Source organism: Tinamus guttatus, unplaced genomic scaffold (assembly GCF_059628265.1).
Source record: "Tinamus guttatus ecotype Peru unplaced genomic scaffold, ASM5962826v1 Tinamus_guttatus_pri_ptg000211l, whole genome shotgun sequence".
Classification (NCBI taxonomy): Eukaryota; Metazoa; Chordata; class Aves; order Tinamiformes; family Tinamidae; genus Tinamus; species Tinamus guttatus.
Window position 1 is genome coordinate 1,280,975 of NW_028288745.1, and position 243,793 is coordinate 1,524,767.

A 243,793-nucleotide genomic window follows, 5' to 3' on the forward strand; every position below is an offset into this window, starting at 1 on the left:
CATTTTATTTTTCCCATCCATTACTAACATTCTTATCTAGTACTCTCTAGACCTCCAAGTTAATCTATTTCTAGATGACAACATTCCCCTGACATCCTATGAAGAGGAGGCTCCAGTTCCACCTACTCCTTGAGAACAGAGGAGCAGCAAGGCAAGACACCAGCTAACGTCTCCCTGCTACTCGCTACTTATAGAGCTCTATTCGCATCATCACGTCTCCCTCCTCACCCAGCGTGGGAGATGCAAGGAGACGAAGAGAATCCTCTGCAAGCAGCCAGGGCCCCTTTCCAAACAGAACAGCATCACTCCCAGCACTACCCGTGCTCACGGGCAAGCGGCGATGCTGCCTAGGCCTCACTTCTGAGGCACATCCTTTCATCACACTTGTGATTTTAAAATACTTCAGGTCTGATCCCATATAGCTGCAAAGAAAAATATTACTTACATGCGCTTGAAATATTAAAAACCCAGGAGACAATGGAACAATCATAATTAGAAAAGGGCTTCCCCACACCCATTTGATTTCTGCATTTTAGCTGGTAATGTTGCTGGTTCCAGCTGGTTCCCAAGTGATGGTTTTCTCCAAGATTCGTGCAGAATCCAAACCCTCATAACAAATACTAACAGTAGCAAATCATTGTCCTAATGACTGAATCTCAGATATCTAAGTGGGCAGACCTCTGTGGATAACAGGACAATCAAGAGCAATAGATACACACACACACACGAGTTCCTTGTTATTACCCAGCAAGTGGTGAATAGATTCATGTTTTCTTTTCCTATATAGCAACAGTGAAAAATATAAATTGCATAATCTCCTTAAACAGCAATGTTTAAAGCCCAATTCTCATCATCATGAAAAGGCTAGTAAATATTTTTATATACTTTAATAGTATCTGATTATAATTGTGTTAATTGCTTTAATCAGCCCAACCTGAAATCTTATAGTATTTTTCCATAATTAAGCAATACCACATAACAAGTAGTGCTTTTCAGAGCGATTACAGTATTTTCTAATACTATAATAAACAAAGATCATGCATCTTAATTATAACCAATAAAATTTCCATACACATTTAATTATATGCTACAGTGAAATTCCCATAACTTTAAAAAAAAGCTCTGTCATGATTATTAAGATGTTGCTAACACAAGCTCACACTAATGGGCTGTGCCCACTATTAATGTCATTGCAAATAGTTTACATCAGGAATCTGCATCTCCAATTTAAATGTTAATGGAGTGAGTCTTTCTCACTTATAGTGCAAGAAAAGCATAAAACCACTGAAGTCAATGAGATGATGTAAAAGTGTTAGCTGGGGTATTCCCACCTCCGTCCCCACACGTACGGTGCAGAGCAAAGGAAATCTCACATATTCAGACCCCTAGGTCATGTCAGGACAAAAGGGGTAAAAAAAAAAAAAAAAAAAAAAAAAGTTTCAGGAAGACTGTTTGAATCAAATGGAACAAAAGTACAGCACTTTTGTGCAAATCATGATAACCCCCTCCAAGCCCTGCGTTTACAAAGCACACGGATCAATTCTGCCGCTCACTCTTCACACAGAGCAGAGCCCCCTTCATGTTTGGCAGTGTGTTGAGAAAGGCTTATGGCATAACGTGAGGTGCCATAAAAAACCACTGCGCTAAAAACAAATGTCTCCAAAACAGCCTCTAAAAACAATTTGTCATATTATTGTTTGCAGTTAAGATCTGATTAATCTTATAATTCAAAACAGTACCTCCCAAGTAGCTGCTCCCTTTTAGTCACCCCCTATTCTATTCCAGTTCTAATCCTTCACATAGAGACACCAGACTCCCTTTTCCTCAGAGAAACCCTGAGACAGACAAGTTTTCCTGAAGCCTATTACCAGCTCCCATGGCTTAGGACAGGATACAAATCAATGACTGGGCTAGTATGGGACAAATTCTGCATGAAAATGCAAAAATATCCTGTCCTTCCCCACCCAGTCACTGTTCTATCCCAGTTTATAACCACTGCCATGATGCATCCATAGCCCTCATCTGCAGTCTCCACATCCAAGAATTTCCTGTGGCCCTAATGAGTTTAGACTATCTCTAAAAATACATGAAAAATACATTTTTCCCCCAACTTTTTTTTTCTTTTTTTCTTTTTTTTTCTTTTTTTTCTTTTTGCCATTACCCACTTCATTATTCCTTGCCATGTTTTTCTTTTCTGCCATTGATTTTTAACACAGATTTTTGCAACACTGCTTTATTATAACCACGAAAACTTGGAAAAACAGCCATATGAAATTCTGTATTCTTTTAAGACTCCTGAAGTTTTTCAAAAACATTATTAAAGCCATAGGAGAAATATCCAAGTCCCAGCCAGCAACAGTCAAGTCTAAAGCAAAATTCCACAATTTCAGCCTTTAGTCAGGAGAAGCAAACATCTGCTCAGGTTACACTCTTAAACAGCAGCACTGGTGATTGCACTGATTAAGCGACTTCTTTGCTGATCAGAAACAAGACTACATGTTCATGTAGATATAGGACATTACAGCGCTCAGATCATCTTAGAAATCTTCCTACCTGGAGCACTTCTCAGAGCAGCAGCTTAGTGCCTTCATGGCTGGCTCCTCTCTCAAACTCACAGCCCCAGCTTAGCACATTCCCTCAGGTGACCGTGCTAATGTGTTATTCATCAAAGTAGAGCAGTTCTAAGGAGAAAAGTAATGAATTCTTCTACACTTGGCTATGTCTATGAAATTGTAATATTTATTTTTCCCTGACTACATGAATTTTCATTTATGAGTCCTGTATCTCCTCCTTTTTTTTAGGTGCCATCTCAGACTTTCTGGATCATTTTGAAATGCAAGTCTGCCCTTTCGCTTGCAGTCTCTCATCCCCTTTTCCAATTTCAGAACAATAAAAGTTCAGTTTCTTGCAGAAAAGAAAGCATCAGAAAAGGAAGATGCTACAGCACAGAACAGCCAAATGCTTCATATCTTAATTTTAACTGGCAAGATGAAAAAGAATTGTTTCTGAAGGTTCTGCAAGTCCCTGAAAAAAGCAGCAAAGCACAGTTGCCTGAAGATTAATGGATTCTTCTCTAATCCCCTTTATAACAGATGAACCACCATAGACTACCAGTTACACATGAATCACAGCTGGCCCATCTCATTTTAGATATTCAGGGATTCATTCTGTCAAGCTGCTAGTCCCCTAAGAGGCTAGGACTTACCATAAAAGAATGAGCTTTCACCATGATGTTATTTAAGTGTTACTAACCTAATCTCAAGGTTTTCTGGAAAATGAGCTTTTTCCCATTTTACTATATTGGGCCTCAGTTGTACTAGTGTTTTAACTAGGAATGCCTAATTTTTCCTCAAGACTTAGATGTAGTTTCAACAGCCTTTAGAGGGCGTTAACCTCAAGTATGCAGGCACCAACCTGGATTATGATATAGCTTTGCTACTCTAAGAGAAACAGTAGATTAACAGGAGGTGCTAAATACATTTAATGCACACTATATTGGTCCAAACGTAAGGCGATTAAGAATCCAAAGCAAGCCTCAGTTTACAGAGAACAGAAGTAAAAGCACTAGTAAATAATTTCCCTCTCAATAGGCGGATGTGGGTGAAATACAATGTCCTCCTCCTCTTCACTGCCTCCCTAGCACCAACACTGCCCACGATGTGACAATCTTTCTAATGCTCTTGCTACAACAAAATTCACTTTTCCAAGCCCACTGCCCAGCTTCACAGATAGAGGACACCTCGAGTTTGCCTAAGTCAGGACTGGACCTTACATTTGAGTACGTGACATTCCTGGTATACAACTGGTATGAGATCAGATGACAATTTGTTAGCAAAGAGAGGTGTTACTTCCTCCTTATTTTAGCATCTTACTCTAGATTGCACTTTTAACTATTTGTTAACTATTTAGTAGCGTCAGCAAGGATGTCTCTGCAAGTCTTGCTCAGTTCTACCAGTAAGGAACAGAAAGGATTTCTCATACTTACAATAAACACTCAAGCACAGGGCTCTAGTAATCCTTATTTGAGTAATTGCTGGCAGAGCTGTTCTAGCTTTCTAGGAGTTTGCAACTCTGCTGTTTCAATGGGATGAAATATGGCCCCTTGTCACTGGAGCTGAAGCCTTCTGGCTGTCTTAGTGGAACAGACCAGAAATTTTGTTATTCACCAGTGCCCAACGGAAGTTGCTGTTTTTCTTCATTCATAGATTAATAATGCCCCAGTCTGCAAATAAACTAAACTTAGGCCTATTCTAAGTTAGTCCCCTTTTTCAGGCAGAGGATCCAATTGGCAATATACAAATAGAGACTTAATTTAGGGCTGTATTTCTACGCAAATCATGACAGAGTTAAGGCCTGTTAGTTAACCTAAGGTTATTAATATTAATTAATAATCAAAACCTGGATTATTTCTAGAGTTTGCATAGCCAGCAAGCTACATGGCACGATGAGCATGTTCTCTGACCAAGCAGGTGCCTCAGGTTGGAAAAAAAATAAATGAAATATCTGCTTTATTATGCTAAGGTCAGAAAGGAGACTAACAGCATATGATAGCTGAAAAGTTTTGTTATTATTGGAATTTTAGTATGTTAATAGGTGAAAAGTCTGGTTAAACAAGCCCCACAGGTAGAACAGTAACTTACTCCCCATTTTTAGAGGGCTACAAGGAACCTATAGGTTTGATATCATCTGCTGAGGGGAAAGCGTTGGTGTTTCACTCATTCTTCAATGGTGATGTCTGAAGCCTCCATCTGCTTTCCAAGAGCCTAGACTTTAAAATCCACTTAGGATAATAGCAAGAGTTTTTTTATTTTGCAACAATAAACAATATATTTTATCTTTATATGCTCACTAGAATTGCCCTATCTTTGTGCAACACCATAAGTTACTTATTATACCACCATAAATAGAGATAGGAATCATGTCTACTAAGCAATTAATCACATTTCAGGATTGTTACTGGGCGAGAAGATAAATCCAAACTTTCCAGCTGTATCTTAACAGGAGTATTACATGACAATTTGCTGCAAATTTCTGGTTCTTGGTGCATCTGTATGCAATACACAAATTCCAATTCTTTCTGAAAGCTGTGGTTTGATTATAGGCATCTAGTTCGAAACTAACCAGAAACACTTCACAGTAAGGAGAATTACTGCAGTGAAATCTGTTGAAATACCTTAACGCATTCCTATTCGGACCAAGAGAACTCGTCATGCCCCCTGTTGACATGGTGAACACAAGAGGTTGTAATGCAGTATCTTCAGCTCCAGCAAGCCGTGTATGTCTGGATCATTAGGCAGTCATCAAAGAATATTTCTTTGCAGCCTTCCTATTTTTGTGCTTCTCAACACTGCATCCTTTGGTGACAAACAGAGCGTATTGGACCAGCCTTACCGCATGTCCCCTTTTCATCATGCAGCAGATTACAGCTTTTATGCTTCAAGGCTTCTGCAAGGTCTCTATTTGTGCCACTTCCTCATACAAGCAGTTATAGTTTTCAATGAGAAAGCCAAAAAAAGGAGACAGTTAAAGAGGGAAAGACAAATAGAAATTACCATCATAGTATTTTAATACGACCTGGAACCTGGGAATTGAAACAGTGGGAACTCAAGATTCTGAAATCAGAGGGTTCATAATAGGCTCTGAGCACCAAGCAAAGGGTGGCTGTTTATTTTGTAGGATAGAAGCAGTTAGAAGAAATTTTTGCAGAGAAGAAAACTTTCAAACACAGTAGAACCACTACTGCATTAAGCTTAGGGCCAAAGCTTTAAATATAATTTTCATAATCAGAAAATATTTCAACAAACCTATTAAGATCCAGCAATGAGAGCTTATTCCACACTAACGAAGAACTGAGCTTTACTTTCCAGCCTTCCACATATCTGAAAAGTCCAAAGCTTGATAATTTTGATATGATTGCAATGAAAATCAAGCTGCTCGAGTCATTTCACTTGTTTGTAAACACCAGTAACCTGAATTCTGCTGGAAAAGTAAAAACACTATCCCACTATTCCATAGCCCCGCTAAATAGCTAGGGTCTGGACAGCACTCTCAGCAGCACAGGGAGATAAGCCGTAGATGACCACATTTTGTTGCCTCTCACCCAGCATCAGATCAGACCCTTTCACCTACAGCCATCCCAGGAATGAGCTTGTGATCCTGGGATTTTTCAGGCTGAAACCACACAAAGCTTTGCAGGGAGTTTTCATATCCTGAACTGAACTCCAAAGGCCAGTTCTAGCTTGATGCAACTTAGAGCCAACCAAAAAATACGAGGTTTGAATATGTTACAGTTTAGGTAAACATCAGTCCTTAAGCCTACTGCAAATAGCTCAGGCTGCTCTGTTTGCTTAGACAATGATTTTATAAAACAGAACTAAGGTTTGGGGTTGGATGTCGCAGGCTCAGGCTAACGAATGCGGTCCCAGCACTCCACGTGGGGAACAAGCCCAGGTACCGTACAGCACCCAGCACTAAATTCTGCATCGGTCCATAGAAATAAAGACTGCTGGCAAATCTGAGTAATGAGTACATTGAAGGAGCTGAAATCAACTCTACAGCAACACAAATACACTAGCAAGAAGAAACCTCGCTGTGAAGTCCCCTAAGTTATTAACATTGTTTTAAAAGATCTAAGAATTTAAGTTTTCTCCACAAGTTCATCTTAGCTATTTGATCTTTCGGTCTCCTGAAATGCTGGCTTACCAAAGAATCCTTCAAATCCAGGTTAGCATGAGGTTTGGAAACTATGGAAGACCTGCTAGCCATACTCTATGGGCTGCATATTACAGTCATGGGACTTAAGACCAACTCATCTCTGTCATTTCTAACTGCCCAAAAAAGCCCTTTATGACAGCAATAAATGAATACAGGGCACCCTCTTCAAAGTTCAGATTTCAATGAAAGCATCTAAGAAAGCCTCTAGAGAGGCTCTAAAGAAAGCCTCCTAGAACACACATGACTGTCATTCAATGCACATCCAATATCTTCTAACAGAAGAATAGAAGAACATGCACAGTTTGGGTGATAACTGAGGGAATTATTCTTTGTTCATTAAAAGAGTTCTCATTTCAAAAAAAACTCCTGTTGGACGTTTTCTGGATGAGTCATCTCTTGCGTTCATTTTTTTATTATTATTTTAATAGCATCTCTTGTTTTAATTGAAAATTATTGCATTAAAAAAAAAAGCCAATGCACAAGAAACTTGCTTGTTTTGTCTCCCGATCAATCACCTGCTAGTTGAAGAACTGGGCTCAGTTGTTTTCTATCACTGTGGAGGAGTTTAATTTCATAGGAGTAAAACTCACCACTTCACAGCAATGATTTTGATGACACGCCAGGATAAAGCCTGTGTCATATGAAGCAGAGGAGACCAGCAAGGAATGCTCTTCTGAGGTCAAGGGAATATAATTGCATAGAAAAGCAAGCCCTAAGCAGCAGCATAATAAAGGTATTGAAGATGATGGAAGTGCTCAATAAAATACAGCTTTAGATATTTTTATACTGATTAAATTAAAAAATTTAAAGGATCACTCAACTTAGAAAATAAGAAATAGCAGAACTGCTAAGCTAGGTAGTTAAAATACAATGAACAAGCTGCTTGAGTAAGTTATTTCCAAAAGAATAACAAGCATATACACTCCAACTGCCTAGAGGAAGAAAAGACTTTCAGAAGAGCCCAGCCAGCCAATATTACAATTCCTTTAGGTAGATTCCTATGCAGGCAGACAAGGCTTCACTGAACTCAGAGCTGCTAGAAACACCCAATATCAGGGAGGAACTGACCTTCCCCTTGCCACAGAAATATCCCACCTCAATCGGGTAACACAGCACTTGGGCACTCTTAACTCTATCGTTAGCTTTTCTGATCAAGAACAAAATTGCTGTTTGCAAATTGTTTTGATATGTGAAAATTTATGTTGGGAAAAGGCCCGAGAAAAACCTGATACTCAGATGTTGAAGCAGACATAGCCAAATACACAGAGTTCCACTTCCAAGAGAATACCCTTTCAAGATATTTCCCCCCAGGGCCACCGTAACAGGATGCTGTGTTTAAATCAGCAGGTCATGCACCAGAAGATGGTTTAACTGCTAATTAACGCTAGATGATATACTGAAAATTACATGCTAATTAATTCTCTGTACATCTAAGTGCCCTTCCTTCTATGTCATTTTCAATGAACATGAGGAATAGGACGACATTAATTACTAATTCATATGACAAACGTGAAGCTATATTAAATAGTTGATGGAGGTTAGCTAGAAAGAAAGATGTGGGTCAAAGTTGCCAACCACAGGCCATGCTATCATAAAGATACACACATTAAAGAAAAGAGGGCATATATTACCCATTCAATCTTCCTGTCAGTTTGATGTTGCTCTCTCATATTAGATTATCCTGCTAGACAACCATTATTCAGAAAATGGGAATCAGCTGCTCAGAATTCAATAGTGAAATTCCCATAAAATGAGAGCAAGTAAATTGAAAAGAAATCATCTTGTTCTTTTAGAAAATGACAGTGATTACAGCTTTGATAAATTAACTGTTAACTATCCACACATCAAAACAGAATAGTAACAACAAGGAAAGTGGGCAGGCAGAAGCCATGGAGGTAGCTAAAGAACCAAAGATACTGGTTCTGCACCATTCCCACTTCAGAAAGAAGCATTTTAACTCAGATATCTGCAGCTCATCACCCATAAGTACTGGCTAGGACCTCCTAACGGTGAGCAGTAAAGCTGTATGCACAGATATTGTAGGATACTGAGCTCTGCTTCACCCTTCCAGCACCTTTCAGTGAAAACACTGGTGTTTATCAGGTGGGAACCATTGGCTGTAGAAGCAACAATCATGTTCTTCATTACATAGATTTCACAAGAGTCAAGGGTCCGTAGGTATGCACACATGTAGCTGTAACTACATATATATTTATGCATGTGTATGTATGTAAAATGCTTACATTGATACTGCTATGCCAGGGATTGCTGGATCAATCTTCTGAGAAGTTATGCTTCAACTTAAGCTTTTATGTCAGAGCTATCATTGACTTACAACTTCAATGAACTCATTGACTACATTAGATCACAAGGCCAGAAGGGACACGGAGTCTCACGAAGTGACTGGAGCTTTCATGCGATACACGTGAAATGGGGTTGAAGAGTCTGCTGATGATGATGCTACAAGGAGATCTCTGTCATCCTGTCTGCCTCTAGCTCCCTTCTCATTTAGCAGGGGAACTTTTAATTTTCCTATGCCTCCAGTTACACTACCTCTACAGATGTGTTCATTACCTCCCCTGTGACAGAATGGCACAGATATTCTTTGCTTCAGTAAATACTCAGTATTTGCACCACTACTGATATATTCCTACTGTAAGCCAAGTAAATGCTCCAGATTGTCCTGAAGAAATATATATTTTTTCAGAAATAATCACTTGAAGCTCCCTAATCTATTTTTGTACTTTTGTTTCATACATTATTCTGTTTGGCTGTCTACATTAACATTGTAAATATTTAACATTCATTAAAGTCAACAGAACACTTTTGAAAGTATTTATGAAAAGGAAGTTCTAGAGGAATGTCCTTTCTCCAATTCAGTATTGTTAGGTCTGTATACAAATAATATCCTTTTCAATAGAAAGTCACCTCTTCAGTAAAAACTATTTCCTCAAATTAAACACCAGGCAGAGGACTGCTATACAAATCATTGTAAAAAAAAACCCAAAACAACACCTCCACAATACATATTTTCCTTGAGAATTGAGAATTCCTGTTTTATACACACATTGTAGCAAAGTCATTTGGGGCACCTACATTAGAAATTACATTAGCGCAGGCCTTGTCAAACTTGCTCGTCGAATAAATTTTGTTTGCAGGTAAGAGCTACAGGAAGGAACAACGTTAAGGGAATTTTGTTTGCTTTGAATAGTACAATAAATAACGGAATCAGGGAATTCAGTGGAGGGAGCCTCGCACATTGGAAGATGAGGTTTGCACTCTTATTTGCTCCTGGCCCCTCACATCTCAACACTTTGCCACCTTTCAGAACTCACACTAATAAATTGAATGCTCACATGCAGATGGTGAGCTAGCCAAGGTGACGAGGACCATCTTTTACAAGAGAATTGCCAATAGAGACACACAGCCTCCAAGATACCTTCTCTCTGTAGCAAAGAGCACCAGCAAAAACTCATGATTCATTCACAGTATCTCTTTTGTAGACTTTCTAATTTCTCTTTTGTAGACTTAATATGTACCTGAATAAAGCACTTTAATCCTGTATTACAACATAGGCAGGATACAAAAGCCAGGAAAAAAAAGATACATCCAGTATTTTTCACCTTGTTGCAAACAATCCCAGCACACATGCTAGACTTAGCTTGAGACAGACCCAGAGGAATCAGGAGTGAGAAGACTTACCACATCCTTGACAGCGGCCAAAGTAAATACCCAACATTAAAAAAAAGAAAAAGCACTTGTGGTTTTCCAGAAATATTGGCACATATCTGGCATACATTGGACCAATCAGCCTTTATAAACAGTTGGGGAATACTAGACACTTCAGTAACATGCTGAATCCATGAAAGAACAAAGAAAAAGGTAGCAAAGTGGGGTGGAAAAGGGGATAAAGACCATTTAGATTCAGCTGAATCAAATCAAGGTTGACCTCACATTCAGCTCCAGCTGTTGCACCTAGTCTCACTTGGGAACATCTTACTAAAATCACTTCATCTTACATTTTATGTTCATGGTATCTATAGCAAAAGAGAAATCCATTGTGGGCAGCAGTTATTATCTAGCTGGCCTTAAGCACATGCGGTTGGAACAATTATTTTTGTAGGGAAGGCTTATTTGGCAGGGTAGCCCTCTAAAACACTGATGAGCTTTTAAATTAAAATAGAGCTTTCTAGTGTGTAATTACGACTCCTGCACAGCTGGGCAGGTTGAACAAGTCAAGAAGTTTTGTAGAGAATTGCAGACAGGTGGGACTTGCCATTATCACAGCAACTTTCCCATAACTCACTGATGGTACATGCCTTACCTCCTCATCTCAGCTACTCTGTGGCTTCTACAAATAACATATGGATTACATTTAGTAAAGATTTGTGAACATTCCCAACATGAATAACTAAAAGCATTTATTCCCCCCATGCATCTTTTACATGCTTCTGCCTCCTCCTTGAGGATCTCCATGCAAGAACCCCAAGTTCTGCTCACAGACACTGCTTTGTATCCTCCATTTCAGTAGCAAGTGACACAAAATGGCTTTCACATAGCTTTCTCCTGCACACTCCAACTTGCACCACTGCCAGGGATGTGGGGACTACCTGTCTGTCCTCTCTGTATGGGTTAGTGCCTGAGAGGTGCTGGCATGAAGAGATGAGGCTAACACATCAACGTCCTCACTGAGAGCTGAGCGTGGACAGCAGCCCCCCAAACATTTTCCTCCTTAAGGAGGAGACAACTGAGCCCTGCTCTACCCTTCGCACAGGTGCTAGGCAGAGACACAGTCCCCGTTTCTGCTCTCGGGTGTTCATCACAGTCTGCCCCCTCTCTCAAGCATGAGTAACTCCTACTAGGATCTATGGTTTCTTGAACGTACTTTAGTCTCCGAGAAGGACCTACTCTAATACTTAAGTAGGATTTCTGCATTTTTTTTTTTTCAGCAGTTGAGAGAGATCTTTATTTCAATAAGACAAGTGAGCCAGTTTATAATCTAGGACTGACAGAAGTCAGAAGTTAATTTTGCTGCGGATACCTTTTACAAAGGTGCACTTACCACTTCAAAACAAACACACACAGATGTGGGTTAACTTCTCTTGGAAACGAAATGAGGGGGAGAGGCAAGCAGGGAGAAACCTGATGTCCACAGTGAGTAAAAGAATGCAAGTTACAGATAGATTAACCCAAACATTATATATTAAACCTGCTAAAAATGTCTTGGCCCTAACTACTGGGCCTGGGAGAAGGATTGAAGGTCATCTTGGTGATCTTTCTTAAGTAGATATATATTTTCTGAAATACAAATTGCAAGGCTTTCAGCATCCTCCAGTCCTTTTGCATGTAGTTAGGCAAGCATGAGATACATGCCCTTTCGAAGGCTCCCAACCTTTACACCTCACATAAGCAGAGCTTGCTTACAAGAGTAGTATGAAATGCAAGATAATGTCTCACACTTCATAAGCTCATAGTCCTCACAGGAACAGACGACAAAAAATTAACATCAACAAACATATTTTGTACCAGCTAAAGAGCTGGTACAAAGAGGTTCAGGTTAAAGAGTTTAACATTCAGGTTAAAGAGTTTAACCTGAATAGGTAGCATTGCTCCAGTAGGAGTTTTTGCAGTTTCATCTGTGAAAGATCTAGCCTTCACTCTAACTTTTTCCTTTTTTTTTAATAATGCAGTATGTGACAGCACAGCTATATGGAAATTGCCTCTGAAGATTATCATAATAAATACATGCCAAGTATAGGGTACTAGTAGAATTTGCAATTCTTAAATATGCAGGATAGAATTAAGATATGGAAAATTAAAACTATCTCATATCTTGCACTGCTAAGTAGAGCACCAGCATGCTTTATTTTACTTAATGAACATTATCACCCAAGCATCAACTAAACAGTAGTTCAATCAGAGCACAATAAGTTACTGTAAGTAAATATTGTTCACTACAAAAGAGGTTCCCAAAGAAAACAGGACTCCCCTAAGACACCTAGAAATGTATATTTATTGAAATATGCACTTACGGTTGATTTTTCTTCAAGTATTTATGGAAAAAGATAGTGTATCTTCTTAGATCAACTTTCATACTCAAGAAATTAGAGTGCTCAACACCACAACAGGCTATATCTTCACTTATTGAGATAGCAGGGAAAGTAGGAATACATTTCTGGACTTAAGACTGACAGAAGAGTTTGCATTTATATGTGTATGAATTACAAAGGTCTAAAACTAGCATCATGAGAGTGGATTCATAGCCAGGGAATTTATTTCGCCAAATTTAGTGTAAACAGTTAAGACACACAGCGTTTATTTGGCCTATTTGCGATAACTCCACTGTGTCCCAGGCCAACCCAAGGGATTAACAGTGCCGCTTTCCAGGAGGGAAAGGCTTTTCCAGAACAGGGAACTGAAGCAACTTACCCTGTGCCTGCTGCTCCTCCAAATGTCCCCTCCTGCAGCTCGTGCCACCACGGAGCTTTTCGGGCTTCCACAGCGTGACTGTCCCAGCCGCAGGGCCACAAGGGACCCATCTCCAGCAGGTCTGGGTTCGGCCCCGTCCCGTGACCCTCCTGGCACCGCGTGGGCTCTGACCATCTTGCAGGTGCTACGTGGGGAGACAGGCAGGAACCTGCAGCTCTTTGCTCGCAGAAGACCTGAGAAATTACAGAAATATCAAAGCTCTCAGCGTGGCGCAGGACGGAGCCTCTGTGCTCCTTGGCTGAGCAGAGCCCTCAGTGTGAGCAGCAGGGGTTTTGCTCAGCTAAGGGCTAAAGAATTTGGCTTGGAATATATAACTCTTGGAAGTGTTTTACAAAAAAAATACATTTATGAATTTATAGTGCCAATTACAGACTTGTAATATGCTAACAATTATTACAGGATATTTGACCCGTTTCCTCCTTTAATTTTCACCCTTGAGCTTGAAGACATATTTTCCAGTGCAGGTTAACATGGAAATTAGCACCCTGGTCTCCCTGGCCTGTATTTTTGCATGAAAAACACCAGGTAGCTGCCATAATTTATGCAGGCCAGGTTTGGCAGGGCCCTGGCTGCTGGCACCCGCGCAGGGAACACGTCCTGCCGCCTTGGAGCTCCTCCACCCCGTTTCTGTTCATGCTGCTGTGGCCCCTTACGCTTTGGCTCCTGCAGGAATCAAATTTAATCTGTTTCAGTAGACTTTATGCTCCACTGATTTGTTCAAAGCTGAATAAAAGTATTGCGGTACTTAGGTTTCCTATTTTATTTCCTGAGCTGTATTATTAGTAGCCCCATTCACTAACGAGAATAACTTGAGTCAAGCAGATTAAAAATCCAAGCTACACCTGTGGTATTCAGTCTGCATTTTAATCTTATCCACTAAATTAAAAAAGGCCTCCATAAAAGCAAAATAGATTAACCTATCACTTGTCTCATAGAAGTGTCTTTGTGGTAAAATAAGATCCAGTCCTACGGAAAAGCTGGTATATTTTCCCCTACTTCACAGAAAAATACTGCTTCTATACCAAGCTATTCTATTTCATTTAACAGAATAGCCCTTGAAATAATCCTTTTCAGCTGTTTATGCAAGAAGCCAACTTTAATACATACTCAGATTGAAAGGAAAAACTAGACATCCATTTTGTTTCACTGATGCTAAAAGGAAAAAAAATGCTTTTCTATTCTATAACTTATAGATTTATTATTGCATATTAACTTTCTTCAACAAGATGCTTTTATTTTTTTCTAAATGCACTGTAGTGTTCTTGAGTAAGCTTTCTGCTTTAAATAACAAGTAAAACCAAGGAAAGGATGAAAATAATATTTTATACACATAAGAATAGCTTTACTATAATGTGTGTATCTGTATACATACATACATGAAATGATCAGATAGTTAATATTTTATTTTGGTCTGTATAGGGTAGAATACATCTAGATATGAGCTCAGACAGATTGAACAATAAAATGAATATGACAAAATGGGTTTTAAGTCAGGAAACAGAACAGTAAAGCAATTTCCTGAGTTATTTAAATGCTTTCATTGGAGAAATGTCATTACATACTTGAATTACACTGGAATATAATTATATAAACACCACAAATAACAATGTTTCACCAAGAAAAACAGAAGTTAGGAAAGGAGAATTATTTCCTGCCGTATTTCTTCATTTTAAGATCAGGTTCTGCTTGCCATAAGAAGTAAATCAGAAGAGAGCTTCTAGATTTACTTCAGGATCCACATCCTTAATAGCTGTGCACATACTTACCTATATGCATCTGATATGCGACTAGCTCCATATATTTATTCCATCAGAGGTTTCAGATGGGCTTACATAGCCCTTAGGGAGAAACCTTCCATTTAGATTATTTTGGTGAACTTAATCTGAATTTTAAGCCTTAAAGCACTCCAAGAAAGGTCCCCAAACAGCATCATCTTTTGTTCTTCCTATTTTTGCATGCCACAGAGGATGCTTGTGAAAAGACTGCCAAACAGCAATTCATTGTACTCTCCTTTTCTTTTTATGGGCAAGTCCAAGGGACTGAATTTTCTTCTCACGTGCTTCTTAACTTTGGTATTACGTATGTTACAGAATGGGCACGTGTATCTGCCAGGTGTGTCCAACCAAAATGAAAGGCTGTAAAATAGTTTTTTTAAAAAAAAACTAAAAATTAGAAGACCAATAATTCATCAGAAAAGTCTGCAATTAAGAATTTTAAAGTGCAATTTACAAGTGTCACCAGAATGTGGCAGCCAGCTTTGGCTCTTCTTGCTTGCAAGTGGCCATATAATATATAACAAGTGCATGTGTTATAGCTAAATGCCACTATGCTCTAAGAAATGACATTCCTAATATCCACTGTCCCTCAGTTTCCCCATTTGCAAAGCACAGGTAATAATAATATCCTGCTATCTTAAGAGGGTATTATATTTGTACTATGTTTGAACACTTTTTTGAGTAGTTCTCTAGAAAGGCAACTCTTGCAACGCAGCTTGTTCCAGCTCATGCAGCAGAATACTGGCAAAATGCAATGGATGAGCTAGTTGTACCGTCACAAGGAGCAAGAGTATAAACTCCTGCCTGCAATACGCATACCAAAAAAGCAGCAGCTCTAAAAGGTGAAATACTTAAAAATTTTATGAAGTTTTTATCTAAAATTTAACAATACATTAAAATCATGAGTAATAGATGAGGGAAATGGTCTTGTTCCATTCATTAGCAAAAATTTGCTGTTCAGCAAAAAACTAGCATCTTTTAAGGATTTATTATAGATTTCTGAATTCAATTTCAAGAATTCTGTTTCATATTCCGATGTCTATCTGAATCAGATGATTATCTTGCCCCCTACCCCTTTTTGTAATCTTACTGGAAGCTACCAGTGACATTCCACACACAAAACATCATACTGGCTCTAAACAAGATTCATTTTCTTAATTCCTTGGTTTTTGGAAAATAAAAAGAAGTTTCTATTTCCCCCCCTTTTAAAAAAAAAATAAAGAGTTGGCTTGTTTTAAAAAAGTTATTCTGAGTATTTAGAATGCTGCTAATTCTATCCAAAGTTTTCAGGAGCTTTTTTCTCCTTATACAGAGATGAGACACTGACATTAAAAGAAATGAAAAGAGAGTCAAATTCTGCTACCCGAATCCCTCAGGATAGGGAGAATATCTGTTGAAGATAAACAGAGTACAGTGGAAAGGGAGGTGAAGCATAATTTTTTTCCCTAACTGGTATTAAGACAATAATATCCTTTCCCAAGCACTGGCATATACACTTGGCCATCAATAGAAAAGAGCTTTTCCTTCATAGTACATTTATTTATATCCAAATATAAAAACTATGCATGCACAGCAAGAAACAGAAATATTTGATGCACTTCTATTATGTAGAGAATCTATATTTGCTATTGTTAAGGATTAAGATTGTGCCTCTTCTACAACACAGCTCACCCTTAAATAAAGCAGTTCACCCGATCAATAATATCAATTAATGCAAAGACAGAATTTTAGGAGACTCCAAATGTGGGGTTTGGAGGCAATTTATTTAGCACCTCCACTTTTACGGTTGGAGATACCACAGAGTGAAGAAGTGGGTTCAAAACCTAAATATTTCTTCCTGTTCAAGAGTTCGTTAAAACAATATTTCTGTAGTGATAGGATGGGAAAATATAAAATTCTTCATTAATGCCTTCACTTAACTGCAGTGGGGCACAGCAGGAGTTTATCATTTGAACTGCTTAATGAACATGCCTTTCTTTACTGGTTTTCATGCAGCCTTGTGACACTAAAGCACAGCCTGTCTATAAATCTCCCCCAAAGTTTTTGTTAGCAACAACGGGGCAAGACAAGTGGAACATGAGAATAACAAAAAACAAAGACCAAATAAAGATATGGTAAGTGTAGGAAAGGGGAAAAAAAAAAAAAACACATCAGACTCAGGGAGCTAAAAATAAGCCTTCTTAGAGAAATTTCTCAACTCACAAGTGCCAGGAGGACTCATCCTCGAGAACATAAGTCAGTTATATAAGAGCACATTCAGCATCCCAGCTCTTGGTCCAACGGCACTCAAGGTTGTAAACTCTGTGTTAGGGAGGATTTTATGGAGGAGTAGATAGGAAGAGAGCTTAAGCCATCCCAGCTGGCTCCATTAATAGATATCAACAGCCTCTTAGAGAAGTCCCCCTAATTTTCTGTCATTCTTATATATTCACCCCCACCTACCTTCAAAGAATGATCTAGGTTTATTCATTTGTTCAAACTAACCACATTTAGGGCTTCTCTAGAGGGAGCTCCTTTCTAGAAGGAGCAAGCTCAAGGATAACTTGTATTGCAGATTAAGCAAATTGCCCTATATTTAACTTGTCATCAAAATCAGAGGCTTTTTTTCCTAAAGAAAATCCACCTATTCCCCCCCACCTTCCTCAGCTGACAGACGATCTGTGAGAAAACTGATACAAACAAAAAATAGAAAGCTAGATTTTTAAAAAATATATTTTTGCACACATTCTGGATGTTTGTTAATAGATTCTGATGATCAGAGATTCAGTTCCTAAACAACACATTGTATATGGTATATTGATGTGCTGGCAGATTTGCAGAAGTTCCCCCTTGAGTCAGAACAGCCTAAGAAGCATTTTTGGCAAGCTGCATCCTTTTTGTCAGAAGCTCCTGCCTCTCAGCCGTGTTTAGGAATTGCAAAAAGACAGCATGCAGTGCCATGCAAAAATGCCCGTGAACTTCAGATACGGCATGTAATGCATATACAAAAAAGAGGTCACCTCCTAGCTTACAAAACATATTGCTCATGCCTCTAATAGAAAATACGGCATTCTCACAAGCGCTAACAACAGAAGCACATGCCCACTTTGCTTTCAACCATGATAATAGCATTAACATTATCCATGCCTTTTCTTCTGAAACCTCTTGGCTTCGAGGGATGTCCCTCTCTAGTTGTGGGCAGCCAGGCAAAGAGGTTACAGTTTTGTGTTGCTTTTAACATGAAGCTTAGGGAAGATGGTAAAAGAAGTGCTTCTCTAAGCCCATTTCAGCCACTCCATTCCTTATGCTAAATGTCAAGTAGAACATTTTCTGTCAACAGAAAACGCCGGCTCACGCTGCTGCCAGGCGCTACCCGTTACAGCGAGTGTAGTTGAGGATTGCAGGGCTGTTAATAGCTCTGGATATAACATTGCTCTAGATGAGGCAGCTGCTGGAAACAACATCTTGCACAGGTTCATTGCTATGAAGCAGGATACAACCATTCTGCTGAGGAACAAAGTGGCAAGGAACACAGTTACCTACAAGAAGTTCCTTGGCCGTAAGTGGAAAGTGCAATGAGTGGAATTGCAATGGGCATTTTTAATACCAATTCAGCAAGCTGTTGGAGGCTTTCACTCAACTTAAACATGCTGGCAATTTCATTAATGCACCTGAAACAAGTCAAAGTGCCAGTCTCCACATCTGCATCTTATCACACAGAAAATGCCAGTTGTTTATAGCCTTTTGCAGCAAACATGAAGAGTGTAACCATCAGTCTGGCCTATAGGAAACAACCACAAGACCATGGTCTTTGAATAAACATAAAGTCTTTATGAAGGCTTCCTTGTTAGCTTCTTTTTCCCTTATCCAGCTCAGTTTCCCTACCTAACACTGGAGCCTGGCTCGAGCTGGCTGCCCAGTGCAGGTGCTTCTGCTCCGGCATTAGCAGGGACACAGGCTCAACTCCTCCCCAGGGCTAATTCAATCTTTGGGCTAAAGTTACCAGTTGATAACAAATTTTCTGTTTTTAAGGGTAGATCCTATCACATTAGCAAGCTTGAACAGAGTAACTCTATCTTAATTTAAAATAGCTGTTTTTGTAAGGAAGGCTTTTACTACAGCTGCCTCTTCTCCTCCCCGCAAAGCTCCCGCTGACCTTCTCCACTCTCTGCTCGTTCCTGTCTCCAGAACTCCTCCTTTGCTGATCATTTGCCCGTTTCTGTTTATCTATCCCTAAGGAAAGAGTTAAAGAAGAAAAAAGAAAAACATCCACAATTAAATTGCTCTTTAACTTGTACCTGCCTCTTGGCAACTGCAGGTTGTAATTCAGCCATTTACAATTCTCCCTTGCCGCTTTAGAAAGAATAAATAATGTAGGGTCTTATGTTTATATTTGTAGTAGAAAAGGAATGCTGGGAGTTACAAATTGCTGCTGAAAAGAGAGCCACATTCAGAGGGGTAAAGTCTGGAAAGACAAATCTCTCAGAGGGCTCTCAGACAAGGAACACTGAAAAAAGAGTAAGAATTCAAGTCAGTAATGGCATGAAGAAACTCTTAATTCCATTTTGGTGAGTTGGAAGCAGTTTGTGCATCTCTCAAGATGCAACTAGCAGGCAAACCTACCTACGAGAGAACTAGAAGAGGTTCAGGACATGACAAATTCTTCTCTAGCAAACAAATGGCAAAATTCAACTTGCAGCTCACAACCTGCACCAAGAACCCTTTTGTCACACCAACATCTATCAGCCCACGGAGTGTCGATGTCGAGCAAACACTCACCCATCGGTATATTGTGCGTGTCTTAGTCTCGTAATAACCAAATCGCAGCAAAACAACTTGGGAAATGAGTTCGCACACAAGCACCTCCCAGCGTGGTGGCCGTGGAGCCTGGCAGCAGCCCCGCGGTCGCGGCTCGGACGTCTACGTGCCCTCGCGGGCCGTGAGCGCCGCGCAGCTCCGCGCGCAGCCCGGGAGGCTCCTTCCACCCAGGAGCAAGGCGGGAAGCGGCAGCATCCAGTCACCGCCTCTGAATCCGCCAGAGCCAATCTGTCACACCCCGACTTACGTTCGGAAAATGCCTCGTGTGTGAACACCTCCAACGCGCCGTAACGTCTCTGCAGAGGACAACGGGGGGACACTGTATCAGAGAGGCAAAATGTATGTTTACTGGACTAGAAGCAAAAAGCCCCCAACATCTGAGATTTTTTTTTTCTTTTAATACAGTTTTCTCCCTATTCTTTTAGCATACACTGTGCAAACATGAAGCAAATTCAAATTGTTTATCCAGCCACTGAGTTTGTCAGCAGAATCTAACATGTGAAGGAGATTTCAGAAGCAAAGAATATAGACAGGCGCTTTTCCACCAAGGTCAGCAGTCACCGAGAATATAATTTACCACAGGGCCTCTCATCCTCTCACAGATGTCTTGTCCTTTCTAGCACAGGGAATATGTTGCAGAATAGCAAGTCTCGTGCAGGGAAGAGGGCATGGAGAGGGCCTTTGGTGGGGGAATAACTCGACTTAAAAGCAAACAAACAAAAAGCACGTCATATTTGGCGTGTTCAAATACTTTCTATTGACATTGTGTTTAAATAGCATTGATCTAAAATTCATTCCTACATTTAGGGCAAATAAGATTGGTATCATAGTAAAATCATTCTGAAGCTTCATTCCAATGAATTTTCTCTAGCGCAAAGGCTTAGAGTCAACAGGGGTGTTACTTTCTGTAGCTCACTGATTGCATGTTTTTGCAATCAATTTTCAAAGAAAGACTAACGTTAGTCTTTATAATGGAAAAAACATTGAGAGGAAGGAGGATTTCGGAGCATGCTATAGCAGAATTGAAGTAATTAAAAAGCAAATATAAATACTTTCAGCCCATACAAACTAGTTCTTGATGAGAAGTTGACAAAGTGAAAAGGAAAAAAAATCTCTTTTTGGACAGTGAAAGCTTAAGAGGCAGTGCAAATAATGACAAAAACACAAGACTAATAATTTTTTGATCTCTCAATCCCATAAGATGTTGTTGGAAACAAAAGTGAAACAATGAAGCCCGAAATGAATGCAGCTTGGCTTCCAATGGACTTTTGTCTCATGATTTACGTTCCGATTTGAGCTTTTCGTCTGCTATGGGAATTTATAAGATGTCCCACAAAACATGAGCTCAGTCCACTGCCTTTCCCTCAGTCAAAATGCTCACGGGAGTCTTATTTTTACAATACTACTGAGAACTCAATTTTCTTTGATACTTCTGCCCTTCTGTCAAATTTGGTTGACATTGGCTAGAGGGTTCAGGAATCATTAGATGAGACATTTAGACAGACACATGGAGACTGAACAAATACATAAATACTCTTCCTATATAAAAACAGGCTAAAACCTACTTTCACAATAGCCTTTTATCTTTTTATGTTCAGTTCCATGCACAGGGAACTATATGACACTTGGATCCTTATAATAAGGAAATCCTAAGGAACAAGTCAGGTTGCTGTTTAAGACTAAATAGCACCAGAGGACAGAACAATACAAGATTTCTTAGCGGCAGAAATTCAGTGTTAGCAATAGCACTTCAAACCTCACAAGCCTATACAAAACACCATCAAATGGCATTCATGTTAATGGAAAATCAAATTCTTACTAAAATAAATGGAAAGTGGAGGTAGAAGGGGGAGCTCACAGGATCAGATAAGGACTACAGGGGCTCAGCCCAGCAGGATCTAAAATGATCTCCATTTTCAAGACACTGATAATCTGATTCATTAACTTTTTTTCCACCTATTTAGGTCAGACAGAATAATGTTTCATTTTGTACTAAAAGTGCAGATAAACTGCCCCATTTTTATTTATCCCTCCTCACTCTTTACATCTAAGCAACCTCAAAGCAGTGTAGCATTACCTTTTGCTAAATAGAGCACATAAAAAAAGATTGTTGTAACGGATTTTGTTTTTAATGCACAGGTCAGTTTCTTTTTAGAAAAATAGACTACTGTGATTTTTTTTCTTTTTTTTCTTCTCTCTCTCTCTTTTTTTTTTTTTTTTTTTTTTTTTTTTAAGATGCACAGATTACTTGTACAACACAAGCAATGACTTTCCCTGTATTTATTTATGGAAAGAAAACACAAATGAAAAGATTAACCTGACCACTGAGGACACACTTAACATAAGCCTACCTCAGGCTCGTCATTACCCGTATGGTACTGCTGACCTTGAAAAGCTTTCATGTTAGCTGGGAAAGGTGGAACAGAGCTAGGATACAGAGCTCAGAAATGCATTACTGTCCTGAAACAAATTCATCACTCTGTGATACAATCACCACCACAGGTTTCTATCTTAAAATGGCATTTTTGTTGCATTCTCATTTATTAATTTATTCAGTAGCCTTAATCAGAACAAATAAACAGAACATTTATATGAATTTCAGGAGTCCATCTATGACAATAAATAATAATAAAAATATCTCAGCATCTGACCTTTTATGACTGACAAAGTTAAAGACAGTGCCCTCCAGCACCCATTTTGGGAGAGATGTTGGCTCTCCCAACAGAAACAGACAGTAAAAGGAGGCCCAGGGAAACGAGCACCAGAGTCCCAGCCATGGGAGCCATGGGCTGCATAAGATGGAAAGAGTCTGGGGAGAGCAGAGTTTAAGTCCTGAAATCTCCAAGCCCACCTTTCTCCTTGAGCAGGTCCTGGCCAGAGGTCAGGCTCTCACTTTTCATTAACCTAAGTGAGCACCACAGCACTGTTAGCAGCAGGATATATACTTTTTTTTTTTTTTTCCTCTAAAAGTCTCCTTAATATTACACAGAGAAACCTGAAGTGTTTAATTATTTTTAGGGGGTTGAAAGTGTTCTCAGGGCTGTGACAGTGGGTACCATTAAAAATCAGTCAATAAATCAATGAAATTCTTACAGCAACTTCTGGAGAATTTTATATACTTCATTCAGGATTAGACTGTGCTTGGACTGAATCATTGGGGAAAGTGGTGCCTCTGAAGTGGACCTTAAAGAGAACAGTCATTAGCAAGATAAATAGGAAATGCAAAAAACAATAAACATAGATTGCATAAAATGATATATTTTTAATCAGATGAATGAACAAGCTCTGTAAATTCAAGTAAGTTGTCAATAGCTAGCATTTCTGTGATCTTCATGGTTCATATTTGTTGTACAACAACATTTTTTTTTTCCTTTAAAGGTCATTACTTATGTGCCTTCATCTGTAACATATTGTTTGAATTTCACTCTGGTTAAACTTAAGAGGATTTTTTCTGAAAAGGGAGGCAATATTTAAAGTTTTTCCTCTAAAACTCTTACATTTAGCTGTGTCCACTGTGGTTTGGGATGGCCGAAATTAGGGGCTGCAGTTGATTCTGCAGTTCAAACAGTTAAAAGCAGAGACACCCGAGAGCTCTTTCTCCCAACCTCACTATGGCAAGACAACCAAAGTATATTCTCTCTGGAGGTAGGAGAGGGAAGAAATGATGATACTACAGATTATTTTAATCAGTTTTTAAGCCACTATAAAATCTGTGAATTACACACACCCTTCAAAAAAAAAAAAAAAAAAAAAAAAAAAAAACCTACAGCAGTAAACAGCAGAAAAGGCAAAAACGGCAGCGCACGCGGCGCGCTCCCAGGGAACCTTTATCAGGGAGCTGCCCGAGCTCAGCTTTTCTGAGCAGCCCGCAGTTACCCTCAGGTTCATGCTGGTCAGGTCTTTTACCAAGAGGGTTTTTCTTTCAGTATTTATGTAGTGCAGCAGGCGACTGTTTACCTCGGAGGCACGGAGCCGAGGCTGGATGCGTTTGATCCATAGTGCCCGGCAGCTCTGTTGCCTATGGAAACAAAGGCAGCTCCCAGGAGCTCGCAACGGGCCCGCGCCGCCGCCGCGCTTGCAGGTGTGCTGCTGGTGAATGCACACGTATTTATATACACTTACACACACAAATATATGTAGGCATAAAACATTCTCCGTAATATTCCGTATGATCAGATCAGACGGTTCCCTGCGGCTCAGATTAATCGCGTTGCTTTATTGAAATGACATAATCCCCTTTTAAACAAATTGATAGTTGAAACGTAATAAATGTCCAAGCCATAATCATCTGGTTTTTTCCCTCATCACCTTTTACAATGTAGACTGTTAAGTACTCTGCAGACAACAGCTTGGCAAAGCTGCTCCCTGCTTACTCACAGAGGCAGCTTTGGAAGCTGACCTTGCGCATGGAGCTTTTAGGTTCTTCAGGGAATGGCTAACACACCAAGAGCACCTTGCCAAAGACCTCTCTTGAAAATCCCTTATTCCTGTGCTTCCTAAACACCATTCATTTGTAGACTGCCACTCATCTACAGATAACTGGCCAAAACCACCGCAACACCTCAGTGCACTGTGGTTGCTACAGCCCTTTTCCCCATGAGAACCTGACTTGATATAAAGGGAATTTAGTCAAATCCAGAATTAGATGTGAAATGCAGGGTGGCTTCCTCTAGCAACAATAAAACAACAGGGTAAGTCTGTATGAATCTTCAGGTTTCAGTTCTAGAAGGTAATCAGCAGTGGAGGGCACCTTGTTAAATCTGTTTCTAGAGTCCACCAATTGTCTCTAACCTGTTTATTATTCTTTTCATTTTGGCTTTTGCTTGCTTACACCAGTAGGCATACAGATGAATCAACAATTCTAATATGAGCATCCTCAGTTTCACCTTTAACTAGAAGTATCAGGTTATAAACAGTGATAATGCTTCACACTTAATTAGAAGAAAACAACTTTAAAACCCATTTATGCTCCATGTTATTTCTCCATTAAGAATCTAAGGCCAGAGAAGCTTTCAAAATGCCATCTGTATAAATATTCATATGTCTGTGAACAGATAACCTTAGAAGCAGATTTGACAGGAAAGACAAAGAACAGCTTCTCCACTTTGCAGTAGATGACTAAGATCATTCAAATGATTTATTGATAAGCCAACAAGTAGAAAAAACTCAAATAGGACAGGCTGGACTTTCATTTCCACACACACAAACCCACAAAACGCAGCCAAAAAGAACCCCTTTATCCAAGAATATGTAATACTTTACGAATTCCTACATGTAAGAGTCCTGTGGGTCCATATGTTTCGTAGAAAATCCCATATGACAGAGAAATATTGACGACCACAGCTAGTAAAGAGTCTGAAATCTGCATTAATTCTTTACTGTGTTTATTTGGAGATTTTTTTCCCCACAAACTTCTGGAAAGATCTTTGAATGCCAACAAGAGCTTCGTGAGGAAACAATAAAAAGAAAATCTTTCTATTGAACCAGAATTAAGCCACAGCTTGGAACAGTACGTTGCTAGTAAATCCAAGACAATAAATTTCAATGTCATAACAACAGGGATGTGGACAAATTAGACATCTATTCTGTCATCTTTCCTGTAAAAAGTGGTACTTACATGAGTAATCCTATTGAAAACAGCAAGAAGACGTGCACTAAGAGCTACTTAATGGAAGGGTGGCAAGCTAGAGGCAGTCAAAGCATAAATGTATTGGCTGATAAACTTCATGCTTACATACTAACAGGGAAAAGGAGAAGAGGAAGGGGAGATGCACCTTCTGTGCAGCAGCTGAACTCGTTCTGCTGCTCCTCACTTTGCAAATGTAAAGGGCACAACACACTCAAGATGATACAAATGGTCAAAACCTTCACAAGGGCAATGCCAGCTGCTGAGGATGTCATAGGCTCAGCTCTGAGAAATACATGCCACAGCTCATGCTGCAGCTGCACAAACTGAGTTGTTTTGAGGTCCTTTTTGCTCCAGGGCTGCATCTGAAGCTACGTCTGGCCTCGAGCGTGCCCTGCACGTGGAGTGCTGGCCAGCGAGCAGCATGCAGAGCTGTGCTGAGGTGAAGATGACCAAACACGGCGCTGTGCACCAGGAGACACAGCGTTTCCCACAGCCCTGGGCACCTACACCATGCCCATCACATTCCTCTGCCTTGGTGTAATTCAGCATATCCTTCCTACCTCGTGACCAAGCCAGGCCAGTTGTCATGCCCAGACCTCCTCTCCACAACGGCCCGTATTTGCCCACCAAGTCTGCTTTAATCTCTTCCCCTCAGCTTGCTGCTACACACACAACAACCCAAAGGGTGACGTGGCTGCCAAGCGGTCCTGCTGATTTTAATGAGGTGATGCCTATGGCTAACAGCTGCCAAGACTAGGGCCTTCCAGGAGATACAAGAAAGGAAGGGAGGAAAGACGACAAATTCTGGAGCAAACCCTACTCTATTTGCTCAAACTATATAACTAGCCTTAAGCCCTTAGGTATTATGTAGAGAATATAGTGAAAGGTAGAATGTTGCTGTTTTAATAAAGCAAATGGTATTCTGTACTTCAATGCAATCAACAGAGCTTTTCCTACCATTATTCCGGTTGTGTTCAAGATCAGCATTGCACTAACTATGCAATAGGTGGCATCTTCTTGAAGACATAAGCGAGTAGAAATAAAGGATAATGCCAGATTGAGGCACACTTTCCAACAGAGGAAAACACTGCCTTTTGGATTGCAAACTTAAGAAGTAGAATAAAAGCATTTTAAAGGAAGGTCCAACCCTAACTTGTGTCTGACAACACATAAATGGAACTTAAAGTATTATACTCAAGCTTAAAAGATTAAAAGAAAAATAAGTGTTCTTAATTGGAAAAGCCATACACTATATAAAATAAATTCTGGTAGTAGAATAGCCTGTAATTACAATCTAATTTTTAAAAAGTTTTTCTTGAATTTGTTATATTCTGCATATTTGATTTACACTAAAGTATTAAGAAAATGATGTTACTAAAAAATGCACTTCACAGTTGAAGGGATATCACAAATGATTTTTCCACCTCTCCTCCTACGAACTGAAGGCAATAGACATGGCTTTACACATTAAAGATTTCTCTTCTTTAAATTGAAAACTAAGAAAATAAACACTAAGCAAACCAAAAAATAACCATGACTGTCTCGCTCACTAGCCTGTCTCAAACCATGGGCAGTAGCTGATGTTCAGGGAGTGTTATCAGAGCAGGACATAAAGGGAATGATTCTTCCCCAGTTTCTACTCCCAGCTTCAGGCAAAGATGACCTCTCCGTGTCCCTTCCTTTCCTGCTTTCCGTGTCCCTGCTTTCTATGGCTTTTTGATTCTAACAACATCAGACAAAAAAAGCAGGAGACATCACCTGAATCCCCAGAGAGTCCATGTGCTCTCACTACATCACATTTTAAAAAAGAAAATATAAATTTGTAGCACCCCACAAAGCTAGAACTCCATGAGTGATGCCTGCCAGTCTTCAAAGCAGCTCGTGGTGACGAGCCCCTTCCTTCCAGGCTGCCAGGGCAGCTGGATTTGGAGGTGCAGGTTTGCAGGGGAGCACTGGTCCCCACATAAATCCTCTGTGACATCCTGGCGAACAGGCAGCTAAATAAAACAGGTCTTTCTGAGCCAGGAGCATTTGTGATGCCCCAGAATGAAGCCCAAATCCATTTCTAAAACCTTAACAAAGTAGACAGTGCCCCAGTTATCTTGGGAGCAAAAGGAAGCTTTGTGGAAGTTGCAAAATATCATCCAATGAAAGGTATCAACCCTTCATTCTCCCAAGACAGAACCTTCCAAAACGAAGGCTACATTGCAATGTCTTCAGGACCAACAGACCAACAGCACTACAGAACGACCCAATCATTAACACCCTTCCACCTCCAGAAGAAAAACAGCAAGAAAAAAACAGCCTAGAAACACCAGGGTCTACCTCGGAAAAGTGCCTCCAAGTTCTACATACCTGAGCCATTCTTGTCCTTCCTGGGAGCAGAGCTGGGCGCAGGCCTGACCACAGGCTTAACCAAGCATATAAGCAAATTTGATTTTGTGATTTACACTAGGGCAAGCTATAAGTGTGCGAAACTATGCCAGATGCTGCCCTGGTCTCAGAGGCAAACTAAAAGCAGTAGGCTCTGCCTCTTCTCTAGCTCTGATTTCAGGTAAATCCATACAGTCTGTGAGACTCAAAGGAGAGACAAGTCAGCTAGGTCATCTGCTACCTTGGCCTATGGTTGTGTGTGCATCAGTGTGTGGGCACATGGACACGTCTCTCCATTCCAGAAATTAACATAAGGTATCTCTGTATGAATACAGTATTTAACAGTGTTCAAATGAAAGCAGACCTCAAGTTTTGCCCACATGGTCTGAAACGAGAAGGATCGTGACAACATCAGATCCAAGGATCTGTCCTATCTTAGGCTTAGGACTACAGAGAGGGTTTTCATATGGCTCTAAGTTTTCTGCTTTGGTGTCAGGGGCTTTGAGGTGGGGATGTAGCTGGGATTATCTGAATGGAAGTTTTGACTTACATTTTTTAGAATAAATTCCTTCTCAGTGAAATTCACCATCACTTCTCCTATCTTAATGAAAATATCTTTCATATAACATTCATTCACAGATTCTAAAAAGAGTCACTGCCCTCCCTCACTACTTCGATACGGGAAGCTCATAATGAGATGGTTTCATACAAGAAAGTACCAGTCACTTCCATAGAGTTGCAGGTATGTTTTTATAACTACACATAGAGAGAATTTATTAACATAAGGTTTTTCCAAGTACCAGACTTCCAACAACCCCGGATCAGTCAGAACATGAATCAGCCCATATCTGCACAAGTGTAACTCACTTGAAGATTGAAAATTCTTGCTGAGAAATTTAATGCAACCAAACTGAATCCAACATAGCAATTTAACCATATTGTCATTCCTCTGAGTCTCAACCCTCACTTACTGCAGGCAGTGCACTTACCTGCCCACACTGTGGCCGTGCTAGAGGCATGTGGACTGCACAGCTCACTTCCCTTCAAGCACTAACATCGAGGAGCTGAAACAGGCTTGTTCCAGCTCTGCTGTTCTGATTGCTGAGCAAAAAGGACAGGAAATCATTACAGTCAAAACATTTCGAAAAAAGGTCACTTTAATACAAAATTACATCAATCACCTTGAAGAAAAAAAGCACATTTCAATTGATGTCATTCATTTGTGAGCTAATATCAGCTTTAGTTTTTAAAAGTTGGGCTGGTTCTGGAGAAAAATCATTAAAAATTAACCAAGTCTTTCAACAGAGATTTAAATCTTGTGCAAGAGCTAAGAATTGTATGAGTTGTTTCATATGGTAATCTAAATGGTGGTTTGAAAACTCTTTCTGAAGACATTACTGTGAAAGCAATTTGAATGCAAAAGAATCAGCTAGAGAAGAAAAATCTGCAGGAAACATTTCTCATTCTTTACTCCAGCCTAGTTACATGCTTCACAGAATCCAAGACTTTAATTCACGTACGTAGTGCTATATAAGTGAAACAGGCCAGAATTATTACGTCTATAATTCATAAGTACATGTATTCAGGACTATTAGACACATTAGGTGAAGTACCTAACTTTACATAAAATTTTAGGATATGATTATGACACGGCTACATTTTCAGAATATCTTCTAAATAAGGAGAAAAAGCTTTATATGCCTAAAACTTTTAATGGTAAAGTCTAACTGAATTTGTAGGCATAAATGAGGTCTCACACTTTCAGACATTAATACTCCCATCTGATTTCTAAAATCATTAAACTTCCAGTGATCCAATGGTACAGGATCATGCCCATATATCTTAATTCACCTTCTATGCCCACATCTATCTACAGCAGAGTACATAAGGATGTGCTTAGTTTTAAGTAAGGCACCAAAGGACTTGCCCATGCGTTAAGCTATTTGCTGAAGAAGGATGTATTGGAGATGGTAAAATTGCAGTATTTAAATGCCATCTACTTAAGACTTTGTGCACATACAATGTGTAAATGTACAAAAACATGGACAAACAAACCACATAGATGATTTTACAACACAAGATAGGCCTCCAACCTCAACTGCTTTATCCTATGTGTCTTATAAGGTCCATATCCTGCAACATTAGGAACTACCTAGTATCCATGGGGATTGCTAGTGGAATTAGCCTCACAAGTTGAATTCAAGTGTAGGGTTTTTTCAGGTCCATGGCTCAATTCCTCTGTATATTGCAATTTTAAAATACACTTCCTGAAGTGTTTTAATTTTGCTCTCTGTAGCAAACACATCTCTGTCTGGATTTGCAAACAGTGCCCAAGGTTCTTAATTTCAGGTCAGATGGAACACTGTGTTTTGAGAAGTCTGGTACAAAACTGAATATTACTTAATTGCTATTCTGCTTACGAGTCACTACAAATGATGGATCATGAAGGAGCAGAGAGAAAATCCAGTACGGAAGAGAATGAAAAAGAACAGAGCATGAGAAAGAAAAACTCAAAGGCAGAATAAAAAATTTCTCACGGAGTGACATTAAAGGGACAAGAAGGTGACACAGAGCACGAGCTGCGCCATTGTCATTCTGAGGCAGTGATACTGCAGGACCAGATCCCTGAGCAGGGACAGCTCTGTACAGCGCTTGCTTCAGGGTGAGGTTCACTTGAGGAAGGTTTACATTAGCCAAAGAGTTCACGGCCAGAACTAATTTCCTAAAATACAGGTTTGCAAGCTCTGTAAACTGCCCCCACTCCACCCTGTTACATCTTATCGCCTATAGCGTCATGGAGACTCCAGGGATTTCAGTCTCTAAAAAACAACCATTCCTTTCTCCCAGAGCAGCTCTCCCCAGGCCCAAGACATCAAGCTCACTGCTTTGGGAGCCAGGGCTCCCACATGGCAGCAAGATTCCTGCTGTGCTCCCTCCTTGGAGGGACAGGGCCATCCCGACCTGCCCAAGACGCGCTGGTGCTCTAGGAGCATCACGGACACGGAGCGGCGCTGCTGGAATTGGAGTCATCCCCCTGCAGAATCCCCAGCCTGGTTTGTGCAGACGACGCTGGTAATTAGCCCCGATGGCATTATGCACCACAGAGGAGCGCGGCAGAACGTGGCCAGCAGGCAAGCGCTTTAAAGAGGCTCTGCCAACACTTTGAGCACCGAACGAGTCGTCTGAAATAATAACACTGTGAACTCTCTGCTTATTAAAAAGGAAACTGGGGTGTTGTATCAATGAAATATATTTTATCCTGCTCTGTCAATGAGACATAAGCTATTATATTATCAAGGTACTGATTCAGACTGTAAAATCAGCTTTCCATTTCTCTTAATGAGAGCCTGTATCAAAAGTAAATTACAAGTTTTCATCACTGTATTTTTAATAAGAATAGGACATTCTGGTTCTCTTGGTTGAAGAGAAAGCTAATATACTATTTAAGTCCTTGCATTGGGCAGTTTAGGGACTAATATTGACTTCCAAAATACTACAGGAACTTTAGTCAACAGGAAGCACAATGGTATAAAACAAAAGCCTTTGGACAGGTAAAAGAAAAAATGTGTAATTCCTCAGACAAGAGGAAAAGGACATTGTTTAGTATTGGAAAAAAGGAAAGGTAAAGATGGAGAAAAGGGAGGAAGGCATTTCCAGAAATTAAAAATGGAGTGTATTTTTGAAAAATAAGATGCCGTCAAGACCCTGTTAAATGGTCAGGAGGTGAAGGAAACAAATATATAACTCTGCAGAGACAGTAGATGTATACACTAAAAAATACTACAGTATTTGAAAAGAAATGGGATCTTCCTTTATCACCAACTATGGACACCATCTGTTTATTTTTTAAGGGGTCTTGCCTTTCTGTTTTGCCAAGAGTATTTCTAGGTCAAAATGTCTGTGTATTTAATGCTGTATTAGATAGCAATGAAGGGAGATTACAAGAAAAATGAGAACCCTGGGGCTTGCCAGGCCTTTCTGGGATCAAAGTTCCTGGGAACTGCAAGGTTATATAAATGAAGAGAATATATCAGCTGATATTGTTGTGGAAATTATTTACATTTAAAGAAAAAAAGATAATAGAGGAATATCTAGAGATATTCTGTATGAAAAAAGATCCAACTGCTAAGAAAAACAAGCTAAGCAATAATGAATCATAAAGTCTTCCTCATTTTTTTCACATGGCAGGAAAAAAAAAAGTTGTTAGGAGAACAGAGGAAAGTAGAGATTGAAAGAAAACTTCAGATAGCCTCTTTTCATATAGACATAGTCTCTTTCCTGGAAACACAGGGACACGCTGAAGGTAAACCAAAATTGAAGCAAACTTGGTTGAAACCCAAGAATGTAGGAGAAACTTGCCTATGTGTAAACAACATCAGCTAGGAGCATTCCTGCAGCTGGGTTTCAGTGCTCTGCACAGCAACCTGCGAGCAGAGTCATGTCCCAAAAGTGAGAGCAGGAGGAGCAGCTCTCCTGGTTTCCTGGGGACTGGTGAGATGGGTCTCCCAGGTCTCCACAAAGCTCATGCTCCTCAAAAACAAAGGGTTGGCTTGAGGATTTTCTTTTCCTGTCTCCATCCTGTTACACTGTTGGAGATAGCACATACAAGGCATGAGGCCCTATCATCTTCTAACTGAAGCTGTCACCTAGCTGTCCGCTAGGAGAGGACCTCCACACATGAACACACACGCTAAAGGAGAACCTCAGAGGCCTCTACATGCTGAGGAACCTCTGCTGCTTGTTCCTGTTTATTTTATTCACTCAAGAACTTGCACAATTTGAAGGAGTTCACTGACAGAGAAAGTAAACAGGAACAGAAAGTTGAGAGGGGGATTATGAGCATTGCCAGAAGAGTTTCAAGAGTCTCCCCCCACATTATGCTGTGGGCCTGAATGCTTAGTACAGCTAACTTGGCACTCAAAAGAATTTTTCCTTTAAAAAATAAGTAACTTCTTCACATGCAGGAGAAACAAGACAATGCCAGTTTCTCATGTGCTACTGTGGGAAATATCAGCTCCCTTGTCCACAAGCCCTCCCTAGAGATCCAAGATCTTGGATCTCCGTGCATGCAGCATCTTTCAAGGAGGAAAAACAAGGGTAGAGAAATTCCTGACAGGGTATTATCCCTTCATGTTTGCTGTCTCAACCATGGAATATCAGAAAAGCAAAGGCAATAGCTGCAGATGTTAAAAATACGTATTTTTGGAACAGAATGCTAGGAGAAAAGGAAATGTCTTTCACTTCTAAAAGGCTCTTCACCAGTAGCCAGGACAGTAACACAGACACTCACCTCGGCCTGTTCTCGTTCCTGTCCACCATGCAGCTTGTACATAGATTTCCCTCCCCCACCCCCCTTTTTTTTTTAATTTTTATTCTAAGCCAATTGCTTGGACATACACTTTCACCAGGGACAAAAGATGAGAGAGGCTCTGCAGCACCCAGAGGATCTAAAATTCACCCTTGTAGCATGAGACCTATAATTAAGTTGCATGAAAACCCTACCAGATTCCCTGTTAAACTCTGATTTGCTGAATCCTAGTATGTGTGTTTTTATGTAGGGATTAGAGGATCAAGCTGCTATTTTGACTTCGGAGTGCTCAGACTTCCGAAGGCATAAAAGTATCCTGAGAAGTAAGTGCCAGTTTTGTGCTGAGACTGAGCCCAATGAAGTCAATGAAAAGACTTTCTAAAGCAGCACATGATTTTGGATTGAATTTTAAATGAAGTTCTCTGATTTAGCCCTAAGGGTACCCGACTTGAATCATTACATAGAGTCAGGTGCAGAACACAATTGTTCCATGAGTGTCCAGGTTAGCTGAAATCTGAAGTGTTGCTATCAGGTCTAGGGATACTAAGAAAGCAGAGCCAATAGCTCCCTATCATGGCTATGGCTCACTTCTGGCTACATCTTGATTTATACCAACATCCTTGAAGCATTATTAATGTCACAAGAGGCAGACCTGTCAACAGGAATAAGAATCTTAGCAAATTTGCTCCCACCTACTTTGCTTTCAGGTTAATCAAGTATGTCATTTATTTCTGGCATTGCCCAACTATAAATATGAAACATGAGAAAACCACATTACCATTAATTAGAGGCAAAATATACATAATTAGAAACAGAAGTTAGGTAAAACCAAAAACGTAGCCTGTACAAAAGCCTTTTGTACTCATCACTAACTCTGGCCACAGATGAAAACAGATTATCATCCTTTTGTATTACATTGAAAAGGCAAAATAATTAATAGGATGTCATTTGCATCCTAACACTATTTGCTCTGCAAAAATCAATACTCCCATACATGGCTTCAGTGAGTACCTAACAGAGACACAAACAGGGCCACCAGGGCAGTCTGACACACACGCTGGTGTCTGCAAGGTCGAGACCCAGCTCCATCAGCATCTGCCACCAAGGTTCATGTGCTCTTGTACAAGACCCTGGACAAGGGCTATGAATCACTGGAGTCCTCCTCAGACCCCAGTTGCACAGAAAACAGTTACAGCCACAGAGCCACAAAGTGGCTCTGATAAAACATCTGTAGCTTCAAAAAATCTGCAAACATTTGCAAAAGAGGCGGAAGATCCAACCTCACTTTCACAATTAGTGATAAAATGCCTGGTTTAGTGGCAAGGCATGCCACTGGCTGGAATATTGATTCCACTGCCACCTTGAGCTTCTCTAAACCTATTTTGCTAAGGGTGTCTAATCTTGCCAGAGAGATAGTGCTTTCCACTTTTTGTAGGTGCTTGTTTATGCAAACCTTAAAGACAAGTTACTCAATTGATTTTCACAGTACCACAATTAGATATTGATTTATTGGCACTCAAGGGTTGTTACACACCTGATGTTTAGAAAATGTCCTTCCACGTGACTAAATTCAAGCAGGAACAGTGTGAACTAGGAATAATCCATACCCCACAAAAGGGAAACCTATGCTGTATTTAAAAGGTTTAGGTTTAGGCAGAAACAAGACAAAAGTCCTGGATTCTGGGGTGGGGAGATAGAGACAGACCTTTAGTAATGTTTTGTCCAGGAAAAAAAGACAAAGTTAATGATTCATGAGTGCATGATTTAGTTTGGGAAGAGTCTTGTAAGATTAGTACCCTGGGCTGCCTAAAGCTAAAATTTAACTATCATAACTGTGAGCATCAAATCTGAAAAGGATGAATGACTAAAAGAGCTCAGGAGGGGGTTTCTTTCATTTTCCCTGCTTTGGGAAGAGGGAAATGTGAGAAGAATACAAATGCACTGATTCATACCTATCTATTAGTCATACTTCTGTTGTGCTGGTTGCTTATTCTGTAGACATTCTCTGTTGTATAAATAAGGTGCACTGCCTCAGGGCTTAATATAGTATGTCTTTATATCTCTATTTTCTAGTTTTCTTCCTAACCCCTGATCATTTTGCACTTCCTTTCACGCATTTGGTAACTCAACTGATACAAAATTCTTTAGCAGGAATTATAACACAAAAAGTTTGTGCTGGTCACTAGTACTTTCCAATTAAGTTTTGCTGTAGTGTTGTCCAGCCATTTCATAACAAAAAAAAGTTTGATTAGCTTTAGAGCAAAAAGTATTTTCACGAAATGTATCCATAGGAGAAATGGACTGATACTGCGTTCTTTCTTAAAATAGATTATGCGGACAGATGTTCCATAAATGCTTCATGAAAAGGTCATTTACAATTTCTCAGCCTAGATATTGTTTTTTTAAGCAGCACTTTACCTTGACAAGCATTAAACAGTATGCTTTAAACAACGAATTTTGACTGTGACAACAAATTGTCACAGTGAAGTTTTTCTTCTTTTAACAAATTTAATGAAAAATATGGGCTCAGTTAGTTTTTAAAGTAAAAAGTAGTTTCCTATGCTATAAATCTGAGTACTCTTCAAAGAAAGTACTGCGTAGGGGTATATAGGGCAAAATTCAGAACTTCCTTGTCAGGGACATCTAATCTCACTGCATATTTTATTTAAAGCTTTGCAAAAGACTAGTCTGCACTGATGAATAATTATTTTGCTTATACTAGTTTAAATCCTCCTTCTTGTTTGTTTGGGTTTTCTATTTTGATTTGCCAGTAGTTATTTTGTAGTAAAAGAGGAATTATATACATTTATTTCACCTAAAGCCTGGAAGTTACCATAACATAGGTATTTTTATCCCAATACCAGTTTGTCCCGGATGAGCACAGCAGAAATCGGACAATTTAAATAGCCTAACTTGCAGTCAAAAACTCATTAGCGATATGTGATTTGACAGGAAGAGCTTTAACGGCGCTATGTGATTGTTTCCACATTAACCTTTACGTTTCAAGTCAAGGGTACAACCACCTTAGCTGATGTGTTTTTGAACTTATTAGTTGTGATTGGTGAAGCCGCGTTCACGCGGGTGTACTTTACCTCATGCTGACACGGAGCTTTCCGAGCTCCGGCGTGCGCTCTTCTTTCCACCTTGACCCGAGGAAAGGCAAGCAAAGGAGCTAACGCACCGCCTTCTGCAGCAATCTCCTCTAGAAGATGGAGCACATTTTTCTAATAACAACTTGGGGGATAGACACTGCTCCTTTCTCAAGATTTAATGAAACCCCAAAGTAGCCCTTGTACTAATATTGCCGGATCAAAACAAGTCCAAAACAGAAGAGACTAAGTTCAGAATTCAGTTAAGGGCAACATGTCCTAACTTCACCTGGGGGCTAATCTGAACACAGCCTCACTGGTGCTCATTAGGAGCTAGCTCCACTTGGGTGAACATTCACCCAAGTGGGAGCTTCCCAGTGACCAGGCAGAGCCCTTCCATGGGTTTGGTTTATGGACTGGATTATAACCACACTGATAATAGCCAGTATCATCATGTGCTTGGGTCTACCTAGTTAAAAGCCAAAATTAATGCACCAGGAATCTCAAAAGTTGGTTCCACAGCTGGGCGACCTGCTTGTAAATCCTCCCCTCGTGCACACACTGCACCACAGCTGCATCCTCCTGGAGCTGCGGGCAGCAGCAGCCACCTCAGCACAGACACTATGCAGCACAGACCCTTACACCAACCAATTCTAATTTCACCTGGCATACACCTGAATCCAAGAAACCTTCCACATTACCCCTCACAAAAAATTAAAAAAAAAAAAGGCAGAGCATTTTGTCACAAATTTGTGACAAAATTGTTAGCATCAACAGCACTGAAGTCGGTGGGAGACTTTCCCACCTGCTTCAGCAGACACTGGATCAAATATTTAAATAGACACTAGGCAAAAATCAAACTCAGACCCAAGGGAAGCATCTTCTTTCTTCATCTGGCTGCTTTTCCATTTGACCTTTGGCCAGTCAACCATTTGTTTTTTCCAGATTCTCTTTATGGTTGCTATTAATATGTGTGTAGAGATACACACATTTGCTATTGCAATTAATAGCAATTTGCTATTGCTATTAATCGCAATCATATATATTTCATATATACAATGATGATATATTATATCATCATATATATATGATGATATATATTTTTTTCCAAATAAATTCCTGCATGGAAGGAGCACCTGATCTGTGTATCTCGCCAAAGAAATACTCTTTGAGGCTTGAGATATCCAACTCCTTGCCCATTTTCACCAGGAGTAAACAAGATTTGCATATTCTTTTAATTCCCTTAACATTAATTAGAGTCTGTATCAAACAGTTTATTGACTAATTAAAACGAATCTGTCACAGTGAGAATACCATGAGCCTACGAAGTTGCCCAGCAAGCACCATTTCCCCTTGCTATAGATTCAGATGAATAGGAATAATCAATACAGGTTTGGCTTGGTACAAGATGCAAAGTCTTTTTCATTTGATCTAAGCCAAATTAATGGGGATTGAGTCACATTTAATGTCTTATGTAATACATTGTCTAAATTCCTGCATATTCTATTTAAAAATCCCATGCCTTTGTCCTGATTAGGAAGATTTAGTTTGAGAAAGTTGTAGCTTTAAGGAAGATTTCTGTAAAACAGAGCAGCAAGATCTGCTCTTTTTTGTGGTTCAATACAATAGTCACATTTGAATAAAAGGAAATTATGCATCTAGCATCAAATGATTAAATATTTTTTAACCAGACAGTAACATAGCAAACTCTGAGTCTTTCAGTGTGAAAGTTAGCAAATCAATATTGAACACAGAGAACAACTGACTAGTGATGAAATACCTAAGTATAATTATTATTAAATATCTAGGTTTCATTTTAAGTCTCTAAGACCCTATCATATTTTCTTTGTGCCTCTTTATACACATGCACACTTACTTCTGGGCTAAGAATACTGAAAGCAGCTGAGATACTCCCATTAATTACAATAGGTTTGGAATCAATTTGAAAAACAAGTTAGTTTTCACTACTCTGAATTCACAGACCTGAGACATGAAATGATGGCTTTTAAAGTACACACAGGCAAGAAATTTGCTGTTAGACAGAGAGTTACCCATGGCACTGAATTGTGTCAGTTTTACGAGCGGCTCTCCTGCAGCCTGAGGTACACGAGGCAGATGCCAGCAGCTTGGAAGGCAAGCTCATCTGAGCACTAAAGCAGACTGAGGGGGAAGAGACAAGTTTGCCTTGGGCAAAACGCTTCATTGAAAGGAGACACTGAGAAACCCTGTGCTGTGATTTGGTGGGATGGGGAAAGAACCTGAAAATATTCCCAGTCCATGAAACAGAATAGGAAAGGATGGTTGTAAGAATTTGTTCTCTATTTCCCAAACTCGATGAAGTTTTCCCTCAATATAACTTCATGGTTTTGATTCTACATTTGCCTTATCCACCTGTGAAGTTTGGGGCCGTAATATGATGGTGTTTTAGGATGGTGTCACAGGATACTTGGATCAACAGCTGCTTGGGTAGCTACAGGGGATTCCCCAGGCTGCCCAAGGACAAATATACATACAGTAATATATCAATAAATATTGCTAACTATTGAAGGAAGGAGAAAATTCAATTTCACAGTTAATTCTGGAGAAAAAAAACACAATGGTTTCTTTAAAAATCATATGTTTTTTCACTATTATATATGTATGTATGACTGAAGAACAGTTGCTTAATGTGTACTGGGTGATAATATATTGAATCACTGTTACCACTTAAAACTAAGGTGACAGAGCGCTACTGAAAGCACCAAAAAATAAAGCATAATCACTGGCAATCAAGACATTTTCCATCATGCTCTGAGAGCCTATGCTAGTTTCCTCCTCCTTTTCTTCTCTCACATATTATTTGTCTACATATTTGTCTACATACATAAATACAAGTATTAATTATCAAAGATGCCACACCCATGGCAGCTTTCAAAAATACAGCTACTTGGCTGAAAATATCAAGCAGGGAGCAAAGCCCTGTTTTTTCTGATCAGAGTCAGATCTCACTGTCTTCAAACGATCAAGCCCCTTTGCTTGTTACTCAAGCTGAGTGCTAGACTGATCCACACAGTAAAGGTGCAAGTGCCATATGGTTCCCTGAATAATACCGCATATTCACTTTAAAGTTCTGTATTTTCAGCAATGTCTTGACCATTCCTCAGTTTTTCTTCCACTAGTTCCCTCTCATGTAAAATTTTTTGAAGGACTTGCTTACCTAAACAAAAATATGAAACAATTGCAACCCAGGGTTTTAAGATGTTGAATTAAGAATTTGTAAAAAAAAAAAAAAAAATAGTTTTCATGCCAGAAACTGATGCTGAGCTACATTCACCGAAACAGGACTATATCATGACCTCCATGCTTTTTCAAAGTAGTTCATATTTCTGCTTCTCCATGCTGGATACTCTTACAATCCAGTATTGCATTGTATTTTGGCTCCACTTCCAAAGAAATAACAGCATCGAGGCAAAATTTAGTATTCAGAGTAACATGGAATCTGACCAAAGGATATACATTGAAAGGTGAGAGAATTTGCTGCATGCATTAGCTTTTATAGAATATTTGAGCAAGGAAAATCATTTTTCAACCATTCTGAAGTGTTGCTGTTGTTGTTTATTTATTTTTTACTTACTTTTTACTTCCCTTTTTTACTTAAATACACTCTGAATATAACCCCTTAGCATACTGTGATATACAGAAGCTTTCAGAGAGGAACAACAACCTGGTACCCAAAGCATATGACTGCATATGATGCAGTGAAATTACCCTCTTCACCCGAGGTGAGCTAAGAGCCCTGGCTCCGTGGTTAATTCAGGGCAATGAAACCTTGTTCCCAGGTGGTTGCTTCATCTACCACAGGAAATCACAAGTGCCCTGGGGTCATTTGCGTGGCCTGGCCCTCCAAGGGGCCGAGCAGGCTCTGCTACCTGCCTCTGCTGGAGGAAAATACTGCAAGTCTAAGCACCAGTGTGCTTGTACCAGCAAAGAAAATCTCCTTCCCAATATTTAAAGAGTGAAAAGTTTTGAAGGAAAGCAGAGGATAACAAATTCATGGGAATTAATAATTTAAAACCTAGGAGCTGCGAGTTCTCTTCTTCAGCCACTGAATGCTAGAGCTCTCTTTTTAAATTCAGATTACATGTTTCCACCAGGGTCCAGATTCTGAAGTGCTTATTCAGAAACTGGTTTAGGTGAAAGTCCTGCTGGGAAAGTCCCAGCTGCTGGGAATTGCTGTTGTCCAATCAAGTCTGCATAAATATCGAGTGCTGATTTCTGGATTTCACCCTCTGGAGTAACAGACCATGCAAACTAGAATGAATAATTAGAAGCTCTACTAAATAAGCAGGCTCTTTTAAGTAATTAATATGATTCTTATGAAAGTAGTTTTCCTTGTGCTTCGTACAGCAAATATTGCAGAGAAAAGCAGAACCAAGATATTTAAAATAACTAAATACCTTGAAATTGAAATCTCAGTTTATAAGTTTTCCTCCTTGCTGTGCCAACATCTGCCTGTTCTATAATATCTTAGTCTTACATTTGTGGGCAATCCATTTTAGTATTTCTATAGCTCTATAATTCACATATACTCATTAATCAACTACATCCCTAAAGCTTTTAGAATTAGATAAATGTGCAAACAATTGTACTAGTGACAAAATTAACATGCAGAAAACATATTGCACATTTGGAAAACAACCTAAAAAAACCTCATGCTTGAAACAGGACCTGAACACCAAAGTTCTTGAGCACACACAAGCCATGACATTTAGTGCCCAGAGACAGAGACTGAGAGCTTTTGCTTAGTCTTTTTTTTTTTTTAATTAAAAAAGAAAAAAACTTTCATGTTTTCATTCACTCTTTCAAGTCTTACAGAAAGACGTGGGATGGATTCATTAGTCAGTACGAATTAATTAATATTGACAATAAACCATCTTCCAAAACATGCCAATATGACATCCTACTCTGCTGTACTCCCTGCTAATTGGAAAAGTGCAAGAAAAAAGGGCAATTTATAGACAGCATATTCACATGCAGAGGAACCACAAAGCCTTCAGCAGGGCTCCACATATGAGCTGTTTAGTTAGGCAAAAAAAATATATATTCTGACCCTCTGCCTGCACTAGCAAACTCATGTAAGATATGTTCTGCTCGCATAAAGCAGAGCAGCTCTGACATGCAGTTAGGCAGTAGGTGGGAGGATGATTGCGCTAAATATACAAGGCTATGAAATGCAGGGACATATGTTGCCTCATGCTTCAGTAAAACACAGCAAAGTCAACACTTTATAAAATGAGTCCTTGAATTTGAGGATTCCTTAATGCTCAAAATGGACATCACAGATCAGATTTTCTTAATTCTTTTTTTTTTATTATAAATTATCATCTTGTCTCTCTCTATAGAGAGTGATTTTTTAAGTGCTTCGGTAGATACTGAAAATTGAAATCAGCACAAGAAGAGACGAGATGCTTCCTTCCCTGATTTCCATGACAGATTGACGACATTCTTTTCAAGTTACTTCAATTTCCATTCTGTTTACTTTTGAACTACGGAAATAGTGTTGAAATTTATAAACTGACTATTTTAGACCAGTTCACTACTTTTAGTTTGAATACAGACCTGAATGCTCTGTCTGCACAATGGCTGTATTAAAATGAATAGAAATTCATCTTTTCAACTGTTCTAATATTTATAGCTCTAGGATTCCAAAACCCACTTCCTCCTGTAACTGTAACTTCTGTTCCTGAACTGTAACTGCTAGGAAAATTATTTGTTGGGAACCATGTGATACAGCAGGTAATGTGTTTCCTTTGCTTTCCTTGGTTCTTCTTTAGCTCTTTCTCCTAACAGGGAGATTTGCCCCAAGCAGAACTAAATCACCTCTTGCATATGCTCTTTCATTAAAAGTAACATGAAGGAGGATTCCCCAAAGATATTGCACAGACTTGGGTGACTGCTGGAGAGTTGTGAAACTGGTCATATGTCATTAGAGTTATTAGCAAAAATATGTAAGCACTCAAACACCATTTATAAGGCAATCATGCAGTGCAAATAACCACAGCTCCCAGAGCGTTGCCCGAAGTGGGCCTCTTTTTCTTGACTTGATGATTTGGTAACAGAGATAAGTACAGGTTTTGCGTGGTATCTCAGTAACATGGTTAAATCTAGGGGCTTTGGATTGAGTAAATCTTCAAATTAGTCTTTCTTTTCTCACTTTCAAAATATCATAAAGTTTTCAATCCTGATAATTTATTAAAATATGATTTGCTGGAATGCAACCACACCTTATTTTGAAGATTTTTTTATATAGTCTTAAGAAAAGTAATAGAAGTTTTGAGTTTTGCATTGTTTTTTTCTAGAAAGAATTAGATTAAAAACTCACTTCTCTAAGTACAGTAGTTGCAAATTTTTGGAGCTTTTATTGATCCAGGTGTATTTGTAATAGAAAGCTATCCCAAAAAGGCTGAGTATCCATTTTTCCTAACTCCTCAATAATCCAAAAATGCAATTTCAATCACTTTCATTAACAGGATGTCCCTGCCTTTCCATAGTTTTCCCTAACACTTTTTGTACTTTTGCAATGTAGGTTGCCCAGCTTTAGCCAATACATGTTTCTCAGGTGTGAATTCACTCACAGGTGTGCCCACGAAACCAACACTGAACATCCTACACGTGCGCATATGGGACCACAGTAACTGTAAGTATCTTTTATTGAAGAAACACCTTCATGGATGGAAAGAACTAAGGTTTTTCCTCTTGGGCCTTTATAAAGGATTTATATAGTAGGATTTATGCAGCCAAAAATCATTCCCACTCAGCTTCCAATACAAGCTCCTTAAACTTATTCTAAAAATATTATGTAAATAAGGGACAGGTAAGGAACCTCCCCACGGCTCGAGGCCTGTGCAGGAGGCACCATCTCCTCAGTGACACCAAAACTCCGGTTAGCAGCATCTCTAAGGGAAGAGGTGTTAGCAGATACACAACTGCTGCGGGAGGGAAGTACTCTGAACTGATTCTAAACTAATGCTAACCCGCTCTAAAATGATCCAGATGGAAGTATCTAAACTCCAACGGCAATCTTCCAATGTAATTTAACAGCAGCTCAAGCAGGCCCTTCTTGGCTTCGTTACGCAGCAGCAGACTAATCGCAGGCTGCCTGGACAGGAACCAAGGCTCCCCAAAACGAGGGGCTGCCTCAGATATGGAGCACAAACCCACGGGGCCAGCGAAGCCTCTGAGGGCCCTCAGCAGCCGCCTCCTGCGCGCGTCCCCGCAGGCCTGAACCCGGCCACGGGCCCATGGCAAGGGCAGAGGTTTGGTGCCCTGGGGCACCAGGGCTTGCCCAAAAAGACTCATCTTTGTCCTTTGAATAAAACTCAGCTCTGCTATTTAATCACAATCATAAATTTTAAATTACTTTTTTTATCATGTGTCTGTAACATGAGTAGGCCTAGGATTTCAGGCCTGACCAGACACATGGGTGGATTTTTTCCTTTGTGCCGTATATTTTCAAACGTTAATAGTATCGTTTGCATGCTAAAGAAATGAAATTCTGATTTTACAGAGGCCACTAAGGATTAATTTAATGATTTGGATAGAGTTTAGATTGCTTCCCAGGGGGAGGCAAGGTTAAAAGGCACACCTTGCTAAATATTTAAAATCATTAACCCTCCTCTGCGTAGAGCCAATGGATTTGAGGCCTACCTTTCTCTTACATAGCCAACTTGCAGTTCGCTTATAATTCATACTTCTGATCTATAAATCCAGAGATGTTGTACATGATTGACTTTTTTATGTAGTGTTTTATAATAATGTTTTAAACCTTCGCTTGATGCATTTTTCAACGTGGTTATCGGATTCCCTGGGACTACTGCACTAGTGAAAAGAGGCAGACTTATTTCTCCAGCCGTATCTCTTCCCAGGCAGCTTGAGACACCAGAAACCACCACCAGCCACAACCAGATGGACATTGCTGTTGTGCCTCATCCCAACAGGAAAAGCAAGCAACTTCACAGCAGTAAGTTTGTGTCCTTGCAACCTCTGTCTGCACTGAGCTATCGACATCAGGCACAGCCTCATGCACAGAGCCAGTCCATATGCATCAAGTTTTCAGTAGTAAAATGAGATTTTATAAAGCATCAGCTCTCTATCAGGCAAGTTCTCCATTTGCTATAAATGATGCAATGCCAGCAATCTGTGAAGCATATAACAAGACTGAGTCAACTTTGCAAGCATCTCCCAAGGATGTCCTTGGATGAGTTGATAAGGAACATACAAGTTGGGTGTGAGCAGGAAATGATCTTGGAATCATGGAACAATACCATGTGGCAGGAAGAGATGCTATTTCAGCAGAGCACTGAAAGCACATCAGCCTGAAGGGAAAAGCTGCCCTGCTACATTCACACCACAAACAAGTTACCATATGAGGCCTAGCATTGATGTTCATGTTCTGCAGGTGCATAGGTCTTTGTTCAGTACATCTCAGCTCCTTCAGACAATATCTTTCTTATCTTTCTTGATCCTTAATGTGTCAGGCACAGCCAGTGCTTTCAAGGCATTCAGGACTCCTGATTTAAATGCCTCTTTTTGTTTTTTTGGATATTAAACTAAAATGTCAGCGATTTACTAGGCTCTAATCTTGCTGGAAATTCTCTTCTGACACCTGTAGCTCAGTTGGAGCTACAGCAATTGCATGTGGTGGATGAAGGCAGCAAGGGCCAGAGGAGCTGCTCACAGAAGGGTCTCCTTCAGCCAGACGAACACAACCTGATCTTTATACCATGTTAACACCACGTGATTTAAAATATATGAAGATATCCCCATAACATTTCTGAAATTAGATGAATTTGGCACAGCGCAAAGGTCAGATTTTGCTCTTAGGCCAGGTACAGAGCTACCTCTTCAAAAACACTTCTCCTTACTAACCCATAAGTTGCAAAAAAAATATTTTCTATGAAATGGGAGTACGAAGAGAGGAGAATTCAGAATCCAAGTGTAGAAATTCTAAATATTGCTCAAAATTATACAAGATTTGAAATACAGATATTGTTATTGAATGCTATGACATAGCAAGCCCCTACAAGCTCCAGATATTGAGTCCCTTAAATTTCTGCTATAGTAGCAGCCATAGATGAAGGGAATGAACCGTTCTGCTAGGTCTGAAAGACATGAAGAGTTGCACCTTTGACAAAAGCTTAACAAGAGTGATGATGCTTTCTAAATAATTTTAGAAATCTGTCAGAAACGAGCGTCATTGAGACAAATATATTTGGTCTTACTAAGACTTCAATTTTACTTTTGGAAATGATACACATTCTGAATGCAATGTAAGAAAAAAGTTTTGATAAAGTCATTTTTCAAATCAAGGGTGTTCAGGACATAATCCTATTAATCAATAAGAGCAATTAAATGTAAATAGTTTAAGGTACATTGGTAAAAAGATACTGTTATTACACTACAGCCTCCTTTTAATGCATTAGATTTTCATTCTGTACCTTGCCATTAAAATTTATATGTTCTAGAAAATGAAAATCAAGATTCTTTTCTTTTTTAAAAAAGAAAAAAAATATGTACACAACCATTCTTATTGCCAGGAGTTGAGTCAGCTACAATATGCTGTCTGTTATACATCAGTAGAGTCCATGAGCCAGGGACTGTAACAAACAGTCACAAATTGAGTCACAAGAGATGCTGAAGTTCTTTAAGAATCTTTTACTTCCCCAAAAAATTAAGCCTTTTTCTAATTTCCTGACTCAAGTCGTTGCAAATTGTGGCAGGATGGCAGATCTGACTTGTAAAGCCAGAGTGATTTGCAGATGGATGACAGATCTGCCTCTATCTTAAATATATCAGGAAGGAAATCAGATTAGAAAAATCAATGACTACTTAAACATGCTAAAAATCAAAATAAAACTTTTAGGGAACATGAGGAAAATTCCCAAACAGCCCTATTACAGAATTTGAGGCCTAGAGTTTCCTCTGTGTAAACAGCCAGAGAAGAGCCTGCCACAGTCAAGCTTATCATCTGATCAGTGACACTCAGGAAAAAAAAAATAAAAGAAAATAGAAAAGAAAACCTATCAGCCTCATGTGCAAGTAAGTATCACACCATTGTGGAGAGATGCCCAGATACACAACTGCAAAGCTATCTTTTGTAACAGCTGCCCCAATATAAATATAGTTAAGAGTACTGTGCCTTACAACCCAGCGAGCTGCGCTCTGCCGGGCCGCCACGGCAGGGGAGCAGAAGAGCTTCAGACAGAGATCCCTAAACTCAACCAGCTTCTGCCATCGCCCAGTATCTAGAGAACATAAAGGAGTGGGGAGGACAGGTCTCTGCTCTGACTCAGCTTCTGCTGGAGGTAGAAGCTGAGAGCAAAAATGGCACATCTCGTGCCAAGGATGTACAGGTCACACTGAGAAGCACTAAGAGCTCAGCCACACATAACAACTCATAATAATAATGCTTGCACATGAGAATAGAAAGTGCTATCTGTCATATTTCAAATATTGTGTCTATGCTGGGCAATTGCATTTCATTTTATTTGCAAAACAATGTTTTACAAATTGGTTTTTAAATGACGGCATACTGTATTTCTATTAAAATATGCTCTAAACTACTGTGTATAGTGAATGCATTCATTTCCACTTCTATGAGAACAATGAAGCATGCGTGTTATGAAAGAATAAAAATATTGCACAATATTTAGCAAATTCAAATTAAATGTTGATATGAAAAGCATGTGGGAACAAAATGTCATAAAGATCAAAACCCGCTGCTTTTATGAAATAATCCTTCAATAAAAACATGCATTTGCTGTTCTATGAGACACACATTTCATCAGTCCTCCCTGCCAGATAACAGCTGTATATTTAACATCACTTGTTTAAAAAATTTTGTCAAGCTCTTGAATTCATTTGGAAGACTTACTGTCTGTTGGTGCACTCCTCGGGCTGAAAACAATTAGCTAACATATAAGATTCATATAATCATTTAATCAGCTTAAATGATCACACTTTTCCATAGCCTTCTACCGCAATGATTAACTACAAACCTGCGCTGCTGAGTGGACCGGCATGGGGAGAACAGAGACTTGTGGAAACTCCAAACGCTCCCAGATCCAAACAAATATAAACAACTCTCACATGTGTCAGATGTATGAGGGTTAGAGTGCTAATTCAGGGGTGGCAAGTCATTCCGTCTATCCCACTCCTGAAAGTGCAGATAATAGAAATAACTCTGCATTTAATTTGAAGTCTCTGATGCAAAAGCTTCTTTGTGTAAGCAAGAGTAGCCACCACAGCGAAGCTAACTCTTTGGTTAAACATGAGTGGCAGAAAACTTTATGAGGCTCCATTTACATCACTAACAGTTGAAGTAGCAACCAGGAAAAAACAGGCTCTTAACAGTCAGGAACACTCTGAAGCGATGAAACAGGGTACCTCGGGCTTTTTCATGTTGATTTATTTTGTGCTTTCTTTTATAGAATCATAAAAACCAGGGGACACAAGACGACATGCCTGCCAGACATCCCAAGCAGTTACAGGTTCTGTCCCTGTGCCCCACCATCAGTGCTGACAGGTTTCTATTCAGGAACTCTTCCACTCCTTGAAATCCCACAACCTGCCCAGGCTATCATTGCCTGCATCAAACTGCCTTGTTTTGACACCACCAGAATTTGTCCCCATGCCTAATGTCAGCCTTCCCTGCTGCAACCAAGATCATCTCTTCCTGTCCTAGTCACTGGGGACATGGAAAACAGATTATTCCCTTTCCCTTTTTGTGGCAGCATTTCATAACATTGAAGACTTGCATCTCTTCAGTCTTTTCTTCCCCAGTTCACTTTTTTCCTTTGCAAAGCCTGTTTTTCTATATCCCTGAGAGCTCTCATCTTTAGCATCTCCCACTTTGTGGGCATCTATCTCAAACCATAGTGTCCAAATGGGAGTGCTGCAGCTGAGCCTTGCTCCACCATGCAGCATGATTATCTCCCACATCTGCCAGGTTGCACTTCTGCTCATACCCCTTTCACAGTTCCATACAATCACAGTTCCATAAATTGCTCATGATAGGTCTTCCCAGCCACAGCAAAGCTAATGAGCCTTTGTTAAACAAAACTAGAGCCACGTGCAGCTCCCGCTCCACTGAAGCCCACGGCCTCTTCCTGCAGGACTACTTGGCAGCCACCCCGGATTTCACTGCCACCGAGCAGAGCGCCCCATGTCCTTGCAACCGTCAGACTTCATCCCTCTTCTTCAGACAATTATTCCAATTTGTCAAGATAACTTTGGATTCTAATTCTGTCCTTCAACACATCCACATGCTCTCCCAGCTGTGCCCCTTCTACAGATTTAATAAGCTGACAGCCTATTCTGTCCTCTAGCTCATTTACTAAAAGCTAAATGAACACATACAGAAGGAAAAAAAAAAAAACACACACACACACGCCAAGCAAAGAACCCTATTCAACGTAAATATTCATTTCATCCCTAGACTGATTGATTCTCTGGATACAGATTTCTGACCCCTCATGAATTATTTCTGAAAATTATTTGCTCTAAAAGTCCTTGTCAGTAGGTTCTCCACTGCATTGTGCTCACCACACAAGCTACCACTAGAAGATCAGATTTCTCCATTTTCTATAGGTCTAACCCAAAGACGTCAAAGGTGTTCTGTAGACCCAGCCACTGCCCCCGTTTCTCATTTCAGCTTGTCATAAATAACCTAAACCTTCTGTATTAGTAGACCTTGGTGCAGGGGCTATCCCAGTTACCTACCTACCTCCCCCTTAGATCCTAGCTTACAGCCCTACTTTAAGGTCAGGAAGCTCAGGAACACGGTGTAATTTACCAGCTGAACCAAGGGATGGTGCTCCAACAGAAGAGCAAACAAAAATAAGGATTTCAGATAAAACACTTTATCACTTCACCTGCTTTTCCACCATCTGCCAATTCTTCCTGCTTTATCACACCTGCCATGCAAGAGAAAAGCACAGAAACACTCAGAAGCGAGAGAAAATTACAAGTGGTCACAATCTGTGTTATAAAAATCCATTGAAGAGTTACACCAGCACTGTACTATTTACTGCATTTCTGTATGTAGTTAATCACTGTAGCAATGTGAGGCTTATAGTATTCAAATTCATGACTTTTTTTTTTGGTAAAAAAAAGGAAGAAAAAAGTGTTATATTCATGCAAACCATATTTTGCAAATCTGTGTGTGTTGGTAGTTATTGGAAATTCTGCGTTGACTAAAGCACAGAAAGGCACAGGAAAGGTTCATTGAGAGTAACTAAATACAAAACCATTTCTTCCCCATACCACGCACAAGCTCAAACTCCTACCACGTTACGCTTCCAGAAAGCCTGTGAAGGTGCACATGACAAGTGATGTAACCAAATTCATCTCCTATTACTTTTCTTTTTTAAGGAAAGATCAAAATGGAATAATTACGTTATTGGTTGAACTGACACTTTCACCTAATTCAGAGCCTCCACAGATGGAGCCAAGACTAACTCAGACTTTTAATAGAAACTCATGGACAGAAAACCCCATTTTAAAACACTGCAAGCAGAAGCTCCTCTTCTTTTCAGAAATTGTGAACTTCAAGACAGGCGTACCACCCCCACACATATTTCCAGATCCCAAAAGCATCAAAATAAGCTTATGCGTCATCCTTCAATTCTTGCAACAGAAAAACTTGAAATTTCTTGTCTTTCATTGACTTCAATCAAAGAAAAACTTCAAGAGCCACAGCCTCTTTATATTTAGCCTCTGTTAAAAAAGTAGCAGATAATTTTGTGCAAGACCATTAGTGCTGTGGGAGAGAGTCCCCGGATTTGAAGACCATAGGAAAGCAAACAGCACTTGAAAATGAAGACACAGATGTGAGGAAGAACAATAACCCTGCACTGGGCTCCCCCTGGAGCCCCCACATGTCTCTACTTCCATTTCCATGCCAGTCGCAGAGATTTTTACATTTTGTTGGCCACAAGGAACAAATATGAGTTATAAGATGGGGCAAATCAGCCTGTGTCACTTGCTTCCCCCCTTATTTCAGTCCTATTTCTGCTCCAAGTTATTTAGTTGCCTTTAATTCTTACGGATTTCCATCTCACGTTGCCCAGTCTGTCAGTTTTATAACCCTGTTTCATAACTCATAGCCTGTCTTTAAGTGTTGGAATCTGGTGGTGTTGTCAAGTCAGCTTGGAGTTTATAAGGAAAAAGGAAGAAACTTCACACAACCAGAGAGGGAAGCTGAAAACACATCCCCTAACAGAGCCCCCCCAAAAAATCCATTAGAACAACTAAAGATTCTCTAGCATCCCATGAGTTACTGGCTCCATTTGAGGCCCTTAGTCATTTCTGAATGTTTGGCTTTGGCTACATTTTGCCTGCAGTTTTCTGCCTCATTTGCAGCTCACCCAGCTCCATTCCAAAAAGCAGCCTGGATGCAGTTGTGTTTCCTTTCCCCTCCAAGCCTCCTCCCTAGGCTCCAAACTCGGCCATTTGGTGTACATCAAACTTGGACACTTTATCCAGTACTTCTGAACAGTATGTATTTAATTTAAATCAGAAGTAATGATAACTCTGCTCAGGACCAAGCAGGGTTCAGTTATGCTGCTGTTCTCCCAAAGGGAGAAAAAGACCCATGGGACCTGACAATTATAACAAATGTCAGGAAACTAGATGCTAAACTATCTGAATTTCAGCTGCTAACCTAGGCAACATTTCTTGCTTAGCTGTGATACAGAGGGTCAAAGGATAAACCAATGATACTGGAATCTCTTTCTTGATCAGAAATGCTAATAGCCTTACTCAAAACTATACTTTCCCCAGGCAGATGAACTTTCACTAAGGAATGTATAAGAGTATAAGTCTATTAATGAGGATTTCTAGCAGTTACTGCCAAACACGAAGCTCCTGAAATTACCGTCGACAGCAGTTAAGCGTTTTTACCTCTAACACTCCATACCGGCGTGGTGCTGTTTTGGTGGTTACGAGGCAAGGGTTCTGTTTTTGTAATTTCCTTGCCATCGCTGACCGTTACATTCACAGCAGTTGCATTCAGACCTCGGAACGGCCGGTTCTGCAGCCTCTGTCCTTGGTGGCAGCTGGGGACATGGAGGCTGCCACCCGCGCTCCCTGCAGGGCTCTGCGACCAGCCCAAACGATGTCACCTCCGTAACGAGGCCGGGGGTCAGCCCTGCAGTGTCACCCTGCACCCCGGCCCTTCCCAGCACTCATGGGCTCCACGCAGTAATTGCTGAGTCTGCAGGCTAAAACCCACTTAGTGCTTTTCCTTCAGCTCATTCCCTGCTTGCGCCTGGATCCACTTTCATGCAGAACAGGGTAATTTGTGTTTGGGGCTCATTCGCCTTTGGTTTATTACCTATCTCCATAGCACCTGGGTCATACTTGGTGCCACACAAACATGAGATAATAATGCATAATATCCATTTTCTCTGGGCAAAGGCATGACTCATTCCTCGCATCCCAGGTGCAACATGTGTCCCTGAACAGCTGAAACCGTGTGGTTTTGGATAGGTAAACTCCATCAGGCAAAGTCACTTCCTTTGAGATATGGTTGTGGGAAGACTGCTTTTAATTACAGCTTTTAGAAGCATAAGCTACAGTGTTAAATAATAGAGACTGAAAGCAATATTGATTGTTTAAGCAGGTGCAAAACATCCATTTGTGAACGTGAACGTCACCTTATGTAGTTACATATTATTATACTCTTACATTCATGTGGTTTTGCCTATTCGGTCTAAAGCTCCTTCCCTGGTATTACCCATAAGCAAACTTCCTGCAGGCTGAAATTCTGTATCTGTTAAAGAATTACTAACACAGCCTACACTGTGGATGGAGCTTACAAGCATTTTCCTTGCATAGACTGGTAACCCACTGGCTTCTGTCGGGTTATTTTGTTTTGTTTGTTTGTTGGACTTTTTTTTTTTTTTCTTTTTTGAAAAGCAAAAACAGCAACTCCAATGCAGGGTAGAGCAGCACAGCTAGAGAGCTGCAGTAAATAAGGTCAGAAATGAGCTAGGGAGTCGCATGGCCTCCAGTTTCCTCTTCAGAAAGTAGGCACATTTTACTAGGCCATCTTTATAAATTTTATCATAAGTAGACAGTCTGAGCTGAAATTTTATCCAAATTTTAACCATGCTTAATCAAAGGTTATGGCTTCTATTCTTTAGCAAGAACATATCAGATCCATTTCACCTGAGTTTTTCAAAACATTTCATTTAGATGCCATCACTTTGAAATTTTATCTCAAAAACAATCAAAAACTTAAATAAGCCTTAAGCATTTATGCCCCATAACAGAGACCAGGTCAAAGACTGTACCATCAGAGCAAGACATTTGTCTAACCTATAATTAGTTCTGCCAGAAAGGGCATTTCAAAGACAGCCTTTTTTTGTTCTTAAAAATCTATATAATTAACACATTTTTATTAAATCTAAACCATGTTTTCTTAAAATTAAGGCAATTACTCCCTTTTTCTTAGCCTCTTATTTTCTGGAAATAAATAGGTCTTCTTCCTCCAGCCTTCCTTTTCTGCATTAAACAAATATAAAATGCTTGGAAAGTAAGAGTTAGGATATCTTAGTCTTGTGTGCCTTGTTATATTCATACAGTAGGAACATTAAAATGATAGCATTAAAATTAAACGATTCAAACTTGCTGAAACAAGTAATTTTCATAATAGCCCCAGTCCAAGCTTGCAGTCTTTTCTGCCATATCATAAAGCATATAATTAGGAGACCCTCCCTCTTAGTGGGTTTGTTTACAAGCAAGGAAAAGAAACTGCACAATTTTAGACCATTTGGCCTAACTTCTATATGCAATAAGAACCTAGAACATAGAAATCAAAGTATTTCTGAGTGCTTGCATGGTAACAAGGAGATTAACAGTAGCTTGCATGCACTTGTCGAACAAATGCCAAACCAGTCCAGTTTCCCCTCAAGACAGACTGTGGGAGTAAGAAAGAAGGAGTAAGTGTCATGTACCTTCCCCTCAGCAGAGCTTTTGACACAGTTTTTCAGGGCATTCTCGTAACAAAGCTTGAGAAATGGGATGCAGGTGAAATTACCAGATTGATGCAAAATTAACCAGATAAGTGTCACAGACTTGAGAGGGACGGTAGGTATGTTGACAAGCAGGATTAGCATTTGAAGTAAACTTGACAATTAAATTGAGAGAATCATTTTAAAAATAGGACAGAGTTCAGAAGCCACAAAGAGAAGCTTCTGCACTGACAAGGAGGCAAAAAAAACCCACCATAAATGGGATATTAGGATGTATGGGAAGAGGCAAAGCCTGCAAAATGCAAGCAGAACACTGGCCTCCCAACCTGACACAGGTAATAGCTGCTTGGTTAAACTGTTTGCACAGAATCTCAAAATGTTGAAGACTCCAAAGAGATCATATATAAAAAAGAGGCCCTTTCTTTTTGTACCTTAGCTAGCAGCTCTAGCAGGACAAATCTCTCTTCAGCATCCAGGAAGAGAAAGCTGGTCCTAGTGTCCTACAGTCACTTGAAAATGTATCGCTTGTATGTGCAACTTGAACCCTTTTCAATAGATATTCACATGCCCTGGTCTTCATCATCACTATCAAGTGTGGCGTGATAAAACACTGATCACAGTGCTCATAAAACAAGATTACTGTGTTATTTGTCTAAGCTACTCATACAGCCTGACCAAGGAAATTGAATTTTGTGATACAGAGTAATTCAAGTCAAAAATGGATGCCTTGTTTGGCAGTAGAATTAAGTATGCAAGGTAGGAATGAAAGCTAATGACTAGCATCAGGATAGAGTAGAAAAAGGTTAAAATTCAAGAGTTTTTTTGGAGAGACTATGTAGCACCTTTGACCTATTGTATAAAGTGAACTGATTTCAGTGAAAAAGCACTGAAAAAACCTAGCTGAGGTCAGAGTCTTAGCTCATTTTTTCCCTCATTTGCCATATTTCAACCACCTTTTTAGAGCTGATCTTTTCAAGCAGGTCAGATGAAGCATATTTGTTGCTCTGAAGTTCTTGTGGGCTGATCCAACCTGACCCCAAATCAGCAGTTCTGAGTCACTGGCTTTGCAATCCTTTCAAATCTATGTTGTGGAGCCAGCTTCATCCAAACTGGCACAGAGCACTAGAAACTAGGACTCCACGCTCCGTGGGTTGAACATCTGTTCTCTCCTGCACCAAGGAGGGCTCCCCAAGGGCAGGAGAAGGCATCTTTTGGGGGGGATGGCCTTCAGGAAAGCATCTCTGAATTACATCTTAAATAGTTAAAGATGGACTTGGTCTAAAACGTGAATGATACACAGTAGCCCTACAGTTATTTTCAGCTGCTGAACAAAGCTGGCTGTCAGTGACAGTTGTCTTAACCTACCTCATCCAAATGAAGACTTTGAACAGAAAAAAAGACAACAAAAAAATCCTGCACTGCTTTATTTCATCCGGCAGGCTCTGGAGTTTTAATGTTTGCTGGTGTCATACATTTAATTGAATAGAATTCAGTGATGGAAAAGATGCAATATCTTGTAAACTGTGTTGACATTTTGCAGTTGGTGGGGAGGATACCTTCAATAAAACAGGATTCTAGCACTGGAAATCAATAGAATAACGTGTGTGAGTAGAATAAAGAGTCGCTATTGCTCACAAGTACCTCCGTTTTCTGTCGAAGCTGGCAGAGGGACCATAATTCTGAGCACGACAGTGTCATGCTGCAACCTCACCCACTGCGCTGCCCCCAAGGCAGCCTGTGACTCGCCCTGAGCTTGCACACGGGCAGCTTTCCCTGCCAAGAGCAAATGAGTGTCATAGAAGACCTCACCAAGGCAGAGTGGAAACACGTTGTAGGAAAGAACACAAAAAAAGAAACCAAAAAAGTTAACGAACTGCCCAAAAAAGTTTCAAAACTTGACACAAAAATACAAAATAAATCACTTGGAGCAGAAAGATGCTGTGACAAACCATCTTGCTGTCCCCACCAGGGCAGCTGGGGGATCATCACAGCAGAGCACGGCCACCACCACCACCTCACGCTCCTGCTTTGCATAGGGCCATGGCCACGTGCTGTCAAGGGACAAGGTGTGACCACTTCATAGCTCTTGAAATAGCCCCTGGGGGCTGGTCTGTGGCCAGCACTGACAGTAGCAGCATCCTGGCCTCTTAGCTGGAGCAGAACGGTTGCCAGTGGAGCAGATGTTCCTACCGCACTAAGGTTAGGAAAGCATTAAATAAGAAACCTAAGGCGGCTCATGCCAAACTAAAAATGAGGAAGACTTCCGACCGCCTGACGAAGGCCAAAGCTGTCAAAGCTGGAGGCTGCCCATGCCACAAGGGATAATGTAGAAAGGAAAAGCCAGCCTGCAAGTATAAACCATCACCAGTTATAATGTTTTTCTCTTAAAACTGTCTGGAGGGGTTAATTTAATCGTTTTAGTATTTCACAAGGAAGTTACAGTTAATAAAAGGAGCCATAAAATGTCCTCATGATTATTCTGTAAAATAGGCTACAGCCAGCATTGTCTTGCTCTCTTGTTCCACTTCCCCTTCTTTAAAAAAGCATTTTAGTAAAATAATAACTTCAATAGACGTAAGCCACATCTCTCTTGCTGACCTGTGCAAGATGGAACCATTTCCCTTGGTATTTTAATATTTCTGATATGACACAGGCTGGATTTGTGAAGAAATCCTTCTCAGTTCACTTTCCTTTCAAAGCTGGGTTATATCTGAAGTGTCAGAGTTGGTTCCAATGAGACAAAACAATGTCTAACAAAGTAATAGCTCCAGCTTTAAAAAAAAAATAAGCTCAACTGTCCACATCATAAAAAATGCAGAGTTTGCAAGTATAGAAAATACAAAATTTCGACCACAAAATTGGCGAGACCTTCCTCTATTCAAAGGGTGCAGGAATCCGAATTTGGCCATCATAACCCTCTCTTCTACAATGAATAATTAAAAAAGTCACATTTTCTCTCTTTTTTATTACATAATGTGAGACAGCTTACTATGAAAAAGGGAGAGACACAGCAAATGGAGGAATTCAGGCTAGAGATGATTTTCCCCAAGCTTTTAGCTCTCCAAACACCCTGTGCATCAGAGAGGGCTTCCCGTTGACTTCAGCAAACGTCCCCGCTGCTGCTGCCTTTCCTGTAAATGACCAGCAGTTGCCAACAAAGGAAAGGGATTTCCCTATAGGTAAACTTTTCCCTAGGTTCACTGTAAACCTTGCATTTGCTAAGGTTGCTTATGTACCATACAACAGTTGAATAGTGTGCATTGTAAACACCAAAGTGCTTTTATTGCGAAAAATGGCTATAAAACAAAAAGGGCTATCTGTTTTCCTTTGGAATGTAGCTAACACCTACATAATAGTATTGTGCCTTTTTTGTTGAAACTGCCATGTCTTTAAAGCATGCTAAAATAAGAAAACTTGAAAAACAGCTGTCAAGCATCAGGCATGCCCTGAGTGTCACACTCTCCTCCAACCTGCATCAGTTAAGAAACCTTAAGTTTAATATCTGCCGTTTATAAAGGAGACACCACTTAGCAATAACATGTCACTGAGTCAGGTTCCTGTGCCAGTTATTGCTGCACCAGCCCAGCAGCCCTTGCTGCTGGAAACTGCTATTCTGGACTGTTATCAGCTCAGCTGAAAATTTGACCAAATTCTCCACAGGACTCAGCAAAATTGGACCATTTTCTCTAGACACAGGCTCGAGAATGAACACTTGGCAGCTGAGCAGTGCTCTCTCATTACTCTAAAAATAAGCAAATATTGTAGTCTCTCTCCTATATCCACCATAAACTGTGGTCATTTCTAGTCTTTGAAAGAAAATTGGGTAGATTTGAATATACCTCATATATCCCTATCCCATTCTTACCAAATATCCATGCTCCCAAAAGATCTGTCAAATGATTCTTAGAGAATATTTTTTTTCCAAATTTACCTCAGGGATTAGAGTTTTCTGTCAACACATTATATAATTTGTTTTCAGAACTGTCCTATTCAAGGGCAGAACTGGAGCATATGTTGTAGCATGCCTCCCCCATGCACTGCTTCTAGCGCTCCTTGCAGTTGGTGGTTGTCACAGAGATTAATTTAGCAAGTATAGAGTAAAAATCTGGATAAAATAAGATTTTACTGGATTTGGGCCAAACCACTAGATATGGCACTGCATCATCTGTATTCAGTAACTAACATATACTTCACAATTGGTTTGATTTTCTCTCATTTCTAGAATTTAGGAAGGCAAATCCTTCCATACTTTTTGGATGCCAAGTGCCTGGGGTCTGCATGATTTTGGCTCCAAACACGAGGAAGCAGCACTATTCTTAGGACAAGAATTGCTAATATCAGTCTGGCTGGTTATTCTGGTTATTTAAAAGGTGAAAAATTTCAAGTGACTTAAAAATCTTTGTAAAAGAGTATACTTATTTTCAATAGAAAATGGACTTGGTATAAATAACTTGAAATTCAGATGACTACACCCAAAGACATGAAAAATTGTGATTTTTCTTTTTATTACAACACGAGCAGGTCCTGGTTGGGCAATGCCTTTTCCATATAGCCACACCACAAGCACCCTGTCCTGCACAGGCCTATTAGTCCTACAGAAGCCAAGGCACACATCAGCTTATCACGACTATCAGCTTATATATTATTATAATTATATCCAGATAGAAATAATCTATTGTTATAGATTCTCAGCTACATATTTCCATTACCTTCTCAAGGTTTCCACCACATCAGCATGCAGTGCTGACCATCTAGTCCCCTTGTTTTTAAGGGAAGAGGGTTTGACATCCCTTTTTTTTTGATATCATTTCCAAAAGGAAAAGGGCCTGAGGATCGCAGTCCTTGCAGTCCCATGGGGGTGGAAGCTTCCTTTACTTTCAAATCTTTAAGGTTTGGCTTTTGTTTTTACCTTCTCCAAAGCCTCTCTACCCCAGAAGTCTGAACTTCATTTTGAATACAAAAAAACACCTGTGAACATACCAGGTATTTTGTTTACTTCATCAACAAAAATAAGCTATATTCATTCATGCTTTAAATTTTAAAGAAAAAGATTCGATGACTCCCTTTGTGGAAATTAATTTACGTTTCCCGGTTATTAACAAAATTCTCCACTTTCTTATTGTATCTAGAGAGTTCTTATATATCTTAAAGACATTGTAATATAGACCATTGCACTATGGTCTCCTTCAGAAGATCCTTCAATAATGCATTGAAGCTCCTGTTGCTTCAGAAGGCTCTTGGTTTTCTTCCCTCATTTATGCACCCATTCCCGCTCCCGCAGCACTATTCCCTACCGGTTCTTTATTCCCAGCGCTGTTTTGGGACCCCAAGGTGCCTGCCTGGCTTTGGTGCTGCTAATGAGCACTAAATCTGGGTAGTTATAAGGCGTCTCTGTTTCCTTCTCTTGTATCTCCTCAAGGGCAATTGTGATCAGAATGAATTAATGAATAATGATTTATCACAATACATCTGCATCTCAAGGGGAAGACTGAATACAACAAAATCATGTCAGCTATTTTCATGTTAAATTCTAACATGGAAATATTTAACATTTCATATTGTCATGTTATTGAGTCACTTTTAATTCACTTGCTGTGACCTCTAGCACTGCTTAAAGGTCCAATCATTCTCTTAGCTTGCCTTAGTATCACACTGCACCATCCTTCTCTTTCTAAAATCATTTTTAGCACTCGGTAAGACAAGTTTTTTTTTTAATTAGCATTATTACTTTTTGCACAGAACAGCAATATCCCTTTCATTGCCACTCATTTTTCATCTTTCATTTTCTGACTTAGAGAGGCTACATCCCTAAGTCTTTTAGGCAGTTTGGCTGGAAAGGGTTATTTGGTGCTTTACTACTAAATATAATTATTAAATGCAGTTAAATTAGAAGTTTTGCATCATTTGGATTTTTAATATATTCTCTTCATTTTTTGCGAGTTGTCTTTTTGACTCTGTTGAAACCTGCAGAATTACATATGGGCTATTCATATGCTCATCAAGCCCAGAATTCCCAAGAGCCTGGATAGTGCTAAAATAACCAAATCCTGCTGGGAAACTCAAGGCAATTCCCTGAAAGCAGCATGGAAACAGGGCATCCCAAAGATGCCGTTGGCTGTATAACTATGCTGATGCTGGATTGTTTGTATCACACACTGAGGAACTTCTAGTTTTCTCTTTTCCTCTGCCACTGTGAATTTTCAATGGTGAGGTTACAACTGGACACTTAAAACAGTAAAAGGAAGGAGAAACCAGAACAGTCAGTGCAAGGCAAGTATGGGAAGTGGTACTTCCAAGCAAGAGCATGGATGGAAGAAAAGGGAAGGGGGGGTGTTAAGACTGCATCTTTCATAGGATATGGTATTGAAAAGGCTACTGCTATTTTTTTTGCTGCATACACAAATAACAAAGCACAGAGTTGATGGTTCATTTCTTGCTCATTTCAGTCATGCTACACAAACAGACATGCTTAGAAAGCCAAAAGGCTGACTGGAAAGTGCCCCAAAACAAGCAGCAAAACCAAACCAAACAATAAATTACTAGTAGGAAAGTTGTCCTGAAAGACTAAAATATCAGTGCTGTGAATAGCACAGCTAATCACAGCTCTTGACAGGAGGACATCAGTGTGTTTGAGACACAGGCATAAAGTAGCCATCAAAATACAGCTCTTTTTTTAATCCTTTCTTAAGGTCTCTGCTTCCTGTTTCAAATCGAGTTCATTATTTTGAAAGTTCAGAGCTTATGCACAGGAGCCTGATGACTGGGAGCAGATAAGGGGTTTTTGTCACACATATAAACTCCAGGAGAGGAGAAGAATTGCAGTGACACAAATGTGACATACATGACACAAGTTGGATCAAATTAAGATAAAAATAGCTGAATATCTGGAAAAATATCCAGCAGAGGTAAGTAGGTCGTCCAAGGCATTTAAAACTAGGCAAGCTCAAGCAAAAGCTCAAATTAGCAAGGGAGAGAAGAGAAGTAATTGACTTCTTACGTCCTCTTTCTCATCTGTAGTACTTTTAATTCAGTGGTTCCCACAGAAATAAATTATTCAAATGGGCTGGCCTATCCCTGATCAGTTATGGTTATTTTATTGTACTGTGTTTTTGTCGATATGAACTACTTCATGTACTTCAAAACTAGAACAGTAGTGCTGTAGTTCATGGTACCATGGTTTGATTCAGCGCAAGACATAGTATATGAAGGGAAAAATCCAAAATGGATCTGGGTAAGAGGAAATATCAACTCTTTGTTATCATTACACTGGATTTCAAAATGGTAGGAATAAAAAATAAATATCTTATGATATAGGTGTTTCTATGTGATACTGTCACCCAAAAATACACATATTTTAAGTCTTATAGTTTAAAGATACACAGATTTTATGAGCAAATACATGCTTAAGTGTAAGCATTCTTGATTTTAACTGCTTAAATCTATCAGAAAGACTTCTGAGAGCATAGCAGTACCTTACTCTGACACAACACTTTGGGTTATTAATAATATTGTCTTTATTTAATATTCACCAGGATCTTACATTCATTGCTTTAGAAAGAATTCTAAATACAGATTATGTAGTTCCTGCCTTGTAATAGTTTCTGCCTAATGCCCTTGTACTGCAGGGAATTTCATTAGCATGTGCCCTGATCTTGTCCTCCAAACCCTCATTGCTTTAGACAAGCATGGATTTAATTGAGAGAAAACCAAGCTGTGACTGTGGCTCAGGTGTGAAGGCTGCTTCCCTCGGCAAATTAAATCCAACATAATGACTGAGCTTTCTTTTCCTTACTCTTTGCTTATGAGAGATTTAATACTGCATATTAATTATTATGCTGGGCTGTCTTACTATGATGTTGTTTTTCCCATCATTTTGTGAAAGATTGATGCGCAGATAAAACCGACTGTTTAATGTACTGTGAGGATGATTAACACCTTGAGGATGGATCACAAGGTTATTATAAGTCACCAGTTTTTATGACTTACTTGAAAACATGAAGCAGTGGCCGCAGGGAGTCAGCACGGGCTGTGTCCCATTGCCTTGGTTTTGGGGAAAGGTCTCGCTCGACCTTCCTGCCTCCTCTGCTCTGGGGGCACAAGCACCACCTGCAAAGCCCCCGTACTACCTGCACACTGGTACCGACACGTACGTACCCCAAAACACCTGCGTCTCCGAGACAGGGCACGTCATTTCTCCCTTGCAATCAGCTGGAGCAATATCGCCCTTTTCTGCTGGGAACATAAGTGGTAGCTCTCCCTGCATGCAAATCCTGTTCATCACCATTGCCATCAAGCTTACAGGCACATAAATTTCTTTCCGTAATACTTTTTCATCAGCGATCAATAAGGAGCCAGTAGCAAATCACCAAAAAAGAAATGAATATATATAATTGACTCGCTATATTGCATCCAGGGAGCCATTCTGCAGAGCTTCCCGCACGGCCTGCACTCCCCTTCCAAGGGGTCAGCAAGCACTGTGGCAGCGTAAGGAAGATCAGGGATCCTTCCTCTGTGCTGCACTATGTAAACCGAGACTTTTATCCCTATGGATTGGATCCAAACACACTATTTATCCTGCGTTGTAAGTTCTTTAGGCTGTGGATCATATCCCTAAGCATGTCAGAGCCAAACACATGGGACCATCTACTGCTACAATTCAAGTATTTGTAATCCCACAAACTAAAATGAGGTTGCGTATTGCTGCTCCAGGATCCTGTATTAAAAATAGAAGCATTTCAACCAAAACAGAAGGAAGGAAGCTGATAACACAGCAAATGGCTGAATGCAGCAAACACTAAACAAAATATCATGTCTTCTCTCCTGAGCCCAACGCTAACAGGTACATATAAGCTCTGTGCTTTTAAATGCTGCAATTGATACCCTTATTCTGGATATGATCAGACTTATTTATAACCTAAACTCAGCTGCACAGATTCACCCCCTCTTCCAATTTTTATTTACTTAAATACCCCATGACCAGCACTTCTCTTTCTGAAGAGCTGAATTAGAAACCAGCAGAGAGAGCATGCACACAGAAATGGGGAGGAAATACCCACGAAGTGTTTCAACCTTTGATTTGCAACATTTTTGTTTCTTACACAAAGAAAAAAAAAGGGCGGGGAGGTCTGTAAACATCAAATGACACTTCTTAGAGCAGAAACCAGGTCATTGGTGGACAGTACCAGACAACCTTAAAACTCAACTAAAACTCCAGCTCCATGCGATAGCAGCAGCCATACCCATCTCCTTTGTCCTCATAAAAACAGACTTGGATTCACAGCTGGTATGACCTGGCCTAGCCCACGGCTTTCAGAAGGAGCCAGGACAGTTTAGCCTAGGTGAAAACGCAGCCTTCTGCTCGAGGCCGGCAGGAGTAGGAACTCCTGGAAGGAGACAGCCCTCCTGCCCGCCGCCTCACGGACCAGCCCCAAAGGGCCCTCGAGCCTCAGGCCCTGCTATGTCCTCAGCCTGCCACCTCCGTCACTCAGCTCCTGCCTTCTCAGAATTTCAGCCTCGGCAGTGGCCTTGGCAGCTTCTTAAACCATGCGAGAACGTTATTTCACACACCCCTCACATCTGTGCACACTTTATATACGATGCTCTCTGCGTTCTTCACCCTGAAGTTACTACCCTGTTCTAAGCCTCTGTAGCACCGCAATGAGGTATTTTGTCTGCAGATAATAGAAATTGCAAAGCAAAAGATCAGATACTTCCTCTTTCAGATTTCCTGAAAAGCCCCAAATGACTCAACTGAAGGACAGAGAGGAAACTAAAGACAAGGAAAGCGAAAAAGCCTGTTGAATCAATAATAGACTGTTTTGCTCAGAAGTGCTCTGAGGAGACCACCCCTGGGTCATGAGGCTGGGCAGGTTTTTGAACACCCTTCTCTTTGGAGAATTTAGCCTTTTGGCTTTCTCCGCTCAGTATAAAAGCCATCTAGCTGACAAGACTGTAAGCCAGTATCTCAATCAATATCTGCTTTAAATATTTCTGGCAGGCACTCTCCCTTGGTTGACAAAAATCTAATAATTTTTTGTGCTGATTTCAGCCAAAGTTCTCTTGCTATTGAATGTTGCATAGAGAAAAAGAGTCATGGAAGGCCAGTTATTCTGGTCTGAGACTTCCTCTCTAAAAAAGTTTAAAGAGTTTTACAGCACCTTGCGATAAGATGTTAACCAAGAACAACCTACTTTTTCTTTCATTATTGTCATTGAGAATTAACAGATTTTCCAATTCAATGTCAAATTCCATTTACATATAAGATCTTTTAGACTGTGCTACAATAACTAAGAATAGCATCTTCTAGAGGGTTAGAAAAACTTATTATTGACAGTCCAAGACAGAAGCCTCAGACATTGTTACACATTCAATTATGAAGGGAAATTTAGGCCAGCAGAAGGCAGTATTTTGGCTGACCTTAACTAGCTAGGGATCTGACCTGTTGCTTTCCAGACTGGTCAGATATCTCTATTTATAAAAAGCAAAGGAAGTAGCTAAAATTCCCCCATGCAGTCAAGGAACACACATTTATTTTTCATCCATTTTTCATCCATCACCTGAGTTCATGAAATTCCCCCCACTCAGTGCCTAGAAGTGAGGAGTCATTGGCCTTTCCTTAATACCTGGGAAAGCAGTGTCCTGCACCACAATTTTATTTCTATTTAAAATATTTTGACATTATAAAATGCATTTTTTTGAACTCTTATCTGCAGGTAGCTGGAGAGCATTAGCGTCCAACGCAGAAAAGCATTTAAATGGTTATGTGAGACCTAAGCTGCTCAGGGAGAGCCAAGCACGCACTCCAAGCAAAGCATACAGCTCCTTGGACCTGAGCATTCCTCTGCATTTGCTCTTCACAGACTGAGTCTCCCATTTCCACCAGTCATCCAATACTGCACAGTCTAGTTAAATCAAGCAGTCCTGTATGATCTAGAGCAATCTCTAAGCCCAAGGCTGGCCTGTCCTTGCTCGCTGTACCTCCTCACTGCCCCGTGTTGGGTGCTGGCTGCTTAGGGCTTGCTGAGCCATGCGGTGACTCAGGCTCCCAAGCGACTGCTCTTTCTCCTCCGTTATTACAGCCCTGGTTTTATTTCCCTCTTATCCTGCCTAACTGTTGCTCCCAAGCCTCTCCTCATTGCCCCAATCCATAACATTATACAACCAAGGGATGCTGGTTGAAAACAAACCATCTCGCAGGAAGTTTTGTCTCTGGCTTCAGCCCCAGATTCTTCTTGTTGCCTGAGGCAGCTGGTAAAAGGAGCAAGACTTTCACGAGGCTGCTGAGAACGTTTCAGGTATTCGGGACACGGGCCCAGACTCCCCGCCGCAGAGCGGGGCTGCCGTCGAGCAGGAGGCTCCCGTTTGACCAGGGGGACCCGATGCAGCCACCACCCCATGGCCGAGGAAGCAGCCCAGATCAGGCTTGGAACCTGTCGTGCTGCCCTGCAGCTGCTCTCATGGGCTGCAAGCTGAGGCCAGACTGCCTAGGGCCACAGCTGAGACCTGGCTTATGCTTCCCCATTGCCACCATTACGCTCTGGCTCTTTTTCCAGTATCTCACTGATCTGTAATAGGGCATGCCTTGTTAAAGTCCGCTTTCCACTATGAATGCACCCATATGGGCCTTTTTGCAAATTACTGACACTAGAAACCTTCTGGTTCTATATTGCCCTTCCTTAACAGACTGCAGGCTGTCAGTCCAGGCTCATGCAGCAACTATGTATGAACATTTTCTGCAAGTGAGCTTAGACTGATTCAGCCACAAGTCTCCACCTGGAGAGTGCCAAAATGAGAGAAAAGAAGTTCAAGATCCTTCCTGATGCTGAAGCACCTGAGCAAATAGCATGCATGGCCCCCAATGACCCTGGCTGCTGATTCTGAATGAGATGTACTCAGTGCTGCTGCAGGTGCTCGCGCATCTCCTCACCCAACAAGCCCGCTCCCCAGGGAGGGAAGGGCTGCAGATTGTCACATCCAAAAATTGCACACAAGATCCCTGACAGTAAGTATGGAACACATTCCCCCAAGAAACTTCCAGCATTGTCAAAACTGGTTAAGTTGAAGCTTAACTTAATTGAGAGATTTTTGTATGCTAGAAGGAATGGCTATTTTATTCTTACCCCACTAAAATAACACTATAAGTGATACAAAACATGTTATAAAATGCCACCGCAGATGTTTGCAACTCAGTTGTAACCACTTAGAAGTGAAAAGCTTGAAATGCAAGAAGAAATCAAGATTTCAAGGTGATATCCTTGAAAAGGAGGTTCACCATTACTGGACAAAATGATAAAGGATTCCAGAAGTGCTTTGGGGGATATTGAACGTAAGCGTATGGCAATGGCAGAGAAAGCACATGCTGCATGTCTGGAACCAAACACTGTAGGCAGCAAGGCACTGCTTGGGACTAAATGCTCACAACTCCTAACCTGATCATAAATGAAGTCGTGGGTTTGTTTCTCACTCAGAAATGCTTATTTCTGTTTCCATTGGTATTTTGTTTGTGTTTTTTTTTTTTCATTCTCTTTCTGAAATGACCTCATATGATTATTTTTTCATTCACTTGCTGCACAGCTAAGGTAACCAAACACTAGAAGCTAAAGTAGTCAAAGTAACCAGTCTTTCCTAATCCTGTGTGTAAAGCAAAGCTAATACTGAACAATGTTTGCGAAAGTCATTACACACATTCAAAGTTCTGTAACTTCTGAGAGGAAAGTTCAGATGTTAGCAGTACTAGGTATACTAAGTAAAATACACTACAGCCACTCTTTCTTGTTTAAGGACAGATACACATGAACTTACAGCTATCCCTCTCTCATTCCTTCTTTCAAAGTAGGGGACTACAGAAATAGGGAGTAACATTATTTCTATTTTCCTGCCTGCAACAACTATTCACAGAGCAGGAAAGGCTGATATTATAACTCGCAGATAACCTGGACTTTCAGTGAGGCCCAGAGCAGCTCTGCGTGGCTGAGAGGCGAGTGATGTGTGTTACACACTGCGGACACAGGGCACGAGGGAAGGAGGTCTCTAAGAGAGACCCTCTATACCCCACAACTCTAACGGGCTGCAGGTTGTCACGGGTTAAGCCAGGTGACAATCTCTGATCCCCAGGCATTAAGAGGAATGAATAATTACTTACCAGACAGATGTCACTCTTTCCCCTTCTCCGGATATTTAAAGATTCACCTTTTATGATATTCCCTAGGTTAATGAATATCCTTAGACAAAGTGTGATCATTTTAATGTACATCTGTGTGAAGCGGATGGTATTTTCCAGGACACTAAATCCAGCGAAGCCGAAGCAGCTATGCCAGCAGAGCACTCGACAGCGTTTAACCTGCTGCAGGTCAGAAGGCAGCAGGATTTTTACCATACTGGCTATAGACAACAAGCTATTCCACAGGGCAGTGAAAAGTTATGCACGGCATAAGCCACATGTGATGCTTGACAACTAAAGCGCCCATCAACATAATTATGAGAACCCACAACGTGAAATTAAATGTTTTGGAAGATTACACATAGAAGTCTTGAAAGTACCTATCTGAACTACACTATTACTTCCAATGAGCCAAAGCAGTGCTATAAAAAAACCCACAAATTATTTATAAGAATGGCTAACATGTATCATCAATAATAGCCCCTTCCACAGATAGATGGATATGGATGGAACGTCCTCCAGCAGAAATACCACCGGGTGTTTTACAGCCTGTTCACGGCCCAAAGCAACCGCACAGAGCGGGCAAAGGGCACACGAGCATCAACCGCGAGCGCCCGCGCGGCCAGCGGGACACCAGGACACCAGCCCGGCTATTAGCTTGCAAAGGGCACGGGCTTGTGCTCTTACAGGATCTCCTTGTGGAGGGGGGTTTATTTATTGATGTTACAGATATAGTGGCAAACTAAACTGAGCATGGTAAGGTAGGTAAAAGCACACCACAGTGAGGAGACACGCTGGATTCTGCTGCAACCTCCTGACCCATCGACCCAGAAGGGAAGATTTGACTAGATCTTAATCAACTTTAGCAGGAAGTAAAGCCAAGGAATGGAAGAAGTTGGAAAAAGCTCTCAAGTATAAGCTATCTATAAGCAATAGTTTCTTATATTCCTAGAATTAGAGCTAGTGAAGAGGTGTAAAATCAGCACTGACTTCAGTGAAAACTGTTCCGCAGACAGCAGTTTCTCCCAGCACTTAGTCACGAGAACTATTATTTGTTGTGGGAACCATACATGCTTTCAACATAAAACAAAGAACAATGAGAAAGCTACCAAAGAGATTTGTCATAGTGTGTTAACAGATTAATAATATTCACAAAAGCCTAAACGTATTCAGGCTTTTAAATTTAAATGTATTTGTATTTAAATGTATTTGCAAATGTATACTGTATTTGTAAATGTATTTGTATTTAAACGTAGTTAGGCTTTTAAACCCACCCTTCTAGAATGGGTTACGTGCTGCTACAGCTGATGTAATATGAAAGAACTCATTTGTATTGCTGTATTTCTGCCTTAGGCCCCAGCTGAAATCAGGCCCTAACCTACTGCTGGCTGTAGGATGGGTTCACATCTATGAAGATACATTAGTAGGATCTATGGCTAAGAGCATACACCAACCCTAACGGTACAAGTTATTCTGAGGGAAAGAGGAAATACAAGGAGGACAGAGGCACCCGTTACTGGACTGTGTAGGATAAACGAAGAGGTACAGCCCAGGCGACATCGTGTGGGCCCCCATCCAACGGGGAGCCCGTTCCCGTGCTGGGAACGGCTGGGTCACTTCCATGTGGTTACACAAGCACCTCCCAGGCTCTCGCCACGCGCTCACCCCGTCATCGTGACTCTGCCCAGCCCAGAGCCCAGCATCTGCCACCGGGGCAGCACCAGCTCCGACCCAGAAAAGGGCACGTGGTGTTGGCTGGCACAAACGTGCGGCTCTATCTGCATCTCGTGGCAAAATTGCTTAAATGCTCACATATCTCAGCGCTGATGAGCACTGACACTCTGAATTATCCAAATAGTAACAGAGACGTGTATTACATGTAACATTTTAGATAACAGAATGTTTGCTACCACACTAAGTTCTACTTTATATTTGGAGATGCCAAAAATACTATTATATTTTTGAGTGAAATGCCCGATTAACTAGCAAAGCTATCAGCCTTCCATGCAGATAATTCAGCATGCTGTGTATAAGGATCCCCCAAGAGCTGGTATTTTTGTCAGGCCACTTCATAATAGGCCCTGTGAAATGGTATCAAAGCCCTCATGTAGAGCAAATGGGCTGTAAAGGAGAAGCTATTAATGGTTACTGAACTCTGCTAGGAAGTGCATACTGCAGGCATTAAGGCTGCCCACACTCTCAACTCACAGGGACGCCTATGCAAGCTCAGAGAACATCGCTGGGTATCCACAGAGCCCCCAGGAGTCATCCATGCCAACACCAAAGGCAGATCAACATGACAACTAAGCTATCTCTGAAGCTGGACACCACGTACGTGTACAACACCAAGTGGGATCTACTTGGATTTTGAGACACATTGCTACATGGCAATACCCTGCCTGGTGTGGGCGGCCTGCTAGGTTTGAAACTGCATCAAGGATTTTTACCTTGTGTTGTTCTATATGGTGTAGACTGACCCGTCATTCAGGGCAAGGATTGGCGAAACAGACCCTCTAGGCATCTTTTTGCTACCTTTTTGCACTAGAAGCTACACGAAAGCCAGCAGCAGATTGCTACTGCTGTACTACAAGAGCATATTCCTAACATTGCATATCAATGTTTCCTGCAGAGAGCACCTTCACCTTGAGTAATTGCACATAATTCTAGGGATACGCAACATAAATTATAATGTCTCATTGATTTTTAAAGAATATTTCGCTTGTAGAGCTGTATTTACAGCTGCCAATCTACAGAAACCTCCCAAGTTCACTGGGAAACCTGAGCCTTGGGTACATGTTTGGAGATGACAGGGCAGGTCTACATAACATTTGAAGCATCTGCTTCCCATTTTTATGGGAACATTGCTGTCAAACTTTCAAAAACAGCAAACACGTCAGCCGCTGAAAGGAAGGGTCTGTACTTGCTGTCACACACAGCCCCTGCTCCACACTTGCTGCTGCGCTTGCCCCATGCCTAGCTACGAGGGAGCTCCTGTCAATAGCTGGTACCAGGCAGCAGTGCCGGAGCAAAGGAGCACATTTCTGTGCCACGCTACAGGATGTGTCATCGTGTACTTTGTTCACTCCTCCACTAATGTCTCCGGAGAGCACGGTACGAACTCAAAGATTAAACGTTGTTCACTCCCACTCTGCTGTTCAGGACGTGTTCAGGCTGGGCTCAGAGACGGGCTGCTCGCTCAGCGTGCGGGAGCAGCCTCCCGCGGATCGCGCTCCCCGGCTCCTGCACAGAGCTGGGCACCGGCACCTTGCGGTTCAACAGAACCCCTCTGTCCACGGAGGGACCGAGGGAGCCTGGACTCCCTGCCAAGACAAGGCATCAACTCAGATACAAGTGTCTGTGCAGGAGGTGCTCCTGGGGACAGCAGTTATACCTTAATTCCGATTTCCTCACTTAGAAAGAGCTCAGCTCAGGAGTAACTTGCTTCCAGGAAGGTCCTGAGCACACCCCTGAGCTGGATGTCCCTGCTAGCATCATCCAGGCTGGACTGAGGAGCAACCTCATTGCCCCTGGCAGAGCAGAGGGACCAAACCTACCACACTGCTGGGCAGAGGGAGGTGTAGGAAGACTGGACCAACCCATGCCAGGCACTTGCTCACAGGGGCAAGAGCAACAAATAACCCCCAGCTCCACGTCTCAGCCAGCCAAAGGGCTCCCGCTCCACCAGCGGGGTCATCTCACTCCATAAAGAGCCTCCAAAAGAGCTGGACACTGACTCCAGGCACCAGATACAAGAGGAAGCATCCTAAAAAGAATTTATCCTGGGCTGGAGCTCCGGTCCTATGTTCCTCAGCCTCCTTTGAAAGTCTCTCATGTTTCATTTATGAGGTGGTGGAGCTGGTGCAACAGGCCAGCTACACCAGTGCTAATGAGCTGAGGCTCCTGCTGCTGCTAAGTCAGCTACAATCAGCATAAAAGCACTTTTTTAAAAATCTTGTTACAATGCTTTCAAGTTACCTTAAAACACTGACTGGCATGACACAAGTGTCTAAAGTTGCCATAATTGTTACTATAAAAATGCTAAAAGATATTACTACTTTCTCATCATGTCTTTTTTCAGATTAGATGGGAAGTTTCAGACAACGTTACAGAAAAACAAGACAACAACTGTAAAGTGACAAAAATTGTGAGTGCCTTTAAGAATTACTAACTCCCACTTACTCACTTTTCTAAAGTTCTTAACTATCTTAGTACCAAGTGGAAGAAATAAGTGCTTGGCAAATATAATCTACATACTAGGACTCCAAGGGCCTGATTTGCAACCCAGTAAATCACATTTTCATCTCTGTTGCCCCAATATAAAGCCATAATACTCTCTCTGACTTCAATGGTGTTACTGTACACTTATCCTAATGCAACTGAGGCAGGACCCTGGCCCTTGAATTGTTCATTATATTACCGAGACTCAAATACAGCCCTTATTACTCTGGAGAATAGTCACGTGTTAGTAAAGTGGGTACTTGAAATCATGCAAAGTGCCTCTTCAGTAATGCTGTTTATGAAGCTACGTAGTATTTGGTTTGTAATGGATAACTACAGCTCTGGTTCAGCGCTGGGAAAAGTTCTTTGGAAACGGCACAAAGGATATCCATAGGGTAACCATGTCACTGAAACATAAATAAAACCACTTTGAAGAGAAGAACATCTAGGTGGACAAGATGAGCCAGCTACAATTATACAGCGACCAGCAGTTTTATGACAGATACCCAGAATAGAAAGCGATCTCTACAGGAAAGGAACTTACGTTGACAATGCTTTTAAGAAAATCTTTCAGAAGACGCCCTTTGTTCTACGGCTGAAAGGTTCTCCAGGACTATTAAGTCTTCCAGACTCCTCTTCCCCTTCATTTTTAATTAGCTTTTTTCTTAGCTGTGCCTGGGCCCATTTCCTCCATTATAGCTCTGCCTTTTCTGCTGTCCTCATACCAGAAGACTTAGCAGCAGGAATCAGTGCTCCTGGGCATTACAAAGGGACAGGGAAACTGCTTCCCAGGGCAGGCTTCTCCTTCACTTGGGCAGGACACTTCAGACCAGAACTTTTCCTTTTTTCTCCTCTGCTGTTCCAAAAAGGGTTACACTTCTCAAAGGCTAATCTTGAGGATTCAGGTTTCTTTTCTCAAGTTCCCTGAAATATTCTGTAGTTTATCTCCCCAGCTAAGGTTGCCTCATCTCTTTACAAACGGATTTTCAGCCAGGCTGTAGCAGTGAGGGAAAATAATTATGACACTTTTTCCAACCTTGATCATTTTTGAATATTAAATATGGATTCAGTTTAATTCAGTTTTAAACTGAATTAGTCTGCCCACATCTAATGGCTAAACTGTATTCCAAAACACTGTTGTCTTCTAATTTTAGAAGGGAGATTGTAACTCCCTTCTCCCTTACAAATGCTCTGAGACTGCCTACACACTACAGGTTTTTCTACCTTCTGCATCAGTAAGGAAAGGTGTGAGTTTTGTTTTATTTTGAAGGATTTGATTAATACAGTCATTTCGTAGTTTAAAAAAAAAAAAAGTAGTAGTAACTTTCCCCAAAGTGATGATCTTGCAATTACGGATCTTAAGCTGTAATGACAGAAGACCAATTCAGTTACCAGAAAATTAACAGCATTGGCATCAAAGGGCTGTCTCTGAGCCTGTTTATCCTTATCAAGTGCGTAATAAATTATTAAGATGTACGACAACAAAGACTCCTCCTTGAGTGATTCTACAAAGACGTTCTTCTAATGCTAAAACTCCACTCACTGCCTAAGAAATCAAAGGAGGTGGGAAAATGAGAGAGGATCCTCTGCAAGACCCACTTTGGAAAGAGACGTGCATCCACGGCGCCCCAGAAAGAAGGGGGAGCTACTGCAGGAGCCTGGGGAACCTCAGGCTTTTCACCCAACACCATCCCCAGCAGCCGCTGAGACAGCGGCTGTGAAAACTGCTGAAGGAAAAGGTTATAGTCCAACACGCTGTTGGCAAAATACAGCAGCTGTCATTTATTTTATCATCATAATAGCCCTTGGCAGCATCTCCTTCCCAGGAATACAGAACACATTTTAAATGTCTTTTTAGCTGAGCAGCTTGGAGAGCTGTGCAAGGATAAACCACAAGGAAGCGGTTTCCACCAAAGAGTTAAGGCAGCAGCAATTATTACTTAATTCCTGCCTGTTTGCAGCTCCTGTTGCAGCAGCAGCACCAAGGAAGCAGCCAATGGGAATTCCTGGCTCAGGCACAGGTGACACATGAAAGCCATCAGCTGCTGCAGTTGTCAGCTAAAATGATCAACAAATTCTCACTAACAGGAGGCATTTGCTTGGTGGAATAGAGCTGATAATCCTTTGGGATGAGGAGAGAGTGATTGACAATGTATACTAATGGACTAAGGAGGAGGCCTGCAGACTTCTAGCAAAGAAAAGGTACAGACCACTAGTGTCTTGTGGACTTCAAGAAACACAGATTTCCCCCCAAAAAGATATTCTCACTGTGCTTAAAAACCTTCCTTTAGGACATGCAGCATCTGTCATAGAATCACAGAATGCTTAAGGTTGGAAGGGACCTCTAGAGATCATCTAGTCCAACCCCCCTGCACACGCAGGGTCACCTAGAGCACGTGGCACAGGACTGCGTCCAAGCGGGTTTTGAAGATCTCCAGAGAAGGAGACTCCACAACCTCTCTGGGCAGCCTGTGCCAGTGCTCTGCCACCCTCACTGTCATGGAATTTTTCCTTAAGTTCCTGTGGAACTTTTGGTGCTTCAGTTTCCGGCTGTTTCCTCTAGTTCTGGCCACCACTGAAAAGAGGCCAGCACCATCCTCCTCACTGCCTCCCTTGAGGTCCTTACAGACACTGCTCAGGTCCCCTCTCAGCCTTCTCTTCTCCAGGCTGAACAGGCCCAGCTCCCTCAGCCTCTCCTCATAGGGCAGATGTTCCAGGCCCCTCATCATCCTTGTAGCCCTGCGCTGGACTCTCTCCAGCAGCTCCACATCCCTCTTGTACTGTGGAGCCCAGAACTGGACACAATACTCCAGATGTGGCCTCACCAGGGCTGAGTAGAGGGGCAGGATCCCCTCCCTCAACCTGATGGAGATGCTCTTCTCAATGCACCCCAGGATCCCATTGGCCTTCTTGGCCACGAGGGCACACTGCTGCCTCATGGTCAACTTGTCATCCACCATGACACCCAGGTCCCTCTCTGCAGAGCTGCTCTCCAGAAGGTCGGTCCCCAGCCTGTACTGGTGTCTGGGGTTATTCCTCCCCAGGTGCAGGACCTTGCACTTGGCTTTGTCGAATTCTATGAGGTTTTCCACTGCCCAGTCACTGTCATCATTTTCCTGCATTCTCAGATCAGAGCATGTTCTTCAGCAAAATGCTCAAGACACTCTGAGGAGACGCGTCTTCTGCTGACCATAGAACACCATGCATGAGATGGAAGGACGAGGACCAGGCCACCAAGCCTACACCTGCCCACAGTGGGCACCACATTACATGAGCATGTCACCAGCCAACTATATTCCATTTTAAACGCAAACCCGTCTCCTCTTCCAGGAGGAAGATGCCTTCAGCCGCAGACACACGGGTTGGATTTCCCACTTACTAGTTTTGCTGGAAGCTTGCTCCAGGCCCTTAGCCTGGAGAGACTAGAGGCCTATTTCTAAATCATCCTACATCTACTCACAGCTTCATCCATTTTTTGCCTCTCCTGTTCTCACCATTAATTTAAACACGTGTGGTGTCTCTCCTTTTCTATTATATTTCCCCCAGTGCGTTTCTAAAGAATATACCCTATCAAATATTGTCCTGCTGACTAAAGCGATGCAATCTAGAGCATGGCCTTTGTCAGTCACCTTATCCATGTGAGACACCAGTTCAGCCCATCATTAGTGGGCTAGCGTCGATTTTATATTATTTGCCTTTTACCTTTAGATTTTTTTTTAATTTGAATTGCAAGCTGTCACAAGGTCAAAAAAAAAGCTGCAGCAGATCAGTGGCTAAGTGCTCTGTTTTTCTAAAATGATTGAATTTATTTGGCTAACATGAAGCACCTGTTCCGTGCTGCAGCTAAATAAGGTTGAATGACAATCTGGATAACAGGGCTAAAACCCTTTTGTATTTCACTCCCAAGATCTCCTTCCTGATCCTCCGGCTGCAAAGCACAGGGCTATGGAGCCACCGGAGCGCTCCAGCAGATGCTCCCCAGGCCTGCTCTCATGAGGGGATGAGTCATTAATCCCGAGTGACCCTAACGAGAGGTTGAGTTCACAGAATGACAGAGCTGTCAGCAGGTACCAGGCCACAGCCCCACACTCAGACCCCAGCAAGATGTTCCCAGGGACCATCCAGCAGGCAGAGCAGGAAGACTCAGCCATTTATGGAAGAATAGATAAAAAGACAGGAAAACAGAGGGGGAAAAAATAATTTGAACATAAATCTTTAAACACCTAAAAATCCAGACTAGCAACCAATGCATATGGTGAATAAATGAGCCATTTTTCTTACACAATCACTGCCACATGTATTCAGATGCCTGTTTGAAGAGATTAGAGTTGTGATAATAATATTAGTCAGTAAACAACTAGCATATGCATATTAGTATTCAGCATCCTTCATCACTTAACCCTTTGGAATAACAATTAGTCTTCAGTTTAATTGACCAGATAGAGTTGGTGGAAAATTTAAGATGCCTTTGCCAAATGACAAAACTGAGACACTTTATTGATCATAGAGATTTTTAATGCAAGCTGAGGACTGCTGAGGTAGCAGAACTGTCTGCACTAGGCGATCGTGTACAGCGATAAACTCCTCAGCTCCTCGCGAGCCTTCGGCGTGCTGTTCACTATGCAGTCTTTATCTTCACATGCTGACACATGTAATCTAACATTCTCACTTTGCCACAGCAGGAGCAATTGCTTGACAATTTGATTATGGTTTCCTGTCAGCTCATACACAGAAAATTCTTTGAGCTTTCAAGAAGTGCAAAATATTTTGATTTCACAATGATGATAATCTTCCAGGGAAAACATCATTTGAAATATTGATTTCTGATAGGAAGCCTACTCCATATCTGCATACAGGAGCTGCTCGGAGCATCTAGAGGCTGCTGTGCTGCACACGCAGCGGGGCAGAAGTGACAGTAACGCACAAGTGACAGAGGGAGAGGACGGAGGGCTGAAGGTGGCCGCGGTCTGAGGGGGCTCTCTGCCCCGTGGGAAGCGAGCTGATGTCTCAGACCAGGCTGGGAGGCAGCCATCCTGCCCACTGAATGCCAGCACAGCAGGCTGGGCCTAAGGGCCAAATTCTCAACAGACACATGAACAACTGTCTAAAAGGAACTCTGAAAAACCCCAGGGGAGCTTCACAGGCATAGGGAACGATGACAAGCATGGGGCTTTCTTGCTCTTATTTTTTCTGCTTGTATTATTGAATCAAATTAAGCACTCCATTGCTACTGCTACCAGAGTTGCATATTCAGCTCTTCAGGACAATTCTTCAAATGGGACATTGTGTCGGAGACCAGGGGCAAAGCTGAACTGCTAACACCTCCCCTGGGTGGGCTTCCCTCGTGAGTTGTTCCAAAATACGTGCCAAAGTCCCCACAAGGCCAGGATGGCACCCAGCACCACACAGAGGAGCCTTGGCCAGACTCCTCTTGACCCTGGCCATATCCTAACACCAGGTCATGAAGCCGCACCACACAGGGGGTGCAGAAGGTTATGTGGAGCACCCAGAGAACTAGGCCTGCACACCTAGCTATTTGCTGCCTTAAACAAAAAACACACTAAAGAAAAAAAAACCTTAGTGACAAAAAGAAGAGTTTCACTGCATGTTGAGTGCTCTTGGTGCCCGTGTCCCCAGGAACAGGCTGTGTGAACACTTCAGAGTCTGGAATCCAGAGCGTACAGGGGAAAACAACCACCTCCAGCCGACGCAAACAGGAGACAGGCATTTAAGCCATTTTATCTGTGCCACAGAGCACTCGTGAAAATATTAACCTAAAAGCCAAATTGCCTTGTCACAACAAAGCCAGAGCAGACCTTTTACTTGTTCAAAATGCAGATTTTTGTTTAAATCGCTGTTTTCACCAAGACATCAAAATACATTTTCTTTCCCTTCGTCCTGTCGTTGTCATTGTCCCTGAGGTATGACAGCTACATGAAAGAGAACAAGGGAACAACTACAAAGGGAGCCAGGGCAGTGCCAAATGTCTAGAATTAAAATGGAAAAGATATCACCCAAAATAATCCCATTACTGAAACTGCATGACTAACAATAATTTATACATGCCCAGGAACATATGTGCACCCCCAGAACACCATCAATCACTTCACCTGGAATTCAGCCACTCAGCACTACTATATTCATACATACAAGCTGCTAGCTACCATTAATCAAAAAGATTTTAACTAATTACTTAAGCCTTTAAACAACAATTTCATGAATTTACACTAAATCATGAAATTACCATAATGCCTCATTATATCAGTGGGCATTCAGCTCAATCTCCTGCCTTCTGCTGAGCAACAGAGAGAACCTAAACATGTCATGGGTGGCAAATGTGCCAAATGAGACAGTGCCACAAAAACCTGCTGGTCTGAGGAGCCGGGACACGTTGTAAAGGGAAAAGCCCCCGGCAAAGGCAAAGAGTCACACAGACCTCAGCAGCCCTGGAGCTAAGTGTGGTCTGGGCACAGCAGAGGCAATCTCCAAATAGAAAACATTCCCAGGAGCATCGTCGTCTTCATTTACACCATTTTATAATCAAAATTCATGGTCCACAGAACAGGTGGAAGAGTTAGGATGTAACTTCTTTTATACGACTCCTGAGTGTCTAGCACTGGGAGATGTGCAATTTCTGTCATTCAACAAAAGCAGAAAAGGAAAATAGCTTCTTTCCCCATTTCTCAAAGAAACTGCCTAATCTGCTGCTTTCTAATCTGAAAAGGGAGGATTTGCTCATAACCAGTTGATTTAGCTGTTATACAGCAGCCAGTCTCACCAAAAGTGGGTGAAAAAATAACCCTACAATTTTGAGACAGATTTTTTTGCAAGAGAAAAAATAGTGAGACCTACATGAAAAAAGAGGGGAAACAATCTACTATAGCAGAGTACTTTAACAAATGGGAGTTTCATTTTAATCAAATTTGATTGATTTTAAGAATATATTTTATAAGCAGTGTTTATTTACACATACAAATGGAATGAAAGAGTGGAAGCAATCGTCAGCAGAATGTGGCTCAGCTTTTTGAATGCTTATGGAAGCCTCCAAAATTGGAAATGACCCAAAATTTAAACCAGTAACATCTGTAGATTATACCTGAAAAGACTCTTTTCCTGAGCATCTTAGGCTTGCATGTGTGATTACTGATATAGCATTTGTTCAAGAATCACCAAATCGTTGTTTTCAGAAGACACGATGTGCAAAGCGGTGCCACCCAGCAGCACAGCTACTTGGCTGTGATGCAGCAGGTCTGCAGCATTTTTCCTAACTCAGTTTTTTTAAAGCCAATATTATGAAATTACTACTTCCTAGAAACTGCAGAGAGAGCCAGGAACTGAGTGGGCACTGAAATCACGTTGCTGGCCCTTCCCTGTCAGTGCATGTTGGAACTATACAGAGAATTACCAACCAGATCTGCCTCTGATCACCGTGGGCTCCCAAATCATCTAATTGATTTTATACATGAACAAAATATATTTTGATAATTGCAGTTCATGTAGAATATGTATGCCTTTTTATTTAGGCTAATAATTAAAAATAAATGTCAGGCCCACTATATCCCTGGTAATTTAACTCACTTTAGTGATACATGAAATGAGAAGACTCACTAAAGGTCTCTAAAGAGAAAAGGGCATCACCGCTAAATAAAGAAGAATTATCATGCTGAGGCAAACTTGAAAGGAGATGGCATTCATACAAAATGTAATTTACTTTGACAGTAATTTTCTGTATTTTCCCCCACTCTCATCAAAGATACATGTATTGAAATGAGAGGTTTTCTTGGGGAAACCAGTTGTGCATTCTCCTTGGTCTGCAGTTAAGTCATAGCCCTGTGTTAATGGCTCCACACTTTGTCACATAAGGAAAAAAAATGAATATGACATCAGCAACTGCAATTTGGGACCCAAGCACAGGGTCACAAAATAGAAGGAAGAAATTGGAGAAAAAAAACAAAAACAAAACAAAAAAACAAAACAAAGAAAACCACATTGCTTTAGAAATCTGAACTGTAAACTGCAGGCTTGTTTGGTTTTAAAAAAATGAACAAAAATACATAGAAATATTATAGAGAGAGAGAAGCAAAGTGAGGTACAGGAAAGCTGAAGATGTTTTAAATACCTATTTTCACAGTAGCTTTGCACTCATGCAATTGAACATACTGTTTCCTTCTGAATCAGGGCCAGTTCTTTCTCCTGCCTCTATATTCAGATTGGTCAAATGCAACTACAAATAGCTGGAATTTGTATACGGAAAAGTAGGAATTTTTTATATGGAAAAGTTTGAGAAAATATTTGACCTTCCAACCTATTCTTGAATTTCTGGTAAATAACTCCTACAGCCTGAGCCCTGCTGACAGTCTCATGTGGAATTCTCCATCTCAGGGAACTACGTTCCTCACAAGGAGACCTTCTGGCCCTGAAATTATTGGGACTTATTGGAAGCAAAATACATTTTGAGAAAATGATGACTTAGAAGAAGTCAACGATTTGGAAAGATCTCTCAATAATGAGTTGGTTGGTTGACAGAGAGAATACAGAACAAGTCAAGCTGAATAACCACCCCAAGGTAAATACACAATTCACTGCTCCTGGACAGGTACTCACAGCGAAGTGCTGGTATATAATTTAGATAGAAAGTTACTTAAGCCGATTGACACACAACAGTTATTAGCATAGCTCTGAAGTGTGCATCGATCTTCAAGGTCAAAATGTTTTATTTCCCTTCCCTCCAAGTGGTAACACCCAAAATAATCAGAGTATAACAACTATCACTTGATTATCATCTTACCCATTAACTGATCATTTATAAACATCTTTAAGCCTTTAAGAAACAAACAGCCAAAACCACTCTTCCTTCTTTTCAGAAAGAGAAACTGGTCATAAAATACACTGACAAACTTTCTCACTGGAATACACAGTTCGTATTATCTAATGATTAAATTCTGTGGCTTTTTACAAGCAGGTATGGCTATGAGAACACACTTAGTTTGAAAATTAACTGCAGTATTTCTCCCAGTCACAGTTTCTTACTCCACACATCTGCAACAGCAACTGGTTAAGGCACAGGACTAAGCTACCTACCTTCACGTGCCACAGAAAAGTTATTTGAGCTGTGCAAGAGCAAGTGTGAAGCACGAACAAGTGCCTTCATAGTAACAGCCTGCACAAGGACAGTTCCTGCTCTGGAGAAGTCAGTGCTCATCTTCGAGGCATGATGCACTAAATGCTTCCCACATGAAGAGTAAACTGAGACTGGAGAGCAGAGCACAGCTCTTAATGAATTTTTGCTTGCCATCATTGAAATTTTTGAAGTGATTTCAAATATGCAGCCTTAGAGACGAGGAAGAGTTGACCCCATTAACTGCACTGTCTTCAGATTCTCTATATCCCCAACAGAGCAGATTAGATTTCACCTTAAACAGATACCCAAAATAAGAGACCATGCAAATACATGCAATTAAAATGAATGAGTTTGGTCATGTAGATTTTAAACATGAATGATAGATAGATGCACAGTCATTTCAGAAGTCTTATCCTAGCCTGTAAAGTGAGCATGGTGAAGGCAAGTGATTAACCAATTCATCTTCAGAGATGGGTTCTGAACAATCATGGATGATAGAAATATTAGGGGCAGCTTCTGCACTTGGACCTCCAGTGACCTCAAATTATTCCAAAAGGAGCACTCCTAAGGAAAAATTCTTGGGCTGATAGTACCCAGCTATGAACCCCTCCCGGCAGTAACGGGTGCTGCTGGTGAACGATGGCCCTGGAGGAAGACAGGCCTCCGCATCCACCCGGGCTACAGTCCATGGAAGGAGAGCAGAGCCCAAAAGAGCACACTAACCACACAAGCCTGTGACTATCAGATAAAAGCATGTGATGCAGCACTGGGATTGCAAGGATTCCTGCTGCTTCCGCCCCCTCCTCATCCTGCCATCCCAGGGGAAAACAGAGCAGCCACTGCAGGAAGAGCCAGGTGCCACCATCATCCGGAGACAGGAGCCACCCAGGGTACAGGAACACAGCCTTTCCCACCCCCTGCAACCGCAGCTACCCCAGCGGCTGCGGGCTACCTGCACGAAAGCAGCTCAGCTGCCATTCCCACCTAGGCGAGCACGGAGCCAGACCCCGCTCTGAGGAAGAGCAGGGGCAGCAGCTGCCGACAGCCCTGTCCCTACAGAGGCTGCTCCCAATTCCCCCGCTCCCTCCCATGGAGCACGGGCCTCCCTCGGCCTCGCTCTACTGCGATAACCGGGTTCACACAGAGAATCCCTTTGGGGTCCTGCTCTGAAAGAGGTTACACTAGAGGATATTGACTAGTATTTCATGTATTTATGTTTTATCCCTCAGCAATTATGAAACTGGGGAAGGAAAAAAGCTATCATGAAACCATAACTACCAGTAATTCAGGTGAAACAAGTTGGTGATCACTTCACAGTTTTAGAGCAATGGATCCCAGAGGGTATCAACTATCCTAGCAGACATCTCTGCTTGCCCTGCCAGGCTGGGCATTTCATTTAAAAGGAGCAAGCTGAAAACTTCAGGGGCTGCTGTGTGAGGAAGCTGGTACCACGGAAAAGATCTTGGCCAACCCAGGCATGTTCTGTGAATGCAGCACCTGAATCTATCACAGCAACTTCAGCTAACTCAGAGCCATAAGCAGCACATGGGGTGGAAGTCTGGTAACTACCAAATACATCTTGACCACAGAAGCCTCTCGTGTAAACACAACAATATTCACTATCTGGCACATTTATTAGGAAATACAGCTTTGCCCATGGAGCTGGAATTAGTATGTGGCAAGGCAGTCTTACTAGAGCTGTACACACAGTGGGGATGCTTCATTTTGGCATTACCTTGCTAATGAGGGCTCCTGATATAGCAAGACCACACGGGACTCTGCTGTCCCACACCGCTGAGCTGCCCCACTCTGCCAGTGACCACAGGAGTTCAGCCACACTCAGATCCTGCTCCCCTCGACCCACGGGATCCAGAAAGGGCTTCAAGCTTGTGTTTTCCGAATGGTGCACAGGCATCCCAGGAGATGCAAAAGCACAATAATGACTCACTAGCCTAATTGATTCCAAATCACCTGTGCCAGTAGAGATAGAAGCCCAGTTCTCTCAAGGGTTAAACAAAGTGAAACACATGCAGTGGAAAAATTAAAGCTGTTGAGCCATTAGATGACTCATAATTATGTGCATAAATGTTCAAATTTTACTGGTGAAAGGTATGAGTGTTAGTAATTAATATTAGGTGTTGCCAGTAAAGATTAAGCTTAGTTATCAGAACAGTGGTTGACCTCCTGCATCTCCAGATCATTGCAAATGAGATTCTTTCCTCATTACGCAGTTAAGTGTTCACGTACAGCATCCTATTTCTGATGAATATAGCAGGCAGAAGGGGTATTTCTTACAGTGATTTCCCTACAGGTTTGAGGAGCCTGGAGTGAGGAGGAAGAAATTTAAGCAACTAGCTGCTGACAAGTTAGTTTATACCATAATTACTATCATAAATTATTCTTACCTGAATGTTATGCTCTACATTCCAGCTACGAAAGGGACTTTTATTGTTTGGAGTGAATATTTGAACTATTTAATGTATCATATACACACAATGCAGTGTAATTCCTGGTCTGGAAAACGCATGATACTGTTCTCCACATGCCAGGGGTGGCCCATGACCAAGGGGCAGTGAAGGCCCTGGTGGCAGCAGGTCACACACAGAGCCACCACATGCTCTAAGTCCCTTGCCAGCTCCACGGGTTCCCAAAGAGCCCCCATGAGACCCACAGCCTCCCCATGAACACAGCACTCCTGCCAAGGCGCCTCCAGCCAACTTATGTGGCAATATGCAAGTTATTTACAAATACGTAAACCAGAAAAAGCAATAAATCCACACGGTCCATCCGGACCTGTCAGTTAGGCCTGAACAACCTGGCTGCCCCTTTTGCTGCAGCATTGGATCATGCTGAAGTGAGGGAAGGTGAGAAGCACCTCACAAAAACATGAATAAAAATGAACTTTTCATTTACATACCAGAAAAATATTTTAGAGTGAAAGAGGAGAAAAATTATACATACTAAACTATTTGCTAAATTATTAATCGCACAAAGGCCAAAATAAAGAACATATATTCTGGAAATACTGCATTTTTAATTAATTGGCTGAAAAGAAACGTCTCCTGGTTGGTTTGCTCTCTAAGACCCACTTTTGCTTAGGAATGAGAATTTCTAAATAACAAAGACAAATTGCCTTCCAATTAGCATAGCTCATAATTCAGCAGGCATGTGGACTTAAATGAATATCTCTGTTTCTGGAATAATACTCCTAGTAAGGAGTCCCAAGCATCCTGCCAAGAAGAATCACAACAGGCTGTAGGCCACCAAAAGGAGTCCCTAAGGCTGAAACAGTTTCTGAGGTTCAGAAACTTCAGAGATTATTCTTAGCTACAAGGGGAAGGGTAATAGCTCTTCCTCATATGATATCTAGGAAAGGCTGTTTCTGATCATCCTCCACCACTATTTGCTTTAGAAATTTGATGCCAGTATAAGACTTACTATATCTTTGGATAGGCAAGCAGTGGAATGGCTCATTAGCAATTCCTCCAGCTCCTTACACAGGACTAAAGGTAGAAGCTAGATTTGCAAGTTGGTCTCATTCTTGTTTTGGGAAAAGATGTGCTACATCGTACAGAGAGCTTCCTGCCCAGTATAACCGCTTTTAGCTACATTAAAAAATGCTATTTCCATTTCCATACACACAGAATCCAGTCTGCCTGCCCTCAAACACATAGTTACTTTTTTCCTTGTTTCATCAAGGTTCCAATTTCAGAAGACAACATGGGGGAAGCTTGTTTATTTTGTCACCCATGTGGATATTTACCTGCTGCCATTCAAGTGCCCCTTGGGGAGGGACCCCAGGCTGGCCCTGCTCTGAGCAGGGGACAGGGAACACACGGAGCACCAGCAGCATTCCTCATGGAAGTCATTAGGCAAGACTCTGAGGAACAGCTGTTTAGTCATAGTGTAGCACTACAGAATAAGCTACAAGATGCCAGTCAGCAGAAAAGTGTACAGAGCATTACCACCTGCCTTGGCAAGGTGAAATTAAGAAGTTGTATGTATTACTCAAAATGCCCATTTGCACCCAGGGGGACACAGAACTAGAGAATGAAGGGCTAATGCTGAAGTGGTGAAGAGCTATCTGTGCAGTCATTTCTGTCCCTTGACCTTTATGAGCACAGCTACATAAATGATATAATAAAGCCTTTATTTTAAAAGCTTTTTCTCCTTAGTGTCTGCTCTTAGTTCTGTAAATCACCCCGCTGTACATTTGACTGCGCCCTGCCATACATCTCTAAATACAGAAAGAGACAAATGAAGCTGCTACCAACCAGTATTATTTGACATTTTTAACCCATACATTTTAAGAACTTTTTAATTACATATTTGCTATGACTTCTGATTAAACCAAAATTGCTTTCAACAGCACATAATAAATCAAGCCACAGTATTATTCACATTGTTCCCAAATGTGGTGAAATGATTTGTTTGCTGCATTTGTGACTGAGGCCCATCTTCAAGTTTAAATAAAAGCCTTTTTAGATACTCTACTGAATTTCAGACCTTTCTGTAATGTCTTATTCCCAATCTCCCTCCAAGGGAGGGTTTCCACATGTCTTTAAGTTAGGAGGAGATTTAGCAGTGGGTATGTTGGACAGAGCACAGCTAGAAAGATCGGAGATTATGGCCAAGTGTTGTTCTTGACAAGAATCTGCTAAAAAGTAGAGGTTCTCTATAGCTTGACACTGTTAGGAGAAATTTTCTTCATCTGCTTTGGCCTTGGTGCTGCAAAAGGTGACTCTCAGACCCGTCTCTCTGGTTCAAGGCATAGAGCTCCCACTTCACCAACAAATACTCCCATGAAGCTGCAGCTAATTTCTAGAAACACCATGAAGAAAAAGTGATTTCTGAGTATTTTGTGGAAAATACACAGTTAATGACTACAACACTGAAAATTCTGATCCAAAATTTTCATTTGACTCTTATCACCTGAAATATGCAAGCAGCTGTATTAAATACAGTTACAATCACTTCTGTTCTCATGGTGGGTTTTTTGGGTTTTTTGTTTTGTTTTTTCACAGTGAAAAAATATAGTCACTTCCAGTTAAAGTATAGGGACCAGTAATTCACAGCAAAGCAGCTTCCTTTTCCATAGCAGTCTGCCTATGCAACAACTCTTTCCTCCTCCTGAGAGGCTGTCAGAGCACCGTGTCAGTACCTGGCAATATAAAGCCACTCAGCTGTTTAATTCTTCACTAGATGCAATGAAGAGTTCTTGCTAGGAAGAGATTTTATTTACTGACTTAGAGGAGTCTACAGGTAAAACAAGAAAATACAGACTAATAAAAAGAAGGGAAAGCTACATTTGCTCAGCATTAATTTATGTTTTAAAAGCCTCCTTCTCATAAAATAATTAGGATTTCACTATTCCTATGGCTGCCTACCTAGACCTAGTTAGCCTAACATTGACTTTGGAAGGCTGGAAAACTGTTTCTGCCACTTGTTTGAGTAACACAGAAGACGGCCAAAGTGTAGAGAATACTGAACATATGGAATTAACAACAGCCGATCAAAACATACCCATACACTCAGTTGCTGGGATCCTCCTTAGCCACAGGAGCTCTCTGCAAGGATGCTGCACATTAACCCCATCTAGACTGGATTAGTTATCATATCCCCAGCACTAAGCTCTCCATCTACCCCCAGAACTGCTGATCGAATCCTATTCTCACAAGTGCAATCCCTCCTGTTCCCTTCCCTCGCTCTGTCATTTAAGGCACCCTGATGAAGACTTTCAGACAATTCTTTTTCTACCGAGTCATTTGTAGCACCACTAGTGCTAATCATAGTGATCCATTTTGCAGTATAAAATATTTAATTACTCTGCAAACAACATTGACTGTTATTAGAGACCAACATGAAGGGCAACAAAAGTGACTTATCCAGGCTCAAGTTCAGCGACCCCTTTATTCCTTTCCAGGCAACATAAAAGGGCAGATTAAGCAGTAACCATGGCCATGCTTGCAGATTTATTTAAGTAATCAGATTTCCACAGTCAGAAAACCCTTGAAAGTTGATGCTTTATTTTCTTAGTACCCTAGCTCAGAAAACCCTGCATTCCTAATAGAACTGCAGCAAACAGATAAAGCTCTACCAGTCTCCACAGCTCAAAGGGACGACTCGAGCAATGCACAGTGTTACCTCCAGGAGGTACTCGGTGCCCTGGGCAAACATTCAGACTGAAACACACTCATCTGGGGCAACTGGACTTGGGGTGGGACAGAAAGTCAGAGCAGCAGGGACTCATGATAAAATATGAGTGTCTGGCTTAGGTCTTCATGTGAAGAGCTGCTAAGTACTGCTAAGCACAAGACACTCTTCTTGCAAGACCTTTGACTGAAATACCTCTACCATTTACAAAAAGATTTATAACTTGGAAGTGATTTGTTCTCACAGGCTTCATTAAAGAGGAGATGAGGCAGAATAAACATAATGATGAGAAGAACTTTATATTAATGGATTGATGGAGACAGTTTTGTGGGTGAAGATACAACTGAACTTATTCATTTTTAATCATAATGTATTAACCTACAGTGGAGAAGGCCAGAGTCAGCAATGCTTTTAAGGAAGTCTTTAAGTCAGAGGAGACAAACAGACACACTGCTTTAAATGAGATCAGTAAGGTGCCTAAAACTAAGCTTAACACACTGCTACACAGGGCCTTCATATTAGAGGAACAAAATGTAGAAGCAGCAGATAATTTAGCTCACATCTTACATCTGCCCTGTTCATAGCCTCTTTCCAACGCCTTTATCTTTTGGGGGATCTTTCCTTGCAGAGGTTGCAGCCCAGGCACGGGGCTCCCCCCATTTTGCTGCGGGAAGCCCAGCACCCGGTGCCGCAGCCCAGGCCGCCCGGCCCCGCGCGGCCTCCAAAGCCGCATCCCGGCCCAAACAACAGGCGGTTTTGTGGAGCTCCAGGATTACCCACTTAATCCGCCTAAGGAATGAAACAGAACAGCCAGAAAACTCTTACCGAGGGAGATCGCAAAGTTCATCTCCTGAGATGTGATTATAAGAGCACTAATCAGTTTAGGCACAAAGTGGATGATGCTATTTGTTCTTCAGAAAGCTCCTCGGCTTCCCCCCAGATCCTCTCCTTTCTCCCCTTCCCCTGTCCTTGTCCCCTCTTCCTTTGTTCCCTTCTGCCTACATACACAAACACACACATATGAATGCTTCAACTCAGGAAAGACAAGCATGTATTAAAATTGTTTCCCACACACTAGTGGTAAGCCAATGCAGCACAATAAGAACCTCAGAGAGCTGGAGAAGGACCCCTCTGAAAGAAGCATGCCTATTTACACTTATTCCCAGCACCTGCACCCATGTGCACTGCATCACTCTACTCATTTTTTCAGTGGAAAACAGTTTCAGAGTTTCCACAGCAGGCAGGGTTGTGAAGCCTGCTGAGATGCTCTACATCTGCACGGCCAATTCAACCCAAAATCAGCCAGCCCACCGCAAAACACATAGAGTGTTAATGTCGTGCCAAGCCAAGCAGACTGCTAATACATTCTCTCTTGGTCCACAGTTCCTCAGAAGCTTTGACCTGCTGCCAGAGACCAGGGAACAATTCTTCACATGCCAAATACTCATTTAAATAAGACTTTTCAGACAGTGCAGGCACATGCTCCTCCACAGAGTTTCAATCCCTTGGCCTTAGTACAAAAGACCCTGAGCCCCGCGCACGGACACTGCACCTGCCAGACAAATGAAACTGGAAGCTTTCTTGCCAGGGTGGTTGCTGCCCATTACTTTTTTTCATTTCAGCCTCAGTCATAAACCACAATTTCAGGGTAGTTGCTACCTACTTCTAAGATTAGCAGAACAGAACCACTAAAAGCTACACAATTTGTTATCTAAACACAGAGCTGCAAGATTGGATTAAAAAAATAAAAATAAATAAACCAACAATAACAGGTTCCTTTCACTTACCAGGCAATAAACAACCAGCTTTCTACAACTTCTTCCAGCAGTTCAGGTTCCAAATCAGCATCCCAAATGTAAAACTCTTTCTGTTCTTGCCAACTGCATAAAACATGGCCATAGCTCTAAAGGTTTTGCTGCTTAAAGCCCCCTTTTAAAAGCTCCCATTTGGCGCTGATTGACTGAAATTGCCTTGGTATCAGGCAGGAAAGCACCTGATTGGCCACAGGCAGATCCCCCTCACCTGGGCTTGATAAGGACCAGGTGAGGCAATTAGCCCACGGGCCTGGGGACTCCTCCCATCATCATCATCACCTCCTGGCCTAAAGAGCTCTTTACTGCCTCGGCTTCCATGTGAAAGCACTCACACCCATCAAACCCCTTCTTTTGATGGCATCCTAGTAGTTCATTCTTACTATGTTCCCATCTTTTGTTCTTTTTATACCAGCTTACACCCACTGAACTAATATCATGAGGATCTGTAAGAGAGCTCTGTTTATCATGGGATATATTGATAAGTCTGTGTGGTTCAAGAAAGAATCACAGACTCCCCTTGGGATGCTGAACTGATGTAACTCTTACTGAAATCATTAAACCAGTTTAGCTTCCTTTTAACTGGTTATCAGCCATCTCTGAGGTTAGCTTAGGCTGAAAGTTGCAGAACGCTTCTCTGTTTATTTCTTTAGAAGAGCCATTTTTATTTTACCTTTAAAATAGTTAATGATGTTTAGCCAGGGGACCTATTTAGATGAATCTACAGACTCCTCAACTGCTTCCATGCGCTTCTTCCCTAGCGCATGTTCCCACTCTATGCACAAGGGTTATCAGAGGGGATATCTGCACACGGAGCAGAAAAGGAGAGGGCAGAAGGGGCTGCTACCCTGGGTCCAGGACCAAGCAGGAGCATCCAGCTGGGACAAGCACCCTGTGTCCTGCACACAATCCCACCTTGCATGTACATTTAGGAGGCACTTTCACGGTTTTACTCCTCAGCTCGTACTATTTATTACACAGGTCTAGAAATACCTTGACCCTAACCACTAAAGTGACTTCATCTGGCTGTCTTTTCAGCATCCTTATTCCTCCAGTTCTAAGAAGATTTACACACAGTGCTGCACGCATCTTCTGCGGCCTGGGTTCTGGAAAGACCTTACACACATTCTGTAGTCTACCCGCTTTCAGGGAAGCACTTAAGCACATGTACTATATTTAAGTGCTCTCCTGACTAAGGATATTTCCTCCAGGCAGGACTTGAATGAAGGTCCATAGCAGATGCTTTTCAATCATACATTTATTATATATATGTCCTTCTTGGGGGCTGAGAATGATGTAAGTTGCCATTAAGTTTACTTTGGCCTTTCAGAGGGATGGCATTAGCCTGGGAAAAATTTCAGTCCCAGTCTACCCTCCCAAGCTCGCTGGGAAATTTGTAGAAATTCTGAAGAGGAAAAGTTTGTTTAGGTAGCTATATAGAGCATTCAACCTGCTGGATATTATTTTCTGAGAGCAAATTAAAGCCATAAAAAACTTTGTCATGCATTCCTGCAGTCACGAGGCAGAGCCCTGTGATCCGTGCTGATGGTATTTTGCTTGCAAGTTACCTGCAAGAAAAATGCAAGTAAGCTTGCCTAACTGGGCAGCTAGACTTATCCTAAAATACATGGCTTTTTTTTCAGTGAGCTGTTAAATAAAAAGACACGAGAGGAACTCTATCTCCTCTGGGGGAAAAAAAAAAAATCAGTACTTGTTTAAAAATGCTCAGTGTTACAGGAATTGTTAGAGGAGAACCAGGATCTAAATACAAAACTACTTCTCTTTAACATACACTGTCTGCTAGATTGCCTGTCAAGTTGGGGAACACTTCAGCTCTGATTGCAGCCAGTGCATATGCTGGCTTTCTAAATAAAGCCTGCCAGCCTCCTATCCGAGGGCCTGTTTTCCCCGTCTGGCTCCTCAGGCCAACCTCTCTCTCGGCACTCTGCGGTGCACTACAAATCCACGTCCCGCGGGACCGGGGCCGTTGCTGCAGCGCGGCGGGAACAGCACGGGCTCTGGGTGATTCTGCTACCGCCGGCCCGGCTGGAAGAGCTGCGGGGCCTGCGCCAACACACAGCCAGGCGAGGGAGTTCCAGGCTTCTTGCCACTAGGCCAGCAAGGGTCAATTTGTGCTTAGGGGTTTTATTACTTACCCATGAGATCTTGATTCAAGAAACACAATATATTCTCTTCTCACAGAAATGTTAAATTCACTTGTTTACACATGCAGACTTGTGTTCTCAGGCTCTTCCAGTGATGTTCCAAGCTGGTGAATGTGGACTGGCACTAAAGATACTAAAAGCCGCAGATGAATCCCAGTGTCTACAAAGCCAATAAAAGTTTGCCACAGACCTCGGCAAAGCCACCATTTTATCATATCTGACAGGGCCTGATGAATTTCCACTGACCTCATTGTGTCAGTTGAGACTCTGGCAAAACCCACTTTGGTTGCTAAAATTTAACAGGAGGAAACACTGCACAAAATCTTATTAGAGAAAACTTTGAAGGATATCACGTATCAATGAACGGGAGGAACATAAGTCTGCCAAATGTTGGGTCTTAGAAATAGGAACCTCTTGCTGTTATCACTGCTACTGCTGGAGTTTGCAAGCATTTTTCTCAAAAAGAGAAATGGGAAGGTAAATTGATTCTTGAGAATTGAAAATATACAGCAAAGTCCCTCATGCTAACATTTCACTCACTGTATATATGCCCACCACAAACAATTATTTGGAAGAAGTCCAGATTTCATCCCCAGAAGTTTCTTCATTTCTGTATGACTCATTCCTGAGGTATCCAAACATCTCACTAGTAGCTAAGAATAAATGTAATAGCTAGAACTCTTCTCACTTTCTTCCGCACAGACTTGGCACATTTCATACAAACTACTTCAGCTAATCAAGACACTTGCTTTGTAAATCTATACAGAAGAAAACAGGAGAGTTCTCGCTACTACTACTATTCTTAATTACTTGTGGGATGTTTGGATGCTTTGGAGATTCTGACATTTCTTGAGGAAAAGTCACATGTCAGAAATCCTTTTTTAGTATTATTTTGAAAACAGCTTGAGTTCTGCTGAGCTCAGACTGCTGCCCAGCCTAGTTCAGCAGAGCCTCAGCACTCTCTGAACTCCTCCACCTGACTCCCGTGTCCTGCCTTGGGCTAGAAATCAGTTAGGACAAGGCTCACCTTTCTGCCTCGCGTGTGTCTAATGCCCTGGGGCTGCTCTGGGACAGGCGCTCTAGCTACAACAAGAATCCAGCCAAAAAAAACATGAGAATCCAACCAAAATGACTGCCCAGGCCTTGCTTATGGCAGCAGAACACAGGGTGATGTGTTGATGCTAATCTGCATTAGTGAGCCAGTAAGTGGCTTGCAGCAGTTAGAGGGTTTGCAGAGTACTTAGCCTAAGACCTTGATGTAATGAACTGCAACACTACAAGTTCAAAAGCTTGCATAACTGGATCACAATTTCCAGAGCATTCTTAGAAAACAGTGTTTAGTCGCCAATCTGATCAGTGGCAGGTAGAAATAGCTGTCTTAAAACACCAAGATGGATCATAAGCATCACAGATAAACTGTGAAAATGAGGCCCAAATTTACACCCAGAGAAGCCAAACAGTTAAATTACAGTATTATCGTCGTAAATGAAATACTTTGTTAAAGGAATGAAACAGGATAGAATCAATTTTTATTGCTCTATCATGCCTCTAAAACAATTGCAGCTGTAATAAAATTAGGGATTTCATTTCATTTAAAGCAAGGAAAGTAATTTTATTTACTTTTTCAGGCACACCCCCACAGAGGCGCACACACACATATACAGCAATCAGCTGCTGCACTTGTTAGTTCCTTGATTAAATACTTTGTCACTTAATTCTGAACTAATTAGAGCGAATTGAAGCTGCCTGTGCGTCAGCCAACATGGCATTAACTTTAACTGAAATTCCTGTGTTTTACTCATTCCTTGTCTGCAGAAGTGGAGGAGGGAGAGACTTTTCTCGTTATTCAACTGGCATTTTTACTAGCCGATCCTCAGCTGATAGGATTTCTCTGGTCAATAACTTTTAATAGTCCTACTAAAACAGCACCATGTCCTTGTACCCGTGGCCTCAGCTGCTGTGAGAGCCAGAGGGCTCGGTGGCAGTGCCACGGTGCGAGCTGACTAACATTTTAACATTGCCACTGTAGCCAGGTCCCGGTACAGGACTAGGCATGGTGAAGGGCATGTAGAGCTTGATCGCCCTGTCAAAGTGATCACCACTCATTAGACTTCTAAATCCTAAGTCATAGGTGTCAACAACTTTGTGAAAATCCCCAAAAGTCCCTATTTTGACCAAGACCCAGATCCTAACGCCTCAAAGCCTGAGAAGTCCATGTTTGAAAAGCCAAGACTTCTGAGCCAACGTCAGGATTCCCAAAAGCTTGGCTCATCAGTCTGAAATATTGTCACCGAAGTGAAATTACAGCCTAGGGAGAACAACATACCCCCCCGGCTCCGAAGTTAACTACCCAAACACATGAATTTGTCCTCAACCCCCCACATCAAATCCACCATATTGATAAACTGAGAAGAGATTGGCTAGCAGTGTACACATGCATGTGTGTGTATAAGCTCATAGAGCTGGTAAGTTAATTTAGACTGACACGCAGACTGTGTGTGTTTCACAATCACATTTTTTGGAATGTAATCAAACAGATGGTGCATGAACATCACGATATATTCTCAGGTTCCCACAAGGAGTTAACATGATTTTTCAGAATGGCAGCTCATGAAATACCATAACTAAAGTTCTGCCAACCTTTTCCCTATAAACTATGATTTTCAAGGGTTTATGATGTAACCATAAAAATTCACTCAAGCTGGAAAAACAGCCTGAAACCAAGAGCTCAACTTTTGTTAGAAAATGTCATGCAAGCTATACCAACATTTTAAAGTTACATACAAGATTTTTTCTGGGTATTTATATAAGCCAGAAGTGTGGAAAGAAGAAGTTCTCAAGATAAATAAGAGTCTTTAAATGGGGGTAAACACATCATATTTTTATGCCAATTTTCCAAGAGGTGTAACCTGGCAGAAGCCATGTTGGATCCCAAACCGCCCTCTCTGTGCCCAGCCACAGCAAACGACAAGTAGTAAGATGCTAGGGGAGGATGCAAGCAGGCACCAAAACAGCCAAAACTGACAAAAAACACTAGGCATAGCCCTAAACCCTGTCTCTTCCACTGTCCCACGAGCCAGGAGGCCACAGAGTTAATACAGGGAGGCAGCTTGGCCTCCTCCATGGGAGCCATGGCGAGAAAAGGACTCCAAGGGACACATTCAACACAAGAACAACGTTCCCTGTGCACTGCAAATTAGCTACAGGAGTAAAAATATAAACAAACTATTCCTCAAGTTACATGCACACTAGAAAATAAGCTTGACATCTGTTGTAAAGCAGGATTAATTAGGTATTACTTCAAGTGACAAATCCTGGCCCATTCCCATGTGAGCAGTTGGTGAATGTGCTGTTCTAATCAAGTTGGATTTGGGGGGTTTGGGGTGTAGGTTTTTGTTTTTTTGGTCAAGATTTTTTTTTTATGATCCCAGTATATGAAGACTTTGTTTGTTTAGGGCTTTTACTTGTTTTCTACTTGACTTACCTCGAGATTCTCATATCCCCATAAAAAGTTCTTATTTGAATATAAAACAATGGCACTGGGGGGGGAAAAAGCAGTCAAAATACACAGATAAATCCTTTTAAAAGTACAGTCTTAATTTGCACTCTTTGTGTTCATTTGTTTTCATGATTAAAGACTTCTGTCCACAGCACTCCTGTTCTATCAGATGGCTGATTACTACATTTTCACAACTTCTTTTTGTTTTCCTCATTCAGCATATGTTCCCCGCCTTATAAACCACATACCTGTAAGAAGCTTCCTGTCTTGTTGAGAGTAGAGACATTTGCACATCCTGTGCTCTTTTTCTGAGCAGATTTGCTTGGAAAGCTTTCAGGTTGACATTAATAAATTAAGGCAATATGCAATAAAAACACATGCTACACTATTGAGGATCATGTCTGAACTTAAACTGGGTTGTTTTTAATCAGTTCATGCAGCCACACACCTACCTGTAAGGTTAATCACAGCCATTGATTTTTACTAACTTTGAACAAAATTTTCTCTTGGTCTTTCCCACACCAAAAACACCTAGAATGCCTCAGCTCACAGGGGAAAAAGCTTCACTCTTAAATTGTACTAAGCCACTGGTATTGCAGTTTTTGGTGGTTCCCTCCAAATACAGCCAGAGGACAGAGTAAGATAATTCAGGGTTAACAGCTTATAACTCCTGCTAAAAACTGGTATATATAGTTCATTTTATGCACTCAGTGCTTCTCCAGTGAAGACAACTGAAAGAATTTGTACCGTTAGTGGTAAAATTTGTACTTGCATAGAATATTATATATACACATATATATATTTATATATATACACACACACACACACATATATATCAAAGTAAGATGGGTTTTGGTGCTAAACTCTTTGGGACTAAGACTATCTTCTTGCACCGGGGCAGAGATGCCCTGAACCTGATACACGACTCCAACTTCTAGGAGCTGTCCCAAAACACTCGTATTGATGACACTCGTATTTCTAAAATTACTCTGTTTGAATAAGGCACAAACTCTTTGAACTCAAAAGTAACTTAAAGTGCATTGAAAGTAGGAATGATTTCTTTTGGCAAAAGTCTTTTTCTAATCTTTCTATCCATATTGCCCATCACGCCTTCTCTATGGTATCTTTTGGTGTGTCTGCTGATATCTTGCATAGGGACTATTTATTGCCTGTACCCTTTAGAAGACATGAAACTATGATAACCTGTTTTCAGCGGCATAATGTGCACATCATTTAGTGTTTTTGTGATCATCACTCTGACTATTGCGATTTTTCGCTGTGTAAAATATGGGAAATGTCACTTATTTTAAAAGGCTACATTTAACACACACAGAACCTGCTTTCAAACACTGTTAGGGTTGTGACAAGCCAGGAAACATGTAAAATCATAAATAATGCAAAATGGACTTCTTAGTCAGTGGAATTAAAGGTTTCAAAGCGCACGATACCTTTGTCTCCCTCCCATGTAACTCAGCAGTTCAGAGGTGCTGCCAGGCTGAACAGCTGGTAGTTTGCTTTGCCATGGGCACAAAAGTGTTTCTTTTTTCCTCTCCCTTTCGATGGAAAATTATCTTCCATTTTATTATAATGCAGCGCAAGTATGAAGTTTATTCTTAGCAGCATGTCTCAGAAGTCATGTTGTGAAAGCAATTGTAACAGAGGGAATATAAAGTGTATTATTAGCAATAATAACGTCTTACTTTTACGTGGAGCCTTTCATCCAGAAGGGTTCCCAGCCACTCTGGCAGGCCATGGATAGCGTTTTGCTCTCCAGCACTCGAGGCAGAGCTCAGCCCCAATGTGCTGCTTTTACTGGGCTTGTAAAGCCTGCGTGGAAGGATAACAGCAGCGGAGCACGTGTAAAGGGATCAGTGTACTTGGAGGTGCCATCCTTGAGGTGAGACCCGAAATTTGCTCTTACCTTTCCCTCTGGAAAGGGCTTTGTTGTCACAGCTGCCTCCTGAGCGTGTTCAGAAAATAAATTCTCCACTCCTTGGCATTTCTGTTAAAATCCTGTGACTGTCCACGGAACTGCAGCCAAATGGGCTCTCAACCACTGTGGTCTCCTCGCGTGTGGCAGCTGAAACTCTAAACATGGTGCTGAAAGACAGCAAGATAAAAGGCACTAGGACCACAGGAAGGGGAGTTTTATGAGGACAGCCTGCACTCCAAGTCCTTCCCTGATTTAAAAGCAAGATATACTTGGATCAATTGTTTTAGCAATAGCAGTGGGAAGCTTGGGCATAGCAGCAGGAACAACAGGATTCCCTCAAGGGCCTAACTTCCAGCTTTACCATTTCTGTTTTATGCAGCCACATCTGCCACAAGGATCTGCTCTTCTCTGGGATCGAGCGTGGCAACTCTGTGCTCTAATGAAATGTAATATTATGGGAAAATTTAGCTTGCTTCCACAAAATATCACACTAAACTTCTTTCTGCAGTCACAAGCAAAGCTGTTTAATTATCTGCTTAGAATTTCCTGAGAGGAAAATGATAAATCAGTAAATCATTACGTAATCATAGTTTTCCTTTTCCAAACAAGGCTACTTTCAGCAGGCTAGAACACCGATTTTGCAGCAAGCTCCTGTTAAATGCATTCTGATGTCGAGCAGAGGAGTCTGACAATCGCCTGCTGTAAAAGGGGACTCCAGGTTTGCAGCCCCTCTGCCCCACGCTTCCAAGCGCACCCTTCTGCCAAGGAAAGTGCACAATGGCAGGGAACAGAGATATAAAATTGCTACAGAAATTGCTGGCGGATGAAGGAGGACAAGAGGTGCCACCAGACCAATGCTCCTGAGCAGGGGAGGAGGATTCCCCCGCAGCAGAAAACAAAGCACAGAGAGGAAAGGTACTTCTGAGGAAAAAAAAAAAAACAAAAAACAAAAAAACTAATAAGCTATAAAAGCCAAAATGGAAATAAACCAGGGGCACTGGGGGCTGTGCACACGCAGAGCCAGGCGCCCCCCAGCCTTTGCTTGCCAGTCTGGGGAGAAGGGCTTTGGCCACAGCGCCTTGTCAAGAGAATCAGCATCAGCTGTGAGGAGGCAACTTGGCCAAGACTGACGTTAGAGGGAGAATTTGGATATTGGCTGTTTTCCTGAAAGTGTTATTTCTTTTAAAAAAGAAACTACAGATATAATTAAAGTCTTATAACATCAGGACATGCACTGTTTTTAGTCTCTCACTTGGAATTCAGCTATCAATAGTTACACCTGAAAAGATATTCTGATGAGTTAGACCTGAACTGCAGCCTCCAAAGCTCTCCCTGAGATGGAGAAGCCTCAGAGTTAGAGCTTTACTTGCCTTAACTTTACTGTTTTTTCTTTCCTCTTAACAAACCCTATGGAGTCATTTCTGATTCAACCTGACACACTTGAAGAAAAAACACTTAGAAAATTTGGTCCCAAATCTGCTATCTTGTTCTAAATTTACCTGTATGGACCTGATGGTCCATATTTCCTGATTTTATTCAGACACAAACGTATCAATCACAATCGTAATATATAAACACATATGTTGTATTTCTATCTATTGTGCCACAGAGAAGCATTGTATGTGTGACAAATACAAGTGTGTTTAGATTAGGAAAAAACTAAATGTATCCTCATTTTCAGAGTCACTGAATTCGAGAGGCATCTCCTATTTCTCTAGGGGCATGGGCCTCTACACATTACAGCAACCAGCACACCAGGAAAGCGATTGCAGGAGTGGATATTCCCAAAATCAGCTTCTTTACCAGAGCAGTGCGGCACAAACAGCTTGTGCATCCACACGAATCCTCTTTTTAGCACGCAACCTATTACAGCATAGCCGTGTTTCATTTGCATTCAATCCTGACTCCTTTAAAGCAGTTTACTGTTTTACACTGTTTATTAGGGAAACACCCATTACTGCACAGGACTGCAGTTGCAGTATATGTATGCTGAGAGATGAGAAGGTATGGCTAATGTACGGGTGCTTAGAAACCTTTGCCAGAGGTCCTCCCTGCTGTACTTTGTTAGTAAATTAGAAGGAAATACATAAAAACACCAATGAAATCTTTTGGTCAGCCTGGCCCCCAACCGCCCTTGCACTGCGCTCTGCCATAGAGGTTTTGGGGATGCTAGGGCCAAACTCGCTGCAAGAAGAGCAGGGCCTCTTGCCCCTGCAGCAAACTAAGGCCAGCAGCTGCCCCAAACGTTCAGCAATTTGGGCAGACTGCAGCTTCGTGGTTAGTGCTCTGCGATTTCAAAGGGCAGTTCAACAGGGTCTAACAGCGCAACTTGAATTCTTGCTCCAACTCCACATCCTTTCAGCCAGGAGATTTTTCCTTGGGAAAATATAGCATTGTCAGTAAGTTATTTCTCTGTCAGAATAACTCAGTTTTGTTTATCTTAATTTTCCAGGTAGAACAGAAGAACACCTGCTTCAAAATGACATCTCGAAGAAGCTCTTATTTCAAATAAGAAATGTGAAGCCCTGTGTTCATTTTTGCTTGTGGATTCTAAATGGGAAATTTGTTTTTGACACATCCACTTCTTTCCAGCTGACTGAGAAGCCAGCACTTGCGCTTTGACATTCCTGATTTGAAACTTAGGGGAATTTCTTTCTTTTGTAATAGCGCTGAATACTTGAAGTTTGCCTTTCCCTTTGAATCTAAGGTAGCAGCGCAGGTTTTCCCACAAGGAAAATTCTCTTTTTCAAAGATCTGAGGTCAGCTCAGAGCAAGAGCTGGGACAGGGAATGGTGCTAGTAGGCACCACTTTTCCTTCCCCCTGCTTCCTCCTTCATTGTTTTTGACTCAGAGCACAAAAATTGTAATCTAGAGTAGCAACGCCCATAGAAATAACCTATTCACTCCGTTTTGTTTGCAGCAACAATGTATACGCCTGCAGCATCATATATTCTATTATTTCTACTAGTTCTTGTCTGTGCCTGATCATAAGCTCAGCCTGGAGATACGTAAATCCCTTATAGTCCAAGTGGAGCCACAGAGAGGCTGCTCTCCAGCTGGTAACTGTTTCTCAAGAAATGTTGTCTTTATTATTGTTTCATTTCTTGTATATTCCTCCCCCGTAACCTTTGACATACAACACATTAACACTGAACACATAACCCAAGGGCAAGCTTACATTTATTTAAAAAAAATTGATGTCCCGCTTCCCTACTGACATAAAATGGCTGAAAATTACCTTAAACATATTAACAAAGTAGGCTTACCTGCTCTTTGCAAAACAAGTTGAATGGAAAAAATGAGAATGGAAAAATCTTTGTCCAAGCCTGTTTGTAACTTGTAAAGTGGAATTATTCTCTGTCTTGTTTGTAAGGTTTTTTTTTTTTTTTTAAAGAAAGTGTGGGGAAGCATTAAATTCATGAGGCACCCCAGGCAGGTAATGTGCATTCAGCCAAAGTCTGATCATCTAAAAACACGGCACTTTGTTTCATATATGAATGGAATAATAATAAGGGGAACCTGAAAGCTAATTTAAATATTTGTAAAGATTTGTGAATTCCTCCTATGAACTAGAACAGAAATATCTTATGCAGGAACACTAAATTATAAGCCAGCATATTCTGCTAGCACAAAAAGCAAAGGAGAATGCGACTAGTTGTGCTTTGATTGGCTTCTGTATCATTGATTTCTTTTGGCACTTTCTATCTAGAATACAATTAAGTTGCTCGGTCTTCATCATCATGCTACCTGCCAAGCTCTGCACTGCCCAAATTCCGCCGCACTGGTTGGAAAGAATTAAAAATTATGTGCTAGGAAGGATGGAAGTGCTTGATGTGCAGGTTTCACAGTGAGGGGCTGTTTGCATATTCATCTATCAAAGCATCAAGAATCCTTATCGTTATGTGTAAGACTTCATGAAAACTGCCTAAGAGCCAAAACAACAAGCATAGATCATGTTTTGGGTGTTTTTTTTGGCAGGAGAAGTCTGCACTGATGTTTCAGACAAACTTTTCATTAGCCTGGCATCACCCACCTGATGCTTCCTGTAATTTGGGGATTATCATCAAGACAAAAGTAACCAGATGAAAGGCAAAGCAGTTCCAGGTCCTTAACCACTTAAACCTTGCAGATATCAAAGCCATGATGATGAGATTAACTCTCCTAAAAATTAAGCAAAACCAATTTACTTGTATTCACAGCAGATGAGGCTGTTGCTCACCAATGAGCAGACACAACGAGCAGGTCAGTTGCTGGTGGGAAACGCTGCCCAGGAGCTACAGCCTCTGTCACTGTCCTGGTGCAGGAGCTGCAAGGTGAGCAGTGCTCAGTAAACCCCTTCTAAGACGACAGCAATGTCCTTGAAAAATAACCAAGAAGTTGTGAAAAGCCAGCAGTAAGATACCTCTCAGCAACAGGTACTCAGAGGATGCCGCTGGCTTAGCAGAGCTAACACAGGGACTTCATTCCCATGGGTAAGTTGCACAGAGATGCATTTTGCAACAACAGAAACATGCTTTTAATTGCTCACAATTAGAAGGGGACCTGAGCAGCAGCACAACTACCAGAGGGCAAAAGAGTGAGCACCACATTGGAGAGACACGACTGTAACGAGAAGAACCGAGGCACCGGGTCACTGACTCCTCTCATAAAACACATTGCACTTTCGGAAGGCCTTGTCCTTAAAACACCATCAGCATCAGCACAATAACGATACCATTATGCTCTTACACACACGTTTATGCACTTACACATTTATATCCATTGTAAATTCCTGCATCTATAAGCAGATTATAGATTATTAAACATTTCCTTAGAATTTTTCTTGCAGTTGTGATCATCATGCTGTCAAATGGGGCATGACAGAAGGGAGAATTTGTCTGTGAATAATAGTCAATCTGAGAGCTCTGATAGATTATCAGTTATCATCAGTTGGGGAAAACCTTTATTGAAGCTGGAGGTAGAGTAGTTACCCCTCATCCAGGTCAGACACAACTACCAAGTTCCTTCATTTATCTGCAGTTGAAGTTACAGGAACAACCCTAAAATTTGTGTGCTTGGTGTTCAAAACCAGTTCAGGAATACAGAAACATTAAGGAATCCTCAAACTGCAGTCTGACCCCACTTCTCAATTTCCAAGTAGCTGCAAGACACCAAAAAGCCAGAGGCAAAGTCATCTTTTCCTTTCTCTGCAGGAGGCTCTGCAGGAGCTCACGGTGCCATGGGTCACCCCAGCATACACTGACCACAGGCTGCAGCGTGGGCATCGCAGATGGGAAGGATGAGGGTTGTTAAAACACTCGTAGCTAAGAAAAATAAATAACAAAAATTAGCCCGGCCAGCTTCGGAACTGCTGCAGTCAGTAGAAATTCGTAAGATAACTCTTACAGTAAAAATATATCATCCTGGAGTTTTATTTTTATAGCAAGCTTCATTTTTTGAAAACTGATATTCATTCTTAGGAGATATTTACAGCTCTCAAGGGCAGAGCCATCCCCGCTCTGCCCTGGTGCTGCGGCGTGGTGAGCACCTCGGGCTGCGCCCGTCTTCACCACCCAGCCCAGCTGCAGCCAAAACTCAAAGGCAAAAGATCCCAGCTCGTTAGAGCTGCTCCTAACCAAGCCCAGAGCCTCAGGCTGCCCCAAGCAGCCAGGCACAGCAAGGAGGAAGGGGAAACTGCTACCACCTCTTAAACAAAAGAGATCCCTGAATCAGGGCTGCTTTTCCAAGCAGCCAAGGTGCTGGTAGGATGTAGTTCGGCAGGCACCGACGTTGGCACAGCCGCTGTTTGCTCATTCCTCAGACCTGTGTCCTCCACTTCGCACGGCCCATATGCTGGGCTAACGTGGCAGGAATCACACACCCAAGCAAGGTGCCAGATCCCTAATACAAGGAAATTAAAAACGTCACTAGGGCTCAGCTGAGCACGCACCACTGGATGGCTTTGTCACCAAATTTGCCCTGCCCACATGAATCCTTCTAATCATTTTTCCCAGGCTAAAATTGGATCTTTGCAGTGTGAGGAGAGCAGAAGGGGAAGGATTTGCTGCAATAACCAATTTGGGCAGCGACTGCACAGAATTGTTGGGGAGGTTTTGCCGAGATTAAACACTCCAGTGGTACAAAGTGGGGAGCGTGAGCATAAATATGCATTTATCAGAGAAATAAGTCTTAGGAGAAGATCAAAAATTGTCTTCCACCCCAATCCTTTACTTTGGGACATAAACCCAAGATATATAAAATAAACCTATGCACAAGGTGTTACAGACATGTCTATGCAGTGAGGCCTCAAAAGCAAAATGTAGCTATTTGGGAGCTATTTGGCAGGGGTGGAAAAACACACATGGTATTTTACACATCCCCTTACTACAGAGGCATCAGAGTTGAAGGAAAATCTCATTCTAACTACAGCAAAGAAACTCAGCTGAAGCTCAGGTCTCCAGCAAAGTTGATCATATGGAGAAGTCCTGGAAAATAAAAGCTGCTGGTTCTTCTTTTCCTGCTCAGGAAGGGGCGGTTAGGGGGCAGAGGCCGCACAAACTCAGCACAGGGGCTTTTCTGAACCACCTTCAGGAGGGAAAGCTCCGAGCGGCTGCTGAGGGGGCTGCGACAGAGCTGCACTTGGAGAAGGAAAAAGTTGCTTTTGCATCTTGTAACCTTGTCGAAGAGCAAACGTCACCTGCCCATCTGCGCACGTGAAAACGCGGCTACCGTCTTATCCCGAGCTTGTGAATCCCCCTGCTTCTGAAAACGCATTTAACAGGACAGGAGTTTAAGCCCTTGTTGAAACCTTTTAGAAACATCACATGCAGCTCTTCAAAGCTCCAATCCCAGAGCCTTCCTGAGGATAACGCACGAGTTAAATCAACTTCACTCGGGGATTACCTTGCCCCTCCAAGTCTCTGCATGGTCCAAGGTAATTTATTAGGAGATTACCTCCATTAAAAACAATTCTCAATCCTCCTTGCAAGCATTTCCTTCCAAAGAGTAAGGAGCTTATGGGAGACTTTGGAAAGCCGGTTAATCGAAAGGACATCTGACTTCATCTCCACGATGTTCTTTGCACAGCACTGACACGCAGGACAGCCTGCCCCTTCTCCCTCCAGTTATTACAGTTTGGGGGGCATACCTGTAGAGCAGAGTAAATAATGCAGCATAGGAAAGTATGAAGGAATTTGTGCAGTATGCAAACCGACAGGGTCAGTGATGTATTTATCATCTTAAAACATAGATCAATCTGACCTTGCTTGAGATAAAATGCCTTTCAGTAAGAACATGTGAAATCTCAACTTGTTAGTTCAGGATACGGAGTAAGCAAGAAGAGTTTAAATATCAAGTCTGTGCCAAGAAAAGTCTTTCAGAGAATGCACAACCTTTAAATAGATAAGAAAGATATCTCCAGCCTTTGAAATTGTATCTGCTTCTTCACTGAGAAGATTAAGACAACAGAGGTTTTCATTCAAGGGGAGGCAAAACAAGGAAGAGCTTTCAGTCTTTGCTTGGGTACCTCAAAACACAGCAGTGGTTTTCCTTAGCTATGTATGTCCTTTGCCTATGGGTGCCTCTACCCTCCTGGTGCCCTGCAGAGAGCAGCACCTCCGTCCTGCCCTCCCTGCCACCCTCCAAACGCTCCATCGTTTGCAAAGAGAGGGATTTTCATCAGTGAGATCTTCAAGCACTAGAGTGAAAATAAGCAAGGCCTTGCAGATCCCAAACACATCCCTCTGCACAGAAATGCCCAATTAATAGCCAGAACGCCCTTGCTTCTGAGTCACTAATGAACATTTGTATATGCTGAATATTCATAACTAATTCTGACACCGCCTCCGTGCTTGACCTCCTGTCATCGCATCAAAAGGATCAAAGTTTGAACCGAGGTATTAGCAAGATCTTAAACAGCTTTTTTAAAAACAGCATGGGGAAGAAAAAAGAAGAAAAAGCACCCTATTGAACCATGACAGTCAGAGATGACTACTGAAATTCACAGCCCGGCCAGCTCTGATGCCCTTTGGTAGCTGAGTGCACGAGTGCCACATGCTCCATCAGCATCCAGGGCTCCCAGCCCATCCTGGCCCTTCCAGGAAGTCTCCAGAGCCCAGCCCATGTTCAGTAGCCCCATGGCCCCTCCTGAAGCTGCTCTTTGCTTAAAGGATGTTTAAAAGACAAAAAAAAAAAAAAAAAAAAAAAAAAAAGGATGTGCAGGAAAGACTCACATGAATTTTAGGCCAGAGGAAGTACCTGGCAGGGAGAAGCAAATGGCTCCATCTGTTTATTTTATCAAGAAGATGATTGAACAGTCAGTTGATTACAAGAGAAAAGCACCTCATGGGGAGAAAATACCAGGTACTAAAGGGATCCCTAATCTAGCAGAAAAGGCCATAGCAAGAAACTAGTGCTGAAAGCAGCAACAGGGCGACCTTCTCCAGCAGATCAGCAGGAAGGTGCACGGAGGGAGAGGCCACCGAGCGAGGAGGGACATCCCGCCTTCGCCCCGGGCTGCGCTCCAAGTGCCAGCGTGCATTTTCCTTACGTGAAAGCAACTGCCTTCATTATGTATTTTCAGTCCCAGATCTCTCTATTCTCTGCAAAAAGAGGGCTGAAAAATAAAGCCTGTATAAAAACTGGCTGCTTTCCTGAAGCACTCCCTGCTATGCTACGGGTGGCTATTAAGCAACATTAACCTTGGGGTTTATTCTAGTATTTACTAGATTTCAGTAAAAGCAATTGCTCTGGAAACCAGTCGGTACATTATCCCTATATACTGCACAGAGGCCACCAAATGCAGAGATATCATATGAATGGCAACTTAATTAGAAATTGTATTTAGCTAAACAAAACACAATAAATCAAATTCTGCTCAGTTTTAACAGCATAATGCAGAGGATACTAGTACTATGGCATTGGCATGAATGAGAGCAGGATTTCACCCAGTGAAACATGGAAAGTCTTAAGACTGAAGAGGTTTTCCACAATGAGATTCTCCATCACTTCCCCATCAGACAGAGCAGATGCCTTAGATACTAGCTGCAACTTCACCATAGCTGAACCCATTGCTGCATTTTTTTGTCCCAAGCATGGAGCTTCTTCACCAGTCCCTCAGTTCTGGATCAGAATCTTGATTCTTCTGCTTTTGTCTCAGATGAGAGGAGAGGAGAAGGTGACAGACAAAAATATTGCACGAGGGATAAATCAACCAGAGAAAAAAATCATTAGCAGCTTTCACATATGCAGAACATAGGTAGAAGATAGAATTACAGCATTACTCAGTTCCGTTTGCATCAAGTTATTCCCTTACTATCACGTAGGTGACTCCTAATCACTGTGTAAGCTGCTCTTTCTCATCAGACACCCATCTTTTATAGCACCATCATCTCTTCTCCAGTTCTAATTTCATCTGGCAGGAAAAAAAAAACCATAACGCTGAAGTTTTGATAGGCATTTCAACGACAGCTGCATTTTGCCTATCTGTACTTCTAATACATTGCTGATGAGCAAGGCTGAGTCAGATTCACAATTAAGATATTTGGCCAGGCAATTAATGATGAAATTATCCGAAGCCTGTGCTGGCAGCGGAATCCTGCTCCCGTGGAAGCCGTCAGGCTTTGGACTCGAGCAGCAGCAGCGCCAGGCTAACGGGGAGCAATTCCCAGTTTTCTACCTTAAAGCCTTTCTAATGCCGTGAATAGCACGCTGTATCCTGGGCAGGATCGCCGAGCCTGTCTGTTAGCAGGGCTTAATTAGCCACTATCAGCTTTCAATTACAAGGGTATCAATTCTGACAAGGGAGTTAGAAGCCCAACAACTCTGTACCCAACACGTACAAGTATCCGCGCGTGTCCCTAGGCACAATCTTTTCTTCTCCATCACAGCAACGTGTGACCTCTTTACTGGCATTAGTAGTGACACTGTAGTTCACAAACTATCCTTACCTGGGGTTAAAAAGCACCGTAACAATATGAAATATTTCCATGTCACTGGAAAAAATAGATTCTGCTTGCTGAGGCACTACCTGGCAGCTTTTACACTCAAAAATCATCATGCTAAGGGTATTTTAAGTCAAAGAAAGGTTATGATGCTGAAGAGTCTGGCATATACAGTGAGTTGTCATTCGCCTAAGTGGGAATGGAGAAGTAGAAAGAAGATTGCTAATTTTATCATCTTTTCTCTTATCATGCATCTTACTACGTCTTCCCTGCAAGGGAAGCATCGTGATGTTCCCAAAGCCACTCCTCCCTGCTGAACCACAACGAGCAGAGTGGTATTGACAGGAAAGAGTGGAAAGAGTGTTCTCAAGGAAAGCTTTCTAATTGGTTGGTGATTTTTAGTGTGTTTCCACATTATAATAACCAAATAATAAACTCCAAGTACAATGAAAATAGTCAGACCATCAACTGCAGGAAAAAGCATGTATCCCTATAATAAAATGTGCAGATGCCTCTATAATCAGCAAAACAACGTGATTTATGAACTAAACAAAGATATCAAGATTCACTGAAGTATTTTACTCCCACTTCCAAAGACTAGGAAAATGCATCTTACTGTTGTAAATTACTTTTCTTTGTTTTCTTTTGCCCCTGCACCGAATGCTGCAACAGCAGCCGGCATTTCCCAAGGAAGTGTTTCCAAAGACCAAAAGCTATTCTCAGCAGGAAATATGCTCCACTTCCTCCAAGCACTGCGAAGACATGACGTGTGCTCGTATAAACATGATCTATCCTAACTGAGACACTCACTAGTACTTGGAATTTAGGCAGCACTTTGCAGCTTCAAGGTGCTGTACAAACATTTAACTTATTTATTAATTAAATTTTCCAGCTAGGGACATAACCTAGATTTAGCTAGGAGGCAGCTCTGGATGCCAGCAGCTCTGGTAAACAGGCTCAGCGTGTTTGCATGAAACCATACCAAGCTCTCCCAGAAGAGGCTCCCTATAAAACGAACGGGAAACTCCCTTCCCAAGGCCGTTGGGCTCTGCGAGGATTCCCGGCAGCACCGGGCTGAGCAGGGCAGGGCTGGGACGGGCGTTTAGAAACTCTGCCGGTCTGGAGGCCACCAGCCCCACGGCGCCTGGAAGCCTTTGGCACGGCCGGGCGCCGCGGCGCGAACCGCGCACGGGGCAGCCCCACATGGACTGCTTCGACACTGAGGCCAGCAGGCAGCCCGGTGCCCCCAGCGGACGCGGCACCGATCCACCCCGCGGACACGCCGTGACTTGAACGGGAAATACTGCACTTGGGTACGTGCGTAAATGTTTTGTTCTTCTACCCCAACCTCTGTCACCGCGACATGCCCTCCCCTGCTCTGCAAACCAGAACACCAGGCACCACTGGCCCAGCTTCAGATGTTTATATCCACACTAGGGAATATGCTCAAAGATTCAGTTAGGAGTTATGACCTAGATTTGCAGAGATATTTAGATTTTTACTTCCTGTTAGATGATAAGGTTTAGCAACATCAACATCTTCGCTGTCCGTCCCCAGCAGGATTTTTGGTAAGAACCATTTCCTTGGCATCTCAGTTTCACCCAGACTTCAAAATTACTCCAAGTCAAACTTGGTAGAGCTAAAACCATTTGTCCTTTATGAGTTTATGTTCTGACAACACAGGAGAGCAAAATCCTCATCTGATATAGGAATGTCTCTGCATCTTATTATTCTTTCATTGGCACATAGTAAATTGAGCCTTCGCAATAGCAATACAACTGGGAAATAAAGATAATTAAGAAACATAAAGCATGTCACTCTTCTTGAACCCACTTGGAATCCTGGTTTTGTGCCTCTCTTGCAGCAGGATTATGAGCCCGGCTTAAGTCTGTATTCTCATAATTTTACATAATTGACCAATCTCCTATAATCTAAAGTGCCTAATAACTATGCACAGAAAGTGAGTCCTTGCCATAATATTTATAAATATTTCATACGAAATGGAGTTAATACAATTTATTTATAATGCATGGGAGTCTGCATTGGGTTTATAAAAATAATGGGTGTTAACACGCAGTCATGATTTAATAATCAGAGACTAATTTCTAAAACACGTACGGAGAGCAGCTGGTTCCAGTAATTGGCAGCAGGAGCGAGAGGTGCAGCTCTAGGCAGCACATCCAGCAAGGTGCCAAGGGGCCTGGACAAGGAGTTCGTCCCTCTCGCACCTTGGACAGACCGGACGGGCTCCTCCAGGGATCCCCAAGGCCGAGGGTGGTGTCACACACATCATGTCACCGGCGGTTCCCGGAGCCAGCACGAAGCCAGGGCACAGCCCAAGGACACATACAGGGCTCAGAGGGGCCTGGGGGCTGCCCCCTGCAAGGACTAAAGGCTGCACAAAGCAGCGAGCGGGGCCGGTGCCTCACACGTGATGGTGCCAACAGCACCTGCCCTTGCGACAACCCCGTGCAACTAAACACACGTTAGGCTTTACAAGACTCTAACCCCAGTTTCTGTGATGGTCCCGGCACAGAATGACATCCAACTCGCTGTTTTTGCGCTGCTCAGCATCAGTAAGCTGTGAAATGCATTAGAAAACAGTATTTTGAATGACTTAACTTCAAAATAAACTTCAGGCTACTCATGTTAAGAAATGCTTATCTTTGGCACTCTCAGAATGCTGGGCAAAAGAGGGCCTTTTATAAAAAACAAATAAAAAAAAAATCTTTTTCACACCCCCTCTTTTTCATAGAACTTTTTTGTAAAAATTTGAACAGAGTTACTTAAGTTATTTAAGGACACTTGGGTTAAGTTCCTCGGGTATTCAGGCAATGACTTATAACATGACACGGCACTAAATATTGCAATTCCCTACTGCAGAAGACCTGGTGTTTTCTGTTTGGTAAGATGCCCTGCATATTTATTTACAAGAGAATGTAATTACAGAGACAAAAGCAGCCTTAAGAACTAATACAAAATTATTCCCATAAGCAGAGTTACAAGCTTAAGCGTCGGCAGTTAGAAGCTGCAGAGCCTCAGAGCTCACACGAGGGTTTAGCACAGACTTTCCTCAGACTCTCTATCCCCCTTGATCCATCGGGCCCGTTACTGGGCCCATAACGTGGTGTTTCTACAGGGTCACTTTAGATTCCAACCCAAGCGACATGCTTGTTTCCTGTAGCTTCATGCCACTAAATATCTACAAAGGTAAAATAATATATTTATGACTATAAATTATTGATGTAATATTGCTGCAATATATATTAGTCAAGCACACAATGTTTCTTACTCCGGACACAATTTGTGATTTCAGCCATCAGGTGAGGAACATGAAAAATGAGAATATCTTAGTTTATGATCCCTCATATATTGGCTGTGCTCTTTGTGCTCCACTTTCGGAAGCACCAACTCTTCATTCCGCATCTAATTTTAATCTCCATTTTTCTCCTTAGGAAGATTAGAGGGGCACTGCACACTGGACAGCAAGAGGGATGTGCACACAGGCAATACATTAACTCACAGCAAGAACTGAGGTAGATTCTGGTTGCAGTGAAACACAAAGCAGAGCTAAACATCTGGGCCCGATTCACCTAGTGCAATAAGCATTAGCATCCAAGAAGAGTTCTCCTGGGTTTCAGTGCACAAACTGGCCCCAGATCTGCAAAAAAAGCTGCTTCAATCCAAGGGTGAAACACAGTAGCAGGCCCATACATGAGGCTAAATGTGTAAACCTGATCAATCTTCAAACCAACAGAGGTTTCACATATGTGAATATGAAAAATATGAAGGTTTAGTGCCAGCTTTCATCGCTTACTCATATGTTAACTCATCCATCTTTCCTATGGTCTGAGCCATAAGTTTGGTTCTCCAGCATAAAAACTATTATTGCAACAAATGTCACCATTTTAATTTGCAACCAGTGTCCCGAATACTTCCCATAATACATTAATCTCTTAAAAGAAAAAGGGATTTTTTTCCTCAAACAAACTGGAGAGTCTTGCCCATTTAGTAATAAACATCTTCCAATTTAGGTGAAACTTAAAAGGCAAACACAGGTCACAGAAAAATTTAGCATTGCTCATATTGGAAAGTGATTATTCTGTCCTCTCTGCAGCCATTCAGACACAAGCAGCATTGAAGTCTCACTAAAGGCTTTGCTCCTACCCAGCTTCAGTCTTGCACTGACTGGTGGACACGAGCAGAGAAGCTGCATGCAGAGCTCATCCCATTCTATTTATGGCATAGGATTCTCACTACTCCAATCAAGTATCTCATAAGAGGAACATAATATTCTGAGCTGACATTCCACCACTTTTTTGTGGGTGTATTTCCTCTTAACTCTTCCCCACCTTCATCTTAAATTGCAAGGGAAAGGAGGAACTTCTTCCCTCAAAACACCACCTACTTCTGTATTCTACCTTGTGCCCACACTGAAAATGTAGCTGGTTTCCCGTATTTAGAAGATTCATGTTCTATATAAATTACGCAGGTTGAATAATTGAAAACTATGCTATGGAAAGAGCTACAGGCTTGAGAAAAATGGTTAACATGAGCCAGGGAGGAAATAATTCAGTTTCTCCTGCAATCTGGAAGCTTCGAATATCATGCAAATGACTGAATACTCCAACAAGTCAGACTGCAGGCTGCCTGCTTCACCCTTTGCAATGGGGAAAGCAGAAGTTCTGCTAGTTCCCTTCCAGATCCTCCTCACGGACTTACCATCCTGCTATGGACAGATCACATAAAATTGACCAGCACTTCTAAGCTACAGTTAACTGCTTCACTATTATCTTTGGAGACTGGGATTCCTACACAAGTTAACAAAAAGAGGGAATTTACCCTCTGCCCTCAGGCCATCACAAGCAGAGGTGGCTCCCAGGCCCTTGGCTTCTCCCCTCAGGCTTTGGATCACCCACCTCAGCTCCCTGGTGACACATGGCCACTTCTGCAGGGCTCAGAGCAGACGAAGAACCTCCCCGCTGCTGCTGCCTCCATTTGCACAATCAGCAGCCAAGGTGCTTCCAGCTGCAGGCGCAGGAGCCCTGATGCAGCCTTGGGTTTCATCATCCTTTTGGCAGAAACACCAGCTCCATGCCAGAAAAAACTGCTGTAGGGACACGTTCAAAAAGAAAAGAGAAATACACACGATGCAAAACTGCAAGAACTTGCAAGTGCCCAATAAACTGCATGATCCAAACTCACTCCAGTAGTACTCTGCTTAAAATATTTGGAGCTAAAAACAAGAAAAAAAATCCAGGTTAAGAAGCAAAAAGTTCTGGGCACTCCAGTGAGTGGGTAAAACACATCTCTCTCTCTCGTATTTGCCTTTTGCTCACAGTACAGGCACATGTGATGACCACCCAAATGTACACTACACGCCACAAGTTCTGAGTCGAAAGTCGAAGCCTTTGGATCAACGGGCAATGGCTTGACCTGCAGTTGGGCCTTAGAGTTACCGTGTGTTTAAACGCCAATCTGCAGCACACCGTGCACAGGGTCGGGGCAATTCCCTGACTCAGAACCCCTTCTGGAGACCTGGGACACAGCTTCCCTTCTCATCAGCTCTGTTTTCACACTCAAGACAATCTTTTCCCATTCAAAATGATGTATAGCTGTTCTTTCGTATGAAGCTATATGATAACATAGCTTTCTAAGAAAAGTCAAGGGCTTGTAAAAACTGAGCATGCTAAAATAATTTGTAAAAAGTTGTGCATGCAGGGACACACGAAATTTATAATTAGAGCATTTTCCCTCCCAAACACCACAGTAAATAAGACAGCATTTGGGAAGGTTTGCATGAGTGTACAGCTAAATTTGCAAAATTGAGCAAAAAAATAAAAGTACCAATGAAAATTCTTTCCAATATCTTGTTGGAAGAAACATACAAATCATTATTTCCTATAAAAACAAGCAAAGGGAAACTTCGGAAAAAAAGAAGAACTAAGGTAGACTACCAAATTGTGTTAAAAGAAAAGCCTTTCTCCAGTGTTTTGGGCTATATAAATATCTACATTATTACTTACATATATCTAATATGAATTATGACTCAATCTGCTGAATCTGTTTTGATGTATAGAACCTCAGTTTTAATATAATTAAACAGTGGAAATACTCTTAGTAAGAGATTCTGCTTTTTAATAACTAAATGCACTTTGCTAAACTTCATCACCACTAAGCTGCTAATTTGTAGTAGTCAAATTCTGCTCCAAGGATTATAGAGTGCTCTTCAAGTTGCTGCTTTGCAGTGATGCAGCAGCAGAACCGACTTAATAGCAAATTCAGTCAAACAATTACTGTTCACATCAATTAAAATTTGAAAACATAATTAGTGATCTGTTTAGTTACCTAAAACAGTTGGTTAGTGCTGCCCTTTACTGGCTCGTAATGGTATACCACAAATCAAAAGTGATGGTTACCCGACGAGACGTGGTTCCCTCCCACAAAAGCTACATGAGTATCCTTATTTCTCGCTACAGGAGCTCTACGCTCGTATGAAATAAACACCAAAACGTCAAAATTGCCTCTTCAAAACCCAGTTGTTCAAGCAGCAAGTGCTTGGATACACTTACTTCTCCTTTTTAACTGGAGGAGTAGCTTCCAATACTGTCCTCTGCTAATTCTTCTTCTGTTTTTAGCCCATGTCAGACTGTTACTGTAAGTCATTCATAAATGATAAATGATGCTTCTCTTCCATGAAAGAAACCCATCAGCAATAGAACAATGAAATCCACCTAATTACTGTGGAAAATCAGTGATTATTTTTATTCAATATTAAAATATTGGTCTGATTAAAATTGTTACTAATAAATAACATCTGTATTTATGTGTGAATGCATGTGTGATTGGGTAGGTAACCAGTGGTACTTACTGCACGCCTCTTTTCTGCTAATAATAAAAGAGACTAGATTATAACAGCTTCTTAAAAATGGCAGATCCAAACCTCAGTGAATCCAAACTTCAAGCTTAATTTGGCAACTGAATTCAGGAGTGGCTGTTTGCTCGACTATCTATCACTGCCATTCTCCAAGTTACAAACCATGAAAGACATATGTCCTAATGAGGCTATTTAAAAAATAAAAAGATATTTATGATAATATTAACAGCTAGAAGCTACCCGACAGTAAATAATTAATTACTGTTAATTATTATATGTGCAAGCAGAACTTTAGATGAGCAACTCAGATCACAGCAGTGTTAGGTTTCATATGTAAATAGCATCCCCAACGCAAAGACCTGACAAATCTAGCCACTAAAAACAAACCCAGGGAATATTTTTTAAATGCAGATTAAAAGATGGAGCCTTCATTTCAAAAACAGGCTGGCTATTTTTGCACAAGTCATCTATTCTTTGTCATAATATATTATGTTTAACACCATATTTTCATTTGATTAGCAAGTTTTGATCTATATGGGCATAAAAACTACAAGCCTTTAACAAACCAACCACCTGGTAAGAGCCCAGCAACACAAACACTTCATGAGTCGGGTTCTCAACTCTTGGTGGCTCCTGGGGGACGAGGAAGCCTACAGATCCTGGGCTCTGGAGGCAGCAATCCCAAATCTCTCTGGGATGCTCGTTCCCGAGCGCGCAGTGACGTCCCCTGCCCAGCAGTGCCCGAGGAGGAGGAACCCCGGCCTGAACGGCTCTGCTGTGTCTCATCTGCTGGGATCTCCCACAGTCTTGCCCACACTTTGCTCTAGCTACAGCTATGAGGATTTTGATATTAGCCATGTTGTTGGTTTTTTTTCTTTTAGTAAGTATTGCCTGTTTCAGTTTTGAAAAAAAAAAATGTGTGAAGAAACTATTTCATAGGAAAATACTGAGCTTAATGGTATATCTGCTCACAAAACAAATCACTAGCGATCAGAAATAGAATGTATGCTAGCACTTGGGTTAAGCCATTCACAGCACAGAACGACCACTTTGGCAGAAACATTTATGTCTACATGAGATTAGATTTTGCATTTATTACGGGCATGTGGCATATTATTAATTATTAACACCAAAAATAAATGTTTATGTTTGCAGAAAAACAAGCTGCTAAATTCTGAAAAAATATTGTCAAGGATTTACACATTGTGTCATGGCTGTTATGTAAATGGCAACAGCAGAGTTTTGGGGTTTATTATTAGAACAAAACATTTTTCACTCGGCAGCGGAAATCCGGGCTTTAATTTACATGCATCTCAGAATCAACAGGTTTGATACTTAGGAAGAAGCCTTTGTGTATTAAATAATTGACTTGGCCTCCTCTCTGAGAGCGTAACTCATGGAGCTCCTTTGCCCTCCTTCCCCGGTGAACTGCAGGGGAATTAAAAAGCCCTTCTCCCGGCAGAGCTGCTCGGGCTCATTTTCTATCCGAGCCCCAAGGAATGAGTAATAACGCTCCGGGCTCTGCCGGCAGGAAACAATGAGATTCAAATGAAAAACCATGCTTATTAGGCAGTCTCTCTCCTAGATTTCATACATACCCAATTTCCAGACTTCAGACTAAGGTATCCTGCACGGAGATGCTCTCAACTTGAATTGAGATTGGGAAGGATCTTCTTGCCCTCTAAGGAGAGAAAGACATTATCAAAGAGCAGGGAAATAAAGGAGGGACCGAATGGCAGCTCACGTGTCCCCTGGAAACCTCCCGAACCTCCCAAAAACTACACGGGTTTGGAGGTCTCAGGGACAGGGGTGACATTTTTGGCAGGAGTCTCTCTGGCCCCTGCCCTTGAGCTCTGCTGAAGCCCAAACAGCAGCAAAAAGCTGCTCGGGGAGGTCTGTGTTTCTGCTACCTCACTGAGCAGGCTCAGGATTTGTCCCCTGCCTGCACAAATGCAGAAACGTTTGGTTTTGTCATTTATCTCAATGCAGTTTCCCAATCTTTCTGCTGGAAATGATGCTGCTGGAGACACCAAGGTGCAAGCACAGACTGACATTCAAATCTTGCTGATTGATCGACTTTCCAGGAGGTTAAAGCACTGTGGGCAAAGCAGCAACCAAGTGGCCAGGCCAGCTCTGCCTTTGGGACAACCCGCTGCTGCTTGGCAATCGCTGCCCCCCACATATTTCACTCAGGGCCTCCAACACCGACCCGCTGCGACGCCGGTTTTCAGGCAGAGGAGCTCCCTGCATCTCTAGAGGCCTCACCCGCTGCCTCCGGCTGCCACCACGTCCAGGCGGGATTCCCGCACCGTGGAGATGCGGGAAGCAGCCCTGCTGCCTCATCAGAGGGCAGCGCAGCCCGCAGCAGGGAATGACACGTCCCTAATGGCACGTAAGGGGACGACTGAACGCCCAAAACTCACCTTGAGGCCTGCAAAGCTGGACTAGGTTTGGACTTTGTCAAAAATTCACCCTTGGGCTTCGCTTCACTGGAAAGCTCGCAATCGGGGACAACGCTCTGTGCCAGCAGTTTACACAGCCCCTACCCTAAATCACACCCCATAGTGCATAGTACCCCAGTATGACCTCCCATACTCAGGTAGGTAATCAGAAATTTATCCATTTCCCTGACTCTACCGAGGGGCAAACGCAACAAGGGCACTGAGAAGAGGCATTTCTCATTTCCTCATGCTGAGAGGGTGTAAGAGATTGTGCTGCAAGCACCTCTAGCATAGCATGTTCCCGCTGGGGCAACCTCCAGTCCTGCACTATTTCAGGACTGGCTTCAATCTTAATTTTAAACAGGTAATGGACCTGCAGTGTATATAAAAATATATATAGTATCTATATATTTTTAAGTATTCCATTCAAATTTTGGTTGATCTTATTTTCCTTCTGGGCTCATGCTAGTGTCTAGCAGCCAGTCACGGTGGCGCTGAGCTCCACAGTCCACGCAGACGTGGCCAGTCGCTCATCGCAACTGGAAAAGGGACTGGCAGAAATTCAGTACGACGCTGCATGCAAATATTTGGGTTTTCATTACAAAGGCACCGACCTTTCTACATTTCACTCTGGTTTAGGACTCCAGTGAGCATAAAAAATGAGGGGGAAAGTCACACCCAAGGGCTGAATTCCCTCTGCTTTTCCATTCCTGCGACAGCCTTTGACAAAGAATTAATTCAGACCCATTTTTCCCGATGAGCTTAAAACTTGGCTGGGAAGTTTGGCCACGCTCGCAGACAGGATTCGGCTCCTGGCCCTGGCTCCTACGCGTGCAGCATATCTGATCCCGGCCTGCATGACAGAGCACTCGCAGCAGGTGCTCGAGCCGTGGTGCAGAGAGGCCGAGAGCACCAGTGCAAGGACGTATCGACGTCTGACGGACCCAGTGATTTGGCCCTGCTTCTTACCCTGGTGGGCACGGCCTCGTCTCGCCATGCGCTCGGAGCACCCGGCACGCACAGTGCTCTGTCCACACCGCAGGCAGGACCTGTCCTAGTGCAGCCGGGGAACGGGTGGAAAGTGCAGGATAACCCACGAGAAGGGAAAGCAGGAGGGATGGAGGGGTTCCTCCTGGATGGTCTGGTTTAACTGCCTGTAGGGGGAACACAAAGATGTCCCTCATTGTGTATTGTGCCACTTTTTTTGCACGACCTACCAAACGGCCCAGCTCTGATCGGGACTAAGCCCAACTCCTGGGACCGGCGCAGGGACCCGTCACCAGTTTCACTCGGTGATATCCTCGCACCGCACAACTCCAGACCCAGTTGTCCACGCGCAGCGGCCCGCTGCCTCCCCAGCCGCGGTTAACCCGTCGTGGGGCACACACGGACACGGGGATGAGCAGAAAACGCCGCTCCGGGGCGTTCCCGCGCTGCGGAGCGCGCAGCCGTTCCCCGGAGCCGGCCAAGCCCGCGCGCAGCCATCGCCAGGGCTCCCGCGCGGGACTCGGGAGCGAGGCCCGGGGGAGGCGGGAGGGCAGCGCCGGCCGCGCTGCGGGGCGCGCGGGGCGGCGGGCGGGAAACGGGGAGGAGAAGCGGCGCAGGGGGAGGACGAGCGGGGCGCGGGGCGGGCGGAGCGCGGGGCGGCGCCGCGAGGACGTCGCCGGTGCCCGCCGCCCGCCGCCACTCGCGGAGCGCTCCCGAGCGCGGCGGCGGCGCCGGGAGCCGCGATGCGCGACGCGCGGGCAGGGCGCGGAGCCGCCCCGCGCCGCCGCCCCCTGCCATGAGCCGCGCTCCCGCAGCGGCGCCTCCGCCGAGCAAGTTTAAGGGCGAGGAGCGGCCGCGCTCGCCCGGCGGCGGCCGCCGCGCGCCCCATGCGCCGCCGCCGCCGCCCCCGCGGCCCCGCGCGGTGAGTAGCGCGGAGCGGAGCGCGGCGGGGCGGGGCGGGCGCCCCCTGCCGCCCGCGGGGCGCGGGACGGGCGCGCGGCGGCTCCCGCGGGAGGCGCCCGCGGTGCCCCGCGGTGTCGGCGCCGCCGGGGATGCGCGGCCGCCCCCGGGAGCCGCTGGCGCAGAGCGGGCGCGGGGAAGGGGCCGCGCCGCTTTCCCGACGGGAATCCGTCCCGGCGCGCCCGCGGAGGACGCAGCGCGGAGCCGCGCGGCTCTGGCCTAGCTGGCCCGTGGGAAGGATGGGGATTACCGCGCTGCTGCTGCTTCTCCTGCCTGTGAGCGGATTTTGGTGGGAAAGACGGGCTCTGGCTTTGGTCTGACGGCCCGGAGGCTGCTTCCCCGGCGGGTTCCAGCAGTTAGCACAACAGTCCGATGTCGCCTGGACTTGGTCACCGACGCTCAACCTGGGACATTGATGAGGAGGGGAAGCAACTTTCTAGCTGTACACACAGCCTGGCAGGAGCTCAGGCCAAATTCTGGGTCTGTTAGTAAAGCTACAGTTTTACTATTTAAATCTCAGGTGCTTTTACCCTCCTTGCTCACCAGTGCTGATCTCTGCAAGTAATCGGGGGTCGAGGTCGCTTATCAAGGAATGATGCTGGAGACCTAAAGTATCTCCAGTGCAGGATCACAGCTAGCCCAACTCTGCGTTTTATTTTCTCCCACCAATAGGTGGAAGAAAACGTTTTCAATCCCTCCTGAGACAAAGATTTTTTTTTCTCCTGAATAGCTAGGAGCTAAGCAACATAAAAGTAGGATTTGAACTTCTTTTGGTGCAGCAACTGAGTCCTAAGGCACTCGAGGATTTTTTCACAATACAGAGTATTTTTTATCCAAATATGGGGGAAATTATGCATTAAGTCATTAAATGCAGGCTCCCGTTCTGTTTGCATGGATGAATAATTCTGCATTTATAATAAGTGATGGTCCTGTTTTTAAGTAGGTGGGTTTTATATGCACTAGGGTCCCAAGGTTTTTAGGCGCAGCAAAGTAATTTTACTAAATAGTGTAACTGTTAGCCATGAGGATCATCAGTTTTTAGTAATACACATGCTATTTTATGAAGTCTAAACTACCTTTAAATAATTAATACCTGAGGTAGATGCAAAGGATCTTCTTCCCTAGGCTTGATTAGCTCTGCTCATCTGCAGAAACTGTCGAGGGGTGCAAACTTGGGGTGCATTTACAAGCAACCCTCTGGGGATCCCCAGCAGGAGCCGTCGCGGAGGGAGTTGGTGGCTCCGCGCGCTCCTCGCGCGCTGCCGCTCACCGGCGCGCGGTGCTAATGGGGATTTCGGCTCCGCGGCTCGCGTGCGGCGCCAGCGCGTTTTGTCAAGCGTTTGCTCTGCAAGAGAAATCAGCACTTGTTATTTCAGCGCGTCCCCTGCAGCCCGGCTGCCTCTCGGAAAGGGGCGGCAGGAAGGGCCCCGTCGCGCAGTAAGTTTGGGCAGGGAGCCGTGCGGGAGGGGGCTGCAGAGGCGGAATTTCCCTGCGCTCGGAGCCCCCGGCCGAGCCGCGCCGGTGCCGGTGCTCCGGCTCCGGCTGCAGGCTTAGAAAGGTCTGTGGGGTCCGAGGGGCAGCGTGAGGCACTGGGAGAAAGGCGCGTGTGCGGAAAGCCGCCCGACAGCCGGTTCTGGTGCGGGGATGCTCTGCCCGCCGGTCTCGCTAGGCACGGGCGGCAGCCGGAAGGGATGCGGGGCAGCCTGAGCGCCCGCCGAGGGCAGGAGCCGGGACACCGCGATGCGCGGGGGCTGCCGCCCGCCGGGGACACCCAGGGCCCGGAACGTCCTGCGCTCAGGGCCGCTATTGCCCCTCACAGGGTGTCTCCGGGAGCGGCAGTCGGGAATGGGAGATCCCTCCTTGCACCAGCCTGCGGTGCCCTCGCCTGAAGTCAGGAAAGGTGTCGCGGACCCCGCGGACCCTTTGACACTCCAAAAGCGCGAGACAGACCAGAGAGCTACGAGGTGCGGAGCACGGGGACCCCTCATAGTAGTTTTTCCAGATTTGTTTGATTCTTTTTACTTTGTAACGTCAAACGTACATGTGTTATTGAGGGGGGGGAATCCTGCTTTATTGCCCAGGGTATAGCTGGAAGCATAGTGCTATGCTTTATAAATGTTATTCTAAACATTTTTTTGCAGAATAATGCAAATATATATAAGCCTTTAGAAAGAGGCCGCTGAACTGTAGAGCGCCTAACGAGTGACTCTGCAAGAATAAATATAATCGAGACAAATTGTACAGCTCTGTTGGGCAGACCCCAATAGCGCTCAGCATATGATCCCTAATGTGCCTTGGTCAATACCTCTCTGTGTATCAATGGAAGCTCATTAAAAGAAGATATTGCAGAAAACTGAGCCATGCCGTGGTAGTTCTTGCCAAAGCTTGACATTTTTAATACATTAATAATATGTCTGTAATGTAATGGAAAACTATTAATCAGAACTGGTTATATGCCAGAAATTTAAGCTATAATTGGCTGCTTCTTGTCAGGAATGTCTGTCTGTACGGTTCTACATCTGCCTAATGCTCAAATGTCTTGCACTCCTCTGCACTTTTTCCTTGTCAAGTGCACTAAATTCGATCAATGTTATAGTCTATAATTCTGTGTAACGACCATCATTATGACTCTGGCTTACTTTAATGAGAATTCGTTATATGGGAAGTATTTTAGCACAGTGTGTTAAGAGAGCGACTTGCCTCCCATTTTTCTAGTCCTATCCAGCCCTATTTATTTGTAGATCAGAGCCTCAGCAGTTATAAAAGGTTATGGAAAACTGAAGAACTACCAACGAAAATCTAATTTTGCTTGAATGTAAAGGCTTGTGGTTAAGATTAATTAAACCTAGTAACATCTTCTTTCCATACAGAAACATGACATTCACCTACTGTTTATTCCAATTATGACCAAGTCTTCTCCAATACAGAGCATGTCTCCATTTGTCACAATAAATTTAAAATAATTTGCAGGTTTCAAGTGAGGTCAAGGGATTCTTTTTTAACAGAGCACTTGCTTCTCTTTTGGATTATGACTGTTCTATTTACGTTGTCTGGGGGCTTTTTTCTTCCAAAATAATATATTAGAAAGGACTAGAGAGGAAAACTGTGATGTCTCTCTACAAGAATACCGTATATGTTCTCTGAATTCTGAGATACCACTGAAAAAGGAAAAGAATGTAAGGTTGTTAATAAAGCTATGGTAGTACCCAATGTGATTCTTAAAAGATTAATCTAGCTTTTGATATTTCTGCTTTTGTTTCAAATTCAGATCTGAAGCTAAAATATATTTGAGCTAATTGAGTTTTACTACTGCAAGAAAATTCAGATATTCTGTATGTATTCTGATAAAATATATCACAGTTGTATGGTAACATTTGATAAAATGAATATAATGGAAAATTGCATTTACGTCCATACGGCAATTATTGTAAATTACTTTGCTATGGAAACACAATTCAACCATCTGTTGGCATTTCATAGTGTCTGTAGTTTAGTTCGGTTTAAGATGGTGCATTCTTTAAATATAGGGAGGCAGTTTGGGAATAGCTTTGAGGAGAAGTTTCGCTCTGTCTTGAAAGCGTCTATTACCAAAGCACCCTCTTAGGGGGCTCACCCACTTGCATATACTTTTTTATACCTATACTATGGTATGTATATACTATACATACTTTTTTTCCCATTTTTCTGCAGTATAGAAGGAATTTAAAACTCGAGACAAACAGAACTACAGCCTGTGGTGCCTTCCCGTTGTCTCTCAGTGTCTGCCTAAAGCATTCATGTGGGATTTAGAGGAGAGGAGAAATGCTGAAGCAGCTCCCCAAAATCCTTCTCCCGCGGGGCTCGGTGCTGCTGCCCCCAGGCCCGGGGCTGAGCTCACATCTCCAGTCCTGGTTTTGTCTGTGCGTATTTAGGAACTTACTGTGTCTTTGCAGTTTCCCTCACTGTACCTCTATGTTTGCCTTTTAGCATATATGGGTGTTTTAAAACACTGGAAAAACATCCCAGGATTTTATACCTACAGTAATATAATTAAGGGGTTATAAAGTGAAAGGATCCTGGCTGCTTTTTAATGAGGATAAAATAAACATTGAGCAGGCATGTAATACCTGCCCCCTCTCCTCTCCATGCCTAGGAAAATATGGCACCTCTATTAAAAGCAGGAAGTGTCCTTATAGTAAGGTGCAAATGAATCAACTGTTATCTTCCTCAGTAATCAGATTAACAAAAAGGGAGCAAAGCTGTCCCAGTGCTAATGAGAAGATTCCAGGAAAGGGAAGTGGCTCACTACTGCCTTTGCATCCTTCCCCAAAACCCCCGGGAATGGCTAAGGCTTGCGGAGCTCCTTGAGGTGCCTTGCCAAGCGATGCGGGCACCGCTAGCCCCGATGCTCCCCTCTCTGTCACTTTAACAGAAGAGCCTTCCTGCTGGTGCCCTGCCATGATGGGCTGTTTCCCTGCTGCCCTACCTGCCAGCTGAGATGAAGGAGAAGTGTTTAAGTCCTGTGGCTTGCTCGCTGGTTTTGCCAGGATGGAAATGCAATTTTGGAAGCAGAACATGCAACCCTCCTAGGACATTATAAATCTGTTTTTTTGTTTGTTTGCTTTAAATAGAGTTAAGTTCTTCATACTGAAACACTTCTCATTGTGACTGAGCTTGGTAGTTTGTTCATTCTAGCACGGCACCCATGCCAAAGGTTATCCACGTTAAAGCAATTTGTGTTATATTGCATCAAACCTCCAAAACGTCAACGTGTTGTATATATTTTGTAACGCGTTGTTTTGTGAACAATAACTCTTACTCTTTTTTGTTTCTAAAAGGGTGCTGGTGCCAGAAGCAAAGCGTGATTGATGGGAAAAGGACATCGGCCTGTGGACACTCGTCCTTTTGCTTCGGATACTGATTTATCAGTGTGTCTGGGCATCCCCTGTGAGCTGCCAACACGGAGGATCACTCAGGGTTATCTGAAGACCTGCAGCTTCTTGAGCTGTTATCTGCCCTGGGACATGCGGTACAAGAAGCCCTGCTAGATAAGTTGTAAGAGAGAGGACAAGCTCCACATTGTTGTGAAAGGCTGTTTCTTTGGGATTGTGGCTTCTACCAAAGTCTTCAACCTAGTAAAACAAGCACCATATACTAATGCTTCGCGTTTGAGCTGGAACCCCTTTTACAAAATATATATGTGTACATATATGCGTGACCTATAGACTGCACGTACGCCCGTACTGAGTATACTTACAAAGGTGACACAAAAGGATTTAGAGATGTATTTATCAAGATTCCTGTCACTTCACGCCCTCTGGGTTACGGTGTCTTCAATGATGCAGCACTATCCTTCCGTGTGGGGACATTACGATGTGTGTAAGACTCAGATCTACACCGAGGAAGGGAAAGTATGGGATTACATGGCCTGCCAGCCGGAAGCCAGAGACATGATCAAATACGTCAAAGTGACACTGGATCCCCCAGACATAACGTGCGGAGACCCTCCTGAGACCTTCTGTGCAATGGTAAGGCAAGCCTCTCCCTGGCCAGAGCTGGTAGATAGATTTTTGTGATAAGATGGCTGCAAGTGGAAGTTCTTATGATTCAGGTATAAATACCTAAGAAAAATCTGCATCACATTGCAAATGTGCATGAGTTCTGCGTGGAACAGTAAGTGTTTAGTAAGGCAGTGCATTAAGCTGGGCAATGGGGTGCTCTTCTCCTTAGGACCTAGTCTGACTTCAGTGTCTTTCTGGGCAAGTTTCAATGCCTTAAGAGAAAGCAGCACAAAACTCCTACTTTGCTAATCTGCATCTGGGCTGTGTTTGTTTGGATCACAGGGATCACACAAGGCTTCAGCGAGCTGGTTCCGATCAGCTGATAGGACCCTGGTCTCATATAATTTAGCATCACCTCCAAAGAGCAGAGTGTTGCTAGAAACTCGGTCTGCAAAAGCTTCCAAAGTGGCAGGGGTGGTTGGGCTGGTGGCAGATCGTGTTGCAAGAAGTGGTTATGAGAGGCTCTACTTTTGCAAATGATTTTTTTTTTCCTTGCAAAACATGGAAATCCATTTTTTTTTGCCACTGAATATTTATTTATGGAAAATACTGAATGAAAATATAGCATTCCTTGATCAGGAAATGTGGTTTGAGATGTAATTGTGTCTATGATACGGTACTATTAAAGCATAAGAAATTTACTTCCCATTAGCTAGATAATTTAAGTTTGAAAAATGGCAAGCGAGGTTACTGTAACTGCATAGAGCCGACAAGAGAGGTTTTCCTCTACCAGAGTCACCGTCGCTGTGTGGCAGAGTCCTCCCAGGAAGGAGATCCGCTTTCAGATGCCTCCCGGTGCCGTCTGCAGCCACGTGTGCTCCGTGCGGAGCTCGGGGGCAGCCGCACACGCGTGCGGGACGCAGTGCAGCCACTTTCCACGTACGCGGTGGCGAGGGGCACGTGATGAATGGGAGGGCGACGTGAATAAATTACTCGCGTTGTGAACCTCTCACTGCACCGCTTGCTCTCTGCCCGCTAATCCATCTCTGCTGACGCTGCTTTGACATCCTAAACCTCGGAACAGCTTCAAGCAGCCACTGTTTAAAAATAAATAAATACAACATGCCTGGCATAATAGGGTCATTTTTTTCTTTATCTTAAAGTGTATTTCCGCTGTCAAAATTGCAATAAATGTGGTTCAGCCCTGGACCAGTGACAGGGTGATGTCTAGTAACTCGTGTCATGCAGTGAATACAAAAAGTTGAATGAACCACTTTAGTGCAGACCACAGCCCAACAAGCTTGTTTCTACTTTTTACTGCAGAAAAAATAAGAAGTCTAAATGCACTAGTCAGTAATTTTCAAGTCTAAGTAATTTTCATGACTATTCTCATGTTAGAACAGATAGTAGAATTAATAACAATATCCTTTGAAGTATTAAAAATGTTGCTGAAATCCTGCCAAACTCTTACTGCAAATGTTTGACCTAGCAGGATCCTTGATGCTATGATGGATTATGCAAGTTTGCTCAGGAATCATCTGAGGTGACAAATGTAACTTTCACTTTAAACTCTTGCAATTCCAAAGGCCAACAGAAACCTGTCAGGAAAGACAGGGAAAGAGGAAGAGCAGGAGAGCACACAATGAAATGCTGTAATTAACGGGGCGAGTTTAAGATGACCAGCTCCTGCAGAGCCTGAGGAATGGCTCTGTTTACTCTGAGTATGGATCCATGTTGTACAAATACAACATATGCATTGGTAACTGCTTGACTGAGTCGAAGCAGGAGGAATAGTACAGAAATATTTGCAGTTCCTGAGGTATTGCAGCTCCTTGAGCTTTCAAGTATGTATATGCTACAGCATCCTGCAGGGCATTCTTATTCAGACTTTTTTCCTTCGACTTTCATGTCTTTGAAAAGAGAAATTTCAGCATGAAGAGGAACTCTAGTCCCCCCTCATCCCTAACCCCGCTCCATATCCAGCTATACTTTATGTACACATAGAAATTGCACAAGCAGATTTCATTCAAAATGCAGCTTATGCATATTGGTAGGGTTGAGCCTTTGGTGTTTCCCAGTGAGATCTTTTATTTTGTGTTCGTTTTTAGTTTTGGAAAATGAGTTAAGGGAATAAATAGCACTGTCAGTACTTGCAGGAGGTAGATGGCAGAAAAGAATATATACTTATCAGACACGTCCTTGTGCTTAAAAAAAAATCCTGAATTCTGATATGGCAGAGACTCAAGGATCTCTTTTTGGCACAGCGATGCACCAAACAGCCTTAAAAAAAACAGTAGTTCCTTTTTATTATTATGAATATCGAGTATTAATGTACTAAGCTTGTGTATTAGTTTTCTGATTGTTACTCTGATCAGCTTAATGCTTAACTGCCTTCTGTTAATTCCTTGGAGGAAATCTGGGCCCTTTCAAGTATTCCAAGAAAAAGCAACTGTATCTAAAAACAACCCTGCTCCTTCAGGAGCAAGAGCTGGAAGCAATTCTCTGTTTTGTCCCTCTCTCGGCCAGCCTTAGTAATGCTCTCTTCACTCTTGCCACATACAGTCTGTGTGTTGAGTTTGTGTCAGTCCTCAGCCTGATGCAGACCATGTCACAACAAGTGCACCCGGGTTGTCCTGAGAGATTAGAGCAAAATCTAAAGAAAAGAGTTCTGTGATATGGCACATGATAATAGTCTTCAGTAAAATACTGTCCTTCAGAAAAAGGAAAAAAGAATTCAGGATGTACGTTACTGCTGCCCGGACTCGTGGGGTTGTGGTGCACGGGGAGCAGGAGGTTATGCTAAAATTGGCCTCCTACAGAGCTCAACACGCTCCCTGTGCAATTAAATGTTCTTACAATTCTGTTTTTGGTTTTTCTTTTGCTCTGTGAGCCTGTGTAGTTGAGAGCCCCAAATAACAAGGTTTTGCACATGTGAATTTGTCACAAGATGCAAACGCAGCCCTTGAATGCGGCTCGTGGCAGCTCCTCATTCACAGGCACCTGTGGGTGATCCCTGCAGGCCACCACTCACGGGGATTTGGGGAGCAGGAGGCAGGAAAACTACTCCACAATTGATTTTATGCAATCTGGTTACAGGATAACATCCTAGTTAATAGTGACATTCAGTATTAACAGCTACTGAGGTTATTCTGAAACCTCAAACCCCGGGAGACCTATGATTATGCGAGATTCTCAGTCTTTATTTAAAACATCACCTCTATTTTCTTACTCCTTCTAGTTGCAGAGAAAAGTTTTAAAATGAAATCTTGGACAGCAGAAGCTGGATAAATAGCACCCAGCCAAGACATTATTTGTTTAAAATCTCATCCTTTTTAAGTTACATTTTCTAGGGTTTGGGAAACGGTTTTGGTTGGAAGGAGAGAAGCAATTAAAAAGCCTATAGAGAAATGAACTGCTCAGACTGGTTACGCTCCTCTTCCAGGCCATGGAGGTACCTCTTAGGAAGGCCTAACAGTTGGTGGAATCTTTTGCTTGTTTAAATTTTTTTACAAGATTTCATGCAGTTTAATTCTTCATGCCTGTCACCATCTTTTACCCCATCCCAGACTTTTCTGGGTTTAAAAACTTGGTGGACTGTGCCCCTCTCGCGAGCCTGGCTAATTTGCCAAGATGAAGCCTTCCTCCCTGTTTGTGCATTTGAACATTACTCAACATTAATATTTAAACTCCCCACAAACTCACAGCCAGGAGACTCCTAGTGGCTCTCGCCGTAATTTGCAAAGTGGAGCTGGATGGATGTGGTTTTTACAGCTGAAATGGCCTCACATAAATACTGTTTTCTGCTCCCGTTTAGCAAACCTAGCTATCGTAACGCGATCCAACATCCCCGTGGCATAAGAATGATAAAATTATCCGCAATTATCTGTTGCCTGCAGCTGATTTTGTTGGTAGGCTGCACAGAAGCAGGAAGGGAAGGCTGCAGACAGAAGTCGTGGGCAGTGCTACAATTTACAGAGCAGTAGAAATCTGAGCCCTTGAGCGCTACTCTGTATTTCATAGCCAATCAAAACTAAATTAAGAAACAAAGATTATTAAAAAAGTCTTCTGTGCGTGTAATTCTGGCATAATATTATGAGGTGGACATTAAGTGTTTCCCTCTGAGACTTTAAGCATCATTAATATAGCATTCCTTTAATTACAAGTAGGCTTGTATTCCTTAAAAAAGGGAAAATACCACTAACTACACTGCAGAGTGCCATTATTTTCTTTACTGAATTAAGTAAAAGGTATTCTTTGAAGCAACTTAAAAGTCAAAATGTGAAGTAAAAATGTGTTTTGCTTTGCAAACATGCTAGCATGCCTGTGTGCTTGGGTGAGACATTTTTCAATAGTGTTAAAAGATCCCACTATAAGATACTGAAAAGGAAAAGCTTTTTCATTTATTGGCTAAATACAAATGTGCAGTTCTTAATTTTAGTTCAGTCTGCGCAGTCTTAAGTAGCATGAGTAGAATGGAAACATGGAGTTAGGGATGAGCTTATTACTGCCTTGTTTAGTGTGGAGTTTCAGAACTGTTCATTTAAAGACAATGTGCACACCTGGAAGTTCTTACAGTCTTTATATACAGTACCTGGATTCATCTACTTGGTATTCTTTTGAGGACATTTAATAAAAGAATCCCTCCATTGATGTGGAATGAGAACCTTAGCTTTCAGGGAAGAGCATTTGTATTTTGGCATTTCCTCTCAAGTCTGGGGATGTCATGTTTAGGATACCATTAGGGTTGCCATCCCTCCCTGCTTCCTTCCACAGTCCCCGTCAGCTAGGCCCAAAGAGGACATCCTACCTGTGCCTTTCATAGCAGTATCTTTGGAGAAGGGTCAAAGCCGTTTTGTCTCATTTGGTAAATGAGTTCTTAGTTTCCTAAAAGAGAAAAAAAAATATGTGTATATATATATATACTTAATACCAGCAGGAAAAAATGTCTTGCTGGAATCTAAAAGTTAATATGGTTTTCAGAAATCAAAACTAAAGATTGCAGGAAAAACAGATTTACATTTTATTCATTATCACACATTAAGATTGTGTAGTAAATCATCAACAAAACTCTGTGCGGTTGCTTTTCCCCCCCTCAGTTTCATGTTGGAAACATTTTCAAGCCTTAAGCTAAGGAAAAGTGTGCCTGCAAAGTACTTAAGATGTTAAAAATATTTGTGGGGAAAACAAGGTTTCTGAACAAACTTAACAGGGTTTTGTTTATTTTCAGTTGCAAGGTTTTAAGGTGCATATCGCAGCAAGGTAAAAGTGCAAAGATTCTTATCATTTTAACAAGGTGCATATTTTATAAACAGAGCTTATAGAAACTGCTTAACTATTGCCTTTAACACCATCTTTATTCCATTCCATAATTCCCCTTGTATTTTTCCATTTCCTCCTCCCTTCATTTCTCAAGTTAGCTGAGAATATTAGACATTTGTAGTCAACAGAGTGCTCAATAAATGATTATCATAATAATACGTGGTCTAAGGCAGCAAGGAATTTTAATAGGGCATGTGAAATTTCATCAGAAAGAGCAATTATTTCAGCTCTTTATCACCTGGTAACACCTATGTACTATAACATACGGGCAGCTGGGGCATATAGCTTTTATCTGCTGGCTATTGATGACCATGGCAAGACCAACATTGCCCCTCACCACCTTTTTAACCTGCTGCAGGGAATTTGTTTCTCGGCCACTTGACATCTGCCTGTGCAGAGTTTCCAGCAGGCAATTCCTGGCGGGTCGGGCTGAGGAAGAAGTCGGTGCTGCCCAGTAAAGGGTTAAAGCCCTGGGAAGGCTGCGGGCAGGAGCCTTTGCTGCCAGCTGGCACCAGGCTGCCTTCCGTCCCCAGCTCCAGGCGCTGCCTGCCCCTTTCTCCACCTTTCTCCATAGGGATTTGCTCTGCTTAATGCTCCCTAAACATAGTGCGGGGAAGCAGCGTCCTGCTTGGTACCTGCGCTCTCTAAACCTCAGCTTCACATCCCCTCCTCTCACGCCTTGTGCCTTATAGCAGCCCAGAATCCCTGGAAAGCAAAGGCAGGTTCCCGGGGCACTTCTGCGCGCTCAACGTGTGTCTCAACGGCAGGCGAGCGCGGAGGAGAGCTGCCTAAACCCGGCTGCTGTCAGGAAAATCGCCCTTGTTAGTATGCTCACCTGGACTGCTTTAAGACTTGAGTCGATTTCCCAATAATGTTCTTAACGTTTACATTTTTATGTTATTTATGAAGCAGGTAGGCCAATATGCAGCCCAGGGTCCCCCTTGCAAACACTTAGGCACACAGCACTGTGCCAGAGTGTTCAAGGAAAAAATACAGATACAACCTCAGATAATAAGAGCTATCCTGTTCCTTCTGCTTTCTCCCATGGAGCGACGACAGAGAAATACAAACAAGCATCAGCAGTCCCTGTTGACAGGGTATGGAAATTATCCATCTCTTTATGCAAGAAAGCAAGCCCGTAATTTGTTTTGATTCACAGAGTTTAGAAAATGCCGAATTTGGAGGAACTGCTACATTTTAGTATGAGCACCAACTGCTGCCCCTTTTTTTAAGTACTAATATCAAAGCTGAGATTTCTCATATATAAAAAATAATAAAGTGAAATCACTTATACTTCAAGGCATCTCAAGAATAGCTAAAGACAGGGAGTGGATCTATCAAGCCAAATGTTTCCTGCCTTTGTTCAGGACATGTAAATACTGGATGTACCCTGAAAAGTTAAAAAAAAATCCTAGATGCTGTTCAGGTCATGGACTGATGAGGCTAATGTGCCTTTGTACATTAGATTGTTAATCTCACTAAATGGGAGGGTAATTCTGTACCCGCTTTACTTGTACCAGTGGAAGCTGGTATTTGCACAGGTCATTTGCAGCGACACAGCCCTGATACAGAAATACAAATGTAGGGACAGGAAGATCCTTGGCACCAGGCAAGCTTGTTAATATGCAGAAGTGCTTTCTCAAAGCCTTGGCACTTGCTAGACCTTATTTTCTATAAAGTGGTTTTATTTCTCATCCTCTTAATTCTTCAGGCAGATTGTTGGTACAGAATTTAGAAATAAAAAGAGGGAGGAAAAGAAAAAAAAAGGGTGAAAATGAGTTATATTTATTACAAGCAAGAAATTGTCCTATACCAGAGATATTTTAAGGCAAGCTTCAGTCCACAGAATTTTTATAGCTAAGTACTTGTAAAACCTTTAAAAGAGGACACCATTATGAGAGGAGCATTTTCTTACGTGTACATACTGTATCTTTTCAGCATCCTGGTGCATTTTAGATTTTTATCCACAAAACTGTCAGGAACCATCATTTTAACTCATCAATTTGATTTTTACCATCTACACCTGCTCATGAGGCTCTTTCCTCCAGTGAGAACTAGAAACAGAGCCGCTTGTGGGTGACATTTATAAATGACTGGGAAAAAAATAGGAAGTGCAAACAACTACAAAAGAGCCTCGTCTTTTACAAACAACCATGTGCACAGCTATAGGAAAAATAAGAGATGTAACTTTCTATCTGCTAAGACCATTCTTTCTACACGTTCCAGTTTCTCCATCTATTTTTATCCCAGCCTTGCAGACTCTAGTGCCTCGTGGCTTCCTTGACCATATGGATGCGCCAAGCAGGAGGAATGCTGCAGGGATAGCCTGCAGAAACATCCTAGCAAGGTGCCTCTCTTGCCAGAGTTTGCACAAAACTCACAGAAACATGACCTAATGGGTGTAAGGGGTCCACAAGGGGGTTGCTTTTACCTACACCAGCTTTCTTGTAGAAGCAGTTTCACCAAAGCTCCTTCATTTCCCATCTTTTCATTTATAAAATGAAAATCTTTTTTTTTCCCCCTCATTATATTAGTGCTTGGTTTTAGACTGCTGCAGCCTTCTGTACTTCAAAGCAAGGCTGAGTGTCCCTCGTGACAGGACAGGGCTTGGCTGGTACATCTGCCTCTTGGGCGCACTTTCCACGCATCTCCCATGCGGGAACATTCAGCAGATTTTAGATCTCCTAACTGCAGAGTGCTTTGCCATACATACCAGGGTTTGCATATTAAAATATATTACTTTACCTTTATGCGTGTCATGGCTTGTTTGTAAATAATTTAAAAAGACAGGAAGATCCACTATTGACTGATCTTCCCATATCTCCCTATAATTGCAACATCACCAGTCATAGCACTCAGCAGTAACTTAACTGTCATCATTTTTCAACTCCATGTTTTATAGGTTTAAGAATAAATCTCAGAACAGGAGTACATGGTTTCCCCTTTTTTGTTAATTAAAAAAGGAAAGCGTTGTGTAAAGTATGCCCTTTCTAACACTAAGCAACAGATAAACGGTTGTTGTTCGAAAACCCTAGGATTTTGAAGCCTTCACCCCTCCTTTTTTTTTTTTTTTTTTTTTTGGGAAAACACATATGCACATGTTTGTTTCTCCTCCTTCTGCTCATTTTGGAACTGGAGGCCGTATCTTTGATGAAGAGGAAATAGCAGTTTCCGAGCTCTGCGTGAGCTGCTTCCTGCGGTGCCAGCTGGGCGCTCAGACCCATCCGCATCAGCGGGACCGTCACTACTTCTGCTTTGTCGGAGCGCGGAAATATGCGGCGGTGTGAAGATAAAGACGGTGTAAAGAGGCTGAATGCACAGGGCTGAGCGTGCACTGAGGCTGTCCCCATGAGACACCGGCTCTTGCATGTCCAGCCCCGCTGAAACAGAGGCTCTTGGAGACGATGGAGGTGGAAGGAAAGGCAGAGCAAGGAGGGAAACACGGAGTGGACCTTAGGCACTTACTGATTGTAAAGTCCTAAGCTTAAAGACTTCAGCTGTAGGGTAGAAGCATGCACTGAAACGTTACGTGCTTTATGAGAACTCCCTTACAGCACTGCTTTTCCTAGGCACGAGCTCCAAGGAAGTAAATACATTGCAGGAGCGCAGAGAGAGCCAGCATGGCCTTTTATTAGGCAGCATTTGACTCTTCTGATCAATAACAACCTGACTAAGAGTTTGAGGTAAATGTCATTCTGGTGATTATATCTTGTCAAGTACCCAGTAGTGATGATAGACAGGTTTGGAATTATAAGATTTTCTGCATGATATCAGGAAAAAAATAAAATAAAGAATAAATCAGGCAGCAGTAGGACAATACTGAGTCCTGCAGAGAGGTTTTGGTTCCCCTGCTTTGGGTCAGCAAGGCTACTCCAGCATCTGTGTCTCCCACCAGGCCAGCTCCTCCCTGTTCCCCCAGAGAGACTCGCAGGAGCTGCATAACAGCAATTAATTCCCGTCACCAGGATGGACGGCATCCGTGATGACCTAGTCAACGCGTGTTTTACGGCGCTGCCTTACACAAGCATCTCCAGCTGCCACCACATAAAGCACAGTCGCAGCTGCTATTTGCTGGTGTCCCCCTAGTCCCCGTCCAAGGGCTGAGCAGGCCTCACCAAGTCGAGCAGGGGCATCACAAGGGCAGAACCGAGCAAGCTGTTGCTATCACTGGCTTTACCTCATATTAGAATTTGGTTTGTTTAAAATTATGAACTGTGTAAGATTTAGAGGCAGAACACAGTTATTCTTACTGTGATGTGATAATTAATGGAATAAATTTGAAACACCTTTGGAATTCAGAGAATATTGCTCTTCAGCAGTGGTCAGATCTCTCGCGTTTTACTGAGGAATGTCAACACCTGCCGTGCAGAAGGACGAGTACCAAAGAGCAGGGCCAGAGAGCTGCTCCCTTGAAGCCGCAACAGCCTCCTGCCAGCCAGCGTCCCTCTTCCTGGGGGATCCTGCCCTCCGCCCTCGCACACCCTGCAAGGGACACGGGGGACAGGCCCAACGCAGCCGGTCCTGCCGCACGCAGCGCCGCCTCTCCCAGCACCCTGCCATATCCAAGGATTTGCAGACAAACATTCCAGGCTGCAGGAGAAACCAGCTTTGCCCACATAAGGGGCGCTCACAGAGTCCAGCAGTACCGTCCCACGGATTTTGTTGGGAGACACCACCTTGCCCATAAATACATCAGGAAGGGAATTTATAACCAAGCCTACGTGACTCCTATATCCGATAAGATTAATCGGTGCTTACACCATGTTCTGCATCTCTGCTACACCACATACCTCATAGCTCTCCACGAACCAGGTGGTTGGGGGCAATTGTGGTTCTTTGGTTTGTTTTTCTTTTTTTAAAAAAAATATTCATTTATAGTTTTCTGACCTAATGTTCGTAATATCTCACCCAGAAAAACAATATAGAAAGTAAATGCATAGCACAATATGGAAAACACTCTATCAGTAATGTACAGTAATCTACAGCATCCCTGACTCACCATCCTACTCTACATCCAGCGAGACCTGCAGCCACAGGAAAGGGCTGGTTTCAATTTTACTTGGATTTTTCTGTAAAAGACCATTTTTAGCTTTTCTCCTCTCACTTTGAGCCAGGATGCAGCATTAAAAAAAAAAAAGTGTTTGTTAATTGCATACATAAAGGCCACAAAACGAAAGCTGTTTAAAAAAAGAAAAAAGAAAAGACTCACTAATTTTAACCTGCAGTTGATTTATGAAATGATACTCACTTCCTTGAGCTTGTGAAAATAACATATACCACTAATAATCTCTTGGAACTGATTTACCACCATATTCTTCTAGAGTGCTAGGAAGAAGCCAAGGACTTGTAACAATCCGTCATTTGCAGTGACATTTTTATTACTCTTTCAGAAAAGCTGGGCTTTAATTGTCTCCCTGCTTCAAATCAACTGCTTAGTTTGCTTTAGAGGTAGTTTTTTTGCCTCTGTAGCTATGATTGCCCTTGCTGTTGTAAACCTAAACTCTCTCTCTATGCTCCTGGCACCATAACCGCTCGCAGGCGCGGGATCAGAGAACCTATCCATGTCCATTTAATTTAAGAGAGTGAAAATGGTATATTGATCATGAGTCACATTTTTATGGAGTTCACACCAAATTCTCAGCTGACCTATATCCCAGACAATCCCTTCTTGATTCAGTGGGATTGAACAGAGCGGAAAATCCATCAAAAAAAGAATCTTTTTGCACAGTTCGGAAGTTTGCAACAAGCTGCCCGACAGAGAAGTGGCTTTGCTTTCTACTATTAAAACGAAACTGTAAGCTCTTAATTTAGCAAGAGTGTTGCCGGAGCATCCTCGCTCGCGTGCATCCAACTGATGAACTGAAGAGCAACTATAAATAGCCATGATGCCTTTGTCAGCTTGTGATAAAAAGGTTTCTTTTTCACAGCTCCTGAAAGGACGCGGAGTAAAACATCTTTAATCTGTTTTTTGCTTTGTACATAGACTTATCTGTTTTATGGGCTCCTGAACGAAGCCAGGAGCTGTCGCCAGCCGGAGCGCAGAGCGGGGCGGTGAAGGACCCTGCGGCCGCCGCTCGCTGTTCAGTAGCCAGGGAGCTGTCTGGGAAGTGAACAACTCCCTCCGACTGGGTCTGCCTGTTCCCTGCTCCCAGAGAATACCTGTCAAAAAGAGTGTTAAGTTTCACAAATCCCCAGCTTTGGAATCTGATATAATGACAAAGAGCAGGCACTTGACAACGTGGCTGTGACAGTGTGACTAGTCTGCGTGCTAAGGGTTTTTTAGTGGAACAGATGAAATCTGTGCTAGGTTCTGAATCGGGAATTTATTCAGGCAAAATAGTGGCTAAAAAAAAAAATTAATTTTGAGGGCTTGCATGCCTTCAGGTTTGTTTGCTTGAATATATTTATGGGAGGTAATATTAGATACTAAGAGAAAGTTAGGCAAGGCTTGTGACTAATGGCTGAGATGCAGGGTGCACTGCGGTGCTGCTAGAAAAACGCTGATACAGTTAACTTGTATCAGAGAGATAAAATAGCACCAACATTTTTGCAAAAAAAAAAAAACAACAAAAAAGAAGGTATTCAGACACCACACTGGCAGCGTTTTGGAGGATGCCTCTAACTAATAGCCACACAAATAATCGCAGATTACAGTATCGTACAACTCCATTTACTAGGTGAAGGAAAAACAGCAACATTTTCATTTTAATGAGATGTCAACTCTCTCCCTGTCTGCACCATGCATCTTAATGTACCTCGCTGTCTGCGCCGGCTCGGGGCTCCCAGGCTTTGTCATTTCTTGGCAATTCCTTTCTCTAATTTCTTCTGACACATGGTGCTTAAATCCACGAGAAATGTGAGGTGAGGCAGAGAGGATTCCTGCGAACGGCTGCGCCCTAAGAGGAGCTCGTTTGCATTATTCATTAGCTAAAAGCACCGATCTGCATCTCATCTTGGTCGTCTCCATTTCCAGGCAGGGGATGCAGAGAATTCTCCAGATTGCTAAATTTTTATGATATAAATAGTGTTCATTTGGGAATAAGAGCCCGTTGTCTGCTTCCCTGTGTTTTGCCCTACACTCATCCTAAATACCTACAGAAACGACATCCTTCCTTTCCTCTTATAGCAAATGGCAGCTGTCTAGCACACAGTGAAGATTTATTTACTATTACAATTTTAAAAGCATTTTCATGTAAGGCATAATTCTGTATTTAGTCAATATCTGTAATTATACTGTTATGATCTCTTTTCTGTTTTTTCCTAAGATTATGGTTTAAATGGCAAAGCTACAAAGGTTACATGTAATCTGACAGTATCTAAAATATCTTCAACCTTTCAGGTTTCTGAAACACTCGGCTGTTTTGAATTTTAAAAAATTGTAAAATCCGTAAGAATTTTAAGTCTTCTATTAGATAACATGGCTGCTGAGAAAAGTACTAACAACCCTGAATAATTTTCAGCCCTGTTTTCTTCTTTTCTAAGCCTTATTAACTAATTTACATTATGCTTAGCATTAATATTTCATTCAGAAAGGCATACTGCAAAGAGTAGGTGATATCACTGCTCTGTCCACAGCGCATTATGTGGGCTTTAATAGTGCTAAAAAAATAAAAAATAAATAAGTTCTTTCATCCCGCTTAATAAACATAGAAAATAACCTTTCTGGGGAAATTAGCTATTCTAAAAAAAAATAAAATAAAATAAATGCAAATAGGTGTCACAATTTGGTACATGTATTTTGAGAAAACATACCCTGCTGAAGCACTTAAGCAAAGCTACTCACATGTTATTCCCTGAGCCATGACTTACCTCCTGGGACAGCAAATGGCTAAAACAAATGGCAGGTTGTTGCGGTTCCCAGTGCCATCAGTTAAGCTGGATCCTTCACTGCGCCAAACATTGTACAAAACGGAGGGAAGAAGATACTGTCCCTACAACTTGCAGTGTTATTGAAACACAGATATAAGAAGTAATGAAAAGAACAGGACCAGAAGGCTGATTTCAGCACGGTGACGTGCCCAGCTTGCTGCTGCTGCATTGTTTTTATTTAAGTTGCATCGTGGTTCTGGGATCGACAGGCCATCTTGCTTTCCTGAGTTTTGGGGGTGTCACAGAGGACAAGTGCATTTGGAGCAGTCTCCATCCTTGGGGATTCCCTAAACCAGACTGGACATGGCCCTGGGCAACCTGATCCCACTGACCTTGCTTGGGCAGGGGGGGATGGACCAGATCATCTCCGGAGATGCCTTCCAGCCCCAACAGTTCTGTGATTTTGGAATGGGATTAGAAGGTAGGAAGGATTGTGACCTTGAGAACTACCTGGTCAGGACCCGCCACGTGCAAGCAGCTCCATGGCAGAAAACACAACGCACACGTTACACAAGTGAGACTAATTTCCTCAAGGACCCTAGGTCAGGTTCAAGCCACTTTGCACATGAATGGGAACAGGAGTTAAGCTCCAACTAATTTGTTGAAAGCCTTCCAAAGTTTCTACAAACTTTTTCAGGAACAGACAAAATAGCAAAATTTCTGCAGTGCCATGACCAAGACCCCACCTCGCACTTCCCTCATGTTTCAGAGTCTTGTCCAGTCTCAGTTATTTTTAGTCTGTCACACTGAGTGCAGCATTTCATAAGATTGCTGCAGAAACTGCATACTCCTGTCCTTCATCACAGAGCCTGGGAGTCCTGCTACATTTAAAGATCTTCTGGCATTTCTATTACAAGCTTGATCTGGCACTCTGCATCATGCTGAAGCATAGCAGAAAAGGAATTTATATTATCTTAAATTGTTATTACCAACAAAACAAAAAATCACCCCAAGCATAGGGTGTGATAGAATTCTGTCAGCTTCAGTTACTTGCCTTTGCTTGCTTTTTGCTTTGAAAAATACACATTTGAAGTTATTAAGCTTGCCAGGTAGGCCAGATGCTGTCCTTCAGACATAAAAAAAAAAAAAAAAAAAAATCATCTAAACAGATGATCTGAGCTATAGAAAAACACTAAAATTTTTGCCAGTCTTAAAATGTCTTTCCTTGAACACTGGTTCCACTGTGCTGATCTTGCTGTCAGCAAGGTTCGCAGATCCTCAATTATGAAACACCTTGTCACTGCTCATCCCAGAGCTTGCTCCCTCTCCGATGCTACCCCGAGCTCACCAGAATACTTGCTTCCAGATTTAAAATATAGCACAGGTTTCCTAATGATTTTCTTGCTAAAGTGCTCTGGATAGTTCCTTTATACAACTCTGAATAGCTATTCTGAAGCACTGTTACGAGAGCAGGAGATAATCGAAAGGCTTTTGCACAATAGATTATTCCAAACAATATTTACCCCTCAAAAACGTCCTTGGCTAGTGCCGAGTGAATGGAGCAGCTGTTCAACGTTTATTTTTATCTTCACTCTGCAGTAGAGGGTAGAGCTTTGCCTCTTGGGGGCCTGTTCCGTTGCCCTGAGGCTCGAGCTCGCCGCTCTGCCGCACCATCACAGACACGTTCCCTGCCTGCTCCGTGCCCGAGCTCCTCCATCCAAACCTGCGGCACCCGCAGAAGTCACCCCGGACGCTGCGAGGCCCTGGTCTGGCTGCCCCGCGTTGCCTTGGCCGCTGGTAGCTGGAAAGCGGCCGCAAGGAAGCGGCGCAGGGTTTTTCCTGGCATGGGGAAGCTCCCCAAGTGGCAAGGACTGGCAAAGCCAGCTCAGCACCATCTGTTCTTTGATCCTGCCCCGTTCCAGAAGCACGTTCAGGAGTGAGGCCGTGCCAGGGCCGGGAGGATGTGGAACAGACCTAATAAAACCCTTCCAGATGGCCAGTGCACTGGGACACATGTAACCAATATGAGTTAGGGCAGTCCTTAGGATGGTCCAAGTTATGTCCAGACCTGCTTCAAATCTTAGGCAGGATGAAACACTGTGGGATGTAGGACGAGTGTAAACTGAGAACCATTACAAGCAAATACACCCCACACAGTGGGCAACAATTTTTACAATATATTCATCACTAAAAATGTGAAGCTGGGTTGCATATAAGCATTAGGAATAAGAAAATACAATTGCCAATCTAAAGCGTCATGTCAGACCCGCTTAGTTGTTGGTGCTTTCTGACAGCGTGAAAACTCAGCATCTTGTCTGCACAGATGACCTTGCAGGAGTCCACCCTCCTGACGTGTCTCACTAATTGCAGAAAACTGATCCTCATGTGCTCATCCCACATGGGGGAAATTCTGGAAGCTGAATCAAGTTAAATTTGAAAAAATATTTGCAGTTTCTGTTGAGAGATGCCACCATTTTCCTGAGGCTGAGATAAAGTGAATATTGCTTTCCTTTACACAAGATGAACATTGCAAGGCAATTACATCTGTTACAGGAGGAAACTGCTGTTTACGCCTCTTGTAAAGCAGCCAGTGTCTAATGGACAGTAAGCTTTTCAGAGAGTTCTGCAAATCCTCATAAGGTTCCCGAGTCCTAGGCTGTGCATTCAAATCTCAGGCTCAACTACAGGGTGCGGGTGAAGGAGGCAATTGATGCAGATAGCTCACTGCTCACTAAATACCTCACAGCGATCCAAAGCACATGTCTTTCCAGCTAGGATTAGCATTATCTTAAGCTTAAAACACTCAATTTTGACATTCCTTTTCAGTTCATAGCATGTAAGTCAGCATTGCTTTTTGCTATCTGGAGCAGACCAAACTCTTTGTAGAAGTGTTCCTGTAACAAACACGGAGACCTCCTTCTGCGGAGCAGTGACTCACATGTGCGACTAGAGAGGCTGATGGAAATACTGTGGATGCATGAACCCACCTGAGCTACAGGGGCCACAAATGAACATGTAGAGGCTACAGCATCCTTCCAGGAGCCGAAGCTCCAAAGTTGGAAGACTACCTCTGCTAGACATAGATTTGCAGTTTCATTGCACTGAATATTTGTATAAGGGATTAAATGTGTGATATGGGCCCTCCCTAGAGCTTCTGAAGTCCCACAACTCTAGTGGGATAGACACTGTGATCATTCATCTATTTGAGAGTTCTGCTGAATTTCCAGGCTGTTCTGAAGCCTGTCATGAACACAAGGCAAACTGCTGCCTCTCATCTCACCCCAGCTCCGTGACCGAGTTGGCAGTCGCCTACCTTACTGCAAGGCTCCTACAGACTTTCATAAGCAAACTCCTAATGAACAGTGTGATTAAGGACTCTCCTGGAAGAAAATAAATAGGAGAAAAGAACAGGGAACCATAATTCATCTCCTTTACCCTCTCAGTGTTCACTTTAGGTACTTTTAAAAGAATTAAACGTATTTTTAGAGCTTTAGAAGCTATACTTGACATCTCAGAGCACGGAAGTTCCTGCTTTCATACATAATTCTTCAAAGTCACAGTCACTGTAGTAACTTTCAAGGAGTATCTCTGCATTTGCCATTCCAGCTAAGTTTTAAAAATTACTGTTACACCTCAAGCACTCCAGCACGTTGAACACCTTAACGATGCTGTTATAACAGCGTGACGTACTGTCTCCATATCTTTGTGTTTCCTATCATTCCTCATTGGTCTCCTTATTCAGCAAAGCAGTTCCACTTTTCGGATTCGCTTTGCATAGAAATCTTTCCAGGCCTCTCCTTTCCCTTGTCACACGTCTTTGGAAGGGAATCAGTTCTCCAAACACCAAAATAGTGCGAGAATAACCAGTCATAACCATGCCTACGAAACTGATAGGAGTCAGCAGAGCAAGCCAGGCTGACGATAACATTATATCCTACATTGGCCCTGTTTTCATGTCTTAGATTCAGGACAATTATGGGTACAAGGATCTCGGACAAAAAACATGCCAATTTTTGCTTTGTCTGATGATGATCCTTATATTGGGTTTTTGTGAACTGACAAGTTATAGAATTTTCTCTCACGTTATTTTTATGTACTTGGGACAGCATTTTTCAATCCACTGTTAGTTTTGTAGCTTCCAGATATTAAATCTTTGAAGCAAAAAATTAAAGCAAGTGTTATGTGCTTGATTGGGTAAAATAAGACCAATTTAAATGCCTATGTAAACTTGCTAAACATTAACAGTCAATGAGTTTACAAGAGAGCAGGGCTACATTTACTACACAGTACTTCTCTACAGAATGAGAGATTTAATGGCCGAAAGGAAAATTTAGTAGCTAACTTCAAACCATTCCTCACTAGTTCTGAAAGCTCCTGTTTTTACAGGTCAAAGCCATGGAGAATATTCTTCTTGGCACTAGCTAAACCAGGGATCTCCACTGTCTTAATCTGCAGTGATGTGGAGCCGGAGTAAAATAACTTGGGGAGGAAAAAGAAAAAACAAAGCTGTGAACACTCCAAATTATGCCTGCATTTGCAGCATTACCAGCTTGAAGAGTTGCAAGCGGCCTCACAACTACATCCCTACCTCCACAGATCCTGATATAATTTAATTATTTTATTTTCCTCATTACTTGTCCCGCTTCCCTCATTTCCCTTAATTTCATCCATATAGATTGCAACCCCTAAACACTTCCTTTCTTTGTAAGATGCACAACAATTTCAGACCCAAAGGAGGCAGAAAACTCAACTACAGCAGGGTCAAGCGTAATGACCAGCTGTGGCAAGTTTTGTAGTAGAATTTATATTTCTAGCTAACAGATGTACTTGAGCTTTAGCACTTTTTTTTAAATCTGCTTTAGACCAGCTTGAGACCAACTCTGCTTCCCCAATGCTGTGGAAGGAATGTGCAAGGGCACCTTTCCTTCAGTTACTCTAAAGGATTAGGCAAAAGCTCAGTCTGTGCTGGACAAAGAGCAACTCTTCCCTAACAGCCCCAAAGAGCCCAAGAAACCCCCATCCACCTCCCTCCCTCCCTCCCAGAATAGGCACCCACTGCCAAGAGCAAACTGTGATGGCTCCATTTCCCTGCAGAGCTGGCGCTTCAGGATGCTGAGCAATTACAGCCCCGTGTTTATGAACAGCACTATAAAAGGTATGCTTTTCAGCAGAATAAATTCAGGGGTCTCGCTCATCGATTTTTTAATGAGAGGTGCAGGGCTGTAGGGGCAGAGGTGCATGTTTATACCAGTACTGTTTTGAAAGCACAGACAGAGATGTCCCCTGCAACCCCACTTGCCCAAGGGAAACGCCTGCTCCATTTTCTTTTTAAATTAAAATGGACACTGTGGAAAAAGACATATTTTATGAATAGAGAGGAAGGAGGTTGCACCGTGGCTTGATTTAGAATAATTATAATCGTGAGGAAGTATTTTTCCAAGTATACTCTCTTTCCCTAATTAAACCCCTGGAAATGCCTCATTTTCTGCTTATTGCCAAAGTGTATTTCAAACTCCTGCAGAAACGCTTGATTGTAATTTCATTAGAATTCCATTTCTTCCGGCTATACAGGTGCAATGAAAGAAGAAATAAAATTAATTAAAACTGTGGACATGTTTATACCCACCAGGTGCCATAAAAGGTACAGGCTGAGACATTTTTCAAGTAATTAAGCAGGCAGCTCTGTTTTCTGATGAGTTATTGGCCTTCCCTCTTTAATCTAACAGATTTCATCACCCAGCTATTGTCAGGTGATGGGATTATTCGTCAGATCAGCATTTTGCATTGGTGCTGCAGCGTGTTAATCGGAATCAGATCATCGCTGCAAGGAGGCCGTGACAAGCACTCGGCACGTGTCCAAAGACAGGCTTCGTACGCCAGGTCTGGCCATAATTTAGACTAAAAAGGGGATAACACAATTTTCTGTTTAACCATATGTGGCCTAAATAGCCCATTTATTCAAGGCACGACACAGCTCCTGCATACGGAGCTCTCTTCTCGGAGGGCAGCGTTGCATCAGATTCCAATGTGCTGGCGCTGCTTATGTTACAGGGATTTTTTTCCCCCCATTTTGTTTCTATTGTGGTAAGGTGACAAATTCCTCCTAAGTTGAAGTAATCACTAGCTTACCTAAGGTTGTGTAAAATTGTCACCTCTTAGGCAAAACTGCACGTAAGGTTGCAATAGTAGCATTTTTGGATTCCTTTCCCCCCCACTTTCTTAACGCTGATTTAAACTGAAAGTTCGGGCCATTTAGCTTCTGTGCATTGGGGGTGAATATAAAATGTTTTTGTCCTTCTCTTTTGGCTTCCAATTGCCAGACAAGAAAAGAAAGTTAAAAAACAGCTCCCCTTTTTCCTGCACGAGGGGATTATGGAAGAGGGAGGCGAACCCAGGGTGCCCTGCACAGCAGCAGCAGCCCTGGGGAGCGGTACCAGTAGCTACAGCTGTTCTGCCCTTCTGACAGCAGCATTTTCATGTGGACAGTGTTTCCCATCCCATATCTATGAGAACAGGCCTGCTTCTTCATTGCCTTATAACCTTCCATAACGACTTACACCAAAACACGTATCAACAGTCCCTTCTCTGCATTTTGGTGTTTTAGAGTCCTCTCGCAGCTGCACGTATTGATTTACATTAAAATTACTTCTATGTAATGGATAATCAAGTCTTTTTTGCTTTCTTAGGAGACACAATTAGTCAACTTTAATTTTCCTTTCCTATTTGAATTGTTTGCATCTCAATCTTTACTGAATAAAGTTGCTTTATGGAGAAAGAAGCACACATACCACTCAATGTCAACAAAAGGAACCAGTGTAATACTGTTTTGTAAAATATGGAGCAATCTAAGTCAAAGATACTAATTGAATTCAGTTGCAAATACCTGTAGCAATGAACATAGTTTAGAAAGAAGAGCGTTTTTGTCAGAATCATACAGACTTCCTGTGGAGTTCCATTTAGAGTTAGTATCATTTCTGAGCATATGTTTTTCTTATTTTTCTTATTTTTTTACTTCATAGTCTATTACTATTACCTTTATACCATTTTTAATTCATCACGTTGTCATATTATCCTGCTCTTAAAGTTACCCCTTGCAAGGTGAGCTCTGAACAACGACTAATAGGTTTGACTAAAATGCACAAACAACACACAATAATCACCTTAAAGCTACGGCAAGAAGAGCAGCTCAGCCCAAGCTTAAAAAAGGGTTGAGGGAGAAGAAAAATAAAAGAAGAAAAATAAAACCTTGGAGATGAAAGATAAAGTCATACATGTCTTGAATGGCCAGCTCTGATGAGAAAGTCAGTTTTGGTAACCAACATACACATCTCTACAGAAGAAGTGTGTTAGTGCCCTCTTGGAAAGGCCTTGGTGGCCAGAGAGGTTATTGCAGAGCAGGTACCACCAAGCTCAATTTCTTACTACTCCTTTAAGGAATAAGGCAACTTTTGTTTCATGTTGACTACTTCACTACCTAACAATTTACTAGTAAGACATTGAAAGAAAGTTTTAAAACATTCCTGGTTAGAAGTTCTTTTACTCCTATGGTAAATATTAGCTTTAAATTAAAAAGAAAAAAAAATAAGAGAAAGAGAGCCACACAAGTGACCATAAAGACACAAATAAACATATGAGTTATCCATAAAACCCCAGATGACAAGAAAATACCCAGTAGTGATGTGGAAGCTTCTGTTATCCCCCCTTGGAAACTTACCTTACTCAGAAGCAGCCAGAAGTCCTGGAACCCTCACAGCCCTTCAGCATCTCCTGCAGACTGAGTTGGAAGTGCTCAGGCCCCTCACAGCTCAGAGAAAACCATCCTCATCCCTCTTAACTGGGTAATTCTATGGCAAGGCCCCAGGTGAGCAGTCACGCAGTTATTGCCTCATTCCTGAAAGCTGGGTAGGTAACAAGGAAAGGCTTTCCCTAGTGCTCTCAGAAAGAAAAGCGCTGAACCTAAAAATGAGGGGGGGAAAAAAAAGGAAAGCCATGTTACGATACTATGTAATTAAAAAGTATAGAACTGAAAACAGAGTGGTAACACCTGAGAAAAACATAGCTGGGGGAAAAAAAGGCCAAGGAGAGCAAATCCATTGTCATCCTTGGATATCTGGAGTGAAATTTCTAATTACTTTTAGAAAAGCAGATCTGAATTTCACTAAAAAGGTCTAATTTCATTAAAATATTTATATGGTAAGAATCCAAAGTCATAAAGAAACATGTCTCAGAATAGCATACTAAAGCCTAACAATTAAGTAATCCATGCTCTTTGTACCTGTCCCCAAGCCAGTCCTTTCCTGTACCACATTCATGTTTTTTTTTCTAGGTATAAAGTCACTGCATTTTTACGTAGCCATTAGGCAGTAACATACGATTACCATTATGGCAGTAACAAGTTATTTGTGTTTGAGTAAACTTTCCCACTGCAATTTAGTGGGAATAAAACAAAAGAGTAAAATCGTAACCTCTCAGTGGCTAATCCTGATAAAGTGGAGTTACATTAACACAGACTGGGAAACGAGCAGGTTTCTTTGCATGTCTGTGGGAGATGTCCTTTTTTTCTCTTTTCCTGGGGGAAAAACATCTTTTGTAGTTGATGATAAATGTGAGATAGAAGCTATTATTTCCAGGAATGAAGCTTGAAGCTATACAAGCATTTCAATACACTGCAGTTTGCTGAAGAAACTGGAGGAATGGTGGTAATCTGTTCCCCTGGACTTATTGCTATTGTCCTCTCTATCTGCCATCATCTCTGGAGATTATCTAGTTTCTCATAACCAGATAAATTTTAGTGTTTTTAGTGTCTCCTAAAGCACTGACATCAAGTGCTTAATGATGCCAGTTCCCTTCCTACTGCCTCCCTCTTGCTTCCCTCTCTGTTTATGGCCTGTTTGCACTCAGCAGAGTCCGCACGCCAGCCTCCCTCACCCGCTGCAGCCTGAGCTGTCCCGGTTTAGCTAAACTGCAGCCGCACGTGTGGTCAGCTAAACTGGGCAATCCTGCACTGAGGCACCAAAATGAGCAGAGTCAGTCTCGTCTGCCAGTTCTGCTGTGGGTCACCAACCTCCAGGGAGCAACAGGCACTTCAAACCCTGCAGCTAGATTCACTGGAGAATAGATGTCAACGTCCTTGATGGGCAGAAAGTGTCAGCATGTCTGGCTCCAGCTGTTTTCTGGGGCTTACTGTTTTGGCTGGGTGCATTTATCTGAACAAAGCTCCTTCTCTTTTTTTGTTTGTTTGTTTGCTGGCTTTTATAGAAAGAGGGATCAAGTTATTTCAGCATCAGCTCTACTCTATATCAAATATTAATTACAAGCAGATTAATGCTCGAATACAGGACCTGTGTATGCTGAGCAGAACATCACAAGGTCTCACCCTCATTCACTGCATTATCAGGGCCTTGTTGGAACTTCCCCACAGGCCTATGCAGAACCTAAATACCTTTTTATTCCTTTCCCCCAGTTCCTTCAGCAGCAGTGTTGATTTAAATCCTCAGACAGTCTTAAATTGCTGCAAGTCCTAGCCCCATTTGTCCCCCCCGTGACAGAATATAGTGTTTCACTAGCTGCAGAAACAACTCCCCATCTTTCTTCTGGACATCTTGCTAACCATTGTCAAAGTTGTTTTGTGGCCAGGTCTCCTGCAAAGTCTCTTTCACATCCAGGCAATGACTTACATCGTTCGTTCTGTGTTTGCACCACAGGCTCTCGAGCAGCCCTTTTTTTCTGCAATACCATAAGCTTGGGAATGTCCATTTTATGCATTTAGAACTTCCTCCTTTTTTTGGACCTTTTGTATCAATAGCTTCACTTGTGCATCCAAACCAGCAAAACTCAAAGCAGCCATTCCCTGTGGATGCTTTAGCTATCTACTGTGGACACTTTCTACCACAAATGACACCAGTGGCAGAGTGAAACACCACGTGTATGTTGGTTGGGGACATGTACAGAATCCATTTTCTAGTGCCTGAATAGTTCCCACTTGTACACAAAACGATGCACCCTCATAGTTTTGCACTTTAAATAAAGCTCAAAACTGCATGTTAAGGTATATGGTAAACTGCATGTTAAGGAATATGGTAAAAAGAAAACGCTTAACACTGTGAGATAAAATTTCCATCCTTCTTTTCTATCTTCGTTTTGTACTGTTTCTCTGAACAAAACGGATTTTTTTAATGAAAGCAGTAGCGATTTATGCTTCTGGGAAGGTCCTGTCTCAATCAGATGATGACTTTAATTTATGAATGTGTGTGTCCTTGCTATGCTGACCTTAACGTGCAGGTTTTTATTTGAAGCTGGCAATACAAGGAAAAGTTTCCTTCTTCATTTTCTTGATTTTTACCTAAAACTAACTTTTGCAATGATGGATTCCTGGCTCTTTTGGTGTACAGTATAACTAATACAACTGTTTTAAGATTGCGTTCGCACGTTCTCAGAAACTATACTTTAGTTTTAGAGCTTCTATTGAAGTTTACAGTTAACAGACTGAAAGTCTGACCTAAGGGTTTTTTTTTATATTCAGTGTTATTAAAGCCATCAGCATTTGGGCAACTCAGGATTACTGTGACTGACAGTTCAAAAATACAATGATCTGTTGTGTCTAGCCCGTGTTATGCTGGAGAATATCTAAATCAATAATAATGCTATCAGCACTGGAAATCAAATGCAAAATAATTCCCTGGGTTTCCTGTGTATAACGGCATTTGCTCTTTTGATGAATAGCTAATGTATTCTTGGACAGTGGAATGGGCCGCGCAGCCAAGTCGACCGCATAAGCAGCGGAGCTGGCAGAGGGGTCTTGCATTTACCACTGTTTATGGCTAACAAACAACACACCATTCAGCACATGGCATCTCTGTGCTATGAATAATTCCATTCCTGAAAAAAGCAACGTCTAAATAAACTTTAAAGCTACTCTTTTAAGAAATCATTGTTCTCTTCAAGGAGATGCTAGCTTGTTTTGTTTGTTTTGAAGTGACAGTATCAAGTTGAAAGATAATTACCTTTTAAAAGGGCAAAAATGTTTTAAGCTGCCATGTCTGCCTAATTCTCTGAGCAATTTCTGTGATGCTTCTTTTTCGCTGTGTTCATTTCACTTGTGCTCACTTGTGCCACCCGCCAGAAGAGGAGGGTGACTAACCAGCGTCCAAACCTGCACTGGCACCAGAGCAGCAGACTGTATCTACAGTATTGTCCTATCTGTAGGTGACAAAATAGGGGAGAAAACAGGAAAAGAAATAAATGAATCTTTTCATTTTATATGCCACAATATTGTTTTTTTATTTATAACAGTAAATGTCTAGAACTGACTCAAATAATCAAGAACACATAAATTTGAAGAAGTTTTAAATATTTCAGAATGACAAATACTAAGAATGACACCAAGGAACAACAAAATTGCACCATATTTGAGAAGTTTTATTACTGTGAATTATAAATTTTGTCAGCATTTAAAAAAGAATACTAGCTTGAGATGTTTCTTAGACTGCTTTTCATAGTGGATTCATACAGATTTTAAAAGCACAAAGTATTTCTGATTCCCAAATGACCCTGGCTTTGCAGGAAGATGACAGCTATGAGACTTAACAGAGAACTCCTTAGTGAGGAAAGTAGTCATTTTTAACACATGCATCTTTTGATCTTAAGGTAGGAAGAAAAGACCATGCTAGATTCAGGCTTTATGCAATTTACTATGGTCAGCATTTTGATTAAAATAATTAAAAGCTCTATATTTTATTTAATACATTTTACAAAGATCTATATTTAATAGATGTAGAAAGATAAAATATATACCTAAAGTTTAGGTTGCAAGAAATCAAGTATTTTCCCCCATATTTATTTACTGGTTCTTCTTCCTGAGCTTTCCATTTAGACATGAAAGATCATGGTAGATAACTGCCAGCTATTAAAGCTGTATCAAACTGCAGTTGCTTAAACAGAGCTAGATAAAAAATTAAATACATGCATTTCAAAAACAGTAACATAATTTGGGGTTTTGTGCATTTTAAAATTGAATATGAATTTTCAAATTAATACTTTTTTTTTTCCCCCACTATGAGTGATTGATTGGGGGGAAAAAAAAGAATACAGCCCCTGGAGTGAGAAATTACAGTTCACAAGAATATTAGATTCAGGTATACCTTGCCTTTCATTACTAGAAGTTAAGATTCCCTGAGACTTCCAGTTTCATTTTTACAACTGAATTACATCATCACTGGATGGCTGAGATTTTCGTTTTTCTCAGTTCTTGCTAGATTGCAAAATGCTTTCAGAAACCCACACAGTATTTCCCCTTCTCTCAGGTATGACAGTAGTGGATTTCTCACTGCTGCTTTATGATTCTGCAGCTAAATGGATCTGTACAGTATCTGACAGAATAAGGCTTCAGTCTTAATTGAGACTTCCAAGCAGAAGACCAGAAATTGTGAATTATAGTCACAATGATTATCTGTATGGAAATTGCATCCATTTGGGGAAAAAAAATGGTGATCTGGGCTCCACTGAAATGAAAGGCAGAATTCCCATGGGGAATTGCCTTCTCTTTTAGTACATGATAAGACATTAAGTAGAATGCTCAGCTGCATTCCTCTGTAGATGCACAGAATAAGTCACTGTGGGTGCAGGACAAAAGGCTTTATCTGAATTCTTCAATGTAAGGCTGAGATCTTTAGCATAAATCTTACCTGAACATCTTTCCTCTATGTTCTGCACACCAAAAGGGGAACAGGAATAGGAGTCACTTGCTTCCCTTTCTGCCCAAACGTACCTCAGACCTCGTTACGGGGTGAAGAGCAGCCTCCTGTGCTGTCTGCTCCTGGGCTCAGCTCGCGCGGCGGCGGGGGCAGAACAGTAACTTCAGAGTCACTGAGAGCATCTTTGCTATTTCCTCATGGTCGGGCTCAGATTGTTCCACCATTTCAATACTGCCTTCACCTTTGTTGTTGATCCTTTGCACCTGTAACACATAAATATTTTACAGAATTAACTCTTACTCTTTTACCTTTAATATTTCTGTTAAAATTCACACTGAATTCTATAAAACATGCTTAAAAATCCTCAATGGTATTATATACAGGTCCCCAAACAGTTATAAGTTGAGAGCTATAATATCACAGAGGAGTAACAAGCACATTCTTCACAACCATCAGAATTTCTAACTTGACCAAAAAATAGGTAAAGAGAAATATATATATATTGCAGTGACTCAGACAAATCCACAATAAGAACAAAGTGTGGCCTATGTGTAATAGGAATCAAACTTTGCATTCTCCAGAGCTCCTGCCCACGTGCTGTCCTGTGTAACCCCACACTTCTCAGAAGACTCTAAGGTTTGTACCTGTTCAGTGCTGTACACCTGCAGGCTGAACAAAATCTGCAGAAAAGCACATTTTCAATGTAAATTCACAAAGGCAAGCACATGGTACTTACATACTATTAAAGTGTTAATGGGAAGCAATTAATAAGCAGGAGTAATATATACGAGCTAGTTTACTTCATGTTTAATGTACTTTCCATATATTTCTTTTTCATTCAGAAGAGGGGAGCAGTGCTGATTAGATGATTTCTTCCTTGCTTCATTGTTTTCTCCATTGTTCCAAGGCATGTCCATAAAGGATTAGGTTCCTCGCTTATGTAAATTGCTGAGCTCAAAATATCCTGAATTGTGTGTCCCCATTAAAGACTACAGTTCACACGACTGTCACTTTCTTACCACAGAATGATATCTCATTTATTCCCTAAAAAGCAAGTGCAAATTTTATCAGGATGACGGGTTATATAAGAGAATTTTTCACTTAACAATTCTGTTTCAGTTTCACCCATTGATTCATTGTTTCCAAGGCCCCATTATCTCTCCAGTTGTCTATACCATTCCACAGAAGGTCAGGTTACTGTTTCTGGAACTTTTTGAGGAGGAAAAAGAAATCAGTGGTTCTTTTTTTCAGATCTAAAAAAAAAAAAAAAAACATTTTCACAGCTGTTGCTGAAAAGGTTAAGACTGTGCCAGCAGTACAGGCTACTTGTGTTTGATCGTTTGTGGAGAGCTCGTATGCAGCCCTGCACATTTTCAAGTTCTTGTAAAGCCTGGCAAAACCAGTGAATGCTTCACCTGTGAGAAAAGCAGCTTGGTGTCAAACAATTTTTGCTGATAAGAGGGTTTTTTTTTTTTTTTTTTGCTGCTGATGCTGATCAGAACAGCACAGTTTTAGCAAGGTGGCCAGTAAATAATAGATTTATTTGTACTGCACATGTTAACTGCTATTATACATGGAAGGAGTGCTCTGTCCCTGGCTTTTGGTTTTCGTGCTTTTCAGGTAACTACTTAGTCCTTTTTTTTTCTAGTTCAATTCATTAATAAATTGTTAATATCTGAGCACGCAGGGAAATGCTGCAACTTAAACCTTGCTTTCATTGCCATTATTTTTTCTAACCATTTAAGTGCTCACCGTTTGGAGGTGAGGAAGTCGCTTTGCCCTCCAGAACAGCTACCACACAAGGGAGGTGGCAGGGGGCAGCCGCCAGGGAGTCCTGGCCTCTGCAAAAGGAGGCACAGCCCCACGTCCCCGGGAAAGCCACCGGTGCATCTATCACAGAAATTTTAACTTATTTCTGAGCAGTCACTTCAGCTGCCCTGGCAGCATTTCTTTCTCACCGTATTTGACGTGTGTGCCTTCGCTGAGCCTCTCTTCCCTGACCATCAGTGTCAATCTTCGTGGCAGCTTCTTTGCTAGGTATGAACACAAAACCAAGCCCTGGTGGAAAACGGGCGCTCTCCTGAGAGACAGATGAAGCCGCCAACTGTTCAGTGCCAACTGCTGTGGCCATCAAGCAACTGTGTCTCCTCTCCAGACACATGGGCGCACACTTAAAATATCTCAGCCTTCTCACTGGAAACATACCCGTTGTCTTCAGAAACGCATCTTTCATTCCTGCCTATTGATAGCTGAGCTCTTCAGCATACATCGTGTTTCGTTACACTTCGCAGTTACAACTAAGTTTGAAGTACCAAGATTCCCCAGAGCTAAAGAACTGAATGAAGAGACTCTTACAGATCTCGGGTTTGCATGAAACTGCCTTCCATCAGTCAGCAAGATTTCCCACTAATTTTGCTTAATAAACCACTTCTAAATTGGAAAGTTTCCCAAAAAGAAAATAAAAAATCTACACTATGAGGCTGTCTTTTCCAGAAAAGCTGAGCTGCAGGACGGATTTCATGCCCCAAAGAAGACTGAATGCTTTCTTCCAGTTACATTGCCTTCCTTTTGCCTCTCCCTCTAAAAACTGCAGAAAATTCTCTTCAAATGCTGATCCATCTGAACTTGAAGTTGACATCTGCATGAACTTGTTCCCTGAAGTTTTGGGTCAGCTTGCAGGCCACTGCATATACTTCAGCAATTTTAATCTTTTTTGCCTAGGCTTTTTACTAATGCTAAATTTCAGCAGTTTTGAAATAGCATATAGAGGTGAAAAAAAATCTTTTCTGTTATCAATCAAGGGAAAGCTGAGAGGGAAAGGAAACGAGAAGCAAAAAGAAAAAGAAAGGAAAAGAAACTTGAGCAAAAGAGCAAGCACTATTATTTTTAGAGCAGGCAGCTGCTTCACACAGTTCACCCAAGGTAGTTTTCTGTTCCTCCATAGGACCTGAATTCATTTCTCTCAAGACTTTTGTATTGATCCTCTGTCTTTTCAGAGTTCCTGACCTTCCTCCTCTCCTATCCAGCCCAGCTGGCAGATGTTCATACAGCCTGGCCAGCTTGGCTTGCAGTTTACATTTCAGCAGGGATATCCTTAACGTACTTAATTTGCTCATTTGTACCATAGGAGCTGGACTGGTTGGAGGTATTTCCACAGAGCTGTGGTTTTTGTTTTAAATAGGGGATATTATCTACTGAAATAAAAGGGTTGTTTTTGTCACAATTAAGAAAATGTGACAAATAAAGTTTCTGGTCTGTCTAAAGCTGGAATATGCCAGAATATTATCAGAATGATTTAAATAAGTATTTTGAAATTTTTTCTTGTCAACATATTTGACACTCCATACTCTAGATACAACATTTTAAAAGTCCAAATGGAGACAAAAAGCCACCTGCATTGCAAATTATTTAACACGGAAAGCTTCTTTTCATGCAGAATTTTAAAATGCTCAGTTTCGTGTCAGAGAGCAGGGTCTGAAACCTCAAACTCCTTCGCTGAGCAGAGCTGCTGCCCCCCGCAAAGCGCAGCTCGAGCCTGCCCGACCCTCCTGCCACCGCGCGTTCCCATTCCCGCTTCCCAGCCCCACTTGGCGCATCCTGCCAACCATCGGAGTGCCCACCTGCCCGGTGCTGCCTCCAGCAGGGAGCAAAGGGGCAGGATCCAGTGCCTGCCCCATGGACGTGCAGCCACAGGGACTCCGAGGGGCAGCAGGAATAAAGAGCTCTGCATGACGCTAAGAAATAGAGGAGGCTACATATAAGTGAGAAGAAAATGGTCGCTAGGTAGTGTGAGAATGGCAGAGGAAAGGGGAAGGTTTGCTTTCTAGAAACTGAATTTTCTGTGGAATGGAGAGGGGAAAAAAATGAATTTGGGGCTTGTTGATTCTTCAGAGCCGGAAAGCAAGCCTAGGCCACTGTGGAAATGGAACAAGTGCTCTGTCAGGAGCTGAGAAATAGGGAGAAGGTAAATTTTTCTTTTCATACTATATGGAGAAGTATAAGAAAAAAAAAATAGAAGTGTTTTTTGAAGCTAGAGCAGGTAGAAATAAGAAATGTCTGTGAAGACTCTGTAGAGAATAGCAGAACATGTGCTTTATGTGTTTAGTTACTTGTGCTGGGATGTTTCTTGAACCACCATTAGTAAACACCTTTCTGTTCTTGCATTCCACTGCTTTCTCCTCTAGCTGCTTTTCCTTTTCTGATTTTTTTCCATTGCTCCTCACCCTCTTTCTTTGCAAGTGAGGTTATTATTAACAATTGATTTTTCTCTTGAAATGTAACTACCCAATGATTACCTGTCAGACTTTTTGGTCCTAGGGCCAGGCCAACCTTATCATGTACCTGGCATAATGCACGTAATGCACAGCAGAATTTAAATGATGGATATAATGACTCACAAGGCACCAATTTCAGTGTCATTTGAGAAGAATGTCATGATGAGCATTCCCCAAGAGTCCCTGGGGAGAATCTGTCCAATCTCCATTGTTCTGAAATACCACTAGGGAAAAGACAAGGATTTTTTTTTTATCCTTTTCTTTTTTCTTTTTCATTTTGAAAAGACAGGCAAGCTAAGTAAATAAACGACACAAAGTAAATCCCATCCTTAAATATATCTAGCACCCACAGATGATTTCGGATTAATTTCAGTAGTTAAGCTTTGTATAAATAAAAGCAGTGGAGATGATTGTTAGTAGTGTGTTTGTAAGATACACATACTATTTTTATTCCCTAAGGAAAACCGACTTGTTCCTATTCCAAAGCACTCCTGCAGAGCCGCCATGTAAACATTATTTGGCACAGGCATCTCCAGCCTGCACAGGAGCGAGTGAAACCTTCCTGCCTGCTTTCCCTGTCCAATGGGAAGTAAATGAGACTTTGGAAATTCATTTACTTAGTAAAATCTTAAAGCATTACTTAATAATTCAGACATGAAAATATATTGTCTCTTTCAAAAAATTACGTTGCCCATCTTCAACTGGAATAAATCAGTAAAACTACTGAAGTAGATGGCACCAGGCTGATTCATGCTGGCTGGGTATCAGCCTATAGTTTTTAATATAACATGATCTTTCTAATTAATGAAGGAGACATAAATTTACATTGCCCACTTTGAACCTGTGCCCAAACACATCACTTTCTCACCACTTAAGGCTCACAGACCACAATCTTCTCTCTGAGGTTTTTGTGGTTAGAAGACTTCGGGTTTGGCTTTTTTTTTTTCCCCTAGTACATCTGCTTTTGTTCTCCTTTGACATTGACATTGCTTTGCTTTAGTCTGAACAGATAGGAACAAACAACCTGATCTGCATAAAACATTTGTGTCACCTTTCTCTCCTAAAATTAGTATTCTTCAAGAGAAACCAGTATGTTTATACTGCATATAACACCCTAACTCTGACAACCAAAAAATGAGTACAGTAGGCACACCATTTGAAGCTGATTATATTAATTGCTATTCAGGTCATAGCTTAGATTAATTATTGTGTTTGTGTAGGATGTTTGTTAAGAGGTTTCCTGATTGCTGCTCAGAAGATTGATTACTTGTTACATTTACCTTGTGGTTTCTGTGGGAAAACATCTTTTAGGCTTCAACATTTGCAAACACAGTGAGGGCAGGCAGGGCCATTGAAAAGTGAGGATACACACACACACCTGCCACTTTGAGCAGCCATGACATACATCTGTATTAACAGCAAGCTGGAGAATGGAGCACACATAAAACAGACGTTTATTTTAAAGTGCCTGAATGTAGACATCATAATGTAGCCTTAGGCACTGACATACCCCTACTAATTACAGTAAAGGAAGAGAAATTGAGAAGCACACAGTAAAAATAAATAAATAAATAAATATGGCGTATTGGCAGATATGTGTGGATAAGGAAAATGGTTCAGCGCAAAGAAGAAGCTACCTGAATCATTGCTCTACTCTGTAAAACAGGGTACAGTCTGCAAAAATCCAGGTTTCCTGTTCCTTGAATATCACCTTTTGATAACCAAACGACACAGCCTTTTGGGGTAATTTAGTGGCGGAATTTTGTGGCAATTCCCTTGGAAGTTTGCCATTTGGGGGCAGAAGTGGGAATATCAGTCTTCCTATGTTAAAAAAAAAAAAGGGCACAATGTTGCTTTTAGTAGAATCTGAAGATTTTACAGGCATTTATAGATACATTAGCTTTAAAGAAATCCTAGAATAAAGAAATTAAGGGACAGCCTTGGAGCTGGTGAAGGTTAAAGGCAAATGTGAGCTGTGAGATTTTCTTTTACCTCCTGTAGCACTTTTGAAATCAGTTAATTAACCAGATAGACACTCAGTCCCTATTTCATGACCTGCTCTTCATTTTTGTCCAAACACAGCAACAGCCAGCTGTATACAGCAAAAGAGGTAAGTACCGAAAAGAAAGCAGGAAAAGGAAAACAAATAAATAAAAACTTAGCAATCATAGCTGTTCTAAATATCTGCTTTAAAGATTCCCTTTTCATGTAGTTCTGAAATAAGAGTAGGAATAATGTGCAAGACTTGATGTTATTTTATGGGATAGTCATAGTTTTTATTGGGGTGAGAGGTTTCTTTGTTCATTCCGATATCACACCTTCCTTTCCTTCTAGTGAAGACTTTTGTTGTTGTTTTGGTTTTCTTTTCTTTCTTTCTTTTGAATAAAACAGAGCAAAACTGAAAGGTTTAATTTAAATTTGAACATAATCACTATAGCCTGATAAAAAGTCTTAGCAAACATTTGACATGGTGGAATCTTTAAGAGGAGTTTTGATTCCTACAAGTTGTCCTGATGGAGCTAGTACGACTTCCAGTCTGACGGGGCTTAAATATCCTAGATATGTAAGGACATTTCTCCATCATCAATTTTTAAGAGAAATCAGCAGGATTTCCAGTATTGTCTTGGCATTGAGGAAGCGAAGACCTAGCTGTAGTTGCATGGCTATTATTCTCAGAGGAATGACCTGAAAAAATTGAGGATGAAGAAGGGGAACAAAGAGAATTGCCACTAGGTCTTCTTTGCTAAACTGCAATTATTTTTTTTTTTTTGCCTTTTTTTCTCTCAATGACCTCAGTTCTTCACACTCCTCCTTTCCTGTTTCATGCCATTATCACCTCTCTATTTTAGTTTTACATGGTGTTGCCAACAGTCATCATTGTGCTGTTTCAGAATTTGGTTCTACTCCTTTCAGTGACTTTCTTTGCAGACTTTTTTGACCAAGGGCACACCCAGGAGTCTGCCTATAAATATACATGAGTGTGGACCGCTTGCCTTTTAATCTGCCTTTATGTAAGCAAGCACTTGTACAGCACTTCAATAGCTGAGCATATATTATTCACACAATTAACTCCCAGGAAGAATTCCAGTGACTTCAGCGAGGCTCATTTGGGAGTGAACGCTCTCAGCGGTGAATAAAAAGTTCACATTTTAGTTTCTAACCACCAGATTTGAAATAGCATGCGTCAATAAACACTTCCTATTTATTTCCTAGGAAGAGTGTTGCGTGATTTCTGGTGGCTTGTCTGTGAAATTTTACACTTCCAAAGCAATTAACAATTCTGTGTACTTTTACAGCTAGAAGTCCCAAGATCAGTGCAGATATGTTAATATGGAAAAAAAATAATTTTGCCTTAAGTGAGCTTCTTAAATACTTGAGCTTCTTAAAGACCAGTGCACATGATACAATGAAACTGATGAAAGAGCAACTCTCCTTAACCAAATAACAAAAGTGAATCAGATGTATCAAAATGCTCTGATGAGTGTGAGTGTTTCAGGGCAGAGGTTGTATTAAATATGTGTTTTTGCCATGCCTCTCACAGGAGACGTTTGGTTTCAGAGCACTCTGTGACTTTATATAATGCTACTGCAAGGTCAGAGTATAAACAAATATAAGTTATTAATACATAAAATAGTGCAGTAGAATGGGTTTCTCTCTCTGTCTCTCTGGTCATAATGTTAATCTTGTTACTGTAGCAAAAATCTAAACTTTTGTACACAGAACTGTGGTATACAGCATATTTGTATGTCTTGAATCAAAATGTAAGATGAAAGAGGACGGATAGTCTCTTGAACTACAAATAAGGATGAATAGGGGGATCAAAAATATTGAGTTTGGAATACATCTTTGATATGAAATATGCTTTTTAATGCCAGATGCTGGCTATCAAATATAAAACGAGAATTTAAGAACCTTTATTACATAATTTATCCTAAACTCTTCTGCAGGACACTGAGCTTTATTATTGCATCAAAGGCAGCAAACCTGCCTTTTAAATGTAATTATCATTTGTATTTATAACAGCCCACGTATGACTTCATATTATTCCAGACTCAGCCATGCAGTTCTATCTACTGTTTAAAAAAAAAAAAAAAAAAAAACATTCCTGATAGCAACTGAAAAACATCAAGCTTCTGAAATGAAACTGACCTGAAGGACTTAGGACCTGCAGTGCAATTTAATTAAGATATCAAAGTGACAGTAATTATAGCATCTATTGTGACAGCTATTCTATTATAACACATTTTTTTAATTAACAAAAGCTGATAGTTGAGAGGGCAAGCAGCACTACTCTGAAACCTGCTTGCCTTGTATCTGGAGGAGCACAGTTGTCCTTCATATTTACTCCAGTCACGCATTTGTTTCATTGTCTTTTTATCTGCCTTTCTCTGCCTAGCCTGTGTTGAGAGCATTTGTGAGATAACCCAGGTAAACAACCTGCATGATATTCTGGCTATTGCTTTGGTAAAAAAAAATGCTTCTACTTCTGTGGTCTTTGTACACACGTGTAATAGGCTAACCTATGTCATGCTGATATGACAGGGGGGCTTTTTGAAAGTTATTTGGATTAACATTATTTCTTCTTTTGTTAAAGAGTAACTTGGGAGTGGAGAATTAATAGTCTAATGGGACTCAGTAAAAATGCTGGGGCACAGCCAAGTCCTCTCCAGGGAATTCTCCTCCAACTCCATGTTATTTCCAACTGTGGATCTATTTCTGACTCTGGATCCCTAAATTGTAGTTTTTCGCACTCAAGAATGAGCGCGAGTCATTTTGCTGACATGGGATCAGCTGATAGCAAACGAGGCCACTTTTAGAGAAGAGTCATGTTCACATAGTGCCGAAAGCTGCTGGGAAGTGACAGCATGAACTGGGACCTCATAAATACTGGGATACCTCCTGGAGGTTTTATTCAACTGTTATTCAGGCTTGAACATCTGTTGATTTCACTGAGTTCTTGACTAGGACATAAATTAATTGAATCTCAGGGTAGTATGTGCTTCATTAAAAGGAACTTTGAAGAATTTGAATAAAATAATGAAATTCTAATAAAATACTTTCTGTGGCACAAGTTATTTTATAACATAATAAATACATAAAAATATAAAATATTTTATAACATCATAAATACATAAAACAGTCTCTTCATGTATTTCCCATACTCACATTTTTAAAATCATTTTCTTCTATGCCCATAGGTTCCCAAAAGGTCTAAAGCTCCTATTTTTGAGCACAGTGGCCATATTTTGGCTATCAGCCACATTATCAGGCATCCACATATATACAGACAATTTATCCACTTTGAAGGAGCTCAGGACCCTGCAAGAAAATGTTAAGTCAGAGTTAAGGACATTTACAAAGTTAAATATTTATTATTGTAACGCTAAATTTCCAACTCATATCTGAAAAATAGCATTTACAAAATCAAGACTAGAAAAGCAGTTTAAGAAATATTGGGTAGAAAGGACCTTTACTGGGGATAAGGTTAGAGTGGAGAAAATTATTTGGTAAAATAAAGCTAGTCAATACTGTGTTCCATAATATGGAGAGATAAAAATAGAGATATAGATGGTGACAGAGCTGCAAATGTTTGTAAGGAGGCAATAGATAAACAGCAGGGTTTTTTTTTTTATAGCTTCTGTGACAAAGACAGATACCTCTCAGCTTGCACATCAAATAAATTACACTAATAAATCATTTAAAATAACCTTAATGTGTCAATATGAGTTATTAAAATTGCAGATAATTTAACAGGGCACTTTCTTCCATTTGTGTACATTTTAATCATCTGGCCAGCATTTTTAATTTGCAAGTTCAAGTATTTATTGAACTAATGCATTCAAATGCTGTGTAAAAAATTTACCAAAAATAATTTCAAGTCAATTTTAAATTGTTTAGAGTCCCATGTTAGCTTCAGTTATTGGCTACAGTTGAGGGTTATTTTCCAGTGATTTCAGTAAATGTCCAAACAAAAAATTAGAAGAAATGAAAATGTAAAGAAATCTTTTGAAGGTTTTTGCTTGTTTGTTTGTTTTGCAGTCCCATATCACAGCCAGCCATGTTGCACAGGGTAGTCTCTATGCTGTCTAAAGATTTAGCATTGTTATATACCAAGCTCTACCATTTCTGACTCTTAAAACTCTTATATTAGGGTCTGAATATAGAATATTTAGAGAATAAAGAAACATAGTCAGATTTTTAGACACTTTTTTCTGTAGAAAAGCATAATTGACAACATTTTAATGTCACATTAAGAAAAAGGGGAGGGGGGGCATGTGCGACTTTGGTTTGCAGCACAGTAAGGCCCTAAATTCTGTGCTTGAATACAAAATTGTCTTTTCCTAGGGTTTTTAATTTTTCACTCTTTATAAACAGTGAACCATTTTATAGGCAGCTATTTCAAATACAAGTAATTCAAATTTACTCTGTGGAGCTCCTTTCATATATATTTTCTTTTAAAAGCCTTTATAAAGATAAAATTTGTACAGTAGCATAGTGTTTAAATTACAAAGTAATTGTAGAAATACATTGAGACAGACCTTTCAGTGCATTAAGGTAACTTTTAGTCTCTGTCTTTGGGTGCTGCTTTCTCCAGCCACAGGAGGGTCTTACATTAGAGGCATTTCTGTGCAGTCTGGATATTGGGCAGTGGTACAAGGTTTGGACCTTTCTTACACAGTGGCAAGAGGTCTAATCTATGAGAAATTAATAAGATGCTGATTGATTGCAGGAATAAAGTCCAAAAAGAATAGTTGAACTGTTAGACTGGTTCATGGATGAGGAAATGCATTTTCTTCAGCTCTCAAATGGCAGCAGCTAATTGCATTACTTTATCAGAGGTGTTTCTCTTTATCATGTCTCTTTTACAAGACAAGCCTATGATGGGCAGCACTGATAGGGAACATAATATGCTGTAATTTATTACTCTCAGGGTGGTGCAGAGAAAGGGGCACACTTGGAGCTTCTCTTATCAACTTACTCTGTAACAGATTGAAATGTATTAGGATGAAAGGCATCTCCCTTCTTTAACTTTACCTTCAGGCATCCCAGCAGGCAATCGTAGAAGATCTATTTTTTCACTATGAAAAAAGGTATACAGTTTGTTCTTGTGTAAAACTTTCCCAACCTACTGCTTAACAAGGTCAGGTGCGTTTCAGGTTATATTTATCCTGCCTTCTTCCTAAGGTACAATTGTCTCACCTGCACATACGCAAGCAGACAACAACAAAGACGAGCAGGAGCTTCAGTGCAAGCCAAGGAGGTTCCAGGCAGAAGATGTTTTCATTAGACTTGGGGGGTTCTGTGTCTTTTGCTGCAGTATCTGAAGTCCCAAGCCATTCCTGGGCAGTTCCCGGGGACCTGGTTTTATCCCCATCGCTCCCCGTTGCTTTGGGACCCAGAGATGCTCCTGCTCCTTGCGCCCAGAGCCGCAGCGCACTCTGCTCTTGCCAGATGGGATTTTCAGGATGAAAAATGCTTTGAAAACAGCAGACTGGTAGATATAAGGAGTCATTGCAACCACATAACATACCAAAAATGTAAATTTGTGAATAAGTCTGAGCGCATATGATTTTAGAATATTATTGTATTTTTTTAGAGGTGTGCAACCATTTTTTTTCAGATTTTTGTATGTATAAATGAAATTATGTGACAATCTTCAGCATATGGCTTAATACACGACCACTTCCTCACAAAGCTACAAAAAAATACTGTACTGGAGCTCTTTTTTGCTTAAATTACTTATATTGGTGCAGGATTCTAATGTGGATTTAACAACTGTCTTTATTCTCATTCTAAGTACTGTGTTTTAAAATCTGAATGTGCAGAGATTTTGCACACTTCATTGTGCATACTAAGAACACATCCCTTTACTATAAAAGGAAATTTAACATTTAAATTTGTTTCTATAGGAATTCATCGTTATACAGGCATACACTCTGATTCACTAAAAAAAAAGTCTGTTTTATCATTCTGAGAAATACAAATGAAGGCAAAACAAGTGACCCACCTACTTACAGAAAGGGGATGAAATTGGATTGCACTTACAGTTCTAATTTTTATTTATGATACTTTCCCTTCTTCCTTTATAAGCACAAGTGTCCTCTGAGTCTAAGAGTTCTATGACAAGAAATGATCAAATACAACAGAAATGAGTACAGATTCTGTGGCAATAATAAGACAGATTTTTTTCTATATTAAAAGCAGTGTTTTTGCATAACATCAGCAATTCTAATTGTGGTGTTTGACATTCAGTGTTAATCCACTGGCTCTAAAGCTTATTAAAAATGGCAGCAGACACACTGGTAATATAGGAGCAGGTCAGAAATTGTCAAAAACAATCCCGACATTAAGAATAAGAAATAAAATTATGGTTATTGTAGAGATATGATTCTGCATGAAATTCATAGGCATAGAATCAATAACACTCCCAAGCGGAATGCCTAGCGCCTGCAGATGCAGACAGTCCCAGAAGCACAGCTGAGACATCCCAACAAGAAAAGAATTTCTTTTGTCTTTTTAAGTCTCTTTTATTTGTTGTCTGGCTGTGCAGGCTCTTTTCTGTGTAGCATTAACCATAAAATTAGCACAAAGACATTTTTTTTTTCTTCTCTTGGAGAAAAAGCCCCAAAGGGTGAAGATGAGGTTCTATTCCTGGCTCAGCCACCAGTCGTCTAAGTGCTAATTACTCCACCTCCCTGTGACTGTATTTCCCAGCTATCACTTGGGGGGCAGTTGAACTTACAAGCTATGGAGGGTTTTTTTTTTTTTTTTTTTTTTGGCATATTACGTAAGTGACGATTAGCAAAGATTTCTCTACATTAAGTGACACAGTTTTGCTATTTTTATTCTTAAGGGGCTATCATGTATGGGAAATGCAGCCACTGCACAGGTATTTTGGCTCTGCAAAACTACCTGTTTTCAGTTGTACCAAAGTAAAAGGATGTTTGAATCTGGGGAGTTGATGATTTTCTGATGATTTGTACTCAAGAATTGTCTCATTGCGAAGATTAGTAAAACATTCACATATTACTAATTTGAGAATGCTCTCCTGAATGGCATGCATTACTCAGTGTATCTCATCTGAGAAGGTGATTCTCTTTTTTGAGGAAATAAACCAAATTTGAGAGACTGTTTTTCTATGCTTTGCTTCATATTGAACAAACAAGTTGTTTAACTATTGGTATTACTTAGGAATCTTCTCTAGCAGTCTTAAAAGTCTCCCACAGAGTAAGCAGGAATCATCCCAGGAAAAAATATTAAATCAGAGCTGACAGTGGTTTGTCAGAAGCAAGCATTAATGAATACCATGGAGGATTGGGCAGCTTTCTGCTCATTGTCTTGCCATAATTTATACTCAATATCCCACAAATTATGCAGAGTAGATATAGGAGCATTTGTTGTAGTTGCACATTTAGGCAAGCAAATAGCATTTTATAAATTGGTGGAAATAAGAAGTGAAAAATAAATAGTAACTCTGTTTCCTGAGGGCAACTATTTAAACAAGGCATGTGTCTCTACAAAGCCATTTAGGGTCGGGGATTTTTTGTTTTTCCTTTTAATTTCCCAATACAGGCAGTTTTGTGTTCAGCGCATGAGAACAATTTTGCATAAACTTTTTGGTCAATCAGAATAGCTCAGCATGATGCATTTTGGCATCTTGTAACCTTCAAGAGAGTTCACCAGTATCCCAAAAATGTTATAACTCAAAATCGCAATGAGATACTGCAACGTGCTTGCCACCAAATCAGATGTACTTTCATGCTGTAGCACACTCTACAGTTCCAGAAATACTTAACTTTTAGAAAAGAATAAAATTTTCATTTGAAGCAAAGATAGGTAAAAAAGCTGCAGCATCCTCAAACACACACACACACAAAAGTACCATAGGCAGAAAAGCAGAATTCTTTACGTCTGAATTGCAAGATTTGCAACAGAAATTTCCTTCAAACCTTTTGCTTTTCCTCTTTCAAAATCAGAGGGATTAAGTTTGTGCAATTTTAAAGAGCAACCTTGTCCTAATTTGGTGTAACGCTTAGCATTTAGCATAAAAGCAATTTTAAGGAGCCATTTCTGTGCATATACAGCTCTATATGCACCCTTGCAAACGTAACCTTCAAGGTCTCTCAGAACTGCAAATCTCCCACTTTCAACTATACCACACTCCTCCGTGTGGGCAGTTCGAGCTTCACTGAATCTGAAAATTGCCTAATTATTGAACACTAATCACAAAGCATTTTATCTATCGCATCAGGCAGGCAGCCAAGACAAGCATATAACTTGTGCTGCTATATGAACTGCATATAAATTCTATAGATTTAAATAAATAAATAACAATCCCCATGGAACATTAGCATTTCAAAGTAAAATTTCCTGGCCCAAACCTGCACAGAAAGCAATAATTTAGAGGTGAGTAGCTGTCACTTTCAAAAAAAAAAAAGTTTTGTTTTTTCTTATTTTAGTTGCATTATATGGATTGCCTCTGCTAACATGGACTTTTCTTATTACTCTGTATTAGATACAGTCAGAAAAATCAAAAGCAGCACTTTATCAGTTGGGAATGGAAGGTGCCATAGGAATGAGGAAAAATGAAAGCACAGTAAAAAGAAAACACTGAAACATCACATGCAGCTCTACGACCAACCTCTATCAGCAACTATTTGATGACAGAAAGTTTTAGTCCAGCTGCACCGGGGACAGCAGGCATTTTTTTGTTTCTGTTTTGCTTTTTACACTGTAATACAGGCCCATACTACTAGATCTTACCATAACAAAAGCTTCTTTTTCCTGACAGAGAAACTGGGTTCAAGCTCTCGCCAGCTGGGAGCCACATGGGCACTGAGAGGTGCCCCGAGCCACCTGGAACTGGTTAGAACCGGCCAGAACCAGCACCAGGTGGGCTGGGCCGGCTGAGGGAAAATGGCTCCTGGGCAGCCCAGGTGAGGCTCATCCAGGTCCTCAAGCCCTGGCAGCAAATTTCTTCATTTTCTTTTCCCATTCTATCATTTATAAGCACTTGACCAGAGGGTGTCTTGGTTTTCCTGGTGCTGCTTTGCCCCAGGAAGATGGTGGAGGTGGTACCTCAGCGACGAGGCCACTGACTTCCCTTCGGATGGGCTCCTCTTTGGAGGGAACAAGCCCCTCAACCGCCACATTTTAAATACTGCCTCTTGTCCAACCTCCCCTTCTCAAATATGTGGTCTGGGAAAAGACTGTTATTGCTATTGGGCCTTCTTTTCAAACTCATGGATAATATCAAATTAAAAAAAAAAAAAAAAAGGAGATAGATGAGGCTTGTATCAGAGCACAGAATGTGAGGTGGAAGCACCTGAGATGCCTATCACAGCTGCTTAGAAGCAAGTCTGCGTTAAGGCTGGCCCTGCCCAAGACCAACTAGAAAAGCAACTCGGGGAAAAAAAAAAACACACACACGCACAAAAAAAAATTCTGTACATTGACCAAAGAGCTCAATATCCTCTGCTGTTTTGTTTAAGAACAGCCCCCACAGAGGGGCTGCTTTTGCCAATATGCCCCCAAACATGAGTGCTTGGTCCCCTCTGATTTCAGTTTCTCACCCCAAAGTAGGCATCCAGCACCTAGAGAAACCAAAGTATTGGGGGAAACATTTTGCCTTGTTTAACCAGGGCTTAGCCCCATGGGTGCCCAGTTTGATGAACCCTGTAACATTGCAGGAGTTATAAATAGGGGGAGTGAATGAGTTGCCAGATACCTGCTGGTACAAGAGGAAAACACCAATATTGAGCTTTCTCAGATAGCAAGGATACACTTGGGCCGGTTCCAGGAGATCTGCTATAAAGAACTGTTAATGCCAGAATCACCAAGCGGTCAAAATAATATCAGCAAGCTTGCCAAGTCAGGGATAGCTTCAGAAAGAGAAAATTATCAACTGGGGATAAATAGGCTTTTCCTTGAAAGAGTCGGTAGAGATATTTCAGAGGAAACAAAAGTCTGTTTGCCTAATAACGTAACTTGAAAAGCATTTCAAAAAAGTAATTAAACTGACTAAAAAGCGAGAACGTTCCAAGAGCGATTAAGTGCCTTTGCAAGTGTGATCATATAATACGGACACTGATATGCTAATGGGTTTGTTAAATCTCTGAGTATGTCCCATGTGAAAAGGCATTTCCAGAAGCCAATTTAGGGAAAACAATTTGTTCCCTCCTTTCTCCTGACAGGTAATGTCCTATATTCCTGCTACACATTGAAGAAGGGTTATGCAAAGAGGGAAATACAATTTCTTCCCTGAATGGTGACCTAAAACATTAAAATATTCCTTTCCTCTGGTACAAGTTCAGTTCATAGCATTGAAGAGAGTCATAATCTAATAATGGGGAGCTGCTCTCAGCACCAGGGGTGATGGCTTTTAAAGTTTTGAAAGAAACAGTATTATGTAATCGGGGCTAACTGAGTTGAGCATGCAAAGTGCTGAGCGTTTCTCTTAAACTCTGAGTCTACAGGTAAATTTGGGACAGGATACCTACCTCCCGGAGGTGTTGTCATGAAGATTACTTAGCTAAGCCCTGCTCAGCAGCACAAAGTGACAGATCTTTAGGTGCTTAAATATGCTTTTTAAAATCTGTCTTTTAAGAGCCTGCCTGCACTGAGCTTGTTGCAGGCCCTATTTTGCAATGTTCTTTCAAGCTTAGAAGTGTGTGAAGTTGGTAGGTTTTATTATTTATATCTAGCCAATCAGGTCCTTCATAATTTAAAATTTTAAGTCTCTACAGAAGTGATTTAAACATTTTTTTATTTTCTTTTTGCTATTTTTAGCAAATTCATATTGCTCATGGTGCTTGTCTGAGCAGCCACATGCCTCTCACTTGGGAGCCCTGTGAAAGAGAGCACTGACTGTGCACTGTGTTTTAACACTTAAAAAAATATATAATAATTCACATTAACTTAAAATGCTGTCACTGCAGTGATGAAAAGTTATTGATGCTAAAATGTTCTTATGTTGAGACATCCTGTCTTCATCATTGCAGTAATTCTAGGGACGTTGACCAAGAAAAACTAGCTAATGGATGCAATAAATTTGATAATATAAATTATTATGTGACAGATTACATACCTCTTAGGTAGCTAATCCACCTCCCTGACTTTAGTGGGTCTAGTCCAAATGAATAGTACCTCACAATCAGTGGTTTCATAACCTGGCTCTGTCATGGTAAATATGCAATTCTTCTTTAGAAATCACATGGAAAATGTAAACTTCTGCACTAGGGCTATGGTTGCTATTAGTTATATATGTTGTGTAGTCATCTGCAATGTACAGCATGGAACCAACTGAAATACTTCTAATGATCTCTCAGAAAAGAAAAATATTCTATTATTTCCAAAAGTGTTACTTCAGTGCAGTAATTTACTGCACTGCCTCACTCCAAACTTGAATCAGGCTCTATTTTTTTTTTGGCTAGTACATCTGAGCTAACTACCTTGAGGCAGCAGTATAAAAATCAGTTGCTGTGACTTGTTTCTTGAAAGTTTATTTTGCTCCTTCTTAAAATCTTGGTCTGCTTGACCTCAGCAGCCTTCCCCAGTTTGGAAATGCAAGTTATAATCCTCTGCAGGGATTTAGCCAGGTGTCTATTACAGCATGGCATCTGCGATACCGTCTCCAATATTCACGCCGCAGAAAGGTTAAGCCCTCCGTCTTTGTTCTGAGTAAAAAAGTCCACAAGGTGTTAGCGTGGCCAGGAAGCAGATTGAAGGAGGCTGCATCTTCAATCAAGCCCTAAGCCTCTGGCTGTGCCACTGGAGGAGATTGGTGATGAGGAAAAGGAGCTTCAGTGGGGAGGGAGCGATCGTATTTTAACCCTTAAAGCAGAGCTGCGACGCCACCGTCTTCTGCTCCAGCTGGGCCTCTGGGCTCCCAGGCCCCATCTTTGTGTGTTAAAACAAGCTAAATTCACCTAATTGAGGGGCAACCCTATAGGAATCGGCCAATCCTACTCAGATTATTCTGCTTTTTCCAGTCATGTCTGAAGATAGCGACATTTTGTGACCATGCAAGTATTTTTTGAAGAACAAAAGGTTTTAACCATATCAGAATTTTTGGTAATGTTCTGAACTCCGTGCGTGGCATAAAATGAAAGAGTAGCACCTTAATTTCACTGCATGCAAGCAGCTGTTTAGTAGCAATTCCCAACTATTGTGCAGCAAGATCATGGGTTTCTGTGAGAAGGTCGTGGTCCAGGGAAAGCCTCAGCAGCCTCTCAGCCTAATTGGCAGTATTTAGTAGAATTTACTAGTGTTTAATTATTTATAAATATCTTATGCCTAAATATAATTTTTAAAAGTTAAAAATATTTCCCACCTTGTGCATCTGAAGAGCTGTTGCTTGGAAGGGTTAAATTAATATGTATTTACAGCTGCCTGCTAGTCACAAAATGCTCTAACGCTCTAATCTTTTAGATATCCCCAATAAGGAATGTGTTTCGTTTTGACAAATCAGGGAAAGTTTATCTTTGTTGTATTGCTTTTACTGAGGTAGAGGCCTTAGAGAGAATTATACCAGGGATGAAGATATTAAAATATGTAACTAATCCCAGATAAATTAATTATTTTCATGCTAATGTGCACTAAGGGACATCACCAGGGTAAGACAACTTCACGCTGTTTTGGCAATAGAAATATGACTTACCACATAAATAGCATTGAAGGTGAATGAGAAACAGGATGTGACTCTGCCTCTGAAGCAGCGTTCGCATTAACCACTTCAAAATCACATCAGTGCCGTCATGGCCATAGGCAAGGGGGAATTCTGCTGTAGCCCTCATCTGTCTCTATGTTAGATGTCAGAATATTTATTTATTGGGTTATCAATACTAATTTCCCTCTAAAATATGCAATTCACATAGATAATTTTTCTTGTAGATACTCTAATTGCAACCATGGTCTTCCTCCACTTGTGTTTTGTTAAAGTTCTCAGAACTTTAATATGGAGTGACCGTACTAGAACTGGAGCTTTCATTAAAAAACAAAAGCAGAGGGAAAAAAAGGCCACGGGGATCAACTTGTATGTACAGAAGGAAACAACTTGTCCTGGGTTACCCACTTTAAGTGGTAAAACACGTGTCCACCTGCATGCAGGTGCACGCACGAGAGCAGCTTTAGTTTTGATGTGAAGAATCACAACAAACTCCTGCTTGCGCTGTGGGAAACCAGAGCCCTCCGTGAGCGTTGCTTAATACACACGCCTTGCTATCGAGGAGCATCTGCCTGGTGTGTTTTGATATCTGTAACCTCAGAAGGAGGCAGCTTTTGTCAGAAGATGACAGCAGTAGATACATTGCAGGTGTGGAGACAGCTCCATGTTGACAGGCACTGAAGTGACCAGATTTTTCTAGTATATGTCAGGAAAATGTTATGTAACGCTGAACAGTTTTGCAAAAGCCATATTTATATATAGTGAAAGTATGTAAAACTTTACAGATTTTACAATGTGTACATCCTCCCCAGGGCAGAGGAAATGCCTAAGCAAGTGGAAGATCCTTGCATTTATGTCTGATATATCAAACTGAGCTTCAAGTATAAAAGTCAGTGTTTATCTATCCTAATGGATTTTTTTTATTTCCTTTTCTCTGTTCTGTTCAAAGGGAGGTGTAGAAATAGTTACATGAGTCTGAAATCAAGGAAACTTATTACAGATGCAATTTACAGAATATTTTCAGTTATAGCTGCCTGTTTAGGAGCTGTCAGTTTGACAAGTGCTGTTTTGCTTTTCAAATAACCCTTTTAAATAATAACTTTTTACTTCGAGTCCCACTGAACTGTTGTCAGTTTTAAGCTTCAGCTGTATTAATGGGAAAGAGAGCGAGCGAGAAATAAGTATTTCTGTGCCTAGGTGAGACAAAGTTGCCTCTGGGGAGGTCAGAGTGAATGCGTAAGTCTTTTGCTTCAATCTCACGGGAGTATGTCAAGGAGCAGAGCAGTGACCAAGAGAGACACTCATGTCTGAACCTCATTTCACATACTGGATGGTGCTGGGTATCTTAATTGCCCTCAGGTGGAGAGAACTGTAATTAATAGGGGAAAAAAAAAGGTTGATTATCATGGTTGTCCTACCGTCGTGTAGGGGAGAGGAACTCTGGCTGATGTCAGTAATGGCCATGTTCACCCTTCCTAGGTAGGGATTTGGGCAACGTGTTCCCCAGCGGCGCTGACCAGCGGCGAAATAAAAGACATTGTTTCTGCCGCAGCCGGTATTTATCACACAGTGGAAGACTGTTCTCTGAAGCAAATACAGAATGAACAATGGCCAAACAAAAATGTACTGCTGAAATCCTAAATTAGATAGATGTGATTCAGTGCGGTCGACGAGTCTGATATCTTGGCACCTGCTGCAAGATATCCCCGGTCTGCAGACAAAATAGCCTTTGTGAAGACACGGGAGATGGTAGTGTGCAAGTTAATGCATCCAAAGGCCAAGAGGAGAATAATTCACTTTCACCTTGCTACAGAGGACAAGTAGCAGTAAAAGCTGTGCGTTATTGGCAAGCCTTTTTTGTTGCTGTTTTTAACGCAAGCCAGAGTTGAGACCCGCAGCCACCTCGGCAGCTTTCCAGCTGCAGCTGCCGACATCTCCCACCTAATCAAGTACTGGATTATCTTGTCCTGATAAATTGGAGCCAGTGCCTGGCGAAAAGTCTTTCCTGAAGTACTTTGCTACCCTGTAATAAGGTGGCAGATGTCTGAATCAACCCCCTGAGCTTGTAGTGCACTATATTTCTAATGACTTTCAGTGACGTGTGTAAATGCTTCAAGGGAAGGCATTGCTGCGCTGGGAACACAGTTAAGCATGATAGATTTGAGGAGTTTATAAGGAAAAAGAAGCATGGAGCTGCATTGGGGATCGTTTCATGCGGAGTACATAGGGGCTGCATTGCTGACTCCAAAACACTTGGCCTAAAAATGACTGAGCTCTTGAGGAATATACTTGTGTGAAAAAGAAATTCTCTTTGGCTGCTGCTTCTTTCTAAGAAGAGTCAGAGTTATTGAGCTATTAGGCATTTGCTCATTTGTCTTTTGGCCTTTTGATTAGATTTTTGGTCAAACTCATTCAGGGTAATTGAACACTTTCTTTAAAACAATAAGAAAAATAGGTATATTACAGAAGCAAAGGTGCTTAGCACATGTGTGGGGGGATAATTTTAAAAATAAACTGCATAGGATACGTCGGGCTAAAATAAACGTATTCCTTGCAAGCATTCATATTTTCATTTCTTGGTTTGACTCCTAAAGAAAAAGAAGCATTTCTTATGGGCCAAAGACAAAACACCTTTACGTGTCGTAGTCGCCCATAGGGTGCTCCTTGTAACCCTGTTTTGCTCTTTTCCAGGGGAATCCCTACATGTGCAATAATGAATGTGATGCGAGTACCCAAGAACTGGCTCACCCTCCAGAGCTGATGTTTGATCTCGAAGGCAGGCACCCCTCCACATTTTGGCAGTCCACAACTTGGAAGGATTATCCAAAGCCTCTTCATGTTAATATTACTCTCTCCTGGAACAAAACCATTGAGCTGACTGATAACATAGTTATCACGTTCGAATCCGGCCGTCCGGACCAAATGATCCTGGAGAAATCCCTGGACTATGGGCGAACATGGCAGCCCTACCAGTATTATGCCACAGACTGCTTAGATGCTTTCCACATGGATCCAAAATCAGTGAGGGATTTATCACAGCACACGGTCCTAGAAATCATTTGCACAGAAGAATACTCTACTGGGTACATGACAAATAGTAAAATAATCCACTTTGAAATCAAAGACAGATTTGCTTTCTTTGCTGGACCTCGACTTCATAATATGGCTTCTCTGTATGGCCAGCTTGACACAACCAAGAAGTTAAGAGATTTCTTTACCATCACTGACCTGAGGATACGACTGCTTAGGCCAGCAACTGGAGAAATATATGTAGATGAGCAACACCTGGCACGCTACTTTTATGCAATTTCAGACATAAGGGTATATGGAAGGTAAGAGAATACACACCTTGAGGAACATGCATGTATGTTTGTTTTTTGAGGTTGGTCAAAACTATTTATTTTCCCAAACATGACAACATCTCTACACAAGTGTGTTTACCACTAATATGGCTCTGTTGAAATAAGGTTCTGAAAATACCAGAGGTTTCTGACTCAGCGGCACTAATTTCTAGGCCACTAGCTCTAGGAAGCACCTGAGCTCTTAAGAGATTAGGAGTTTCGTACCCTGGCTCAGAAATTCACCTTGGCACTGGGACACTTCCCAGGGCCTTTTTTGTTCCATTTTCCCAAGATCCAGAATAGCTGGGGCTAGAAGACAGCCCTGTAGGCCCTGGTCCAACGTGCAGTTCAAGCAGGGTCAGCTAGAGCAGGCTGCCCAGGGCCACGTCCAGCCAGGGCTGAACATCTCCAAGGATGACAACTCCATGGGCAACGTCTTCCTGTGCTCAACCACCCTCACGGCTTCTTGCGCTCAAGCAGAATTCCCCGCGTTTGTGGCCGTTGCTTTTCTATTTTTTGTTTTTATGCAGTTGGAGCCTGATGCTAGTTAACTAAAAGGAGAGATTCTGTTTTATCGTTTGACTTTTTTCGGGGCTTTAATGTAACATGTAACTGATACAACAGCCCTTGTGTGGAACCCTTCCACGGGGTGAATCATATATGAACAAAGAAGGCCACAGAGATTAGAGCCTGTTCCTTGTACTTTAATGGGCTCTGAAATGCAGCAAAGCTGCAGTAAAAGGGAGAAATTCAGCAGTGATCTGGAGAGCATAGGACTCGCTTGAATATAAGAAAAATTATTATTCCACTGCATTTAAGATAAATAGTCCCTCTGCAGCAAGTGGTGGCGAGTATCAGGTGTCACAGTCCTCAAAAAATAACTGCATAATGACATTCCTATCGGGAAATTTTCTTCCCAACTCAAACTAATAACTGACTGATGACCTCAAGCAGGAGGGGTGATACCCCTTACACATATCTTGGGTGTCAGCTTGTTTAAAAAAAAATAAAAAGTCTCATTTATTTCTTCTAAGTGAACTACAGCATCAGTGCAATAGGAGGTTTTTTGGGGAGTAAAAAATAAAACTTAATGTGTCCTGGAAGGCCAAGGTACTTTGTACAGGCACATGAGTGGGTAAATTAGAGAAGGTGATTATTTAAAATGCTGAAAGCTACATTTTTAATTACTCCTTTGGTGATTTAAGCTTTCCATTTTCTACCTCTTTTATGGAAATGGCTGCTGCCTTGGCATCCATGATGCAAAGTTCAATTCATAAAATTGAACTAGAACCAAATTGCTGTGACATAATCTACTGAAAAATATAAATCAATATTAGGAGTTATGAAGCAATGGGGTCCGCCCTGAAGACTCTCTACCTGAGCATTATGGCCAGTTCTCTGGCATTCCCTGAAAAATAAGTAGGTGGAAACTTGACAGAGAGGAGCAGAGGCTGCGAACACTTTTATGCTGGTGCTTCTGATTCAGCTGAACTTTCTAGCCCTTGCATGTCAATCCAAGCTGATAACTGGGAATTGTTATCATAATACTTTTGCATAATAATGGGTAATATGATGGGTTTTGAAGTCAAAACATTTATATGCATTTAGTAAAGCCAGTTCCATGAGACCAGGGTACAAAAGGAGGTTACCGAGGTACTTGAAGGATGTTACCGAGGTGCTTGGTATGTCGTGGATGAGTGATGCTAGCTATTTAAAGCTGTTTCTTTGACTTCAAAAATAGCTTCTTGTTTTAATACAGTTAAATTCACTAAAGCTCATAATAGTATATTTTTAAGGCAATATACCATCTAAATTGTTTTATATTTTACCTTAAGTTTCAGTGAGAGTGAAAAATACCTATCTTAAAGATATCATATTTAATATACAAGATCCTAGTGTGTGGGTTTAATACTTCATAATGAATTAAAGATAGGAGATTTTCCCTTTTAATATGTTTGTTTTGTCACCCCATTGCATTTGGCCATGAAATAGGCCTGATGCATGTTGCATTAGAGATAAAAACCCGCGCACTCTTGATGAACACTTTACCTCTTCTATTACCAGTTGTTCATTCATCAATTTACCACTTTCATTGTGTGTTTATTAAGATAATGAAAAAAAAAAAAGAAAAGGAAACATGGCTATTAGCAATTTCAGCAAGCCCATCGTGCTCACATTATTCAAGAAACCTAATAATCCACATGAACTAATTCTGACTTACGGACGGTCTGCTTCACTAAATCAGGGCGATTTTTTTTCTAGTGAATAATGGACAATGTAGTGTGCCAGTACCTTAATTAAAGAGAGCCTCTCTTAGTCTTGATCTCATTTTAATTTACAGGGTAATACTACAATAATATCACTAATGGAAGGTACATTAAAGGGCATCAAGTAGCATTAACTGTATTAAATTATGGCACTTGTGTTAATTAACTGCTGAAGCAAGATGGTCCTAACGGCTAGAAAGGTCGACTAACACATAAATAAAGTCTTCTGGGATGGGAGACTAAGAGAAGACATTTTTTTCTCCTCATCTCTTCTTGTAGCAGAGGGAATTAGAGGGTGTTCTGCGTAGAGAATCAGAAAGATTTCTTAATTTCAGAGCTTTAGGTGGACTTTCTGTGAGTTCTGAATATGTTTGATTCGATTTAAAGGATGGTCCTGAGAATAAGCTGTGAGGTACAGCTCCCTCCATTTACTTATTTTTGTAGAAGTTCACCAAAATGCTGATAATAATCTCTTTCAAATCAAGCAAAAGGTCCTTAGTAGATTCCCCAGTAGCCCCCTGGATGAGGCTACTGAACGTTTAACCACATTCATTGCAAAAGAGTTTGTGTTTAACTGTTACATTGTAAGTGACTTGTACATTTATAAATTGCAAATTAACTGTAATTCAGGATGATAGTGGAAATCCTTACCCCAATGGTTGTAGAATAACTTTCTGGCTAAAACAAAGAGTCTTATTGCCATCTGGTGATTAGTGTTGATCTAAGAGCCAACAGTTTCTTTTTGACACTCGAATATCTAGCTTCTATACAATATATTATTAAGCCCTTTGGAATTTATTTTTATATTCTTTCACACCTTGAAGCTTCTGTACTTAAGCTCCAGGGTTTTCTGACCCGTCTCAGCTTTGGTTGCAATTTCAGCAGTAATAGAAACCTCTAACTTGCATTACGTAAGTGAAAAATATCCTCAGTTTTAACAGTTTCTCACTCACATTATCTGTTCTAAATTTAATCCATCTCAGAAGCTGAGTGCATTGCTCTCAGGAAAAGTGTATTTGCTACTTTATTGTTTGGGGAGGTTGTCTTTTAGTCTCTCCAGCCAGCTGTGACTCTATACTGATATTCAGTATTGATAAGACTTCACAATTTTGGAAGTATTGAGAGGCCTTTCCTTAACAGGAGCAGATCTGCCCTGGTGAATCCACAACAGGTGCTACAAACTTCAGGGGATGTTCGCAAGTTAGGGGCCAGCTTAACACCGACCAGATTGCTGCCTTCTCTGTATTTTCCTCATCCATTCTACAGAGGAATTAATTAATTAATTAAGTCTCATGTGTTATTGTGGCATACATTTAACAACAGCGTAGTAGTATCCCTCTGCAAGTTACCCCTCAGCAGAAGTTTTCCCTATGGAATGGTAATATATGGGAGTGTTTTCATTTTAATTGCGATAGAAATGTTTTCATTAATATTCAACTCAGGAGCAGACCACCACTATCCTTATAGCTTTACAACTGTGTGAACCTTAAGCTTTCAAGTGGGCAACTGAGGACCTTTTTTTTATTATTATTTCCAATTATGTATTTACACTACTTGAATATTCTTTGCTTTACAAAAACACTTGCATAAGCGGCTTGTTCTCCTTTGAGAGTCTCACTAGTGTCTGAGTGAATCTGGTAATTTCTCCAATTAAATTATAAACTTCATTCGAGATCAGTAAAGCAAAGGAAACGTAGGTATTTATGAGCATATCAATTTATCTTTAACTCCCATGTGCAATTAGCTTTTTTAATGCATCTACTGTAGTATGTCACTATAGAAAATTGCCTTTCATTTTCTGTAAACACATCTAGAATCACCAGGAATGGAAAGAATTGGATGGCTGCTGTGTTCATTGACACATTGGAGTCTCCAATGGTTTATTCAGGGCAGGTTTAGTCATGCTCATGGTCAAATAATAAATTTCCACCTGCTTCCCGGTCCCAAAAGTCCCATGAAATGTCTCAGTCAAACTGCCCTGAGCCCATAGTGACCTGGAAGGCTGACTAGCTCTGCAGTTTCTGCTATCCATGTTTGAAGCTCGTGGGTTTAAATCACTAGTAAGCTTCACTAGTCACCATGGCTCGTTAGCATTTGCTCATTCTTATATTTTTTGTCTATTTTGCAATATGTCAAGTATTTCTTTACTGATCTCCCTCAGCTGTCTTTCAAGGACACTCAGTATCTTACAGGATCTATGTGTTTGAGGAGAGGAACCAAGCATTTTTGTAGTATAATTCATTTTGTCACTGAACATTAAAGAAGTAGCGATGAAAATCCTGATGAAAGAAATGATAATTTTTCTTACTGTATGCCTTTGGAGCACAACATATGCTCAAAAGTCATCCAAAGAGTCTTTTTTGAATAAATTCAGTGATTTCTGTATTTGGCAAAAACTTTCTTCCCCTTAAGCTTTTTCTTTCAAAAGAGTTCAGAGTTAATCCAAACAGTGAAATAAGCTTAAAGCTCTCCCACCTCGTGGATCCAATTGGCTCCTGGCAGCAGGACATCCTTCAGGTTAAAGTTGCAGCCTGTGACAGCCCCTCAAACACACAGGAAAAGCCAAAACTCGGGGTGTCTCCATCCTGCGGCGCTGGGATGATGTTAGGCACATGTTAACCAGGACGAGTTTGCCAACTGTGGGGCAAGTCCAGTGGCAGGGTTGCACAGAGACACCTATTCAGGAAACTGAAAAATGAAATGACAAAGGTCAAATTCTGCTAGTCTCATTCCTGTGAATTGTTACATGGGGTCCCTGAGAGCCCCTCTCGAGTGCAGCGCTGGGGCTCGCGGGCCCCATCAGCACCATGAACATGCACAAGGAAAATCATCATCGTTACCGCTTCATCACCGAGCCCCAGTGCAGAGGTGTCAGCAAAGCGTCCCACTTAAGCACAGATAAGACATCTGGGCTGAACAACAGTCTAAGTTTTTGACACCATTTTATTTCTATTTTCAAAGAACATAATGTTGCATATGAACAGGATAGAATAGAACAGCGCCACAGAGGCCTTGGGGCCTCACTCCTGCCCTTTGCCAGCACCTGGTTCTTCACACAAAAGCACATCCAGACTTCCAGCAAGCAGCAGTAGCAACTAATAAAAAATACCTTATTGGCATGTTGTTAGTCTTGTGCTAGAAATCCCAGCATACTCACTTAGGAGTGACATAGTTCCCCTCCCTCCTCCTATTCATTTTCACCCTTAAATCCATTCCTGTCTTTATAAGAGCTAGGCCGCCTGCCTTTCCTCTCTACCATGCAGTATTCCCGCTCCTGCTCATTTCCCAGGAGTGTGCTGGCCTAAAAGAGGAGCCAGCATCCGATACGTTAAGATTTAGAAATGCCTTGGGAATAGACCTTACAGCAATAGGTAGGGGAACAAAGATTTGTTACGATCTGTCCTTCCTCCCATCGTTCACCAAACAGGCACAAAATGGGAGCACTGGTGCAAACCTCAGTGACAGAGGGACATCACGGCTCACATTTAACTGATGCCAGCATTTCTGTTACGCTGCACATCAGAACCCATTAAAAACCAGAAAGATAAAATTTGGTTACAACAAGGATATGTACATGGAGCTTTGCATCTTCACACTCAACTAATTAGTTGCCACTGACTGTTTTCCCTTTGCTTGGTGACATGTGGTATATAAATCATTACAATATGTTAAATGCAAACGGTTGGTAATAGGGTAACCATCTGCTCGCTGCTGGAAAGTTTGCACAGGAACATAGTAAGCTGCACTTGTAATAACGTGCTAAACTCACATCCCTGAAATACCAGATACCTACCAACAGCTGCCTCCGCTAATGCCAGCATTACTAATATGTCTCTTACCCTTTTCATTTTTGCATCTAAGCCACTTATTGTAAGAGGTAATTTTGTTCTCCAGCATGAACTTGACTTCAAGGCTGAAGTCTGCAGCAGCAATATGATCTTGAGCCTGATGTTTTCCTCACGTTGTGGTGAGAGTTGTTGAACATCCAATAAATAACCAGGCTGCCCACTCTGCTCAGGACATCTTTTCTTGCGCAAATATAATTACATTCTCTCTCTTGCCTAACCCCTGCTGCCAGGCCCTTTTCCAGGAATGACCTTATTTTGTAAGTGATGGATTGTTGGCACTTTGCTGTCGGATAATGTATTACACTAGGCACCGTTAGAGAGCCTTCCACCCAACAACCCTCCTGCCCTACGAGTATTAATGATCACGGCTGCGAGGAGCGAGCAGTGACTTTGCCACGGGCACCGTTATCAGGGCTGTCACACACCTGCCTAAGGGGCATCGCCCGGTACGCGCAGGAGCGCCCTGGGAAGGGGGGCCGGAGCAGCGTGGAGCTCATGTCTGTCATGGACAGAAGAGCTGTCTGAAGGCAGCTCGATTCCAGCACGGGCCAGTTTTAGGAAGCTCTCGTTTTAAACTGCAGGCAGGGGGGAAACAGGATTCTTGCTTGTCAGATTTGTTAGTTTCATGGAACAGAAGCATTCCCAAAGCACTGTATATATATTTTAATGCAAGTTACTAGAGCCAAACAGTAGCAGGACTGTTTATTGTCTCTGATTTTTATATTGCTAAAACTGATTTTGTTCATAGTCCTATTTAACTCTCTAGCGCTGTAAGACCCTTTAGACTTTGGGATGGTGCCCACCCAAGTCATTAGAAGCATATTCCTTTTAATGCCTTTCATATGTTAGACTTCTGCTTTAGTTTAGGCCTCCTCAGAGAGGCCAGGCCAGGCCAAGCAAACACGAGCTGCAGCGAGCTGGCAGCCCTGACCTTGCTGGTGCTTTTGTGCAGGATGGGGAACGTTGAATTCACGGCTCAGCAGAGCTGCTTGGGTGCATGCTGCAGCACCCACTGTGACACCAATGCCCTGGTACCCACATGCTCCCCATCTTTTTTTTATTTCAGGGCTGGGGGGAAGGTGGTTGTTGGTATCTTACTTGTCTTGGCTGTATTTTTATGGTCTCGTCACATTTTAATTGCCTGTAGCTCTTCTCTGTTTATTGACCTGCGGGCCAGTTCTGCCTTGCTTAGAACAGGGACTGTTAAACCCTTTTGCCTTGCAAGCACAGGCAGGAATAGATTTGAACAAAATATTGCCAAAAGCCACCCTGCATCCCCCAGTCCTCCTCAGAGAGCTCCCCCAGCCCTGCACCACCGGGAGTGGTGGGCAGGAGCCGGGATCCATGGGAGCAGCAGGGACCTCCTTCCCCCCGTACCGAGAGCCGCTCATTTCTCGCTGTCTCCGCTTGTCGCCTCAGTGCCCTCCACCCCCTCTGCTTGCACCACGTGGAAACCTTCACAGCAGAGGCAAAAAATGAGAAGCAGAGGAGAGGGGAAGGACGGAACATCTCAATTTACAATGAAAAACTAAACCTATTATTCTCTGTCAGTGCAGAAAATGGCTTATCATTTAACAGGCTTCCCGGAATATACTGCGCTTATGGAGCCGTGTCTCCTTCCCTTTGAATGCTCCTGACATAATTCTTCCAGGGGGACAGCAAAACAAGGAGCCACTTAAGTGTTTACTTGCTCCAGTCCCCGGGAAGTGCCCATCTGCCATCCCCAGGGCAGGGAGAAAATGCAGGAAACACCTACAAGGTGGGAAGCTTGGGTCCCACAGACTGGCGAGCTGCTGAATACCAAACCACCTGAGTGCCACTCACCACTAATACTCAACTACTGACAATGTTTAATTCAATGGACAAGCTAGCGCTCAAAAAGAGACTTTCGACATCCCTTTCTATTTGCTTATTTTCAGGATGGCAACTAGGGAAACAGAAATAGAATAGGGAAAAGTAAAACTACTTTTTGTCTTCTACTGCAGATATGTCAAAAGAGAAGGATTTCTAGCACTGAAAAGTCCTTACACACCCAAACCAGATCATTTTGATTTTTCAGGCCTTACTCACATTGTTTTATCTTCACACGAGTTTATCTTCACTTGGAAGTAACCCTCAGCTTGGTGATCCTCTCCTTGGTCAGTCCCCTCATGCACACGACATGCCTTCATCCTAAAACTGACAAGTAGCTCAGGGATTAGATTTGGTGTCTTAAAATGAATTTTGCAATTTAGATGTTTTTAAGGCTTTATAAAATACATATGCTTTAAATAGAAGAGATTTAGTATAGGGGTAGCACCAGAATGACCAAGGGTTCTAAGTGTCGATCCTAGCTGTAGGTCAGCTGTGTATTTGCAGCATGGTTTCCTCACTGCCTGCTCACATGGAGAATTTGACCAACATTTCAGCACGGGGCTGGTGGATTCCTGCTGCGGCTGGCACGGGGAGCTGCCATGTGCTCTCTCGAAAGGCTGCAGGGAAAGAGCATCAGGGTGGATTTTTGGAGGCATTTGACACTTGAAGTGAAACCACCCAAAAATAGCTTTGAATGCTGGTTCTTGGGGGAAAAAAAAAAGCCTTTTTTTTTTTTTTTATTTTGACTGTTTTATTATACCATATATTTATTATGCAGATATTAGGTGAGCCATGAAGGGGCTCACTTCCAGGCAAAGGTTCTGTGATTTCTCAATGGAATGAGTATAGACAGTAACAGGACAGAGGCCTTTCTTGAGAACTGTGCAAATATTGCTGCCACACCAATGGCAACTATTATAATTAATAAAACATATAGTTCAGCCTCAACATCCTGTATACAAAAGCCAACCCCAAAGCCATGAGATAACAAAAATACCTACTTTTTAATATCCTCATAGCACATTTTAACAGAAATTCAGCTGCCCTAACTCCATGAGGCAGGCATTAGGGCAGAGAAGGAATTGCCTTGAGGAATAGGTGAGACTTCATCCCAAGCGACATGCAGGCTCCAGCCAAGGTCCTGCCTTGCAGCTGCGGGTGCTTCATGACTATGCTCTTGTCAAGGGTGTTGTCCAAGTCTGCTTTGTCCAAATCTGCTTTTTTTGGCACCTGAAAGCCCAAAGATAATCACTGAAGGGTAAAACACAGAACACAGGAATGTTATAGGATAAATGGAATGCAAATGTTGCATCCTTAAATACGCAAACTTAGTTCCTAGAAATCTGGACAGCTGCCAGAAGCTTTTTCTCTATGTGATTTGATTATATGACCATTAAGTCATTTGGTTTAGCCAATTTTCTAAATAGCATATAAATCTGTATCTATCATAGAATGCACAAAGTTCTAACCTTTTCTCTCTGGAGGTTTTCTTCCCAACGGGAAAGGCAAGCACAGCATTAACCAGCTCTAAGGATCCTATAAGGGTGTTGTGTAATGCTCTCCTGGCTTGTGTAGGGCAACAGGAGGAGATGCTAAGAAGATACAGGGGCCAATGAGCAGAGACCATGAGCAGGAACTGTGGGGACAGGAGGTCATGACTGCTGTGGGTACCATCCTAAATCCCAACGGGTCTGTGTCCTCTTCCTGTGCAACTCCTGCAGTGTTTGGGAGAGAGGCACTAGCATTAAAGCACATCAGACACACACACCAACTCCTCCAGCCCCAAAGTTTGTCTTACAGAAAATATAAATTCCCAATAATTTCAGGAGGTTTCTGATAATTATGCCCAACCTCATTAGGTATAAAGTCTCCATGTCACACAAGGGTTCTTGTTAGGGCCATCCCATGCCTGTTCTTACCTGTCAGGTCTGCAGGACAATCCCTCTTTCCTTTTGCTGCCTGGCAAATTTCTGTCAGATTTCAGAAGAATGAACAACAAAAAAAAATCAGTTTGTTTTAAGGAGTGGTCGTCTTCGTTCTAGGAGATCCTGTATTACTCACCTGCGCCTGCCAGCACCCCAGAGGCGATGCTGGCCATGGCCAGGCTTCGTGGATCCACTCCTTGCAACGTGCTGCTGCCCAAGATGGGTGCAGATAGACATCCCTGCAGCATTAGTAGGCATCTATTAGCTGCCTAGTATTGTTCAGACAGATGTGATTTTTATTTATTATACTTAAATGTGTTATATTTTTTCCAAGGTGGCTCTAATTTTCTTTGAGAACAGAAATAGCTTCTACATTTCCATTGCAGTTTGAGGCTGAGGGAAGCCTAAATGATATTTTGGAAGAAACAGAGATTTTACAGAATTTTGAAGGAGAAGAAAAAAAAAAAAAAAAAGGTTAGGCAAGATTGCAAAGATTTATATTTCAGTATAAACATATACTGATTGGTTTTGTCAGCAGTATTTCACAATATGCTTTCCCTTATGACAACCTTAAATTATTCATAACCCACAATCTATTCCTTAAATTTTCAGTTATAGTGGTTTCCTGGTGGGGACCATAGAAGAAGAAGGGAAGTATTGATTTGAAACATTTAAAATATAAATGAAGTTGTTTAGTTCTTCTAGTACCTGGAATATTATAGTCACTGGATCAAATTCAACATCCCAGCACGTCTGTTTTCATAGATAGCAAAAACATGTCCATGACACCTCAGTGGACAGTACAGTTCAGCTCCAGGCTTCCTCTGAAAATTCTTTGATCTACCCAGTATTTATTAAAACAAACATGAATAATTAATGGTCCAGAATGCTTGAAGGCTAAAAAAGATCATTATTGGTTTAGTCTGACTTTAGGTCTGAATCTTAAGACTTTGTGTTGAAAGTAGAGGTCCTTCAGCTTATGGAATAATATCAAAGCAATATCATGGGCCCCACTGCACCGAGGATGACTTACCCGAAGTCTCTCATTCAGGGTCACATACAAACTGGGGGTTAGGGCAAGTGTTAACCCCAGTGCCAGAGCTTTCCTCTGGCACTGGGGGAAAATTGGTTAGTGTTTTTGATGGTATTTCCATGGCTTATCATTTACAACCAACAGCACCTAATTAAACAATAATCATTTGGTGTTTTGAAAAAGAAAACAAACTTTTTACTATGCAAAGCCAGCTGTTGAAATACAGTAAGCAAAAGAACTCTTTTCCCAAGTCAAAAATAAAAGGTGAAAGTGAGAACTTCATTTCTTGAAGGGTTTAAAATTAGCTATACCAACAGGGCTAGAGATAAGATGACCCAGTAGTTCCTTTTTCAGTGTCTAAGTTACTTATAGGATGCTGGGTTGCTCTTTAAACACAACACACAGCCACAAACTATTCACTTTTCATCTAGTTTTCTTTTCCTCAGCAGCAGAAAGGATTAGGATTTTTGGAGTGTAAATTATTCACAAAAGAAACTTCTGTCAGGGATGGCTGAAAGTATCTGCAGAATTCAACCCTCATTCTTCACTAATTTTTTGAAACCTCAAAAAAAGGAATGATTTTTCTGTTGGAAATGTTTTTGTTCAAAAAATTGTCAAAAATAATTTCTAAAAAGGGATTTAAAACCTGAAAATAAAACTACATATTTCATTTGACACGAATGATTCTCCCCCAGTTTTTTTTCAATTCAGGCAGTGAACTGAAAAATCAATTATTCACACAGCTCTACTGGCAAATAATTCTTATCATAATAATTCCAGAGGGAATTATACTGTGACAAGGAGCTTATATTGTATGGGATTTAGAAGTTATAAAATAGAGGCTAGTGTGATAAACAATGAGAAATGTTCTGTTCAGTTTTGTCACTTTTCTCTTTCAAATTATGACCTCCAACCTAAATGAATGTAAAAGAGAAAAGGGAAAAAATAAAAAGGTCCATGTCTTCTAAAGTGTATGTGGAGTACCTACTTTAGTAATAATAATCAGCCAATTCCCAATTATTTCAGATGGAGCCGAGTCCTAGGCATTCTGAAAATCAGACCCCACGTATCCCCAGAAAACAGCAGCACTAAAGGGACAACTCTTACCTGGGTAGAGAGGCGCCCTCCAAAGAGGTAGCAGCGATGTGCAGATCAGGAACAAACTGAAAGCCTAAGAGGAGGAATACTAAGCCAGTTGTCAGAAGCAAGTGTTAGTACTAGGCTAGACTGTATATTTTTAATCCAAAAATAATTCAAGTATTTATCATTTAAATTATCTATTCAGAGCACAAGCCCCAAAGTCACATGCCAAAAGTTGCAGAGTCTGCAGTAGGATTCCCAAAAGAGAACTAAATGATTTAAATTTCCTCTAAGCCTTCAGCTGTCCCCAAGGGTCTCCCTAAATGTCCCATCAGTGCCTAGACATCTCATCTCTGCATGAAAATTAAGAAGTGTTTTTAAAAATTCTATTTATCTGATCCCCAAAAAAGAGAAGAAGAGGAAGTCTGATTCTGAAGCACATGCTTTTCTTAGCATTCAGTGCTAGGCTTTCCAGGGACTTTCAGATTGTGCCTTACTGTGTTTATCACTTGGACTTTGTTTTTTCTATGTTTTTTTTTCCTGGTACAACTGAAGCAAAAGATGGCCTCTCTCTATATATATATTTGTATATATATGTATAAAACACCTCCAAGAATATATTCATTTTCCTTTTCTCTTTGAAGAAAAGTTTTACTTTTTCCAGTTGCTTCCCTAGAGAGGCAAGTGGGGTCTCCCAGTCAACTCCTTGAAGCTTTGATGCTGCCTCCGAATCCGTGCTCGGCTTTCCTGGCACATACTGCCCATTCCTGTCCACCCCTGCGGGTGCCTGCCCAGGCTGGCCAGGCAGAGACAGCCATAGGAAGCACCTGAATTTCACTGCATCAAGTGCTTGCCATTTGAACTTTCCTTTCTCCGACAGCATTAGTCAACCCAAGCAAATGTTTCTGCTTTGCATTTGCTTTTCCCTGAATGGTGACTCATTTTCTTCTTAGAAACATATCCTCTGGCTTCTCTGTTTTCGTGGAGGGAGGTGGATTCTCCTCCGGGTGTTGTTTGGCATGTAAAAGCCTCTCTCCCTCACACATAAAAGCAAACTCAGTCACACCAGATGCCTATCGGAGGGCAAACAGGACAGGGAGCCACAGGGATCTTGCCCGATCTGCAGGCAGGGCAGCTGGAGTCGCTTCTGGTACCTCCATATGTAGCAGCAGCTAAAGCAAATTCACAACAGCTCAGCTGGGGTTTCTCTGGAGGCGGGGAAAAAGAAATACCATTGCAGAGCATTAAGTAACATTTTTGAAAGGCACTGTGAGCATCTCCACAACTTTGGACCTCCCACAAAAAATTGTTCCTTTTTGGTGCTGGGAAGAGACTTCAGGGTAGCACCTGGCAGCTAATGCAGGGCAAGACTACTTACAGGTACAGCAGCTTTCCTGGGATTGCTGCTGAGCAGATGCAAGACCAGTATTAATTAAATTAAAACAAAACAAAAAAAAGGTTTGATAATAAAGTTCAAAGCGCATTAACCCAGTGCCAGGAAATTCCAAACTATCGTTCAGATTTGTTTCGGGCTAAAAGAGAAAAGAGGAGGAACACTGAATCTCAAATGTTTAACATTTGCTTCACAAGTTTAGAAGCTACCTATAAACTTTGGTAGCAATATAATGCATCTTTCATCCAATATTACTTCATAACATTCTTAAGGATCTAGCAGGTTGTGGCACAAACCTCAGTAACTCTTATGCTAGTGGCTTCCCTCTGTTGCAGTGATTGGGAAGGACGTGTGGGTAGGTGCGTGTGGTCCCTTACTTGCTCTCCAGCAAACTGAGGTGGCTAAGCAGAACATTAGACAGTGACCAAAGGAAAACAGAATCTTTCAAAAAGCGTTGCTCCACGGTGATACAGAAAAGTAGCCAAATGTCAGTCAGCATGCCTAAATTTTTGCAGCATCAGACAGGTTACGACCAGGTAGTGCCGAGCTCATTCCGGTTTTCCAGCTGGTGGAGATGGAGCTGTGTTTTTGTCTCAATAATCGTTCTCCGACACGATCCATGACAGAGTGGGCAGCTGAGGAATACAGTATTCGCAGTATTTTTTACCCTGCCTCAATTATTTCTGACATTGAGAACAAACCAATTAAAACACTTGTGAGACATGACCACTCTAATGTTTAAGCACTGTAGTTCTCTGCAGCAAACATGTTTCTCACCCTGCATACAAGAGATTATTGTTTGAAATACAGCAACTTAGTAAAGGCTTAGTAGCTGCCAATGGGAAAGGAGGAGAGAGAGAAGGAAAAACGCAACACTGAAGTATTCAGAGTTTATGTCCACTGCGTTTTTTTCAGCAGTAGTATGAGATCCTACCAAATTAATCATTAAGCTTTAAATGATTAGTTGGCAGCAGTGGAAGAAACTGTCTTTATTCATCTTAATAGGAGACTTTGCTTCCTCTCAAAGAGACACATGACTGAGTGACATGACATGGAAGTCCCCAGCTTTGGCATCCTTCAGGGAGATAATTAATTATTAGATTATTGCTCTTTCTGAACTAATATGGCCAGTGCATCAACCTGCTTCCCAGCAAGCACATCACACCTGGGCTCCACATCCTCCACTGACTCCCTTTCCATCCCTTCTCCTCCTGGATCTCAGGCCTGCCTTTCAAAATGATGAACCTGTTATGTGCCATGATCTTGAACGCGTCTCTCAAAATACAGCCACCAAGCCTAGGATGATATGGGTAAAAGCTGGAGACAAATTAGGCCTCATCTCAGACAGTGCAAACTAATAATAATTTCATTGATTCTAATGGAGCCAGACAGATTTGCATCAGTTAAGAATCTGACAAACCCTGTTCAGGGGTGAAATTATTTGTGGAACATGCTGTTGGCAAACGCTAGCAGATTTTAGAGCCATCCTCTTATTGACACATTTCCATGAACATTAATATATCTGAGCAAAAAGCACAAATGAGTATTTGGGAAGAGGAAGGAAGTCAGTTCTCCATCATGTCTAAAACCAGCTATTTTCAGGCAGATTAATTTCACCTTTAATACTTAAATGATTAACTTCAGGACAAAATAAAGACTCAGAATCTGGAAAAAGATATAGGAATATAATTTCTGTTGTTCTACCTCTGGAGAATTTTCTTACTCCACTCAAATTGGAGTTCTTCTACTACATTTTAAATATTCCCCAATTTGCTTTCCTGAATTGCATTTTTTTTATGAAGCAGACACCTTAAACCTGCTCCTCCAATAATTTACAAGAGAATGTGAAATAAAAACTAGGAAATTAATTTGGCCATTTCAGTTGGCTAGGTGCACCCAGGTATTTAATGTTAAGAATAGGTACTTTTAATGTGATAAACTGAAATGACTCTGGTTTAACTGTTCTCTTAGACAAGCACAGTTGGGTTGTTTTTAGACCATGTATTACAGGCCTAAGCAACTGAAGTAACTGAAGATTTTCTGATCTATTGGGAGGAAGCATCTTCTTCATTTTTTTTTTTAATCTAGCATGCAAGATAGGACAGTGTGCAAAGTTTAGACGCATTAGATACATAGGTGCTTTGAAGAAGCTTAATAGATTGCTGCCTCCTCTCCTTTTCTGTTTAAGGTCTATTGTTGCTGTTTTAGCCTGCAAACATTTTCAGGCCCCTCTCTCCATTTGTTTTTAAAAGATGTTATCAAGTAAACTAATACATATCAGGGACATTTACAATTTGTTTGGTGACAGAAAGTTAAATATCTTAGTGTTTGAATTGGCCAACTACCTTTTTTCACTTGCCCATGATAATTTGTAATCACAAAAGACAACTTTTGTGGGATTGTAGTCTTATGAAAGAAAAAAAAGAGGTGTCTCAGTCCAATACCTTGTATGCTGAATTTAATGCCAGATATAAACCTCTCAAAGCAGAGAATTAAAAGCAAATGCTAGAATGCTGTCAAAAGACCACCTTCTTTCAGAAATAAAAGTACCCAAAGGAAAAAGGAAATTATAAAATTCAGAATTTCATTGCAATCTTTGTTCTTCAGTGCTATGTAAAATCTACTGAGCAGATAAACTTTGTAATACATTAGGAAATCTCCTTTTTAATGCCTGAAAGGTAGTATTAAATGACATCTCATTGGCTCACGTTCTTCAATTCTGACAGCAAAATACACCTTTTGAAGTCTACAAATTAAAAATAGCATTTGATGATACATCTGCTATTCAAAGACTTTTAGAAATACCACTTCTGATTTTGTTTTTCTGCACGTTTGTTTTTTTCTGCATGAACTCTTAAATTTATAATAGTTTTAAACTCAAATGATAATATCCTAGATTGCTCTGTACTGTATAAAATTATACAACTGTGAACCATGAATCACAAACATTTTTGAAAAGCAGATGTGTTTCCTTGAGCTTACTTACCAGGATTAGTAAATGGGCGAGGAAAGAGTGAACAGATTTGCTTCATTAAGTGCTTCAGAAGAGTAGGACTAAGGGCTCCGTTATTTAACTCACCTTTTGCGAGCAAAAGACAGCACGTCTCTATCAGATAACGTACAAATGAGATATGGCTGAGATGCAGATCAATCAGAAGTGATCATGCAGCACTTGTTCATACTCACCAGCATCTCCCTGGCCATTTAAATAGTCAGAATTTATAGAAATGCTCATTATTGTGTGAACCCAATAAATTATAGCGCGATGTTAACGTTTAAATTTATCACTTGTGTGCCCGTGTTGTTGGGCAGGCTTGACCTAGGTAGTGGGTAACTGCATGTTTTATTTCCTGCATGAGTCACTCTTATGGGAAAGTGAAATATGCTGCCCTATTGGACTGAGTTTTCTTTTTTAATTTCAGGCTGTCCAAACTGCTTGAAAGTAGGCCACAGAGAGAGGAAAGCAAACATGCTCTCCATGTCTGAGAAACATTGCTCCCCACTAGACATAATATTTTCAGCTAAGGGAGAATAAGAAGCTATTTTCCCCAATTTTCCATACTGCCTGTGGGAATCTAATTCAATTTCCTCCCAAATTTAGCAATGAAAACTGAATAGTGAAGTTGAAGAGGCTTCTGCAAATTTCGAAGGTACTAAGGTGCTGTAGGATTATTGAGCGCAGGTTAAACTTCTTTCCCAGCCACAAAGCTACTTACAGATTTAAGAAGCTTAAAAACCTGATCCAATGTTAGTCCTTGCTTTGCAAATTAAAGAACAATATATCTACCTATATAAAATTATATTTGTTGTTATTGATTTTTTTATCCTTCATTATTGAGGTAGCCCCATTCCACAAAAGCATCTTACTTTTAAGGGGAGATTATGTTGTATTAGGCAAATTTGGGGAAAGGGGCATGGAAAAATGATGACCAAATGCATTTCCAAAAATAAACAAATGAAATAAAGGACACACATTTCATTACTTTCACTCTGTTTTTTTCAAAAGGTGCCTATATTTTACAAGCAGACCCATGGGTCTCACTAATAATTTCTGCAAAAGATGTAATGCACTTCTGGGCTTGGATTCCTTACACCAATTATGGGTCTGAGATATTCATATACCTCAAAAAAATAATGCATTAAAATAAGAGTTGACTTTCCTGCTTCACGTAAGCTGAAGCATTTGTTCAGCCGACCGCCTTGCAGCCAGCAAACCACGTCCTTTTCCAATTGCCAACCCTCCTTAGCTGTTTTGACCCTCAGCCCAAAATTTCTTGGGGCAGACAGTGACTGCAGTGAGCACTGCTGGCCTAGATTGCAGTGATCATCCTGTTAGCTCTTTTATCACCATCTCCAGGTCTCCATCCTCACCAAAATCACCTGCCCAGCAGTCAGGTTATTTCTTTGCAATCGTGCCTTTTTTACTTGTTTCCATCCCCCAAAAGTCTGCTTTGATACCAAAGCTACAGAGCCATCTGTTAAGCCTTAGAATCTGGGATAAGGACTGGCATGTATTTAGGGGGGCTTTTGACACAACATGGAAATTCCTATGATTTAATGAGTAATAAAACCCAGTGGACATGTGAGGTTCCTATGGTAAGTGAGCCTCTGTCAAAAGACATTCTGCTTGTTGGGCTTAAGGGGAAATCAGACTGAGATATCTAAGTATTTTCAGGTTGAATGGTGTAAGGGTTTTGCCACTGACCTCTGTAGGCTGCTTCCCAAGTTCTAACTCGCCGGGCAGCACCTCCTGGCATTCCCGGGATGCAGAAAGGTGCCTTACCCCGTGGGCTCGCTCCGGCGGGTGGGCGAGGAGGCAACGTGCAGGGTCTCAGACACACTGGGGCTCGTGGGCACGGAGCAGAGCTGACCCCCGGCGGGGAAACATGCTGAGGCCGCGCGCAGGGCTGGTTTCAAGCTGATTTTTTTAAAACTTTGGCGCTGACCTAGAATGATCCAAAAGCATATCTAAGTGAGGAACATATGGCTAGTCGTTAAAAATGTATCAGAGAGCTTCTCTGGTCTTTCTCATGAATGATCTCTTCAACATAAATGATCCCCTTATGTGACCTGCAGTCGGCTGGTTGGCGCGTGCCCGCGCACTATTAGCAATTACTTTCGGGATATTTACAGCATTTTAATGTCAGCTGTCTATATGTAAATAGAATCTGTGAGAAACACAGCATGCCCAGGGCTCCTTCTCCCCCTGCGACAGAGCGTTCCCTGCACGCACCAGAACGCTTCCTACACCTTACGTAACTGCCAAAAATACCACTTCAGTTGCTTTATGACAAAATAATGAGTCTGTCAAAGATGAGTGGTCAGAAAAACAAATTTGTTCTCCTACGCAATTAGATCTTATAGTGTTGGACAGCAATATCCATCTCTAGCTATTCAAAATTAAGTTTGCACATTGGAGGGGAACGTGTTCTTGACGCTTGGGAGGAAACGTGCTTATTACAGGTGGAACTGGAAAGGTGGAAAACAACTGAGCTGCAGAAGCACCGGGCTGGAAGGCTGACACGATGCACAGATGTTGTGGGACCTGCTGTTCACTTTCACAGGGTCAGCACTGGCAACAGAGCTCCCACAGTGACCAACAAAAAAGTCTCAGAAAACTCCTCCTGTCACCAGATTTAACCAGCAGTCAACCCTTGTATTTAGGTTAGGTCCAAGACCTGTAACCTAATTGCTCACAGAGCTGTTAATATTTATAATTACATATTTCTGAGTTTCATTGCAAACATGTAGGCAAGCCTTGTCAACACAATTTACACTGCACTTATTAAGAACAAAACATAATTCTCATCTACTTTATTCTTGTATATTGCTTTACTCTTACAATGTTTTCCAGGGCAGTGAACTGGCTGCTAGATACATCCTCTTGCATTTGCCATAGTTCACCTGTATGCTCAAAGCTACCCTGCTTACCCCCGTCACCTCTTTCCAGTACATATGCAAACCCACTTGATACGCCAAGCAGCTGCTACCCACACACTGCTACCCAGTAACTGCTTTTCTGGGCATGTGCACATAACATTTTGGGAAGCACTTTGAATTTTTTCTTGCCTTCAAGAAACTATACAGGCACAATACACTGTTGTCGTCTGGACTCTCTCGAGCTTGCTCAGTAAACAGGACGTGGAAGCAGTTTTGCAAGTTCTCTTGCAGATTTTCGTTCTTCTACATGCAGCCCAAGTGACCGTATTCTTCTAAGGGAAGAATCTACTAAACTTGGTGTTTAGTGCACTTTGTACATAAATCTAATTAAGCTTTTTATTACTATTTCAGAGTTAGAGCAGTAAAAGCTAGGAATGGCCTTTCAGAACCACAAGTTTAAAGATGGTATCTAGGCATTTCAATAAAAATGCATCTTCATGGGTATTCACATAAGATAATAAAACATTTCATTGCTTTGGATCATGAATCATAGAATCATAGAATGCTTAAGGTTGGAAGGGACCTCTAGAGATCATCTAGTCCAACCCCCCTGCACACGCAGGGTCACCTAGAGCACGTGGCACAGGACTGCATCCAAGCGGGTTTTGAAGATCTCCAGAGAAGGAGACTCTACAACCTCTCTGGGCAGCCTGTTCCAGTGCTCTGTCACCCTCACCGTTAGGAAATTTTTCCTTAAGTTCCTGTGGAACTTTTGGTGCTTCAGTTTCCGGCTGTTTCCTCTAGTTATGTTGCTGGCCACCAGTGAAAAGAGGCCAGCACCATCCTCCTCACTGCCTCCCTTGAGGTCCTTATAGACACTGCTCAGGTCCCCTCTCAGCCTTCTCTTCTCCAGCTGAACAGGCCCAGCTCCCTCAGCCTCTCCTCACAGGGCAGATGTTCCAGGCCCCTGATCATCCTTGTAGCCCTGCGCTGGACTCTCTCCAGCAGCTCCACATCCCTCTTATACTGTGGAGCCCAGAACTGGACACAATACTCCAGATGTGGTCTCACTAGGGCTGAGTAGAGGGGCAGGATCACCTCCCTCGACCTGCTGGAGACGCTCTTCTTAATGCACCCCAGGATCCCATTGGCCTTCTTGACCACGAGGGCACACTGCTGCCTCATGGTCAACTTGTCATCCACCATGACACCCAGGTCCCTCTCCGCAGAGCTGCTCTCCAGAAGGTCGGTCCCCAGCCTGTACTGATGTCAGGGGTTATTCCTCCCCAGGTGCAGGACCTTGCACTTGGCCTTGTTGAATTGCATGAGGTTTTTCACTGCCCAGTTGTCCAGTCTGTCCAGGTCCCTCTGGATGGCAGCACAGCCCTTTGGGGTATCGGCTACTCCTCCCAGTTTGGTATCATCAGCAAACTTGCTGAGGGAGCACTCTGTGCCTTCATCCAGGTCACTGATGAATAAATTGAACAGGACTGGACCAAGGAGTGACCCCTGGGGGACCCCACTAGCCACAGGCCTCCAACTGGACTCTGCACCGCTGATCACCACCCTCTGAGCTCTGCCATCCAGCCAGTTCCTAACCCACCTCACTGTGCACTCATCTATCCCACACTTCCGGAGCTTGCCCGGGAGGATGTTGTGAGGGACGGTGTCAAAAGCCTTGGTGAAGTCGAGATAGACGACATCCACCGCTCTCGCCTCATCTACCCAGCTGGTCATTTCATCATAGAAGGCTATCAGGTTAGTCAAGCAAGATTTCCCCTTGGTGAATCGATGCTGACTACTCTGGAGCACCTTCTTGTCCTCCATGCGCTTGGAGACAATGGCCAGTATGAGCCGTTCCATCACTTTTCCAGGGACAGAGGTGAGGCTCACTGGCCTGGGATTGCCTGGGTCCTCCCGCCTTTTTTGCCTTTTTGCCTTTTTTGAAGGCTGGCGTGACATTGGCTGAATTCCAGTCCTCCGGCATCTCCCCCATTCTCCAGAATCTTTCAAAGATGATGTAAATGAATGAAAGGAAGGTAATCTTTCTAAAGAGGAGACACACTGAACAGGGACAATTCATCTTCACAGGAAGCTGATGTCCATGTGCCAACAGCGGTCTGATCAGAGCCCTGTTTGGTCACCAGATCAGTGGTGCTCAGTGGCCACTGATACAAATTTAGACGTAATGCCTGAACTCAGGCTTCCACTGCTTCATTTAGAAACTGTTCACAATCCAGTATATCTCATGATAAGGGTAATTTCCCTCATGCTCCACCTGGATGGCATCTTTTAGATAATCTTCATTCTAAAACCTTAAAGATTTCCTTTTTCCCTGCTGTGTATCCCTCAAACACAAGCACCTTTACAGTATAGTTTAGTCTTCTCTCAGCCCCGGGATGCACATTTACCTCCCTCATTCTTCTGCATGAGTCATTCCCTCAAGCACAACAGCACTCTCATTCTTCTGAGAACTTTCTCTCCTTGCCCATACATGGTATCTGATGAGGTCCCTGGGACAGATTGCCCACTTCTGAGTGCAGCCTTCCTAGAGAGAAAACAGAAACATGCAAAACGTTATTTCTCCATTTCAATAAAAAATGCCTCTTCGCACGCAGCACAAAATTTGATATTGGCTTGTTTTTCCCCAGGCACGGTGCACTCCAAGCATATGTTCAGTTTGTTTTCCACATTTGCTTTTTGTTCTCTTTCAGTTTTAGCACTATCTGCATTTTACTCTCATTCAATATTCAAGCTTTCCCCTCGGTTTGCTGTGGAAATCATGATTAATCTCCAAAATCTGCGGAGTGACATCAGCAAAAATTGGTGAGAGAGGCGAACAGAGCCTACGTGGTTCAGTGCCCTGAATTTCTTACTATTTTTCTCCTCGTGTCTCTGCTTCTTTACTCATACCAATGACATCTCCAGTTTGGTCTCTGCAGATTTCATTAATCCACAGATTTTTTCACACTTTTCTAACACCAACGATCATAAACGAAACCTAACTTTTACATTACTTACAAACCAAGACGCCAAGGGAAATGTTTTTTGCCACACATTAGCTGATCTTTTGTGGTTTGGGTTTTCGGAAATATTCCTCCTTTCTGCCCATTTCACCTAGCTCTGAGGCTCACTTTAACTCTACATTTGACATTTTTAATACAAGTGTATTTTATGCTTTGATCATTCATCTTTAAGTAGTCCTTTAGAAAACCACAATAACACCACATCTTCCTGACTTTCTTCTCCTTAGAATTTGTGCAGTTAAGTTTGAATTTTCCGAGGATTTCTATTTAGGATTACTAGTGTTGGTAGCTCTTTTTTTTTTTTGCTCAGTTGTCTGCATTAGGTCATCTTAACTATTCTCTGCCAACAACAGTTTTAGAAGAATGTTTCATTTCTTCAGTAGTAAAATTTGTTGTTGGTTCTTTCCTTCACTTCCAGTAAGATTCCTGCGAGGTTCCACCTCTCTCCCAGCCTGGGGGAATGCTTTGTTCTCAAGCACAGTTAATAGGGCTTTAAAATTTCACAGAAGACTTCACCTACCCCCCCTCCCTGGAAAGTGCATTTTGCTGTTTCTGAAAAAAAAAACGGCCTACGTTTGGGACAAGCACAAACCTCCCCAAACCTTTTTTTTTTTTTCTCCCATCGTGGTGTGCATCTCCTGCATTGGGAGTCCTGCGTTTTCAGATTCTTGGGGCCAGTAAGGCCACCCCTCACTTCTCCCAACACCAGGGCCAGGTACTGCAGTCTGCAGCGGCTCAGGAGCGGCGGCACCGCGGGGCTCACACCCAGCGGGGGCTCTCAGTCCGCAGGGGCCAGCCATTGAAAAGCTGCTTTGCAACTGGTAAAATTTTGTGAGCATCAATATTTTGGAAATAGCACAAAAGGGAAGCGTGTTTCCTTTTCTCTGGCATGCTTAATGCATTTTGGTAATTGCAATTTAAAAGGTGCTGATTCTGTTCTTTTTGAGAACAGCAGAGCTTAAATAACAGCGGTTTCATCCACCTCATTTCCGAAGGCAAAGAGAACACTACGTTACCTACTGGGTTACACATTCTTGGGCATTTTACTGCAGCAGCCGCTTACGACAAGTGCAAGTTTGTTTTACCCTGGGAACACAGAAATATGTGGCCAGTTGCTTTAGGTCATGTTCCCTCGGAATGGAAGTCAGCTTGACGGCTGCTAATTTGCACCTGCTAAAAATCCTGGCCATTCCATGTCTCACTTGGCTCTAATTATTGGTCACTGTGTGGAACAGGTGACAAATGCCCACAGGAGAACCCTTTAAATCACTGGATGTACAAACGTTAGGAAAACAACCAGGGTCATTAAATACTAGTTTTCTCTCCAGCCCCAAACAGAAATGGATTTTACCCTTTTCTGACATCCATTGGAAATAGATGGAAAGAAATAACAAGACCTTAGTGTTTAGGAAACTAGTTTTACGGCTCTGTAAGTGTCCTAGTTTCAGGGAAAGAGAGGGATTTAAAGAAAATACAACTGTTCTAAGAATAGATTTATTTAATAATTGCATCACAAGGTTTGATTAGGTGTTTTTTGCTGGGCAAATATATTAAAAATTATCTATTTTTTCTCTGACAACTACTACAGTTATATAAGAATAAAGTGGGCAAAAAATTGTCCTTTCTGAAGAGAGTGCTTACTGAATAAAATGGCTTTGGTGATTTTATATTCATATGTGATTTTGCCAGGATGTTCTTCTTTAAATAACATTTCTATTGATCAGATAGATATTTCTATATATCACTATCTTATGCATACAGAAGACAAAAACCAAAAAGAAAAAAAATACCAAAAGGTTTCCAAACATAGGCAGATCTTTTACATAAGCATTTTGCTTCAGATGAATTGGATTCTTTTAGACACTCTTTCCTAATAGCTTACCATACAATTAAACTGTGCTGAAAACATTAGGCAAACTATTCGCAGTGTTTTAAAATATTTTTGAACAGTCCTGAAGTTAGACTTATAAAACACCACTATACTGAGCTTATATTTCTCAGTTTTCCTCTCTGCTGAAGTATAGCATTTTAGAGCATATTTAATTGAATCTATGATCTAGGATTCCTCAGCATAATTTTGATTTTGATTTGGGCCATTTTTTAAGGACATAAGCAGAGATTTAGTTTTTATTGATGTGAGTAACTTTGGAATTTTTGCAAGATTATAGAGGTGCCTGTACTGAAAGTTATGAATAACTTGTATGATCTCAGTAGAGCTGTGTCAGTGGAGACATGAGAAGATTCAGCACCTTGTAGTCCTGGTGAAATTACTGCTTTTAGAATAGAGTTGAAGATATTGCAAGCTGCTGTTTGATTGATGTCTTTTAAAACATGCTAAAATAATTACACACTCCCAACACACCAAGATGTAGAGCGATTGCCACAGAACATATTCAATTAAGACTTCATCTAAACTCAAATTCGGCTCTAAATAATATCCTACTCCTTTTTTTTTCCCTTTTTTTTTAATAGGTGTAAGTGCAACCTTCATGCTACTGGCTGTAAAGAAGAAAACAAAAGACTGCTTTGTGAATGTGAGCATAACACAACTGGCCCAGACTGTGGAAAATGCAAGAAAAATTACCAGGGCCGACCGTGGAGCCCTGGCTCTTATCTCCCTATACCTAAGGGCACTGCTAATATCTGTAAGTAGTTCTGCATAATAAGGACCGTTTCATTATTTGAATCTGCCCCAAATAGGGACACTGAAGGAAGATAAATGCTAGCAAAAGTTTGTCATTTATTTATGACTCAGTGCATAAAATCTGACAGAGTTACAAGCCTGTGTTAATTGTAAGTATGCGTTATCTGTGTTCTTATATGCTGGCCAAGAATTTGCGTGATGGTATCTCTAGACAAACCCCTGGACACTGCGCAGCAAGGGCTAAGGAGTAAGAAAAACAGGAAGGAATAAGAACAAAGAACAAGAGGCAGCAGTGAGTACCTCTGCGGTACTGCCAGCCACAGCTGCCCCAGCTCTCCACTCACACATTCCTACTGCTCTGCATTCAAAAAAACACTAACCTCCATTCCCATGATGAGGCCTTGCTCATTTTTTCTCCATTTAAGAAAATTTACAAACCTCAGACTAGGTATTTTTGACATTTAAGAATAGATCTAAAAGTTGGTATGGAAAAGCTAGTACCTGATCTTGACCAGATTCATGTGATCTCTGTGCATGTTTAAGAGGGAAAGTGAAGACAAAAATTACTGGTTATATCTGCCTCTTTCCAACTAGTTTTCAAGAACGTGCATGCTTATGACTCCAGTGCACTTTATGTTATCCAAAGGAGGTTGTTCACAGCTGCATTTACTGGTCCTGGTCAGATAGGGTTCAATAGAAAATGGTGCTCAAAAAGAGAGGGCACAAAGTATAAGCATCGATTCCTCCTCGCACACATGTATGAATTATACAATGATTCATCTTCATCCTAAACTGAGTAACATACTTAAATTCCTTTGAGGGAAGGAATAAAGAAGATGAGGATAAATCATGAAACGCTTTAACGGAACTTATTAGCTTCTTTTAAAAGAGAGTCCAGAGTTTTGCCCTGATTAAAAGCAAATCATTCATTTTAGAATATTAAAATATAACAATTCACTGAAAAGTTATTTAGGAGAAACAGAGCTATGCACTGTGGCTGAATGGAAAGTTTAAAACCAGGAGCAATGTCCAATCCCTAGAATGTTATCTAAGACTTCAAAGCAGCAGCTGTGAGGAATCAAAACTCAGAAATGAGTATCACAGGAAGCAGGACCTTATCAAGTTAAATGTGAGAGTAATAGACCAAGTAACAAACCATGAAGTGTGGGAGCATGAAATTATGATAAAATTCCTACTAAGCAGAAAAAAAAAGGAACCTTGAAAAAGAGGGGCAAAAATATTTTGTAAGAGTATTCACTTTTTCCTTGCATTACAAAAAAAAATGCCAGTATGGCTCACAGAATTAATACTTCAAAGCTATGTTCAAGAAAAAGAGAGATTTACAAGCTTAGACTTTATTTACATATGTCTGTATATATATGCACGCGTGCGCACACACACACACACAGAATGCAGTTGCTGCCTTACTCCTCTGCATGGGGGACAGATACATTCGAACATGAACAGGAATATTTCTAAACATAGTCTGCTGGGTCAGTTACATAATTTTACATCAGTTGAGCATGCACCAAAAGGAGCAGGGCACACACACACAAACACTACCTGAAGCTGATCACAGAAACTATAACGTTATTGAGCACCATCAAATATACACTTCCTTCAAAGTTCCTTCAAAATTGAAGCCCTCTGCAAATAATAGCGAGGTTCTGCTATTAATTTTTTCAGTATTTTGATAGCATCTTGAAAATGTAAGCTTATCTGAGACGAACAAATCTTTATCTAGCCTCAAATGCTGACTTCAGAAGTAATCAGCACCAGGAACTTGCAGAAAATGTTCAGCAGGGGACATGTAGAGGGTATCATGTCTGCCTTCCCCATTTCCAGCAATAAAATGGAACCTGCATCAGAACCACTGCCTAACTGGCCACTGCGTGGGCAGAGCCCCAGCTTTCCCAAGAGTGATTTCAGTGACATCTTATGGCAACACATTTCACATTTAAATCACCCCTGAGTGATAGATACCTCCTTTTCTTTGGTTTAAATCCTCTTATTCAGTTAAGCCTGTACCTCCTTAGATTGGAAGAAACAGTGAGTAATGCATCGCTATCCCTACATCCATTTACATGCTTTAAACTCTTTATGATTATGTAGACTTGTCATGCCCACTCCCCTGTCTGATTTCTATACAGGAAACGCTAACCTGTTTAGTCTCTTCATATAGAGAAATCATGTCATGTCTCCAATCATTTGGATTGTTCTTGTGCTCTTCTAGTTCTACAGTGACATTTTTTAAGCAGGTGAATCTAAAACTGCATGTGAGGCTCTAGATGTGAGGAGTGTTTTTGCAACAGCCTAAAATGTGTCTGCTCTTTATTGTGCTATTACAGGAATCAGCCCTAGAGTCCTTTCTAAAAGACTGGTGTCACAGTTACAACTTCTATTGTGGCATCAAGGCTGACGTAAATGACAGGTTACATGTTACAGTTGTTCATTCCAAAATTTTATATTTGAGCTCCTTTAATATGCTTTTTGGTTGAATACCACCTTGTGGTGATTTGTTTTTGCTCATTATTATTTATGTCTTTTAAAGCATCTTCAAACACAAATAGACGTTCAGAAACTCCCTCAGTTGCAGTGCAACAATCTCTCTAGCCTTCCTTTTTTGAACATCAATAGAAACAATTAATTTAGCATTTAGTGCCCTTATACCTTGGTTGCCTACCTACACAGTCATCTCTCTAGGAGAATTCCTGTTTTTAATGTGTTTGTTACCTCTAGCAGCACCATGTGCCTTTGATTCTCTGCCTTCCTCCAATTTTCAGTCCCACTTCTAATACCACCAAAATATTTTTCATTTTAAATGGGCTTGAGGGTTTTCTATTTTATATGATTTTGTGCTTAAATAAAATACAGTTAAAATCTAGACATCTAAATGACACAAAGTTTAGTTTTCACAAAAGAGGATCCTTCCTCTCAAGATCCTCTAAATTCTGAAAATTTACCCAGATTCAACCAATAAGCCTGATGGTGGTTTAAAAATCTTTCTAAACTGGAATTATGTTTCTCCCCTGTTATATTTCTACCATTTTTTTTACAGCAAATAAGACTTTATTATACCTTTGCAAGCCAGTGCCCATGAAATTCAACCATTCTGTGATTCTGTGAAATTTAGGATCATTCCAGATCGCTCTCTAATCACAGTCTAAACCTTGATATAAAACTACTTTCTGTATCTTTCTCATTATCAGTCAATGTGACTTTCTCAGAAGAATGCAAAGCATTTTCCCTTTATCGTGCTTGTGGCAGAGCACTGAGTATTTTGTTATTTACTGATACTAACAATATCTCTGCATTTGTCGACTGCATAACATTTATTTTATGTTTGCACTCTACCTTATTGACTATTTTATGATTACATTTATTCCCATGTGCTGCCACATGCTATGGATAGTTTGCTCTGCAATATGTTTTGACACTCGGAGTGATCTTATTGAATTTCTGTATACTTGGTATCACAAGAAAGCTTTTCTCCCCAACAGTCATATACATCTGACAGCAGTAGCCCTTTTCTTCCTCCTCCTGCTTAGATCATCTTTGGCACTTACATTCTTTGCTCCATCAAACAGCGCTGTCTGAGGCTGCGCTGGCCTCCCATCCATCACAGCCCGCTCGCTTCTTGTCAGTCCCTCAACAACCCATAACCTGCACCAAACTGCTCAGCACTCAGCAGAAAGCAGCTCCCAGCTGCTAACAGGACTTGCCTAAACCATAGTTCATGAAACAAGGGATTGACCAGGGCACAGGCAACATATATCTTTGCAGTCAGTGGTTTGGCAGATAGTCTCGGTCAGGGTAGAAAATTTCTTGTGCGTCCCGCTCTGTGCCACCAGCACTCCTTGATCCTCCCTGCACGGGGAGGTTTATGCGGCATCGCTGCCCAACAGCTGCCCCAGAAAGGGTTTCTGGCAAACACACCCTCCTGGTCCTGCTGGCAGTGGGCACTGCTAGAGGACCCTGAAGTCAGGCCCTGTGCCTGCAGAGGCAGCCAGGGCCAGGCAGCCCCGCCAGCCGTGGTACCTCAGGGCAGCCCCACGAGCCGCGGTACCTCGGGGCAGCCCCACGAGCCGCGGTACCTCAGGGCAGCCCCGCCAGCCGTGGTACCTCAGGGCAGCCCCACGAGCTGTGGTACCTCAGGGCAGCCCCACGAGCCGCGGTACCTCGGGGCAGCCCCACGAGCCGCGGTACCTCAGGGCAGCCCTGCGAGCTGTGGTACCTCAGGGCAGCCCCACGAGCTGTGGTACCTCAGGGCAGCCCCACGAGCCGCGGTACCTCAGGGCAGCCCCAGTAGCCGCGGTACCTCAGGGCAGCCCCGCGAGACGCACTCCCTCAAGGCAGCCCCACAAGCCATGGTAGCTCGGGGCAGCTCCATTAGCTGCGGTACCTCAGGGCAGCCTCGCCAGCCGCAATATCTTGGGGCAGCCACTGGATGCAGTATGGCTCAAGTCACTAACTCACCTCAATATGCACCTCCGGAGCTCACCAAAAAGTCTCCTGCTAAGAATAATTTTCCAAACATATGTGCACTTTATTTTTCACGGAGTATTAATAGATCCTGTTTCATGGCCCTACAGAATCGTCTCTTTTCTAGAAAACTAAGAAATGCCACTTCCATGCTCTTTATGAAGTTGTGCACTAATCAAGACAGGTCATAACACACAGGGAAACCAGGTATTCCAAAAATCAAGCTGGTTAAAGAAGGTCCCAGCAATTCTGCACGGAAATAGCAAAAGAGTTTTTCAAACAGCACCTGAAGACAACCTAGCAACATTAATGCAGAGCACTTCAGGCAAGCCGGCATCTTGTTTTCATTATTGCCTTCCTAGGAAGTGTTTTTCACTATGAAGTCAATGCAAATTTTGAAATACAGTAAAAACAGGAGTGCAAGTTTGCATGGAAACCTCTCCCTTTGCTACAGCTTGTCCTGGAGAGGAAGGACATTTGAATGTCCACGTGGAAGAAGGAGAGCTGAAGCATGGGGAGAGGAGAAGACTCAAAGGAAATGCCATTTTACAGCGGCAGTGTGAGAATACAGTATCTGTATTTTAGCTACTATCTCTGCACTTTCCATCAGTGTATAGAGGGAAATGAATCTTGGTAATTTACTACATGAGCTACATTTACTACTAAGCTACATGACTTGCAAAAATGTAAATAAGTTGCTATTAGAATATTTGGGGAAAACAGTTTTAAAATTGATTGCTTTTTTGACATTTAAGGCAAAGGGATAGGAATTTTATTTTGATAATCTCTTCCAACTGATAATTACAGTAGTGGAATAAGAACTTTTTGTTGTGTCTAGAAAGTTAATAGCATTTTTTTTCTATTATAATGATGTTTTTATCTTTTAATACTTACTACATGATTCTAGAATTTTGGAATCTTGCTAATCTCAGAAGAAAGAAAAGATAATTAATTTTACAAAGAGCATCTGAGTATATGGAGCTCACTGCTAGCAAGTGCTGTCTCCAGTGCAGTGCTCGGCACTCTGCCAGGCCACAGGCTCCATGTGGGATATAAAAGCTCTAGCTGGGTATACATGTGCCCAAGGTGGACATAGTGCAACACAAGAGATCCTGCTGCAAATGCAATTATTCCAGCACTGTCTTAGCCACGATGCAACGTAGGAAGGTTCCCAACCTGACTTTACAACCTCACTGCCAGCAAATGTGATTTATTCTCAGCTTGCTTAACTGCAGAATGAGGTCCAAACCAGCTCCAAGTTAGACACAACTTCACAAAAGACTTTGGAAGAAGCAGAGCAGATGTTTAATGGAGAAATAGACAGATTTCTGCAGTAAAATGCAAGCCATCAAGCGTCCATAAACCTTACAAAAAGCGAACGGTATTTAACTGAGAGGATGCAAATATCCAGGTTTTAAGCACCGAGCTGCAATTTGTGGCTCCAGCCCAGGAGACTAGCAGTAGTGCCATTCATGCTGCCATTTTATCTAAAGAAGATGAGATTTCAGAAAAGGTTTCACATCATATTTCTCTGCCAGGCATCCTTCAGGGGTACGCAGAGCTACAAGCTAAACGTGGGACTGCATCCTGCAATATGGGAATTTGCTGACTTGAGAGAGGAGGTTTAATCCTCAGCAGAGCCACCACTTCTGGAAATACCCCCTGCCTTCAGGGTGATTTCCTTACATTAACTCAGCATGGGGATGGAAGCAAAGGCAAAAAAATCAATAAGAGGTTTAATCAATGTGAGCAGTCTAATGCATTAGATCATTTTGCTCAATTACATTTCTTTTCCATACCTTATTTGAGATAATCATCAGGTAAAAGAGGGAAAAAAATAACAGCAATATACAGTTATACAGTCAATGCAACAGAAGGTATCTAATGATTTAAGCAGCTGGCCAAAGCAGCTAGTGGGTCATCTATCCCTTGGTTAAATTATTTTCCTTGATCTGCATAATACATGCATGACTGATATTTTTATCCATGGCATTAAATCTAATGGCTGGTTAGTTCAAATACAAAAGTGTTCTGAACAAATCCATGAAGTTCAGAGAGCTGGTTTAGGTCCCAGAAATACCCATCTGTCAATACATTTTTGTGGTCCCTGCAGTCTCATATTAAGGAAACTACAGGCTTGCCATTTAGAAAGGTCTGGATACGTATCAGTAATTGTTTGTTTTTAACTATTTATTGATATAACATTCTCAAAATCTGGAGAAAATCGTTTGCAGTCTCTTAGATTTAATACCTCAGCCAACTACAGCAAATAGCTAACAGTATATTTTTTGCTTTCTTTCTCTACAGGTATACCCAGTATTTCCAGTATTGGTAGTAAGTAATAAAAACAGTATTGTTTTGCATTGTCATTCAACCTTCTTGGACCTATTTTCCCACAATCCATTTCTGTTGTAGACAGTGTTTCTCTGAAACCTTATAGAGAACTGGAAAAGTATTGGCTTTCTGCACTACATTAAAATGCAACCATATATTGTGATCAGAGAGAAGGTTGCTCAGGACAGTGTATCTCCTTTCCAGCACAAATTTCCTGATCATTTTTGATCACCAAATGAAAGCTGCATATTATAAAACTGAGTGTAACACAGAGAATTAAGAGACAGTTCCACATAAAATATTTGTTGAGTATATTTTCCCCCAAAAGTGTTTGTTGATGATGGATCAGTATAGCATCATTAATTTTGTGTGTGCGCACTTGTGTGTAAACATGTGTAGGTGGGTGGGTGTGTAAATTCAAATGGAATAATTTATAAAAAAACATTTTTCAGTTTTCAGTTTAGTACATGTAACATATTTGCTAGAATCTGTTGGAAGTTCTGTGCAAAGCAGGACTATCACAGCGATAAAATATCACTGTGGTAAAATACGATTTCCCATACCTGATATCCAGCTCCATATAATCCATAATAATTTGGATAAAGCTGCATTGCTTCTTACGATGCACGGTCAGGTCTCTCGATTTATAAATCAGCTCAGGTAACTTAAGCTCACGAATAGGCACTGATTTGTAACCTATAGACAGCAAGTTTAATGCCACCCAAAGTAGCCTCCTCATAAATGTGAGCAGTGCTACCAGCTCATTGCCACGGCAGCTGTTTTACGCCTTTAAATAGTGAAACAGCAGCAAGGACAGTAACTTGGAAAGGAAAGCCTTCCATTTTAATTGTGTAATTTTTCCACGTTAGTATTTGCTTTGACATTTGCACAACTGCAAATGTGTAGCAGTATCCTACGTTCAAAATCTTGCGTTTACACACCTACTTTATAATCAAAAGAGGAACTAAACAAAACACAGTGAGATAACAGTAGCACAAATTGTGTATCAGAAGCACTCCTGCCATCAGTAACAGAAATGGGATAAATGGGAAAATAGCTCTTTGGAGCTTAGTTTTGCTCTAGTTTCCTAGTACTGTGTTGCATGGACTATATGGCTGTGTTTTCACTTTACACTCCATACAACCACATCCGCCATTTCCGAGCATCAGCAGATGTTGGCCTTTGAAAACTTAATAGGGAAACTCAATTATCTTTTAAGCAATGGTGACCTGAAAGGATGCGTTGTGACCTCTTTGAATTTTATACTGGAGTGATTAGCACTGCTTATCTATTAAAAATGGAGATTGTTCTGTCTAACATCCACAGGGAACACAGGAGTTACTTCAGGGCTACGCATTATTATAAATCTGCTATAAATGTATTAAAATAACATGTGGTAAAATTCAACAAATTTATTTGCCTACCTGGAAGGGTTGAAGCATGAGCCTCTCTTCATGAGCACAAGTAAATACAGACTACTCTCCTTCGCTTTTTCAGTTGTTTTTTTTTGTTTGTTTGTTTTCTTAAAAACTCAGGGAAATACAGCTTGACTTGCACAATGTTCTGAACGTCTTTCCTATAGGACAGAAATAGCAGAATTATCATTAAACAAGGATAGACCCCATAGATGTAACCAGCTTTCTCAGATAATTTAGCAGAATAAAATTAACACACAAAAATAAGCCAGGTGAATTAGTTGTGGCTGCTTTAATGGATTCTGCATGATTTCTTCTTTCACCTATGCTAGTCAAATGTTTCAGTTCATACCACTAGACTTTTTCAACATCCAAGGAAAGGAAGTTACTCAGGGGAGATGCAGTTTGGGTTTGCTTTTGCCTGGCTGCAAACACTAACTGGGGAGTTGGGTTTTGTGCACTCCAAGCTTTTCGTAGCGCATACGGCAGGGAGGAGGGACCTAGGCACGGAACTGCCAGCATACAAAGAGGATGCCCCTTCAAACAGGTGTGCATTGAACACTCCTAAAACAAAAACCAAGCATGCCCAGCACGAATATACAATATATTTTCCTCTGTGCACATATATGTATCCTTCTGGGTTTTTTGTTTTGTTTTGTTTTACCTCAAAGGATCTTGTATTAAAGCAGCACATCATAAAGAGTGAACACAAAGAAAGAGTGGTCATTAAGTAAACATCCTTTCTGATCATCTAGAAAAAAATAATTCAATCAGAGCTTTCCCATTAAGGTCATTTGTACCTGCTGTTGTCTATCAGTCGGATAATAGGTTCTCTGGTCATTTCCAGCATTCTTGACTCCAATGCTGGTCCTTTCAGCATTTTTCAGCCATGTCTGGAAAAATACTGGTGAGAGTGTTAGCAATTAATGAGTCCCAAAACCATTTCATAATTTTTAAGCTTTTATGATCAGCAATGTCTACATACAGAATGTAAATATTATACAATTTACATTATTTTACATCCTGTAAATAATCATTGTACAATTTTATGTAGGCTAGTGCATCAAAATGTTCATTATTGTGAGCAAACAGCACTGTTACTAGTTTGTTCATGTATGCCTTCAAAAAGCTTTAATCTTCTAACCTATAGCTTCTATCTTTTTTCCTGTAAAGCATAATTCCACTAATTATGCTAAACAGTTAGTTATAAAGGGTATAATTAGGCATGGGCTAGGATTGACATGATGTGCAAATAGCTCTGTGTGGGTGATTATCACCTTAAAGCCTGCTGGTGGCAGATGAGTCAGAGTTTAGAGACAGACCGTACAACCGAGTGCAAGATGCAATCAAGATAATCAAATGGTATTTTCTGCTTTGTTCTGGATGGTTTTGTTCTTCTTTATAGCCAATTTCAAATTAAGAGAACTTTTTTTTTTTTCTGAAATGATAATGAATGCAAGACACAAAAGTAAAAGAGATTGAATGGGCTTTTTTCTTTTTTTTTCTTTTTTTTCTTCATTGGTTTCTTAACATTTAAAGAGCTGGTAGGTATTTTTCAGGAACAGCAACTGTGTCAGGATGAGTGAAATTTTATGTTTTACCTGCTTGTTGTGAAGTTTTAATGTGGTAAATAGATATATCCAAATGTTTTGGAAAAAAAAAAAGTTTCCTTTTTTTTTTTTTTAATATCACTGGCAGGATTTTGGAGCTGACTTTGCACTGTTGCCAGACGTGAGATTTTCCCTCATTAACTTGACTGTTGCAGGTTCAAAGCCATTACAGTGCCAAACTGTGAACAAGGGTATGTGTGTAAGGCCCACACATGTCAGCAGGAGATAAACATTCCTAACGAGGCTGTACGTTGTTTCTTCTCTATTATTATTTGAGGTCAACTTTTACAGAGAGAGACCATTAGGTTGTTTTGGCCCTTCATAACATTTAAACAAGGTCTTCACATTGTGTATATATATTATTTTGGACACGGTAACAATACATGCTGAGTTTAATTCTGTTTTGTCCAAATCTGATCTGTGGATAAACAATACTGTTAATCAGTCACCTTGTCTCAGACAATCATCTTATCTGAGTAAATGATTATATCAAGAAAGTAACAGTATTTGATTCATTTCTTTTGCTTCAGCACTTCCAAACCCTTCATTTTTTCACTGGAATTTTATTTTAACAATTAAATCTTCTATGCTAATAAATTATTTCCTTTCTATCAAAATAACTATCTGAAAGAACATATTGATGGGCTATGTGGTGTCACGTATTAATTTGAATTCCAGAGCTGAAAGAAAAAAGAGTTGTTTACTTAGCCAGGCTTTTTGGTGGTACCAGAGCTATTTTTCTTCGTATCCACAGGACTTTACCCTTGAATGACCCTCTCGGGGTTCAGTAAGCAGTGCAGCTCAGCCGAGCCGGCAGCGGGCAGAAACGTGCACTGTGTCCCGGGAGGGGTCACGGACTACCCGCTTCCTGGAAAAAATAAAATAAAGTTAAATAAATAAATAAATAAAGATAGATAGTTTGTTCCACTGCAGTTCACAAGAGCCTTTGGTTTTGTTTAGCGTAATTTTGACAGATCCACCAATTTTAACATATAGGAAGGGCCATTCTCACCACTTTAGCAGATATGACCAATGGTAGTAGCTTAGCCATGTCACTATTTCTCATTTTTCACCCTAAGACTAACCTTCATCGTATCCAGTTAGTTTGAAAACAAGTATATCTGTGCAATAGTCTTTTCAGTGCTTTTTTTATTTACTGTAATATATGGAGAAATACTCAGTTATCCCAGTAATCTTTGTTTTAACTGTTAATGAACAGTACCATGATAGCCCTAAGACATCATTCCGTATGCCCCACAGTAGCTGTGCAAAACACGCGGCACTTGCAGTGTCAAGTTTAGCTTCTCAGAAGTCTAGTTGCTCAGAAAAGCTGATAGAGAGGAGATATGACTCCTGAAGGTATTTAAAAATCTGTTTTCTTTAAAGCTCACATAGAAGTTACTGAAAGAAAAAAAGTATTTTCTAGGCACTTCTTTATGTATTCTCCCTGCCTTTTATTTATTTAATTTTTGCTATCCTTTAGACATGTAATCAGTTTACTGATTAAACTATAAGGGGAGAATGAGGTCTCCAAATCAGCAAGCTGATTTCTGAATCAGGTCTTTATTTAGTTTTCTTCATCAGCTACGTGTTACAATTTGATAACCCCAGTCCACCTCCTAAATAGCAAATCTTTCAGTATCAGTAGGAAAAAGCTGACCCAATAAAAGAGAAAAACTAATAAGAGAATAATCTGTTTTTCCATTAAATATTTCACTGGAAATACTTATAATTGATGTATAATATTCCAAGCTTGGTAGCTTAAGAAGAACCAGTCAACATACTTATTAAAACCAGAGGATTTTCTCTGATACTCAAATGATTTCCAGATCTGGGTCATTTTATATGTATATATATATATATATATATGTATATATATATATATATATATATATATATATATAAAACACACATCTAAAAAGATTGCTTTCTTCTACTCTGAGAAAACACTAGAAAACCAAAGGACTAATTCCATTCAAATTCTTCCAACAGTTTTAAAAGCTGTTATGGCCAAGGAGCTGCCATAAAACAACCACATCTTCACATTTGTGCAGAATTCTCCTTTCTTCAAAGGAACAGGTATGAAACATCCGAAATTGCTCCCTGCCTCCTCAAAAAAAAAAAAATCAAGTAACATTATCCCCAATCTTTTTTTTTACCCTATAAAATAAATGGGGAGAGCTTTTGTTCGTTTTAGTTCTTACAGCATTTCATCCCTTCTTTTGATGAGCTAAATTCTGCAGTGTTATTAAGTGCTAAAAAGTAAATTTATATGAGGTAGATTATCATGACTTGAAACAGATCTAATGAGATAGAAATGCTGTAACAACAGGACCCTGATCTCTACAAAAAGTGCTAAAATATCATTTGATATAAATACATCCAATTATTTCAGCAGTTATGAAATCTGCCAATGATTTGAAAACTCTATTTAATCATCCTTAATTGTTTGCCTCACGGTAATACTTAAAAAACCTGACGTGTATAACTCCATTACACTCAGCAAAGCAAATTTCTACATGTTTGGAAGGAAAAAAAAAATCTTCTCTCTCAGTTACTCGTGGTCTAAATAGGCAATGTCAAAGGCAGTATTCTAGGACTGGAAACCTGGACTTCTCCCAGAAAGATTAAAATTACCCTCACTTTTTTTTTTTTTTTTTAAGTGCTTTTCTGTGTTTTAAATAAGAGTTGTAGAAAAGTCAAGAACTTGTTGAACGGACTCCCCGACTAGGATTCCCGGTTGCTGTTGTTATAACGCATCCAACAATGCCAGCAGTCACCACAAGTGCTCCCTGTGTATTACTAGGGCGAGCATTGCTCAAGATAGACTGCTTTACTAGTAGCATTTTTTGGCAAATCGCTGCCTGTGGAAGGTGGCAGCTGAAACAGCTTCCGAGCTGGACACATTCCAGCCCGTCCGGCGCACACGCGCTGGAGCTTCCCTGCGGAAGGATGGTGCCTCGCGCGGGAACGCGGGATGCGCTCTCATCCTCCTGCCAGCTCTTTGCTTGCCTGGAGCAGGAACCAACAAGGCACTGATTAATTCCTGCCAACATCATGTCAGTTTTGGTGTTTTGTTTTTTTTTTAAAAAAAAAAAAAACGTGCAACTGTCTAGTTGGAACTGGACTGAAATTGCCAGTTCATTTTGGTTATTTCCGCCATTTGAAACCATGATTTAGCACATGATGCAGACTGCAATTCCAATAGACTAAATTTACATTTAATATTGCAAATAATTCTGATATTATATATTCCAAAATAGGCACTGGGGAAAAACATGAAATAAATTAGAGCAAATAAAGACCTTGCAATCAGTTTCTCCTTACTTCATGAACATAAGGTTTTTCCAAAATATATTTTCTGCCAATACTTGAATTTGGAACAAAATTAACTAGGAATGCAGAAATTTTCAAAACAAATTTGAAATGTATTAATGCATTTTCTGATGAGACTATATCTTACATATATATACCCTTAATGTCTACAACATCTTTATTTTTAAGAAGTATACCCTTTTTGATACACTTTCCGAATTCTGTAACCTTGCCTACCCAGAATAACTATCGCAGAATGTAACACAGTGGAGCAGTACCCTTTGTAGATTGACCCAATGTCTCTTTTAGAACACCCAGTCCACAATTAATTAATTATTCTGGAACATAATTATTTCTATTACAGAACAGACTGTCCATACATGGAGCTGTTCCAGAAAAGCTTAGTTTGCCTAGTCAGTTCCTCTAAAGATAAAACCTTTAGTGATAATCACTGAGGACTAGAAATATTTTCACAAGTTTCTATAAAAGAATAACTAGCTGCTAAATGAATCTTACTGATGTCTGCTCAAAGGATGACTCATCTGCTCCGATATACTTGTGGGAACGACAGTCCAAATTCTTTGCCTTGGAAGTCTCACATATCTTTTTAGATAAGGCATTTAAAGTCATCTCCATAAAGAAAAAGAAACAGAGAATTTCAAAGATAAAAGAAAGGCTTTTATTGGGAGACCTATAATCTTGCAGATAATACATTCCATGAGTAAAGATATGAGGGAGGGAAAAAAATCATCCAATGATTAACAGACTTAAAAAAAAATCAAGAAAATGTGCAAGAAATGTAGGGGAAAAAAAGTTCTCCAGGAGCATTAACTGCATTACCAAGCAGCTCGGAGATGGTGAAGATGTCACCTGGTCTCAGCTGGATGTGACCCCGCATGACCCAATTTAACTTTGAAGCTGACCCTGCTATGAACAGGGGTGAACCAGAGGACCTCCAGAAGTCCATTTTAAGATGTCTCTATATTTATCTGAACCAAATAACACTTAATTGGTAGTCTTCACGCACAATAAATACGCTCTTTAGTATCCTGGATGCCCATTAACAAACTCAGCTCAATATAATTTAAAGTCTCAGGGAAGTACTAGCTTTTTTTACAGCAAGTCATAATCCTCATTTTAAGTAACTTTGCTAAAATGAGCTCAGATCTACAGCATTTATAGAATTAGTTTTCTGTAGCAATTCTGATACTTCACTGTGGCTAAGGAGAAGGAGAGTCAAGGGACAACGGGGGCAATGCAATCAGTAAAGATTGCTCTTCCTTTTTCATTCATGATTTGTATATGTATTCTCTGATATTTGGTCCATTTAAAACCTTTTAAGTCAAGACCAAAAGTGATCCCAAAACTTGATCAGTTAATTAATTGTGCACATAAGTAGCTTATTTGCTTGTGCAACTACTCCTTGGTGCATTTGAAGCTCCCTAGCCGTGCCTAGTCCATGCCTGTTTCTGAAGGAGAAGGAAGGGCCCATCTGGGGCACATGGGATCAGCCCCCCTTGGGCCAGCATTCCCGCTCAGCAGGCACGGCCTGCACGTACCTTGTGGCCTGCACTGGGGCTAGGCTTGCACTTCCTATGTGTGAGAGTTGGTGGATCTGCTCAGAAGACACAGGTTATTTCTAATCAAGACGTAGACTTGTGATAAGGAAAAAGTACAAACGGGCAAAGCCTATGAGGCAGTCGGATCACAACCCATTCAAACTGCAGGAGACTACCTAGCAATAAATGACATGATTCAGGTCACCATCCCTTCCTTCAAGAGCTTCTCTCTGCTTAGGAGGACGCTTAGGACTCCTAACCCCATGCAGCAAATGTCTGCTCACCCTCCACGGATGGGTCAGAAGTTACCAGGGAAAGGACCACAGCTTCCTTCCCTCCAAATCAGATGTTTGAAGCTGCAGTCTTTGTTTTATTTTATTTTAGCATCCCTGGAGATCTTCTGCTAAGACTGTCTGTTTTAACCATGAAATGGACCCTCCTCAAAAAGACCTCCTCAAAAAGACTTTTGATGCCAGCCAAGATGCATCTGCAAACAACTGCAGTTTACTTAGCTGTCTGAGGTCTTATATGTAGAAATTAAGAAACATCTCACTCCTCAAAAACATCAATGCTACGTAGGCTGATATAACAGTTAAGGAATGTCTTTTTCAGCCCATAGTAAAGTAAACAACTGCTACAATATTCAGGTGATGATAAAAATGTTGAACAGGGAAAAGATCAGGACAGTTATTTCCCAGAGCAGGGCCCAAATAAAAGTTGTCATTCCTTCCCCTCACCCTCTTCCCTACTCTCAGCTCCAACATCCGTCACCATTTCTGCTAAGGGAGGTCATTCCCTACTGCTCAGCCCCCAGATACATAGGCTGAAGGGGAAGAAACTACAAAGACACATGGCTGCTTCTGTAGAAAAGAAAAAATGCTTCTACATGTAGGTGACACATTAGGGGCTTTAGGAAATGCAGACATTCTAGTTCTTCAAAAAAAAAAAAAAACAAGTTGTGCAATATATCAACAGAGATGGTAGAAAACAGATAAAACACAGCTTGAGAGGAAAAGAAAAAGTTCACTCCTCTGGTAAATATATATATTTTTTCTGATAACAGAACAATAATTCAGTCAAAATCCCTGAAAGAGGATATTACGGTAAGATGTATGTCTTTGGTAAAAAATTTGTATTTGTCTGGATACTGTCACTTTATCTCTACAGACCAGATTAACATAAAAGCATGAATACAGGTTCCTAATTTGTTACTAGTGTTAGAAACATATCTACTTGTCTAGTATACCTTCTTTTCAACAAAATTGATATTTTAAACCATGAAAGATAAGCTGTTACACACAGTATTTTATGTCCGTTCAGTGTTTTGGGAATCATCAATTGCTTGTTTCCTTGTTCGGTGTGAGTTATGTACTGTTCATGCGCGACATGGACTAGTCTAGTAACGGATGTTTGTAACCTGTGTCTTTGTCCATTTGCTTGCCTGTTCAGAACAATATCACAGATGTAAATAACAAATCCTGATTTTTCCCGATGCACGCAGATCCTCCAAAGTTTGATAGGATTTGGCCGAATATTTCTTCCCTTGAGGTTTCTAAACCAAATCAAGGTAGGATGTTATAAAAATTCCTAGTGGTCTCAAATTACTGAAATTGCTTTCAGAAAGTCCCACATGATGGCAAAAATAACAACATCCAACTAATTTTTACCTTGGTGCTAAGTAGCACTATTCTGCCCGAAAATATCTACTGAGAATTACCAAAAAACAAATCTTACCTGAAAAGGGGCTCTTCCAACACATAGATCATGCGCAGCCTCGCTGCAAAAGAGTCTGGAAAATAGACACAACACTTAAAAGGATTGATACACAAAAGCAATATCGCTACATCACTTAACATCTTAACTTACAATATACTGATATATGTTAAGTTGAACAGAATCCCTAGAGAATTTTGGATTGTATAGACAGCACAGTCTGCATTATGAACAGGCTTCAAGATCTTTGAGTGAGAGAGATTTCCCTTGCCTCCATCCAACCCATTTCTGAATGCCTTGCTCCCACTGTGTTTTAAGTGAACTGAGCAGCATTTCCCCTGGTGCAGTCTGCACAACACAAGCAACTTCCCCACGGAACAGACTCACACTTTTCTGGAATTCAAGTGCCACACAAAAAAATTATTGGCAGATTGTGGTGCGATGATTCGCTTTGAAAGGGGCAGATTGACTTAGGATGACTAAAAAAGTAGAAGTAAAATGCTATGTTATCTGATGTATTCATCTGTACTGCACATTTCAAAACGGTTGCTCATAAAAAAGAAAGTCCTTTCGATCTCCTCCCGCACTACCGCGGCCACCGCTCCCTCCCAGAAAGCCTCGCGCAAGCCTGGCTTGCTGCGACCATCCAAAGGATGCCCTTTGTATGCTAAAACAAACAGGGACGGAAACGGAAATGGATGAAAAGATCATCTAGAAAATAGCTGCTAAACTGAACAAAAGGCGTTAGCAGCCTGTGCGGGAGCTGTTTGGGAACAACCATGTGTTTTAGCCGTTGCTTACAATGGTCAATTGAGACATATATGCACATGCATATAAGACCTAAAGTTGTATTACTGCTCTTCTGCTCTCTGCAAGGATTAGCAAAGTACACTAGTTTTCTTGTTCACATAAATTTTAAACTAAATATCCTTAATGAAATGATACTGAGTATTTTAAAAGATTTTTTTAGTCCATATTATATTTTTTGAAGTTTTGTATGTGTTCCTTAAACAAACCAAAAAACACAGACTGATCTCTGCTCTCTGTAAGGATTAACCTACATTATTTGCAGGAATTTAAAATCAAAACATCTCCAATGAAATAGCACTTAGCATTTCTAATGGATTTCATAGTTTCAACTATGAAAAAATATTATACTGCTTGGGATATAAAACTTAGCTTCATTGCACTATGCATCTCAAACAGCCTAAGATTATGCAGTGTTTCTTCCCAAAAGAGAGAGCCAACTTTAGTTAATTTAGTTCTGACATTTTGCTAGGGAGCAGAAAGCACAAAAACTTAAAAGTATTTCTATTCAGATTACACATTTGCAGCAAGTTACAGTGTTAAACATTTGCTGCAGATGACATACTTGAGACAAGGATAGCGTATGAAGAAGATAATTATTAGAAATCTACCTGTATGTAGTCTCATTACATTGGTGCTTACTTTATGCCATTAGGGCAGAACAAACACGCATGTACATTTAATAAACCGCTTTGCACACTGCCCAGGTCACCGGACCCAGCACTGATCACGGATTGGGAAGAACCTTCGAGCAGCCTCTAAGCAAAGCTGCCCGAGGGCGCAGTTGTGAATAACCCCCGGTCTGGATCTTGGGTGTTTCAGCTCTTCTCACTCCATAGCTGATGTGTCCATAACCCATTCCCCTCCAACTTCCTCCCTTACTATGCAAAACAAGAGCCATCGTTAAAGCTAAATAAAAAATCAGTTAATAAAGAAGTTTATTTTAAGCTTTTGATTTGCTCCTATTTGGTACCTTTTCTAATGCACTGTTCATTTTATTACCTATCCAGTTGCTCCCAAATTAGCTATGTCAACAGTTTCTTCTGTTCAAGTTGCAAACCACAAGAGAGGTAGGAATTCTTGGATTCATACAGTGATTTTGTAGTGTTACGTGTTGTGAAAACATTGCACTGTATGAATCTGGAATAGCTGTGAAGTGTTCCTATCAGCTTATTGGTGAAGCGTTTTCATTGACGATAACAGAAGCATTAATTCACACAAACATAAGCCATACAAGAATATAATAGTAAATATGTTTCCTAGATAATTGCTACTGGCATATAAAGTCACCTGGCAGTTGTTTTTAAAGGAAATAAAAATGAGAATGTGACCATGCCTAGAAAGCATTTGTTTGCTAGAGACTTATTTTCCTCACAAATTGTAAAAGAGGAAACGTAAGCAGATTAGTTGAAGGCAAACAACATGTAAAACATCAATTGCCCATATCCTCAAGAATTATCTGTAAATGCTGTGGAGGGTATATATAGTCTTTTAATGCATTGTAATTGTGCCTTACATCTTCATTTTCTTGTAAGCGTGTGCAAATTCCAAATGGAGGCATTACATTTTGAACTGATGCTTCAGTGTTTTATCAAAATAATGGAATTAAATGGGCCTAACGAAGGATGCCAGTATCCTCTCGGTGACTTGCAGGCAACCTGTTCCATTTGCACATCTCTCATCCACAGTCTGAACACTCGCCCTTGTGCCCAGACAAACTCATTGTTTCTTTCTCATCAATTTACTTGTAAAATTATGTATACAATGTTTTGTCTTTCTGTAGCTACTGTGAATATCTCATTACTCATGAAATACATGTTACTAAGGAACTCCTGGGATATTAACAAATATTTGAACTTAGTTTGACCCGTTTGATGAGATCATGATGATGAGCCATACTGTTTGTTACAAAGCAGGTTATTTCTGGGGTTATGATGAAAATCTCCTTTGTTTGCCTTTTGCTAGCATACAGAAGAGGACCATAGAGTTGTTAGAAAATTAAAAGCCCTTTATTTTTGAGTAGACCTTTCTTGAAATACACCTTGTCTTTTAATTAGAAAATGACACTGATGGCTGTCTCATGCATTACCTTTGTAATGTCTTAATTTAAAAATGATGTTTCCCTTCTATGTGTGCACCTTCCATCATTTCACGTGGCTGACAGGTCCCAGCCGAAGGTTGAGCTGAACCTTGTCCCCACAACACAATAGTATATTCCTCTCCAAAGTGTCCACGCTTAGCCTTGCAATGGAGAAAAAAACCCTAATATTCAATTCACGGAAACAAAGGAGTTAAATGAGTGACCTTTCTATGGTTGCCTGTGAAGGGATAGTTTCATTTTGCTTTGTACAGCAGCATCTGGGTTGTTGCAATGGCATCATTGCACGAAAATCACCTTTAAAGGCTCATACAGTCAGTCCTCCTGCAAGTTCCCAATCACCCAGACGCAGCTATCAAATCTAGCCCAGCTATCACTTCCCCCTTTATTCTTCACATTAAACGTACTGGCTACCTTTACTTTTCCTTTGAGGTTTTATTTTCCAAACCATTTGCCACTTACCGTTCTTCAGCTTAAAAACTGTCTGCAGTTTATCCATGTCGTGCAGCACTCGGAAGCAAAGCAGCATTTTCCAGCACTGGAGGCCCTTGTCATTTTGCTGTCCTTAGACCATTTGCAGTCTGGCTTTGGCCGCCCGTCTCCCATCTCTTTCAGGGACTGCCAGTGATTGAAGGTGGTTGGGCTGCCATCCAGAGCCGCGCGTGCGAGCACCCTCAGTGGCTCTTGTGGCCGTTGTGGCGAGCAGGCTCCGTTCTGGTGTTCGTGCCGTGCTCGGGGTGAATCACCCGAGCAGCTACGAAGCCCGTGCGGCGCTGACGGGTGTTGGGTTCCCCGCTGCCGTGCTGAGCACAGCTCGACGGTTTGGGTTTGACTGGCGCAGGGTAACCCGCCACGGCAGCGTTACAAAAAATACATAACTTTTGTGCATCGGAAGATCCTTTCCATAGTTTGTGTTATATAACTACTTCTATAAAACTAGAAGAATGCAAAAAATAATCACCGATAAAGCCAAAAGGAACAGGCAAAATACGTTCAAATTCTTGTATTAGCAAAATTTTGATTTAATAACAAAATAACATTAGCTACAAGTCAGGACCTTTTTTCCCTTTGCCCTGTTGCTATCTTTAATCAGCTATTTGACTGTTGCAGGGTTACCTGTTTTTTTTCTATACCATGTAGCATTTACCAGTCTGAAAAATCAAGAGTTCAGCATTTCCTTTAAGTCGTGCCCCATGTTAACGTCAAAACAAAACAGGTCGTTTCTTTCACCCGGCGCAGAAGGCAGCACCCCCATGAAGGCAGCCTCTCCCTGCGCACGTTCCGTAGCTACGGAGCCCCGCGTGGCCCGCGGCCCCTCTGACGTGAGCGCGTGTAGGTCACGCTGAGCCGTGGGAAGCCCTGGATGCCTCGTCCAAGGGGTAGCCTGGGGCCAGCCTGGCTCCAGCAGGGAATTGCTTTTCGTGCAGCTTTGTTTCTCGTGCTTTTCTACCTGCTAATGGTGTCTTGTGGTAGCGCTGAAGGTCGCACCACAATTTTGGAGTGCATGAAATGCAGTTATTCATTCACAGAAGGGTCTCCATATTTTCTGCTATTTTAAACACCAGATGACGTAGCAGAAGCTGATACACTGCCACTTCTTTACAGTCTACGTAGTTTTGTAACATAAAAATACAATGTTATTCTGCTGCCTGTTACTGCTAGGAAAAGCAAAGTAAATTATTTCCTCTAAATTTACCTGTAGGGTGGTTACGGGTAGTCACAAGCCTTACTGACGAGCTACAAGACAAGAGATATATTAACATGTTTTCCCTTCCTGTCAAGTTGTACCTGATACACCTAGAGCTGACAAAGGCTAGATACATCATTAAGAGTCCAAAGCAACTAAAACCAAGTGACAGAAGCAACACTTTACTAAAATAAATTCCTTTTGTGAATGCATGCCGGTTAATTATCACTTGATTTTATAGTTATATTTTGTAGCTACAAGTATTTTTTTTTTAATTTAGAAATTGAACTAAGATACGTAGAGATTGATCACATCTGTGAATGTGAATACATATATGATACAAAAATCATTGCATCATATATGTATCGAACTCCAGCAGATACAGGTGTAAAAATCATCAGGCTCACAGGAACCATAAAACATTGGTTTAGCTGTATAACATTGAAGACGACAAGTATCTATGCAAACTGAGTGTGTATATGAGAACCAAATTAATGTTTTCTGGCACCAGAAAGGCAGCTCTGAAGATTGAAATGCAAGTTGTGCTAAAAACTGTGCAGTACAGGAAAAGATACAGTCTATTTACAATCTGCTGCTATCAGTCAGACAACAGCAAAACATATAAATATATGTATTAGTTATGTATAGTATACCAAATATATACTGCTATTACCTTATAAAAATGTAAATAGGCACAAATATTCTATCTGAATTCCTGGCAGCCCTCAGGAGCAGCCCCGTGCCAGAGGAAGGGCAGCCCGTCACGTTTATGGCGGTGTTTGACACGCTCCTGTGCAGCTTTACCAAGGGGGAGCCCCAGTGACCCCCAGAGCCCGCGCTGCCCTGGCCCTGCACCGTCCCGCTGCTGCGAGGAACGGCTCCTGATCGCCGGTACCCGCCTATCACACGGCATCCCCAAAGTGCCCCTTTCTGGGACAAACTGGATGCGTGCCCCAGAACCTCCGCACCCTCATGGCTGGCAAGGGGCTCCTAATTTCAGCTGAAATTTCTCAGTGGCCACTTAGCACCCATTTGTTCTTGTGCCAGTGTGATTCATTAGCTCAGCTGCGCACCTAGGTCAGCAAAGGGCTCTCTTCTTGATGCATTTGTATCCCGCAGGTACATCGCCTCACAGCCCTTCGTTCTGTAGACTAAACAAACCAAATTACCCCAAGTCTGAACTTACTAAATAGGCTCTCCACTGCTCTGATCCTCCTAATAACTTTTTCTGCATTCATTCTGGGCTCATCATCCCCGAGATGAGTTATTGCACTCGTCCGGCCTTCTTACACAAGGCAGAGCGGTGCCTTGCATAATGATACAATTTTCTAATTTCTACTTGCATAAAAAGCCACACGTTGTTTATGATTTAAAAAAATCATAAGAAGCACTGGATTTTATCTCTAACAGAAGGTTTCTCAAAAAGCGGTGCAGCCTGCATTTCAGGTGGCTACAACAGACCTGCTTTCTATTCAATACACTGTTCAGACTTTTCAATGTCTTTTCTGGCCTAGTTGCTTTTCCCTCTCTCGATATAAAAATGCGTTGTTTGCCTCAGAACTACAGTAGAAATGGCACTTAAATAACACCTCTGTTCCTTCCTTTTCTTCCCTCTTAATTTTTTGGAAAGTGCTGGCCAAAAGCATCAAACTTGAGGCTGTTTGGTCTTGAAGCATTTTGGTTCTTGTCTACAGGGTGTCTACATCTGCAGTACCCTGAGTCCAGCAGCAGTCGTGAATACTCAGCCCTTGTGTCAAAGCAAAGCTCTTTCGTATATGGTTGTGGGTTTAAGTATGCTCAAGTTTGACCCTTTTGTCCACTGCATTTGGTATTTTTAACATGAGGAACTCGTGCCCATGTCTCGATTCGCACTCACCTCGAGCGTGCAGAGCGCGGGGCGCTTGCAGGAGCGGCGCCCGCGCCTGCCGTGCCCTCCAAGGTTCACAGCTGCCAATGCTCCAGTGCCACCGCCGCGCCGTGGTGCCCGGCTCGCTCCGCTGCCTGAATCCGAGCTCGCTTCCATTGCAGATAAACATCTGCTGCTGTCCATGTCACATCGATGAACGTGTCTGTGCCATCCATTCATACTTCTACTCATGATTCATTTTTACTGAGCATGTGATGTGCGATGACTCTGCTGCTGTATACATTTTGTATACATTCTGTATACATTTCTGTTCTTCCTTGAAAGACTGTGAATGCTTCGGCCACTCCAACCGGTGCAGTTACATCGAGCTGCTCAATACGGTCATTTGCGTGAGCTGTAAGCACAACACTAGAGGTCAGCACTGCGAGTTATGCAGGCTGGGCTACTTCAGAAATGCCTCTGCAGAGCTGGACGATGAGAATGTGTGCATAGGTCAGTCCCGGGCTAACTGCGCCTTTTCTTCTATGCCTTTTCAGCCCGCGGGCCACAATGAGCTTTTTCAATGGGGGGGAACATCTTTGGGGACTTGAATCTAGTTGTCTCAGCCCTGAGGAGGTGGTTCGGTCTGCAGGGAGATGTGTGTAAAACACAAGGACTGAGCCACAAACCCTTTTCCCCGGGCTGACTTTTGCCATTATTTGTGCAGGCCCTTCAATACTCATCCACAAAAGTCACCAGCTGCTGGATTTTGCAGCAAATCCAGTACTGTAAAAGCTGCCTCAACTGCCTCTCCTCGGAGGAGGGACTGAAATTGCGCCCTTGCAGTTAAGAGTAGGGCTTGTCAAATCAGTTTGACATTGGGTCAATTTAGAAGAAGGGTTCCTAGGTTAAAAGAGTGCTTTAAACCTAGCGTCTGGTATCAATACCCAAAATGCAGAATTAAAGAAAACAATAGAACATAATAAAAATAGCATACTAGGAAAAAAATGTGAGATCTTTGTCACACTAGAAGAACATGCATCATGCTCACATCACTGCAGAGCTTACACAGAGAAGGGAAGTTAGGACCAAGGCTGAACTCGGCCATCTGAGGCAGCCTCTGTCCCTGGCTCGGGTTAAGCAGCAGCCACTGAGGGCAGCTTTCTAGCAAGAGTGGGAGGATGGCATCACATGCGATTGCTTGTGGACAAAAGCAGCAGGGGAACCCACTCTGAATTTCTACTGTAACTTTTTATTTTTCGCTTCCAAGAAGAAAAAATAAAGTGGGCATACGATTTTCACACAGAAATAGCTGGTGGGCACATAAGTTATGTATTCCCTACAATCCATAGCTAAGAGTCAAGCCAGAAACTGTTTGGCAAAATGCTATTATTTGTTTCAGTCTGCAGCCAGTCAGATTTACATTTTATGTCATGATAAGCACCCCGATCCATCCACGCACTGCATTTCATGTGTCCTTCCTTTAACTTTGCTTGGCAATGCATTCGAAAATGCATGATCTCCTCTGACATTAATTAGGATGAGCTAATATGAACTTTAGTAAGCAAGTCATGACTTTGTATGACTCTGCTGAGGGGATTAACCCAATCCAATGTTCCTGAAAAAAGCACTGTCCCTCATGTTTGCTTGATGTAGATGAGGGACATAATTGGTGTGACATCAGGGTTGTTTAATTTAAACTGTCTAAACAGGCCTAATGAAAATGACACTAAATTACTCTATTTGGGATTTTTCATCAGCTCGTTCAGTAAATTGTCATCCCATGTACACTGAAATGCTAAGACAGCATCTGTAGCTTTGTCAGTGAAGCAAGGAAGATAATAAACCAGGAGTCAAAAATACCTACATTTTTGTTAATTTGCAAGTGATATATTTAGAATTTCATCGTAAAATAAACAGTTGTGCAGTTTAGAACTGCCCAGACTGTGCAGAAATAAAGTAAAAAACACAAGAAAACAAAAATTCTATGATTCTATGAAAACAGCAACAAAACACACCTTTCATTTAAAAGAAAGCTTCTCCCCAAAAGCTGCGTGATGCATTTACAGTCCTCCCCACATTAGTGCAAGTAGAACTGGTCCATGGGAATTGACTATGGGCTCAAAACATATTTGGCTACAGATAAGGTAAAATATTTTCAATAACTAACAGTCCTGCTGGACTGTTGAGGAGCACAGTGATGGTCCAGCACAGAAAACCTGTGAACCCGGCCAAGCCAGCGACGCAGGCAGTCCTGCTGCTGCAAGCTGGAAGTCAGGGGAGCGAAGCAGATATTTCAGTTCTTTCCTGGAAACAGAGATCTCTCTTTAAAGGGCTTTTTGGTCTTTTTTTCTGAACTGGGGCTCCTGAGATTTAATTCTGAAAAATGTTGAGTATTCTCCACTCAGAGAGCTGATGATTTGCCATCTTTCTGGGTCAAGCACAAAGAGTCTTGCTCTATTGGAAATGCTCATTTTTCTTTGAGTTTAAGAGCGGTTTGGGGGTTTAACTGTGAGTGGAGCGTTGGCATGAACATTTAATAAGCAGATTTCCTGAGACATATGCAAGTCTTATTCCCATATAAAAGTCTAAGTTAATTCTTTCCTCTCCAGCCACATATTTAGAAAAATCAGAAATGTTTGGATAAGTCAGTTTAATGGCAGCTAACAGGGTTTTGGCTCTGATTTAGCAATACCTCTTAGTTTTAATAAATATATGTGGTAAGTATACAGATAACAAATATGTGAATCTTAGCCAATGTTAAACTAAATGGAGAAAATGTGAAATGTTTAAATTTAAAAGTGACAAAGCTGCAGAGAATTGAGATACTGAGAAGGATTTTGCCCTGTGAATCAAGTGCAGCTACATTATACAATGGGCTTAAATCTAAATTTATTATGCCTTTAGTTTCTTTAGTTACAAAATACATTATTTTTATTTCCCACATAGAAATACTAAAAATTTTTGGATTTGTCAATTAACTTCAAAATTACCTCATATGGGCAATGGCAAGTTTTAAATAAATCTATTTAATTTAAAGTAAAAAAAAATAATTAACTTGACATGCTCATCAGGGGGAAAAATGTTTAACAGAATTTGAAAGGATTTTTATTTTTATAATGTCTTAAGTGCTAAAAATGTCTAAGGCCTGACAATGCTTTAATTTAGTGAATATGCTTGCAAGCATGACTAGCTTGGACATGACCAAGTAGACCCAGAGTAATAAATTCTTTTCTTTGCCTTTTGAAATAAATGTTCAAATGGTAAATACTGCCTCGCACCCCTAACAAAGCCAGCCTTGCAATCACTTGGGCTTCACCTACATTTAGCACCTGCAAGAGCCTTAGCGACTCTGATGGTGCATGCAGTAAGTGAAGCTTGAGGGTTATTTCCTTATTTTCAGGGTATTTTGTCGGCAGCACCCAATTAATATAGTGAATCACAGCGAACAGATGACTGCTACTGTCACCTCGCCACCCTTAGAGCCGTCCTCACAGACTGAAGTTGGGAAGAAGTTTCCTTCTCAGTCCAGACGAGCAAAGACTGTTTTGTTCCTGCTCCAACGCTGGCGCGTGGCCGTCGTGCAGGGCTGGGCGTGCTACTTGATGCCCTGCTGCTGCAAGGGCATTGATGCTACCCAGCGTCTACCTGGGACGCGCTGGAACTGGGGCACTTGCTCTTACTCATATCTGAAGGTGCTGGGAAGTTTCACAGCCTGCTGTTTTGTACCAGCCCACGTTTGGTTACCAAATGTTCGTGGGCCTACGGTCTACGCTGCCTTGCAGTTTGACCTGCAGCCTGTGTAAAAGGGCTTAGCTTACAGGTTTATTTAAGGGAAGGACGACACTGAAACAGCAAAGCACAAACCTGGTCCTTCTAACATACCCATGAGACAGCATTCGGCAGGAACACATTCACTGACCCTGGGTCTCCTCTTTCTTTGGACCACATGTGTGTCGAGCATTCAATACCAAAGTCTTACTTCCATAAACACTCATTTAAATGACCTTGTATTGACCTATGCTACTTTTAAGGCATGTGAATTAGGCCCTGTGCCTGTGATTCCAAGCTTTTTGTCTTTCAAGGTGCTCTATAAACACTCCTTAAGCAAACGCGGCTTCCTGCGTTCTGCTCTGCCTCACTCTGGGCCTGTTTACAGCAGGGTTTCATACCTGTGATTAACATTAGAACTGCCAGCTTTGCAGGTGGTGCTCACTGAGGTACAATCACGCTCAGGCTTGCACAGTACTGTTGGCATTTCAGTATTCAGCTCCATTAATGAATGTTGTTAGCTAATTGACTGGGCTATTATTGTGGAACCATGTTTGCCAAAGGTAGTTACTATGCTCCTTTAGCATTCCAAATGTCCCAAGTGTCATCTGCAATTTATAGCTAATAAACACTGCAACAACAGATGACAAATGTGTTTCTGGTAGCATTTTTTCTTGTTAGTTTTTACATAGGATTTTTAAATATTTCACTTTCCAATTAAACTCCATTTTGTCATTTGCAATACTACAGAGTTTCATATAATGTTAGAGAACAACTGCCAAAGACAGTCATCAAAATAACACCATTTTAAAGACATATAAAGCCAGGCTCCCAGCAGGTTGCCCATATTCAGGAATCAATTTGTATCTTTTGCCTTTAGCAGCAGCAGAGATCAGAGAAGCTGCCAAAACCTAAGTGTGTCCATGGTGTCAGTTAACAGTGAAGTTACTCTGGGTCTACATTGGTCTAGATACAAATAAGATCTGGTCCTTCAGTGAAAACAAAGAAAGAGGAGGGGAGGAGGAAAAAAAAAAGAACAACAGGAATGTTAAAAATGAGCTGTGCTAGCAACAGCCTTGTCTTATTTACTAGCTAAAAGCTGAACATCGATTTTGTAATTACATTAAAGAAAAGGTCTGTAAATGAAGGAAAAAAAAAGCATATTCCCCTACAGTAAGAGTTGCGGGAGGAAACTGGTTACCCTTCCGGAATGAGGTCAGCTCACATGTGGAAAATACACAGCAGGGAGTCAGCCCCACTGTGTCTTCCATCTACCCACTGGGATGCGAGAAAGTGGAATGGAAAAGGCAGGTGCAAAACCAGTTCTGAGCAAGTTTCACCTTGCCTGCCTGCTTACCTCAAGTATTATCCTTGTAGAATATGTAGAAAGGTTAACTAATCTCTGAGAAATACACTGTCATCAATTTAATGGCAAATAGCCATGTAAGTTCATATATTACTCCAAACTATAAAGGAAGACTATCTTGGAAATAAGTAAAGTGCATTTATATAGCCCAATAAAGACATTCAGCACTTCTCAAAATATTGAGCAGTATAGATAAGCCTATTTTAATAATGTAAAACATTCCACTCTAATGGCATATTGATATATCCATACTATACAAACCTTTCTTAATGTTCATTAAGCTGTCAAAAACATTCTTACCAAAACAGAATTTCTGTTAAAACCACTTACCCTCAAAGATTATCCTCCTCTTCCTTTTTATCTTCTCTGTTTACTTTTCTCTTCACCCCATAAAGGGTCTCTGCCTGAAACGACATGTGTAAACAAATAAATGGGGCTATAATAATTATATCCACTGCTCCATATATCACTAATAGACAGTCTTCCTTTAATACTGGAAATGCACCCTTTATTGGTATTGAATGACTTACTGCCGTACGTAGCCCTGAATCCAGTGTGTGTGTTGTCTTGTTTCTGCAGACTGTTATTGTAACCCTTTTGGGTCAGTCCATGATCGCTGTAATGACAGAGGATTTTGTGAGTGTAAGGAGGGAACCTCAGGGCCTAAGTGTGATAAGTGTCTGCCGGGATATATCTGGCGCAGCTTGGGCTGCCAACGTAAGTAACCGTGGGAGCTGCCCCTCTCGTGCAACCCCGCTGCCTCGCGCAGAAAGGAGCTCAGCCCCGGGAGCTCCAGCAGCGCCCGGTCCCCGCGCCTCGCGGAGCCTCCTCTCCTCTGGCTGTGCTTCAGCGGCCTCCCTCTTTCTTTTGCTAATGCCTGCAGGAGCTCCCACTGAAATACATAAATATGCGTGACTTACCACCGTGAAGTACGTTTTTGGTACTGAAACATTAGCACATGAATGCAGACATGAACATTCGTACTAAAAGACAAAACATGATTTTCCTGCATGTTCACTTTATTCTGTGCCAAACTTTTTAAGTAGCTTAATGGTGTGCTTGCATACCTTCAACTATGTCTATAAGTGATAAAAATTGCAAACAAAACAATGTCTTGTTACCCCATGTGATAGTGAAAATTGGGCAAAAGGCAAAGCTAAAAAGTTGAGCTATACTTAACCACCTTAAAAATAGGTGCTGAAATTTTGCGTAAATGTTGTTTGAAGAAGATGTTTCAATGCTCAGCTCTATTTTTATCTTTGTTCCTAAGTAACAGGGATCTTCTAAACATCTGGGTGCACATACTACATCAGGACAGAATTAGGATTTTATTACCTCCTACTTTTGTTGTGGATTCTTAAGATTTATTCTTTGTAACTGTTTTGTTCACCTACTTCCCCAAACTCAGGAAAATCTTTTTATGTTTTTCTTTCACCTTTTCTCCCTGCCTCTCTGAGTTCTTCTTCACATGTATTACAGAGATTTCTACAAGGGCTCACTTCTGATTTATAAGACTGAGAAACACAAGAGAAAATGTAATTACTGACACTAATTAGCCAAATATTATAAAATTTGCTGTACTGCCAAACATTATACAATACATTAAAACAAATGCAAATCATAAATCACAAGCAATAAAGATTGAAATTACTGCTTTCCTCTCTAAATGATGAATATTTCAGAAGTAGAAAAACTGGGACAGTTCATGTAAGTGACAAATATGTTCACAGAGAAAGACCCAAAAATGGAGAGTTTCAGGAAAATAGTGATAATTAACCAATTAGCTTTAAAGTGAGGGAAAAAATGAAGAGAAATAATGTTTATGTGGACAAGACTGCTAGATGTTATTCAGGAAAATAGGACATCCTTTGTTTTTGCCAAAAACTCCTGTTTATATTTGGCAGGTTATATAAACCATACTTTTTACATGTGGTTGTTAACTGTCTTCTCATTTCAGGATGCCTACGCTTGAGTATTATTCACAAAAGACCAAATACTTACAGTTGCAACAAGAATTAGTCAAAAGAAAGTTTTAAATATGAGTCTTGTATTATTAACATGAAAAATTATATCATTTGTGTCTCAAAGTAAGTTTTAAAAATCACAACATCTTCATCTGCTTGAGTATTCCGTATGTAGAAGGATGCTACCACCCTCTATCACCTCTAGATGTTGGCAAAATAACCATCAGCATTTGTGAAGCACTGCGATATCCTAGTAATAAGAATTTTAGGAAAAAAAATATGCAGCAGAAATTGAATCAAGTACAGTGAATACTACAGCCACATGGATAATATTGGGCATAAGTAAGATACTAAGTAGCTGAGATATTGAACAAGGCTGCGTCTGTGGAGGAAATCATACAACCATACAACTAATGATAATATAACAATGTACCAGAGGCAAATTGATTACATACTAATAGCAGCATTTCCTATCTTTTCAGGTTTTGACATCATAACCTCAATAATTTTCTTTTAATGAGGATTTTTTGTGTCCAGCATATAATTAGCCTGACTTTAGCTGAATCAGAGTTTCTGGAAATGCAACCTAGCCCTTTTGTATTTACTGACAAAATTAATTGTCTCTCACTTTTATAACTTTCTAAACAAATCTCAATCTCACCACATAAGCTAGACCAAGTCATCTAATCAAATTCAGAGGAAGAACTAGATGCAGTTGTCAGTTTTATGGAACAGATATAATTGCCATGTTTTACCAGGCATACAGTGATTTAAATCTGTTGATTTAAATCAAGTCTCTTCATGGAGGAACAGAATTCCAATTTGTAGCAAAGCAATTTTAGTTGCATTTATGATTTTCGCATTGAAATCTAAACAAATGCCTGGGCAAGCAAGCAGATCCAGTGCAAAGGAAAAATAAGAAAACATCCTACCACATTAGCAAAACTTGAAAGGATTATTTGTCTGAACAAGTAGTGTGTGTTTCTGATTTGATTTCCCTGAGCTTGTGCTGTACAGAAATACATATGTACAAAAAGAGACACACACACACACACTTAAAAATAAAATCTAAAAAAAACCCAAACTTTTGTCATAGATAGCCTATTGGTATTATTAATGAATGCTATTTTTTTTTTGCAAAGCTTTATTACTAGACATCACTAACGTAGAAAAAATGGAAATTTGACCTATAAATAAACAAGGCGAATCTATACTGTAAACTGTTTAATGACTCATATGATTGTGTTAGCAAACAAAGTGACTTGGCTTTAAAAATTAGGAAATCATGTGGGGAAAAACAACCATGAAAGACCAATTGTGGTCTAAGGCTCACAATACCTGATTTGATAAAGTACCATTCAGAGGCTCCTGTGCGCAGACCCTGGCATCCTCAGGAACGTTCATTTAGGCAGCTCACTCACCATCCCATCTCGCACCTTTGGGGTCTGGGCAGAGAGCTCATCACTTGCGTCCCTGAGCACATGGAGGTCAGATGCAATTTTAGACTTTGCGTCCCAGATAAAAGGCACCACAATAAGGGCTGTTGTCTCACTGAATTCAGCATTACCCTGCACAGACCCGGGGTCAGCAGGTCTGGTGGCTCAGGCAGATTCTTGCTCACCTAGTTCCAGCTCTTCCCTGGGGCTGCCGGGGCTTCGCTCCACACTTGCAGTGGGTGTCTCAGCCACACACGTGTTGGATCAAAGGGAAAAGAAGGAATTAGGAGCAGAACAAGCTGAAACTGTTTTAAATTTCCAGAAACATGAGAAATATCAGAATAGCTATATTTCATTTTTATCTTCTAGAAAAATATCGAATTTTATCTAAAATACACATAAAAATAGAATGAAAAAGTCTAAGCCAGGCAGGAGGATTAACCAACAACTACAGCTTTTTAGGACCAGTGCTAAAAGGAATATAGCACTTTGTGATAAGGGGAAGCCTATAACAATGTGGAAACATTCACACTCTGATGATCTGCCTGAATTTACACAAAAGGGTTGAAGCTAGGCAAAATACTATCCAGGAGCATTCATCTGCTGTTCCAAGTTACTGGTCACAGTTCTGCATCTTTTGTATTTTTTATCCCTGGCATTTCAGGTGACTGAATTGGGTTGCCTGCGTGCCGGGGCGCTCGAGAAGCACAGCCTTTAATTCCACACGCGTGAGAATTGATTCCAAGAACAGCTGCGTATTTATCCAATCCGGCAAAGAGCAAGGGACTCTTTTGCCCATCACCTCTCAGCAGCACAGCCGAATTTTCATTAGGCATGATCATCCCACGGGGGAAAAGGTCAGGGAAGGTCCAACGATTAATATTACTCAGAAAATCACTGCCTCCCTTCATATAGTCAATGAGCAAATAAAGAGGTTTAACCTTGAGTCCTGCAGCCAGATCCCCATCAAGGCCTAGAAGGGCACATGGGAGCTCCCAAATGCTGTCTTGCTCCTCAGTTAAATTCAGGGCAGCCACTACTTTGAATCATCTTGTTGCAGGGTGTAAGTCTTAAATAATTAGCAAATGAGTTTTTAGCTAGATACCCTATGTCGAGCTCTGAATGGTTTGTTTTACCCTTTTCTTCCATTTTGTCAGGCAGAGGATTATAGTTACACTCTTATCCTTAATGTTCAATCTGTGCTTAGTGCTTGCAACTTCTCCTGGGAATGAACTTGATTTAAATGCAAACATTTCTTTTATTGTCTGCATTTTGTCAGGTCTTATAAACATTACAAGCCGAAGTATTTGATCAAAAGCATCAGGCAGACTAAATTTCCGAAGAAAAACATCTAAAATTCTGATCCTTAGAATTATAGTGACCGACCTGTGAATTATACTAACATTTGCTTTTGAAGGTTTACGTTCACAATTCAATGTGAAAAGGTTTGCTATCATCAATTCCTTAAAAAAAAAAAAAAGGATATATATCATATATATCTCAATATATCTCATACTCTTCTCTCTAGAAAGATTAAAAGCATAAATGTATTTAACTATGTGAATACAGGGTTTGGATATTACAAGGGCAGACTGTGCTTTAGGCTTCTCCAAAATAAAGCCAGAATAATTCTCCTAAAATCAGTCTAGAACCACACTACTATAACACAGGGCAAAGTACAGTTTAGAGATGTAAGGACAAACTAGGCAAAATTACAAAAAAAAAAAAAAATAGTTAGTGGCTCTGATTCTCAGAGGGTACAAAATACTGTGATTTCACTAACATCAGGGGAAGAATGCTGAAATATTAGTGTATGTATCGCCCCATACTGATACCCAGGGTCTTTTAAATCTGAAAAAAAGACATTAATGTGCTGATTAATCCATTAATTCCAATACCCATGGCCTGCAGAATAATCATGTGTCTACAGTGATACATAGAAAACACCACTATCAAAGTATGAACATCATGGAATGTCATTACTTTTTAATAAGGGACTGGAGTGGAAGGAGGTTATCTCTCAAGAAAGAGGATCTTTCAGGTCAGGAAACCAAGTGTCAACAGAAAATACAAACACTGCAGCTAATGAAAATGATTAAGTGAAGCTGCTTTTGATTTTGAAGAGCACAGAGGAGATGAGGGCACCGGCTGCTTTGCGTAATTACAGCTCTGTGCAGCTCCTGTCACTTACAGGCAGGTTGAGGATCAAGCTGGAAGTCTCAAGCTGGGTCTTAGCAGAGCTTCCCACGGGCATCACGGCAGCAGAACAGGCTGTGGAAGGACCAGACTTGCGGGACACGATCTCACCATCCCGCCGAGCCCTGCAGAAAAACAAACAGTTCTCTAAGATCCCTGTGCCCAAGGGGACTCGGAGCCTTTCCAGACTGCAAAGCTGGTATTTTGCACATAGAGCCCAAGTGCGCACAGGTGATGGACATGAGCAAGAGTGCATTTCTAACCAAGCAAATTTAAATACTCTGAATATACTTCAGTTCTTCAGAATTTTTGGTGCTATAGTGTGGGGGATTTTTGAGCAACTGAATATTAGGAAATTCATAAAAAGTTAAACAAGCAGCGTTATTTGTTTTCTTTAGTCAGATGCTTTAAAATGGTTAATATTTGATAGCACAATGATAAATATTTTAATATAGTGTATTGCAGTCAGTTAGGAGTAGATCAAGAAGAGATATAAAGTAAGCCCTAAAAGATAAACTTTTATTAGGCACATGAAATAGAACATAAAGCTTGAAAGCAATTACCATATAATCTGTTCACGTTTGGAAACGTATTGAAGGGCAAACATAACTCAGTTAGTTGTTATGAATTATTAAATGTTCATCTGAGCAGTGATGAGCAGGATGGCTCTTCCTCCGAAAAGCTCTCAGGCTTTCCTTTCAGGCCTGCTCAGTGGCCATAACTTCTGCCTAATTTGCCTGTTCACTACCTTTTTATGAGGATGGTAGCGAAAAATCCAGCCCGCCACAAACACACACAGTAGTGACATTTTCATAACGGAGCTAAAAAAGAGCTATTTAAGATCAAGTAAAATAATCTCCACCCTATTTAATTAGAGATAAAAATTATTGACCTAAAGCAATAGGAAATAGCCAACCCTTCCCACGCAGCGATGCGATAGCCGTGCTGACAGCGGCACACGCCAATTAGTAAGGCTTCAGGATTCCACCCTTTAACTTCATTTGCACATGTGCAAATATAACTCTCCCGAGGGACACATATGTTTCCAATGACAGCAGCAAGGGTAGCTCCAAAGTTGAGTTTAGAACAGGCTGTTCAGTTTGAACTGGCAAGGGTGGGAGTTCCCCCCCTCCCCGAAAGGAGCTAACTCCCGCAGGGTTAGCCAAGTGTAAATGCTTTTAAAATGTTTGTTAATATTCTGCTAAGAACTGGATGCTGTGGAGGTGGGTGTTATCAGGATTTAGTCTACCTGCAGATTTCAAACCGAGGGAACGCGGCTGCATCCTCAGTGGATGTCAGCGTTCTTTGTGTGCAGGGGCACAGCTGAAGGAAAGGGGTATTTCTGCCCTGGGTTTTAACATGCTGAAAAGAGGTAATCCTAAAGTAACCAGCAGCTTGTGCAGAGCTGAGTCCTGTAGTGGCTAACAGCTGAACACCTTACAGAAGGAACAAGAGGCACGTGCACTGAGTTAGACCACAGGTCAGTTAACCCCAGGCTCGTGCACCTGCCTGCAACCAGGAACACTGAGTGATACGTCAGTCAGCGCGGGCATCCAAACTCCAGCCATCTGAGTCCACTAGGGTCTTTGGACTCAGGGGGATGCTTTCATCCACTAATTTGTCTAATCACTCTTGGAAACATTCATGCTGTTTTATTCAAATATTCTGGCCACAAGTCCACGCTGTAATTATGTGTGTAAAAAATTTCCTTAATGCTCAACTGACTGATGATTTCACTTGGTGCCTCCTAGACTTGGAGGAGGAGGCAATAAAAATAAATGAATAATCATTTCAATTTCACCATTTTTATACTGTTCTATGTATAGTGTTCTTTTCTGTATATACTGCTCTATTTTCCTTCACTCCATCTTCCTTTTTGCATGCTGAAGAATCCCCTTCTGTTTAATCTCTCCTCCTATAGGAACTGCATACCTCTACCATCACTCTACTATCACAAATTTACATAGTGACATTGTGGTGTTTTCTCTTTTCTTATTTCTCTCTATCCTAATAATTTCAAGATTACTCTTAAGGTTTCTTTCCTAAGTGATTCAAGGTAGTTATCTATAGGCATAGAATTTTTGCTATGGATTACTCTTTAATACCAAATTTCATCTACTGTTTTTTGGCACAGTCACCCAGCAGCAGAGAAATTCTCCTGCAGATCTTCACCTTTTATTTCATGTTAGCCTGGTTTCTTTGAAAAACACTGCTGATCTCTATCTTGTGAAATGCTTTTTGAATATTCAGGTACATTATCAAGTTGATCATTTGTGTTTACATGCTTAGTGATTCCTTTAAAAAAAAATTAGATCTTACCTCTAAAGCATCTCATCATAGTTAATATCCTAAAAGTTCACGTTTTTTTTTTTTTCTCTCATTTGGTCATGGTTTCGTCATTTTCCTTCTATATTACATACATGTGCATTCCTTCTAAAGATTTCTATTGGTACTCTGTTGGTAACAACCTTTTTCAAAAAAAAAGAAAAAAAAAGAAAAAAAAAGGTAAAGATCCTTTTAAGTAGTGGTCCTCTTTTGATACTGACATAAGTTTAGTCGGCATATTTAGTATGACTGCACAGCATGCTGCTCCATTAGCTTCTCCTGGAATTTCTGACAAGTGGCAGTCCTGCCTTTTGTTCAGATCTTTGACTAGTCCTCTTTGTTCCACAAATTTTAGTCAAGTTATTCATGTGAATAATAAAATATGAAAGCAAATAAATTTTTACAGGATCCAGCTAATATGTATTTAGAGGGAGCTGATATCCCACATTAATGATATTGTTCCTTTCATTTTTTTCATCTCTGCAGTTTCTAGACACCATTTTGCTGGTTTAAAAACTGTTCTTTAGCACAGTCAATGGCAAAATCATTAAAAGAAACTTCTAGTGGGAGCCAAGATGAGCCCGTTTTAATTATCTTGGCTTCTAAAGAAAATAATTAAACTGTTAAAACTCTCACCTCTGATCATGAGGTGAAGATGAGAAGATGAGAATGCTAGAAACTTAAAGAAGGGGAAAGAGTTTGATCATAAGCAATTGGTTTGTAATTAACTTCTATAGAAAATTAGTTATAATTGAAATCAAATTGGCTCTTCATGTGATAGTGGAAAACTGTCTGGTAACAGTTGCACCAATCTAATAGCTGAATCTAGAAACAATATTTTGGTTTGCACTTCTGTTTAGAGATTTACCCATACCACTCCCTTTCTAGAGACCTGATCTAGAGGCTCTCACACTTTTGAGACAAACATGACAAACATGTATTTGCTGCATTTACAAATGAAGAGTATAACAAATTGTCTGTAGATAAACCAAAATGTTGCACAACCTTTTGGAGTGTTTAGGCGGACACAGTGGCCACAGGAGTCACACCAGGGAGCTGGGCAGTGGGGTGAAAGCAAAGCAGCCTCTAGCTTTCTGGGACACCCACGCGTTTGCCCCAGCTCTTAAAATTTTAAGGCTTTTCTAATGGACCTAAGAATCTATTCTTGCACTTCAAGGCTGCTGGGTTATAAAAGGACCTCAGCCATAACCTCTTTGGAGGTGGAATTAGTAGCTATTTAGGGCAGCCTTCGGAGGCAATGCCAAGCTGCTGTATGACAGGGATGCGCAAGGGACGACAGTCAACAGAGCTGCCAGGTTTGTCACCCCCCACACGAAGCATTTTCAGCTCCCACATTCACTGCCAGGTGCAGAAGCACCAATAAACAGCTCCTGTACCAGCAGTCTCAAAACGCCTGTGCAGAGGCAGGTCAGCAGGGTGTTCCCTTAACGAGGTGCTGCATCGGCAAGCTCTCAATGTTAGGTGAATTTTAAATGCAAAATGAAGCTCTCTTTTAAGCCAAAAGAGCCTTGAAATGGGACTTTTGCTTTGAAGAGCTTAGAAATTTATTTCTGAGAAGAATAAAGAGAGTTTCACCACATGTAGCTCACTCTTTCAAGAACTGAGGCTGCATTTTGATGGTGAGGCAATAAGCACCAACTAGACCAGGGAGAACAAGTTGCTCTCACAGGGTTCAAAAAACCAGCTAACTTCCTATGGCTTTCAAGGAGAACAGGAGAATCCCACAATGAGATTAAAAGTGGAGCCCTTGGTGCATGGAAATTCATATTGAGGGCAAAGGCAGCGTCCTTAAACCAGCCCCATTACATCAGCCCTATGCAGCGAACGGCAGCTCTGCGAGAAGGCTTCGCTGCGCAGCGACGGGCACCGCAACTTTGGCAGAGATCTGAAAGTTCAGACCAGAATTTACACCTCCAGTCACAGCACAGCCACAGACTGCTAGAATTTGTTCTGCAGTGACCCAAGCGTTGTGCTACTTCACACGTACCCATTGCTGACAGGAGGCTGGGCAGCCCACGCGGGGTCTGCGCCACGCAGGGATCTCGGCTGCGCTGCAGACCAACCACTCGTGGCACTGACACAGTGGGCAACACGCAGGGAAGATAGGAGTGTTTTGTTTCCCCCCTTAAATTTTTTATCCAAAGCATAACAAAATGGTCACGCCTTTAGTTTTTCAGTTTATAAGAGCAAGCAGAAGACCTTTTGAGTAACAATCATTGCTTTTCATCATGGGATTAAAAGGCATTGCTACAGAAGCGCTATGGTAAATAAGTAACAAAATGATTATAGAAAAAAAATATTTTACCTGTGTTCATATTAATGGAGAAAATATCTTTGTTAGTTTTCATCTCTGGCATGCCTTGACAGTCATTTAAATATTGAGAAACATTTTTAGTAAATGAAGCAAGTAATTTTAAGAGAAATCATACTCTGCAGTTTCATCTATTCCTTGAGGATCTCAGGCTATTTCAGTCTTCACTAATAATTACATTTTAACACCTTTGTGCATCAGGATTGATAAACAGAAATACAAGAATGTTAATCAACTTGTCAGAATTTGTGCCAAAACCACATAAAGTGCTGAGGGGAAGAGAGCTGTGTCTCTTTAGTTTATGCTATAACCTTAGCAGTCTTTTAGCTCTGCACTTTTTAATATCCTGAATTATTTTAACATTTTGTCATAGTAAGCATTATCAATATCCATATTTAGAGACATCACCTTTAGTACTTTAAAGGATAAAAAGAACTTTTCTGACAATAACCAAACGTATATGAGTTGAGTGTCAATCTCTGTGCTTAAGCTCTGTCTATGGTTGCTCAGAAGTATTTCTAAGTCATAGCAAAGCCACATAGTTGATAAAAATCAGATTAGAGCAATCTCATTACTATTGGAATAACTTCTTAACAGTAGCCTACATAATGATCTGGTGATGCAAGCACACATCAACCTGAGAGGAAGTCTTTGTATATGGATGGACCAACCTGTCTTATTAAATTAGGAATTTTAACTGTGTACATACCTGAACACTACTTGTGAAAAGAAAAATAAATAATCAGGGCTTAGGGAATTTCATTAAGAGGCAACACAGCCAGATAAACAAAGACAGATGGAGTTCTACTGGTCTGCATACTGGCACAAGCATCTTTTGAACATGTGGGCTAATATGATATGATATTATGAATGAGAAAAAAAGGGTTTTGAACTAAAACACAGGATAACTTATCACATTGGTTACATCTGCACAGAGAAGCCGCACTATACCAAAAGAGGAGTGCACTGGGTTGCAGTCATCTTATCCAGGCTTTCCCATCTAGGGGCTGCTCTGACATGAAGAGAAATGCACGACAGCAAGAGCAAGTCTGCGTGTAGCAATAAATATTGTTGATGAAAAACGTCCTAAAGTAGCTTTAATTATTTGATGCCTTAATTTATTAGTTCTTATTTTTTTCTGAATGCTGCATGACAGCTGTTTGAGGCATATTAGATATTCTGGTGAAGAGAACAGGAAGGTAAAGTATTACACCCATTAAAACTCACTTGCATGATAGCGTGTTATCACCCAGCACATTTGAGAAGGGGATTACGATACAACAAATCTGCCTATTGAGTCTCAATTTTACTGTAATAATTAGAAATAGAAAAATAACAGATAGGATTTTAATAAAGACCAGGATAAAGTGCAGAGAATTAAAAAAAAAAAAAAAAAGAAGAAGAATTCATGAATCTTAGCCATATGCATGACATAAATACAAAGCTGTTGAGGCTCTCACTGGTCAGTTTAGGAGTTACATAATTGAAATCAGTCTGTCTAATTAGCAGAATCTTATACAATTGCCTGTGCTACTTCTAACAAAATTACATATTCCTTTTTTAACATGATAACTTGTAACGCCTTTTTTGAGGCCCTTCAGCCTCCTTTAGAAACAGCAATCAAACCTATTAACACATTTATCTAATAATAAACAGTGTGAACCTGCAAACAGCACGGGGATTCACAGGGCCTGTCTCTCTCCTTTTGTAGTGGGCAGTATTTGACTTGCCTTGACATCAACGTCTCCCTTGTTGGGGAGCAAGAGCTACTCTTGCTTCCCCTGAAAGGCTTTGCGAGACAGACAAGGCAGTGGCTTTAACCCCTATTTTAGAGACCCTTTTCTCTTTTAGAGCCCTTTCTCTTTTGTTATTTACATACCGCTCCTATTTTAATATCTATACTGTTCATAATAGTGTAATTGAGGACCTACTGATGCTTCCGCTACATACACTCTTTTGTGCAATTTAGAAGTTGATCATGACATAGATTTCCAGCAGATTTTGTTATTAATTTCTCAAAACATCTCATTTAGTTGGGTTTAAGCCAAAGCAGCAAGAAGCAAAAGTTAGCAATATTCAAATTATTTTTGATCAGAAATAACTTAAGAATAACATTTTTTCCATCTTCTTTATGAAACACACTATGAGCACTTACACTCAGATTTCCAGAGAATACACAAATATGCACAGATGTAGCATAGGTTTGGGAAGCAAAGAATGAAAAATATATATATATATATTAAATAGCATACAATTTCAGTTTATTCACAAAGTTCTCACCTAGCAATTTTCTTTTAAATTACCTAGCTTTGCCTCAGAACTTCAGGACCAGGGCCAGGCAGATGTTTTGAGGTATACAAATGCATCCAAAATTTGTCTTCCAACTAGTTCAACTGTGCAGTAGCATCCATAATAAAATCCATAGACTTTCTCTCTTTCCTTCCTTCCATAAAAAAAAATTAGGAAAAAAAAAAAAAAAGAGATTAGAAAACCTCAAATTCCCTAAAATAACAGAAAGGATTTTCAACTCAATCTTTTTTATGTCATTGGTAACAGGTGACTTGAACTGATGTATATTAGAATATAAGCAATCTGATATGGATTGGAAAATTAAAAATGTGCGTACATAAAATAAGACTTAACTTTACAGTCCATTGTCTATTTTTTATCAGGAGCTTGTGTTTCAAAAGGCAGCACAGAGTAGCAAGCAGGCCCTAACTTTGCAGTGTGCACTAAATTTTAAACAAGATTGAAAATGATACTGTTAAAGAGTAGATAAATGAAGAACAAACCCTTTTTGCATTTTCTTTCTTGGGGGTTCATTTCTTGGCTGCTGCTTCTATCTCCATTTCACGTTCCAGCTGCTAGAAAACTTCACGTGTGCTCGGGGAGCCCTTAGGCCTCTTTGAGAGCCTCTGCGGCACAAAAGAGCCGCACTTTTTCTTGGCTTTACGGTTGATCTTCTGTCGATTGCAGCTTGTGCCAAACTCTGGCTTTGCTGCTAAATAAAATAATCAGGGCCAGGGCCACCCCATGGCCTCTGAAAGTCATGGGTACAGCGTGTTCCTTGGAAGGAATGAGAGGAATAGAAGCTTTTAGACTCAAAGATAAACAAAAGTTGTGTATTTCTTATGTTCTAATATTACTGCAAATCAACATCCTAGTACCTAAGGACTGTTGCACACACAGAAGTGCTCAGGCTCTTACGAAATGCACACTCACATATTTCAAATTGTGCCCCTTTGCAGGTTTCAGCTTTGCTCTTTTATGGGTTTTTTGGTGCCTTTTTGTGCTCTGTGAAGGTGATGTCTGTTTAATACATCTTGGGAACTCTTTAAAAAAGCCCGTTTGTCCACACAAAGTTGAAAAAGCTGCTGTTTGGCCGCAACCACCCCACTGTGGGCATTGAGGAGGGCAGCAGGTGGCCAAATCCCACCCGTCATGAGTCAAGGGGACCTTCTGGGGACCATTGCAGCTATGAGGCGGAGACAGGGCTGTGCTGGGCAGTGTTATTGATAGCAGGGATGTGCAGCAGGCCCTGACCTTGCCCTTGGCACTCAGCAAAACCCTAGAGTTTCAATTGCTTCTCCCCTCCGTCAAGGAAGGAGATGGATCATGTAAGAATGTTCATTTATCTTCAAGGAGATAGAAATAACGGCACCAGAGCTTACAGCTTTTAAGTGGAATATGAATGATAGAGGCATGTGGTCCCTTTTGAGCAACTAAAGCTCAGATGTAGTTTATTGGTCTCCCAAGATTATTCTAAAGTAGGCTGAGGGTCGGGCTAGTACATGATGCTCCTCTGTAAACAAAGCAACAAAAAGGCATGAATTTTTTGTCTTTGTAAATCATCCCTTTTTGGAGAAGTGTAGTATCAGAACCACCTAAGTCAGACAGCTGAAAGATTAATTACCCATTTACTGAAACTGAGAAAGATTGGACATTTTTGTCATCTCAACAGTAATTTTTAGATTACTAAATCTGGGTTTGTTTTCTTTTTAACCGTTTTAACAAGTAATCTTGTGCTATCTCTGACAAAGCTTTTATGGCTTCTCTATCATGCAAGAGTATAGACTCCATGATTCAGATATTCCCCTGTCTGTCTGATGGGTTCAGGGGATTTCTTCTCATTATCTTTTATTAAATTCAAGCATTTTAGATAAGAATAGAGATGGAAAATGAGACAGCACAAACATCGCTCATGGAACCGAATAACCTTCTTACTGCTGCTACCCATATACCATGGTTAAAATGAAACTTGTTCTTTGGAGAATTTTGCTCTTTCAGGAGTGAAACGAGCATCTCAAGTTTACCCATGTGGCTGCCAGGATCCCCTATTTAAGGGAGGGAGGAATCGCATCCATTCAGTGGCAGAGTGCAGGACAGAGCTCTGATCAGGAGCTGTCTCCTCTCTCAGCACCTCTGCAGACTTTTCCTACAGAAGTTTGAAGTCAAAATTGTGCTGCAAGACCAGAAATTACATGTAGGGAAACAGTCCAAAAACTTTACGAGAAATCTTCAACAAACTCCATTACCCACCTGTTCATTTCCGCCCTGGTAATTTATAAGACTGATTTTATAATAAAAGGAGTGTTGGTTCAACAGTGCCTCACACAGGCATTTTGCACAGGCTACTCCCATTTGCTCCGCGCTTGGTTCCTTAGCGGTAGTTAAGATCTAACTCATCAGAGCATCGTCTCAGCTTCACTCCAGGGATCTTCCCACAGAAGTTTGTCGTTGTATGACTGTAATTTTGATGCAGTGAGATTCAGTTCTTTAGGTCTGTACTTGCAAATGCTGATTCCTTCCATCCTGACTTGTGCCTCACTAAACAAGCCTCGCTAGATAATCTCTACATAGAGGAGATCTTCAGCACACATTAAAGGAGCAAAAGTATATTCTTTTATACTATGCACAACAAATATTTAGCACTGTTTGCAAATAGTGGAAATAATTATTTGTTACTAAATCTGGTAATTTGAAGATATTTTAGCTGTGATCACTTACATTCTGTAATACCTGGAAACAATTATAAAACTTTGCAATTTGCATTTGGTTGGTGTTTTGCATGCCTCAACTCCATTAACATAGAGCTGACAACTTGTAGGACAAAAAAATATTATTCATGCCTTCATGACTGCTAAGGTCTTCTTGTGTGTGTGTTTGCTATATGCATGTGCAGATGGATATGTTCTAGGCATACACAGAACCTTCTTCATTTGTTGTTTTTAAATGTTAAAAAAAAATCAACATTTCACGCAAATGACTGAGGAACAGCATGGAAAATTCATTACAGCAGAAGCAGGGTCAAAACTTGGACCAGCCCTTTGGAGCAAACTGAAGTATCTTGCAGTATATTCAGAGCTGGCCATTCGCCAGCTTGCTCAGGGACCAGAGATGCTCAGTTGGATGGATCAGGGGGACAAAAAGGACAAAAATCAAGAGGTGTTCATAAAAAAGAGAGAGGAGAAGAGGATATATAGCAAATGATATCACACTGAAGAAAAACAGCAATAGGAGATATCATACAAAACATTTCTGAAAATGAAAGACTTAACATTCAAGAATGAAAGAAAAACAGAAAGAAAGGACCTTTAGATAACTTTTCTTTCCGTGACCATATTTTATGTTGCTACAAACAATGAAAACATCAAAACCAGCCTAGAGTTAGATGGAGAAAGGTAGTGCCACCTACCCAGGTCAAAGACGACATTTCTCAACCACCTTTATTTCGTTTTTAAATCTGATTTCTAAATCAGTCTCTTTTTCACATATTCACGTGGCTGACACACTTGAGTAAGATGCTACTTTAGCTAATCTGGAGAAAGCAAGGATAGTCCCCCCTAAAAAAAAGATTCAAAATACGTTTTTCTCCTTTGGATAGATTTCAGAGGGAATAGGATGCTGAGAGAACCTGGGTGCAAGCCCAGACACACAGCACGACAAGGACCAGCAGCCTCCAGCCATGAGACTCAAGTTTGTGTCCCTGAGCCTGTATTGGTGCTGCAGAAGCAAGTGCAGTCCTGATTTTCTTTTGTTGTTTAAAGAAACCACAAAGGCATTAAAGTTGAGTTTTGGACAGACTCAGAGATTTGCATGCATTATTCAGACGCGAACATTTAAGAAGTACACATTTGTCAAACATCTATGCGATCCTCAATACTTTTCATTAAATAGCCAATATAAATTCTGTGAAACTCTAGAATGTCACTTACCACTTGAACTGCTTGAGCTGTCTGAAAGAGTAGATTTCCCCCTTGTTTTCTTTTTATTCCATTTGCAAATTTAATGACACTGGAATTACAAAATAAATGGTTTCTCGTGAATATTTTGTGATTGGTGGAAAGGCATCTTTCAGTATTTATAGAGGTCTTATCCTAAAAAAAGACTGCAATAATTTATTAATGACTACTTTGGTAAGATGTCTAAATTTTAATTCAAGAAAAGTTAATCATGTCTTACCAATTGCAATGGTTTGTTACTTTTCTTTTTCCCCTAAAGTTGTCAAAATCTTCAAATATCTTCCCATCTTTAGCTTTTTTGTATCTCTTTGTGCAGTATTTTAAGGATCCCATGATCAGGAGGCTAGAGCTTAGATCATAAACTGATGAATTATGAAAATAACATTAAGTATTTTCCTTTATTTTCCTTTAAATATTTCACTTCCCCGCGTAGGACAGAAAATCTGGAGTCTGTGCTCAGAAATACCCTCAAAATAAGCCTCCAAAGCTCTCCAGAGAAAATCTTAAGTTTTCAGCTTGATGTCCCATCTTGTGACTCGTGAAGATCTGCCAGCAGCTTGCAGCCAGCCCGGCCACACCAGGCTTGGCCGCCACGCGCGCTCACTGCAGGGTCGGTCGGCATCGCTTCTCAGCGCGGCAGCCTTTGATCAGGACTTGCTGGCTGATGCCTTGGAGATTATCAAAGTTTAGCTTTTTGCAAAGAGCACAGCTTTGAGCACCAAATGTTGAACACGCATAATCAAGGCGCACACATTTTCTGATTCATAACGAGTTATCGGAGTGCTGCCAGTAACACTCAGAGCAGGTGTGCGGCAACGCAAAAGTCTCCAGTAATTTCCCCTCACTTGAGCCCAGCTCACCCTCATTCCTAGCTATATAGCCAATATTTTCATTTACAGACAGAAGTTCACTCTCACCACCTACAAAGAGAATGGTAGAAATGGTTCTAGAGGAGGTCACAATAAAAATAAAACAATTTTTGAAAAAATAATTTAAAAAGGCATTTAATGAAAAATCTTCCTAACTTCCACATCACTGTATTTGCTATCTACATGATATGTGTGTGAGTGTGTGTGCATGTGTGCGTGCACCCTTATGTGCATGTGTGCAAGGGAAAGAGGGAAGAAAACTAAGGAGGAGGAGGTTGGGACAAGACGAGGTTAACTTGCAAGTGCGAGAACTTGGCTAAAAACATTCCCTGTGTTTCTACGGGCACACTTTTAAGAGAACACCATAAACATGGAGGAAAAAGCTTTTTATCTAGGTACATTATAGAAAAAATTCATTAGAAATAAATGGTCCGAGTAGAAAAATCAGCACCTGTAACATTTTACCAAGACACTGGTATGTATTCAGCAGTGTTGACTGAGGCATCCAGTGCCTGCACTTGCACGCCAAGTGGAGGTACCTACCAGGTGCAGCAAAATGCTACTTCAGTCACCCGCAGCCAGAAACCTGTAACCACAGGATGAGAACCAGGGGTAATGATGACCTTTTAAAGTAACAGTGTAGAGTTGTCCAAATAAGCTTAAAGTTAGGAAAGGTATTGGAAAATAAATTTTTTTACTGAATACTTGGAAAATTTTGTATGGAATCTCATTCATATTCAAGGCCAAGCACGAAGTGAAATATCTCTTCTGCTGTTAAAAAGTGGTATTTAATTAACTATTGATTTCCACTCAATTATTCAAGGGAAACAGTGGCCAATATTGATGGAATAGATATTTCACCATTTTCACTGCCTGAATTGCAGGAAGCATCCAGGGCAATGAGAAGTCTAGAGCAAGCAAAGCCAGTAGCTGTGCCATCAGATAAAGTATTTTGATTTTGCCTATAGCTAAATAAGTGCAGTATGAAGGTAAGGTCAGTTTTAAAGATATATAAAACCTTAGTTATAAGATACATAACTTTTTTTTTTTTTTTTTTAAGAAAAGGAGATCTTTTTTGTACCTCTTACCCTGTATTCTTCCTGATTCATTCATCTCATATTTAGTCGGTGGTGGTTCACTGTTCCTCATACATGATATAAACATTTTTGCAATGAATATATGAATATAAAGATCATTAGAATTCAGACATATGCAGTCATCATCATCAACATTCATACCTTTGTTGTACCTCAGTATTCAAGTTTTGATAATTCTATTCAGAAGTTGGACACTTCAATGTAAAATACTTAGTTTTTAATAAAACCATTTAATTACCAAAAGAATCCCAGGGGATGGGAAAGGGACATTTATTGTCAGAGTCCTTCTAGAGTGAGAAAATTCTTTTTCTAAAGACAAGTCAGGACAGATAAGATCGCCAGTTCACAAAATTTCATAGATTTATGTAGAATTGCATCACTTAAGAATTTGGAATGTCTGAATTTTAGTTCTCATCATATTAATATTATTTTAAAAAAGAAACAAACATTCATAAAACTATTTTGATGTAAAATTAAATAACTTTTCAGTTATTTAGCTACACGTTTCCCTGTTATCTCTTACTTTGAGTATCTCCAGTTATGTCTCTAAACCTCATCTTCCCCTGATTCCCTGAGGGAAAAGGGATGTTACGTTTCTGCAGAAGGGGCAAGATCTGCCCTTAGATGAGCGCAGAAGTCTGGGGAAGACGGCGCTGCCATCGAGCGCGTGTTCTCCAACACGAGATCATGGGGACCAATCCACATCGACACACTTGCTCAGTAGAGTTTCGCCTGTCTGTAGTTACCTGAGCAATTATGTCAACTGATATTAGGTAATGAAAAAAAATCAAATACCAAAACATAACAAACTCTAGAATTTTTTCCTGTGATATTTTCCCCCAATTCTTTTGTCAAACTAGACTTCAGAAGTTACATCAAGATGTGAGGTCTAGCTAAGAGAGTTTTAATACGCCAGCTATCCTTGCACCAAAGCAGCAAAGCTAATTAAGAATATTTGATCTGTAACAGAAATAAGATTATCTTTTACTTCCATATGTACAGACCATAAAATCCCCATCAAATAACATACTGACTTCCCCATCTGCGGTTGCCCTATCTTTTTGCATATATTTTTCCCAGATCATTAATACATGAGAGACTGTCAGTATGAAACACTGGCTCCTTTTACAGATCTTTCACTTCAGTAAAGCCACGTTGCATTTTTAACCACTGTTCACGTTTCTTAAAGGTTCCATGCTCTACCTCCCTTTCCCTGTCAACACTCACGTTGAGCACCCGGGCAGTGGTAACTGTGAAAGTACAGCAAGGCATACAATGGTATCAAGTAACTTCACACTCAGGGGTCTGATATAACATTGCCCAAAATTACACTTTAAAAGAAAAACAGCAGATATATTTTTAATGCAAGTTTTCAGTGTAAACAGCAGGATGTACCCCTCTTTCCCCCAGTAACAAGCTCCAGGAGGGGCGGGAGGTGTGAGATGGGACACGAGCACTTTGGCCTCGCGTGCGGCGCGGGAGCTGGTGCTGTGGCTGCACTCACGCTCCCGGCGCTCTCCTCCCCTCCCTCCCCGCTGTCTTGCAGCGAACGTGTGCGACAACGAGCTGCTGCACTGCCAGAACGGAGGGACGTGCATCAACAACGTGCGCTGCCACTGCCCGCCGGCCTACACGGGCATCTTGTGCGAGAAGCTCAAGTGCGAGCGCGACACAGGCGGCTGCAGCCCCAGCTCGGCGGCGAGGCCAGCGCAGCGGGCGCCCGTGGCTCCGCTCGCCGCCCTGCTCACGCTCACGGGACTGCTCCTCTTCTAGAGGCATCGGGGTGCCACTGCTCCCAGCGCAGCGGGAACCGTCGCCGCTAAAACATGGGGAGAAACCACTGGGAGCGAGAGGAAAGCGTTGCCGCGCGCCGACTTGCAAGGCCCAAGCGGACTAAGCCATAGGGGCTGGCGAGGCCGGCCTGCGCGGGCCTCCAGGGCCCGAGGCGCCGAGGGAGCGGCGCGGAGGCGATTCTTTGCTGTCAGCGCATTGCGGGCGCGAGGAACCCCGCCGGGGCCGCCCCTCGGGGCCCGCGGGCTCCCAGCGCGTGCTTTAGTGACCGTTGCTCTGTAACCCCTGTCGGTTGAACGATTTCTTTGTCTGATGTTAGTGATGCACATGTGTAACAGCCCCCCAATAAAAGTCGAGCCAGTCAGACCCCTGCAAACCTTTGCGGCACGGCGCCGCGCTCACCTCCCCTACGAGAGTGGCTGTAGGGCAACAAGTGTATTTATCCTTTTGTATTCAAATGAAGTTATTTTTCTTGAAATAAGATGTACAATGTAGATTTTTTGTATTATTGCCTACTTGTGTTACCAGACAATTTGTTAAGGTATTTAATTCTAATCAGATAAGAGGAAAAAATA

General features: G+C 41.3%; 1 protein-coding gene across 1 annotated transcript; it reads left to right on the forward strand.

Annotated features, from left to right (window-relative positions):
- The first annotated feature begins 116,380 nt into the window (after positions 1 to 116,380).
- NTNG1 (netrin G1) lies at positions 116,381 to 243,279 on the forward strand. The gene is made up of 8 exons (XM_088524352.1): positions 116,381 to 116,395; positions 121,251 to 121,940; positions 169,364 to 170,004; positions 194,792 to 194,964; positions 201,753 to 201,779; positions 218,175 to 218,342; positions 223,546 to 223,683; positions 242,974 to 243,279. Exons 2-8 carry the CDS (start codon positions 121,695 to 121,697, stop codon positions 243,198 to 243,200), a joined length of 1,620 nt encoding a protein of 539 aa, XP_088380478.1. The 5' UTR covers positions 116,381 to 116,395; positions 121,251 to 121,694; the 3' UTR covers positions 243,201 to 243,279.
- The last annotated feature ends 514 nt before the right edge of the window (positions 243,280 to 243,793 follow it).

Bases quoted from the DNA above. Each gene is read 5' to 3' on its own strand.
- NTNG1 (XM_088524352.1), top strand. From the start codon at position 121,695: ATGTATTTATCAAGATTCCTGTCACTTCACGCCCTCTGGGTTACGGTG. The intron at 170,005-194,791 runs GTAAGAGAATAC...TTTTTTTAATAG, and splicing joins GACATAAGGGTATATGGAAG to GTGTAAGTGCAACCTTCATG. The intron at 194,965-201,752 runs GTAAGTAGTTCT...CTTTCTCTACAG, and splicing joins TAAGGGCACTGCTAATATCT to GTATACCCAGTATTTCCAGT.